Genomic DNA, 241,718 nt, shown 5'->3' with positions numbered 1-241,718 from the left:
GCCTCCAGGGCTGAGAGAGCTGGCCCCACACCTGGGCAGGAGACAGGGTGGCCCTCTCGGCCCCTCCCCGATATGGTCGCTCCAACTCCTTGGGGCTTGGCATCTCCCAAGTCTCAGGGGCCCCTGGCCTGCCACTCCCTCACCTGTCGTCCCTCCTGGCCTCAGAGGGCAGGCATAGAGGACAGCCAAGCTCAGCCTTCTCCTGGTCCCAGAGTCTTTTAACGAAGAGCAGCCTGTGGCTGGCGCTCTCTCCCCAGCTCTCAGGGCCCTCACCCAGCCCAGGACTGTACATGGGCTCCAAGCCCATTCACCCTGACAGAGGAGCAGGGACGGGGCCTACATGTCCCCATCAGAGGGATCAAGGCACACAACTTCTGTGCCCTGACTTGTGACTGGGGGGCAGGCATGGTGCAGCCTCTGTGTGTTTCCAGTCTATCTGAGGAAGTGAACACATGTGCACACACACCTCACACACGCATGGACGTGCACACATGTACACACTCCACACACCACACATACACACGTGTGTGCACACATGTACACACTCATATACCATACATACATGCACACGCACACATGTACACATTCATACACCACACACACCCACACACCACACATACACACACGCATTTGCACACATATCCACACTCATACAGCACACATACACACACACATGTACACACTCATACGCCACACATACACTGCACATATACACATGCATATGCACACATGTACACATTCCATATACCACACATACACATGCGCATGCACACATGTACACACTCATACACCACACACATGCACATGCACACATGTACACATTCCATACACCACACACACGCACATGTACATACTCCATATGCCACACACACCACACATACACACATGCAGGTGCACACATGTACAAACTTCACACACCACACATACACACACATACATGCACACATATACACACTCCATACACCGCACACACAACACATACATGCACACACATGCACGCATGTACATATTCCATACACACCTACACATGCACACATGTACACATTCCATATACCACACACCACACATATACACATGTACATGCACTCATGTACACACACATTATACACACTGGGAAGAGACAGGGTGTCCTGGAACAAGCATCTTTCCCTCTGGCCCCAGGTGGAGACCACATGAGCCTGACAGCAGGCATTGTAGGGCGCAGGCTCTGGGGACCCGGCAGGTGGGGAGCCTTGGACAGCCCTGCAGAAGCAGGCACCTGCACAGTGGCTGCCCACCTCCCCCCCAGCAGCCTGGTCCCGCACCATAGCAAGCAGCCAGTGCCCCCCACTCTGCAGCAGCAGCACATGGAAAGTTGGAGGCGGCAGGCCACTCTGAGCAGGGCGGCAGTGAGGGTCCTGCCAAGCGCAAAGGGCCAAACTGGCAGGCTCTTTGCTGCGGTGATTTACGAAGGCCGTCTGGAGCCTGGCCAAGTCTGTAAGTCATGGACAATTAGAAGGCGCGCTTCAGCCCTCCGTGGCCTCAGGCGCCAAGGCCCACTTTGACATCTGGAAGCCGGGAACAGAGCACCTGGGAGGGGCCGCCCTGCTCCCTTGACACCCAGAATGGTCACCCCATCACTGCAAGATAACAAGAAAGAAACATCATGGCCTGCAGATGCAAACACCTCTGAATCCCTGTGTTGGTCAGCCTGGAGGGTGTCATGTCCCTGGAATCTGAGACAGGGCCTCCAAGACCATCCCAGCCAGAACTCTCTCTCCCACCCAGCCCTGATGGGGACACCAAGGGACCATGAGTCCACTGCTTGGAAAAGTAGTTCTAAATGTCACTAGAAGTCCCCAGATAGCACTGGCCAAGAGGACTTGTTTTAGCGGTGGGAAAACTCTGGACTGCCCACCACGCCTGGTGCCTGGACGTTTGCAATGTGACTGCTAAAACCCAGAACCAGGACCTTTAAATGCTAGCTCCTTTTCATTAACTTAAATGTAAATAGTAACATGGGTGGTATTGCAGGTGAAATACAGGACACCCAGCTGCATTTCAATTTCAGACCTGCAGCAGATGATCACCTAGCAAAGCGTGCCCCGTGAACTACTAGAGACACACTTACGTGAGACATACCTATACCAAAAATGACCCACCGTGTATCTGAGAGGGAATTTAACCCAGACCTCTGTTCTATCACCAGCCCTCTCCATGTGGCTGGTGGTTACTGCACAGGACGATGCATCTGCTGGAAACGAAAGGGATGGGACAGCTCCGGGGACACTTGGTGACTGAATGGCCACGTGCTCCACCCCACATCATTTCCCACTCTAGGAGATGGGTGGGCACACACACAGCAATAGCCTCCCTAAGCCTGGGAGCAAAAGCAGCCTGTGCCCCACCCATCCCAGTGCCAGGGTCAGCCATGCCCCAGCCCCACAGCCCGGCCCAGCCCTGGCCCGCCCACACCCTCTCCTGGCACACGCAGCAAGAGCCCAGCTCATGGGAGAGTGCCACACCTCAGGCAGCACCAACCCAGAGATGGAGACGTATTCGAAACACTTACAGCAACGTAAACAAAACAGGCTATTGTAGCAGCCACCTCCACCTCCTCACAGCTGGCGTGAGGCTGGCATGGCATGGGGGGTGCTTGGGGCCCGCCAGGCCGTCCTCTGTTGGCACAAGCGGAGGCATTTCGTCTGAGGGCAGTCTGTGTGCTGTGGCCTTTGTCGTGTCTGCTACTGAAATTTCCTGTCTCTGTTATTCTCTTCTCCAGTCGTAAGACGATCTGAAACCCAAAACTTTTATTGCCCCTTTTAAAAAGGCTTTACAGCTCCCCATCTACTTCATAGACTGTCCTGCGCTCGGGGCTGGGATTGTAGTTAGGGCAAGCACGCTGGACTGGACGCAGAGAAAGGAATTCACCCTGGTCTCCGCCGCAGGGGCTTGGCTGGGAGGACCTGCAGGAACGTGGAGGAGGAGAAGGGGGGCGAGGGATGTTTTTGCAGAGTCGGCAGGAAGCCCCAGGGTGTAAATCTCCTTCGCTGGTTAGCTGGTTATCAAAGCTAGCTGCCTAAGGTGGTTAGAAGCAGCAGAGAGCGCACTCAGCCCTGGGACCCCCTGCCAGGCCACTCCTCCTTGGTCAGGTGACCTCGGGGTCATTTCTGTCCCTCTCTGCATCCAGATTCCCCACCTTTGAACAGGAACAGCAGCCTCACCCCACCGACCACGTGGGCCACTCTGAGTAAACTAAGTCAGAGGCTGGCTGGCTGGAAAGGGGTTAGGGGAGTTTAAACAGCAGAATAGGCAGGAGGCGATGAGGAAGGTGAGGGTCAGGACCCCAGCTCTCCCGCTATGACCTCAGGCAAGTTCCCCGCATTCTCCTGGCCTTGGTTTCCCCTTTCATAATAGTGCCTGCCTCATATGAATGCTGTTAAGATTAAATGACACAATTTAATATAAAGCATCTAGCACAGTATTTTTAAAAGACATTTTTTAAATGGCAATCATTATTATTTTCATTATTATTCATCAAGGGCAAAAAAAGGAATCTCCAGAAATTTTTTTTTTGAGATGGAGTCTCACTCAGTCACCCAGGCTGCAGTCCAATGGTGCAATCTCAGCTTACCACAATCTCCACCTCCCAGGTTCAAGCAGTTCTCCTGTCTCAGCCTCCCAACTAGCTGGGACTACAGGCACACACCACCATGCCTGGCTAATCTCTGTATTTTTAGTAGAGACAAGGTTTCACTATGTTGGCCAGGCTGGTCTCGAACTCCTAACCTCGTGATCCACCTGCCTCAGCCTCCCCAAGTGTTGGGATTACAGGCGTGAGCCACAGCACCTGGCCGAATCTCTAGACTTTAACAGGAGTATCTACCCTTACCATCAGGGAGTATTCACCGCAGTTAAGGAACCAAATCCCTCTATTTGCCAAGGAAATAAATTGCTTCATACCAAGTGCCCAAGAATTATGGATTCAGGAAGTAAGGAAGAGGTAGGGTGGAGAGACTGAACTACAAAAGCAAAGTGGACTGAACATGTCTATGACAGATTCATCATTCCACCGTTCTGAGTCTGGCCACGCCCCTGCGCCCTGAGCCTCCCCCGACCTGCTGCGCCCTTCCTATCAGAGCAGCAAGAAAGCCGCCACTGCCCACATGGCGAGAACGGTGTCAGCAGGACGTCTTGTGTCCATTGCTGGCTTCTGTCCCAGGACAGGGAGACAAACTGGACCTGGGGTGTGTCTGTCCTGTGCTCACGGCGTCCTGTGCTCACGGTCACCTGTGGCCAGAGGAGGAGGAAAAAGGTGGCTTTGCTAGGCTTTTCTCCTGCCCTCCCTCAAGGGGGAGGATTTGTGGCCAACTGAGCCTGTGAACAGGACTTGGGAGGCAGACGAAGGCTGTCTCATGGCGTGGCCTTGCATGAAAGGACTGACGGGTCCCTCCAAGCATGTCAGGTGCCCCGTGCCCTATGTCGTGGCACCAGCTCTGTCCTGGGCTTTCTGTCCCACCCCAACACCTGACCTGAAACAGTAGGAAACAGGGGGCTCGGCCCCAGGGCCCAGTTTAAACCTCATCCCTTCCTGAGTGTCTCCATGTGCCACATGGCTTTCCCAGCTCCAAGGAGCCGCGTACTTCAGCAGACCTGGGCTCTGCCTTCCAACCAGGCACAGACTGATGAGGGAGGCAGACCCAGAGCTGAGCCATCGCCGCGGGTCAGGGGAGTGAGGTGCTGGGTCAGAAAGGCTGCCCAGAGTGGGTGCTGCTGGGAGACCTGAAGGAGAAGGGGCCAGTGGTCCAGGGACAGAGAAAGATCTGGCCAGGCGCAGTGGCTCACACCTGTAATCCCAGCACTTTGGGAGGCTGAAGTGGGCAGATCACGAGGTCAGGAAATGAGACTATCCTGGCTAACACAGTGAAACCCCGTCTCTACTAAAAATACAAAAATATTACCCAGGCATGGTGGCACATGCCTGTAGTCCCAGCAACTTGGAGGCAGAGGCAGGAGTATCACTTGAACCCAGGAGGCGGAGGTTGCAGTGAACCAAGATTGCCCCACTGCATTCCAGCCTGGGCAACAGAGCGAGACTCCCTCTCAAAAAACAAAAAGAAAAGCTCTAACGCAGTTTGTCATCGAGCTGCACAAGGTGGGCATCAGTGGGCAGATCCTGAGGATCTGAGGGTTTTAGGTGGGAGACCCCGATGGTGGGGTCGGGCTTCTGTGAAGAGGTGGACAGTGGCAGAAAGAGACCAGGAAGGCTCCTGCTCATTGGGCAGGAGCCAAGCCCACCGGGCAGGAGCCTGGGGAGGTTGGAGAGCAAAGGTGGCATTGGCAGGGCTCGCTGGAGACCCACCTGTCAGCCGTGGCCCCCAGCCTGCAGGGAGCTGCCTGGCTGGGAGTGGTATCGAGGTGAACGACAGTCACCAGCAATAGCAACTCCAAGCTTTCCGACAGCCGGCGCGTTTTTTAAAGCCGCAGAGTCAAGGTCACCCCCAGTTTCCTTGTCATTCACTCCCCTGCAGCCTTTGCACGATAGGAGGGTGGGGTGGCAGGAGAGCTGTCACTCAGGCCAGGACCATGCCCAGCAGGCCAGGGACAGATGTGCTCTCCCAAAGCCTGGAAGCTCAGCCCAGGTTGGGCGTGTCTCAGTCAGCATCGCGTTCCCGTGCTCTGCCTGGCAGGCCATAGGCAGGCACTTCACAAATATTTGTCAAGTGAATGGATGAGTGGATTTTTCCATATCTGCCTTGGCAAGGGCAGGGTTATGCCTCCCTGATGAGTCCACATGCAAAACAGTCAGTCAGTGAGCACAGACACTGTCTCGACCCCCGCTGACTGCACACTAGCCGCAGGAGGGAGTGGCCCAGGAGCGGGACAGGAAGTACCCATCCCGGGGCTATGTGTCCTTGGGCAAGGCCCTTCAGCCCCCAAAACTTCTAGTAGTGACACCTGCTTATCCTGCCTGTGCCATCCAAGGGAACAACAGAGGTGAAAGGACCCACCCCCACCTACCCTGCCACTGAGAACCTGGCCTGGCTTCAGTCCTGCTCTGGGCCAGTGGGCAGCAGAGGTGCATGGGCCCCTTGGTCTCATCGCAAATTGTGCCACGTTGTCAAGCTGCCATCCTCTCTAGGGTGATGGGGACATGACCCTCACGCCTACCACCCACATACACTGCAGAAAAGCAAAAGGGACAAAGGCTGCATCCTGCTCATAGGGGGCCCAGGCTCACCCTAGGAGGAGCCCGGTGGAGCCAGGACGCGGCCGTGACCACCCCAAGCTCAGGGCCAGGTGCCGCACCCCGCCAGGGCTTCTGCCCAATCACTCCCTTCCCTTCCGAGAAGCCGGGCCCCTTGGGCCTTCACTGGGTTTTGTTTTCCTAACAGCTCGGCTCACAGGAGCCTGCTGGCCTAGGGCCCCAGCTGGAGCCAGGCTATCGAGTAGCTGCGGCCACATCTGGAAGACGTTTGGGCAGAGCTCGGCCCCTGCACCACAGCAGGCTGATAAGCGTCTGCTGCTGACTTGGAGCTCCACTGGCCCTGGCTGCCTGAGCCTTCCAGAGGTGGGAGAGGAGGGGCAGAAGAAACTGGGGCATTCTCTGGCCCCTGTCCTGCCAGCCCATTCCAGAAACCACAATGGCAGAACCAAACAAGTCAGCACAGAAGGCAGCCTCAGAGGCCCCAGAGCTCCCCTCGTCCCTGCTGCGGACACCTGCTCTTCTGTGCCGGGTCCCGTGGTACCTGCGTCCCCCCAACTGTCGTGATCACTCCCAGAACGGTCTTTAGGCCTGGACCGGGCTCTCGCACCTGAGGCCACTTCCTCATCACCATGCATCTTAGCCATCTTGGCTTCCCCATGCCACGGGTTGGAAAACTGAGGATCCATGGGGTATCTGCATGGCTGAGACCTCACACTGACAGAAGCGAGACATGGCCCCAGGTTTGGGGTCTCCTCATCCTGTGTGCCATCCACTGCACTCATGGCCTCCTTTGTCGTGTCCTGTTCTGCCATCAGATCACCCAATGGAGGTCTTCACTGTGGGCCATCCAGGCACTGCCTCCTGAGCTGAGAGCAGGGATCTTGGCTGTTGGGTTCATCGCAGTGCGCTGGGACAGAATTCTGGGCAGCCCCACCAGGGCTGGTGCCTGGCTGATCCCACAGACAACACCCAGCAAGAAGCAAGTACATGAATCAGAAAACAAGCCATACAGAAGGATGAGGAGGTTGAGTCACCCATCACTGGCTTTCATGGTGCCTGACAGACAGTCAGAAGTGCTTTTGTGCTTGAGCACAGGAGTTTGAGACCAGCCTAGGCAATATTAGAAGACCCTGTCTCTACAAAAATAATAGTAAGAATAATTTAAATATACAGGTCACGCGCAGTGGCTCATGCCTGTAATCCCAGCACTTTGGGAGGCTGCGGCCGGTGGATCACCTGACGTCAGGAGTTCGAGACCAGCCTGGCCATCATGGTGAAGCTCCATCTCTACTTAAAATACAAAAATTAGCCGAGCGTGGTGGTACATGCCTGTAGTCCCAGCTAATAGGGGGGCTGAGGCAGGAGAATCGCTTGTACCTGGAAGGCGGAGGCTGCAGTGAACTGAGATTGGGCCACTGCACTCCAGCCTGGGCAACAAGAGCAAAACTCCATCTCAAAAATAAATTTAAAAAAATAAAGAAGTGCTTTATGGATAGCGATTATTAGGTCTCTCAACTCACCTGTAAGACAGGTACCACGACTGCCCTCCTAGTTTTCATAATGATGTCTTCTTTATTAACTTGCAGATAGGGGGGATTTCAAACTATTTTATCACCGTCTTTATTGTTGTTCTAAGTGGGACTGAGGTCGGTCAGAAAACAGTCTCTGAGATGGGAAGACTTCACAGCAGCTGACTCACTCTACGGCCCAGCATGTGGTCAGCTTCCATAACGGCCCCGTGCAGTCCTGAAAAGCGTGTTTGCCCTTGGCTTCTGTGTGAGTCTGTCCAGTCAAACTTCTTGATGGTGCTGCTTAAATCTGTCCTTACCAAGTATTTGCCTGCTTGCTATCAACTCCTGAGAGAGGAGTGTAAAAGTCTCCCACTCAGGCTGGGGGCAGTGGCTCACGCCTGTAATCTCAGCACTTTGGGAAGCCAAGGTAGGAGGATTGCTTAAGCTCAGGAGTTCAAGACCAGCCTGAGCAACACAGTGAGACCCCATCTCTACAAAAGAAATTTGTTAATTAGGCAGGTGTGGTGGCACACACCTCTAGTCCCAGCTACTCAGGAGGCTGAGGCAGGAGGATCGCTTGAGCCCGGGCGGTCGAGGTTGCAGTGAGCCAAGATCTCACCACTTTACTCCAGCCTAGGTGACAGAGCAAGACCCTGTCTCAAAATAAAAAAAGAAAGAAAGAAAGAAAAAAAAATAGAAATCCCCCATTCTGCAAAGGACAGCCTTTAGCACAAATGGATGTCCCAATGCAACAAACTGAAACTCAACCTTTTCCTCACACCCCACCCCAAAATTAACTCCAAAAACTAGAAAACCTCCAGCACAAAACATAAGAGAAAATCTTTATGTGCTTGGATTAGGCAAAGATTTCTTAAATGTGACACCAAAGTATGATCCATCAAAGAAAAAAAAACAAATGAACTAGACCATCAAAATGGTAAACATTTTCCCTTCAAAAGACATAATGAAGGCCAGTCTCCATGGCTCATGCAGTGGCTCCTCCCAGCACTTTGGGAGGCCAAGGCAGGCAGATCACCTGAGGTCAGGAGTTCAAAACCAGACTGGCCAACATGGTGAAACCCTGTCTCTACGGAAAATACAAAAAATTAGCCAGGCATGGTGGTGGATACCTATAATCCCAGCTACTTGGGAAACTGAGGCAGGAGAATCACTTGAACCCAGGAGGCGGAGGTTGTGGTGAGCCAAGATGGTGCTATTGCACTCCAGCCTGGATGACAGAGTGAGGCTCCATCTCAAAAAAGGAAAAGAAAAAAAAATCATGAAGAAGCAGACTGGGAGGAAACATACATAACCCTTTAATAGGTCAGAATGTATACACTAATTGCATTCCTTTCATGGTAGTTCATCCAAGTCTCTAGTAAATTCATATCTTTACCCTCCCTTGAACATCACAGGACCTTCAAACATTTTCATTCTAATTATTTCCCTCCTAACTTTAAGACCATTATGACCTTGTATGTTTCCTTTATCTTCATTCAAATGCCATTTTGCCATCAATATTTGTTTAGATTTGCCCACATATAACAATCTCTTCGACTTTCATCTCCTTATACCCCAATTTTTCCATTCGGGGTTAATTTCCTTCTGGCTCAAACATGTCTTTTGAAGATTACTCAAGCAGCCAGGCATGGTGGCTCACACTTGTAATCCCAGCACTTTGGGAGGCCGAGGTAGTGGATTGCTTGAGCCCAGGGGTTTGAGACCAGCCCAGGCAACATAGGGAGAACCTGTCTCTACAGAAAAAACAAAAGTTACCTGGGCGTGGTGGTGTACACCTAGTCCCAGCCACTCAGAAGTCTGACATGGGAGGATCACCCAAGTCTGAGAGTTCAAGTCTGCAGTGAGCCATGACTGTACACTTCACTCCCATCTAGGCAACAGAGTGAGACCTTGTCTTGAAAAACAAAATTAATTAAAAAGAAAAAGAAACTTCCGGCCGGGCGTGGTGGCTCAGGCCTGTAATCCCAGCATTTTGGGAGGCCAAGGCAGGCAGATCACAAGGTCAAGAAATCGAGACCATCCTGGCTAACATGGTGAAACCCCGTCTCTACTAAAGATAAAAAAAAAAAATTAGCTGGGCATGGTGGTGCATGCCTGTAGTCCCAGCTACTCAGGAGGCTGAGGCAGGAGAATTGCTTGAACCCAGGAGGCAGAGGTTGCGGTGAGCTGAGATCACTCCATTCCACTCTAGCTTGGGCAACAAGAGTGAAACTCTGTCAAAAAAAAAAACTTCCTCAAGCAAGGATTGTTTGTTGGGCACCGTCTTGGTTTTTATTTGCCTATGATTGTCTTTACGTTTGTCACTGAATATTGAATTCTATGTTGGTAACCCTTTGTGTCTTTATTTTTTTCACTGGATATTGAATTCTAGTTTTGGTAATCCTTTGCATCTTAATATTTTCCACTGGATATTGAATTCTAGGTTGGTAATCATTTGCTCTGAGCATTTTTAAGATATCACTTCTCCATTTCCTAACTCCCATTGTTGCTCCTAAATAGCAAGCTCTTGGCATAACTATCTTTGAAGATAATCTATATTTTCTCCTGGGCTCTTTTATAAGACTTCTTTTGATCTTCAGTGTTCTGCATTTTTATTCTGATGTGACTGGTGTGGAATCCTTTTTCTTTGGCTTGCTTGAGAGTCACTGGGCTTCCTTAAATATCTGAAATAGTTTCAGCCATAATCCTCTTCAAATACTGCCCCTACCCCTATTCTATCTCTCTTCATTTTCTTGAACTCCAGTTAGCCACATGCTTACATTTGCATTCTAGTTCTCATGTTCTTTACATTTCCCAGTTCTTTATCTTTCAACAGTGCAATTTTCCTAATTTATTTTGCCTTATCTTTCAGTTCATTAATTCCTTCTTTGGTTATGTCTAAACTGTGGTTAAACTATCTTTTGAGTTTATCATTTTGATTATCATGTTTTTATTTCTAAGAATATGTTTGGTACTTGTTCTTCATTAATATATTCAAGCCTCTTTTATTTCTTCCATAAAACATACTTATTTTCCAGTCCTGATATTTTTAGTATCTAAATCTTTGGCTGATCTGATTCTATTGCCTGTTGTTTCTGTTGACTTTCACTCATGGTGTTTTGCTTCCTTGTATATTTAGTGATGCTTTTTTTTTTACTTTGAACTGCTCGTTTGCTGTGGAACTTTATGGAAATTTTCTGAGGCCTGAGGTAAAGGCAGAGTCCTTTAGAAAGTAATTGTATTTACTTCTGTCAAACAACTGAGGCACTTCAAATATGAGACTCCTTTAAACTAAAATCCTTTATTTTGGATAATTGAGGAAATATGGATTCAGGCTACATACACACATGAAGGTCAGGTTCTACTTATTAATTCTTGGAGAATGCTTTTCCTCTTCCACTTGGCACCAAAGTTTGCTACAGTTTCCCAATGGGGAAATCGATTTTTTTGTTTCCTGTGACAGTGAGGTATAGCCCATGGCATCCCACATTGAAGGAATGGTCTTCTGCTAGACTCTCCTGCATGGTCAGGCTCTGTGCTTTGCCTTCTGACCTCTAGCCACAAATGTAGTCAAAAAACGAGGCTCAGGTTTGCCTATGAAAATAAAAAATGTTCAATTCTCCAACTTCAAAAAGCAGACAGGCTGTTCTCTGGCCACAGCGACAAGCAAACAGCAGCATTAAGTCCATCTCATCTAGTAGTGACCACTTTCTTTGTTCAACCCACCAGCAATAGGCCCTCTCCAAAAACTAGTCTCCCCTCAGCTAAAGATCAGCCAATCCCTAAGCTCTCCCACATCTGAAAGCTTCCTATGCCTGAACCCCACTCTTCCTGAAACTCTATGCAAAGCCAGTAATTTGCTTCTTTCGGGGAGTCTGAGCCTTACAGTTATAGATCTTCCTTGCTTAACAAACAGTAAGCTCAGCTTTTTGTTTCAGAGACGGAGCAGTGGCCACACCTTTCCATATGTCCCAGCAAAGCCAGCTCAGTGTCCACCTTCCTCTCTGGTTCCCATCTTTTCTCCATCCTGGCCTGAGTACTCCACACTTCCTAGTTAGCTCAAGACAATAATCAACAAGACAGGCATTTTTTATTCTATCCAGAGTTTCTAGCTGCTGTTAGTGGGAGCGTTTGTACAGGTTCTTAACTGGCCATATTGATAAGAACAGAAATTTTTGGCCTTTATTTTACAGATGAGGAAACTGAGACATGGCAACATTACATAAATCACTTAAAATTATGGAGCCAGCATATCACTGATTCGAGCCTTGGAAGCCAGGCTCTAAGGTCTGTGATCTGATGCTCTACCACACTCAACAAGTGAATCAGCAATTAATGAATTCATTCATTCATTTATTCATCCATCCATCAACTATTTATTGAGCTGCTTCCGCCCTGCACATTGTATTAGTCTGTTCTCACACTGCTATGAAGATACTACCTGAGACTGAGTAATTTATAAACAAAGAAGGTTGAATTGACTCACAGTTCGGCAGGGCTGGGAATGCCTCAGGAAACTTACAATCATGGTAGAAGGGAAAACAGGCACCTTCTTCACAAGGCAGCAGGACAGAGAGTGAGCATGAGCAAAGGAAAAACTGCCACTTTAAAAACCATCAGCTCTCGTGAGACTCACCCACTATCAGGCAAACAACATGGGGAAAACCACCCCCACATTCCAAATTTTCCCTCCCTGGACACACAGGGATTACAATTCAAGGTGAGATTTAAACCATATCACACAGACAGATCCAAACCATACCACACAGACAGTAGCAAATGAGACGGGCAGCATTCCTGCCCTCATACTGCATACATTTCAGGAGGCACTGGCACAGAAGTGCATAGAGGATGCCTCCCCTCAGAGTGAGCAGAGGCACCACGAGGAACCTGTGGTCAGGGCCGGCGGCAGCAGCCAAGGAGACACACCCACTCTGGCTGTTCAGCCTGGGTCTCCAGGTCAGGACCCTCCCCTAAGTCCCCAAGACAGATCCCATGCCACAGGTATGAGCCCACGGAACCCACAGGAACCCAGAGGCACAGCAAAGGTTTGGAACTTCCCCAAAGTCTGTGGCCTGGCTGACATTTGAACACAAACTCACAGGTTCTCCTCCTCCCTTTGAAGACAAATGCTCCAACAAGGACTCAGGGAAGAGCTTCTGGGCCAAATGACTCTGGGTTTAGGGAAGGCAAAGGTCGTAGTGGCTTCTCTCTGCTGGTTACCCTGGAGGTGATGATGAGGAAGTCACAATCTGTTTCTCTGGAAGCCGGGACCTTCCCTAACTTCACAAGCCTGAACATAGGGCATCTCGTGAAGCTGGGGTATAGACAAACCTTCTCAGCTCCTGATGTCCCCGAGGGCTCTAGAAGTCAACACACTTCCCTAACTCTGCAGACCAAGCAGGTCTTGGCCTCTGTCCTGTTACCCCAAGGGTCATGGGTCCCCAAAAAGGCCCCAACATGGTGGGTGGATGGTGGGCAGGGCTGCAGGGGGTGGGGGCCACAGGCTTCTGCACTGTGTCATTTGGGAAACAGCTGGACACAGCTGTGTCCTGAAGACACTGCCCCAGCCCCACCGGGAACACAGGGTCAGACACCATTCCCAGCATGGGCCCCACACCAGAGACCAGGCCAGGGGACAGCATGTCCTGGGGCTCGGCTGGCCCCATCCCAGCCTGACAAAGCAGCCTCCCTTGACTCCAGCCCAAGCCAGAGGAACATGTAAGCTTTTTATCTTGGGTCTTCTCAAGCTGGGCACTGTCTGTCCAGCAAAGGCAGGGTGCTGTTTTCCCAGAGTAGCTGGGGTCCAGCTGTACAGGGCTTTGGAGCTTCTGGAATCTACACTGTGGCTCTCACCAACCTTCTTCAGAGCTACTCTGGAGAATCTGGGGATCCAGTGAGGGTTGTCCCAGGACCCAAACATGCCACTGTGGGCTGAAGCTCCCCTCTGGTTAGGGAGAGCTGTTCAGGGAGGCTGCTCCCCTGTCCCACACTAAGCAGGGCCGCATTTGCCTCAACCCACAGCCCCTGCTCCAGAACCTCTTGCGGCACCAGGATCCCTTCCTGCCACCACCCTGCCAAGCCTGGCCACCTCCCTGCAGGCTGGCCTCCCTGCCCGCCCATGTTGTCTCCCATCAGGTCTCTACCCCAGCCCCAGCATGCACATCTTGCTTCTGTGTGTGCACACACATATGCACACACATGCACGCACACACAAACACACTCACGCATGCACTGTTCCCTGCACCTGAACACCTTTGTGTGCGCTTCTGCTCCCTGTTTGCTGAAATCTTACCTGTCCTTCAAGACCTGGCCCAAGGTCCACCTCCTCCACAGCCCCTCACCAGTCCCTCCTCCAAGCCCTCCCTCCACTAGGCACTCACCTTGGGGAACATCCCACCTCCACAAGTGTGTCTTTCCCACCTGACAGAGCCCCAGGGAGCCAGGGCCAGCCCACTGACTTGGTCTCTCCTCCAGCACCTCAGCACTGTAATCAGCTGCTACCCCGCCAGTGTGTGGTAGGTTGAGAGCTTTCAGATGTTTCTTATTAATTTTTATTTTTACCTTTTTTTACCTCGCAAGCAACGCATGGGCCAATGACGATTCTAAGTTTGTTCAAAGCAAGCTTTACCTTTTTCAGAATTACCCCAGTCAATTGTACATGTTGTAGAAATATCCAAACATGCAATAAACAAAATAAAGACCATTAAAATCATCAAAACCGTAGACGTTCGTCTCTGTGGTCACTAACGTAGGGCCGCTGTTCCCAAGTCTGTTCCACAAATGGACAGATCTAATCTGTGCAACACCCCATTTTGCAGCTGAGGGCACTGAAGTGCAGGGCTGTTTGGCAGCATGTCCAAGGTCAAGGTCATCTGGAAGGTGACAGAGCTGGACTTGAACCCTGGCAGCAGGCTCCAGTGCCCATGGTCTTGACTGCTACGCCCTGTTCTGTGCATAATTGGGATCACATAGCACATACAGTCTTCTGTAAGCCCCTCTTAGCATGCAGTCTCTCCTGAACACCTTCCAGGCAGGATCACTGCATCATTTTTCAAGCCTGTCATATCCCAGACCACCAGGTCAGCCCACGCTGAGATGAGGTAGACAGGAACTCCTGGGAGGGCTGCACACTCAGTCTATCAGTCAGGCCCCTCGGTCCTTCCAGGACGCCCAGCTGCTGTTCCACCCCCAGCCCCCAGCCGGCTGGCAAGAGTCGTGGATTTCAGCTACCGATGGAGGAAGGGCCAAGTCAGCGGCAGCTCAGCTTCTCAGAGGCCAGGGGCCGGTTCCAGGTCATTGGGTCTGCATTTCAGGCCAACTGGCTTCCGGGGGAGGATCAGGGGACCTGAACAGTGAGAGTGCCACCTCAGCTTATACAGACACTGTGGAAATGTCTAATCCCACGAAGCCTCCTCCTGCTTCACTGTAAGGGCCACCATAAGTGCATGGCCGTGCCCAGCCCTTAGGACAGATGGGAGAAAGCACTGGCCTGAAAGGCGGACCCAGCTCTCAGAGACTCAGACACCAGGGAGCCTCCCTAGCTAACACGAGGCTGCCAAGGGAGGGCATGTGCCCCTGCCATGGAGAGGCTCCCCAGCCATTGTCCAGACAGCTACAAATTTTGAAATATCAGCCACCCAGAGAGGTGCGGGGCTGGCTCCACCCAAATCCGGAGGGTCTTGTTCCAAGTGCATCTGTGGAAGTTTTCAAAGCCAGAGTGTCCCTGACCCGAAGACCACACCTAGCCATGTCAGGCCCCTAGGAGTGACATGCCTGAATTAGACACATCATGTCTGGACTTTCAAGAAGGAGGGAGGCAGTGTGAGGACAGGTTCCATTTCTCAGGAAGAGCAGGGGGGCCCGACGGGCACTCACCTTCTGTGCTGATGGGGAAGAGTCTTGTGGAAAGGGAAGAGGAAGCAGGAGGGTTGAGCCCCGTGGCTCTAGCCTCACCCACAGATGGAACGTGGAACCCAGCTTGCTGGGGTACTCGCTGGGGACGGTGCCCAGCAGTGGGGCTCTGGGGTTGTGCACCTGCATACATGTGTGCACACATGACACATAAGCTCACCCACGCACACACATGAGCTCACTTGAGCACACACACGTGACATAAGCTCACACACACATAAGCACACACGCAAGCTCCCATAAGCACATACACACACAAGCTCACACATGCACACACACATCTCACATGAGCACACACACAAGCTCACACATGCATAAGCACACACATGCACACACATGAGCTCACACAAGCACATACATGTGACACAAGCTCACGCACATAAGCACACACAGGCATACACGAGCTCACAAGAGCACACACTATGACATGAGCTTGCACACACACAAGCTCATGCACACACACATGAGCTCACATGAGCACGCACATGCATGCTCTTACTTGAGTGCACACACGTGTACACACAGGCTCAGCAGCCCCTGGGGCCCTTGGGGCTTCTCGCTAGGTGAGGCCCATTTCACAGAGCATGAGATAGCCCTGAGGTTGTCCCGACAGAATCCAGATGAAGAAAAGGCAGAGAGAGGCCAGGCAGTGTCTGCACACTGAGGCACCTGCTCTGGCCCGAAGGGCATCCACCCACAGGTGCTGATGGGCCACCGGCAATAGCCAAGAACTTCTCCCAACACACCCCATCACCTCGACTCCTGGGGCCTCCCACCAGGTCCACCTCATCACCACGACTCCTGGGGCCTCCCACCAGGTCCACCCCATCACCACGACTCCTGGGGCCTCCCACCAGGTCCACCCCATCACCTCGACTCCTGGGGCCTCCCACCAGGTCCACCTCATCACCACGACTCCTGGGGCCTCCCACCAGGTCCACCCCATCACCACGACTCCTGGGGCCTCCCACCCGGTCCACCCCATCACCACGACTCCTGGGGCCTCCCACCAGGTCCATGCAAGCATGCAGAGGTTGTGTTCTGCCTGGGCCAGGGCTGTCAGACCACACAGGAGTCCTGGGGAGACCCAGCTGGAGGTGTCCAGAAGCTGCATTTGTGAGCCCAACTTTTCTACTTGAGTGGTACATTCATAAGGCCCCCGCCCACATAGGACCCAGGAAAACAGGAGCTGGAAGGGAAAAAGCCTGACAGCCATGACGTGAAGGCCACCAGCCTGGGCCACGCAGGGGAGGCCAGGACTTGGTGGATTCAAGGCCAGGTTGTGTCCCAGCTGTGGGGATGGGATATCACTGTAAGCTTTCCAGCTCCCTCTCTACCAACTGAGCCTGAAGGCCCCTCCCTTTCAGGACAGTGAGCCCTGTACCCATCCTCCACGTGCAAGAAGTAGACGCACTCCTTATCTGCAGGATGAGCCGGGCTTCTCAGGAGCGCGTCCCCTGGCAGCCCCACTGCAGCCCCAAGTGTGCAAGGACACGTGGGACAGCCTGTGGGGCCGCAGTGTCTCTCCTGGTTTCCCGGTCCAAGGGTTGAGATGGGAAGCCCCTCAGGCAGACATTTCCCATTCTTCCAGGTGAAGCCTTCAAACGTTTTAGGAGGCAGGCAGGCACCACCTCTTCTCCTCCCTCTGAAATCCCAGATGTAATTAATTACAAGTACGTGTGGCTGCCCAGAACGACAGGACAGCCGGAAGCCCGACTCTGGCTGTGCGGACACAATTACACAAGACACACGGTGGGTACACATACACACAGACACCCACACGGCCTCTGCAAGTGTCACCCACACCCAGGCCAACTGAGCATCCCAGTCTGGGCTCCACCTTGGCAGGTACCAAGGCAGATGCACCTGCCACTATCAGCCCCAACACCCACCCTGATTCACCTTCCTCCCAAATACCTGGGGTAGCCCCACCCCGAGGAACCCAATCCCCTGGCCGGCCCCACACAGGCATTTACACTGAGTTCAGTCTCCAGGAAGCAGCCTGTCCCTGCTCTCCTGTGTCCAGGGGCCTGTGCCCCTCTGCCCTGCCCCAGCCTGTCGAAGCTGTGACAGTTTTCAGTGTGTCTCCCCTCTGGACCCCCACACATGAGCTGCTGGGGTTCCCTCAAGGCAGGACTGCCCCCCTCCCAGTGCCTGGCATGAAGCCAGGCTCGAGCTTCCTCAAAAATCATTTGACGCACACGTGGACGTGGTGACAGTAACCATGAAGGGTCCCCCGAGCCCATCAGAGAGGAGGTGGTGCTGCTTTGCTAGAGCATAGGAGCATGTACAGGTGTGTGGGTACAAGCCTGGCCCTGGAGTGCCCCATTCATCTCCAGCCCTCCTGATCCTTCAGGCTCGAGACACGAGTTCCTCAGGCTCTCAGGAACTGCAAGTCAGCAGAGTGGCCGGGAGCCCGACCCAAGACAGCAGCTGAGGAACAAGGGCCCCACAGGTCAGGCAACCCAGGTCCCTGGGTGACATGTCCCCTCGCCAAGGCAGCCCTTACCCTGGCCACGGTCGGCGTAGCAAGTCACTGCCATGCAGCATGGGGGTCTCCAGGCACCCAGGGCCAGGGCTGCCAGGAGGAGCTCCAGAACGGCTTGAGGTTCCAGCAGTGACTCTGGAGTGAACTGCCAGGGTGCAGAGTCCAGGACCACCACTTACCCATGACCTTCAGGGCTATGGGCAGGCAGTAAGCCCCTCACGCCGGGTTTCTCAAGGGCACTGTGTTTTCACGGCAGCATCTGCCTCCCGGGGCTGCCACAGAGGGGAGAGTAGGGGACATGGAGTGCTGGAGAGGTACTGCTTGCCAGCTCCAGAGGTGTGGCCCCTGTGGATGGACGGGAGCTGGGAGCATCAGGGCAGCCCCCTCCGACCACCAGCCTCCCCACCAGCCTCCTCCTACATCCACCTGGCTGCCACTTGGGCCATTCCCACAAGGGTAGACAGAGCAGCCGAAACTTGAAACATAGACATTTAATTTCAGAAAGATCTGATTGGTTCGGACCCCCTCTCTCCAGGCAGGGAGAAGAGGGCCTAGGCAGACCCTGCTTTGTTCCCCGTGGCCTCCAGAGCCCCCAGCCCTGCCACCCCTGAGCCAGGGAAATCCTTCTGGGCTGGAAATGTTGCAGTCAAGAGAATGAAGAATGCAGCCTGGGCACGCCCCCAGCCCCTTCCCTGAGCCTGTTTCTTCTTCTGTAAAGCAGGAGAGAAGGACACGTACAGCTGGCAGGGAGCAGGACCACCAGCCGAGCATGCAGAGTGCATGTGGGAAGCACCCAGTGGCAGCTACAAACAGAGCGGCCCCAACTGCCCCTCCCTCCTCTCACCAGCAACCCCAGAGGTCTATTCTGGGGACCTGGCCACAGCTGGGCTCCCGAGCCCCATGTCCCCCTCCCTGAGGTGCCTTCAGGCCTTCCAGTGGAACATTTTTGACGTACTCTAAACCATCAGCAAAACAAGATGAAAATTCAGTAATTGCTCTTGGCAGGGAGTCCACGGGCCAGCACAGAGGTCAAAAATGACCGCAGGGAAGTTTCCTGGGCCACCTGCAGACACGGGGCCTGATCTGGGCTCCACCTGAACACACAGCAGGATGGGGCTCAGCCTGGCACTGCTGAGCCAACCTGGACGAAGCAGGGAGTCAGGCAGGCTCAGGGGGCAGCCGGACAGAGTGAGACTGGCACTTAGCACACTTCAGGCCAGGAAGTGCCCGGCCATCCAGAAAAATGTAATGTCACACTTCAGCTAGAAAAGCAGCTGTCATGCTACTTAGCAGCCCACAAATAGCTGGCTGAGCCTGGGAGAGCAGAGACGCCAGGCTGGCAGGGCGGTGCGGGCCTCGTCCCGCCAGGTGGTATCCCTCCCAGCCCCTCACTCCCCCAGCCTTCCCCAGGCCTGGCCAGTCCCCAGCAGGCTGTGGGGGACATGAACCCCCCAGCGTTACAGCCCAAGGTCAATGCATCTGGCCAAGGTAGGGGGAACTGTTCTGACCCCTCCCTTAATGCCTGCCTGGGAACCCCAGAGGGGGCCAGAGCTGACTTGACCGGGTCAGTATCAGAGAATCAGACCTCCCCCCACCTCCCAGGCAGGCTAATCCTTTCCTCCAGGCCTCGGAGCCTTGTCTGTAAACTGAGGCTGTTAAAGATGGTGGTCAAGGTAACAGAAGCTCATGAAATAACCAGACAGTCAGGCTCAGGGCTAACCACCTCGCTCTCCTCTCCCCATTTTCCAGATGAGGAGACAAAGGCTCACGGAGGGAAGACCAGGCAGTGAGGACTCAAGCCCGGGTGGGACCCCCGGAGCAGAGCAGGCAAGGACAGCAGCAACACAAGGAAGGCTGATTGGCCAGCAGAGGGGGCAAGGACAGCGGTGTCCCCAGGAGGGGCTGGGTGGTCAGCAGAGGGGCCAAGGACAGCGGTGTCCCCAGGAGGGGCTGGGTGGTCAGCAGAGGGGGCAAGGACAGCGGTGTCCCCAGGAGGGCCTGGGTGGTCAGCAGAGGGGGCAAGGACAGCGGTGTCCCCAGGAGGGGCTGGGTGGTCAGCAGAGGGGGCAAGGACAGCGGCGTCCCCAGGAGGGGCCGGGTGGCCAGCAGAGGGGGAAGGCCAGCTGCGTCCTTGGCTTGTCCAATTCCTTCTTCATACCCAAACAGTATACCGGGAATGCATGTGGGTTGCCTGAAGCCTCTTTAAAGCTCCCAGGAGTGTGGGATGGGGGGTGTCCAACAGGTCTTTGGTGTGAAGGAAAAGAGAGGGAACCCCCCCAGAGCCCAGCCCGGGGTAGGTTCACCTGCAGAAGGAGCCCTGCCCCATGCGGTCCTGGTGAGGAAGGCGGGCAATGCCTCTGCGTGCCTGGCCATCTGCTGTCTGGGTGCCCGCTCCTGTCCCATCTCCCTGGGGTGAGAGGGCCCCTATCCTTCACCCATATCCAACTCCCCGAAGGCCTGAGGTCTGAGTGTCACTGGGCATTGTTCACTGTCACCTTCCAGAGGACACCGAGGCTGGAAGAGGCACCATGACCCGCACGGGACCCCAGGGGCCTAGGTTGGACTTGCTCTCAGATGAACTCCCCACCTAAAGCCACCCACCTCTCTGGGAGCCAGGCCAAATGCGGCTTCACACCCAGGCTGTCCTCCTCCAGCTCCTCCTCTTTCTCCTCCTCCCCTTCCAGATTCTCCCCATCCTTCTCCAGCAGCCTTTAAGCAGCAGGGCCGGACTGTCTCAAGAGCACCCCTGCACCATTCCCCTGTGCCCCTCAGGGTGCAGCAGTGAAGAAGGTGCCCAGATCCAGAGCCCACCCATGAGCCAGCCCCTTCGAGCCTCCAGGTCCCTCAATCCCCAGGTGAAGAGAGGGTGACATCGGGTGTCAGCAGGAATGCATGAGGCTACAGCAAACAAGCCAACCCCGTCACTCCACATGAACATCAGGCTCCAGACACTGCCCTAGAGCCCGCATCGGCTTCCTTCCTGCCGGCATCGTGGCCGGGGCCCTACCTCCTGCCTTGGTCTCAGCCTCAAGACTGAGTCTCCCCTCACGGTTGCTGCTGAGCAGCTGCCTCCCAGGCCATGCGACAAGATTCCAGGCAGGAAGAAGAGGGTAGGACCCAAAATGTTTTCCAGCAAGGCTTCACCTCTCTAATGAGGAAGAGCTGCCCAGACCCTCCTTGCCCTCATGTCCTGCGCCGACAGGGTCCACCTGGCTGCAGGGGAGGCTCATGGCCACCCCCAAGCAAAATTAGGGTCCTTTAGGGAGGAAGCAGAAAAGAATGGAGGTAGCAGTATAGCCCCACAGCCCCCAGCGACTGATCAGAACACGAGACCTGGAGGAAGAATGACTGTCCTAAAGCCACTCACCGAGGGAGGCCTGGAAATAAGGGCTGGATCTGCGCCCATCTGTCCTCACCCCTGCTCTCTCACATCGGCACGGAGCAGCCTCCTCCCCAGGGCAGGAGCTTGCCTTCCCCTCTGTGGGCCTCTTTAACCTGGCCTTGCAAATGCCCAGGAGCCCGCAGCCAGGCTGGTAGAGGATGCTGGTGTCACTGCGCACCTGGCCTCCTGGTTAAAGACACACATTCATACACATGGAACACATGTACACATAAACACACATGTATACACACATACACACACACACAGGCACATCCATACACATGGAGACACACACACACATACTGTGGCAGGCTGCCTGCTCTCACACCTCTTTGCAAACCAGTTTGAGCTCCAGTCCCTCCAACCCCAACCCAGAACTCTCTCTGGCCGGCTGAGTCCAGTCCCCAGGCCCACCCTGTCACCCTTTGCACTGTCTAGCCCGGTAAAAGCACATACTTTCCTAACCTCAGGCATCTGGCTGCCAGCAGCCCCTGGAAGAGTGGTGGGGAGAGGTAGGAGATGGGGGGAAAAGCCTCAAGATAGGACCACAGTGTTTGGAAAACGAGTCACTGAATTATATAGAACATTATTTTCCTTTCGGATGCAATTCCTTCCTGGCCCAGCTGTGCACAGACGCCTGCTCTCGCCCCAGGTCCTCTCAGCAAGGGCTTGGCCTGCAGGAGCCACTGGAGCTGGGCGGGTAGAATGAATTGGACCCTGGAAATGCACCGGAAACCACACGGCCTTCTCATGGGCACTGGTCAGGAATGCAAATGCACACAGCAGGCACACGCCATCCTGGCCGGCCTGCATTTCTCAGCACTGGGCCAGTGGGCAGGGCTGAAGCCCAGGGTGGCAAGGGCCAGAGGTCATCCTCTCACTGCCCTGCTCTGGGGCAGACACAGCCTCCTCAGCCTGTGCCCCTGGGCTTCCCTGCAGCCCTGGTCCCCCATCCCGACGGCTCCTGGACAAGCCTGGAAGCCACTTTTAGGGGTTCAAACGCCTGGGACTTTTGGACCTGATCTCAGCATTTGGGAGGAAGGAGCCTGAGGTCCCGGCTCTGCCTTGGGCAGCCTCTAAGCAGGTGTGAAGAGGGTTTGGGCTCCCCCGCAGCCCAGCCCAGCCCACCCTGGCAGACCCTAGCAGCTTGTGCTATGAGTTACTAACATCACCCCCAACCTCAGAAGCTGGGTCTCAAGGTCTCCATTTGTTCTCTTTTCTTTTTTTTTTTTTTGAGACAAGGTCTTGCTCTGTTGCCCAGGCTGGAGTGCAGTGGCACAGTCTCAACTCACTGCAACTTCCACCCACTGAGTTCAAGCGACTCTCCTGCCTCATCTTCCTGAGTAGCTGGGATTACAGGCGTGCGCCACCACGCCCAGCCAATTTTTGTATTTTCTGTAGAGACAAGTTTTCATCATATTGCCCAGACTGGTCTCGAACTCCTGGCCTCAAGCAGTCCTCCTGCCCTGGCCTCCCAAAGTGCTTGGATTACAGGCCTGAGCCACTGCACCTTGCCCCCGGGATCTCCATTTGAGGAGATGCCTTGAGGGCTGAATGTGGAGAGGCAGAGAAAGCTGGAGCCTGGTGGAACTGGTAGTCAGGTGCCTGCCTGCGGCCACTCTCCTTCACAAACAGGGAGGGATACCAGGTGGTATCCCTCCCTGCCCCTCACTCCCCCAGCCTCTCCCAGGCCTGGCCAGTCCCCAGCAGGCTGTGGGGGACGTGAACCCCCCAAGGTTACAGCCCAGGGGAGCATAGAGAAGAGCCCCCAAGGGGTCCCTGCTCCCTGGGCAGAAGGTCAGAGGCTTCCAGGGGCTGAGCTTGCTGCCTCCCCAGGCCATGTGCTGCTCGGGGCCACGCGGAGCCTGATTCTGTGATTCCGTGGCATCCCCACTGCAGGTGTGCAGAACAGGGAAGAGGCTCATAGAGGGGCTGTGGGGGAGGCAGGGAGGATCAGCCTCAACATCGCTCTGCAAGGAACCGGCCTCCCTCCTTCCTCTGGGTGTGCCCCTCCTGTAGCAGGCAGGATGGTCCAGGGAGTGAGGATGCTCTGCAGCCCATCCCACATCCTTGTCCCGCTTATGACAGCTCAGGGAGGCCCCAGTCTAGCCTGCAGGCCTCTGCTCTCTCAGTCCCCCCACCTGAAAGGCCACCTAACTGCTTCAGAGGGTCCCCCAAACCTCCAGCCTCCCCCTCCCCCTCCCCTCTGCACAATGCCCCTAAAGCCCCCACCAGCTTCCCAGGCAGCTTCTCCAGGGCAGAGGGGCAGCACACTGGACTACGGCCCGCCCAGAGACAAGGACAGAGGACACTTACAGACCCCAGGCTGCCCCATGGACACCCGCATGTGTACTCTGGCTTTGGGAAGCTGGAGGAGGGAGAAGAGCCCCACTACGGGGACCCTGGGATGGACAAAGCGTGGTTTGGGATGTGGAACCACACGGCCTTGCTGCCTGCTGCACGCCCCTTCTCAGTGGGCGCTTCTGGGAGGCTCCAAAGGCCTTCAGTTCCCCGAGGGAGCAGTAGCAGGTGCAGGAGAACACAAAGCAGCCTCTGAACTCCCCACCCGGTTCCTGTGCCTGGAACAGCCTCCCTGGGGACCCCGGCCCTGGCCCATTCTTCCTACATGCCAGAGCTCATCCACCCCTTCTCACAGGCCCGCTGCAGTGAGCCCGTCCTTCCCACTCCCGGTCAGACCCCAGCTCCTTCAGGGATCCTGTTCACCCTGTTTCCCCGAAGGGTCTGGGTCACGCAGAGATTTTGACAAGTCCTTGTTCTGGGAGAGACGGAGGAGTTGGAGCCTCCAGGTCCCAGTCCGAAGGTCTCCCACATCCCTCCCAGCCCCAAAAATGCTTCCCTGTTTCCTGCCTCGAGGCCAGGAATGAAGCTACTGTGGGGCAAGAGGGCACCAGGGTCCTGGGCCAGCGCCACAGGCAGTGTTCTCGGACCCGGAACCCAGCTCACAACTCACCCTCGCCCTATGATTACTATTTGTTAAGGAGATTATAGATATGGAGATCGGGGAAAAGATAAATAGAAAACGTTAAAAATCTGTGCTCTCTGGGTAACAGGATTTATGCTTATCCACAATCTCAAAATGTTCTGCATTTATAAATAAGCCTTCAGCTCCTCAGCCCTGGCCTGGGCTACCCAGGTGATGCAATTCTGTTTGTAGCCACCAGATGGCAGCCAAGGCCAGGGCATCCTCCTGGCCGAGCCCCTGCCTCCCACAGCACCTGCCTTCCCAAGAGGGCCCAGAGGTGGGTATTGGGAGCCCCATTGGATGACCAGGGAAACCAGGATCCAGGAGGGAAAAGGCACTTGTCCATGTCACAGCCCAGCATGGGCAGAGCCTGGACTAGAACCCCCATCTTCCAACTCACTGGCTCATTTCACCAATACCTAGAGTGGACTGATGACCTAGAGGTCACCATCAGCGATACCCAGGAGGGCCTTACAGAGATTCGAATGGGGCTGAGGCCCTGCAGCCAGCCTGGAGAGGAGGTGGATTTGAGCTGATCTGCCTGAGTGCAGGGGCTGCCCGAGCCTCTCAGCCCAACATCTGGGTCGTCTCCAGGAGCATGCCCCTGCCTTCAATGGCAGAGTCCAGTGCCATCCAGGGGCTCCACTGGGGAGTACTGGGGTCCCGCTGGGGTTGCTGTGGGAAAGGGTGGAGTGGAGTTTGGTGCAGGGTATTGCTGGGAGGCCTGGCTGTACCTCCCCTAACTGTGCCAGGCCCAGGCCCCCAACCCTACCCTGGAACCCACACTAGCAGCAGCCTTGGCGGGGCCTGACCCACACCAGCCAGGCTGAGAGCAGGAGGAACAGCAGGACAAGGGCTGCAGCCAGGGTCACGGAGAGCACCAGGTCTGAGTCTTCAGGGCCAGGGATGACATCACCAGGGACATCTCCAGGGATGTTGGGGACACCAGACAGCTGGATGCCAGAGACCTTCTCCCCTGGGGGCCCTGGGTGGCCCATCTGTGGGAAGGAGGAGGCACGGGGCAGGACCTCCCCGGGGAAGGGCTCCACCTACCCACCCCCTCTGCTCCCTCAGGAAGGCCTGATGTGGGGGCAGGACCTCCCCGGGGAAGGGCTCCACCTACCCACCCCCTCTGCTCCCTCAGGAAGGCCTGATGTGGGGGCACAGGCCAAAGCAGAGTGTGAAGTGACCCAGAAGTGACCCTGGGCAGCAGCTCTGAGTCCCAGTCTTCTCCTCTATGAAATGGGGATGAATAAGGCCCCAAGGGTGGGACAAGTATTCCTGGGCATCTGCTCCCCACCTCCTACCTTCCCAGGACAGGGCAGCCCTACTGCCCCCTTGGAGACCTCCACCCTGGTGCCAGGTCCTGGAATGCAGCTTGGTCAGTTTCTGGGGAACCAGGAAGCTGTCAGACTGGTCTGGAAGGACCTTTGTCAAACTGCAAGGTCTGCATCAATGCGACCAGTGTCCCCCCCTCCCCCCCCACCCCGCACGGCAGTTGTGAGATGGGCACAGGTGACATCCATCCTACAGATGAGAAAAGTGAGGCTCAGCAGGACCAGCAGCTCCTGAGAAGCCCCAGAGGTTGGTAGAGGCCCCCAAGGCAGCCCCCATGGAGACCTAGAAAACAGCTTCCAAGCCCCAGGCCTTCCCCCGCAACAGGGCAGAGTCTGGACCAGATCATTTAAGACCCAGTGCCCTGGACCAGCCAGGGATGGAGGCAAACCAGCACCAGGAATGCTCTGCTCAGCCCCCTCTAGATCCTGCCCCCAGGCCCCTCCCTCTTACCCCAGCTGGGTGTGCAAGGCCCAGTCACCTTCCATCCATGGGGAAGGTCCTACGTTTTGAGAGGGGCCTGCCGTCAGCTGCCAAGCTCCCGAGGGACAGGCCTGGACGGTGGCAGCTGAGTGCACCCACTTGAGCTTTCCTCTACAGGACCCACCCCCCTGGGACCTTCCTCTGGGAGGAGCCCAGCAGGAGTGATAGGAAAGGAGAGACCTCGATGTGGGTGTGGCCAGCATGAGAAAGGGGCGGTGGCTGCCCCAGGTGACAGAGCAGAGCCAGGGTCTGCTCTCTCTGCTGCTCTGAACTGAGATTCCTGCCTGGGGTGGGAGGCCTCAAAAGCAGAGAGGACACTGAGTTCTGAGTCACTGACACCTGAGTCTCAGACACCCTTAATGTGCCCATCGCTGTGGGTTGGGAGGCGCCTCCACACCAACTTAAAGGTCCTCAAGCAGCCTGTCTGCCACAGACCCAGGAGAGGACAGGAGGAAGGAAGGCAAGCTTGCCCATGAGAAGGTTAAAGCAGGCTTTAGAGGTCACAAGAGCAGTCCCTGCAGAAGGAAATTACTATTTAAAAACAAAGATATTCGTCGTGTTAATTATCATTATTATTATTTTTTTTTTTTTTGAGATGGAGTTTTGCTCTTGTTGCCCAGGCTGGAGTCCAATGGCACAATCTTGGCTCATGGCAACCTCTGCCTCCTGGGTTCAAGTGATTCTCCTGACTCAGCCTCCCTAGTAGCTGGGATTGCAGGCATACGCCACTATGTCCAGCTAATTTTGTATTTTTAGTAGAGATGGGTTTACACCATGCTGGCCAGGCTGGTCTCAAACTCCCGACCTCAGGTGATCCGCCTGCCTCAGCCTCCCAAAGTGCTGGGATTACAGGCATGAGCCACCACGCCTGGCCCCATCATGTTACTTTTAAAAGCAAAAATGGTTTGTTGGGGCTCAGACCACAATTCCCCCAAGCAGGGCGCCTAGCATGAGAACTCGGGACTAAAGGAGACCAGAGGCCTCTGGGGCAGCCCAAGCCCGTCTCCGACCTCCTCCTCCCCTCCTGTCTCCTGCCCTCTTTCTCCCCCGCACCAAGTCACAGAAGCCAGAATTCCTCTTTCCCCAGGTGGGTCATGGACAGCGAGCCCCTTCCCCCAAAACCAGCCATGAGAGCTAGAAACGTGACTCGAACCCTCCCTGCCTTTCTGGGGAAGAGCTGGCCATGAAGATGTTCTCTGCTCACCTTGTCTGACTGTGGGTCAAAAGACCCTTGCTCCAGGGGTCCTGCCCCATGCCTGGGAGTGAGGGGCACTGCTCGGAGAGGCCGAGGGGGACCTATACAGCAGGCCTCGCCCGGCCCCTCCCCCCGAAGTCCAACCCCACACCTGTCCACGAACTGCCGGCTCCTCACCGACCCTAAGCACCGGAACCGTCTTCCCCAAGCCTCTGGGTCTCCCTTTCCAGCTGCTCCTGTGCTACATCAAGCTTTGATTAAATATGTCTGGGGTGCTTTTCTCTTGTTAACCTGCCTTTTGTTCTAGAACTGTCACCTATGGCCCTGATGATGATGAGATGTCTCTATAACCGTTATAAAATTAATCAAGGAAGAAGAGAGGAGGAAAAATGGACATAAGCCAAGCTTGTAGCACACTCAGCATTCGCCACCAGCTCCACTTGCTCTGTAGAGACGACAACTTGAATATTAGAAAGGTTTCCTTCCTTTCTTTCTTTTTTGAGATGAAGTTTCACTCTTGTTGCCCAGGCTGGAGTGCAATGGCATGATCTTGGCTGACTGCAACCTCTGCCTCCCAGATTCAAGCAATTCTCCTGTCTCAGCCTCTCAAACACCTGGGATTACAGGTGCACTCCACCACACCCAGCTAATTCTTTGTATTTTTACTGGAGACCGGGTTTCACCATGTTGGCCAGGCTGGTCTTGAACTACTGACCTCAGGTGATCCACCCACCTCGGCCTCCCAAAGTGCTGGGATTACAGACCTGAGCCACCGTGCCTGGCCAAGGTTTCCATTTGAGATGTTCTTGTGGGTCCTGTGTACCAATGAAATCACCGATGCCAGCTGGTCTCAAGGACCCCAGGAGGACCTGAGTCACCAAAGAATGCAGTTTCTACCACCTGATGATTTTACCTCCCTTACCCAGACCCATCAACAACCCCACTTCTAGAGCCCATCACCCTCCGTGATTCCCTTAAAAGCCCCAGCCCAAAGCTCCTGGGGAGATGGATTTGAAGGTTTCCTCCCATCTGCTCGCTCGGAGCTCTGCGATCACTAAGCTCTTCCCTGCCGCGAACCCTCCTGCCGCAGTATACCAGCATGTCACAGGGTCACTTCAGAGCAGGCACGCGGATCTGCTGGTCTCACAACAACGGGAGAGGAAAGGATTCCACCTTTTCCACCCTTACAGTTTCAAACAGCTTTGATGCCCATGACAGAAGAGTAATTACAAATTCAGGTTCATCTACCCAACAGAACATCAAAGGGCTGTTAAGCGGGGTTCTGCGCAAGCCGGTTCCCAGCGGCTCCATCCGTTTAGCCAAAAACTGCGCTCCATCCGTACAACACTGCCCTACGCAGCTGCAAAAAAGGACAAACTACTGAAAAAACAGCATGGATAAATCTCACACACATGCTGAAGAAAGAAGGCAGACAAAAGACATAAGATTCTCTTTATAAGATGACTCTATCATCACAGAAAGCAGATTAGTAGTTTACTGGGGAGGGGGAAAGGAGGTTGACTTTGGACAGGCACAAAGAAACCTTCTAGAAGGGTGGAAATGGGCCGGGCGAGGTGATTCATGCCTGTAATCCCAGCATTTTGGGAGGCCAAGGTGGGCGGATCACCTGAGGTCCTGAGTTCCAGACCACCCTGGACAACATGGTGAAACCCCATCTCTACTAAAAATACAAAAATTAGCCGGGTGTAGTGGCGGGCACATATAATCCCAGCTAATCAGGAGGCTGAGGCAGGAGAATAGCTTGAACCTGGGAATCGGAGGGTGCAGTGAGCCGAGATCACACCACTGCACTCCAGCCTGGGCAACAGAGCAAGACTCTGTCTCAAAACAAAACAAATACAAAAAGAAAAAAGCTGGAAGTGTTTTATATCTTGATTGGGGGTGTTCCAGGTTATACAACTGTCAAAACTCATTAACTTATACTTAAAATGGACTTGTTTTACTGTATATAAATTATACGTTAATAAAGTTGATTTTTCTTGTATTTTAGTTTTTCGAGAAGGCTCGCCCTCTGCTGCCCAGGCCAGGGTGCTGTGGCATGATCACAGCTCACTGTAGCCTCCGATTCCTGGACTCAAGCAATCCTCCCACCTCTGCCTTCTGAGAAACTGGGACCACAGGCACTTGCCATCACACCTGGATAATTTTGTTAGTTTTTTGTAGAGACAGGGTCTCATTTTGATGTCTAGGCTGGTGTCAGACTCCTGGCCTCAAGCAATCCTTCCACCTTGGCCTCCTAAATGCTGGGATTGTGGGCATACACCACTGTGCCTGGCCTAAAATTGATTTTAAAAGAAAAAAGTAATACATTTTTTAAAATAGCAGAAACAAAAGAATATGGTTCAATTTATATGAGATTCAAGAGAAGGAAATCAAATCCACAGTAATAGCAATCAGAGCAGTGAGTCCGCGGGAGGAGAGCCGGACAGGGCAAGGCCATCACAGACTTTTGGGGATGACCAGAATCTTCCGTTTCCTGATCTGAGAGGTGATTATGGAGTGGATACACAGATAGATTCATGGAGCTGTTCATTTAACACTTGTTCTAGCTCAATTTTAAAATATGACCATTAGAGTGGTCAGGTGTGGTGGCTCACGCCTGTAATCCCAGCACTTTGGGAGGCTGAGGCATGTCGATTACTTGAGGTGAGAGGTGAGGAATCTGAGACCAGCCTGGCCAACATGGTGAAACCCCATCTCTACAAAAATACAAAAATTAGCTAGGCATGATGGCGTGCACCTGTAATCTCAGCTGCTTTGGAGGCTGAGGCAGGAGAATTACTTGAACCCGGGAGGCGGAGGCAGGAGAATTACTTGAACCCGGGAGGCAGAGGCAGGAGAATTATTTGAACCCAGGAGGAAGAGGTTGCAGTAAGCTGAGGTGGTGCCACTGACTCCAGCCTGGGTAACAGAGCAAGACTGTCTCTGTCTCTCTGTCTCTCTCTGTGTGTCTCTCTGTGTGTCTCTGTCTCTCTCTTTGTGTCTTTCTGTTTCTCTGTGTGTCTGTCTGTGTGTGTGTGTGTGTGTGTCTCTCTGTCTCTCTCTCTGTGTCTCTGTGTGTGTGTGTGTGTGTGTGTCTCTCTCTCTCTTTCCCTCTCTCTCCCTCCATATATGAATATATGGGCATGAGGGCTGTGCAGCCTGATCACCATGCTGGGTGTGCCTGAGTCCAAAGTCTGTGTTCTTGATGGAGAGAAAAGGATGATGTAAAAGGGCTGCACAATTGAATGTGGGCCCCAAAAGCAAACAGGCAAAACAGGCACAGAGAGAAAAGACCGAAGGAAACAGGCAAAATGCCTTCAAAGTCAGGCTGATGGGAGACGAATGTGATTCTCTCTATTGTGCTATTACGATTGTATTTCAATCACAATAAAAAGAAATTCTAACTTTTAAAAACACTTTACTGGAGAGAGATCCAAGATGGCTGATTACTTAACAGCTCAGGATTGTAGCTCCCAGTGAAAGCAGAGAATGAGAGGATGCCACACTTTCAGATGAATTTTTGTTGCTCAGGAGATTCCCAGCAGAGAACCCCCAAGGGTTGCCAGCACGACTCTTGTGGCCAGCACCCCGGCGCAGCGGTTCTTGGTGCAGAGTAAATGGGACTGGGTCCCCTTTTGGTCGACGTTTGGAGCTCCGGGAAGGCAGAGTTGCCCATTCAGCTGATTGAAAAAGGGACTCAAGGGGGAAGCCAGACCGGAGATTCCCAGGCAGAAAAGCACCATGAATCTTAAGGCTGCTGTTTTAGCCAGCGCAGTGGGTTGCTCAGATTCTGGCGCTGGGAATCAATAAGTTGGACGTCCACTCAGAGACCTAATTTGAAAGTCGGTAATTACAAAGACGACAGGTGGATAAATTTACAATGATGGGAAGAAACCAGCATAAAAAGGCTGAGAATACCCAAAAATCAGAATGCCTCTCCCTCTACAGGGGATCACAGTTCCTCATCAACAGGGAACAAGGCCTGATGGAGAACGAGTGCGTTCCATTAACAGAATTAGACTTCAGAAGGTGCATGATAAGAAACTTCTGTGAGTTAAAAGAACATGTTCTAGCCCAATGTAAAGAAACTAAGAACCTTGAAAAAAGGTTTGATGAAATGCTAACGAGGATAGACAATTTAGGAAGGAATACAAATGAATTAATGGAACTGAAGAATACAGTACGAGAACTCCACAAAATATGCATAGGTTTTAACTGTTGAATTGATCAAGCAGAAGAAAGGACATCAGAGGTCAAAGACCAACTTAGTGAAATGAAACGAGAAGACAAGACTAGAGAAGAAAGACTAAAAAGGAACAAGCAAAGTCTCCAAGAAATATGGGACTATGTGAAAAGACCTAATTTACATTTGATAGGTGTACCTGAATGTCATGAAGAGAATGAATCCAAGCTGGAAAATATTCTTCAGGATATTATTCAGGAAAACTTTCCTAACCTAGTAAGGTGGGACAATACTCATCTCCAGGTAATACAGAGAACACCACAAAGATATTCCTCAAGTAGAGCAACTCCAAGACACACTGTTAGATTGTTAGATTGACCAGGGTTGAAATAAAGGAGAAAATTCTAAGGGCAGCTAGAGAGAAAGGTCAGGTTACCCGTAAAGGGAAGCCTATCAGACTCACAGCAGATCTCTCAGCAGAAACCCTACAAACTAGAAGAGAGTCGGGGTAAATATTCAATATCCTCATAGAAAATAATTTTCAACCCAGAATCTCATATCCAGCCTAACTAAGCTTCATAAATGAAGGAAAAATGAAATTTTTCACAAACAAACAAGCAGTCAGAGATTTCATCACCACCAGGCCTGCTTTGCAAGAGCTTCTGAAAGAAGCACTATACACAGAAAGGAACAGCCAGTATCAGTCATCCCAAAAACTAACCAAAAGGTAAAGAGCATCTTCATAATGAGGACTCTATATCAACTAATGGGCAAAATAGCCAGCCAGCATTAAATGACAATATTAAATTCACAAATATCAATAATAATCCTAAATTTAAATGGATTAAATGCCCCAATCAAAGACACAGACAGGCAAATTGAATAAGAAGTCAAAACCCATAGGTAAGCTGTATCCAGATCTATCTTATAAGCAAGAACACACAAAGACTCAAAACAAAGGATTGGAGGAAGACCCACCAATCAAATGAAGAGAAAAAAAAAAAAACAGGAATTGTAACTTTCTGACAAAATAGACTTTAATAGTAACAAAGACTAAAACAAAGAAGGACATTACATAATAGTAAAAGGATCAATGCAACAACAGGAGTCAATGATCATAAATATATATGCACCCAATACAGGAACACCCAGATACATAAGTTCTTAATGACTTATAAAGAGACTGGGACTCACGTGTAATAATAGCGGGAGACTTTGACACCACATTGTTAATAGATAGAAAATTAACAGGGCCATCTATGATTAGAACTCAGACCTGGAACAAGTAAACTCAGTGAATATTTATAGAATTCTTCACCCCAGGTCCACAGAACATACATTTTTCTCAGTATCACATTACACCTATTTTGAAAGTGACCACATAATTGGAAGTAAATCACTCTTCACCATTTGCACAGCATTTCACAGACTTAAATGAAATATTGGTTGGCTGTTTGTTATTTTTTTCCCTTATTCCTTCCTGTCTCTGCTGTTAAGCACAATTATCAGCATAAAAGAGGTTTTTAATACCTATTTTTAGATCGCATTCCAGCCTGGGCAATAGAGCAAGACTCCTGTTCTGTCTCCCTCTTTCTCTTTGTTTCTTCAAAAAAACAAAAAACAAAAAATCGCTTTACTATGTTATAGCTAAAATTGGGAAATTACGCAAATACTCAGCAACAAAGGATCGGTTTAAAAGCCGTGTGTGGCACGTCTGTCCAGCAGAGCAGGGTGTGATTCCATTGTCTTCCCGAAAAGGCCCAAAGGGAGAAGTGGAACCTTGTGGGATCTTTTGAGGATGGGCTTCCAGGGAATTTTCAGCTTCTGCTTTTCTTATTGTTCAATATTATCTTACTACCTGGGTGTCACAAGCTCAGGTTATTTCTTTTTTTTTTTTTTTTTTTTTGAGACGGAGTTTCGCTCTTGTTACCCAGGCTGGAGTGCAATGGCGCAATCTCGCCTCACCAAAACCTCCGCTTCCTGGGTTTAGGCAATTCTCCTGCCTCAGCCTCCTGAGTAGCTGGGATTACAGGCACGCGCCACTGTGCCCAGCTAATTTTTTGTATTTTTAGTAGAGACGGGGTTTCACCATGTTGACCAGGATGGTCTCGATCTCTTGACCTCATGATCCACCCGCCTCGGCCTCCCAAAGTGCTGGGATTACAGGCGTGAGCCATCAGAGCCTGGGGTGGGGGATACAGACCTCGCCCGCTGGAGCAGCCCACAGCGCCCCGCCCGGCCCCTCCTGCCGCCTTCGTCCCACACCCGCTGCCGCCCTGACACACCCCGATTCCTGGGTGTCAGGGAGAGCCTGGACAGAGGTGGTCCTGGGACGCCACGCGACTTGGAGGGCTGAGCGTGGGTCGGAGCGACCGTGACCTCGGCGAGCGGCTTGGCCTCTTTGGGCCTCAGTTTCCTGCCCCGGGGTTGGGGTACCACAGGGGCTGCGCTCAATGCCGCAGCCACGCCTGCAAGAGCCGGGCGGGGTGGGCCGCTTCCGGGGCTCCGCCCCTGCCCCGGATGGTCGGGCAGGGGATCCGCCCGGGGACCCCTAGTCTGTCTCACGGGGCGGGGCCTTAGGGGGCGCACGAGGCGCCGGCCGCGCCCTCGAAAGCCGGGTCCGCATCCGAGCATCCGCACAGCGTGCGACCGCCCCATTGGCCCGCGCGGCTCTGCAGGGCCGCCCCACAGCCAATCGCGGTCAAGGGGCGGAGCCTGGCCTGAGCCCCCGAAGCTGCGGGCTCCGTGCGGCTGCTGCTGTCTGGGCGCCCTCCGCTCGCCCCCGAGAGCGACCCGGCCATGCAGGAGCCGCTGCTGGGAGCCGAGGGTCCGGACTACGACACTTTCCCCGAGAGGCCGCCACCGTCGCCGGGGGACAGGGCGCGGGTCGGGTGAGAATTGTTGGCCTGGGGGCTGCAGGTGGGGCTTGGGGGTGGCGCTGGTTCCCTCCAGCCGGGCAGGCTCCCGCCCTGGGCCTTCTCTGACCTAGTGGCCACCGAGGGGCCATCTGGTTCCCTCCTGTCCCAGACATGCTACTCCTATTTAAGGAACTGGTCCCCCTAAGGGAAGGAACGACCAGCGGGAGTGCCGGGCCCAGCCCCCCACTGGCACAGACAGGGAGACTGAGGCCTGGCTGAGGTCACCCGCAAGCCTTCCGCCGCAGACTTGGGGGCAGAACCAGAGCCTCCTCTTCCGGAGAAAAGGCCCCAGCACCAGAGGCCCAGCCACGGCCATGGGCTAACAACGATCTGGGAATTTCCCAGGGAGCTGGGGAGTAGGCCCTGGGAACCCGAATGGCCTTAGACCCAGGCCTCCCCAGCTCTGCCCGCTGAGCTGGACAGCCACTGGGTCCTGGGAGGAGGGACTCAGAGACCCTGGTCCTTTTGTCCTCCACCATCACCAGGGCCCGGCAGAACAAAAGGGTGTTCCTGGCCACCTTCGCGGCCGTGCTCGGCAACTTCAGCTTTGGGTATGCCCTGGTCTACACATCCCCGGTCATCCCAGCCCTGGAGCACTCCCTGGATCCTGACCTGCATCTGACTAAATCCCAGGCATCCTGGTTCGGGGTAAGAACCATTCTCTGGAGGAGGGCAGGCTCAGGGAGCAGGGACCTGCTGAACCTTGTCTCCAGCTAGGGACCTCTCAAATTCTCCACCTTGGAAACCCCTCCAGGGCCCTTGTCCCCCCTCCCCCAGCCATCCAGGCTGCAGGTGGGTGGGGTAATGCCACAGGATTCCTCTGAAATGAGGAAGTGAAAGCCGATGGAGAGGGTGAGGGAAGGAGCAGGTGGGGAGGTGTCTGTCAGGGTCTCTGCTGGGTGGGGTTAAAGCTTCCCCTGGTCCCCACACCTACAACTGGCTGGATGGGGGCAAGGGTATCAGGTGTCAGTGGGGAGAGGCACTGGCCTGGTCATGGAGGGTCCACAGGACAGATTGTGGGCAGATGGAGAGGAAGATCCCAAAGTCCCAGAGTCTAGAATTACAATCTCAATAGCCTCAGATGTGGAATTACAACATAGTAGCGAACACAGCAATTCCCAGGGTTTACTGAGCACTTCCTATGTGCCAGGCATGTGTTGGGCACTGAGCGTTCATTGACTCCCAGGGCCAATCCCTTGAGGTAGAACTTGTGCTCTCCCCGTGAAGCAACTGAAGAAACAGGCTCAGACAGGTTGGGCAATGTGCCCAGGTCCCACTACTAGTTAGCAGAGTCCAGGACGGATCCCAGTTGCTGCTCTACAGGGAACTTAAGAACCTCTAAATCTTAAAGCCACCCACGGGCCTTCAAGTCACAGAATTCTACTGTATAAAATATTAGACACGTAAACCTCAGGCTGGACAGCACCACGGTGGATATGAGCACTACCTCTTCCTTAGAGCGTGACTCCCCATTTGGGCACCGATAACAAATGGCTGCCCCTTGAAGACAGAAGGCTCCCTTCGGTAACTGGCCCATGTGCTCCTGGGGTCGGCCTAGGGAAGAAGCTGTCCCTGGACTCTAGTGAGAGTGCGGTCCCAGTGCCCAGGCAGATCTGCCCTGCACCCCCTTCCCCTGCAGTCCGTGTTCACCCTGGGAGCAGCAGCAGGGGGCCTGAGTGCCATGATCCTCAATGACCTCCTGGGCCGGAAGCTGAGCATCATGTTCTCGGCGGTGCCATCGGCAGCCGGCTATGCGCTCATGGCGGGCGCCCACGGCCTCTGGATGCTGCTGCTTGGAAGGACACTGACGGGCTTCGCCGGGGGGCTCACAGCTGCCTGCATCCCGGTAAGCCCAGGCCTTCCCACCCAGGTGCCCCAGTGCCTCCTTATTGGTGCTGGGCCTCCCATCTGACTAAGGCTTCCTGGCCTCCATGCCTTCTGAGCAATGAGAATTGTTTGCCTTCCCTGCTGCTGCCCGGGGTGCCACAGCTCACCCTCAGCAGGGCAGCTGATTTGGAAGAGATTGTCTTCAGGTCCCCAGTTGCCCCCACTCTGGATTTTCCAAGCTTTCTACCCCATTTCTTGACCACATGTATTACTCAATTGGAGAAAATCCACATTGAGCAATGGGTAGGAAAGGGAAGTCCCTGCCCTGCAGCTCCCTGGGACCTTCTTTTTTCAAGACAGAATCTCGATCTGTCAGCCAGGCTGCAGTGCAGTGGCACAATCTCAGCTCACTTCAACCTCCGTCTCCCAGGCTCAAGCAATCTCCTGCCTCAGCCTCCTGAGTAGCCGGGATTACAGGCATGCACCACCATGCCTGGCTAATTTTTGTATTTTTAGTAGAGATGGGGCTTCACCCATTGGCCAGGCAGGTCTTGAATGCCTGACCTCAGGCAAGCCACCCTCCTCGGTCTCCCAAAGTGCTGGGATTACAGGCGTGAGCCACCGCACCAACCTTCTGATTTTCTGGTGCTCCACATGGGGCCTGGTGAGCCCAGCAGAGGGGGCAAAACTACTGGAAGGAACAGACTCACCTGCTGAGCCCTGGAGCCTGGGAGCCCGTGGGCCTCCTTCCCAGCGTCATGCTGTCCATTTCAGAGCTGAGTACTTCACCCACCTCACAGGGAAACCAAGGACAGAGGGAGATCAGACAGGCTGCCTGAGGTCCTGCAGTGAGTCATGACCAGGACACAGCCCCACCAGAAAGCCTCTACTTCCCACTTTCTGGGATTCCCAGGGGCTGCCTCTCCCATCTCAGCCAGGCCTGGGAACCTGCATTCTTAGCAAAACCTGGAGGGATGTGCGTGTCTTACAGGTGTACGTGTCTGAGATTGCTCCCCCCGGTGTCCGTGGGGCTCTGGGGGCTACACCCCAGCTCATGGCAGTGTTCGGATCCCTGTCCCTCTACACCCTTGGCAAGTATGGCCCTGCACTCCTGTGTGCAGGCTGGCGGGAATGGCGGGTGCTGCTGAGGGAGACGTGGTTGGAAAGGGAATGAATTTGCCCCAGAACAGATCCTGGGCTGAGAGGCAAGAGATCTGGCATCCTGACCCCACTAGGCCAGCACCTGGCCACGGACCTTTAGGCAGGGGCTGCCCCTCAAGCCACAGGCCCAGTCCCTAGCTGGGCAGCCAGGGCAGCCGCAGTCGCCAGACTATCTCTTAACGGCAGAAAGTTTCCATCAAATGCCATCTCAGATGGGAAGTCCAGATAGAAAAATCAGTTGAGGGGGTGTGGAGGTCTGGGATGGGGGCCCAGGGCCTTGCCTGCCCAGTCTACCCCTTCCTCATCCTGCTCTGGCTCTCAGTCTTTCCAAGGACTTCCCACTATGTGCCAGGGGCTGAGCAATCCTGCAGCCCCACCCTGCCTGGAGCAATCAGAGTAGGCCTCCTGTAGGAGGTGGCCCTTGGACTAGACCTTGAAGGGCAGACAAGGTTATTCAGAGGCTCTACCAGGCCTGTACCCAGCCCCTCACCCGCCCCTCACCCGCAGGCCTCCTGCTGCCGTGGCGCTGGCTGGCTGTGGCCGGGGAGGCGCCTGTGCTCATCATGATCCTGCTGCTCAGTTTCATGCCCAACTCGCCGCGCTTCCTGCTCTCTCGGGGCAGGGACGAGGAGGCCCTGCAGGCGCTGGCCTGGCTGCGTGGGGTGGATGCCGACGTCCACTGGGAGTTCGAGCAGATCCAGGACAATGTCAGGAGACAGGTGTGGGAGGGCGTGCGCCCAAGCCTGGCAGGCCCACCACCAGCACTCAGCTCTGTTCAGCTGTGGGGGCTTTTCCTGGATGATGGGACCACAGTCGTCCCCACTAATCCAAGTGCCTGGGTGGGGGTGGGAGGGTGGGAGGCTGTCCCCACAGCCTGGGTGGCCTGGTAGACTGGTTCTTTCCTGGAGAAGGGAAAAAGGGGGTCTCCCACCCAGCCCCTGGTGGTCAGGGTAGGGTGGCCATCCTGCTGGAGAGGCTGGCCCAACACCTTCAGCAGCAGCCTTGTGTTTCAGAGCAGCCGAGTGTCGTGGGCTGAGGCACGGGCCCCCCACATGTGCCGGCCCATCGCCGTGGCCTTGCTGATGCGCTTCCTGCAGCAGCTGACCGGCATCACACCCATCCTGGTCTACCTGCAGTCCATCTTCGACAGTACTGCTGTCCTGCTGGTGAGAACCCAGCCCTGGCTGGTGCCCAACCCACGGAGTCCCCCAGAGGCTGGCAGGGCATGCCCAGCTTGGGAGACAGCCTGCTCCTGAGCTTACCCACCCCCCACCCTTACCCACACCTTCTCTGTGCCAGGTGTCAGGGATGCCACAGCACGATCTGAGATCTGGGCCATTTGGAGACATTTCCTGTGTCTTCACCTGTTCTCAGAATGCTTTTTAAGAAAAGCTTCAATGTTTTAAAATAAAATGCTGACCAGACATGGTGGCTAAAGCCCATACTCCCAACACTTTGGGAGGCTGAGGTGGGAGGATCAGTTAAGCCCAGGAATTTCAGGCTGCAGTGTACCACCATCGCACCACTGCACTCCAGCCTAGTGACAGAGTCAGTGTACCACCATCGCACCACTGTACTCCAGCCTAGTGACAGTCAGTGTACCACCATCGCACCACTGCACTCCAGCCTAGTGACAGAGTCAGTGTACCACCATCACACCACTGCACTCCAGCCTAGTGACAGAGTCAGTGTACCACCATCACATCACTGCACTCCAGCCTAGTGACAGAGTCAGTGTACCACCATCGCACCACTGCACTCCAGCCTAGTGACAGAGTCAGTGTACCACCATCGCACCACTGCACTCCAGCCTAGTGACAGTCAGTGTACCACCATCGCACCACTGCACTGCAGCCTAGTGACAGAGTCAGTGTACCACCATCGCACCACTGCACTCCAGCCTAGTGACAGTCAGTGTACCACCATCGCACCACTGCACTCCAGCCTAGTGACAGTCAGTGTACCACCATCGCACCACTGCACTGCAGCCTAGTGACAGAGTCAGTGTACCACCATCGCACCACTGCACTCCAGCCTAGTGACAGAGTCAGTGTACCACCATCGCACCACTGCACTGCAGCCTAGTGACAGAGTCAGTGTACCACCATCGCACCACTGCACTCCAGCCTAGTGACAGAGTCAGTGTACCACCATCGCACCACTGCACTGCAGCCTAGTGACAGAGTCAGTGTACCACCATCGCACCACTGCACTGCAGCCTAGTGACAGTCAGTGTACCACCATCGCACCACTGCACTCCAGCCTAGTGACAGAGTCAGTGTACCACCATCGCACCACTGCACTGCAGCCTAGTGACAGTCAGTGTACCACCATCGCACCACTGCACTCCAGCCTAGTGACAGAGTCAGTGTACCACCATCGCACCACTGCACTCCAGCCTAGTGACAGTCAGTGTACCACCATCGCACCACTGCACTCCAGCCTAGTGACAGTCAGTGTACCACCATCACACCACTGCACTCCAGCCTAGTGACAGTCAGTGTACCACCATCGCACCACTGCACTCCAGCCTAGTGACAGAGTCAGTGTACCACCATCACACCACTGCACTCCAGCCTAGTGACAGTCAGTGTACCACCATCGCACCACTGCACTGCAGCCTAGTGACAGAGTCAGTGTACCACCATCGCACCACTGCACTCCAGCCTAGTGACAGAGTCAGTGTACCACCATCGCACCACTGCACTCCAGCCTAGTGACAGTGTACCACCATCGCACCACTGCACTCCAGCCTAGTGACAGTCAGTGTACCATCGCACCACTGCACTGCAGCCTAGTGACAGAGTCAGTGTACCACCATCGCACCACTGCACTCCAGCCTAGTGACAGAGTCAGTGTACCACCATCGCACCACTGCACTCCAGCCTAGTGACAGTCAGTGTACCACCATCGCACCACTGCACTGCAGCCTAGTGACAGAGTCAGTGTACCACCATCGCACCACTGCACTCCAGCCTAGTGACAGTCAGTGTACCACCATCGCACCACTGCACTGCAGCCTAGTGACAGAGTCAGTGTACCACCATCGCACCACTGCACTCCAGCCTAGTGACAGAGTCAGTGTACCACCATCGCACCACTGCACTCCAGCCTAGTGACAGTCAGTGTACCACCATCGCACCACTGCACTGCAGCCTAGTGACAGAGTCAGTGTACCACCATCGCACCACTGCACTCCAGCCTAGTGACAGAGTCAGTGTACCACCATCGCACCACTGCACTCCAGCCTAGTGACAGAGTCAGTGTACCACCATCGCACCACTGCACTCCAGCCTAAAGACAGAGTGAGACCCCTTTTCTAAAAACATGTAGAAATATTTGAAATTGAATACATGGGATTACAAAGGAAACCAGCTTTATAGAAACGTGGACCCTTTGAGGCTATAGAGCCCAGGTTCAGAGCCACATGGCATCTGCCACTTGACAAGGGAAGTCACTTCCCCTCTGAACCTCAGCTTCCTCCTCTGCAAGACGAAGATAGCGGCCCGCCTCCATAGACCTGCCCAACTCTCAAAGTGAGATGAGATTTGAAGATTAATAACAGCACGGTTTGGCAATTCATTATCACGCCTGGATTCTGTGCCAGCTGGGCATAGTGATGGGCAGAGCAGATGTGTCCCTGCCGAGGAGGCCCTGCAGGCTCGAGTGCTGTGCAGAAGAGATGCCCAGCACACTGCAGGTGCCAGGCCACTCAGTGCTGCCCTGAACCACGGGCCTGAGCCCCTGCAGTGCCTGCAGGGACAAGCTAGGTCCTAGAGGGGGACAGGAACAGCAGGCAGGTCCCTCAGCCCTCGTGGCTTCCCTCCCCACAGCCGCCTAAGGATGACGCAGCCATTGTTGGGGCCGTGCGGCTCCTGTCTGTGCTGATTGCCGCCCTCACCATGGACCTCGCTGGCCGCAAGGTGCTGCTCTTTGTCTCAGGTGAGTGCCCTGCAGGCAGCCCTCCTGCCTCTGCATGGGTCGGGGCTGGGCTGGGTGTGCAGCCAGTGACCCTGCTCGGCTCCCCTAGGCCTGCCTTGGGATGGGGCTATGTGGCTGGGAGCTGAGGGGCAGCAGCCTCCCCAGCATCAGCAGAGGCCTGCCTCAGGCCAGTGGCTCCAGAGAGTTCACTGTGACACTCCATGGTGGTAATGGTGGGTACCTGACAAGCAGCTAGAGACAGAGTTCGCTGCCCTGCGGGGGGTATCCAGTCCCAGACGAGAGCTGTGCCACGCAGGTGCCAAGGGGCTCTGCAGGAGGTCCCAGAGAAGCAGCTGGCTCAGAGGGTCCTGGCCCCACGAGGGCCACCTGTCTGTCCACAGCGGCCATCATGTTTGCTGCCAACCTGACTCTGGGGCTGTACATCCACTTTGGCCCCAGGCCTGTGAGCCCCAACAGCACAGTGGGCCTGGAAAGCATGTCCTGGGGGAACTTGGCGCAGCCCCTGGCAGCACCCACCAACTACCTCACCCTGGTACCCCTGCTGGCCACCATGCTCTTCATCATGGGTAGGTGTGGTGGTGGTGCAGAGGGGCAGGCTACCTTGGGCATTAAGGGGTGGGCGATGTGTCTGGGGTGGCTGGAGAGGAGGGTCTCCAGCAGCTCAGTGGGGACAGACACTGCTGTAGCCACTCCACAGGACCTGAGCCTGCCTCCCTTTCTGAGCAGGCTACGCCATGGGCTGGGGCCCCATTACCTGGCTGCTCATGTCTGAGGTCCTGCCCCTGCGAGCCCGTGGCATGGCCTCAGGGCTCTGCGTGCTGGCCAGCTGGCTCACCGCCTTTGTCCTCACCAAGTCCTTCTTGCCAGTGGTGGTGAGTGCTCAGCCCCGGGCCCCAGGCCCTCTCTGACTGGCCAGGACCCTTCTCAGTGCCAGGGGCTGTGCCAAAGCCTGCAGTGTCAGGGCCCTAACTCAGTGACCTAGGAGATGAGGACATGCCCTCTCAACTCAGAGGCCCCAGAGTAGTCAAGTGAAGTCCAGCAAAGGCTCCTTCACTACGAGAAACAGGAACAGGCTGAGGGAACTGTTCTGGGAAGTCAGGTCACCTCCCAGGCCAGGGCAGAACACGGCCAGAACCCTGCCAGGAGCCCAGGAAGCCACCTCCCTACCATGCTGCATCTCCCACCCTGTGGAGGAGGTGTCAGCACCACCCCTTCCCACCGCCCCTCCCACAATCCCCTCGCTCCTCTGACCCACTCCACCTGCCTCCTGGTTCAAACCTATGGGCCCTGAAACCAGCCAGAATCCATGAGGCCCAGGGTAAGTTCCCATGAGGGAGAAGCTGACTAGGGTAGCCTGGGCCAGCGCCTAACCTGTCCTCGAAGTGGTCACGGCAGTGGGGTGGGGGGAGGGCAGGCAATGCAGGGTGAGTCCATCAGCCTAGGGGGTGCAAGAAGAACCTGTGTGCCGAGGGGCAGGCCTCCAGCAGGCTGCAGCGTGGAGCAGCTGGGACACTAGCGCTGGGTGGGAGGCATGGAGGGGGTACCTGAGCTGAGGCCCAGCCCCTGAGGAAGGCGGAGGAGCAGACCAGGTGCAGACTTCAAGGGCCACAACAGGGTACTAAGGCCTTCGGGTTTGTCCTGGAGGCAGTGGGGGAGCCCCAGAGGAGGGTTGGGGAGCAGTCTCTGAACGCAGCAAGGCCCAGATGAAGGCCCCACACAGCTGGCCGCTATCAGCAGGGCCCACAAGCTCCTGGGATGGGAGTGCTCTGCAGCTTCTCCCCATGACCCGGCCCCCCTCTCCACCCACAGAGCGCCTTCGGCCTCCAGGTGCCTTTCTTCTTCTTCGCGGCCATCTGCTTGGTGAGCCTGGTGTTCACAGGCTGCTGTGTGCCCGAGACCAAGGGACGGACCCTGGAGCAGATCGAGTCCTTCTTCCGCACGGGGAGAAGGTCCTTCCTGCACTAGGCCAGGGTCCCCGCCTGGAGGGGGCCAAATCCCCAGTGGCTGGGCCTATGTGTTGGCTGCAAACCTGCACCCTGGGACCAAGAGGCAGCAGTCAGCCCTGCCACCAGCCAGGGCATAGGAAGAGAGCGCAATGGGGCCTCAGCAGCATGTGTCCCGGCTCCAGACAGGTCGCGTTGCTGTCCAGCCGCAGCCGCAGCTCAGGCACCTGAAGTGCTGCACAGACACCAGCCAAGACCTGCCAGGGGGAAGGCAGCCATGGGCCGCAGGAGAGCACACAACCCACCGGGCGACCTCAGGCCTAGTCCCTGACCCTGTGTGAAGGACACCCCCTGAGAAGACTACGGGGAGGACCAAGAAGACAGAGCTGGAGGCAGCCAAGTAATGTCATCACATTTTTGTGTTCTGATCCAGCAGCATCTGGCTGCATGAGGAAGACCTAGCTGTGCCCCCACAAGCCTTCTGGGCACCACAGGGAACATCCTGGACTTCAAAAGCCAGGGCAGGCCAGGCACGGAAGCTCACACCTGTAATCCCAGCGCTTTGGGAGGCCAAAGCAGGCGGATCACCTGAGCCAGGAGTTCGAGACCAGCCTGGCCAATGTGGCAAAACCCTGACTCTACTAAAAAATACAAAAAAATTAGCCGGGTGTGGTGGCACACACCTGTAGTCCCAGCTACTCAGGAGGCTGACAGAATTGCTTGAATCCAGAAGATGGAGGCTGCAGTGAGCTAAGATCATGCCATTGCATCCCAGCCTGGGAAACGAGTGAAACTCTACCCCAATCCCAACCACCCAAAAAGCCAAGGCAAACAACCAGGCCTGGCCACTTTCTCCCGCCCCAGCCCCAACCTCTGGAAATAGGCAGCTCCCATCTGCAAACTGTATTCACCCTTTTATCAAAATAAAGGAACTGGACCTGAGCCCTAGCGAGGAAAGCATGGGGTCTACTCCAGGAGGGAAGCCCCCCACAGCAGCCAGGCTAGACCCCAACTCCCAGCCAAGGCTGCTTCCCATGAATCCACAGCAAAGCAGGGCAGGGAAGAGGCTACTGAGGGGAGGCCCACCTTTAACAGGCCTCTCTGCCTAGCTGCATGACCTTGGGCAAGTCACTTTCCTTGTCTAAGATGTCTGTTAGACAAACGTCTAATGACCTCGGGACAGGACCTATAGCTACTTCCTGGGCCAGCGGCTCCTGCCCAGCTTGCACACACCCACACACCAAGGCAGAAGGGAGTGGAGGGCAGGCACGCGAGCCATGGCCGCACTTTATTGCTCAAGATGCGCATAAACACCGAGGAGCAGAAAAGGGAGAAAGGTTGCCCCACAGAGCCCAGACAAGGCAGGTGCAGCCTGGCCACCTAGGCTGCTGGAAGAGATGTTCTGGCAAGGCAGGGCTCCTGCTGGACAGCATGCCCCTGGGGGACAGGTGACCTGCCCACCAACCCGCCTGTGGCCAGGGGTCTTCCACCTCTGCATCCAGCCATGCAGCTACCATTTCCCCACAGGGCACAGGGGCAGCCTGCCTTGATCCACAGCCAACCCTTCTTCTGCGGTCTCTGGCTGCCAGTGAGGCCGCTCTGGCAGGGGCAGCAGCAGGCAGACCAGGCAGAAGGGGACCTGGGGGCCCACTACCTGGGTGAGAATGAGCAGAGGGCAGGCAGAGCCCTTGCTCCTCATGGGAGGTAGACAGTCACTCACTGCAGATGTGGGACAGATGTGTACACACACACACATAAACATATATACACACACACATAGCCCTTTGAACCCAGCACTGGCCTGAGGAAGGTGGCCCCGGAGGAACCCTGAAGGCATATGTCCACCAGGCTATAATGCCCCTGCCATTCTGGGGTTCAGCTGGCCAGACTCCCAGGGTGGGGTGCTGCTGACCCAGGAGCCCACCAGCAAGACCCCAGGGCAGTACTGGGCAGGGCCCAAAGAACCCCACCCCCCGCCTACCAGCCTGCCACTCCTGGCCTCGGAGGCGGATGGGCCTGGAAGGTGTTCCTGGGCAACCCCTGGCACAGCCATGGGGCTTCTGTTCACTTAGCAAGACCTAGTTCCTGTGCTCCAGAAGCTCAGAGCAGGCCCAGCCCAGCGTTGGCCGCAGGCAGAGTTTCTTCTGCACCCTCCTGCCTCTGCCAAGCCCCACCCAATCTTAGCCAGGTCCCACCTGCCCGACAGCCAGCCTCACAGAGGCTGGCAGAGGGAAGACAGAGATAGGTTTCCTGGGCAGCAGCTCTCGGCATCCTCCCTGTGCAGGTCTGTTTCCTGATGGCCTGGCATCCGGGGCAGTGGGGACAGTTCCATGTGGGGAAGTGACGGTGGCCTCTGCCCAGTTCTTCAAAAGCAGAAGCTCCCTGAGGGCAGGGCTTGGCCAGGCTGGCAAGAGCACCTGAGTGGGGCTGAGGTCAGACCCACTAACCCACTAACAGGGCGGGGCTGCAGTTGACATGACCGGGCCACACCAGGGAGACTGTGGGCACCCTCAAGGGTGCCAGGGAGAGCCTGCTCTCCCCACTTCCTTAGCACCAAGGCCGGCGGGGGTGGGGGAGAAAGGGCAGAACCTAGGGGCCCCAGCAGGCCCAGAGGGGAGGGGCAGCTGAGGAGTCTTGGGGTGGCCTGTCCAAGGTTCCAGGAGCTGACAGGGGGACCCCCCACCCAGCTGTCCAGTCACTGCCAAGGCTGCAACTCCAGGTACAGGGGTGCATCTGTGGAGCCCTGTGGGCTTTTTCAGAAGGCCCAGTAGCAGTGGGCACTGCACCCCAGGCAGCAGTGGGAGGTTGTGGGCAGCGGCAGGCTGTCCCGGGCCTTAGGGCTCCACCTGCCGAGAAAGCTGGGGGAGGTCCCTCTGCTCAGTGCCCAGTGGCAAGGTCCTACTTGACACACCTCCCCTCAAGCCAGGACAAGCATCTCCCGGGAGGCTGCTCCCAGATCGCAGCAGGTCACCAGCAGCCCTGTCTGTGGTGTGAGCTCTGTGGACCCACCCAGCAGAGGAGCAGGGTCGGGTGCTGTCCACACACAGCTACTGCAGGCTCTGCTCAGCTCTGCCTCAAGTCCAGCGGTCCAGACCCTCACACCAGCAGCCAGAGGCTCCCGGTGTAAGCCAGTTTGGAGTCTGGAGAAAGCGGCAGAGGAATGCAGGTGTGGGGGCATGTACAGAAACCCTTCTCCAGGCTGTGTCTCGGCACGGATCATTCAGGTCTCACTTGGACCCACACAGAGCCAGAGGAGGTGCAGGGAGGGATAGGTGCCCAGCCCTTCACAGCTCCCCCTCCAGGGTCTCCGCAAGCTTCTCCTCATCCACCTGTTGCCTCTGCTGCTGGATCCTGGCGTAGGAGATCGCGTCGCCCCTGGGGGGAGAGAGGCAGCGTCACATGGAGCACCAGCCCCATGCCCATTGCCCTCCTGTCTGCTGCCTGGTTCCTGCCCTGTGACCCAGGTATGACCTGCAGGCATTCTGATCTCCCCAGAGACATCTGCTGGGATGACAAAGGCCTATCTTGTCGCCTCTGAGTGGCCCAGGCTGCCTGGGATGCTGGGCTAAGAAGGAACCAGCCTCAGTCTGGGCTCTGCAGGAGAGAGGCTGGCAATGGAATTCGATGCCCAGTGTAGACCCAGGAGGGGAAGGGGCTCCCACAAGCCCTACATTTGCTATCCTTGCTGCAGGCCATGACGGGGCAAGTCTGGGCCACACAGAAGTGTTGTGAATCCTGTCTTCACCCACTAAAGCTGAATGCTGGAAGCACTGATGAGTCACTGACGCCTCTGCCTCAGTCTCCACTGGCTTAAAGGGGCCACTCTCAGACCCTCCTCACTGAGAAACTTCAGGGGGGTGGGAAAGGAAAGCCCAGCCCAGGGGCTGGGCCTGGCAGACGCACTTTTTGCCCAGAGCGGAGAGTCCGTACAGCACCCCTGTGGCAAAGGCGATGGCGTTGCCCAGCAGCGTGGTCAGGCTCAGGCTGATAACGATGGGAACGACCGCCATCCTGGGGGAAAGCAGAGGTCAAAGGGGCACTCCTACCCCACGGCCCCACATCCTTCCTGGCTTCCAGACTCGGCCCCGCCCCCTTTCTAGACACCCAGGGCACAGGAAGGATCCCCCGAAATCAGCTGGGGCACAACTTCAGAAAGTCCTTGAACAGCCCTCAACTTGTCTGTAAAACTTCGATTCTGGGAACAGAACCCAAAGCTTTCATCAGACTCTGAAAAGGTCTGTGATCCCAGAAAGGGCTAAACGGTCACGAGATGGTCCACCGCCCTCGCTGTGAGAAACACTGTCCAGAGAGAGCCGTGACAGAGTATCTGGCTTCCCACCCAGGCCCTTTGAGCTTCGTGGGCTAGTCACTCAGTCTCCACCGTGGAGAGGGGATCAAACCTTGTCTGAGGTCAGGCATGTTAACTACACAAGGCTGAACACCACAGGCACTAAATAAATGCTCTGAGTTATAGTGTAACACCAGCCACATCTCCACAAGTGAGGTCCCCAGAATTCTACCGCAGGGAACACAGGGTCTCATCATCAGAAGGCTGCAGGCTGCAGGGTCTGCGGGGTCTGCAGGGTCTGCGGGGTCGGCCCAGAGTTTGTTGCAGTTTGGTGCCACCTGGTGGCAGGGTCCACTTGGGCCTAAGTGTCCCGGGGGCTGATTCTCCATTCTGGCTGGAATTTCCAGACCAGCAGCAATCCCTGAGCTAACTGGGCCAGGAGAATACCTTGCAGCCTGAAGGCCAACGCTCTGTCCTGTCGCCTCCTCAGAGGAGGCCGCCTGTGCAGGAGGATGAGACTCATACATAGCCAATTGCATTCTACCTGAATTCCATTCTTGTAGACATGTGGTTGTGAGATTTTTCTGTCATTAAAAAATTTCAATAAAATAATAGAAATTCAAAGAAAAAGAAAGACCATGGCAGGGAAACTTCTGACGGAAACAAAATTAAAGGCAAACAAGAGGCTGCATAAATAGTTGCAGGAAATACAAGCAAGGACCATGAAATCTTTAATGCAGAGGACGCACTGAACTTGCCATGTAAAAACAGGTTAAAAAGTCAACTCGAAAATTTCAAGTAAGAAAATGCAATGAGAGCACATGGGGAAATATTTTTCCTCTTAAATAACAAACAGATAAATGCAAATGTGAAGCGGTGTGCAGCCCTAGGCCTGGAGCAGGGGCACGGAAGAGACTCAAGTGACCTCTTTGGAAAGCAATGTAGCCACACATCTTAAAATACTTTTAACGATTAGACTCTTTGACCCGATAATGCCACACCTGAAAACAGATCTTAAGGAAATCATCATAAACACAGAAACAGTCTTAGCAGATAGATGCTTATCGCAGTTCGATTTATACCAGTTAAGAAATTAAGAAAACCATGATACATCCAGCTGAACGAATATTCCTATATTAAAAGTGATGTTAAAAATGCTTATATCATTACACTAAGTGAAAAAAGCAGGATACAAACTTATTCATAATGGTGATAGCTGTGTTAAAAGCAGGCTTTTAAAAAACGCCCGCAGACAGGAAGCACACACATCAGAAGAGTAGGAGGCAGCTGGCTTCAAGTAACACTGTTCCATCTTCCAAATCATAGTTAATGAATTTATAGTATGGCTAGCATTTTTAAAGTACAGTTGTTTGAACTCCGAAGGACATGACACTGCGGAAGTTGAGGTCTGTGATCCTGTGTTCTTCGTGATTTAGACAGAGCAGAAGACGGCTCCAGGGCTAAGCACCAGGCTTCTGCTCTTACCATCAAAACTACTGGGCCTCTCTGAAGGGAAAGCAAGCTTGCACCTGCACCTCTTTCGAAAGGTAACCTGGACAGTGATAAATGCTGCTGCCGCCAGCCTCCTGTCCACCAGGGGCGTTATTCTAGGAGCTTCCATGTATTACGCTTATCCTGAAATTAGTTCCATCGTACCACTCAGAGGAGACGTATAACAGATTGATTTCGTTGTTAGAAATGGGAAAAACTTTGACAAGCACATTTAGAGGGCAACGACATTTTCTGCTCTACAACCTGCTTCTCCTCTCTCATGTCAGGACACCTACATCAGCCCACTCTTCAGAAACACATCCTACAGACCTACTATCATCTGGTTAACAACACCCAGTGGATGAACCAAAGTTCCAGACGCTTCCCTTTTCTCAGCTGCACGGAATGCTGCCACGCATGCTCAAACACCTTCCAGTGACTGCAGCACAGCGACAGCTGAGTTCCCGGTGCAGAACCACTGGGGCAGGTTTGGCAGCAATCAGCAATCACTGCACAAAGGCCGTCCGGGTTTACACTTCTACACAGAGGAGACGCATACACTGCCCACCCTCACCTGACCTGTGGGTCACATTTTGTCAGTGGGTTTTGGGGAACTGTGTCACAGGACCCTGCCCAGCAGCCCCTCACCCGCAGTAGAAGACAGCCTTCTGCCAGGAACGCAGCCGGTCCACCTTCTCCGCCACCGTGTTTGCAAACTCGACGAACTGGCAGCAGAAGGGCGCCTCGCACAGCAACAAGATGAAGGCATTCATACTGCAGGGAGCAGGGCAGGAGAAAAGCATCGACTGACAATCCCAGGGGACGGGGGTGCACAGTGCCAGTGCCACATGAATGCCACCTCCCTCGCCCTCCTGCCCCCATCCCTCCTCCTCTGGGAAGGTGCCTGGCTGCTCCAGGGCACCTGCTTATACCCACCAAAGAGCCTCTGCTGAACACTCCAGCACTCCCCAGCTGCTCCTGCACACCCATCTCCCCAGCTGAACTCAACACTCCTAGAGGAAGCCCCCGGGCTTTTGCTTCCCTTTATCCTCCTGTGTGTGAGACGGAGGAGAGTACCCCACATCATGGCACTGCTGTAAGGCTGAGGCAGGGTGCCCACAGATGGAGCACCTGGCAGCTCTGTCTGCTGTTAATTCACATCGCCACGGCCACCAGCATCCATCAGTGGCATCAGCATCAGGAAGGCTGCCCCACCAGGGAGGCAGAGAGCTGGAGCCAGGCAGTCTCAAAACAGTCACGGAGGGCTGCCCACATACCCAATGCCACCAGCCCAAGGCCCAGGGACACCCAGGGGAAGCCCACGCTGGGAGGAAGAACTTTAACAAGTCCTTGCATCCGGCCCCGTGTTTGGGGTGGGAACAGCTAAGCCACTGGTGACAGAGAGTGTCTGCCGTGGTCTTGGTATTCTCAATGTGTGGGTAACAGTCAGTTACCAGACACTGAGCCAGGCCCTTCTGTCTGTCCCCAAGCCTAGGAGAAATGTGCCATCATTACACCTGTGTAACAGACATGCAGCTCAGGACACCCCAGAGCCACCCTAAACCCAGGGCAGAGACTCTCTTCACAACTTTTAACCACTGCATCCGGCCCCAAGCCTCCCACACACCAGGCCTCCAAGCATCAACTCACTCTGTGCTGGGCCAGCCCTACCACTGCAAACTCGGCCAGGCTCTGATGCCACCCCGAGGCTGGGCCCAGCGCCTCTCCTCTGTCCATCCCCATTGCTATCCACCACTGGCAAACACAGGCATTGGTGACCCCACAACAGCAAGCCCCCAAGGCTCTCCACTAGCCATAGGTCACTGAGGAAGGGACCTGAATCTCGTCCATCTCAGTACCCCTCAAGACCAAGCCCCACGAGGACACTCATAAATTCTTGGTACACAGCCACTTCTCATGTGCCCTCACTGCACCTTCCCTTCCGATGGGATGGTGCCACCTGGCAGGAGGCGGTCATGGAACGCACGTGATGGTGTTCTGACCACAGGTTCCCATGACCACTCTGACCTGCCTCTCCCACCCATATTTGGCACAGCCCCGAGCTAGAGCACCCTCTCCCAGTGGACCCTCCAACCCAGTCCTCAGCCAACCCCAACAAACAGCCTTCCCCACCCCCATCCTGGGAGCTCCCAGAGGGCAAGGGCCCCAGCTTAGTGGATTTGGCACCTGCAGTCTCAGTGGGTGCTCCAGGAATGTCTGGAGTACTGGATGGCCTCCTGCACTGGATGAAGGCCGGGGTGAGCATTCCCCAAACCCTGACCTCTCACTGGGAAACCGAACATGGTGGGGGTAGGAAGTAGGAGAAGACCCATGCTGTGGCCAGAAACCCATGAGCCCTGAGGCGCTCAGGTGGGAGCCAGTAACCATGGCAACCTCAAGGACACCAGCTCCTGCAGCCCCTGCCTCTCCTCCACCCCGCGGGGTGCCCCGAAGACCCCCAACCCGCAGGACCCCTGGGGTGGGACAGCCATGCACTACTCACATCATCCACACGCCGGCTGCAATGTCCAGAGGGTGGATGGTGATGCAGTTGAAGAGGCCAGAGATCGCACAAGCTTCAAACAAGAGACACGGCAGAAGTCAGTGGGAGGCAGGCAGAGCCCGCTGGCATGGCGGCCTGGGGAGATGACTGGAAAGCACCAGAGTCCCTGCGGATGCGCAGCACACAGTTCTCATGACACCCAGAAGCCTGCCCTCTATCATCTGAGACAGGTGGGGAGACACAGAGTGGTGCCATGGCTCGCCCCAGGCCCCAGAGCAAGGTGGCAGCAAGGTGGCAAGTTGATCTCACAGCTGGCCGGCTCTGGGCGCTGGGAAGGCTATGAGAGCATCTCGCCCTCTCTCCGCTCCAGGGCTCAGAGAAACTGGCCCTTTGACCCCAGCTGCGTCAGTGCACACCTCAAAGGGAGGTTAGGATTAAAGAGAGAATGTCCCTCAAGGATTCAGGCCAGTGCTCCCCCGAGACTCTGCCTTCAGTAAGGGTCACTTGTCACCATTCACAGGGCCGGCCACACAAGAAGTCCTCTGACTCAGAAAATATGGCTTGGATTTTGGTTGGGACAAGGGGTGCCTCTCTCAGAACAGAGATGGAAACCAGGTAAGAACAAGAGGCAGTTCCGGCTCTGACTTCCTCGCCAGCCCCGAGCCGCTGCTTGCTATCTTCATCTTCCCAGGCCCGCTTTCCCTCTTGCATGTGAGCAAGTCCTACAGCCCAGGAAACCCACCACTGAAATGCCACAAGGCCAGGAGGGGAAGGGGGCATCTTCCTGCACCCCAGAACGTGGCTTCTCTGATGCCCAGATGTGCAGCCTTGAACCCCACCTCCCGGCTGCACCTCACCAGCCAGGTCTCTTACACCCAACTCCCTCTTCTAGCCACAGCCTGCAGCCCAGCTTCACCAGGAGCTCCAGGAGCCTTCAAGGTTGGTCCAAGGAGCTGGCTGCTGGGCAGGGAGCAAGCCCAGGCCATTGCTGGGACAGGGGCCTTGGAGCCAGCTCATTAAATTTGCAGAAGCTCCTCTGCACCTGATCCCTCCACCCAGGTCTGGAATTCTGCCGTTTTCCATTCTCCCAGGTAACCTTATGCAGACATCAGGCAAGGACGCCAAATCAAGTGAGCTGAGCTATAGTGCTGTGTAGGCCCCAGGGGTCTCCTTCTAAAACAAAGGAGTCAATCGCTGCACTTATCCTAGGCACAGCCTTCAACATCTGCCTCACACAGCAAGGTGCTCCAGAACCACAGGTGCACAGGGGCCTGGCTGCCCCAGCAGAGTGCCTGAAGGGCGACACAGCTTCCTTTCTCTGCTGTGCCTGGCCTTACCTGACAGCTGGGCTGTGCTTCCTGCTGCAGTCAGCATTTGGCCTCCAGCTCCAACCGTACCCCAGCTGTGCCACCCACAGCCTGCCTTGGGAGAGGACCAGGCCTCAACCCAGACCAGCAGGCTCCAGCCAGGAATCCTTTAGCAATAAAGGGCTGGAGGATGTCCACTAAGGGGCCTCAATGCTGATATCTTCCATGTGAGGGGGCATCACCATGCAATCTTGTCCCCTCCCAAGGTGTCACCTCCAAGTGCTCTTAGGACCCAGGGGAGACCCTCTCCAGCTCCTCTCTCTGAGCCTCCCACCCTGGGGGAGGACAACCTTATCCCAAGGACCAGCCAGGCATACAACCCTTGTCTGAATTCCTGCTGCATCTCTCAAACATCCTGCATTTTTGCCTTCTCCCCTGTAATACAGCATTTGATATTCACATAACCATGACCCCCAAAATCTGCAGATGCGACTGACAGTTCAGGGCAATGCCACAGGTTTCTCCCAAAGCTTCATGTGTAGGCCCAGTGGAGCCCCAGGAACTCCTGGCACAGGCATAGTTACCTCATTTTGAGAGGCCCAGAACTGAAGAAGACTCCAGGACTAATCTGGGAGTCGGCAGGGCCACTGACCAAGAAGGAAGGAGGTGGTGGCCTACAGGCGGTAGTCAGGACCTTTCCTTTCTCACCACTGACCATGTCACCCCTCTGCACTGCCCACCCTAATCTGCAGGGAAAACAGCTAACCAGTCCTGAGAGGACGGGATCCAACGCCTAACTTCAAGCCCACGAGTCTCTCCTACAAAGTCAAAAGCATGCTTGCTCTGAACAGCAGTGATACACTCAGGGTCTTTTTGTGATATGAGGGTAGGGCCTGCCATACAGTATTCAGCTGCCTCTGGATAGAGCATCTAGTGAGGGCAGCACACTCATAGCCCTGCACCCTCCTGCCTCAACCTCCCTCCACTCTCAACCTTCTTCCACCCTCCACCCACCTGGAAAGGCTGTGGAACCCAAGGTGACCCTGAAAAGGTGGTCCTTCTGGCAGGAAAGCTGATGGGGTCTGCCCTGCCCAGGCCCAGATCTAGCCCTCTGTGCCAGCTGGCCCCGTTTAAACCCTGCAGATGTCCTCGACAGACATTCTGTAAGATCTTGCCCAGTCCAGTAATTCACAAGGTTGAGGGCAGACAGGAAAGGAAAGCATATCATTCAGACAGACTTGTATTTTCCTGAAAGGCAGCTGTATGAGCTCCATTCACTCCTGGAGCAGACCTGCCTCCCTCTTTGTCCTTTCCTGGCTTCACTAAGAGCCTGGCTTCCCCGGGAGCCTAAGGTCAGGGTCTGTGTCTGGGATAGGGTGGAGAAGGGGAGGAAGCCAGTGACAGGCTAGTTAAGGCAGCAGCAATGGGAGAGACAGCTGACAGCCGACAGAGGACCCAGGGAGAGGCCCGGCCCTCAGCTCACTGCCCCACCGTCCCCGGGGCCACCTGTGTTCTGACACCACCTGACCCTCAGCAAACTCCCGCCCAGTGGCTTCCAGTCACAAATCTAGCCAGCCTTGCACCAGCCCGACTTACAAACAATCCTCGCCCAAAGATTAGCAACGTGGCTGCCGTCACCTACGCCCAAGTCAATAGTTGACCCTTACTACGGGCCAGGTGGGCATGCGCCCCGTAAGCATCACTGAAAAGTCACGAAAATCTCTGGAGGGTGAGGGGAGGGGCTCAGTCACGTGCCCCAGGCCAGCGGCCAGCGGCCCGCGGCCCCCGCCCCGCCCTGGCGTTTCTGGTCCCTCCCGGAATGTTGCCAGAAGCACCAGCTCGGCTCTTGGTACCGAGGTGCCCAGGCCCTGGCCGGTAGCCATGGGAACCGCAGGACACCGGCTCCTGGCGGCCCCGCCACTCCTCCGCCCCGGGAGACGCCCGGCAGACCCCCGACCCCAGCTGGTCCTTCCCGTGGGGTCGCAGGGGCGGGGCAGGGCGCGCATGCGCGGCGGGGCCGGCCCCTTTCCCTAACGGGTACTCACAGACGGCCCCCAGCACCCCCGACAGGCGACACAGCCAGCGGTACCACCACGTCATGCCCTCTTCCTGCGCGGGCGGCGCGGAGCTGGCAGACGCCGCAGCCGCCCCGCCCGAGCCGCTCATGGTGCGGCCGTCGGGCGCAGCTCACAGCCCTGACAAAGGGATCGGTAGCCGGCCGCGTTCGAGCCGGCGCGCTGCCTTGTGGGAGAGACAGCATATTAGCATAGGGGGAGGGGCTTCAGGCTTTACAGCGAGATGCGCCTGAGGGGAGGGAGCTGCATTAGCATAGGGGGCGGGCCCCGCAAGCTGCAGCGTAGCGCTGGCTCGTTAACGTACGGGATGGGGCTCGCAGGCCACGGAGAGGTGTGCCCGAGGGGGGCGTGCATATTAGCATAGGGGGCGGGGGTCTTTGCCTGCGGCCTTGGGCACCCGAAGGAGGGGGGCGCTTATTAGCATAAGGGGCGAGGTTTGCCCGACTGGGCGGGCTTCATTAGCATAGTAGGCGGGGTTTTGTGGCGCGCGGACACGTTAGTGGTCAAAGCCTCACACCGGGACACACGGGTGGGGCTTCACAGGGAGCTGGCAAATACGCCAGCCTCGTAGCGCAATCCTGATAGGCTTTTCTCCTTGGATAGGAAGAAGAACTAAAGGTGTCCAGGGACCTGCTCAGATCAGATAGAGCCAACCGCTGTAGCGAATCCCTGCCTTGCCGTGGGATGGGTTTTCAAGCCAGGTCTGGACAGCTTGCTTATAACAAAAAAACGCCGGTCAGGCTGCATGTTTTATTTATTGGTACCCGAGGAAATGCGGGCTGCCTTTCCAAAGTCCCCACCTCCAACCCCCTAGCCTTTTGGACATTGGAGAGGACGCTCAAGTAGATCTCTAAGATTGGAGAAAGTTAGAATTGGAAAGCACTGAGACCAGAGGTCAACCCTCCAGGGCTGGCCAGACACGTAACAGATGTTCAACGACCGTCAGGTTCTTCCTTTCCCTTCCAGGACTGAGGGTCCTGCTCTGGCACCCATGATTGGAGGGTCCAGTACTGGCCCCGCAGGCTGGCCTTTGCCTTCAGGAAGGCCTCGCTGAACTCCATCTCAGCCTGACTGCTCTCTGACTCCCAGTAAAGCACCTGCTGCCCACGGAATGTTGTGGTCCTCAAGCTGTGGATGTCCCGGATCTGAGGGAAAAGGGGCAGCCCAGAAGGACCAGTCACAAGTGATAATGAGCATTCACGGAAGCCTTCATGTGCAAGGGCTCGTACGTTCAGGATCACATTTAATGCTCACAAAGCCCTACTAGGAGGACACTATGACTCTACCCAGGAAACCAAGGTTCAGGGAAGTTACATCACTTCCCCAAGGACACGCAGTCGGGGTGCCAGAGCAGAGGCCAGGCTGCCTCCTCTGGGAAAGCTGATACCCTGCAGAACAGTTCTCCCAGGACACACGAAACCTTGGGGAGGGTGCAGGGTGCTCTTCTGTTGAAGTTACATCAGCCTGTAAAATTATGCTTCAGTCCTTGAATAGCTGTCAGTCTACATGAGGAAAGGTCTTTACTATTTCTTTTTCTTTTTTTTTTGTTGAGATGGAGTCTCACTCTGTCCCCCAGGTTGGAGTGCAGTGGCCCTATCTGGGCTCACTGCAACCTCCGCCTCCCAGGTTCAAGTGATTCTCATGCCTCAGCCTTCCAAGTAGCTGGGATTACAGGCACACGCCACCACCCCCCTGCTACTTTTTGTATTTTTAGTAGAGATGGGATTTCATCATGTTGACCAGCCTGGTCTCAAACTCCTGACCTCAAGTGATCTGCCCTCCTCGACTTCCCAAAGTGCTGGGATTACAGATGTGAACCACTATTTTACCATTACAGGTAGCTCAAAACACATTTCTTGGTGAATATGTGAAGGAAGCTCTCTTCTCCCATTCTTTCACTGACGATTTTGAGGGTTTTAGTCTGAAATAAACTGAAAGGGGACCCCTAGCCCTGCGCCCCCCAGAGAAAGCTGTTCAGAATCACAGCACAAGTCCTCATTCAGGGTCTCACCGAGATGTAGCTGTCATTGGCTCCCTCGGTCCCAGTGCCCACATCAGTGGCCAGGGCACGGATGGCAATCCGGGCGTGCGGAGCCACATCAATGAAGAGCCGGCAGCTCCCTGCATTCCTTGTGGCTGGACTCAGTGAGGGGCTCACAATTTCACCCCAAGGCCCAAAGAGCTGCATGTCACATTCTGCAGGGGAAGCAGGTGGGACATAAAGACATAGGAACCCAGACTGACCACTGGTGCCAGAGGCCAGGACAACTCACAGCCAGGGAGCAGTGCAGGGAAGCATGGCACTGTGGTCAATATAGGGGCTCCCAGCAAACCCAGCTGAGCCCAGTGACCTTAAAGGCTGAATGTTCTGGGCTCCCGTTCCCTCCGTAACTGAGGAAAACAATGGCATGCACTGAGCTGGGTGGTCTTTAGGACTGAACGTCACACGTGCAGGAGTGTTTAACACTGAACCTGGCCCCAAGGATAGGCTCCACCCATGTCGGCCGCTGCTGCTCCTCAGAGTGCACTGGAGCCCCCACCTGTCTATATCTGCACCTCTTTCAAGGCAGGTGGCTGTGTGGGCTGGGCTGGGCCGGGAAGCCAGAAGCAGTGTGAACAGTGACAGTGTGCTCATGGCCTTTCAGCAGGGCCCAGCAGCACCTGTACACTGAGGCACATGCACAGCTCTCTGCCCGGGAAGGTGCTGGGGCAGGGAGGTGGCACACCAGGTCTCCACAGAGGCTAAGCCCTGTTGCTGCTAAGCCCCGGACACCTGGGGGAGCCAAGGAACCTCTGAAACTGGCTAGGAAAGCCAACCTGGGCCAGCTCGGGCTGTTGGAAGATGGCAAGCCTCCCCAGGGCACCTGAGAGGGCTATGAGAGGGTATCGAGGGAGCCATGGGCAAGGCACGGGTCCCTGAGGTGCCATCCTCTGCCTGAGGTGTGCTTGTGTATGCTCACACCAGTGCCCCAGAACAGGGCTGAGGGACAGTGGCTCCCAGAAAAACCCTAAAGGGCCTTGAAAGGCTGGAGGGCTGGAGGTGGGGTAAGTGCAAATGGGGCAAGCAGCTGGAGGGACCAACTGAGGATGTGGACCATGTCCCACATCCATCCCTCTTGCTGAAAGGTCCCAAAGAGGAGGGATGTAGCACTCATCCTGTGACTCTCCCTGGCATGTGCAGACTGACACTGGCCAACCCCAGGTCCTTCCATCTCAGTCGGCTCCCTCCATATCTTTCCACTGCCCCACTGGCACTGGCACTGGCCCCGTCCCCAGCAGCACCCATTCAGCCTCTCTGCCAGGACCAGAGCACCCAGAGGAGGTGAAGAAGGCCTGGCCATACCTCTGTAGAAAGTTTCCGGGGCAGGCTGGCTCCCGTACCGCAGCAGCACGCCGCCTCCCGACCACCCGCAGCGCTGCCTCACCACCAGCGTGTTGGTCTTAGAGCTGAATGTCATGCCCAACAGCTTCCTGCACATCTTCCTCCAGGTGAGCCGGCCCCAAAGCAGCAACATCTCCCCTAGGAAGCAGCAGGGCGGTGAAGGTCCAGCACTCCCATGTCTGGCCAGCAGAGGAGTGGCCCCAGGGCAGACTGAGCTGACTTCAAGTCCTGCCTCTCCCACTGCTGGCCATGTGACTCTAAGTAACTGGGCATGTTACTTAATTTCTCCCAGCCTCAGTTTCCTCATCTGTAAAATGCAGATCATCATGCCCCAGTCATGAGATGGGATGCAAAGTAAAGGCGGGAATGCACATGGGGCCCCTGCCAGCATTGTGCTGGCTCCTGGAAGGGCCTGTCACTGGCAGCATTGCCTGCGTGGCCCTAGACATACCCGCGCTGCAGTTGAGAGAGCTCTCAAGGACACGGAGGGTCACCACCTCCCCAAGGGGCCGCCCAATGGCCACTGCACAGTCTGCCTGCCCTGGGCCTCGCATGTCAATGGTTCCTGTCGGCTCAAGGAGTTGCCTGCCACAGGCACCTGGAAAGGGAGCAGGAGGCAGGTAAGCAGCGCTTCCAGGATTCCCAGCAGGGCATGCTCCAGGGCTTCCAAGCTGAGGAAGAAGACCAAGAGGTAGGGGAGGACCCTGTCCTCCACAGCCAAGCTGGAAGCCTTCTCAGGACAGGGGCAGGGGCTGCATGGGTCAGAGCATCACCTTTGGGGCACAGAGCTGCTTCCAGATGCTCCGGCCAGAGGGGCACATGCAGAGCAGCCCAGAGGCCAGGGGGCTCACAAGTTACTTCCCCTTGATAGTAGCAAAAGGGAGGTTCTGTGCCTGTAATCCCAGCACTTTGGGAGGCCGAGGCAGGCGGATCATGAGGTCAGGAGTTCGAGAGCAGCCTGACCCACATGGTGACATCCCGTCTCTACTAGAAATACAAAAATTAGCTGGGTGTGGTGACGCACACCTGTAATCCCAGCTACTCAGGAGGCTGAAGCAGGAGAATCGCTTGAACCCAGGAGGCAGAGGTTGCAGTGAGCCAAGATCACACCACTGCACTCCAACCTGGGGGATACAGGGAGACTTCGTCTCCAAAAAACTTTTTTTTTTAAAGGTTGGGGGGTTCTGCTTGCCAGAGAGGAAGAGGGCCAGCCCTGATTCTGGGCCCCAAGCACGCATCCCAGGGACCAAGTGCTTGTGCCAGTCCCTCCTAGAGGGAAGGGCTGCCCACCCGTCCCGCAGCAGCCACCCGACAGGAGGGAGGACAGGACATAACTGGACTGCGCTGGGCTTTCCTGGCGCCCAGGCAGGAGCCGCCAAGGCTGGGGAGCTGGGGAGAAGGGCAGGGCCTGGGCCTGGGACCACTCCAGGGAAGCACCAGCAGGGGTGGCTGTGGTCTGTCCTGGAGCAGTGGCTTCTTCGTGGGGTGCCAGGCTGGGCATCCCCTGTCCCGCACAGGGCCCAGCCCAGCAGCCACGCACGGTCACCGGCTTGGGCAAGTGCTGGCAGAGGTCTGTGGGCACAGGCTCCTGGGCCTGGGGTCCCAGGCAGGTGTCACGCCGGCGCTGGATGCCATCCCCACAGGAAACAGAGCACTGCCGGGAGAGGGGAGGAGGAGTCACAGCTGACCCTGCCTGAAGGTGACAAGGACAGTGGTAACCTCAGGCCAGGAGTGGATCCAGCATAATCTTTGTACAAGCTAGAAGGTGGGTAAGTGTTTCCATTCTGCAGACGAGAAAACTGAGACTCAGAGAGGGCGCCTGGTGTGGCTCACGTAGGTGGGAGGAGCTAGAAGGGAAACCTGGGCTGCTGTCATCCTCATGGACTCTGTCTCTCAAGCCTTAGAGCAAGCAGGCCTGAGGGGCTGTGGGCTCATCTCTCTCTGCTGTGCCCCTGTGTCCCCTCTACACCATGAGCAAGCCCCTCTAGTGGGGAGCCTGAGCCCCATTTACCCTTGTCTTTCCTGCCCTGCCGGGAGCATGGCACAGCTGGCATTCCCTCATCCATGTGGAACTGAGTAGCCTGTGTTTTATCTTCCAGCATCCCCAAACCCCAGGGCCTCTTAAGTCCAGCTCCCACAGGTCTCTAGGCCTCTGTCTTTCTGCCTCTAGCTGCCTCTCCCCCAGCAGACCCCAGCTCTCTTCTTCCTCTCAGGGGACACATGAGCCAATGCCCCCTAGGCTCCCCCACACATGAGGAGCCACAGCTGATGCCTGCCCCAGCCCCACAGGGAGTCCAAGTGCCCGCTGTGCTCACCTCCGTCCAGGCTTCAACATGCCAGTGGTAGGTACAATCAGCACTGAGACAGGGGACGCTGGCCTGCGGCCGCACCAGAGCCGCACAGGCCGCCTCGTCCACCTCCACGTCCTGGGCTTGGTCGAGCTGCACACAGGCCACCAAGCGTCTAGCAGTGCCAAGGCCACAGCTGGCTGAGCATGGGCCAAGGGACATGACTTTCCACCTGCAGGAAGAGAAGACCCCAGAGAGATGCTGGGCCTCCCTAGAGACAGTACTGCCCCAGCGGGCCCCTCTTCACCCTCAGGTCCTTGGACATTTGCCTAGACAGCTTCCGTGGCCAGGCAAGATGGGAAGCACAGCCACTGAGCCCCTCCTGTCTGGGGTCAGGGCTCATGGCCATGGCAGGGCTACCAAAAGGCCAGGCACAGTGTGTCACACCTGTAACCCCAGCACTTTGGGAGGCCAAGACAGGTGGATCTCCTGAGGTCAGTTCAAGACCAGCCTGGCCAACATGGAGAAATCCCATCTCTACTAAAAATACAAAAATTATCCAGGTGTGGTGGCACATGCCTGTAATCCCAGCTACTCGGGAAGCTGACGCAGGAGAATCACTTGAACCCAGGAGGCAGAGGTTGCAGTGAGCTGAGGTCGCTCCAGAGCACTCCAGCCTGGGCAACAAGAGTCTCAAAAAAGAGAGAGGCCTCTTTTTCCCTAATCACACATCCCCCTTTAGTTGTCTTTCTCACAGAACCTCTGTCAGCACCCCAGGGGCTGCCAAGTAACCGTGACAGGAAGTGAGCCCCTGGGTAATGCGAGGATGTCAACACCCCACATTCTGCAAGGGAAGGCCGAGGACCTTAACACTGACAGAGTTGATTGGTAATCACTGAATAAAGAATTATGGCCTGTATTCTTCAGAGCCCGGACGTGAACCCCAGCAGCCCGCACAGGAGCTGGGTCTTCACCATGATCCTGCGCCCCCACATGACCCTGCAGTGCTGCCTCTTGGGCCCATGTCTTCTGTGGCCTGGCACTGTTCTACATGACACTGGGAGGTGGCAGTGAACCAAACCAGACCCCGCCTCCTCTCCGAGCACAGATTGTTCTCCACCTGGGCACCACTGGCATGAAGGCTGAATGCTGTGTTGCCCTCGGGGCTGTCATGTGCACGGCAGAAATTTTATATTTTATTTTAAGGGGTTTTTTTTGTTTTTTGAGGCACGGTCTCGCCCTGTTACTGAGGGTGAGGAGGGCAGTGGTGCAATCACAGCTTACTGCAGCCTTGACCTCCAGGGTTCAAGCCATCCTCTCAGCTCAGCCTCCCAAGTAGTTGGGACTACAGGCGTGTGCCATCATGCCCGGTTAATGTTTGTATTTTTTGTAGAGACAGGGTTTTGCCATGTTGGCCAGGCTGGTCTCGAGCTCCTGACCTCAGGTGATCCACCCGCCTCAGCCTCCCATAGGGCTGGGATGACAGGCGTGAGCCACTGCGCCCGGCCCCATGTTGTAGAGACAGGGTTTCACTATGTTGCCCAGGCTGGTCTAGAACTCCTGGGCTCAAGCAATCCTCTCACCTCGGCCTCCCAGAGTGCTGAGCAGAGAGTCACAGGAGGGATGAGTGTTCTGGACTGGTGCTCGGGGAGGGCTCTGCGCCACTCTGGAGTTGTGGTGTCTGAGCTGAGCCTCGGGGAGGGATATCCAGGGCCTCAGGGCATCCACAGAAGACTTCAGGCAGCAGGAGCCAGCACAGAAGCCCTAAGTTAGGAGGATCCCTGGAATGTTCTAGGATAGTAAGGCTAGGGTGGCTACAGCAACGTCAAAAGGATAGCCAGAGCTCATGTAGTATGCGCCTGCATCCAAGCTATGTGGGAGGCTGAAGCAGGAGGATCACTTGAGCCCAGGAGTTCAAGTCCAGACTGGGCAACATAGTGAGACCCCCATCTCTAAAAAAAAGTGAGGGGCGGCTCAGTGGCCCAAGAGGCTGTCTGTAGAGAACAGGGCTACCTGGCAGGCTGTGCTAGGTGTTGGAGGTGACATTTAAGCAACATGCAGGCAGGGTACAGTGTGAAAAACCTTGTAATTCCCATGAAATCCCGGATTATCTCTAAATGTGATGTAGAAAAATAAATGGGGCACACAGCTGAGGGACTTTAGCATAGGCAGAGAAATCAGGACACAGTAACAACATGGAGGTTAAATGGTTACAAAGCTACAACATTTAAAACAATTCTTTTGGGCAAGGGAATAGCTAGAAAAAGAAACCCACAGAAAGCAGAACCTGGCAGATCACTTGAGGTCAGGAGTTCAAGATCAGCCTGGCCAACGCAGTGAAACCCTGTCTCTACTTTAAATACAAAATAATCCCAGCTACTCAAGAGTCTGAGGCATGAAAATTGCTTGAACCCAAGAGGCAGAAGTTGCAGTGAGCTGAGATCACACCACTGCACTCCAACCTGGGCAATAGACAAAAACTCCATCTCAAAAAAACAAAGAGAGAAAAACCTGGTAGAAAGCCTAGACGTAGATTCCAGATTCTAATGTACAACAAGATGAGCAAGGAGCCACCTGGGGGAATCAGGGCTTGTTCAACAGATGCTGGTTAAGAGTTTAGAAAAAAGAATCCCTTGGACCCTACTTTGTAACATACTCCAAATAAATCACAGATTAGTACAGGATTTACATTTAAGTAAAATCCTTTTTTTTTTTTGAGACAGGGTCTCACTCTCACTCAGGCTGGAGTGCAGTGGTGATGCTATCACTGCTGACTGCAGCCTTGACCTCCTAAGGCTCAGGTGATTCACCTGCCTCAGCCTCCCAGGTAGTTGGGAGTACTGGCGTGCACCACCATGCTCAGCTAATTTTTGTATTTATAGTAGAGCCGAGGTTTTGCCATGTTGCCCAGGTTGGTCTTGAACTCCTGGACTCAAATGATCCACCCATCTCAGCCTCGTAAAGTGCTGGGATTGCAAGCGTGAACTACCACTTCCAGGCTAAATTTAAGGGAAATCTTACCTGTAACTGGATTTTATTTAAAACTAGATAACCGATTCAATGGCTCACGCCTGTAATCCCAACACTTTGGGAGGCTGAGGTAGGCAGATCTCCTGAGGTCAGGAGTTCAAGACCAGCCTGACTAATATGGTGAAACCCTGCCTCTACTAAAAATACAAACATTAGCTGGGTATGGTGGTGGGTGCCTGTAGTCCCAGCTACTCAGGAAGCTGAGTAGGAAGAATTGTTTGAACCTGGGAAGCGGAGGTTGCAGTAATCCGAGATCACACCACTGTACTCTAGCCTGGGCGACAAAGCCAGACTCCATCTCTAAATAAATAAAAGTAAGGGGACAAAAGAGTAAAGGAAGGAAACATGGTGGTAGGATGCTGTCTACGAAATCTGAGTGCTGGAACATGTTTGTCTGTTGCGTTTTTTTTTTTTTTGAGACGGAGTTTCGCTGCTGTTACCCAGGCTGGAGTGCAATGGCGCCATCTCGGCTCACCGCAACCTCCGCCTCCTGGGTTCAGGCAATTCTCCTGCCTCAGCCTCCCAAGTAGCTGGGATTACAGGCGTGCACCACCATGCCCAGCTAATTTTTTGTATTTTTAGAAGAGATGGGGTTTCATCATGTTGACCAGGATGGTCTCGATCTCTTGACCTTGTGATCCACCTGCCTCGGCCTCCCAAAGTGCTTTTGTATGGTATAGAAAAGAATGGATTGAAAATGCAAACCTACAAAAAGAAACCATTAAAGAACTGTGAATGAGGTGGGTGAATGTTCATCCTTAACCACTGGGCTCTGGACCCCAGTCATGAAGCTGTCCCGTGTCCCCGTGTGGCTGTGTGTGTCCCTGCAGGGACCTCCAGCCCTCCCGTCTTCCACAGCGGAGAGCTGGTGCTCACAGCCTCGGGTTCTGCTCAAATGCGGCCTCATCTGTCCCCCAGGCCTCCCTACACCATACCCTGTCCGCATGGTGCTTAAAATTTACCTCGCACCTAGCACAGCCCGCCAGGGAGCCCTATTCCCACAGACTGGCTCTTGGGCCACTGGGCCACCTTCGTCTTGCTTTGTTTTGTGTTTTTGAGATGGAATCTCACCCTATCACCCAGGCAAGAGTGAGGTGGCACAGTCTCAGCTCACTGCAACCTCTGCCTCCAGAGTTCAAGCAACTTTCCTGCCTCAGCCTCCCGAGTGGCTGGGCTTACAGGTGCCCGGCACAACGCCCGGTTAATTTTTGTATTTTTCGTAGAGATGGGGTTTCGTCATGTTGGCCAGGCTGGCCTCAAGCTCCTGACCTCAGGTCATCTGCCCACCTTGGCCTTCCACAGTGCTGGGATTACAGGCATGAGCCACCATGCCCAGCCCCATCTTGTTTTTTTAAAGGTGAGGTCTTGCTATGCTTCATAGGTTGGACTTGCACTCCTGGACTCAAGTGGTTCTCCTGATTCAGCTTTCCAAGTAGCTGGCATTACAGGTGCATACCACAGTGCCCAGCCTGCCATCTGCACACACCAGGAGCTTCCCATCACTGGCTGACTCACCTAGGTGGGCAGGGCTCCAGGCTGCAGGCCTCCTGGGGTTCTGGGCGAGGCAGCCCCTGGCACTGGGTGTCCAACAGGATCTCCTCATCATCGTCCTCCCCATGGGCCCGGGCACAATACAGGATCCTCTGCACGACCCCTCCCCCACAGCTCACGCTGCAGGCCGCCAGCTTGTACCGCCATCTGGGGCAAACTGGAGTCAGGGATGCCAAACAGCCCCAAGGCCTGTGAACCCAGGGGAGCCAGGTCTCCACGCCATTTCCCCAGACCAAGAAGAGACAGGAAGCTGGGAAGGGCCTGGAGAGGGTCTCTTTCTGGAGGCTCCCTTGTGTCCTCACTAAGAGGCTTGGCAGAGGGGACAGAACATTTGGACAAACCCATTTTACAGAAAGGAAAGGTGAGGGCAAAGCACAGGTGTCGTGTCCCAGAGACAGTGGGGGTAGGGTCCAGGCACCCAAGGGCTCTACATGTCTGCCTCAAACAGTGATCCCAGCACCACTGCCCCAGAGCCCACCGCAACAGCCCTCCCACCTCCCCGCCGCTGCGTTTGGCTGCATCGCACTGAACCCCATCCATCAAACTGTATTCCTCCTCTGTCCTATTCTTATCTGTCCCTCTTTCCCCTTGCATTTGCTGCAGGAGGTCAGGGACATCCGTCTGCCTTGTTCTCTGCTGCCGTGCCCCCTAGCTCCAGGACAGCCCCAGGGCCTAGGTGCTCCATAAAGATGAATAAATGCACCAGCAACCATGTGCTCCCGCAGCGTCCCGTGTGATGCACTTGACACACATTGCTTCCAGCATGCATTTACACTCACTGCATTTAGCATGTACTTTACATGCATTTAATCCCTTCATTAAACCCCCACAGTCTTCTGGGCACACAGTATGTCCTGCTCCCACTGGTGAGGACATTGAGGGTCAAAAGATTGGGCCTGGAGATGAGGGAAGAGCCAGGATGCAGACCTAGAACCTCCCATGTCCTTGGGAAGGGGCCCACCTGGCGGGGCAGGGCTCTGGGCTGCAGACTTCAAGGGAGCTGGGCCGGGGCTCTGGCCCACACTTGGAGTGAGGCAGGGGAACAGGGCGGCCACGGTCCAGCCTCACACAGCGCACAGCCAGCAGCACCCGCCCCCCTCCACAGGTCACCGGGCATGGAGCCAACGCTCGGGTCTCCCACCTGCAGGGAAAAGGCCAGCACTCTGTAGGAGGCCACACCCTAAGGCCAGACATCCCCCGCACAGTCTTGCTCCCCTCACTCACCGAGCAGGGCACGGGACAGCCTGGCAGACCTCCCACCGGCTCCCGGGCTTGTTTGCCAGGCCACACAGCTCCTCCTGGGCAGGCACCCTGAGGGCAGAGTCCATGCACAGGAAACGCAACTCCATCAGGCCTGCGTGGATGAAGTAGAGACCCGGAGCCCCAAGAGTCAGACTCAGCAAGGACCACAACCTGGGCTCACTGTGCGGCTCTAGCACATGAGGCCTGCCTGGGTTTCAGTCCCAGCTCTGCCACTTACTAGCTGTGTGACCTCAGACAACTGACTTCACTCCTCTGAATCTTACATTAAGAAAAAAAAAAAGATAATGGCATCTACCTTGCAGTCATTTATATTTATAAAAGGGGAGACAAGCCCATTAGGATGGCACTATAAAAAACACAAAAATAGGCCAGGTGTGATGGCTCAGCCTGTAATCCCAGCACTAGAGGCCAAGGTGGGCAGTCCACCTGTAGTCAGGAATTAGAGATCAGCCTGGCCAACATGGTGAAACCCTGTCTCTACTAAATAAAAATTTAGCCGGGCATGGTGGCAGGCACTGATAGTCCCAGCTACTCGGGAGGCTGAAGCATGAGAATCACTTGAACTGTGGAGGTGGAGGTTGCAGTGAGCCGAGATCACACCACTGCACTCCAGCCTCAGCAACATAGTGAGACGGTCAAAAAAAAAAAAAAAAAAAAAAAACACAGAAATAAAAAGTGTTGGCAAGGATGGGAGGATGTTGGAACACTTACACACCATTGGTGGAAAAGTAAAATGGTGCAGCCACTGGGGAAAACAGTCCAGCAGCTCCTCAAAAATTAAACATAGAACTCTCATCTGACCAGTACCACATTTCAGGGTATACACCCAAAAGAACCGACAGCAGTAACTCAACAGATGCTTGCACACCCATGTTCACAGCAGCGTTATTCGCAACAGCCAGAATGTGGAAGTAAGCCGAGCGAGCGTCCACAGATGAATGAACGGGTAGACATGTGGGATGTGCTCACAATGGAATCTCTCTCTGTGTTAAGAATGAAACTGTCACACAAGCTACAACATGGGTGAACTGTGAGGACATCACGCTCAGTGAAATCAACCAGTCACGAAAAGGCAAATACTATTTGATCCCACTTCTATGAGGTCCCTAGAGTCACAGAGTATGGAGACAGAAAGGAGAATGGAAGTTGCCAGGGTCTGGGGAGGGGAAATGCAATTCGTGTTTTACAGGGACGGAGCTCGTTTGGGAAACTGGAGAAGTTCTGGAGAGGATGGTGGTGATGGCTGCACCACAGTGCAAATGTGCCTGATGCCACTGACCTGCACAGGTAGAAATAGTTATGATGGCAAATTTTATGATATGGGTGTTTTACTGCAATAAAACAAGATTGGGAAAACCGAAGAACACTGTGTATCTTTAAGCTGAGGTTTCTCTGCTCAGGCCGTCAATTGGGGCCCCCTCTGGCAGCTCTCTCGGGGCGGTGAGGAATGGCTCTGTCCAGCATTATCATCTTTTCCTTCCTTTCAGCCAGTCAATGCCCACATCTGAAGTGGCTGTCAGTGACTATGCCCAGGCTCCTTGTATATTACCATGCAGTCTGGATTTTCTGTAATCCACCTCAAATGCTTTTAGAAGGTGGCAAGATGCAAGTGGATAACAGAGTTACCATGAGTGCTGGTCCCCAGGAGCATCCTAGGGGTCCTCACCTCGCCCGCAGGAGACGGAGCACAGCCCCGCCACAGGGGTCCATACAGGTGCAGCTCCAGTCCACGTCCTAGTACTGCCCCATGGGGAGGGAGCCTCCTCCCCTGCAGAGATGGCATCCAGCTGTGGGGAACAGCAACAAGCTGGTGGGTGTGGGACTCCTCCAAGCACCCAGTGACTCCATCCCGATTTTCTCAGGAGAGGGAGACAGCAGGAAATGGCATATGCATGCCACGGCTCCCTCCCTGCTCCCTTGGAGAGATTGGCTCTCCGGTCTCCCGGCAGGTGTCCTCGCTGCGTAACCACCTTTGCAGGCTCCTCAGCAGCATGAGTGCTCACTGTGGGCCTGGCCAAGAGCTGGGGACCACGAGTGGGACATGGGAGCATGCCCGGCCCTGCAATCCACCCAGCCATGAGGGGCAAGGGTTGCCAGCACCCAAGCAAGGCCAGTCAGCCTCCAGACCCTGGACTCTGGGTGGGAGCCTGGAAGCGTTTCTCTGTGCAGCAACTGCATTAAACCCTCCTCAGATGCTTCTCTCAGCCCGGGTTGCAAGGGAAACGGGACCTTCCCCGGGGCCCTGACCCCTCTTTCTAAGCTTATTTTCTGAGCAGGGGTAGCCCTCAGGCAGCGTTCCCACAGAAGGACGGTGTTTGGGCTCTAGCTTGGAGGACACTTGCAACTGGTACTCCTCGTTCTCCCATCCAGGTAAAGGACTCAACAGCCCCAGCCACCCTCGTGTCCAGGACACTCACATGGCCCCAGGCTGGAGGGCATGACATCCCGGTACAGGGCTCAGGAGCAGGCAGCTTCTCGTCTATGGAGCTGGGCCCAACAGTCACTGGAGCCTCTAGGCCATCTGCCCCTGGCACATAGGTCTCGTTCTGCAAGGCCAGGCCTGCTCCATGGGCAAATGTGCGTGGGCTGGGCTCTGACACCTCCCACCTGAAGATGGCATGGGACAGTCATCAGGCCCTGCCTCTGCCACCCAACTGCTTGGGGCAGAGGACCTGCTCCCCAACATCCAGGAGCCCAAAGAGGGGCCCCACAAAGAAGCGAAGCTCAGGGTCTCTCCCCGAAGCACTGGGTTCCCCATTCATCAGCCATCAGGTTCCCACTCAACAAGCCCTCACTGCTCGACAGTCAGGTACCCCACCTGCACCCAGGATGCAGAGACAGAACCCATCCCTGGCTGGGCACAGTAGCTCATGCCTGTAATCTCAGCACTTTGGGAGGCTGAGGCAAGCAGACTGCTTGAGCCCGAGAGTTGCAGACCAGCCTGCGCAACCTGGCAAAACCCCGTTTCTACAAACAATACAAAAATTAGCTGGGCTTGGTGGTGCACACCTGCCAAGGCAGGAGGACTGCTTAAGCCCAGGAGGCAGAGGTTGCAGTGAGCCAAGATCATGTCACTGCATTCCAGGCTGGGTGACAGAGCAAAACTCTGTCTTAAAAAAAAAAAAGAGAGAGAAGCTCTCCAGAGGCAGAGGCCGACCTCCAGCCAGGCAATCACTGACTCTGTGCAGGGAAACAGGTGCCACGTGGAATTGGATCACCTGGTTCAAGGGTAGCCAACAGGTTTCGGCTTCGAGTCAGCTCTGAGCAGGAGTGGCTGCCTGGAGAGCTGTGTTGAGAAGGATTCTGAGGCCCCATCTGGCCTCAGCAGGAAGAGTGGTGACTGCTTTGTTTGCCACAGATAAGAGAGAGGGGAAAGGAGCCCACCAATGATCCAGACCAATCCCCTCCCACCAGACAGGTCACAAAACAAGCCCACAGAGGAGAGGACCTGCCCTGCCACCCAGCCAGGTAGTGGCAAGGTAGAACGATAAGCCATTGTCAACTCGGATACTGAGGGGATGAGATGAGGCCACATGGGCACCGTGGAGATGGTGGTGATGAGGAAGTGACATCTCCTGCTCTCCCTTCACAGTCTGACCTCATCCTTGCAGCCCCTGTTCCCCCAACCCCAGGCAGGTTGGCATCCTCATTTCAGAGCAGGGGCTCGGAAGCTCAGAGAGGGAGACAATGGGCCCAGGATCTCCTGGGTAGTAAGAAACTGATGCTGGCACTTACAGCTTCCAGGTGACACTGCCTATCACCCAGGATGCGGAGGCCCTGCCAGAGGCCTCAGGAGGAGGGGATGCTCAGAAGGGCTCGGGCTCAGAGCGGGGGTGAGCTCTCTCAGGGAGGCCCTGTCCCGGCCCCACCCATCCCCATGCTCACCTGGCAGGGCAGGGCTGAGGGTTGCAGGTTTCTGCCACAGCTGGCTGCTGGGCCCCTGCTCGGCACCAGGCTGGGGGCAACATCTTCAGGAGGCTGCCATGGGCCTCCACGCAGCGCACTGACCGCTCCCGCAGGCCACCCCCACAGGAGGCGCTACACGGGCCGAAGTCTCCCACCGCCCAGCTGAGGAAGTAGACAGAGCGTCGGGGCCCTGGCCACGTCCCAGGCTGGCTTGGGGTGATGGGGTGGTGAGTGTTGACGTACTTCCCCTGGTCTGGGACAAGCCCTGGCCACTAAGGCCAGCCCAGCCTCTCCAGGTGTCCCCGGGCTGCTGGACAGATGCCTAAGCCTGAAGACGTCCGTATCACATGCTGCTGGGCAGCTGCCCCCATCCTGCAGCCAACAGGGATGGCCTTATCCCTAACAGTGTGCCCCTGCCAGGTGTGATGACCGCTAGGGGCTTTGCACCAGGAGCTCCCCAAGTCTCCCCACAACCCTCCATGGAGGTAAGCGATCACCTCCATCTCACCATGAGCACCTGAGCTCAAGGTGGTAGCCCAGACAGGTGGCAGCAGGTGTGGGTCCTGCTGGGCTGACATTATCACCAATGTCTGCCTCAAGACTCAGTGTCCTCACCTGCAGAATGGGAGCACTCACAGAGCCCCCCTCGCAGGGCTGTGGGCATGGGTGGTGAGAGCCTGCACAGGAGCAGCTCAGCCAGGCCCAAACTACATGGTGGCCAGGGGCAGAGCCCAGCAGCCCCAGCTGAAACTTCTCTCCCCACCGGAGCTGCACAGACAGCACCACACTCACTACGGAGGGCAGGGTTCGAGCACGCAGGCCTCTGGCCACGCTGGTGGCTGCCGGCTCCCTCGGCACCGGGCAGTCTCCACCCGCTCCTTCCTGGCCTGGTCCAGGCAGCTGTAGTTTACCCAGCGCTGCCCTAGGAGGGAAGAGGGAGGGCTAGGCCGCCTCCCTGCAGGGGCAAGCCATGCTGTGGGTGAGCCTTCCCCGGGCCTCACCTGCCCCACAGCTCACCGAGCAGGGCCCGCGCACAGCGGCCCACGCCCAGGCCTGCCGTGGCTTAGGCTGGAAATAGGTGAAGGTGACATCTGGGCGGGTGAGGCTGCCATACTCCTCGCCGTACCGCCTATAAACCTGCACACACAGACGAAGAGCTTCAGGCTTTGTCTAGTGGGCTCCCTGAGGGTCACTGTCACGGCCACCTCCCCTGGGAAGCCTCCCAACTTCTTCTTCCATCCCTATCATCTTTGATTCAACAAGTAATCACTGTCCAGGCATGGTAACTCATGCCTGTAAACCCAAAACTTTGGGAGCCTGAGGCGGGCAGATCACTTGAGCCCTGGAGTTTCATACCAGCCTGGGCAACATAGCAAGATTCCATCTCTATAAAAAAATTAAAGAATTAGCTGGGCATGGTGGGGCATGCCTGTAGTCCTAGCTACTTGGGAGGCTGAGGTGGAAGGATCACTTGAGCCCAGGAGGTGGAGGGTGCAGTGAGCTGCGATAGCGCCACTGTACTTGAGCCTGGGCAACAGTGAGACCCTCTCTCAAAAAACAGCAAGAACCAAAACAAAGACAGGCAATCGCTGACACTGACCTGTGTCAGGCTCTGAGGACAGCACAGTGCACAGGACACTGCCTGGGCCTCAAGGAGCTCTCAGTGGCTTGGGATAGGGGGCTGGGGGTGGGTAATTGGCAAGCAATTGGTAGGTTAGAGGATATGGTATTTGGGTGCACAGAGAAGGTTCCCTAAGCTGGGTCAGATGCCTGCGGCACCCTAGAGGAGGACTGGGGACCCTGGGAAGAAGAGTCACCGACATATGCCTGTGAGGCACCTTAGGCTGGGCTAAGGAAGCCAAGAAGGGATAGGACAGCGTCAGCACAGAAAGTGCTTCTGGACCAGAGCTGAGGCCCGGGCATCGGTAGGAAGAAACCAGGTCCCTGGGGCCCTGCAACCAACTGCTGGTTTGGGCCTGGCCCAGAGAGCACTAGGAAGACTTTCAGCAAGTTCCTGGGCCTGTGGCTCTTCAGGAGGGTAACTGGGTCCTGCGCCCAAGGCCAGCCCAAGAAAGACACTGGCTGGAGGCCAGAGCCGGGGGTGAGGTGACACTCAGCACCTGCCCCTGATGCCCACGTGTGGCCACTCTGCAGGCCTGTGTTGGTTACAGTGGGGCTTCTGAGGCCCAATGCAGGGAAGTCCTGATTCAGGAAAGGAGCCTACTCCGGCAGGGAAGGGATGAGGCTGGGCGGATCTGGGGGAGGAGCTGTAGGGTTGGAAAACGCTGCCAGAGAAGCCAGCAGGGACCGCTGAGACTGGGCCCCTCTGCAAAGGTTCTCAGGATTGTTTCAGCTGTGCTCATTTCTGTCCATGTTCCACATGCTTCTTCAGCAAAGCGCCAGAGGGGACACACAGGTGAGCACATGTCACCAAGGACACGCCTGAATGCAGTCTTCCGGTTCCCATGCACCCTGCCCCAAAGAAGCAGTGAGAGCCACATCTGCTCTCAGCTTCCTCGGCAACAAGGCCTGCTCCCCAGATGCCACTGCACCTGCATCCACGCCTTAATGTCCCCACAGCCCCACAAGGTAGACCACCTTCCTTCATCCCTCCCACACAGACATGGTTCCCTTGGCCATATGCTTCCCTCCCTGCTTGGCCAAGAAGCATCTGCTCACCTCAGACCTCAACTCCATCACTCTTTCCCGGAAGCCCCTGACCCCTGCACGGGGCCCTCCAATGCTACCTGATTCCGGAATGGCAGGGCCTTCTCCCATGGGCCCTGGGCACAGGCACATTTTAATATTCATTTGTGGGACCCTAAGCCCCTGGAGGATTTAGCTATATTTTATGCTCGCTACGTTTTGCCTAGCACAGGGCCCAACACATAGTGGGTTCCCTGCAAGTGACTACGGAATGAGTGAATGAACAAATCAGGGAATGGATGGATGGATAAACGAGCAAGCAGCCGCAGCCCCCAAGAAGCCCCCGCCAGCCTCCCCCAGGCTCTCCTGCGGACCTGGATCTCAGCGTCTTCCTGCAGGGGTCCCCAGATGCGGATCTCCTCCAGGCGGGGCAACCGGTCTTCAGTAAGGGTCACTCTGTACTCGACACGGCCATCCTCCAGGAGGGAGGGGTAGGTGGTGCTAGGGGAGATGCTCGACTTCCCAGCCACCACGTAGCGTGCTCCAATCCTCACCGCTGCAGCGGAACCAGCCCCGTCAGTCGTGTGGAGCTGAGCCCCCGCCTCACCCTCCTTCCCGGGGTCCCCAGCCCTCCTCTAGAGAGCTGCAGGCATCTGACCCAGAGGCTTCCCCACAGCTGAGGCTCTGCGCCTCTTTCCACAACCTGGTGAGTGCCATGACCTGCTCCTTGACCAAGGGCACTCATGCACAGAACTCAACAGGCTCAGGGCTCAGGGACCCCATGCTAAGTGCTGGCAACCAAGGCTTCAAAGGTCAGCTGCAGTCACCTTCCAGAAAGACCCACCATGCCCTGAATAGCAAAGAAGTGGGTCTCACCCAAAGAGAAGCCCAGACTTTGCTATTGGCTTCAAGAGGAAACACAGGTCACAGCAGTCACAAGTGTCATCCTTTAGGGCAGGGGCTGGCTGCACAGAAGGACCAACTATGTGATTTAGGGTGGGGGCTTTGGGTCGCCAGGAGACGGAGGGTATCCATGTGGCCAATGAATCAATTGTGTCTTTTCACTCAAACCCCAGTAAAAACTTGGTGGGCTTTCTGTGTGGGCAATACCCCATGCATATGGCCACTCTCCAATGCTGGAAGGGTGTCACGTCCCTGAGACGCGTGGGCCTCCCATTTGGAACCTCCCAAACTCTGCCTACGTCTCTTCCCTTGGACAATTCTAACCCGCGTCCTTTTCCTGGAAGGAGCCACAGTCACGTGCCACAGTGCTCAGTGAGTTCTGAGAGTCTTCCTAGTCAATTATCAAGCCTGAGGGTGGTTTGGGGAACCCCCTGAACTTGCAGCTGATGTCAGAAGTGAGGGCATCTTGGGGACCTTTGCAGCCTAGCTAACTGGGTGGGTGTCCTCCAGTCAACTCACCCAAGTGTGTGAAGAGAGGCCTGTGGTTGGCAACATAGACACTGGTCAGGTTGGGGGTAACCGTCAGAAATGTGACATATTCTAGGAAGAAGCAAAGAAGGAGACATGCGGGACCCTCACAGCCATCGCATCACAGGCAAAGGGAGCTGATCTTAGCTGGCTGGGAAAAAGCTAACAACATCATGAAGCTGCCTCCAGCGGCAGTGAGTCCCCTGCAAGGGGGGGCAGTCAAAAGCAGGCCAGAGGACCACCTGCCAAGGCTCTGCCCTGGCTGGGACAAGGGACCAGGGCCAGAGTTCTCAAGCATGGCAGGGCACGCCAGAGGGATGCAGGGCTCAAGTCTCTGCTGACCATAGAAGCACTGGCATTTGCAAATGATTTTTGACCTCATAAATAAACAAAAGGCAAGGATTTTCCAAGCGTAACTACCATCCCTCTCATTCACTGATGTCCCTCTCAGTGGGATCTCTTGAGCAGGGGAGAAGAGGCTGGCCTGCCACAGATTGCTCAACGTCCATCTTTCTTTCTTTTTTTTTGTAGCACAGCTACAGTGAGCGACCATGACTGAGGCACCACAGTGGCAGCAGCATCAAGGCCAAAATCTGAGCCTGCCACAGGAGGGTGGCGAAGTGGAGGAAGGAGAAGCTGGCACAGCAGGAGGCATCCAGGGCCCAGTGAGTGTGCCGGCCCTGTGTCCTGAGCGGCCCCTGCACCAAGCTCAGGGCTGCAGGGGTCCTTGGAGAGCCCTGAGGGAGGCCGCCTACCTCCAGCTTTTCCAGCTGTGAAAGAGCCCTTCCGGGGGCTGCACGTGCTGTTGTCCCCACCACACACGTGGCACACGTCCCATACCTGCTGGGAGTCCATCCTGCCATCACAGCCAAAGGTCTATGCAAAGGGAGGGACAGAGGGCCAGTGTCACTGGAGGGTGCTGGCCTCACCAACACCACAGCCCTGCCAGCTCTGAAGTTCTGGGATCCATAAAACCAGCGACACTTCTGTAGTACCCAACATCTACCCAGGAAGCAAGCACAGAGGGCTCAGTAACTCGCCCAAGGTCACCGTGCGGCCCTTACCCCAGGCCGACTCCAAGGCAGCACCACTCCTGCAGACTGCACTGCAGCTCCATTGGGGCCAGCACCCACCCACCTGCACCCAGGAGCCTTCCAATAGGACAGGCAGGCCTCAGGGCCATCGCCAACGTCCACACGTGCCTACCCTGCAGCTGCCCGACACACACAGGCTCAGGGTCCCATCCTCCCGGGGGCCACTTGGCACACACCGGGTCCCATCCAGGAAGCTGTCTCCACGCTTCATGATGAAGCTCTCGCCAATGGCCCGGCACATGTGTCTGCATAGAGCATCCCCTGAGAGGGCAGAGTGAACAAGGGGTCCTGAACCAAGCAGGAGGGGCAGGCCCGCCAGCCCCCACCCAGCTTCATCCTTTGCATTTGGGGCAAGGGTTTCTATACACCTCCACCCCATCCTGCCTCCTAAGGCAATAATCCTAATCACAGTCCTAATCTAATCTAATAACTAATGGTATTGAATTATGAACCAAGGCCGGGCACGGTGACTCACGCCTGTAACCCAAGTACTTTGGGAGGCCGACGCCGGCAGATCACCTGAGGTCAGGAGTTTGAGACCAGCCCGGCCAGCATGGTGAAACCCCATCTCTACTAAAAATACAAAACAATTAGGCGTGGTAGCATAATCCTGCAGAATCCTGAGGCATGAGAATCTCTAGAACCCCAGAGGTGGAGGTTGCAGAGAGCTGAGATCCTGCCACTGCACTTTGGCCTGGGGAAACAGAGCAAGACTCTGTCTCAAAACAAAGAATCACCAACCAAGGACCACACTTGTTGTTTCCCCAGTTATCTCCCCAAATCCCTGTAGCGACGAGGGAGGGAGTTACTGCTAACATCTCCATTTCACAGATGGCAAATTGAGATGCAGAGATGGAACGTCAGTGCCTGATATACCAGCGAGGCCTGCCCGCAGTGTGATCTATGGTCTGTGGGAAGCCAGATCCACTTTACCCAGTGCTAGAGGGATGGTAGGCCAAACCCCCATGACTCTGCCCAGTCCAAGGGTCTCCAGAGCTGGCTCCTGCCCCACCCCAGCTCCGCAGACCCCACCTTGGCTGTGTGGCACAGCAGCGCCCCAGTGGTGGAAGGAGGTGCCGCCAGGGGAGGAGGGCAGCGGCTGGCCATCTGTCCTGGCGCACTGTTCCGACATGAACTCCAGCTGGGTCTTCTCACAGGCCTGGCCGGGAGGAGGCAGAGGACAGGCAGAGGAGGGGGATGATGGAGTGGGGGTTGTCCCTGGGAGACTGCACGGCATTCTGCAGTGTGATCAAGATGTGGGTGTGGCCTCAGCTCCAGGCCGTACCTTGGTTCCCTGCTCTGAAAACTGTAGTGATAGGAGCAACAGCCTCTCTCTACTGATGGGAAAACTCTGGTAAAGAACGCCAGGATGCAATAAAGAAGAAAGCCGGGAAAGAGCGTTATGCTCAGAGCCTCTGCTTCTAAGGCCCAGACTTGATCAAATGGGGACAAGGGCGTGTGTTCCGTAGGCAGCCCACCTAGAGAAAGGTAACCAAAGGGAGGCAGGCAGCCAGAAGCAAAGCCCTCACCACCAGAGCCTCTGCACCCAGGCAGGCATGCTGGGCTTTTATGCACTGAGAAGATAATCGGACTTGACTCCCTGGGCAGCCACGCTGACCATGCTGCCTCCACGAAATCGCACCACCCTGTGCTCCAGCCAAAGACCCTTCCCTCAAGGTCTGGAGAGGTCTTGGAGGTCCATTTGGGGAAGGAGGAAAGGGAGGGTCTCATCACATGCAGAACTGCCGTACAGCCAGGGCCAAACCCATGCCCAGGGCCATCCAAGCAGGGGACAGAATTTAACTCAATGTGAAAAGAATCTTTTACCATCTCACACCACCAGGATGGCCAAAATCAAAAAACAGAAAACAGGCTGGGCGCTGTGGCTCACACCTGTCATTCCAGCACTTTGGGAGGCCGAGGCGGGTGCATCACCTGGGGTCAGGGGTTCAAGACCAGCCTGGCCAATATGGTGAAACCCCATTATCTATTAAAAAAAAAAAGAAAGAAAGAAAGAAAAGAAAAAAAACAGAAAGCCAGGAAGTGTGGCGGCGGATGTGGGGAGAACACCCTCGTGCAATGCTGGCGGGAAAGTGAAATGGTTTGGGCACGTGGAAAATGGTTTGGCAGTTTCTCTAAAAGTAAAACATAGCATTTCCATATGATCCAGTAATTCCACTTTTCAGATACTCCCAAAAAAACTGGAAACGGGGCCGGGCACAATGGCTCATGCCTGTAATCCCAGCACTTTGGGAGGCTGAGGCAGGAGAATCGCTTGAACCCAGGAGGGGGAGGTGGCAGTGAGCCGAGATCTCGCCGTTGCACTCCATCCTAGGCAACAAGATTGAAACTCTATCTAAAACAAACAAAAAAACCCCTGAAAACCGGGATTCAAACGTGCACAAGCACATTCATAATGGCTCTGTTCACAGGAGCCAAAAGGTGGAAACACTTCAAATGTCCATCAGCAGATGACCAGGTGCAAATGTCTTCTATCTCTGCCGTAGAATATGATTCAGCCAGAAGGAGGAATGAGACATTGACGCAGGCTACAGCGCAGGTGAGCCTTGAGGACATGGCTCGGTGGGGGGAGGAAGGCAGACAGGAAGCGCACCTTTCGTCTGGTGCCAGGGAAGTGGCATGTCCGGAACAGGTCAATCCACAGGGACAGAAGGGAGACCAATGGCCTGAGGTGGTGAGGCTGGGGGAAATGGAGGGTGATGGCCTATCTCACGGGGTTTACTCCAGAGTACTGGAAACTGTGGAAATGGTTTGGCAGTTTCTTTAAAAATTGGAGCTTCCACAACCTTACAAACGTACTAAAGGCCACTGAGTTGCCACCTTAAAATGTTTGATTTTAGGCTACGAAAATGTCACCTCAATTTATAAATAAAAGACTCCTTTGCAGCCATGCAGCTGGGACTGTATTCCTAGCCGGGAGGTTCTCCCTGCAGAGATGTGCTCCGGAGGGCAAAGTGGCACTCAGAGAGGGAGGCAGGATTCCTCAGGGGCTCTGCGGCCATCAGTAGGACTGGCCTGGTTTACAAACTGGGGTCCAATGTCCTTCTCTCTTTTTTTTTATTTTTATTTTTTGAGACAGAGTCTCATTCTATTCCCCAGGCTGGAGTGCAATGGCCTAATCTCAGCTCACTCCTGCCTCAGCCTCCCGGGTAGCTGGGATTACAGGCACATGCCACCACACTCTGGTAATTTTTGTGTTTTCTGTAGAGATGGGGTTTCACCATGTTGGCCAGGCTGGTCTTGAACTCGTGGCCTCAGGTGATCCACCCACATTGGCCCCCCAAAGTGCTGGAATTCCAGGTGTGAGCCACCTCACCTAGCCCCAATGTCTTTCTCAAATGTGTGCTGGTGTGAACCACAAATGTATTCTGGTGTGAACCTGGGCTCCCCCTAGGCCCAGTGCCACCAGCTGCCCCTCCTGCCCCAGGAAACAGGCCTACCTGAGTGTTGCACATCTCGGCCTGGAGGTCAGCACCAACACACACACGCCCCCCAAAGGCAGGTCTGAAAATGCCCAGAAGACAGGAGGGTGAACACTGCCTTCAACCAGGGAATGTGGTGTGCCCGGCCTCCCTGACGAAGGAGCACCCCTCCCTGCGATACCTGGGGTTGCTGCACTGCCGCCTCCTGGTGACCACACCTCCTCCGCAGGATCGGGAGCAAGGACTTGGGGGACCCCAGCTAGACCAGTGCCCATTCACCGCTGCTATGGGGGTCAGCTCCATCAGGGAGCGGCAGCGGCCCTTGGAGCACCACTGCAAGGCAAAAATAGCTTCATCTACTGTCCCACGGTGACCCCACCACAGGACCCCCAGCACACAGACGGACGCCACCCAGGGACCCCCAACACACACAGGGACGCCACCCAGGGTCTCCCAACACACACAGGGATGCCACCCACAGGGACCCCCAACACCCACAGGGACCCCCAACACACAGAGGGACCCCACCCACAGGGACCCCCCAACACACACAGGGACGCCACCCACAGGGACCCCCAACACACACAGGGACCCCAACATACACAGGGACCCCCAACACACACAGGGATGCCACACACAGGGACCCCCAACACATACAGGGACCCCCAACACACACAGGGATGCCACCCACAGGGACCCCAACACACATAGGGACCCCACCCACAGGGACCACAACACACACAGGGATGGCACCCACAGGGACCCCCAACACACACAGGGATGCCACCCACAGGGACCCCCCAACACACACAGGGATGCCACCCACAGGGACCCCCAACACACACATAGACCCCAACAACACAGACCCCCAACACACACAGGGACCCCACCAACACGGACCCCCAACACACACAGGGACCCCACCCACAGGGACCCCCCAATACACACAAGGACCCCACCCACAGGGCCCCCCAACACACACAGGGACCCCACCAACACGGACCCCCAACACACACAGGGACCCCACCCACAGGGACCCCCAACACACACAGGGATGCCACCCACAGGGACCCCCAACACTTACAGGGACCCCACCCACAGGGACCCCAACACACACAGGGACCCCACCCACAGGGACCCCCAACACACACAGGGACGCCACCCACAGCGACCCCCAACACACACAGGGACGCCACCCACAGGGACCCCCCAACACACACAGGGATGCCACCCACAGGGACCCCCAACACACACAGGGACCCCACCAACATGGACCCCCAACACACACAGGTACCCCACCCACACGGAGTCTCCAGACCCACAGGGATCCCCAATACCTAGAGACCCCCATATACCCATAGAACTCCCCAGGGACCCCTCAACACATAAAGATTCCCCAACACACACAAGAACACTACCGACAGGGACTCAACACTCACAGGGTCTGTCCCCTTCCACAAGGATCCCACCCCTAGGTACCCCATGATCACAAGGACCCTCACACTGGGACCCCACGCATAGGAACCCAAAACCCATGGGCACCCCCGTACAAGCAGGCAGCCCACACTCCCATTCTGCATGGGAGCAAATGATGAAAGAAAGAGGTCAGACCACCAACCCAAAGGTCAATCACCAGGGCCAACTCTGGGGCTCTCTGCCCCACACGGCTCCTGCCGCCCGAACCAGGAGCAGGGCAGCCTGGCTGGAGGCACCCACCCACACATGCTCACAGGAGCCCTCTCATTTGCTCTTGGCTCTGACCTTCTCCACACCACATTCTGTCCCATCCAGGAGAGGGACGAGGAGGCGGCTGCAGCTGCTTTGGTCCAACGGGTCTGTGTGGCAGGAGAGGGCCTGGCACATATCCTAGGAGGGTGTACAGGTGGCGGGCTCAGGGGTCACCAGGGCCTTCCAGGTCACTGTCCAGCCTTAACTGTCCCTCCCAGACCACAGGACACACTGACACAGCCAATACCCTGCGCTGCAGGCACTGGTGCCCTCGGAGAACAAGGCATGACCGATGCATAGATGGAGAACCAGGATCATGACCGGGGCCCGCCACGCTTTCGGGGACCCATGGAAATGTGGTTTTTGTTTTTTTCCTTTTTTGCTTTCTTAACTTGTCACTGACTTGAAGCTCACCAAGGAAAGGTCTTAATTTCTTTTCTTTTTTTTTTGAGACGGAGTTTCACTCTTGTTACCCAGGCTAGAGTGCAATGGCGTGATCTCGGCTCACTGCAACCTCCGCCTCCTGGGTTCAGGCAATTCTCCTGCCACAGCCTCCCTGAGTAGCTGGGATTACAGGCACGTGCCACCATGCCCAGCTAATTTTTTGTATTTTTAATAGAGGTGGGGTTTCACCACGTTCACCAGGATGGTGTCGATCTTTTGACCTCGTGATCCACCCGCCTCGGCCTCCCAAAGTGCTGGGATTACAGGCGTGACCCACCACATCCAGCCCAAAACTTTCCTTTTCTTTCTTTCTTTCTTTTTTTTTTTTTTAAGATGAGGTTTCACTGTGTTGGTCAGGCTGGTCTTGAACTCCCAACCTCAGATGATCCGTCCGCCTTGGCATCCAAAGTGCTCGGATTACAGGCATGAGCCACTACGCCCAGCCTTAATTTCTTTTAAAAATCAGACAGAAGAGGCCAGGCGCGGTGGCTCATGCCTGTGATCCCAGCACTTTGGGAAGCAGGTAGATCACCTGAAGTCAGCAGTTCAAGACCAGCCTGGTGTCCCAACGTGATGAAACCCTGTCTACTAAAAATACAAAACTTAGCTGGGCGTGGTGGTGTACACCTGTAATCCCAGCTACTCAGAAGGTTTAGGCCCAGGAAGGATGGCTTGAGGCTAGGAGTCTTAGACCAGCCTGGGTAACAAAGGAAGACCCCATCTCTACAAAAAAAAAAAATTAAAAATTAGCTGGACACTGTGGCATGTGCCTGTAGTCCTAGCTACTCCAAGGTGAAGCCCAGGAGGTTGAGGCCGCAGTGAGCTATGACTGTGCTACTGCACTCCAGCCTGGGCAAAAGAATGAGGCCCTGTCTCAAAGAAACAAACAAACAAAAAAACTCTTGGATTTATAATAACACATAAACTTTACACATTGTATATGAACATTAAAATATAATTCTCAATATTTTTTATAGAGGAAGGGGCCCACCAAGGCAAAAGTGACTGGAGCCCATGAGTGTCCTAGGCAACCCTGTGAGGAAGTCTGTCTTTTGGAGTGCCTGCTCTCCTTCATCTCCCCTCTCCCTGCCAGCCCCATTTCTGATGTGGGTTCAGTTTGGAGGCCACTTCCTCCAGGAAGCCCTCCAGGCTGACTCCAGCCCCAACAGATGGGAAGTCCTTGGTGACTGTTTAAGATGGTGTCCTCACTCAGCCAGGAGTCCTTGGGTACAGGGGCCCTGCCAGGACTAGCTACATAATTTGTGGGCCCCAGTCAAACAAAAATGTTGGGGCTTTTGTTCAAACATTTTAAATAATTTCTAGAGGCCACAGACAGCATTAAACTAAGCCACCCTGACCGTATGTCCCTGCACAGCACCCAGCAGGTGCACACGGTGCACCTGGCAGGGATGTGAGCTGGGTGATGCAAGGACCGCATTGCCAACCCCAGGCCACTGTCAGCCGACTCACCAGGTGGTCCCTGGCAAAGGTGCAGGCGACAGCCTTGGGGCCAAAGGCCACGCGGCACTGCTCGTTGGCACTGTAGTAGAGACCAGGCTTCGCCTCAGGCCGACGTCCCGCAGACCCTGGCTGAGGCCCCGGTGGGTCCCACACACAGCGCGCCCGTCCTGCGCTGCGACAAGGCCCCGGCTCAGGCCCGGGGTGTACACTGGGAGGAGACGGGACGAAGGAGTGGGCGCGGGAGTGGGGACGTTTGGAGGCGTGGCCTTTTGTGAGTGGGAACAGGAGTTCTCGGTCCGCACCCCCCACCAGGAGTCGGCTCTGGGCTGGGACCAAGACTAAGACTCCGACCTGCGCAGAGGTGGGTGGGCAGCAGAGGGATGGGCGACAGAGGGGCCAGAGTGGGACGGGGCAGATGCAGGTTAGGCCGGGGAGGGCTGCGATCGGTGGGAAAGGGACGCAGAGGGACACGTAGGTGGGCAGGGGAGATAGGGGTGTGGGGCTGATGGAGGGATAAGAATGGGGTTGGCGCCGGTGGAGGCAGACGAAAGGAAGTGGGCGAATTGAGGGGTAGGCGAAGGAACAGGGTGCGTGCAGGGGCCTGAGGTGGAGGGTGGGTGTAGGAGGGTAGGGTGGAGGGGTGGGTGCAGGAGGGTAGGGTGGAGGGGTGGCTGCAGGAGGGTAGGGTGGAGGGTGTGTGCAAGAGGGTAGGGTGGAGGGTGTGTGCAGCAGGGTTGGGTGGTGGGTGTGTGTAGGAGAGTAGGGTGGAGGGTGAGTGTAGGCAAGTGGGAGAGAGGGGAGTGGATGTGGAGTCAGGGGGTGGGATGGGAGTGGCCGGAGGGGTGAGTGCCCAGATTGGTCAGAACGAAGGCGTGGGCGCAAGGGGGCGAGGGAGGACGCAGGGGTGGGCGCAGGGAGAGGGTGGACGGAGGGATGGGGCAGGGGATGGACGGAGGGTTTGGGCGCAAAAGGTGGGACAGCGGGGGGAGGGCGCAGGGGCTGGGACAGAGCGGTGGGTGCAGCGGTGGACAGAGTGGCTGGGCTGGAGCGGGGACAGGAAGGAGGGCTGAGTGCGGAGTGGGGACGGACGTAGGGCCGGGTGGCGCCGGCGGCTCCGCGGGCGAACTGGAGGCTGACGCGCCCCTCCCGCGGGGCGGCCGCTACCTGAGCAGGCTCAGCAGCTGCTGGCGGCTGCAAGGGGACCAGGCGAGGCCGGCGCGGGGCGCGGCGCCGTCTGAAGCCATCACGTGTCCGCTGGGGCCGCAGCCGCTGCCGGGTGCGCCGTCGTGCTCCAGGCCGAAGCTGGCGGGTAGGAAGATCTGCGCTCAGGCGGTGGGCGAGGGCCAGGGCGCGGGAGGGGTCGGGGTCGGCGCGTCTGGAGCCCGGTGCCCTCGCGCCGCAGCGCCAGCGAGTTTTCGGACCCGGGTCGACCCCTGACGCCGACACCTGCTCACCGGGCACAGTGGAGAGGGCCGCGTGCGCCCTGCCTCAGTTTCCCCCCCCGAAGGGAACGCCAGCAGGGTGGCTCCCGCGTCTTTTGCTAATAAATATTAAAAGTCTTTAAAAACGTGCTAGCCACATTAATTCATGGTGTTATGAGTCTGCGGAGAGGTGGGGACTGTTTACAGGAATGAAATTCACCTACTGAGAGGAAAGCGCAATTTAAAGGTTCAATGAAATTGTGCTTGCCCTTGGCCATTGCTTCCATTCCTAGGCCAGGTTGGGGAACAGTTTCCAAAGGGTCACAGCAGAGCTTGCTTTCCCCCAAGTGGAATTGATGGAGGACTCCTAGCGGGGCGGGCCCCGGGGCACAGGCGCTGCAGGAGGTGGACACCGGACCAGAGGACTGGCTAAAACAAGGAGTGGGAAGATCCTTTCCATAAGCCACGCCCACCAGTGTGCCATGTCAGTTTACCATTGCCGTGGCAACACCCAGAAGTTACCACCCCTTTTTCTAGAAATGTCTGCATAATCTGGCTCCTTAATTTACATATAATTAACAGCGGGTATAAATAGAACTGCAGCCCTGCCTTCAAGCCGCTCTTTTGGGCACAGTGTGTGCTTCAAAAGTGCTATACTCTGTGCTGTACACTCTGCCCACTGCTATTTCAATAAAAAGCTGCTGTCTAACACCACCTGCTCCCTCTTGAATTCCTTCCTGGGTAAAGCCAAGGGCCTGTAATCCCAGCACTTTGGGAGGCCAAGGTGGGTGGATCACTAGTTCAAGAGATCGAGACCAGCCTGGCCAACATGGTGAAACCCTGTCTCTATTAAAAAAAAAGAAGAAGAAGAAGAATGCATAATATTCACAGCAGGAAAACGTGTTCAGACAACCTAGACACCCGAGAAGAAGGAACTGATCACATAAATTATGGTGCACACCTGTAAGAGACCTGGGCTACTTTTGGGACATATTATTACATAAAGAGCAGGTCAATCCTGCACTCACCCTAGGAAGGAAAAAAATAGCAGGTAACAGAGCAATGCATAGCATAATCACAATTTCCTCTAGTGCAGGGAATCCAAACTAAATCCCAATTGTGCAAACAAAAAATTATGTGCGTGTATGTAAAGAAGACACTGAAATTAAACATTATCTCTAAATGGTGGGATTTGAGATCATTTTTACAGCCTGCTTTTTCTTTACCTGAATTTTCTACAGAAGTTATTTTCTACCTGCTAAATGTGTTTTGCTCATCTTTTGGGGAAAAAAAAGTTTCTTTTAATCAAACAGTATCAGATTCCCCTACCCTCACACCCTACCCTTCCAATTCTCTTGGGGTGAGCGGTACAGGCCCCTCTGGAGAACTCTGCAAAGACCCACTGCCTGCCAAGACCACCCCCACCCTGGGAGCCCAAGTCAGCTCCTTCCAGAGCCCGGGGACAGCTGGTGGGGCTACATACCTGTGCCCAATCTCATGGGCAATGGTGACTCCCAAGTCGAAGCCGGTGTCCTCAGTAATAAGGCAGCTCCAGGTTGAGGAGCAGGCACCGCCCAGCTGGGTGACCCCCCGCACCTGCCGGTTACCATCAGGCAACTCCAGGTCAAACCTCCGTGAGAGAAAACAGTCACTTGGGTGGTGCGAAGGCACCTGCCCCAGGGTCACCTTTGCAGAGGGGAGAAGGCCGAGGGTGCAGCCTTCCCAGACTGGCCAACCAGCACCCCATCAGAAAGCTCAGCTACCTGGTGATATAGAGGACCAGGTCAGCATGGCCAGGATCCATGTCGTCCTTGGGGTTGATGGTCTGGCTCCACCCACATACGCTCAGCAGGGACGAGGTGAGGTTGGCTGTGATATTGGGAGCACCCTGCGGATCAACAGCAAAGCCTGCGTTTAGGACACCCCTACCAGGCACCATGCTGACTGCAGTCAGTGTGTTTCTCAGTTAGTCCTCATAACAACCCTATGACTAGCCCATGTTACAGATGAGACAGCTGAGGCTCAGAGCTTGTGCTGAGTGCTGGGTAGAGCTGGGAGGGCAGCTGGTCTGAACGCCCTTCTGTGACCCACGCTGATTGGGGCATCCAGGAAGAGGTTAAAGAGGAAGGAAACGTGGTGACTTGGGTTTCACACTCTATATGGGGTGCCAAGCTCCAACTCCATGCCTACCTCAGGCTCGGTCAGAATGACCATCTTCACCAGGTGTACTCGGAACTGAACCCCCAGGGATGGGTCCCGCAGCAGTTCTGCCCCCTGTGAAAGGGCAAATGAGAGAGGTAACCCATCCAGTGGGCATTGCCAGCCCCAGGCAGCTGCTGATTCCCAGGGACCCTTGGGTGTGAAGGGCTGGAGAGGCTGCTCCATTAGCATGTGTGGGAAGCTGTGGGGGACGCTTAAAATGCCATGCACTGTCAGCCATGTCTCTAGTGCTCCTCAGCTCATGGCTCCGGAAGGCCAAATAACGCAAGGGGTGGGAGCACAGAGGCAGTCATGAGTTGAATATTCTGGTCAAACACTCCTCCTCTCAACCCACATTCAGCTGAGGCTTTCCCATCTCTGCTCCCTGCCCATAGCACATTCTCTTCCACCTGTTTGCTGAATCTGACCCATGTTCATGAGCGGCAGGAGGGTCCCCTCCTCCCACCAGGAAACTTTCCTGGCCCCCTCTCAAGAAAGGCTCTCGCCTCCCTCTCCAGCTGGGTATGTCGGTCACAGTGGTGACTGTGGCCAACTTGTATTGCACCAGCCCGTCCTCTAAATTAGTGCTGGGGCCAGGCATGGTGGTTCACATCTGTAATCCCAGCACTTCGGGAGGCCGAGGTGGGCAGATTACTTGAAGTCAGGAGTTCGAGACCAGCCTGAACAACCTGGTGAAACCCCATCTCTACTAAAAATACAAAAAAATTAGCCAGGCGTGGTGTCAGGCGCCTGTAATTGCAGCTACTCATGAGGCTGAGGCAGGAGAATCGCTTGAACATGGGAGGTGGAGGTTGCAGTAAGCCGATATTGTGTCACTGCACTCTAGCCTGGAAACTCCATTTCAAAAAAAAAAAAAAACCAAAAAAAAATTAGCTGGGTGTGGTGGTACCGGACTGTAATCCCAGCTACTTAGGAGCCTGAGGCAGGAGAATTGCTTGTACCCAGGAGGTGGAGGTTGCAGTGAGTCGAGATTGCGCCATTGCACTCCAGCCTGGGCAACACAGTGAGACTCCGTATCAAAAAAAATAGGTGACCTGATCCAAGGCTGGGGGCAAAGTGGCACTAGGTCCCCCACATACAGAGGGAGCTGCCTGCAGCTGGGAGCAGAAATGTCCTTCAGGGCCAACTTGCCGAGGGACGGCAGAGCAGCCTCCTCCTCTGGAGCAGGCCAAGGGGACAGGAAAGGGACCTGGAGTTATCAGCTGAGGCTAATTTCCTATTTTGTTCCCCACATCCAGTAAGAATTTTAAAACATTTTTGAGTGAATGAATTTTGTAAGTTTCTTCTGTCATGGCCGACACCACTGCACGCAGTTGATGGATGTGATGTGTACTAAAGGTATGAATTTCTCCCATGGTGGAAATGCCTTGCTGCCCAGCACACCGTCATTTTGTGTGTGGTGTGTGTGCTCTCACTGCATGGGGTCTGTTCAACCCGCCTTTGCTGGCTCATTTGTCTTTCTTTTTTTTCTTTTGAGATGGAGTTTCACTCTTGCTGTCCAGGCTGGGGTGCAGTGGCACAATCTTGGCTTACAGCAACCTCTGCCTCCCAGGTTCAAGCGATTCTCCTGCCTCAGCCTCCCAAGTAGCTTGGATTATAGGAGCCCATCACCATGCCCAGCTAATTTTGTATTTTTAGTAGAGACAGGGTTTCACCATGTTGGCCAGCTGGTCTTGAACTCCTGAGCTGTCATCCGCCCTCCTTGGCCTCCCAAAGTGCTGGGATTATAGGCATGAGCCAACGCACCCAGCCTTGTTTGCCTTTCTGAGATGGCGGTTACGGGGCCAGTGCTTCCCTGCCCACGCTTCCCCAGCTTTCAAGTGACGGTAATCCAGGTGCTAGCAAGAAATGAAGGTGGGCATCTCCTTTGGCAGCAGTCTCTGTTTAGACTTCAGACTAATGACCTGTCCTTGCCACTCTGAGTAGGGGATGACAGAACAGAGAGAGGGCAGGGTCAGGTGCAGAGGGCAGTGTAAGCAGCACGCACACCCCCGTTTGCCAGGGTCATGTTAGCTGAGCTTCCTGGGGGTCAAATGAATACTGGGGAAGAGACCAGGCTTGAGGATGGTCCCAGGTGAAGGGACTCGAGTAGGGAGAGTCTGCAGGGTGTGCGTGTGCTACGGAGCTGAGCGGGGGCGTGGGACCTCACCCACCTCCACCCAGGGGAGGGAGAAGAGGAAGAGCCCGGAGCCATTCTACCTGAGTTTGACCCACAGTATTCAGACTACCAGATACACCAGCCCTGGCTATGGGGGCCTGCAGGGTCCGGCGCCATCCCTGGAGGCCACTCCCACGGGGCACTCACGATGTTGAGGTTGGTGAGCACATAGCGCTCTGTGTCCTCCTGGTGAGCCTGGAAGACATCGGGGCCCACGGCCACCAGCAGCTCCAGGTGTAGGATGCTGCCTGCAGCCCGCCTCTGCCTCTGCCTCTGGAAGCCGAGTAAAGGAAGGTGGCCTGGAGGGGCAGGGGAGAGCAGAGGGCAAGTAGTGGCAAGCTAACAGGAGAGGTGCTGGCTGATCTTGGAAGGATGGCCCTCTGAAGTTAACACATTGCCTGCTACCCCCACCCCAAGGGCCGGACCCTGTTAGTGACTGCACACGCAAAGGGCAGGGCCCAGGAGGAGCTGCTGGGCTGTTGTGTCCTTTGGGTCACCCTATCAAGACAAGCTTCTCATTGCCCTGGTGGCTCTGCCCGAAGGGGAAAGCCCCTGACCTGCCTCCTGGACCCTGCTCTGGACACAGGTGTTTCATAAGTAACACCATGGACCCTGACAGGAAATTGAACATGAGCGGAGCCCTGTGGCCTCCTGGGAAGCAGGGACCTAGGCTGGCCTTCACTGCCCTTTCCCAAGGGACCTCTTAGAGGGTCAGGGACCCTGGAATGATCTCCTGGCCTTTCAGGAGGGGCAGAGCTGGAAGGACCCAGGCTATGGGATAACCAGACAGCATCGGCTGCATCTAGTCCCCCAGCATGGCCCCAGGCACTCATCAGTGTGCAGCTGGCCTAGACCACAAAGAGCCAAGTCACAAGGGATGCCCTCCCATTCCCTGACCACTAGCCCATCTGCCTCTGGCCCCCATCAGCCGTTAGTCAAGTCACCAATGGACCTATTGGGAAGGGGGCTGGAACCCCATATAGGCCTGTGGGCAGTGAGGACAGATCTTTATCATAAGGAAACCCACGGTCTTAGGAGGGAGCCAGAGCCAGCACCTATCTTGTTTCCCACAGAAGGAATAAATATTTACATTCACAGCCAGAAACCACAGGAGCTCCTGAAAATCAGCCAGCTCAGCAGAGGCCTTCAGGCAGGATGGGTCAGCCAATCGGCGACCGTTCCCTTGTGACATTCAGCAGAAGCTGGGGTGAAAACCCCAGCTTGGCCAAAACACCCAGACCAGCTTTTATCAACTTGGCAGGAAGTAACAGAGTTAATTAACAGGGGTGACAGCAGCTTCTCTGACCTTCTCCCACCAGATCCACCAAAAATCCCAGATTCAGTGGTGAGATACACCTTGAAAGTCCTGAGAAACTCCCCCGGGGAGAGAAGACACCAGGACAAGTACCTTTTAAGGGAGCACCAGGGCTCAAGTAAGAGGACACAGTCTCTGGCTCCAAAGTCTGAAGACAACTCTGCAAGACAGAAGAAGATAGATGAGGCTGGGCGCAGTGGCTCACGCCTGTAACCCTAGCGCTTTGGGAGACCGAGGTGAGAGGATCACTTGAGTGCAGGAGTTTGAGACCAGTCAGGGCAACATAACAAGACCCCATGTCTTTAAAAAAAAAAAGAGAGAGAGAGAGAGACAGATGAAGAGGGAGACAGGAGTGGGGAGGTGGGTGGGGCCGACCAAGAAGGACAGGGGGAACTCAGAGGCAGGGAGAGGCACAGAAGAGCAACCCACACAGTTTGGGACAAACTAGTGTCTTTCTCTTCAGCTTCATCGGATGAGCAGGTGGAACTGAGACACCCACTCCTCTTCAGTGAGCACACATCATCTTCCAAAACCCCAAGTGCAGACTCCTCTGCCCAGTGCAAACCCCGAAGCTGATGTAGTCAGCTGTTTGGCTCTCCCCTCACCCCAAGTGACCTGCTTTCAGCACCCAGAGGCTCCCACAGTACCTGCGCTCCCGCAAATGAGCCCACCTGCTGGAAATGCGAGGGTCCCCAGTAGCCCAGGAGAAAGCCACAGGCAAGGATTCCGGCCACACAGAAGGGAGGGCATCTTGCCCAGGGGTGACGCTGGCGCATCCTCAGGAGAGCCACCCTGCGGAGTGGAGTGGACTGAGGGGTGGCCTTGGTGACTGGGAATCTGGTCAGTGTGAGATGGGACAGGCCTGCTCGCTGGGCGGGACGATTAGGCAGTGTTTACTCTTGGGAGCTTCCTGCCAGGGCAGGGGCTGTGGCTGGGGTGGGCGGTCTGTAGCTTTTCCTGCTGCAACCTGGGCCTTGCTTTAAGATGGTCCCAGTTTAGGGAACCCCACAGCCCAGTCTTGTACCCCAGAGAGCTCTCCGAATGTGCACGCCCACTTTCTTAGAGGTCAACTAAGCCATCTAGTCGGAGGAGAAGGAACACAGGACCAGAAACCCACAGTTGGGGATTCAGGAGGAATGCTGGGACCTCGAGCTGGCTCTCTGTCCCGGGGTCCCTGCTCCCATCTGACAGATGAGAGGCCGTGCCAAAGGCATCGCAGTTCTGGCTCAACTCTCCGCCTACTCTGTGCCTGCGCCTGATGGGGAGAGTCACAGAAGCAGGCTGCATGGCACCGGAGCTCTGCATTTATCATCACAAACCACCTGGCAATCCCCTTTGCCTCCTGGAAGGCTCTCTTTACATGCTCCACACCACTCTTTCACACACCTCACACCCACACAGCTGCAGTAAGCAGATGACCAGCAGGGGTATTCACCTGTCTTTCCACCCCTCAAAGTGCAGCCTCTCTTCTCCTCTGCAATCAGGGAGGACACACGTGCCAGGCCCTGGCTCTGGATGCCCCCCCGCCTCTCTCTTCCTGCGTCGTTAGTTTCTGCCCTTCCGCTAGAGCCATTCATCCATCCCTTCAGCCAACGAATGTTTCACTGAGCCCCTGCAACCGGCCAGGTACTGTGCTAGACACCAGGAAGGCTGCCACAGCCAGGCAGACAGCAGCCTCGGCCTCTCACAGCTAAAATTCTAGGGAAGAGAGTCAGATAACCAAGTTGCTAGACAAACGCATGTTGTGTCTGTAGCACGTTCAAAGGTGGTTAAGTGTTATGAAGAAAAGGACAGCAGGATAAAGGAACAGAGGATGGAGGGGAGGGTGTGCTTTCATCAGGAAGGGAGGAGGCTCCTGGAGAAGGGGCATGCTTAGATGTGGAGATCCTGGTCCCCATCAGCACACATGACTCTGGCGTCTCTTTTTTGGTTTTTGTTTGTTTTTTGAGACAGTCTTGCTCTGTCACCAAGGCGGAAGTGCAGCAGTGGCACCATCTCGGCTCACTCTAACCTTTGCCTCCCGTGTTCAAGCGATTCTCTTGCCTCAGCTGGTGGCTGGGATTACAGGTGCATGTCACCACGCCCGGCTAATTTTTCCCCTCCATCCCTCTCTTTCTCCCTCCCTTTCTTTCTTTCCTTCTTTCTTTTTCTTTTCTCCTCTTTCTTTCTTTCTTTTCCCTCTCTCCCTCCCTCCTTCCTCTTTTCTTTCCTTCCTTACCTCTCTCTCTCTCTTTCTTGTTTTCCTCTGTCATCCCGGCTGGAGTGCTTTAGCACAATCTCAGCTTACCGAAACCTCCACCTCCCGGGTTCAAGTGATTCTACTGCCTCAGCCTCCTGAGTAGATGGAACTACAGACATGTGCCACGACGCCCAGGTAATTTTGTGTCTTTAGTAGAGATGGAGTTTCTCCATGTTGGTCAGGCTGGTCTCCAACTCCCAACCTCAGGTGATCTGCTCACCTTGGCCTCCCAAAGTGCTGGGATTACAGGCATGAGCCACTGAGCCCAGCAATATTTCTATTCAGCAGGTGTGAAAGGACTTTGAACTTCACTCTGCTCCCTGAAGACATTTATTGAGATGATAAATGGCCACATCCAGTTGCTCAGACCAAAATCCTAGGAGCCAGCCTCACCTCACTTCCCTGTTACTCTGTCAACCTCTGCCTGTTACACACACACATCAAAGCTACCCATTCCTGACGGGTCACAGTGGCTCACACCTGTAACCCTAGCATGTTGGGAGGCTGAGGTGGATGAATCGCTTGAGGTCAGGAGTTCAAGACAGCCTGGCCAACATGGCAAAACCTCGGGTCTAGTAAAAATACAAAAATCAGCTGGGCATGGTGGCGTGCACCTGTAATCCCAGCTACTTGGGAGGCTGAGGCAGGAGAATCGCTTGGACTCAGGAGGCGGAGGTTGCAGTAAGGTGAGATTGTGCCATTGCACTCCAACCAGGGTGACAGAGTGACTCTGTCTGAAAAAAAAAAAAATCTGCCCACTCCCTCTTTTCACAGCTGGCATGTGTGCTAGCCTTGGAATGGAGGTGTTCAGCTCTTCCTTCAACAAAGACCTTGCCACGCAGCTGAGAGGCACTGGTTAGCAGACAGCCCCCAACTGCAACATCTGATGGTCTGTGGCAACCTTCAGGCCGAGACCACACTCTCTCACTGCCACACCCTGACAGCGAGGGATGACACTGAGGGGATACTTAGGCCTGGATGCTTCTTTCCTGTGGAAGATTCCTCTAATGAGCAATCTTTGCCCCAGAACTCTCCATTCTGTTGGCCAAACCCTCATCAGCTCTGCAGTCTCCCTGCTGTCTCTCTTGCTCCCCTCCCCAATCCTAATTTTCATAAAGGAGCTTCAGTAATCTTTTAAAAACATAAATCAGATTGTATCACTCCCTAGCTTAATTGCCCTTGGAATGAAATGTCCTTTCTGAAACCCACAAGGCTCTCAAATCTGTGATCTGGCCCCTGCCCACCGGTCTGCCTGCATCTCCAACACTTTCCCCCTTGCTCACAGAGTTTTAGCCACACCAGCCTTCTTTCCATTCCTCCAATTCATCAAATGCTTTGCTGTTCCCTTGGACCCCCGGTCTTCACATTGAAGCTTCACCTCAGATGTCGCTTCCTCCAAGAGGCATCCCTCATGACCCTGTCAAGTGGCCTCCCATTTATGGTTGCCACATTTAGAAAATAAAAATCAGGACACCAAGTTGAATTAGAATTTCAGAAAAGTAACAAATAAATTTTAGCACAACTAGGTCCCAAATATTGCAAATTTTGCATGAGATATGCTTATACCAAAAATTACATTCATCTAAAACTCCTGTAGAACTGGGTGTCCTGTGTTTAGTCTGACAATTCCACTACCAGTCAACCTCTACAACATCTCATTTAATCATCTTCAATGGAGTCCGTACTATCCAAAATTACCTTGATTTATTCACTTACTATCTGTGTTTCCCTGTAGGCCCCTGTCAAACTAAAGGAAGAAACAGAGGCAAAATTAATATAAATAGATAGCTTATTTGAGCCATGGTTGATGATTACAGCCTAGGAGTCATAAACTGAAATTGCCTTGAATATATGCTCGGAGTAGCATCAGTTACAAGTGGGTTTTTATTTTTTATTTTTTTGAGATGGGGTCTCACTCTGTTGCCCAGGCTGGAGTGCAGTGTCATGATCATGGCTCACTGCAGCCTCTACCTCCCCAGTACGTGGAACCACAAGCATGTGCTGCCATGTTCAGCTAATTTATTTATTTATTCGGTAGAGTCAGGTTGCAGGGTGGTCTCCCTGCATTGCCCAGGCTGGTCTTGAACTCCTGGGCTCAAGCGATACTCCTGCTTTGGCCTCCCAAAGTGCTGGGATTACAGGCATAAGCCACTGTCCCCAGCCACAAGTGGGTTTTGAAGGGAAAAAAGGAAGTTAGTGGGCAGTTTCTAAATTGTTAACCAAGAATTTATATTGGTTCATTAAAATAACATAAGCCATGTAAGGAGCAAACATCATTCTTTGTTATCATAAATTTCACCAACAGGAAGATAATGGGTGAGGGTCATACTGTGCAATTTGTGGTACCATTTTAGGAAATTTATTGGCTGGTGTGGAAACCACAGGGAAGGAAAGAAAAATCTAAGTGGCTTTAAACGTTGGTGCGGCTGGCGTGACTGAAGCCTCACGCTCACCTCTCTGGGCCTGACACATTTTGCGGACCTCCCACTCAGGCTCAGCTGAGCCGGTTTTCTTTCTCACTTCCCAGATTCAAACATAAGCTTCAGGCTTGTGGAGGCCTCACCCGTGGTGTTTATCGAGGTCAGGACCAAGCATGGTGTGCTAGTGACTTACTATCGTTGTTGTTATAAAAAATAATATGCACTCGGCCGGGCGCGGTGGCTCAAGCCTGTAATCCCAGCACTTTGGGAGGCCGAGGCGGGTGGATCACGAGGTCAAGAGATCGACACCATCCTGGTCAACAAGGTGAAACCCCGTCTCTACTAAAAATACAAAAATTAGCTGGGCATGGTGGTGCAGGCCTGTAGTCCCAGCTACTCAGGAGGCTGAGGCAGGAGAATTGCTTGAACCCAGGAGGCGGAGGTTGCGGTGAGCCGAGATCGCGCCATTGCACTTCAGCCTGGGTAACAAGAGCGAAACTCCGTCTCAAAAATAAATAAATAAATAATTTTAAAAAAACATGCGCTCATTAGTATAATTATAATCCGTAGTGGCGTATTATTATCAGATCTTGCTGGAAGGCCTTTGCAGTCCTGTGGCTCTGGGTAAAACAGGTTAAGTAAACTGACGGGAACTCCTCCCGGTCCCTGGGCCTCAGTTTCCCCACTGTATATGGAAGATGAGCCGCTGTGGGGTTGAGCGTGGAGCAGCCCAAGGCGAGAAAAGCCGGGGAGTCCAGGACGCAGTCCAGAGACCGAGCCCGGCTCTTACTAGCCCGACCGCTCAGCGCCCCAACGCTCTGCTGCCCCGCCGGGTGCTACACCCATAGAGGTCCCCCAGTTCCCTTCCGGCGTCCGCACTTATTCCCGTCCCGAATCTCTGGGAGGTCCTGGGCTTGCCCCAACCAAATCCGAGGTCACCGACCCCGGGGACGCCGCTCGTTAGGGCGGTGGCCCAATTCCCGTCCAGGCGAACTGCCCAGGCTTCACGGAACCAGATGCGGCGGCCCGGTTTCCAGCCGGTTGCGGAGAGACGAGCACTTCCAGAGACTGGAGCATGCGCGCCGAGGTGTACGGGACGTGTGCGGGGTCTCTTCCGGGGTCATTTACCCGGGTCCTTGCGGCGGGTGTGTCCCTGGTCTGGGCAGGCGCTTGGGCTGCGCGGGCAGATCTCGGGTGGCCGCCGGCCCAGGAGTTGGATTGCAGCAGGATGGTGAAGGCGAAGGTCCCCACCTCCAAGCGCGCCCCAAGCAGCCCCGTGGCTAAGCCGGGTCCTGTGAGCACTCCCACTCGGAAGAAAAACAAGAAGAAAAAAGGATTTTGGAAAAGCAAGGCGCAGGAGGGAAGCAGGAAGCCGGGAAGCGGCCCGGGTGTTGTGATGCGACCTCCAAAGGCACCAGAAGACTTCTCTCAAAACTGGAAGGCGCTGCAAGAGGTGAGGCTTGAGGGGGCCTGGGCGGAGCCGGGGGAGGCCCCGCGCGCTGCTGGCTCAATCCCGCATGATGCGACGGAGGGAAAGACTTGGGTGGCCCCAAAAAGGACCTGTGGAGGCACATTTGAATCGAAATCTTGTAAACAGCCTTTCACGAGAAAGGTGCCCTGTTGAGGGAAGTCTCGAACTTGTTAGCATGAAAAGAATTGTTTGATGGAAGAATTGTTTGAAGTATAAAAAAGCAAAGATAAACCCTTGTACTGTACCTTGTGCATAATGAAGTAACTAGAATGGATTTTACAAGAGAAATTTAATTTAAAAGCCACACGAACCACCAAAGGACAGTGAAAAGAACACATTGGTGGCCGGGCGGGGTGGCTCACACCTGTAATCTCAGCGGTTTGGGTGTCCGAGGCAGGCAGACCACCTGAGGTCAGGAGTTCAAGACCAGCCTGGCCAACGTGATAAAACCCCGTCTTTACTAAAACTGAAAAATTAGCCGGGTGTGGTGATGCAAGCCTGTAGTCCCAGCTACTCGGGAGGCTAAGGCAGAAGAATCGCTTGAACCCGGGAGGAGGAGGTGCAGTGAGCAGAGAATGCATCACTACACTCCATCCTGGGTGACAGAACAAGACTCCGTCTCAAAAAAATAAAGAACACGTTGGTCTGTGTAGCAAGACAGGGAGCAGATTACTGGGTAGACGCAAAAAGCAAATAGCAGATATATGATAGGGAGGGTTCTAGCAATACTTACGGTCTAGAAGTAAATATTAATTGAGCTCCTAAAATGTGCAGTCTGTCCTGTGTTCTCTTGCAAGCCCCAGAATAACACTGTGTAGTGGATACTTTTATCTTCTCTGTTGTGCAGATGAGGATATGGGCTTTAAAAGGTTAAATAGATCATCTGACATCGCAGCTGGGAACCAGTCAGGCTGACTCTGGAGTCCATGCTCTTAAGGCTGTGTTGTACCTGCTGTCTCTCGAGTGGCCAGCGCTTCTGTGGAGATTGCTTGCTCTCTGCCAGACACTCTTTCACGTGCATCATTCATAGATTCTTACCACATCCCTTGGAGTTAGCTACTGATAGGATCATAGCTCACTGCTGCCTGGAACTCCTGGGCTCCAGAGATTCTCTTGCCTCAGCCTCCCGAGTAGCCCGAGCCTGTAATCCCAGCATTTTGGGTGGCCCAGGAAGGAGGATCGCTTGAACTCAGGAGTTCAAGATCAGCCTGGGCGACATGGTGAGAGTCTGTCTCTAAATAAAAATTAAAAATAGTTTGTGTATTTTTAAGAAATATGATCCCCAGTGTTGGAGATGGGCCCTTAGGAGGTATTGGGTCATGCGGGCTGATCCCTCATAAATGACTTTGTGCTCTCCCCTCAGTGATGAGTACATTCTTACTCTACCAGCTCATTCTACTAGCTTTCTGCCGGGTGTAGTGGCTCACACCTGTAATCCCAGCACTTTGGAAGGCCAAGGCGGGCGGATCACAAGGTCAAGAGATCAAGACCATCCTGGCCAACATAGTGAAATCCCATCTCTACTAAAAAACAACAAAAATAAGCTGGGCATGGTGGCACACACCTGTAGTCCCAGCTACTTGGGAAGCTGAGGCAGGAGAACCGCTTGAACCCGTGAGGCAGAGGTTGCAGTGAGCTGGGATCGTACCACTGCACTCCAGCCCAGCAACAAAGCAAGATTCTGTCTCGAAAAAAAAAAAAAGTATGCATTATAATAAAATAAGCAAAGAACAGCATTTTACCACAAGTGACTCAAGAGAATGAAAAAGAGCTTTTTCCAGACTGTTTGAAAATGAATTTCAGTGATGTAGATGGGAATTGTATATATGTGATTGGTGTGTGTGTATGTGTGTGTGTGTGTGTGTGTGTATACAAATGTAAGTTTTTTCAATTTGCTGTGTGTAATTTCCAAATTCAAATGTAGCATGTATTTTATTTTGGGTCCCAGTGGCTGCTGAAACAAAAATCTGAGGCCCCAGAAAAGCCTCTTGTCATCTCTCAGATGAGTTCCAAAAAGAAGCCCAAAATTATCCAGCAAAACAAAAAAGAGACCTCACCTCAGGTGAATGGAGAGGAGATGCTGGCAGGAAAAGACCCCGAGGCCAGCGGGGGCTCTGTCCCTTCAGGGTCCTCAATGGACGGGAAGGTGCTGATACCTCACACCAAGGCCAGCGGAGCAGAGCACAGTAAGAAAGGAACCAAGGAAAGGACAAATGGTAACACTGGTCCAGAACGAGGGGACATCAAGCATAAGAAGCGGAAAGCTAAGGAAGCAGCCCCAGCCCCACCCACTGAGTAAGTATGGGCAACCTCACCACTGAGACTGAGGCACAGCAACTTCACCAAGGCCTCTCTCCTTATGGAGGCTGGTGGCCTCACTGCATTCTCTCCATCACCTTACCCTGATATCATCTGTTCCTTTGTTTCCTTGCTGTTCCTTGTTTTCCCTAGAGTGTGGGCATGATAAGGCAGGGCCTGTTTCATAGCCACAGCTGCATCTTCCAAGCATCGACAGAGCCAGCATTTAGTGGGTGCAAGTACACGTGGAAGGAAAGTGTGCTGAAGCCAGAAAGACCCAAGTGTGAGGCCTGTCCCTGCCTTCTCGCCAGTTGGGTAGTTTGGGGCAGGTTTCTGACATCCTCTGTGCCTGTTATAGTCATGGTGGCATCACAAGGAGCTCATGAGGTTGGCACTCCTGGCTCAGTATCTGGTGATTACTTAAACCCTGTGATGGAGCCAGGCGTGGTGGCTGTTGCCTGTGGTTCCAGCTACTCAGGAGGCCAAGGTGGGAGGATCACTTGATCCTAGGAGGTGGAGGCTACAGCAAACCGTGATTGCACTACTGCCTCCAGCCTGGGTGACAGAGTGAGACTCTCAAAAAAACAAAAGGATAAATCCTGTGCTGGCCACCCATGTGGGGTGGACCAGGAATCAGTGGCCATGTCTCAATGGTTCAGCTGGAGGTGATGTGTTTGTTAGTCACAGCTGGCTTCGTGTCGCCTGGGTGTTGAGGACACAGTTGCTGACAGCTGAGGAATGAGCTGTTTGGGGGCCTCCCTACGTTGTGCTGGACAGGCTCTCTGGGAGAGAGAGTTCATCGGGCCAGGTTGCTCCCTCTTGAGGCTTACTGTCTCAAGAGGACAGACTAGACTGCCACTGCTGCATGAGTGTGGTCAGGATAAATCTAGTAAGGAGAAGGTTTTGGGAACATGGGACAAGTGGGGCTGGGAAGGGTTTTTCTAAGGAAATGACATTTAGCCTTAGCTCAAGAGACACACTCCATAGGAGGTGTTCTGTACCTGTGTGAGCATCTGAGTATGGAGGGCAGGAGGTTCTGTTTCCAGCTTACAGGCGTTGTGTCTGCCTGTGTTTCCTAAGCGCTTGACAGCGAAACTGCTGCTTTCATAATTAAAATGTTAGCACTCATTACCCCTGGGTGGCAGGTATATGTTTCTGTTTTATATTCTTTGCATTTGTCTGTATCCCTAAATCTTGGATAATGAGTGTATTTTCTAAAATAAAGAGATCAGGCTGGGTGGTGGCTCACGCCTGTAGTCCCAGCTCTTTGGGAGGCTGAGGCGGGCAGATCACTTGAGCTCAGGAGTCCAAGACCAGCCTGACCAACATGGCAAAACCCCATCTCTACTAAAAATAGAAAAAATTAGCCAGGCATGGTAGTGGGCCCCTGTAATCCCAGCTACTAGGGATACTGAGGCAGGAGAATCTCTTGAACCTGGGAGGCGAAGGTTGCAGTGAGCCAAGATTGCACCACTGCACTCCAGGCTGGGTGACCCAGTGAGACTCCATCTCAAAAAAAAAATAAAAAAGGAAAATGCCAAGATGATAAAAACAGTAGAAGCAGCAGGGCCAGCGTCCAGGGTGTCTGGGGCTAGCCTGTGGGAGGGGCAGACTGTGCCCTCGCTCCACTTACCTGCACTGTCAGTGCCACAGCCCCACCCCACCAGTTGCACTAGAGTCTTCTGGTCATCACCCTGTCATCTTTGCCTTTTAGGGAAGACATCTGGTTTGACGACGTGGACCCAGTGGATATCGAAGCTGCCATAGGTCCAGAGGCAGCCAAGATAGCAAGGAAGCAGCTGGGTCTGAGCAGCGGCAGCGACAGCCTCAGCCTCGTGAAAGAGCAGGCCTTCGGCGGGTATGCGGGGCTCAGGGAGCAGGGACTGCTGCGGATGCTTAGGTGTAGAGGGTAGGGCTTCTTCAAGGAGGAGGATAGTTTCCTTGCCTCCAGATGAATGGAGCAAGCACCTCCCAGGATCCTGCCAGGACCACACAGCTCAACATGTGGGTGCAAATGAGTGAGGGGCAGAGAGCTTTTCTCTGCCAACACTTAGTCCGTGGATCCCTGGGGCTCTGAACTGGAGCCCTGGATCCTGCTATGTTTATTAAACTGGAGCCTTTGGTTACCCTTCAGCCTGACAAGAGCCTTAGCCTTGGACTGTGAGATGGTGGGCGTGGGCCCCAAGGGGGAGGAGAGCGTGGCCGCCCGTGTGTCCATCGTGAACCAGTATGGGAAGTGCGTTTATGACAAATACGTCAAGCCGACCGAACCCGTGACGGACTATAGGACAGCGGTCAGTGGGATTCGGCCTGAGAACCTCAAGCAGGGTACGTCATCTGCAGCTCAGGAGCTTAGAAAGGGTAGTAATTGGGTTCATTTTCTCCCTTTTGTTCTCTTTTCTGTCTGGGACCACTCACTGGAGCGAGTTTTGATGCGTCTTGTCTTCTCCTGGGGTGATGGTTTCAAAATACAAAAGGCATCTCCTTAGACGGCTTTGATGCTTCAGTGCCTCCTGTCCACTGACCTCAAGACCAGGCTGGAAGCCAGGCACGGTGGCTCACGCCTGTAGTCCCAGCTACTCAGGAGGCTGAGGAGGGAGGATTGCTGGAGCCCAGGAGTTCAAGTGCAGCCTGGACAACATAGCAAGACCTCATGTCTAATATATATCTGTATATTTTTTTGACATGGAGTTTCACTCTTGTTGCCCTGGCTGGAGCGCAGTGGTCTCATCTTGGCTCACCATAACCTCTGCCTTGCGGGTTCAAGCGATTCTCCTGCCTCAGCCTCCCCAGTAGCTGGGATTATAGGCATGTGCCACCACGCCCAGCTAATTTTGTATTAGTAGAGACAGGGTTCTCCATGGTGGTCAGGCTGGTCTTGAACGCCCAACCTCAGGTGATCTGCCCACCTCAGCCTCCCAAAGTGCTGGAATTACAGGCATGAGCCACTGTGCCCAGCCTTCTAAAAATATTTTTAAAAATAGCTCCAGCTTCCCAGGGGTGACCAGGAGAGTTGTTGAATTGCTTTGTATTTCGTGGCAGTAGGGGCTGAGGTGGAGTGTGTTAGAGGCCCTGGAAGGAGGCCAGCAGGGGTGAAGAGTGGGATAGGAGGAAGGTGGTTGAAAGGGGGCAGATCATGGGATCTCACGGACCCTAGTGAGGATCTTGGGAATCCCTGGGAAGGTTATGAGCACTGAGAAGCCTGGTCTGGCTTAGGTTCTGGGAGGTTCCCTCTGGCTGTGGCATTGAGAACAGACTGTAGGGCCATGAGGGTGATGCAATGCCAGATCCAGCTGGAGGCTGAGACTGTGTCTGGGATAAGAAGAGAGGGTGTTCCAGGATGGCTTCAAGGCTGGGGACCTGGAGAGACTCTGGAGACCTTTAGGGATCGACGCTGCATGGTCTCTTTTCTGTGCCCGTCTGGTCTTTGCATGCTGCCTTTGTCTGCTTCACTGATGCATGCAGCCACCAGGGCAGCCCTGCCACTCCTCGGAATGGTAGACTGGCCAGCCTGTCTCCGTCTGGTTCCTGGGAAGGAAGCTGGTCCTTCTTGGCTCGGGCCACCCTTGGTCTAATCATCCCTCTTCGGGAGCAGAGTCATGAGGTGCAAGTTGGGTTGCAGGTGGGGTGGTCCCCAAAAGCAGGCAGGGCTGTCTCTGGAGCCCAGGGCTTCCCCAATGTTGTGGAGGCAGTCTTGTTTTTATTTCCATTTGGAAAACTGTCAGGCCTAAGCTCTGATTTGCAGTGATGATGTTGAATAGCAGAACTGTGCTGCCAGGCGGCTCTGGAAGTTTCTCAGCGCCGCTCTCAGCATATTTTCTCCTCCACCATGAGCCGCCTTTGCAGACTTTGCGGAGCGCTTTCTTCCACTCCTTAGAGGTGGGCCTTGCAGCCACCCCTGCCAGGGCCCCACAGGGCACTTCTCCCAGGTGTACAGGGGGGTGAGTGTGGTGGCTTTGAGTCACCCCTCCACAGGTGGCATTGCAGGCCTGACCATTTGTCTTAGGTGTTAGCAGGGGTGGGAGCAGGACCTCCTCAGAGAATGATGGTGCTGTGTGTGTTGCGAAAAACCACTTCTTTGTGTTGATTTTCCAGGAGAAGAGCTTGAAGTTGTTCAGAAAGAAGTGGCAGAGATGCTGAAGGGCAGAGTTCTAGTGGGGCACGCTCTGCATAACGACCTAAAGGTACTGGGCTCACTCCTGGGGACTCGGCCTGCACCCTCCTCAACCGTGTGTGTTACACTCATGGCCTTGTGCTGTCTGTGTCGTGGAGTTTTTAAAAAATGTTTGGGTTTGTGCCCTATGTTGGGAATATTTTAGTAATAACGTGAGATACCACTTGCCGAGTTCTTACTGTGTTTTAGGAGCCATGTGAGGCTCTTGTTTTGAGAGCCACAAGCGAAACCAGCATTCCCGTACCAGAGCAGCTGGCATCCCCACCTTAATGAGAAATGACGGTGGCTGATAACCTCTTTTAACTAAAGGAATGCCTAATGCCCAGTTGTCCCGTCCGTGACCAGGGTCCCCCCCCAGGAAACTAATTTCTCCTAGCAGATGCCCTGTGGCCCATGTTCAGGTTATGCCTGCCTGACCATCACCCTGGCCCTCGGAGCCTGCCTTCTTCCTGGCGTCCCCAGGAGAACTCTGCCTGGGGCAGCCCCTGGTTCTTCAGATGCAAGGTGCAAATTCAGACACAACCACTGTGGGAAACAGGTTAAAAGACATGTACAGACCCTGGGCAGGGAAGGCACGTGGGTCAGGAGGGCAGCCCTCCATCCCTCGGTCTCCCAAGGCAGGAACAAAAAGGCAGAGGGAGCACACGTGGCAGCTGGCAGTGTATTTACGGGAGAACAGGGTTGAGTCACTTTGAGTTCATGGGCAAATGCCTGGGTGGTTGGTTTAAAGGATGCAGTGGGAACAGTGGGGAGGCCAGTCTGCTAGACAGAAGAGACACTTCCAAAGTTCTCCCCTCTGCCCACCAGCTTGAGGCATTTGGGGGTGTGAGGAAGTTGAAGCCATTCAGAAGGAAGTGGGGGAGATGGTAATGCCCAGGGTGGCCTTTGCTATGTTGCTTCTGTGAGGGCACAAGAGAGATCTCTCGAATTCAGTACAGATGCTGGGGCGTTAGGGCACCACACAGATCTCTGGAATTGAGTACAGATGCCGGGGCGTTACGGCACCACACAGATCTCCGGGAATTGAGTACAGATGCCGGGGCGTTACGGCACCGCACAGATCTCCGGGACTCAGTACCGATGCCGGGGCGTTAAGGCACCTTCACAGATCTCCGGGACTCAGTACAGATGCCGGGGTGTTACGGCACCGCACAGATCTCCGGGACTCAGTACAGATGCCGGGGCGTTACGGCACCGCACAGATCTCCGGGATTCAGTACAGATGCCGGGGCGTTACGGCATCGCACAGATCTTCGGGATTCAGTACAGATGCCGGGGCGTTACGGCACCGCACAGATCTCCGGGACTCAGTACAGATGCCGGGGCGTTACGGCACCGCACAGATCTCCGGGATTCAGTACAGATGCCGGGGCGTTACGGCACTGCACAGATCTCCGGGATTCAGTACAGATGCCGGGGCGTTACGGCACCGCACAGATCTCCGGGATTCAGTACAGATGCCGGGGCGTTACGGCACCGCACAGATCTCCGGGATTCAGTACAGATGCCGGGGCGTTACGGCACTGCACAGATCTCCGGGATTCAGTACAGATGCCGGGGCGTTACGGCACCGCAGAGATCTCTCGGATTCAGTACAGATGCCGGGGCGTTACGGCACCGCACAGATCTCCGGGACTCAGTACAGATGCCGGGGCGTTATGGCACCGCACAGATCTCTGGAATTGAGTACAGATGCTGGGGCGTTATGGCACCGCACAGATCTCTCAGATTCAGTACAGATGCTGGCGGTGTTCACGCTTGTTTATAGAGGGTAAGACTGAGATGAGAACCACCTGGGCAGTGTCCTCTTCTGTGTGCTTGTATTGTATCCCCTTGAAGACTGCCACTGTGGTAACTTATCCTTCCCTACTAACTCTGGTTCCATCTCTGGTAACTTGTGCAACTCATGTTTAAGTCTCTCTTGAAGATGATGCTAAGGACCATGCACAGTGGCTTATGCCTGAAATCCCAGCTCTTTGGGAGGCTGATGCTGGAGGATTGCTTGAAGGCCGGGAGTTGGAGACCAGCCTGAGCAACACAGGGAGACTCCATCTCGATAAAACTTTTAAAATTAGCCAGGTGTGGTGGTGTGCGCCTATAGTCCCAGCTACTCAGGAGGCTGGGGTAGGAGGATCAGTTGAGCCCAGGAGGTGAAGGCTGCAATGAGCCATGATTACCTCATAGCACTGCAGCCCGGGTGACAGAGTGAGACCTTATCAGAAAAAAAGAAAAGAAAAAAGATTGCATGCTAAGATTGCAAGATGAACTGTTAAAATGTGTTATTTCCAACTTCCTGATGTGCAGAAACAACTCAAAATACAAGTATATAGGAATAAGTTGGTTGCTGGTTAATTGTTGACTGTTTTTCTCCTAATTCCTTGATTTCAAGATTTTGTTTTTATTGTCTCTTTATTGGGTATCAGCTTACATCAGTGCGATAAATCTCCTTCTGGAGTTTAAATTTATGTCAATGTCTCATTTCTGTGTGTGTGTGATGTACTTGGATTCCCTACTAGATGTTACTTGCAGGCCGGGCATGGTGGCTCACACCTGTAATCCCAGCACTTTGGGAGGCCAAGACGGGTGAATCACCTCAGGTTATGAGTTCAAGACCAGCCTGGCCAACATGGTGAAACCCCATCTCTACTAAAAAATACAAAAGTTAGCTGGGCATGGTGGCAGGCGCTTGTAATCCCAGCTACTCAGGAGTCTGAGGCAGGAGAATCAAACCCAGGAGGCGAAGGTTGCAGTGAGCTAAGATCGAGCCATTGCACTCCAGTCTGGGTGACAGAGCAAGACTGAGGCAAGAGAATTGCCTGAACCCAGGAGGCAGAGGCTGCAGTGAGCTGAGATGCGTCATTGCACTCCAGCCTGGGTAACAAGAGCGAAACTCCGTCTCAAAAAAAAAAAAGATGTTACTTGCAAAGAAGTGGGGTGTTCTGCTACAAACCAGAAATGAAAATAATGATCATCTTACTTGCTTTTTTAGGTACTGTTTCTTGATCATCCAAAAAAGAAGATTCGGGACACACAGAAGTATAAACCTTTCAAGAGTCAAGTAAAGGTACTTAAAATGAGGGTGACTCAAGATACCGTGTTTCTGTTTTGCTGGCGACTTTACTATCATTTCTGGTCACTGGTGGCTGACTTATTGGTTAAAGGGCTTTTGTTGTTCCTTTTAACCTTTAAAACTAGAAGGAATCTTAAATAGAGTTTTGGTAATTACTGGCCTTAAATGATTGCAATGGGGAGTGAGTTATTTCCACTCTAACCTCTGAAACAGGGCCGCCGACTAAGGAGTATCTGCTCCAGAGGGTGCCAAGAGCAGAGCCAACCTTTTTTTTTTTTTTTTTTTTTTTTGAGACAGGGTCTTGCTCTGTCACCCAGGCTAGAGGAGTGCAGTGGCATGATCCCAGCTCACTGTAACCGCTGCCTCCCCAGCTCAAGCAGTCCTCCCACCTTAGCCTCCCAAGTGTCTCAGACTACAGGCATATGCCACTACCCCTGGCTAATTTTTGTATTTTTTTGTTGAGATAGGGTCTTGCTGTGTTGCCCTGGCTGGTCTCAAACTCCTGGCTCAAGTGATCCTCCCCTGGCTCTCTCCCTTTATTGGCTGATAAGGGTATATCACCAGCCCATCATGCTAAAAAAGAGGTTGCACCTTGTAGCTGCCACCCTAAGTGTCATGAGTGCCTCTGCTGAGAGGCAAACTGTAGGTTACCTGGTGGGGGTTCAGTAGCCAACCCCTCCCTGGTTGGTGGGGTGACCCTGTGTGGTCAGAGACTGCAGAGGCCCCCACCCGCCTCCTCCCCCTTTGCAGAGTGGAAGGCCGTCTCTGAGACTACTTTCGGAGAAGATCCTTGGGATCCAGATCCAGCAGGCGGAGCACTGTTCGGTGAGTGCGTCCTAGGGAGTCCTCGGGTTTGGGGCTGTTTCTCACCTGGAACCAGGCTCGAGCCACCTGACAGAGACATGGGGGAGGTGGGGCCTGGGCACCTACTTTTCCTGTGAGGCTGTTGGTCCCCAAAAAAAAATGGCAGAGCAGAGTTATGGAATTTTTATCAAATACTGAATATGCACATTTAACGAGTTAACACAACACAAAAGAACTACCACATTCTCGTTATTTGGAGAAAAAGTGGCCAGATAATTACAAAGCTCCCCTCCCCCAGCCCTGCCCCCACCCTGCCCTGACTAGTCCTGCCAGCAGCTGGCTCTGCCGCAGTGGAGTAGTCGCCACCTGCAGCGTGCCCTCAGCTTTTGGACCCTTTTTGCCCGTCTGCTTGGTCCTTGTGCCCATGCTCAGCACCCAACCTGCCATCACCCTGCATTCAGAAACCTAAAAAGGCAGCGTTTGTTGCTTCTGCTCTTGGGGTTTCCCTTTCTTTTAGGAGGAGAGTCTGAGTCACAGAAGTGTAGAGACCATCAGGTCATTGCTCCCTCTACTTCTTGTGTGTCCTCCCTCCCCGTCCTGGTGACATCTGGCAGCCAAGTCCACGTCTCACTCAGTACACCCCTAGCAGAGTCGCTGGGCTTGGTCATTGCAGGGCTGACTGTGGGCTGTGGCTATGCCTTGTCACCTGCTGTGATGTTTCTTGTCGTCTAGATTCAGGATGCCCAGGCAGCAATGAGACTGTACATCATGGTGAAGAAGGAGTGGGAGAGCATGGCCCGAGACAAGCATCCCCTGCTAACCACTCCAGACCACTGCAGCGATGACGCCTAGCAGCCCTGCCCTCTGCTGCTTCCGCCCTCCTACAGAGGCAGTGTGAGCAGTCACAGGGAGGGATCACATCTCCCCAGAGTGGCAACTTCAGAATCATGACAGAGGGGCGTGGTGTGGGTGCTACTCAGAGCATCCTTCTCCCTCTTGACTTTGTGGTTTGAGACCTGGTCTTACTGTCCATGTGTGTTTGGAGCCAGATGGTCGGGGGGAGCAGGAAGGAAGCCAGGATATGGGCAGCAGGGACTGCTGTGGGCACACCTGGCCACCCTTTACTGACTGCTGACCCCCAGGGCGAGGCAGGGATGTGTGGGCTGCCAGCCTGTACTATGCTGGCACCACGCATCTTCGGTGGCTCACCCTGGGTGCTCAGCACCTTCCTCTCGGGGAGCGACATTTCCTCCTTTGTCTTAGGGGACATAACGAGATCGCCAGACTTGAGGAACCCAGAGCAGGTGTCTGCAGTCAGCTCCTGAGATACAGCTGGCCAGTACAGCAGTTGTCACATCGGGGTGTCCTGTGGCCATTTGAACTTTGAGCCTTTATCTAAATTGGCCCAGGGTTGGCTGGCAGGTCACCCAGCAGAGGCTTCTCCCTGTGGCACAAGGACATGGGCACCATCGCCTGGGTTGTTCCTGGAGGCTGGCAGACACGTTGACCGTGGGCTGTTGCAGCTGGAGAAGCTAGGTGGAGCAGCCGGTGGCTTGCTTGGCTAGGCTCCAGTTAGAGGCTTCCCAGGAACTAGAGTCAGGAACAGCCAGTGGCACTGACAAGGAGATGGAGTCCAAGGCATGACTGGGGCACCTGACAGCAGGACAGAAAAGGCGCAGACATGCCGGGGATGTGACTTAAAATAAATGCAGATGTTTACTTTGAATGGAGTCTGTGGAGGCTCAGTGTCATCTGTCATCTAGAATGGTCTGGAAGGACTGCCGTGTCCGGACTGCTGCCCCTGACCCAGCCAGGGGCGAGGTTTACAGAGACTGCAGAATTAAGTACGCCACTGGCCAGTCATAGACTTTTGCCAGAGATGATTACAGTGGAAACTGGCCTTCGGCCTCTTTATTAGTCCCTTGAGAGGAGTGTGAGGTGCGCATGCTGGGCCCAGGTGACCCTTCCCCCGACCCAAGGGAAACAGTGGCCCACGGGAAGGAAGGGCAGGGAGCCGGTGCCTGTGGAGGAGGGGTCTGTGGGGTGTCTGTCTTCTCTCCAGCATCAGGGCTGAGAGAGGTGGCCGCCTCCAGCCTCAGGAGCACTTTTTCTGCAGAAGAAACCAGCTCCTTGACGGAAGAAGCAGGCAGGTCAGTTTTCATGGACAATCTCTGGGTCCAGGAGCAGCTATTTATGTGACTTAATCCACCAGTCATGGACAGAAACTTTAGAGAGGTCTGATTACCCCTCCTGTTTAAGATTAATTTTGGCCCAATCGTAGAGATGGTATAATAGGGAGGCAGGAGAGCAATCTTGAAAACTACGTGTGGAGGTCAAGGTCAGTTCCATGCAAACATCTGTTCCAGGCCCCCAGATGGGTTGCACCCCAGCTGGGGGCTTCCACCTGGAGAGAGGCCTAGTTTGCTAAAGGCGCTGCTGTCACTCACCTGGCTGGACGTGAAGCGCTCCTTGATCTCCTGGACCAGGGCCTTCATGCCACTGGACACTAGCTCCGGCAGGATCTCCTCTGCAGGTGGAGCAGAGAAGGTCCTGAGGCCAGAGCCCCTCCCATGCCCCTTGCTGGGGGCCCCCAGGAGGATGAGGATGGGTTGCAGTCCCCCTTGGGCTTGGCACGCACAGAGCCACCTTGCAGTTCCGGAGCCCCATGCAATGCACCACCCTCAGCTTCCTGCTTGGAAGCAGCCCTGCTGCTTGGAAGATGCCAAATGAGTGGGAAGTTTCTGAGGGCTGAGAAGTGGGGTTGAGCCTGTCAGGAGGAGTGGGGCACCTCTGACTGCTGGGCTCTGGGAGTTGTGAGGCAGGAAGGGGTTCTCACCGTAGGAAGCCAGGTGGACCAGCAGCATGCCCACGTTCTCTACCACCTCCGGGTCGTCCCTGTGGAGCTGGTAGGTCTCCTTGATGAGGCTGAGGCCGCTGCTGCCCTCCTCCTGCACCACCACCTTGAAGGCCGCCAGCTCTGGGGGGTGGGTGAGAATGGGTTGATGCCCCACTGTTCCCCTGAAAGGGAAGAGCCTTCTGCCCAGGACAGGATGGAACCCCAGAGCTAGGACAGGACAAGAGACAGCACTCAGGGGGCCCCATCAGCTTGGGTGGACCAACGGGCTGACCTGAACGGGACCACACACGAGCAAAGGTGGCAGCCCTTCCAGAGCCCAAGGGGCTCTTGCTACTCTTTAAAGGTTGGGTAGTGCAGAGGTCAGGACCATGAGCCCAGAGTCTCCATGCGCTCTGTGAAGGACTGAGCTGTGGATCAAGCCCTGATTGTGCTGCGCTCAGCGCTGGGCCCAGCCTGTCAGCTGAGGAACAGGCAGGCTTTGTGTTGGGAATTGGAGACACCCTCTCCAGGGCTGTTTTCATCAGTCACAGTGTGCCCGCATGTTGGGAAACCTGTGTAGACGTGATGTGTTTATGGACAAAGAGAGGGTCACGGGCTAGCATAACAGAGTCTATCAAGTGTGCATGGAAGTCTCAATGGTGATTTCTAGATGACTGGACTTTAGATTTTTTTTTAATTTATTTTCCTTTTTGATGTGTTGCTTCTGTTTTTTGGTTTGTGGAGCCTGGCAGATAGTAACTGATGGGGGCTTTTTGCCCTGAACTCTAGGTGGCAGTCTCGCCCTGTCCCCAGGCTTACCTGACACCTTCACCAGCCTGGCTAGTCCCCGGTAGGCACTGTTCACCAGCAGGACTCTGTCCTGGCACAGCCGGACACTCTGCAGGAGCAGCGCCACCACTTGTTCAAACTGCTGCTCCTTGATGCAGCCTGCAGAAAGGAGCCAGGCTGCCTCGTTCTTGTGTGCGTGAGGCCCACCCCCAAACACACCCCAGGGGCCCTGGGTGCCCATCCAGCTCACCCAGCAGGGACAGCAGCCAGAAGACTGCGCAGCTGGCTTCCGCCATTTCCGCATCCGCAGGGTAGGTGGCCAACACCTGGCTGATGAGGTCCGGGACCTCCTCCAAGGTACCCTTGTTCACAATGACAGCTGGAACCAGGACAGGGATGGAAAGGGGACACCCAGGCCTTGGGTATGTACAGGGGGGCCTTCCCACTCCCCATCTGATAAGGACAACAGCAGAAACGGGATGGGGGAGGTCAGCTGTCCTCAGGGAGGGGTGGGGTTAGCCCAGGAAAGGATGGAGAATCATGCGCTTTGGGTGCTGGCAGGGCTCTCGGGTCTCCTGGGCTCTCCATGGTTTGGAGCCCTCTTTTTCCTGGGGCACTGGAATGCCAAGATGGGGTCTAGAGGAAGGGAAGTAGCACAGGAGGCCCCCTATTGTGAATCAAAAAGCAAAACAGCATCCAGCACCACCACTGCCCTCTGGGAACAGGACTGCCTGGGAAATCCCAGGACGTTTCCCTGGGCAGGAGGCACTTAAAATGGAAGGGTCTGCCCACTGGACAAGGAGTCCTGAAGCCCTGCCTCTGGCAGAAGGCCTTTCCTCCCGTCTTCCTGCTCCTGGATTTTCTTCTGCTGCAGTTTGACTCTCAGCCTTTCCCAGGCCATGGCTGTCCTGAATGTTTCAGGAACTGGACATGGAGGTCCCTCAAAGGCTCTTGGGGCAGTCAGGGAGTGGTTGGGGCAAGGCTACCAGCCCTGGTGGGACAGCGGGACAGCAGGAGGCCCCTCACCGTCCAGCAGGAGGGCCCAGAGCAGGCCTAGGCCGCTGACGCAGACGTCCCTGCTTTGGAGGGAGCTGTGCAGGTGCTCCAGGATGTGGTCCAGCAGCCCGGCATTCTGCAGCTCCTCTGACACTGACTCTGTGGATGGGCCAGAGTCAGGGCCCCAGGGCCCCTCCCTCCAGGAAGCCTTCCTGCCTCTGTTGTCCTTGGGCACTGCAATTCCATTTGACCTGTGATCCTGGGTGCCTGCTCTGGGGCAGGTCTTGTGTACTCGTGGAGCCCGGAACAGCAGGACATGGGACTAGCCCCAGAGGAATCTGTTCACCAGTTCCAATAGCTGCCATCCCACTACCAGGCTGGGTCTGACCTCTGTAGCTTCCCATCCAGGGGGGCCTGGCCCCGCCTCCTGGGCTTACAGAGCTGGCCTGCACCTTCTAGGATGGAACTGTGACAGGGCCCTATCCCAGTAGGACGAGCTGACATCCATTTTGCCTGATGGTTCCAGTTGACATCTATTCCTAGTGCCTCCTTTTGCTCCCAGAAGTGAGATCAATGATGTATGACCAGTTGTCCAGTCTGTGCAGTAAAGAGGGTGCTGGGACCCAGCCCTGACCCCTGCTGCATGGGACTCTTAGCAGCTGCCCTTGGGCTCTCTCCAAGGACCAGCTTCCTGTTCAGGAGAACAGTGCCCACCCATCTGTGGGTGAAGGTGTGAGTGTTCTATATGGCCCTCTCCTGCCCACAGTCCTGGCTGGTGGCTTCGGAAGCCCACTGGGCCCTATGAAATGGAGACACACAGGGCATTTGCCCACCAGCCTCCCAGAAGAGGCAGAAAGTATGTGAAGTAGATGTCACTGGTGTGAAGCCCACAGCTGTGCCTGGCACATCTGTAGTGAGAACCACTGACTTCAAGCATGGAAGTTTGTCATCAAGATGGAAAAGGACTCAACCAGCATTTGGGGTGCCAACTGAAGACAGCCAAATGCTGACATGCATCTCAGGAGGAGGCCCAGCACTGTCCTGTCCAACCCACCCGTACCCCAAACCATCCCTTCCTGAGACTCTGGGAAGGGCTGTCCTGGATAGTGGGGCAGGAGGTGGCTGGCAGATGCACCCTGGGTTGTGGTGATGGCCAGCAAGCTATAGACCATGACCAGAAGCTGCTCCTCCTCAGGGTGGCTCCGAAGACATCGCAGCAGGCTGGAGGTGATGGCTTGGTTGCAGGGAACCTTAGCTTCTGGGTCAAGCACCAGCGCTGCTCGGGTCAGAGGAAGACGTCTGGGGTTAGCCCCACAGCTGGGGCGTGCGACCAGACAGACAAAGCTCACAGGCTAGGGGACACATCTCCACTTTGCATGAAGGAAACCAAGGTCTATCTTGTTCTCCTGGCCCAGAACAGGCCTCTGTGAATGCCTGTGGCCTGATGGAGTGAGGGACTGGAGAGGAGCCCTGCCTGGCCAGGCCACAGATCCTGGTCCCCAGGAGCTGGCCAGGCAGCACTGAACACAGTTTCAACATTGCTTGGAACTCAAAACTTCAACATTGATACTAGAAATGTGGCCGTGCATGGTGGCTCATGCCTGTGATCCCAACACTTTGCAGGGCTGAGGCGGGAAGATCACCTAAGGTCAGGAGTTCGAGACCAGCCTGGCCAACATGGTGAAACCCTGTCTCTACTAAAAATACAAAAATTAGCTGGGTGTGGTGGCAGGTGCCTGTAGTTGCAGCTACTCAGGAGGCTGAGGCAGGAGAATTGCTTGAACCCGGGAGGCAGAGGTTGCAGTGAGCTGAGATCATGCCACTACACTCCAGCCTGGGCAACAAGAGCAAAACTGCATCTCCAAAAACAAAAAGGAAACTAGAAAGGTAACAAAATACTTTTTGTTAAAAGATCAAATTTAGTTCAACTTTTTTAGCAACCCAAAGTCTCTGGTAGGAGGCCTGGGCTCTCAGCTCCAGCCTTGCCCATCAGGGCAGTGAAATGAACTCAGCACTGCCCTCCTACCAGCCCTCTCCAGGGGACGCAACCACCCTCCCTGAGGGTCACAGCAGAGGACCTCGTGTCAAGCTTCTCTCTTCATAGCTGGGGAACTGGCAAGAGCAACAGGAGCTTGTCCAGGGCCGTGGAGCAGGCAAAAAGGCAGGCCTGGGTGGGATCCACATCTCTGGGCTCCTGGCCTGTACCCTCTCTGCCATCTGGAAGAGGGCCTGGACTCTCCAGAGGATCAGATGCCAACCAGGTCTGAGCCACCAGGAGCGTCTCCCCGACCTGGCCTGGCCCCGGCGCCCACCTTGGCCCAGGAGGTGCAGCAGCAGGGAGCAGGCACATAGCTGGATGTCGAGGACCCTGTCGTGCAGCTCCATGGTTGTGAGCACCACTTCCACCAGCTCCGGGGGCCACGGCAGACCTGGCAGGACGGGCAGCACGGGGAGATTCAGTGTGGGGTCAGGTTGAGGGCATATAGACCAGATCAGGGCCCCCAGAGGCAGGTGGGAGTCTGCAGGGCCCTTGGTGGGTGAATAGAAGGGGGAAGGACAAAGGATTAGCAGTAGCTCCATGTAGTGCGTGCCATATCTGCCACGGGTGTCCTGCTCTGCTGCCCATGGCCCTGTGAAGTGGGCCCTCCAGGGACTGCCCTTGTGCAGATGAGGGACCTGGGGTCAGCGGAATGAAAGCATCTGCTCTTCAGCATTTGAACCCGGCCAGTCTACTCCATAGCCCTTGGCTACACCTGCCTTGAGAGTGGACGTGGGTGGGCTCCATCTACCCCACCATTATGTCAGGAACTGTTGTGGGCTGGGGACTGGGTGAGCGGCAGTGGCCCGGCAGCCATCCCTCCACTGTAGGTTCATGAGAGCAACAAGGAAGAAGTCCTGGCACCCAGAATGCTGAGTGAAGCAAGCCTGTTTCTTTTGTTTTTTTTTTTTTTTTTGGAGATAGTCTCACTCTATCGCCCAAGCTGGGGTGCAGTGGCATCATCTCGGCTCACTGCAACCTTTGCCTCCTGGGTTCAAGCAATTCTCCTGCCTCAGCCTCCTGGGTAGCTGAGATTATAGGCATGCACCACCATGCCTGGCTAATTTTTATATTTTTGGTAGAGACCTCGGTTTCACCATGTTGGCCAAGCTGGTCTCAAACTCCTGATCTCAAGTGATCCGCCCGCCTCAGCCTCCCAAAGTACTGGGATTGCAGGCATGAGCCACCGCTCCTGGCTGCAAGCCCATTGCTAAGCAAGGTGTAAGAGGAGGTGTGGCTCCGGGTGGTGGGCAAGACCCACCCTTTGGGACGGGGCCCAACAGCTTTCCTGGTTTCCCCAGGGAGGCAAAAATCTCTCTTCCCAGGGACTCCGTCCTGGCAGGCACAGCTGAGCTACAGAAGGGGTCGAAGAGGAGGAGGCAAGGGAGGAAATGGTAAAGGGCCCATATGCGGTCTCTGCTGCCTACTTGAAGGCCAGGGCTGGGCCTTGTCACCTCTGAGGCCTGAGCCACTGCAACAAACCTCAGTAGATTGCTAATCCAGTTCTGATGGATAGATGATGGATGGATGGATGGATGTGTGAAGGTAATGTTCAGGCAGGTGAAAAAGGTCGAATGGAAAGATTTTATGAAAGCAGTTTTGGCACAAACATTTTACAAATTGGCCAGGCGCGGTGGCTCACACCTGTAATACCAGCACTTTGGGAGGCGGAAACGGGCAGACCACTTGAAGTCAGGAGTTCGAGACCAGCCTGGCCAACATGGTGAAATCCCGTCTCCACTAAAAATACAAAAAGTTAGTTGGGCATGGTGGCTCACACCTGTAGTCCCAGCTACTTGGGAGGCTGAGCAGGACAATCACTTTAACCCAGGAAGCGGAGGTTGCAGTGAGCCAAGATCACACCACTGCACTCCAGCCTGGGGACAGAGGAAGACCCCGTCTAAAAAGACAAAACAAGAACACTGCTTTCCTCAACACTCTCCATGAATGAGCAGTAACAATCTCTTTGGGTTTTGTTTCGAGACAGAGTCTCCCAGGCTGAAGTGCAGTGGTGCAAGCATGAATCACTGTACCCTCAATTCCCTGGGCTCAAGCAATCCTCCTGCCTCAGCCTCTCAAGTAGCACATGTCACCACACCGGGCTACTTTATTTTTTGTAGAAATGGGGTCTGCCTTTGTTTCCCAGGCTAGTCTCGAACCCCTGGGCTCAAGCAGTCCTCCCGCCTTGGCCTCTCAGAGTGTTGGGATTACAGGTGTGAGCTACGCGCCAGGGCATGCATTCTTAACAGGTAGGTGAGTTGCTGTATCTAGAGAAATGTAAAGTATTCACACCCTTGAACATCTAGGAATCTGTGCTACAGAAACCTAAGTGCACAGATACATACATACCAGGGTGTCCACTCTAGTACCATTTATAATAGTGGAAACAGCAACAACTCAGATATCCCTCATAGGGATGGTGGGGTAGATGGGATGTCTACAGCTCCATTAAAATTGTGTGAAGGCTGCCACCCCACCCCTTCCCCTTCCCTGCTGTCTTCCCTAGGCAGATAGCAGAGACATGGGATGCTTCTGGGAAGACATGCATGCCTCCATGCTGCATGAAAGCAGTGGTGAGGAGAGCCCAGGGTGAGGCCAGCCTCAGCTCCCCACAGGCCAGGCCATGGGTCTGCCCTTAGGAGCGAAGTTGGGAAAGGGGTGCAGGCTGGGGCCTACCTAGCTGATCCGCAGGCATTTTCAGAAACCTCTTCATGGCCCTGAGCTGGACTTCGGGCCAGCTAGAGAAGTTCTGCATGGCCTCTGCAGGGACAGGAAGGCAGAAGAGGGACCTTTCTGAGAACCAGGGCCTCAGGGCCTTGTCCTGGGCACCACACTGGCCTGGCTGCTGTGTGTGCACCCCCTCCTCAGATCCACGGGTTCAGGACGAGAGGGAGGGGGTGTTACCATCCCACTTTACAGATGAGTCCACTGAGACCAAGTGACTTTTCCATAATAGAACCCAAGACTGTCTCAGAGTCCAAAAATGGTGGAGCACACTTTTGCTCATCCTGGGCACATAGGGGGCACACAGCCAGCCAGGCTGTGGAAGCAAAAGCAGAGGGTTGTGGGAGGCCTGAGCAGTGACTAGCCATTGAGCTACATAGAGGATCTGTGCAGCAGGAGCAGAGGGGAAACAGGTGGGGGCCAAGCTATGGAGATGAACTTGGTGTTATAGGTCGTTGGGAGCTATGGAGGGTGTTTGAGCAGGGCAGTCCCCTGAGTAATGTGTAGGGATGGATGGAGGGAAACTGTTCTCACCCACTGGCTGTGCACATGGAGCTAGGCCAGGGGCATAAATAATGAGCCCTCTGGAATGAAATAATAGGATGCCAATGCCACGGACAGGAGCTCCAGGGCATGCTCCCCCACTGTGTCCCCAGAATCACCTAAAATGCTGGCCACGTTGCCTGCTAAGAGCATGTCGGTGATGGACACAGGCAGCATCTGTCGGTACAGGGTCAGCGAGATGCATGAGGACTTGAAGGAGCCGCTCACGAAGGTGATGTGCACCACGTCCCTAGCAGAGGAGCAGAGAGGGCTGAGTAACCCAGCAGCGCCCCTGCCTCCTCCTGGTGTGGCTCTCCCTCTGCCTCCGACTCCATCTCTAGTAAACCCTGTCTCTATTAAAAATACAAAAATTAGCCGGGCATGGTGGCGCGTGCCTGTAGTCCCAGCTTCTCGGGAGGCTGAGGCTGGATAATCGCTTGAACCCCAGAGACGGAGGTTGTGGTGAGCTGAGATTCCCAAACTGCACTCCAGCCTGGATGACAATGCAAGACTCTGTCTCAAAAAAAAAAAAAAACCCGACCCTGAGCTCACTTTATCGTTATTCGATCCGAGGGGTTGAGCTGGAGCATCAAGGGCAGAAGGTTCCGGAAGGTTTCCGAATCCGGGATTTGCTTCTCCTCCATTGTCTTCAGGATGCGCTTCAGGCTGCCTGGGCTCTCGCGGAGGGACTTCCGCAAATGCATGGCTTCTGTGCCCTACATGGAGAGGGAACAGCTCTGTACATTCCCTTAAGTAAATGGAAACTGGGCCCTGGCATGGGCAGAGGGGGAGCAGAGACCAAGAGATCCAGGAGGAGACCCGGAGAGCCAGGTGGAGCCGCCGCACCTATAAGAATGCCCAGAGACCCCAGGGGCCCCGAGCTCTTCCATAAGAATGGAGTTTCAGAGAAGCCAGCTTGTTTCCTAGGGTAGAGTCCCGCCAAGAAATTCCCCCTGATCTAGACCCGGCCAGTGAGAGGGGCAGCATGCCCATTTCACAGAGTGTGATGTGCCCGAGGTCACTCTGCCTGGGCTGGGGCTGGAGCTAGAGCCCAGGCTATTTCCAGGATGTCACAAAGGCAGGAAGGCTCTCGTTTCCCTGAGTTTTCCAAAGTAAGGGAGTGCCAAGGTGCTTCTCAGAGGTGGAATCTGGAGGTCTGGGAGAGCATGGGGAACCTGGGCCCAGTGCTTTCTGGAGACCTCAATGCCTGCGCGTGCTGCTGTGGAGAAGGGAGCTTCCTTGTTTTGGGCATGGCAGGCCCTGGGGTCTGGTGGCCTGACTTCCCCACTTTGACTTTTGCATATAGAGGATAAGAAGCAACAGGCTGGACTCCCCACCTCCCTGTAGCCAGAGTGACCTCGGAGTGCTTGCGGGGCCAGTGGGGTCCTCTGCCTCTCCTTCCTGCCCACAGGCTATGGCCATGGTGCAGGGACCCCAGCAGGGATGAGAGCAACAGCTGCATGCTAAGGCTGTGCAGGAAGAGGGAAGGCGCCTCCACACAAGCCTGGGGCTTGTGCATGAGGCAGCCCGGGTGTGTTCGGGCCCATGCTGGGTTCCCGTTGCTTGCAACCCCGTGCATTCTTCACGCTCACGAGGGCACCTGAACTTGGCTCTTCCCCATCAGGAGTCAACAACACCATCTGGAGGCTGCTGCGAGGGTTGCATGGGATCGTCTGAACACTCCCACTGCTGTCGCCATCCTGCTAGGGCCCCACAGGTGCTGCATGCTGGGGGGTTCTGAGGAGGGCGGGCCCCCCACAGGTGGAGGAGGGGGCTCTGCACAGCCTGCAGAGAGCCCAGGGAAGGGATGTGGATGGGAAGCAGGACGAGGCCAAGCCTTCTCCCCAGGCCTGGGCATGTGGGGAGCAGCATGTGGGGTGTTGCGTAGGGGGTGGCTCACATCCATGAAGGAGCAGCTGGTCATGTCCAGAACGATGCAGCCCAGGGACCAGATGTCTGATTTCTGGCTGAAGGAGAAGCTGAGGGCTTCGGGGGCCATCCAGGACTTATGAAAGGGATCTGTTGGTAAGAGCAAGGTGGGATCCCTGAGTCCTTTGTTCCTGGGAGCAGGGGCTTGAGAGAGTCACCCTGCCCAGTCCTGTACCCCCTTTGGTGGCCCCCCAAAAGCAGCTTGAAACACGAGCCCTGCAGGTCCTCTTCTCAGAAAAGGTGGAGAATATTAACTGGGGAGGAAGAGGCCCCGGTTAGCGGGAGCTTTGCACTGATCTGGAGCCACTGAGGCTGTCCATCTTGGCGGATGCCCACCAGGCCAGCCCACATACGTGCATGTGTCTGTGTACCCAAGATGGCTGTAGAAGGAGTTGGAAGAGGCACGTGCCAAGAATTTGTGCACCCCTCTAAACTTCTTGCCCCTTCTAAATCAGGACCTTGGGCCAAAGTAACAGTTGCTCTGCCCTAGTTTCTAAACTGGAACCCCAGACAGGCAGGCAAAAGAACAGGCTCCTCTGAGTCCATCAGTCCCTGGCTGGCCTCAGGCAGCCCCTCCTCCCCTGGACCTCCATTCCCCAGCCCATCAGTAAAGGACTGGACTCCAAGGACCTGTGCCATCTGCACCTCCAGTAGAACTAACCATCTGCCCATCTGTCTGCCCATTCATCCATACACACCCCCATCCATCCATCCATCCACTCACCCACCTACCCACTCATTCACTCACTCACCCACCCATCCATTCACAGAGCCACCCATCCATCCATTCCATTCATCTATACACCTACTCACACATCCTTCCACACATGTACCCACCCACCTATCCATCTTTCTACTCACCACCCATCCATCCACAACCCACACCCTCACCCATCCACCCACATACCCAGCCATCCAACCACACACCCATCCACCCATCCATCCACCTACTCACGTACTCACCCATCCGCTCACCAACCCATGTATCCATCTATCCATTCACTGACCGGCCCACCCACCTATCCATCCATCCACTCACCTACCCACCTGCCTACCCACCCATCCACTCACCCACATACTTATCTATCCATCCATCCATCCATCCATCCATCCATCCATCCATTCATCCATCCACCCACCCACACCATCCATCCATCCTACTACTCACCAAATCACACACACACCCATCTATGTACCCATCCACTATGTACCATCTTCTGTTTACCAAGGACAGAGTGCAACCAGCGACTGCCACCCTGGGACTCTGGACTCCTCCTCTGTGGCTGCTCTCTCCAGCCCCCTTTGTCTGGCCATCTTTTTAAAGAAATGAGAACTCATCTCCCCTTGCCACCCACCCCTGTCATCTCCTGGGTTGTTTTAGGACTCAGTGATCTACACACAGCCAGTGCCTGGCACCTGCAGACCTTTCGTCCTGGGCATTTTAGCTTCCTTCCTTCTGAGGCTTCTTTTCTCTCCACGAGAGGCAACATTTTCTGGGGTACCACAACCAACCACACTTTGTTTCTCTCAAATGTCAGGGTCTTTGGGGCCCTGCGTCTGCCGCTGGTGGTGACACGCCAGCTCAGTTACAACCCAAAGGCCCTCTCTTTGGAGTCCACACAAGGCCAGGGGCTTTGTGGGGACCTTCTGAGCAAACAGCTTTTTGATGTTGCCTCGCTCAGCACCCAAAGTGGCCACCACCATCTGGATTCTAGACGCCAACCCCTCTCCCATGACCTGGGGAACCCTCTGCCACCTTCCTCCGCATGGATATTCCATGACCTGGGGGACCCCCTGACACCTTCCTCCGCACGGATATCCCATGACCTGGGGGACCCCCTGACACCTTCCTCCACACAGATAGCCCATGACCTGGGGGAACCCCTGACACCTTCCTCCGCACGGATATCCCATGACCTGGGGGACCCCCTGACACCTTCCTCCACACAGATAGCCCATGACCTGGGGGACCCCCTGACACCTTCCTCCACACAGATAGCCCATGACCTGGGGGACCCCCTGACACCTTCCTCCGCACGGATATCCCATGACCTGGGGGACCCCCTGACACCTTCCTCCACACAGATAGCCCATGACCTGGGGGACCCCCTACCACCTTCCTCCGCACGGATATTCCACTTGGCTTTGTTCGTCATTAGCGCGTTGGAGCTCAGGTCCTGCAATTTGCAACAGTCACTGCTGACGAGGATGATGTTGGAGGGTTTGAGGTTCCTGAAACCAAGAGGTGGGTTTGCTTCTGGGTGCGATGGGCTGCCTGGGCAGCCTGACTCTCTGCTCCCTGTCCCACCCCGCTCCGCAGCAGCAGCCCACAACTTCCTCTGCTCCACACAATGCCCCATCTCAGCCTACTTTTTAAGCAGTTGTTTCCTATATACAGAAATATACTCAATTATTTTAAATTGGGGGAAAAAACCTCAACCACAAGTAGAAACACACCCAACCACTCCGAAGAGGTCCCTTGGCTGACATCATGTTCACCTCCTTAGACATCTCAGCTCAGATATCAACCCCCATTATCTTAGATATCAATCCCCATTTCCCTGGGGATTGGTTTTTGGCCATTGCGCAATGTCTAGTGACATTAACACTGAACGTGGAATGTGAGCATTCCCTTTGTACATATGGTCTACAGGTTGTGTTTATGTGCGTGTTGTGTGTTTTAAAACAGGATTGCCCAGGCTGGAATGCAATGACACAGTCATAGCTCATCTGCAGCCTCAAGCTCCTGGCTGCAAGCAATCCTCACATCTCAGCCTCCATGTTGCTGGGACCACAGGCATGCACCGCCACGGCCAGCCACATGGTTGTCTTATTCCCTTTAAATAAGATATTGGTGTTCAGAACTGAGCCATCTCCCAGCCCCTTCAGATCATGGATTCTCCAGCCTGAAGCTGTGCCACTGAGTGGGGGTCAAAGGCTCAGCAGGACCCACTCAGCCCACACTGGCCCCAAAGCGGGCAGCCCAGTCTCTGTTCCTCGAAGGGCTGTTGCCTCCTTTCTTTCCATGACCAGCTCTTCTGGCTAGCACACACCCATGCAGCTGTGCGTGTGCACACGGCTTAAGACCACTTGGAAGAGACTCTTCTGAGCCCAGGAGGAGCTCTGGAAGGTCCCCGTCCTATTGTGGCTGCACTGGCCCAGTACACTTTTGTCCCCAGATCCTGCCCATGGGCACTGGCACCCAAATGGCCTCAGTGCCTTTTCTCCCGAAGCAGCCAGCCAGTCCAGGGAGATTGGAGGCGCCACTCACCTGTGGATGATGTCCAAATGGTGTAGGTATTCCAGCGCGTCTAGCACCTGGCCCAGCACATTCTGCAACCACTGGGGAGAAGCAGGGGATGCCAGGATGGGAGGGGCACCCTGTGCTGCTGTCAATGGGGTGACGCTCAGAGCACCCAGCAGGACAGTGGTGTATTCTCTCCTTGCATCTTGAGACAGGCCCAAAGCCTGCCAAGCACTCAGGGTGGGTGGAGGAGGCTTCAGCGTGGTGACTCTCCAGATGGTAAAGCCAGAAGGACTCAGTTTCCAGGCTCCACACTGCTATCTCCATGCCGGAGACCCTGGGTGATGCAGGAGCCCCATCCCTGCACCCCACTCTGTGGCCCACGCTGCCCCACACTTGCTTGGAGCTGGAGGCAGATGGGCTTTCAGGTATGGGAAGGAAAGCCTGCAGTGCCTACATGCAGCTCATTCCTCTAAATCATTCTAATGAAATGAGCCATGAGAGACAATGTGCTGGGGGCGTTCTGCATCAGAAACAAGCTCCACTGAGTCCCCAGGGCAGTGATTCTGAAGCTGGGCTCCTAGGATCCCTGGATTCAGGCCCACCGTGGGGTGTTAGAGAGGGGTTGAGGGGGCAGGACATGGGTGTCCTCCTAGTCATCCCAGTCAGAGTAGCTCTGCTGTGCTTACCAGGTTTCTGGGCACACTGTGTGTTTCAAAGGGCTTCACCCACAAAGTCTGAAACCCACCCTGGTCCTGCCTCTGAGGCCCATGGTAAGAGAAGAGCTGTGTGCCCCGAAGAGCCCCTCAGGGGGACCTGGTCCCACCAAACACAGTTCTCAGGGTAAAAGCAGGCAGCATTCATCTGGGATAGATGAAAGACCTAAATGTGGAGGCTTCCGGAAGATAGAGGAGAGTATCTTCGTGGCCTCAGAGCAGGAAATGTTTCATTTTTTTTTTTTTTTTTTAAAGACGGGGTTTTACCACGTTGGTCAGGCTGGTCTTGAACTCCCAACCTCAGGTGATCTGCCCGCCTTGGCCTCCAAAGTGCTTGGATTACAGGTGTGAGCCACTACGCCCAGCCTCATTTGTTTTTTTTTTTTTTGGAGACCAAGTTTTGCTCTTGTTGCCCAGGCTGGAGTGCAATGGTGCAATCATGGCTCACTGCAACCTCCGCCTCCTGGGTTCAAGCGATTCTCCTGCCTCAGCCTCCCAAGTAGCTGGGATTACAGGCATGCACCACCACACCTGGCTAATTTTGTAGTTTTGGTAGACACAGGGTTTCTCCATGTTGGTCAGGCTGGTCTCGAATTCCTGACCTCAGGTGATCTGCCCACATCAGCCTCTCAAAGTGCTGGGATTACAGGTGTGAACATCTGGCCAGGAGATGCTTCTTAAACTCCAAAGGCACCAACCATAGAGACAGCAGAGAGACAACATTGAGACGGCATTGAGACAGCAGAGAGACAGCATTGAGACAGCAGAGAGACAGCATTGAGACAGCAGAGAGACAGCATTGAGACCGCAGAGAGACAGCATTGAGACGGCAGAGAGACAGCAGTGAGACGGCAGAGAGACAGCAGTGAGACAGCATTGAGACAGCAGAGAGACAGCAGAGAGACAGCATTGAGACAGCAAAGACATAGCAGAGAGACAGCATTGAGACAGCAGAGAGACAGCATTGAGACAGCAGAGAGGCAGCATTGAGACAGCAGAGAGGCAGCAGTGAGACAGCAGAGAGACAGCAGAGACATAGCAGAGAGACAGCATTGAGACAGCAGAGAGACAGCAGTGAGATAGCAGAGAGACAGCATTGAGACAGCAGAGAGACAGCAGAGACATAGCAGAGAGACAGCATTGAGAGCAGAGAGACAGCATTGAGACAGCAGACAGCAGAGACATAGCAGAGAGACAGCATTGAGACAGCAGAGAGACAGCATTGAGACGGCAGAGAGACAGCATTGAGATGGCAGAGAGACAGCAGTGAGATGGCAGAGAGACAGCAGTGAGACGGCATTGAGACAGCAGAGAGACAGCATTGAGACAGCAGAGAGACAGCAGAGACATAGCAGAGAGACAGCAGAGACATAGCAGAGAGACAGCATTGAGACAGCAGAGAGACAGCATTGAGACAGCAGAGAGGCAGCATTGAGACAGCAGAGAGACAGCAGTGAGACAGCATTGAGACAGCAGAGAGACAGCAGAGACATAGCAGAGAGACAGCATTGAGACAGCAGAGACATAGCAGAGAGACAGCATTGAGAGCAGAGAGACAGCATTGAGACAGCAGACAGCAGAGACATAGCAGAGAGACAGCATTGAGACAGCAGACAGCAGAGACATAGCAGAGAGACAGCAGAGACATAGCAGAGAGACAGCATTGAGACAGCAGAGAGACAGCATTGAGACAGCAGAGAGGCAGCATTGAGACAGCAGAGAGACAGCAGTGAGACAGCATTGAGACAGCAGAGAGACAGCAGAGACATAGCAGAGAGACAGCATTGAGCCAGCAGAGAGACAGCAGTGAGACAGCAGAGAGACAGCATTGAGACAGCAGAGAGACAGCATTGAGAGCAGAGAGGCAGCAGAGACATAGCAGAGAGACAGCATTGAACCAGCAGAGAGACAGCAGTGAGACAGCAGAGAGACAGCATTGAGACAGCAGAGAGACAGCATTGAGAGCAGAGAGACAGCATTGAGACAGCAGAGAGGCAGCAGAGACATAGCAGAGAGACAGCATTGAGACAGTAGAAAGACAGCATAGAGACAGTGTTGAGACAGCAGAGACAGCGTTGAGAAAGCAAACTTTATCACACTTAGAACTTTCCAACATCAAAAGACATCATCATTAAGAAAGTGAACTGGCTGAGTGCGGTGGCTCATGCCTGTAAGGCCAGCACTTTGGGAGGCCAAGGTGGGCAGATCACTTACGGTCAGGAGTTTGAGACCAGTCTGGACAACATGGCGAAACCTTGTTTCTACTACTAATAAAACAAAAATTAGCTGGGTGTAGTGGTGGGTGCCTGCGCCTGTAATCCTAGCTACTCAGGAGGCTGAGGCAGAAGAATCGCTTGAACTGTGAGGCAAAAGTTACTCTGAGCCAAGATCATGCCATTGCACTCCAGCCTGGCTGACAAGAGTGAGACGCCATCACACCAACCACAACAATAACAACAAAAAGACTGATACGGTGAAGGGCTGGCCGCCTGGTGGACCAGGAACACTCACAACTTGTGAGAGTAAACATCCGGCCAACTAAACCATGCCGGAAATCTGTTTGAGCATCTACTAAAGCTACACATATACCTACTCCACAACCCAATCATTCCACTCCTCGGTATTTATCCCAGAAAAGTGAGTGCCTTCCAGCGATGCTCATAGCAGCCTTATTCACAGTAGCTCCAAACGGGAAGCAGCCCAAATGCTTATCAGCAGGATTCTAGGTAAACAGACTGCAGTGCAGCCAGGCAGAAGAAGGGCATCCAGGATTGAGCAAAGATGATTCACCAGTGCATGCAGTGGCACAGCGGGGCTCAAAACAGCAGGCTAGGCCCAGTGCAGTGGCTCACGCCTGTAATCCCAGCACTTCTGGAGGCTGAGACAGGTAGATCACCTGAGGTCAGGAGTTGGAGAACAGCCTGGGCAACCAGGTGAAACCCCATCTCTAGTAAAATACAAAAATTAGCCGGGAGTGGTTGCATGCACCTGTAATACCAGCTACTCCGGAGGCTGAGGCAGGAGAATCACTTGGGCCTGGGAGGCAGAGGTTGCATTGAGCCAAGATTGCACCACTGTACTCCAGCCTGGGTGACAGAGCAAGACACTGTCTCAGGGGAAAAAAAAAAAAAAAAAAAAACACAGCAGGCAGAGGGAAAGAGACCAGACATGCAGGACGAGTCCATTTACATGAACTTCAGAAACTGGCAGAACAATCTGGAATCACAGTCACTGACTGGGAACCTTCTAGGATTAAGAACGCCTTCTGTCTTGACCTGGGCGGAGGTTGTATGAGTGCATCAGACTGTGCACTTAAGATTTGCACATGTCCTAGGGTGCAAATGCCTTGAGACATACATTTAAGAAAAAACCAAGGCTGGACTGCATGCTACCTACACGCCCACTATTGCTTTGCCCCACACTGCAGGGCCTGTGTCACAGGTCTAGGTGGTCCCCAGGCCTGGTGCCCCAGAGGATCTTACCTCAGCGTCAATGATTTCCTTCGCCTCCCTCTTATCCGTAATGACTTCCTGGAAGGTGACCTTGTTGAACTCCATCACCAGGCAGAGGAACGGGGAGGAGATCTGTGGGGAGAGGAGGCCCTTTAGCCAGCTGCCAGGGGACGCCCAGGCCCTGGTGCTACTGCGGGCTCGCCTGCTCCAGGGCCTCCCTGTGCTGGGCTGCCATCCATCCGCAGTGGCTATGGGAGCACTGCCCACTGGAGGGGGCTACAAGCCCCTCCTGCCCCACCTCCAGCTCCCTCTCTCTCTCCTCTCCCCATTCCCAGGCCCCCGCTCCACGCCACGCTCCATCCACACCAAGCTACTTGGACCTTCCTGAAAGCTGCACTTGGCCCTGGCCATGGCACATGTGGACCCCTCTGCCTGGACCCCTACCCCCACCCACTTCATGGGGATAACGACTCACACTTCAGCCCAGGCCCGTTTCCTCCGCTGAGTCTGCCCTGCCCAGAGCCCCAGCAGGCCGGGTCAGGGCCCCCAATTCTGTGCTCCCTCCCATAGGGAAATACCCCCTTGGCTTCTCTGCACTCTCCTTGAGAGCTTTAGGGAATGCTCAGAAAATATTTGGGAGTGCCTGCAGTGAAGTCCCCTTTCCAAGACCCAGCTGGAGTGGAGGGAGTGTATGAGGGTCCTCTCCTGCTGGGACCCAGGATTGCTGGCCCCCAGCAGGAATGCCAGTGTGGACCTCTCATACAGGCTGGCGCCTGGCAGGAGGCTTCTCAGCCTCTCTTTACCTCCAGCACCCCTTGAGCCCTCTCTGCCTCCTGCTGTCTGCCTCAGTCCCATTGGAAGTGACTGGAAAGCTCCTGGCTCTTTGTAAAGACAAGAAGTCATACCGCCTACGGGACCCAGCTGCTGGACCTGGGTCTCAGTCCCCACTCAGCTGTTTACTAGCTATGTGGCCTTGGAGAGCTCCTGAACCAGAGCCCTAGGGCCTGTCAAGAGCACAGGGACAGTAGTCAGCTGCCCAGGGGCTGCAGGAGTAAGGAGCACCCAGGCCTGGCACTGCCTGGGGGTCGGGTGGCTATGGAGAGGGGTCCACTCGCTCCTCCCATGGAAGTAAAATCTCTGTCATCAGAGGCACAGGTTCACTGGGACGAGCTTGGTGGCTGTGTGCAGAGCCCAGGGGTCAGGCCCGCCTGTCCTGGCCTTCTGGCTTGGCCATGTACTAGCTGGGTAACCTGGAGCAACTTGAATCTGTTAGCCTCTGTTTCTTCTTCTGTGAAATGGGTTAAGAACCCCTCCTAACGAGGAGGCTGTTAAGGCTCCTTCAAGACTATGCACACAAAGCCCCAGCATGGTACCTGGCCCCAGTGAGTGTTAGGTCAGAGGTGGCCGTGTTTAGAGCCACTGCCATTGCCACACGAGCTGTTCCAATGCTGGCGGGTGGGAGTGCTCTGGGCTCAGTTCACTTGGTCCCTCAGCCCGCTGCGTGGCAACTGAGTCCGTAGGTGTCAGCTCTGACCCACCTCACTATTCCATGTGATGAACAGCTCCTGGTACACAGAGATGTGGGCGTGCTGCAGCTTCAGCAGTGGCATCAGCTGCCAGGAGAGAGCAGAGGAAAGAGAGAAGTCAGCACCTCTCCACGTCTGTCTCAGCTCTTGCTTCTCTGTCATACATCCCAACCAACATGTGAGCCTTGGGCTCTGGGCTGGGCGGGGGAGCGGGCTCAGGGAGGCTGTGCAGCCTGGTGGCTAGAAGCCAGGCAGGCAGTGTGTGCTGTGTCTCCAGTATGTGCTGGCTCTGCTCGGTGACTGGACCTCAGACTGTCATCTGAAAATGGGGGTCCCAGTGGAATCTGCCTCATGGGGATGCGACGGGGACTGAGTGAGCTGCAGCAGGCAGTGCCAGGAAGGTGTGGATCAGCCACAGCTGGGGCTGGCCAGAGGAGGTGGTGCAGCTGCAGGGAGGTAGGCACACAGAGAGGTCCCACTGCCCTTGCCCTGTCGGAAAGTGCTTTGAAACATGCCCAAACAGGAGTAGACGGGGCTGCGTTAGAGACATGGAGCCAGACAGACAACCACGAGTGGTGGAAGACTGGGTGTGAAAGCAGGTGGCCTAGTGGGCCATGGAAGGGAATCAGCAACATGAAAAGCCACGGTGGTACAGGGCCCTGGCCGGGACCCCCACGCTCTTTCTTCCCCTTTGTTACTGAGTAGCCTGGGCCCATGACTGTGCTTTGGTGACCCAATAATGTTTACTGGCCAAGCTCCAGAGCCACCAACTCCAGAAGGCAAACAAGTGACCATGAGATAGGAGGGGACACCGTGAAGCTCATGGGAAGTTCAAGAAGCAAACAGAAAGGCTGCTCAGAGCCTTTGCCAATCAAAGCGAAGTGCGGCTGATATTGCTGTGACTGTAAATCAGGATGTTACTGCTGGGCAGTTCTGAATGGTAGAATTGAGGGTAATGTATATTTTCTTTGTTAAACAATTCTGGGATGGGAGTGGTGGTGCCTGCCTATAACCCTAGCACTTTGGAGGCCAAGGTGGGAGGACTGCTTGAGCCCAGAAGTTCAAGACCAGCCTGGGCAACATGGTGGCACCTCATCTTTATCAAATTTTTAAAAAAAGGTAAAAACAAAACCAAACCCCATCATTATGTATTTTTCAAATTTTCTACTCTAATTAATAATTTTATATTGAAACAAAAATATTTTAAAAATAGTTATTGGGCCTCATACCAATCTCAGCACTTTGGTAGGCCGAGGTAAATGGATCATGAGGTCAAGAGATTGAGACCATCCTGGCCAATGTGGCAAAACTCTGTCTCTACTAAAAAATACAAAAATTAGCTGGGCATGGTGGTGTGTGTCTATACTCCCAGACACTCAGGAGGCTGAGGCAGAAGAATCACTTGAACCCGGGAGGCAGAGGTTGTAGTGAGCTGAGATCGTGCCACTGCACTCCAGCCTGGTGATAGAGCAACACTGCATCTCAAAAAAAAAAAAAAAAGTTACTGGCAGATTAACTTAGGGACATGGCCAATATTTCTTTATTCATATTTTATTTTATTTATTTTTAAGACAGAGTCTTGCTCTGTCATCCAGGCTGAAGTGCACCTACTTCAGCCTCCCAAAGTACTAGGATTATAAGCGTGAGCCACCGCGCCTGGCCCAGTCATAAACTTTATGTTCTCTGGGAACAGATGTTCTAAGTTGTCGGCACCTGCATTTAACAGTGAATGTTTGGGGTATAGACTCCCTACATGACCTGGGGCTGCTGACTTCACAGCTGAGGCAAAACTGGTGCTGCCGCTCCATCTCCCTCCAGGCTTCCCTTCACCCAGGCACTCAATAAGAGGGTACAGCATACAGTCTGTGTGTGCTCCATTGAGCTCCTCCAGAGGAAAACCACCCTGAGAATTACCTCCTGCAGGGCCTTATTGGCATCGTGATCATCCAGGCATTCCACCTGCAAGGGCACAAAAGCATGAGCTTAATAAATGTGTAGCAAATCATCCCCATTATCGCCACCATCACCACCACCACCATGATCATTACCAAAATCACCACCATGACCACCACCTCCACCACAACCATTACCATCACCACCACCATTACCATCATTGCCACAACCACCACCACCACTGTAACCATCACCATCACCACCACCACCATCACCATCATCACCACAACCCACAACCACCACCACCATTACCATCATTACCACAACCACAACCACCACCATGACCGTCACTATCACAACCACCACTACAACCATCACCATCATCACAACCCACAACACCACCACCAGCACCACCACCATGACCATCACCATCATCATCACCACAACCACCACCACCACTACCACAACCACAATCACCATCACCACCATGACCATTACCATCATCACCACAACCACCATCACTACCATTACCATCATTACCACAACCACAACCACCGCTACCATGACCACTACCATCATCACCACAACCACCACCACCACTACCACAACCAGAATCACCATCACCACCATGACCATTACCATCATCACCACAACCACCATCACTACCATTACCATCATTACTACAACTACAACCACCGCTACCATGACCATTACCATCATCACAACCACAACCACCACCACCATCCCACCACCACTGCAACCATTACCATCATTACCACAATCACAACCACCATCATCATCACCACCACGACTGTCACCATCACCTCATCACCATCATTACCATTGTCACCACCATTTCCACAATCGCAACCATTAAAACCATCACCACCATGGCTGTCCCATCACCACCATCATCACACCACCACCACCATTACCACCATTATTACTCTATCACTACCACTGTCACCATCACCACTATGATCACCATCATCAAGACCATTATCACCACCATCACCATCACCAAATTCTCCATCACCACTATCATCACAATCATTTGTCATCACCACCTTCCCCATCATCACACCATCACCACCACCACTATTATTACCACCATCACACCATCAACACCGCTGTCACCATCACCACTATTATCATCACCATCACCACCATTATCACCATCATTACCTCCATCACCATCACACCACCACCATCACCATTACCACCACTATCCTCACCATTGTCACACCATCACCATGACCACCATCACCACCATCACCACCATCACCATTATCACTGCCACCATCGCTGCCACTATCTTGCCACCTCCATCATCACCACCACTGTTATTTAACAGGAGTGACAGGCTCCCACCATTCATGCCCCCACCATATGGCACAAACAGAAGATATTCCTAAGGCAGAGCTCTAAAAATACTTATAGCAATGAGAACAACTTTGCTCCTGTTGCAAGGATAAGCTTAGGACAGCATAATATAAACTCCAAGAAATCAGCAAAGGATCCATTTTCAGACCATCTTTAAAACATCTTGTTTTAAGGAACATCTTGCTCTGATTGGGAAAGCATCAATCTCACCACTTCATTCCTTACCCACACTGGGAAGGTTGTCTCTGTGCACGGAATGTGCGGTGCTCTTCTCTCTTTCCTGTGCCCTCTCTGGGTGGAGAGGGGAGGGTGTGGAAAGAAGGGTGGTGGCAAGTGCAGCACAGAGCTTTGAATCTGCAGCATACTTGGTGGCACAGGCCCCAGGTGTGTACTGCCACTGGCTTGAATGCCAGATCCTTACCCAAAATTTTACTCAAAAGACTTACGAATGAAGAACTCTTTTTTTTTTTTTTTTTTTTGAGACAGAGTCTTGCTCTGTTGCCAGGTGCCAGGCTGGAGTGCAGTGGCGTGATCTTGGCTCACTGCAATCTCCGCCTCCTGGATTCAAGCAATTCTCCTGCCTCAGCCTCCCTAGTAGCTGGGACTGCAGGTGTGCACCACCACACCCGGATAATTTTTGCATTTTTTAGTAGAGACAGAGTTTCACCATGTTGGCCAGGATGGTCTGTCTCTTGACCTCGTGATCTGCCCGCCTCGGCATCCCAAAGTGCTGGGATTACAGGCATGAGCCACCGTGCCCATGAATAACTCTTATAATGGGGTGATTGTAGACCATCATGGAAAGTTAGTGAATTGTTCCCAGGTCCATGGAGAGACCTGAGATGCCAGTGGCACTGTCCCATAGAATCCAGGGCAAAGACCCTGAGTGAGCCTTCCTGTCTTCCTTTCCTCCTGTCCCAGGGGATATAGGAGGAGGTGAAGTTGGTCAAAATATACAGAAAGGCTTAAAAATGTTACATTGTATAACCCAGAAATCCCACTCCTAGAAATTTTTCCTAAGGAAATCATGGATGCTCAAAAAAAAAACACCCATAATACTATACGCATATTTATCAGAGTTGCTTACACAAGGTGAAACACTGAGAACAAGCTCAATGCTCAGCCCGCGTGATAGGGATGGCTTGGGTCAGTTACAGCACATCAGGCAAGATGGGCGGGGGGCCACACAGCTGCCAGAGCCAGGAGAGGAGGCGGCTGTGGGAATGACATGAAACCATGTTTGCAATATAAAAAGTATGCTATCAGCTTTATTTTTATTTTTCAAGATGTAGTTTTACTTTTGTTGTCAAGGCTGGAGTACAATGGTGCAATCTCAGCTCACTGCAACCTCTGCTTCCCAGGTTCAAGAGATTCTCCTGCCTCAGCTTCCCGAGTAGCTGGGATTACAGGAAGGTGCCGCCATGCCTGGCTAATTTTTTGTATTTTAGAGATGGGGTTTCTCCATATTGGTTAGGCTAGTCTCGAACTCCCAACCTCAGGTGATCTGCCCGCCTCAGCCTCCCAAAGGGCTGGGATTACAGGCATGAGCCACCACATTCGGCCAGGCTATCAACTTTAACAATTCCATTCTCCTAAAAACAAGAAAGTTTACAAATGCTTGGAAAAAAAGACTGGACGGATACATAAACTCCTATCTAAGCTCTCCTTCCCTAATTTTTATTTAGAAATAATTGGCTGACATTTTTATTTTTATTTATTTATTTTTTTTTTGAGATGGAGTTTCACTCTTGTTACCCACGCTGGAGTGCAATGGCGCGATCTCGGCTCACAGCAACCTCCACCTCCTGGGTTCAGGCAATTCTCCTGCCTCAGCCTCCTGAGTAGCTGGGATTACAGGCATGCACCACCATGCCCAGCTAATTTTTTGTATTTTTAGTAGAGACGGGGTTTCACCATGTTGACCAGGATGGTCTCGATCTCTTGACCTCGTGATCTGCCCGCCTCAGCCTCCCAAAGTGCTGGGATTACAGGCTTGAGCCACCGCACCCGGCTGACATTTTTATTTTTAATTTAACTAATTAATTTATTTATTTAGACGAAGTCTCGCTCTGTCACCCAGGCTGGAGTACAGTGACGCAATCTTGACTTCCTGCAACCTCTGCCTCCTGGATTCAAGTGATTCTCCCATGTCAGCCTCCCAAATAGCTGGGACTACAGGTATGAGCTGTCACGCCCAGCTAATTTTTGTATTTTTAGTAGGGATAGGGTTTCACCATGTTGGCCAGGCTGCTCTCGAACTTCTGACCTCAAGGGATTCACCTGCCAGAGTGCTAGTGGGCCTCCCAAAGTGCTGAGCCACCGTGCCTGGTCATGGCTTTTTTAAAATCTCCTCAGGCCAGGTGGGGTGGCTCATGCCTGTAATCCTAGCACTTTGGGAGGCCGAGGTGGACAGACTGCCGAACTCAGGAGTTCGAGACCAGCCTAGGCAACATGGTGAAACCCTGTCTCTACTAAAATACAAAAAAATAGCCCGGTATACGCGGCATGTGCCTATAGTCCAAGCTACTTAGGAGGCTGAGGCAGGAGAATTAATTGAACATGGGAGGTGGAGGTTGCAGTGAGCAGATATTACGCCATTGCACTTCAGCCTGGGTGACAGAGCGAGACTCTGTCTCCAAGAAAAAAACCAACAATAACAACGAAAACACCAAAAAGCTCCTTAATTGCTCAGAGGGCAGTCAGCCACCCTGCCCTAATGGCTTATGAGACAAGGGGGCCAACCCCACAGCTAGCCAGCAAGGGAGTAGGACGGGGGCAAGGACTCCAGGCCCAGCCACTCAGGGTGAGGCTGCGGAGCTGCACTGACTGAGATCTGGATAAGGGACGGCTGCTGACAAGGCTCCTCTCACTGCGTGGCCAGCCCTGAACCCGCTGGGTCCCTGTCGCCACCACAGAGAGGAGGGCGTGCCAGGGACTCTTACAGCAGCTCTCTCACCCTGGCTCCTCTGTTGATCTGGACCTCCCTGTCTTGGACACACAAGGGGACATCCTCCTGCATGCCTACACCTCCCATGCTCTGCTAACCCTGGTGAGGAGTGCAGAGGAAGGGCTCAGGGCCTGGTGTGTGACCTTGGCCCTGTGCGACCTTGAGCCAGTCCCTATCCTCTCTGGGCCTAGCTCCCTTTTGGTAAAACGAGTGACCCAGTACGGGGTAGCATGGTGTCCCCCAGTGAGGTGGCCTGAATTCCAATCCTGTGGGAAACTGTGACCTTGGCTAGTCTGGAGCTGCCTTGAGCCTCACTGTCTTTGGCTGTGAACAGGGCCATTGTTCCTGCTTTGCAGGGTTGACGGGAGATAAAGCAAGTCGATGCCTGGCATGCAGCACGAGATGTGTAAATGGAGGTGGTGGTGGTGTCAGAACAGAGATTAGCATCACTTCCCCATCAAGGTGAGAGAGTTCCATGCACCCCCACGTCTACCACAACCAGATTTGTCTCTGCGAGTGCTGGCAGCAAGGAAACCAGCTGCCACATCAGGAAGCTTCTCTACCATGGGAAGAGCTTGTATTGGGGAAAATCACAGCCACAGAACCACATGGCCTGGGATGGACAGGTTGGTCTCTTACCTGCTTTATCACCCGCTTGACTTTGGTCTCCATTTCTTCTACCACCAGGTTCACCCCCAAGGCCCCAGGATTCAGTTCATACAAAACCTACCAGCAAGGGAGAGAGAAGCTTTCAGGAAATGCACACAGCTTTTCGTTTTCCAAAAGCCCAGCTCCAACTTCTTTTCTGGCCCCGCTAACTCCCCTGTCAGGTTGGCAGAGCATGTGACTCCACCCCATCTTGCAATAGCGGAAATGGCCCAAGGAGGGCAAGAAGCCTTTCCATGGCAGAACTCCAATCTCATCTCTTTGGGGACCATTCGGAAACTCTTCTACAACCCTATATCCCTTCCCCAACCTGCAGTGAGGACCAGATGGGCACTCAAGAGCAAGCACCTCCCAAGGAAAAAGGGCTTATTCACGCTCTGTAGACCCCCTGTGACCTCAACTTCCAGTATCCACTTCCAAACTGGCTTCAAACGAAAAAGTAACCAGTCTTGTGATTGGTACAATCTGGAAGCTGTGTGTGTCTGGCATGGTGCCAAGCACTTCACAGTCACCCTATGCAGTTGACACCATTGCTACCTCTATGTTTACATTTGGGAAAACTGAGGCACAAGGGACTAGGTCATTGCCTGAGGCTATGTCACTAAAAGGCACGACTGCCTCGGGTAACTCTGGGGTCTGACCTTAGAGCCTGTGATTTGAGCCAAAGTGATTTGAGCCAAATCTGCAGAGATGGCTACCAAGCCAGAACTCTGTGCAGAGACCAAGGGCTATGGGGTGGGACACTGGGCTGGGGATTGCTGGAGACTGACATTCATCAGAGGATTGGGGTGGGAGGATAGGACCCAGAGGAGGAGATATGAGGATGGAACCCTGAGACTAGGGAATCTGAGCCGATAAAAGTCTTAGGAGTCTGTAATCCAGCCTCGTGAGCAGCCTGCTCCTGACACTGGATATTCTAAGCCAGGGGTCCTCTAGTCTGTGGCCTGTTAGGAACCAGGCAGCACATCAGAAGGTGAGCAGCAGGCAAGGGAGCAAAGCTTCATCTGTATTTATAGCTGCTCCCCATGGCTGGCATTACCACCCAAGCTCAGCCTCCTGTCAGATCAGCAACAGCATTAGATTCTCATAGGAGTGTCAACCCTATTGTGAACCGCACATGCAAGGGATCCAGGTTGCCCGCTCCTCATGAGAATCTAATGCCTGATGATTTGTGAGTCTCCCATCACCCCCAGACAGGACCATCTAGTGGCAGGAAAACAAGCTCAGGGCTCCCACTGATTCTACATGATAGTAAGTTGTAATTATTTCATTATGGCCAGGCATGGTGGCTCACGTCTATAATCCGAGCACTTTGGGAGACCAAAGTGGGCAGATCACGAGGTCAGGAGTTCAAGACCAGCCTGATCAACATGGTGAAAACCTGTCTCTACTAAACATACAAAAATTAGCTGGGCGTGGTGGGGCGTGCCTGTAATCCCAGCTACTCTGGAGGCTGAGGCAAGAGAATCACTTGAACCTGGGAGGTGGAGGTTGTGGTGAGGCGAGAGTGTCCCATTTCACTCCAGCCTGGGCGACAGAGCAAGACTCATCTCAAAAAAAAATTTTTTTTCATTATTTATTACAATATAATAATAGAAATAAAGTGCACACAAATATAATGTGCTTGAATCATCCTGAAACCATCCTCCCACCTCGGACTGTGGAAAAATTGTCTTCCACAAAACTGGTCCCTGGTGCCAAAAACACTGGGGACTGCTGGTCTAAGCCGCAGGGACCTGAGGGCAGAGCTGATGTGAGGGCATTCAGGCTGAGGCAGCAAAGCACACAGTAAAATAGACCTGTATTTCGAATCAAGTCTATTTTTGTTTCCAAAAGCAGGTATCTTCCTGAAAGTTCTATTTATTTTTTCTCCTGAAAAGTAACTTTACTTTAAAAATTATCTGGTCACCAGAAACTCATCTGCTTTACCGCTGGCAACGCCCTGTAAGTCCTCTCACACAAAGAGAATTCTTCCAAAGTGAGAAAAATCTAACCCACAAACTGTTTCCAAGCAAATGTAATTTTTACAATGCTGAATCTAACATTTAATAATGTTTACATATCACGTCTAGAAGCATTTAATTAAACATTCACTTTTATTTTGCAGCTTTTTGCGTTTTGTGACTATTTCAGGTCTCAAACATTTTCACAGATTCAGGCTGCAGGGGTGTTTTTAGGGACTGGGGGCTCCCAATTACGTACTCGGGAAGTTCCCGGGGGTCCTGCCTCGGTGGACCCAAGTGCACGGACCCCGGGCACGAAGGATGGAGGAGCTGCTCCACGCCCTCAGTCAGCCAGGGCTGGAGAATCCTTAGTTAATTCACAAAGGGGGAAACTGAGTGGCAAAGGGCACCCAGGAGGTCACCGTTGGAAGTCCCCGGGTTCAACCCAGGAGCTGGAGGCCGGCACTAGCCAGGGCGCGGATCCCTCCTGCCCTCGGTCGGACCCGTCGGCCGCCGCTCTAGGGCTGCGACCGTTACCCCACGGAGACCCGACCCCGCCTCCCTGCAGGGGACACTCGGCACCTGGTACTTCTCCATGGGCTCTCTGGGGGCCCTCGGGCTTCGATTCCCCCGCGCGGGGAGCCAGCGAACGGACCCTGCCCCAAGCATGTTCAGTAGCCACCGCGTCCGGGCAAGCGTCCACCCCCAACCCACCCCGCATGGGTCAGTGGCACCTGCGGGACGCTCCTCGCCCGAACGGCGCCCTCGGGGCACCCAAGCGTCCCTCCCGCGCTCGCCCCAGAACAGCAGGCTTCTATCCCCTTAAAGGGGACGCGCTCGGCCGAGACCCGAGGGGCCGCAGGGCCGGAGAGTGGTGGGCGGGGCCTCCAGCGTGAAAGGCGTGGCGTCGAGCGCGCCAGGCGTGGCTTCGAGCGGACGGGTCTGGAGGCTGCTGACGGCGCGCGGCCCCTTTAAGAAGCGCCGGGGCGGGCCCGGGTGGCGCGCGGCCCCTTTAAGCCTTGGCCTACGTGGCAGCCGCTGGAGCCGCCGCCGACGCGGAGTGAGGCCGGCCGCCGGGCACTTCCTGTGGAGGCCGCAGCGGGCGCGGGCGCCGACGGGCGAGGGCCAGTGAGCGAGCCAGCCGAGCCGAGCCTCCCGCCGTCGCCATGGGCCAGAACGACCTAATGGGCACGGCCGAGGACTTCGCCGACCAGGTGTGGCCTGCGGGCCCCTACCCCGTCCCCGGCCCCGACCCAGGCCGCCCGGGTGGCCCCGGTGTCGGCCTCCCGGCGCGGGACGCCAGGCCCGGGCCGCCCCCGACTCCTGTTCCCATAGAGGGACCCCCCCCCCACACCCGGGCCCTCCATCCCGGCCTAGACACCCCCAAGCCCGACCTGCGGGTCCGGTCTTCCCTGCGAGGCCGCTCCCGGAGCCCGGGCCTCGGCGCCTTGCCTGGCCTGCCGCCCCTACCCTCCAGCCTGCCCGGGGTTCCAAGCCGCAGGCTGTGGGGGGTTTCCTGCAGGGCCCGCGGCGGGAGACCTGAGGTTGGGGCGGCTCTGAGGCTCGTGGGGAGCACCTCGGCGTTTGGAGCTGCTGGGGGGAGGTCCCCGCACATTTTTCCTTTCACCGGGCTCCGGGAGGCGGGGTGGGAGCTCGGGGACGAACGGGGACCGGGGGTCCTCCCAAAGGAAAGGGGGCGCGCTGGCGTGCGCCCCAGCTACAGGAAGCCATAGCAGCTTTTCCTTTTCTTTCCCAGACGTGGTGGACTCTTGGGGTCCCTTTGACCCTGCTTGCATCTCTCCCTCCCCTTTTGGACTCTGCCCTGGGCTGGATTGAGTGGGGATCAGTACACAGCCTGGGAGGAGGGGAAGACTGTCTTTGATAGTTTCCTTCCAGAAGTGTCCAGGTGGCATTCTGAGCAACAGGGAAGCCCTTGAAACAGGCGGTTGGGTAACTGTTGAGAGCATTCAGAAACCGGGTGGACAGGATCCGAACCTAGAAAGTGAAGGGACACATCTCCCCACCCTCTTTTTTCATTAAGCTTGGCCAAAAAAAAAAAAAAAGGTGGTGGTGGTTACGCAGATTTATCCCTTTTACTTGTAAAAGAATCCCGTTTTGTCGACAAATTAACAGCCTTATCCTCGCAGGGAGAGCCTTGTGTGGCCCACTCGCCGTTCTTTCCTCAGTTTACTTAATGTGTTTGTGGGGCTTTGCCAGAGTTTTAAGTAGTGATGGTTAAATTTTTTAATTTTTCTGGAGTTGGTAGTGAGTCATCAAACTCTGAGGCCTAGACTTATTGGAAGGTTTGTGTATGTGTGATTTTAAAAAAAGAAAGAAAGAAAGAAAGAAAAAAGTAACTGACCGTTTCTGATTAGCTATCGAGCTTTTCCATCCACCCGGGGGTGATCTCTTTCTAGTGTGAACTCACCATCAGTTCTCATTGCACCACTTTCCTGTGAGCTGATATTTTAAATTTGGGGAGAAAAAGTACATCAACTTGAAGAAGCAATTTTTCCTAAGGTGCTGATTTTGTGCTTTAAGACAGAATTTTAAAACTGTGTCCCTTACAAAAACAATTCATATCAAAAGTTCTCAAGACCCAGGTAGACCTTTTAGTTTGTCAGTTTAATTGACATCATTTACAGTGACCCATTTTTATTTTCCCAAGTCACAACTCCCTTAGAAGATGGCTCCTTATATCGAAGGGAAGGACGAGAGCTACATACAGTCGCTCTTCGCCCTGGAAAACTTGGGTTTTGCAAGTGAATTTCATAACCAAATCTAGATAAAATGTCTCCAGTCAAGCTGCTGCCCACTAGCAAATGATAGACTCTTCTACTGAAAAAAAAAGTTCCCGATCTCATTCCTTTCTGTTTCTTCTTCTTCTTTTTTTTTTTTTTTTTTTGTCTTTTGGGGTGTGGGAGGAGGGGACAGAGTTTTGCTCTTGTTATCCAGGCTGGAGTGCAATGGCACGATCTTGGCTCACTGCAGCCTCTGCCTCCCGGGTTCAAGCGATTCTCCTGCCTCAGCCTCCCAAGTAGCTGGGATTACAGGTGAGCACCACCATGCCCGGCTAATTTTTGTATTTTTAGTTGAGATGTGGTTTTGCCATGTTGGCCAGGCTGGTCTTGGAACTCCTGACATCAGGTGATCTACCTGCCTCGGCTTCTCAAAGTGCTGGGATTACAGGTGTGAGCCATTGCACCTGGCCTTTTCTTCATGTGTTGTTGTTGTTATTGTTATTATGGAGATGCAGTCTCACTCTGTTGCCCAGGCTGGAGTGCAGTGGCACAATCTCAGCTTACTGCAAGCTCCACCTCCCAGGTTCAAGCTATTCTCCTGCCTCAGCCTCCGGAGTAGCTGGGATTACAGGCACCTGTTACCATGCCCAGCGAATTTTTGTATTTTTAGTAGAGACAGAGTTTCGCCATGTTGGCCATGCTGGTCCTGAATACCTGACCTCAGGTGATCCACCCACCTTGGCCTCCAAATTGCTGAGAATACAGGTGTGAGCCACCGCGTCCAGCCGCCTTCATGTGTTTTGTTGTGTTTTAAATGAAAGTAGCAGCAGCTTGGAACTAGAAAGGGGCTCTTGAGGAGGCACAGGGTTGACCTCTCCCAGGTTACTGAGGAGAGGCCAAACTGGCTCAGGCTCCTGGACTTGCCCGTGGGCCACTGAAGAAAACCCAGGTCTTGGTCCCCAGCACCCCCAGAGCCTGGTAGTCCTCTTCTGGCCCAAGTCAAGGGAAGAGCACTAGAAGTTGAAAGGGGGTGAGCAGCCTGTTCACATACAAATCCCAAGTGATTGGAACCGTATCTGTCAGGCAGCACAGGCTGCTGATGTCAGATGATCTCATTAGAGTCTGCCTAGGTGGTGGCAGAGCATGGCAGCAGGAGTATCCATGCCCCTTTCTGGTCAGCTTGGGATGGCAGCAACTTGTATTCACCCAAACTCCAATCAGACAGATGCAGGCAGGTTAACAGGTGACGACATCACAGTGTGGCTTCTTGTGGACAGAATCTGATGAAGCCCAGGTAGAGCTTTGTTTCTGCTTATCCACATAGTACTTAAAGCTGCCAGACCAGGCCTTTACATGAAAATGACCTAATTTGAACCCAATGGGGAATTACCGTGGAAGTCACTGATCAGATTAAGTAAGAATCCAGTTTTTTTCATCTGTAGAAAACAAAAGCAAAACCAGTTGGGCGCGGTGGCTCACGCCTGTAATCCCAGCACTTTGAGAGGCCGAGGCGGGTGGATCAGGAGGTCAAGAGATCAAGACCATCCTGGTCAACATGGTGAAACCCCATGTCTACTCAAAATACAAAAAATTAGCTGGGCATGGTGGTGCATGCCTGTAATCCCAGCTACTCAGGAGGCTGAGGCAGGAGAATTGCCTGAATCCGGGAGGCGGAAGTTGCGGTGAGCCGAGATTGCACCATTGCACTCCAGCCTCGGTAACGAGAGCGAAACTCCGTCTCAAAAAATAAAAAAATTTAAAAAAGCAAAACCAAAGTGATAAGGTTTGACTAAGAAAGTGTGTGCTGCTGAGAGCAAGATCTAAATAAGCTTAGTTTCCCAGGCCCAGTGTCCTCAGGTATTATGACATTCTTCAGTGGGCCACGTCCATGATACACATTCCTTGTGTGCCTTCCTGACTGCAGGAGGTTGGCCAGAGCGTCTCCATCTTCAGATGGGCAGAGGGAGGTTGGTTGGCCGCACTGGCTCATGGTGGGCTGGAGACTGAGTTTGCATCTTGTTACCCCAAAGTCTGGGTTCCTCACTGCTTGGTGGATTGCGACCTGGTCTGCAGAGGCTGGTCCATGGGAACGAGCAGTCCGGTTAGTTTCTACTGGCAGGCTCCCCCCAGCTGCATCTCTTGTCTCTCTATATCTGGCATCAAGCTTCTTGCCCTGGCAGCCAGGGACAGTGTCCTCTTGCTCCTGGGAGCCATGCTCTGTAGAAACTGCTGAGACGTGCTCTATGCAGGAGCTGGGCATTTGGAAGCTATGGGAAGGGGCCAGAAACTCTAATGAACTCAGCAGTCCAAACTAATGTCCATGCCTGCAGCTGCTCCTCACTGCCTATTAGACACTCTGCAAAATGTAGCTTCTAAGCAGTTTATATCCGTAAACAGCAATATTGGCACTTAATGGGTTCTGCCTGGCAGTTCATCACAAAGGCTACAGAAAAGCTTCATGGGGCCTTCCTCTCCAGTGTGGGCTTCGGTGTTTTTAACCTATCCTCAAGAGTGGCAGAGCTAGTCCTGGGCCCTAGGATCTGGTCTTGGCCCTAGTTGAAGTGCTGGGGAAGTGAGGAGGGTCCTGAGGACACCTGAACCTGCTGGTGGCACAGGCACTGTGAGGCTCCTGATGAACATCTTGAGGGTGGCTGTCCGGGTGGGGTCCTGGTGACTGGCAGACTCTGTCCTACCCTACCCTGTGCCATTAAGGAGCAAGGAGAGAAGGCAAAGAGGAGCTGACTCACTTTTCTTTGTGTGCTGATCTTAACAGGAGGTTAGAACATATCCACCCTGCTCTTTAGGGGAGCGTGGGGGAGAAGCAGGGGAGGTTGTGGTTAGCGGGGCTCCTCCCGGAAGATAGGGCCCAGTTGTGCTCGGTTACTTCTTTCCTACAGTTGTGATTTTGATCACATAGTTTTTTTAGTAAAGCCAGGCCAACATCTCTGGCATTGGGCTGTGTGACACCTTCTCTGGCCCTGCAGGGTGTAAACCTCTAGAGCAGCATGGGAGGGAGGCTCCAGGAAGTTCTGGAGTTACAGTGAGCCACTGAGATCGAGCCAGCCCTGACAATCTGATGTGAGAAGCTGCTGGGCCCCTTCTTCCTTCCCCATGGTTGCTTTTCCCCGGGTTTAGATGAGGCAAAGGCCCGTGTCCTTGTTTCTAGGATATGTGGGACCTGAGTTGGGCCTTGAGGGAGGCAGCCCCAATCCTTGGTGATCCAGGAAATCTGACCTGCCTTTTTCCTCGATGTTCTCATTCACCATGAATTTGCAGGCTGCTTTTCTTAATTTCTTTTTGTCCTGAGTGTGAAGAGAAAGTAGAGTTTTCTCTGTGGTGTGGGAGCTGCAGGTGGCTGTGATAGTGATCACTGCATGCTCACGAAGTCATCTCTCAGGGTGGATATAATTACCTTTCTTAAATCCCCTTCAGTCATCTAAAATAACTACCCCTCTGAGAGGAATCTCAGTCTTCCTATTAAGCTCCTGAGATGCTGTCACTGCTTATGAACCATATCCTGCTTGATGGCATGGTTCTCGGAGAGACTTAATGAGAAGCTCGGCCACAGAGGTGAGCTAACTGTGTCATCTCCTTCCTGCAGCCTGCCAGGTCAGCAGCCACCTCTGGCTCTGCTGTCACAGTTATGGGGGAGGGGGACTGTCACGGGTTTTATGTCCTCGCAGTGTTTACACAGGTCACCTATGTGCTGGCTACCAGCAGTGGGCCGAGTGCCTGCAGTGTGGCTGCCCTTGTCTGTCCCGGGTGCTGTTTCATGCCTGAGTTGGGGGCTCTTCTCTGCTGTGCTGAGGGAACACTGGCCTTGGGACATATTCTGTAGTGGCATGACATGGGTCCAGTGGCCCAGCTGAAGAAGTTGTGACCAACATATGTGTGGGGAAAGAGGTTCATGCCAGGCCTGGTCTTTAAACATGGCTTTTTCAGTGTTAAGTCCAAACAGTCCCCGACGTTGGGGCATGCTCATTAGATGGTGGCTGGTTTAAAGGAGACTGCATCAGCCTTACAACTAGTCAGCCTTTGGTCTGGACCAGGCTTGCCTTTGAAAACCAGAGCAGCTAAGCAGTAGATGTGCTCAGTTCAGAATGCAGTACCCAAATTTTTGCATATTTTTCCCCGAAGCCAAGAGCTGTGTCTGTCTCCTCACCACGTTCGCTCAGGTGTGAATTGGCTGTCCCACCTTCTCTGTCTTTTTTGTTCTTTAATCCTCTTGACCCAGACACTCAAATTAAGAGTCTCAGACTCATCAAAGAGACTCTTAAACACTGTTTCAGTCTCATGGGCTGTGCATGTAGCAGATGAGCATGTTAAATGTGGGTCCTGCAGCTGGGGGAGGCTTAGACAGCAACCCATGGCTGGGGCTGGTTTGCTCATCTGAGGTCAGTGAGCGGCTCACAGCTCTCATTTTAGAAGCAAGTCAGAACACCTCTGGTGTCTGTCTTGGGTGTGGATTACAGTCTGCCTCTCTGCTGCTGTTGGGGTCCACACCCTAGGAGTCCTGCCACAGCTCCATCTCATCTCAGAGGTCTGCACAGCCTCTTGTTGAGCTCTTCCTTCCCCGTGGTTGCTTTTCCCCAGGTTTAGATGAGGCAAAGTTCCGTGTCCTCGCCAGGGCTTCCCAGCTAGGCCATGACACAAAGGCCATTACCTGAGAACAGTGGCACATCATGTGCCAAGGTGGTGTACTTTATCTCTTCCACAGAATATGTGATTACACTGTTGCTGGGCATTTAGAAAGCAATGGGGCTGTGAGGCAGAACCTGGGGGAGGGTGTGTGGTTTCACCTTTTCCCACCTCCCAGTGTGATGTGGGCATCTTGTGCTGGTCCCCTGCATGGGCTCTGAAATTCACAGGGGAGTATTTGGGTCTTTTAAAAAACAGTATAAAACAAAGTCTTCCTCCTAGTGAGGTTGGAAAGAATCTTAGCAACCATTAGTTCATCTGGCCTCACTCTACTGTAGGACAGTAGAGATGCTACCTCTACTATCCTACAGTGACCAGGTGTGTCCAGGTCACACAGTGTGCTGGCTGGACAGTACCAGCCTCAGAGCCTCAGCCTCCACTTCGTCTCCCAAATGGCTTGGTGATTCCCTGGGTATCTGTCGGTCACTTTGAGGTCTCCCATCACTTCAGTGGAGTCAAACATTGAGTAAATGTGTGTAGAACTGACACTGCAGGGCGCAGGCTCACTGGGTTTGGGGAGAATGGCCACCTGGCTTTGTAATCTCCACCTCCACCCCCTGCCACATGGGAGCAAATCTGCAGCTCTGACCTAGCCAGGGCCCCACTTGACAGGCTGGAGGGTGATCTGAACAGCCGGGGCTTGTAAACTGAGATGGGGAGTCTCAGCAGTGTCTAGGACTTTGAAGCAACTTGAAAAGATGCTGAAAAGTAAGAAGCACGTAGGCACATCTTTTGTTCCACGAGTAGGTTTAGTCAGCCTTAGGAGGGACTGTGCAGCTGACGTTTGCTTGCCTCACCCACGGGGGTCAGGCTCTCGGGTGCTCTTTAGACTCTGGCTTCCCAACATGCATTCGTGGGTGGGTCCCGTATCTTTCTCCTTAGGACTTGCTGTGTTACACAATTTCTTTCCCTTTATATCTCAGTTTTGCGTGAGTGATAAAAGTGCACGGGGTAACTTGCATGACATTTGTACCAGGCATCCTGTAGTGCATGTTGGCCACCTGACCCAGCCGTCATAAATGACCTGACTCACAGGACAGCAGGAAGTCATAAATGTTTTCTTTGCCTTTGACATTTGACAGTAATTTCATACACTGTCATTTCATTGCTATTGAAACAGCTGTCCATCCCATTTGTTACTGTGTTTTAATTTGCTCAAGATTATGCAGGCTTTGACAAAATCCCAGCGCTTTCTAGCCATTAGCGGTACCAGGTTCATGCTGCGCTGACAGTTGCTGTGTACACAGTCCCCAAGTGAGATCCTGAGCTTGCAAGGGGGAGCTCTGTCAGGGGCCAGGAAGTGCCAGCCTGGTTTGTAACAGCACGTGCGCTCTCCAGAGCCTGGGGCTTCTTCCTGCTCCTCTGGAGATTTTCAACTAACCATAAACAGGTAATCTTACCCTTCAGTCAACCATGTGGTCCTCTAAACCTGAGACCCTGGCTGTCACCTAAGCCAACCCTTGTTCTGTCAGGGGGCTTCTGGGTGTCACTGGGCAGGCTGAGGTCCAGGCCTTGGCACCTCAGCCATGTATGACCTGCAGGCTGGGGTCAGGTCTTGGCATTGCACCATCAGGTCCTTGAGGCCTGGGGAAACCCCCTCCCACTGGGCTTAGTATGCCCATTTGTAAGGTGAGGGGTTGGACCCAAGCAGTGGGGATGCCTGGCAAAGTGCAGTCGTGCCTCGGTAGGGAGGTTGCTGCTGGCATGTCATGGGCAGAGGCCAGGCTTGCTATGTCATAGCCCGTAGCACCCAGGATGACCCACGGCAAAGAGTGGCCCAGCCTCAGATGCCAGTAGTGCCGAGGTGTGGAAACCCTGAATAGACGACCTCTAAGTGTCTTTTCAGATGTCATTCTGTAATTCCAACTTGTAAATGCCCTTGATGGAAAAGAGAAGTTCTGTGTCTTGTGGCAGTGCTGCCTTCGATGACTGTAGTTGCCTGCCAAGGCACCAGAGGAAATCACAGTGGCAGTGTTAGGGCTGCTGCCCTATGGGATCTGCACTAGAGTGCCCAATACTACGTCTTGCATCACTGGGACTGATATTTGGATTGTCCCATGTGTCCAGACTCACAGGGTAGCACTTGGGAGCAAGCACTGAGAGCCCCCTATTCTGTCCTCAGAAGGTGCCGGGGCTGACCAGAGCTCTTACCTTCCACAGCATCTGTTCCTCATGCACACCCCGCCCAAGGACGTGCCCGGCTGCGGTCTGGGGCTCCCTGCCACAGTCACCTCACCCTTGGGTTTCTGTGGCCCTGCAGTTCCTCCGTGTCACGAAGCAGTACCTGCCCCACGTGGCACGCCTCTGTCTGATCAGCACTTTCCTGGAGGACGGCATCCGCATGTGGTTCCAGTGGAGCGAGCAGCGCGACTACATCGACACCACCTGGAACTGCGGCTACCTGCTGGCCTCATCCTTCGTCTTCCTCAACTTGCTGGGACAGCTGAGTGAGTGGCTCTGAGAGTGGGCAGGATTCACTGGGCTTCTTAGCAGTTGGGAGGCTGTGTGTTAACTCCCCACAGTAGAGCAGTTAATTTCCCACCTCAGGTGGGCGGCTGACTTGGGAGCTGACTGTGGGAAACAGCCTGTTCCTTATTACAGCAAGGGCTCCACTTTCTACGTTTGTGTTAAGTCCAGTCAACTTACCATGCGTGGTCCTTGCCTATCATTAATTCTCCCAGAACTTGCTTTTTGCTTGGGTAGATGGTTTTCTCTACCTGCCTCTGGGCGAGAGGGCCAGGTGAGATGGCAGTGCATCTAAACTGTGCTTCTCCCCCAGCACCCATCCTCAGACCCTGTAACCCTTGTCCTTCTCTCCAGCTGGCTGCGTCCTCGTGTTAAGCAGGAACTTCGTGCAGTACGCCTGCTTCGGGCTCTTTGGAATCATAGCTCTGCAGGTACACGGGGTGTGCGGTCGGGGCTCCCTTCTCTTTGCTCTAGTGGAGCAGAGCTTCTGAAAAGACATCCTTGAGGGTTCAGTGTCACTCCCTCTTCAGCCCTATGCATGTCTCTGACTTCCTGGAGCTCATTTCTCTTCTGGGGAAGTCATGAGCCCAAGCAGGGCTGTAGAGACGGGTCATTAGGGACGGGGCCATCTTTTGCCGCATTCCTGTGATTACTGTGACAAGGGGAAGTCCTGAGCTTGGCTGCAGTCAGGATGCTGTCTTGTTATCACGTTGCTTTATAAAGAAGAATACCTGGTTATTCAGAATGAAATTCTGGGAACAGGATATCTGAATCCACATCTGTGGTTTCAGAATCGCGTTGTTCTCCGGAACATCATAGCACATTTCTTGAGAAGTACAGAACCACATTTTGACCCTAGATCTGTCCTCGGTCTCCTGTGTCAGTTTTGTGTGTTTTAGACTCCAGCTGACATTGGAGAGACTGCCTAGGCTATTATGAATTCTGTGGAAATGCCTTTGGAAAGGCTGAGACTCAGTTGTCTCTCTCTTCTTTCCCCCCAGACGATTGCCTACAGCATTTTATGGGACTTGAAGTTTTTGATGAGGTATGTGCATTCTGGTTGGTGAGTTTTAGTATACGCTCCTCGTGTAGGCTGAGCATTGCAAATCCAAAGTCTGAAATGCTCCAAAATGGGAAGAATCTTTTTTTTTTTTTTTAACTCCATCTTGCTTCTAAAAATCTAAACCAACATGACACTCAAGTTTTGGATTTTCAGATTTGGGATGCTCAACCGATAAGTATATAAATATACCAAAATCTGAAACACTTTGGGTTCCAAGCGTTTCATGTTAGGGATACTCACTGTATTTCTAAACTCAGTTAACATCTTTGGGTCAAAACCAAGCTTGTCCAGCCTGTGGTCCACGTGCCGAACGCGGCCCAACACAAACTCATAAACTTTCTGAGTTTTTGCGATTTTTAAATTTTATTTTTTTAGCTCATCAGCTATCAGTAGTATTAGTGTATTTTATGTGTGGCCAAGCGATTCTTCCAGTGTGGCCCAGGGAAGCCAAAAGATTGGCTCTCTGGTCTGAATTGGGCCTCTTAGAAGCAGGTTCTGAAGAGAATGCTGCAGAGGCTCTAGAATAGTAGTGACTGAAGCCATCTCTTTTGCCCCTTATTTCACGGGTGTGGGGACTCAGGATCTGAGTAGAGGACGTGGCTGCCCACAGGGACCCAACTGGTCAACAAACACTGAAACTGTGACTTGGTTCTGCGTGGGTTCAGGTAGCCCATCACTGCCAAGTTGTAAAGACACCTCTGTCTCTTGAGCTATGTAAGGTTTTACATGGGTGTCACTCCAGAGTCTGAGGTCCTGTGTGCATGCCTGCCTGGTCCTGCTTCGCAGATTGCTGGCTTTGGAGAAAGGGAAGTAAATGCCTTCCTATATGCGCACCAAGGTCTCCCTGCACCTGGTCTGACAGGCAGGCCAGATCCTGGTGAGACTTCGCTTCAGCCTACATATCTGTTCCTCAGGAACCTGGCCCTGGGAGGAGGCCTGTTGCTGCTCCTAGCAGAATCTCGTTCTGAAGGGAAGAGCATGTTCGCAGGCGTCCCCACCATGCGTGAAAGCTCCCCCAAACAGTACATGCAGCTCGGAGGCAGGGTCTTGCTGGTTCTGATGTTCATGACCCTCCTTCACTTGGACGCCAGCTTCTTTTCTGTAAGTATTCCTGCTTGCCTGAATGGGTCTGGTTTCCTGTTCTACTAGAGAGAATGCTGTCCCTCCCCCATCTCCTCCCTGTTCACCCCTCCCTGGTTGGGTACTAACGACTGCCTGGGGGAGCTGCTCAAATGGAGCAAACCTTTGATCCCATTAACACAGACCAAAAAAATCATCAGTCCCTTGTGTGTCAAGCGTTCTTTCCAGCAAGTGAAGGCCAGAGCCTCTAACCTTGGTGGAGCATGCTTGGCCCTTGGTTGGCCAAGGCTCTCCACCCAAGCTCCTGTCTTCTTTCTGTCCACACTGTTCACATCTTAAGTAATTCCTGTATGCCAGGTGTCAGGGCAGGCCTCCAGAAGCTTCCAGAACACATCTCTGGAAATGACTGAGAGCCTCAGCCGGGCAGTGTCCAGGAACGGTTCCTGGTGCCATGGGGAGAGGAGAGGGTTTCTGGCTTGGATGTCTGGGTGGACCAAGAAGCACGTGGGAATTTATGTATGGATTAGAGATGCATCTTAGTAAATCACAGCCTGTTAATAGTTGGGACTTTAATCTTCCTCAAACCTTCCACATTTCAAAGCTGGTGCTTTATTGCCTCCTGCCTCCCCCCAGCTTTGGTCGCCCCACTTGTAACAGCAGCCTTCTCAGCAGTAGTACATCAGTCTGATAGAGACTTGCATGACACGCCGCTGCTTGAACTTTTGTTCGTAAAGCACCTCTCTTCTCCTCATGTTTATTTTGAATTTCTTACGTTTCAACCTTTGCAGATTGTCCAGAACATCGTGGGCACAGCTCTGATGATTTTAGTGGCCGTTGGTTTTAAAACCAAACTGGCTGCTTTGACTCTTGTTGTCTGGCTCTTTGCCATCAACGTGTATTTCAACGCCTTCTGGACCATTCCAGTCTACAAGCCGATGCATGACTTCCTGAAATACGACTTCTTCCAGACCATGTCGGTGATCGGGGGCTTGCTCCTGGTGGTGGCCCTGGGCCCTGGGGGTGTCTCCATGGATGAGAAGAAGAAGGAGTGGTAACAGTCACAGATCCCTACCTGCCTGGCTAAGACCCGTGGCCATCGAGGACTGGTTCGGGGTGGATTCAACAAAACTGCCAGCTTTTATGTATCCTCTTCCCTTCCCCTTCCTTGGTAAAGGCACAGATGTTTTGAGAACTTTATTTGCAGAGACACCTGAGAATTGATGGCTCAGTCTGCTCTGGAGCCAGTCTGGCGTCTGGCCCTTCAGCGCTGGTCAGCCTGATGGTTAGAAGCCTCCCTCATGCTGAGGCTTTGGGGTGAGCGGCTCACCTGGCTGCGGCAGCTCAGTCCTATTTTTCAGTTTCTTTTTTGAGGGGGTCCAGAAGGGGGCCTTCAAGCTGTACTGTGAGCAGACACATTTGTATATCATTCAAAGCAGTCTCCCTCTTATTTTTAAGTTTACATTTTTAGCGCAAACTACTAAATAATTTTGGATGGTTCAGCCAAACCTCAAATAGTTAATCTCCCTGGTTTAAAATCACACCAGTGGCTTCGATGATGTTTCTGCCGCTGCATCGTAATATTTTCTCAAACAGTGAAAACATTTAGGGACACCCAAAGAATGCTGTAGTATTAGAAGGGTGGTGGAAGCTTCTGTTTATGATAAAAGTCATCGGTCAGAAAATCAGCTTGGATTAGCACTAAGTGTTTTACTGGGTAACACCCTGCGAGTTTTAGTAGCTTGAGGCAAGGACGAGGGGCAAGAAGTTCTTGCAGAAGCTGCTGGTCTGGGTGCTGCTGGCTTTGGACCTGGCAGTGGGGAAGGCTAGTCAAGAAACTGCACACGGGGTGGCCCCAGCAGCAGTACCCTGCAAGCCAGACTGACCAGCTGCTCCTCAGACCAGCTTGGGGAGCGGCAGTTGCTGTGGGCCGAGGGTGTGGTGGGAGCTCCCAGCACTGGAGACCCACGGACTCAACCCAGTTACCTCACATGGGGCCTTTCCTGAGCAAGGTGTCGAAAGCGCAGGCCACCCTGGCCGAGCAGCACCACCCTTTCCTAGGCTGCACTCGCCCTGTGGGCAGCCCTGACACACCACTTTCCCAAGGCTGTTGCTCACTCAGATTCTGTCCGTTTGCTGTGCTGAATGCAGCCAAAATTCCTTTTTACAATTTGTGATGCCTTACCGATTTGATCTTAATCCTGTATTTAAAGTTTTCTAACACTGCCTTATACTGTGTTTCTCTTTTTGGGGGGGTTAACTGCTTGTTGCTCCCTGTCACCTGCACCATAGTGAATGCCACAAGGGTGGTAGAACATCTCTCTGGCCCCTAGACCCAGCTGGGGACAGGCTGCTGCTGTGGTCCAGCCCTGAGCCAGCCTCTGGCTTGGCCTTTTGTCCATTGGCTCTGCAGGGCACGGGAGGCAGGTTTCTGCTCATAAGTGCTTTTGGAAGCCACCTACCCTGAGGAGGGGGCACCTTTTTAACACAACCGAGCTAGTCCCAAGGTGTTTGCAAATCTTCCCCCGGAGGCCCACTTCCTTATCTCCTAATATTGGTAAGATCAAGCATTGGCTTCAGTTCTCTTCTGTGATCATTCAGGTGCTCCCTGCAAGAAGACTGGCTTCTGTCTCAGTGTTCCAGCCTCGGCAGGGCTGTCTCCGAGTGGTCTATATCGCACTCCCTGTTAGTGCAGTATGACAGTCCCATCAGATAACCTTGGCTAAGTCACAGTTTCTCTGTGGTCAAGGTTGGTTGGCTGGTTGGTAGAAAGTAGGGTGGACCAAAGGAGACCACGTGAGTAGTTGGCACGTTCTACACCAGCAGCACCTCCGCCCTAGTGGGTGTTCCTGTTTCTCCTGGCCCTGGGTGGGCTAGGGCCTCAGACTGGGGGACATGCCTTTGCTAGGAGAGGATAAGTGGGATCTACCAATTGGGTTTGGCAAAACAATTTCTACGATTTTTTTGCTTTATGTGGGAAACATCTAAATCTCATTTTATGCTGTATTTTATATCTTAGTTGTGTTTGAAAACGTTTTGATTTTTGGAAACACATGGAAATAAATAATGGCATTTGTTGTATGCGGTGTGATCCTATGGTGTTGCCCAGCCTGGCTGGGGCTCCCCTCGGGATGCCAGTGGGCAAGGTTGCTTGTTCAGGCTTCTCTGAGGACCACTCAGAAGCCATATCCAGAGAGAATTTGTCCCTCAGAGGCCCTGCTGCCTCCTGGGTAAGGGGGACACATCCCCTCAGCCCTGCCTTAGAGGTAACAAGTATCATGAGACCAAGCAGACACCGGGGACAGCTGACCATTCAGAGGACATGTGGCTGGATGAGGAGTGGGGGAAAATAGCTGAAGGCTTTCTTGAAACTTCTCAGCATGTGCTTTTATTGACCTGGCTGTTTACAGGAGCTGAAGCTCTTAGGTTTGCGGGGATGACTCTTGAACTTCTTTTTCAATGAGCCCAACTGCTTCTGTGGGATAAACAATTCTGATGATGGAGGCTTTCTGATCCCATAGAGAAGGGGCCCTGGGAGTATAGGGCTATCCCTACCTGCACAGCCTCGGAGGCTTCCTCCAAGCCCCCCCCCCCACCCATTTCCTTAACAGCTGCAGGATTAGCCAGCACTCAGCAAGGCCTTAGAGGAGCACACTGCAGTGCCACACACGCATTAGGACCTTGACCTCTTCTAGTCTGGGTCCTGCTTATCTACCAAAGGCAAGGAAGTCTCCACTCCTGCCCCTATGGCAAAGGTGGTGGTCAGTAATCAGGTCCCTGTGCCACAGGGGAAAGGACGAACAAGCCATAGCTCATAGTCTGGGGGGAGGGGGATTATCCTCACAAACCCTTGGTCTTGACTGTGGTCCACAGAGCCAGTGGTAGGCATTCAACCTCCTGCCAGCCAGCAGCCTCGGCTTCCAGGAGGCTTTCATGTGTGTTAGCTTGGAATTTCACTTGTGAAGAAAAAGATTCTTTTTTTTTTTTTTTTTTTTTGAGACAAGAGTCTTGCTGTCACCCAAGCTGGAGTGCAGTGGCACAATATTAGCTCACTGCAACCTCTGCCTCATAGGTTCAAGCAATTTTCCTGCCTCAGCCTCCCCAGTAACTGGGATTATAGGCACCTGCCACCATACCTGGCTAATTTTTGTATTTTTGGTAGAGACAGAGTTTCACCACATTGGCCAGGCTGGTCTTGAACTCCTGAGCTCAAGTGATCTACCCACCTTGGCCTCCCAGGTGCTGGGATTACAGGCCTGGGCCACTGTACCAGCCTCAATTTTCTTTTTTTAAAAAAATGAAAAACCATCCCTAGAGGAAGCCACTGCCACACTGACAGGGTGGAGGTGACAGCTCACCTTCCTGCGCTTTCGGACCAGCCCCCAGTCCACGTCCGTCTCCCTCCTGCCAGTGGACTGTCTTAGGGGCTTTGTCTCCTCGTCCTCTTCATCTGTCAAAAAGTCATCAGTGCCATCCATGTCCTCTGTGTTTCCAAGGTCCTTTCTGGTGAATAGCTCAGCTGGAAGGAACATAGGGATTGGCTGATGGTTATTTTAGGCTGAGTTTACCACCACCTGTGCAGGGGAGCCAGCACCACAGCCTGCTCCCTCTGACAGGAGAGGGTCAGGGCGAGGCAGGGGCTATTCCACTTACGTGGGTACAGGTCTGTCATGCTGTCGTCACTCGGAGCTCCCCCCTCATCACTGGACATGGGCTCCCAGAAGGCTTCCCATGAGCGAGGCCCATCACCGTCCATCTGGTCCTCCCTCTTTCTCCGGTGCACCAGGCACGCAGGGACATACTCCAGCCCTTGCTTCTGACATTCTGCATCTGGGAAATAGACGAGCATATATTGGGTGCCTCCACACCCTACACGATCTGCTGGGCCACAGCTAACCTGTGGGGACTGCACTGGGATAGGGTCCCACAGCCCTACCACCCTGGACAAAAGCCAGAGCAGCTGCTGGGCGCCTTGGCCCTGTTCCTACCAGGCATGCAGGGAGAGTGGTGGGGCAGGGCTGCAGCTGGGAGGTGAGAAGATGGTGCAGGTCTGCTGGGCCTTGGCCAGGGATGAGTGCATTCCGGATCCAGCCAGGCCTGGGAAGCCATGGCTAGGAGGGCACTGAGCAGGCCCAAGGCTAGCCCTGCCCCAGTCAGCTTGGCATGGCCTCTCAAAGGCAGCTTGGGCTGGCAGTGATGCCACCCTCTCCCCAGCAGCCCGAAGTCCTTCCTCAGTGCACCGCAGACCCTGTCCGGGAGGGCGGGGCTCAGTGGAGGTTGGCTGCCTGTCCTTTGCTGCCCCTTAGAGGGTGAGAGGGGAATTGGGACAAGCCTTCCACGGAAGGACCTCAAGTGTCCACCACTGTCCTCTCATATATTAGAGGGTCAGCTGGGGCTTGCCCTCCAGTCTGGCGCAGCTCCCACCATCACCTCATGCACTGCAGGAGCCCTGCTGGGCCCCAGCCGCTGATGTGGTGGCCCATCTCCAGGGCTCTTTCCTTCCTTGTCTCTGCCACCCACTCCCATGGCCACACAGAAGCCTTGTTACCATCACAACTTGCAGGCAGAGCCCCTCACAGCCATGTTCGGACTTCTCTGGACCTGTAGTGACTTCACCGACCCAGTTCCATCTCAGCTCCACGGTCTGTCATCATAACCACTCTCATGGGGACCCTGTGGCCCCTGCACTTAGAACCTTCCTGCCCATCCCTGAGCAGCTAACACACTGGCTGGAGAAAGTCCAAGCCCCAGGCTGGCAGCCCTCATGCCTGCAAGGCCTCTGCGAGGGCCCGCTTTCCACTCGAGAAACCCTGGTCCTGCCTTCTCAATCCACGCTCATGCTTGCGGAGGGCTGGGCCACCTCTCACCGGGAAATAGAAGCCGGTGGACTCATATTCCCATGCGCAGACCAACCTGAATCTGTCGACTCCAGCCTCTGTCCATTTCCGTCCTTAGCTGCATTCCATAAAGGCCTTCTGGTGACCCAGCACCTGCCTGAGGCTGGGCACTACCCTCGTGGGCTGCAGCCTATGCTCCACTCTAGCCAGGTGTCCCTGCCAAGCTTCGGGTGCCTCACCATGGTTGCCAGGGGCCTCCATATCAGCAAATCTATCATTTTTCTGTCCTCATCTTCCCTTCAGGAACACGGGAGGACTTCCTTCCTTTTCCTGGGGCTCAGGACTACTTCCTCTCTCCCTTCTCTAAACTCCCTGGGTGCTTACCCAGCACCGTGGAGCAAGCATCTCCTTCATCCAGCACGGCTGTCCCTGTTTCAAAAGCTCGATGCCTTCCCTAATAAACACCTTTCCTAATACAACTCAAGCTTCAAACCTTCAAAGGGACTCTGAATTCTCCCCTAAAACCCACCTTTTCCTGGATGACCGCAGCCAAGGGGCCCTCACTTCTCAACCACACCCACTGTCCATGCAGCCCCTGCCCCAGCCCTCTCCACACACACACTGCAGGGATCCTCGCCTGGCCTCTGGGCTGGCCCTGCTGTGCACGCTAGCCCCGCCTGTGAGCCTACCTCAGCCAACACATTTTTGCCTCAGACCTCCATGGACCCTGGCCTCTACCTGGGCTGCTATTCCTCCCCAGCCCCACTGCCACCACGTCCCTCCAGCCTGAGCCTGTAGCAAATCCCTCAAGAAACCTCCCAGCCCTCCTGTCTCTGCAAGCCCACCCCACAGCCTTCACCCAGTTTCTTCCACATGTCACATCACCACGTGCACTCACTCACACCAGAGCCTGCTTCTGGCCCTGCACCTGCCTGCACTAGAAGCTGTGGGGTCAGGGGTCAGAAACAGGCATGCTGCATCAACACGGATCACTGAAGGATGACCTGCCTTCAAGCATGCTCCACTGGGGGCAGGGTGGGCACGCACCCAAATGATGATGCCCTCTGACGGGGGCCCACCGAGACTTACATTTATCCAGAGCTCTCTGGTACCGCCGGCCCTGGATGTGCCTCAGCACGTGTTCTGGGCACTTGTTGATGTGCCGCAGGGTGAGTTTGCAGAACAACTGGTGCCTACAGAGCAGAGAGACCCAGTTTGCAGGGACAGTACACAGCAAGGTACCAGACCGGTGGTTGCGTCTTGGACTCATCCCTGGACGGTCTACTGGGGATGGTGCACCGGGGATGATCCACCATGCGACCTGAGTATTGAGCTTTTTTAAAGGCTCCCGGAGCAATTCCACTCTGAAACTGGGCAGGGAACTGCTGACCCAGGCCAACTGCAGCCTCTTAAGGTTTACTGGAAAAGTAGGCATAGCAGCCTCACTGACTGCTCCAGGATGAGTTCATGCAAGAGGAAGGCTCCGCCTGGCCAAGTGCTCAATGAATGGGAGCATCCCATCCGTTTTGACGATAACTGCCAATCCTGGATCCCAGCTAAATCAAAGATACCTTCTGGGGTCAAGAGGAGAACCCAACGCTGTGCACAACCTCAGATGACAAAGCACAAGCCCCTACTCTTCTGTGAAGCAGCCACACCCCACAGGACAAACCTCACGTTTACCGAAAAGCAAACGAGCTCACGGAGGGGCCTCACGCAGGTGACTCCAGTATCCGGGTGCGCACCTGGATCCCAAGGCTCCCAGCTCTGAGAGAGTGGGGGCTGCAGCACTGGCGGAGTCCTCAGAAGGAGGGAACTTTGGAGTTTACCACCCAGGACCTGTCCTCAGTCGAGCCCTCCCGAATGCTGCCTTAGAGAAGACTCAGGCACCGGGGGCACCAGCGGAGGGGCTGTCCCAACTGCCCTGGCCTCCCCGCGCCGCCGCGGACCACCTACGGGTTCTTAGTGCTGGGCACGATGTGAGGTTCAAACTCTGCATAGTCGAACGCCGGGGAAGCGCGGACCAGCCGCTGGTACTTCTTGCCGCGGGTGTAGACCTGGAGCTCCGGCAGGCGGCAGGGCAGCTCGTGACCCGTCAGGATGCACCTCACCTGCGGGGGCGGCGGGAGGTCGCGAGAGCCCAGGCTCCCGCCATGCCCACTCCCCGATGCCCCCTCCAGCCGCGCCCCCCTCCTCCCCTCCCCTATCCTCTGGCTTCCTCTCTCCGCTGCCCTCCGCTCAGCCCCTCAGCGTCGTAACTGCGCCTTTCTCCCCCACTCCGTTCCCCTCCTGCGCAGCCAACCTTGCGGGAGTCCGGCTGCAGCCGCAGGCTCGGATGCTCGCGCAGGAAGGCCCGCACGTCGGCGGGCAGCTCGCTCATGGCCTGGCAGCCCGCGGAGCAACCCTGCGGACGCCGCTGGCACCACGTGGAGCTGGGGGCGGGGTTCTGGGCGGGACTCGGTGGCGCCCCGGAAGCAGATGCCTCCGACGTCCCGGAAGCGCCCGAGGGGCTGGATGCGATGGCGGCGGTGGCTGCACTGCAGCTGGGGCTGCGGGTGGCGGGGCTGCGGGTGGCGGGGCTGGGACGGGTGAGCGTGGGGCGCAGGGAACGAGAGGGCGGCGCGGGGCGCGGGGTAGGGACCCAGAGCTCAGCCCGCCCGTCCGTGTCCGCAGGCCCCGGCCAGCGCCTCCTGGAGGAGTGTCCTTGGGGTCTCCCCGCGCCCAGGTGAGGACCGCAGGCCGGGCTGTGATTCAGGCGCCTCGGGAGAGGCACCTGCTCTCTGCCCTGCACTTTGAAGGGGTGTCGTGGGGATTGAAATGAACCCACTGCTGGCAGAACTGAGGTTCTCTGGGAGTGACAGATTCCGTATTAAAATGCTTTTAGTGAAAACGTGGTCGTGTACCGGGCATTCAGCAAGGGCTTTGTCCTCACAACAACGCGAGGGGTAGCTCCATTGTCGTTTTTGTGTTACAGAGAAGGCTCCAGAGTTACTTCCCAACGTCCCTTCCAGCTAATGGGCGGCCGGCCCAGGCTGAAAGCTCAGGGTTGTGAAAGTAAAGGGCATCTAACCACCATGGCTTACGTGTTGCTTCTCTGCAGCACAGGGTAATTTGCTATGTGTAGAGGGTGCTGTGCAAGCCTGCTTCGGGCCTGCCTTTTTATTACTGCTTTTTTTTAGTATCTGCAAGGCCCATGGTGCTTTTCAGCCAATGGGACTCGCCCTCTTAAGAGCTTAAAGGCACCTTCTGTGTACATTCTTCCGAGTCGTCACGATTAGTTGTAAAAACTGAAAGCTGTTAAGAGCTCTGTGAACCATTACTCTTGAGTATGTTTCTCTGCATAACACAACCACGAGCGCCTGGCTAAGCAACTTAGTAACTAGCCGCTTATTAAAAGCATTTTGAGTGGATGAATCGTGCATCTTAGTCCAGTGGAATACATCTTAGCATATTCTTGAGTAAAAAGGCCTGAGTTACCCAGGGTCGTAGTTGGTCAAGCCAGTACTGAGCCCTAGATCTCACTCACTCAGTCGGCAAGCATACTCAGTGTGTGCCATATCCCGGGCACTGGGTTGGGCTTGGCTGGACACGGGCTGCTGTTAAGCTCCAGGCAGCAGGTTTTGTTCCCTCCTGTGCCATAGTCTCTCAGGCAGTACTGGAGTCTTTTTTGGAACTGGCTGCTCCAGGTCTCTGTTCAAGGGCTTCTGCCTCCATGTCAGTGTTGTGAAACTTTCTCCAGAGGTGGCCTGGAGGCCAAGCAGGTGCGGCAGTTCTGCAGCAGAAGCATCTGCCACAAAAGCGGAAGACGACTCCTTTCTCCGGTGGGTCCTGCTCCTCATCCCCGTGACTGCCTTTGGCTTGGGGACATGGCAGGTAAAGACCCGCACCTGGTGGGATAACTCTGGGCCCTTGACCCTGCTGCCATCTGCTTGGGCTTAAGTTCTGTCACTGTAGGTCCAGCGTCGGAAGTGGAAGCGGAACCTGATTGCAGAGTTGGAGTCCAGAGTTCTAGCCGAGCCTGTCCCTCTGCCCGCAGAGTAAGTGTGTGGTTGCGCCCCTAGGGCCGATCTCATTTCAGTTCAACAGCGGAGCCCTACCTTCTGCTGGGCGGCCTGCCCCCTTGGCAGGACATTTAGCCACTTGCTTCACCTCAGATGAGAGCTGTCAGTATCAGTCATCCTGTTGGGCTTGTTGACACCTGACTGCCTTTGTGAAGCTACCTGAGGCTGCCTCCTGACATAGGAAAGTCTTATTTGGGGTTCTGCATGTCACTCTTTTTTCAGGTGTAGTGAACTTATCCTCCACAGGGCCCAAGGCCCTGTAGGTCTCACCGTGAGGGTGGTGTTTTGAAAAAGTGCCCTAAATGATTTGACTGCCCTCTCCCTAGAATATAACCTCAGACAGGTATATCCAAGCAAATGTTCCATTCAGCGTAGCAGACGGGATGCCAGATTTGGCTTGTGGATGAGGTTTTGGCTCACATGTTTTAAAAAATTTCACATAAAATATGTATTGAGGAGTCCAGATTTTTAGCTTCTCCAGTAAAGGTGTTTTCTGGGAGTGCAGATCCACATTCCCACATGGCATCAAAGGGCCAGTTTCCTTTTCTTGTCTGACCGTGGTGGGCTGTGTAGTCTGCCACCCTCATTAGGGGACTCGTTTTCCGGCTAAACGTTGCTCGGGCACTGTTCTTGTCTCCATGCAGCCCAATGGAACTGAAAAATCTGGAGTATAGGCCAGTGAAAGTCAGGGGGTGCTTTGACCACTCCAAGGAGCTGTATATGATGCCCCGGACTATGGTGGACCCTGCTCGGGAAGCCCGGGAGGCGGGCCGCATCTCCTCCTCAGCTGAGACTGGGGCCCATGTGGTCACTCCCTTCCACTGCACCGACCTGGGGTGAGTAGGGCAGGTGGGAGCTGGCTGTCCCGGCAGACAGTCAGGGTATACTAATTTACATCACTCTTTCTTTCACAGCCCCTAACCTGGGTGGGACCCTGGGAAACCAAAGATACCCAGAAGATTCAGTTCGTTGCATAGTTGTTAAAATCTCTAATTGTGACATTGACTTAAACTTCTCAGCCAGCTCATTTATGACGGAACAATTTCTGTATGTTGACCTCTGAAGAGGAAGGAGGGATTCATGAAACAGGGGTCCTTTCTCTAGACAAACTCTCTAGTGGCCCCCACATTAGATGGCGGGGTATGAGGAGGGGCACAGGAGAGCAACTCAAGAGAAAGGATCCCAGCCCTACCTTGAGGGAGTAGAGTTGGGAATGCCTCCCTAGGGGGCCATTTGGGAGTTAAGAGATGGGAAGAACATTCCAGGCAAAGCAAATGACAGGTACAGGAGCACCTGTGTGACTCACTGAGGAACTGGAGGATTAATGTTCAAATGAAAATACCTGGGGCTCTTGTCAGCCCATGGGTTCCGGTTTTAGGCCCGGGATGGTTCGGTCCAAAATGCTTCGTCTCCAACAGGCTGGGGTGCCAGGGTTTCTCTTCACGCTGCCCCCTCTATGAGGAGGGATTGGAGGCAGCCATTGCTAGTTCAGGGGAGAGGTGTGGAGTCTCAACTCTGGCATGGCAGTGTTGGTCACCAGTTGCACGTTGCAGTGGGAGAGCAGAAAGGAAGCAGCAGATAGGAAAGCCACATTGGTGAAAAGTGGTGAGGTGGCAGGGATGCTTTTACCAACCAAAGGGCCTCAAGAGAGGAAGACTTTGGCACTGCCAGGGCTCCACTGAGCCAGTCCTGTTTTAAAAGCCTTCCTTTGTGCTATAGTTGTTCCTATGGGTGCCTGAGTAACTGAGTGATGGCTTTTATTCAGAAACCCTCCCCACCTAAACAGCACTTTCGTTACCCTAGAATCACCATCCTGGTAAATAGAGGGTTTGTTCCCAGGAAGAAAGTGAATCCTGAAACCCGGCAGAAAGGCCAGGTAAGGGACATGGACCCTTCCTACCTTAGGGAAGGCTCTGGGAGTCAGCCAGGCTCCATGGTCTCTCACCTTCCTTTATAGATTGAGGGAGAAGTGGACCTCATTGGGACGGTGAGGCTGACAGAAACCAGGAAGCCTTTTGTCCCTGAGAACAGTCCAGAAAGGAACCACTGGCATTACCGGGACCTGGAGGCTATGGCCAGAATCACAGGCGCAGAGCCCATCTTCATTGATGCTGACTTCAGTATGTTGTGACCAGCTCACCCTAGAACAAATAGCTTTTGTGAAGACTGTCCTTCCTCCTCCTAACCCTCATTACCCAGTCCCTGCTGAGACATACATTGTCACATGTGTCTATGGGGGAGGTGGCAACTCAGCAAGGGGAACCTAGCTAGGCAAGTACTGAGGGGTCAAGGCCAAGGTAAAGGCCACACAGGATTTCCCATTAAAACGACAGCCACTAGGAAGTAGTGCAGAGGCTGGCAGGCAGCAGAGGGTGGACTTGAGTCCACTGTCTCTGCAGAAAGCACAGTCCCAGGAGGACCCATTGGAGGGCAAACCAGAGTCACTCTGAGGAATGAGCATCTGCAGTACATCGTAACCTGGTGAGTCCCAGGCGGTCCCCTGGCTCCCTCCCCTTCAGCCCAGCAGCCCACTAACACTGGCTCTTTCAACCCCAGGTATGGACTCTCTGCAGCTACATCATACCTGTGGTTTAAGAAGTTTGTACGTGGAACACCTGGTGCGTGAGACCAGCTGCTAAAGCCCTATCCTTGAATAATGATGTATTTGAAACTACCTTTATGCTGGATCATGTGCTCTTGGGATAAATAAAAGTTCTGGGCCTTCTACCTTGCATGAGCTCATGGCTGGTTGATCATAAAATCCTGACTTTGTTTCAGTCAGTTCAAAGACCTTTCCCAAAACTTAACACAAAAATTACATCTCTAAGGAACAAAATGCCTGGTTAAGAATGTGTAAGGGTGAGAATGAAGGGCTGGGTGCAGCGGCTCACTTGAGGTCAAGAGCTGAGGCCAGCCTAACATTCCAAACCCCTTCTCTACCCAAAACACAAAAATCAGCCAGCTGTGGGCCTGTAATTCCAGCCACTCAGGAGGCTAAGGCACCAGAGTATCCTGAACGTGAGAGGCAAAGGTTGCTGAGATCACACCTCTGCACTCCAGCCTGGAAGACAGTGAGGGTTCTTCTCTTTAAAAAAAAAAAAAAAGATACTGAACCCAAGAGGCGGAGGCTGCGGTGAGCCGAGATCGCGCCATTGCACTCCTCCAGCCTGGTAAAAGCGAAACTCCGTCTCAAAAAAAAAACCCCAAGTAAGATTCAACCCAAGATACCTACAGACACTGGCTGAAGGAAAATTTGTATTACTTAAATTACTTTTATTTACAGAAAACTATAATGGATGTTTCAAGTTCTTCCACCCTTGCTTTTTCCAGGCTTGGCGATGTGAGCCAAACCTGGGACCCAGGACATTGCCTCCCCACTGACGGCGTTATCTGAAAAGACAAAAAGAGGGAGTCAGCTTAGCCTCTTGTTCTCTGAGATTTTCAGGGTTGTTAGCTGCGTTGTTGTGTTTGGCTGTTCCAAGCTGATCGCCAGATGGAACTGCTCATACGTTAAGCCAGCCAGTTGTCTGGAAGGATGATTAGCACGATATTTTGTGTGAAGCTGCTCTTACCTCCTCGTATCTGTCACTGCAGTTTCTCCTGGTAGCTTCCACCAGCTTAGCCAAAGTGCCTTTGTCTTCCCTAACATGGCAGGAGGGAAAACAATAGGGGGTTTCTGGCCTCTCAGTTTCCCTTTTAGAATGTCTAAGTTTCTTCATTTTTAGCTCAAGACAGTCTTTGCCTCAGATGCGATGTGACCACATGGTTTATTCAGGTGAAGAAATTCTTAACCATCATTGGCAAAAGTTCAGATAAATGTATTTTTTTTAATAAGACGGTTTCACCATATTGGTCAGGCTGGTCTTGAACCCTGACCTCAGGTGATCCGCCCGCCTTGGCCTCTAAAGTCCCTGGATTACAGGCCTGAGCCACCACGCCCAGCCAAATGCCAAATGTATTTCTTAAAGGTAAAAGATTGGCCTTTAAGGAAAACAACTGTGAGGCTTGGATTAAATGCACTGGGGAAGTCTGGGGCCAGGCTGTGTACTTACCCATTAACCCGGGTGAATGCCACAGTCGTGCAGGTCTTCCTGTGGACTAGACGTCCGTCTTGCCTTCCCCTTGATGATACAGTAAGGGACTCCCATTTTCCGACAGAGGGAAGGCAAGAAGACAACCAGCTGGAAGAAAGCATTAGCTGAAGAGCGTATTTGGACCAAAAGCAGTACATTTCAAAGCTAGCTCGGCAGCAACTGCTCAGGGTTAAAAAGCTCTGGATTCCCACTTTAAGGTTAAATTCAGTGAGAGATTCACATCATTGCAAGAGCGACGCGTTGAGCTGCATCCCTTGTCAGTACTGTCCCCACCCACTTCGGTCTCAACACTGACTCGTCATTAGGCCTACTCTTCCCAGTACTGACAGAAGCCCTTGGATTAGCAGTCAACAGGCAAACACACCTCAATGGGATCCGTGTCGTGAGCAATCACCACCAGCTCAGCTTTCTTTCTCTCCACCAAGGCAGTGACGGTGTTAACTCCTAGAACACACAATCAGTGTGACCATTCACCAGGCCTGCTCCGGTCACTAGAAGCTGCTGGGCCCAGGTGCTGACTCTGTTAAAAAGCTCGCTTTTACTCTTCAGTCATTTCAGGTGAAGAAATTCTACATCACTGCAACAGCTGGCCCCCAGTGTTCACCCTAGGGTGGGGTCTACTCACCTGCTCAAAGGACAGGTGGTCTCTTAGTGGGGATGTCCCCTTTGCCAGCAGCTTTCTTCTCGGCCGGGGCCAACAGCCTCTGCTGCTTCTCTTGCTGCCTCTCTGGCCTATACTTCTGGGCCAGCTTCAGCACCTCAATAGCTGGGAAAACACTTTTCAGTTCAGGCTTGTAGTCAAGGTTCTACTCCTTATCACTGAATAGAAACGCTACATCCCTATATATAAGGACTACAATGTAATGACAAAGAAACTGAAGGCCATTCACCCTCAGATTCCGGATGAAGTCAGTCATCATTGACTTTAATAAACTCATACACCTCAAAAGCTCCCCCCCACCCCGGAAGCCTCAGATACAGAACGGTCAGAGTCGAGTCTCTGCCTGAAAAACTCCTTTCCACGCCACACAACCTCACCTGTTTGGCGGTCCAGGGCCTGGGTGAACTGGTTAATGGCAGGAGGCACTTTCAGCCGCTTATAAAGCATGGTTCTTTGCCGCTGCAGCCTGACACAGAGGGGCCATTTCACAAATCCGGTGAGGTCTCTTTTCGGTTGGCTGTCGTGGCCTGAGAAATAAAGGGCGACATCAACCGAGTGAGGCTCCATTTCCGTGTCAAGTTCATGTCTGGGGCCACTCAGAAGGGTGTGGGTGCATCAGCGATCTTGGTGGTTTAAAACGTCATCAGCATCTTTCAGATAGCAAATATTCTCTTACATCATCTGCACCCAAGCACCCGAGAACGCGAGCGAGAGCACGATGCCTTTCCTAACAAGAAGCCAAGGGGCCACCAAGTACAGCAGAATTGCAATCCGAGGGCCTCGCTGGGACAACACTGCTGCACTTGTTTTCGGATGGCTAAGATGAATCCAAGGCCACTTCCCTATTCAGCCGAACGCTCACTCAGCAACTCCCAATGAAAGCAAGAGACAGGCACCATCACTGCCCGTCTCCAAGGGACACAAGTTGAGGACTGACACCACGTCACACCCATTAAAACCTACAAGATCCGACTCAACCCTATTACCACTTTTCCTTGGGGAAAAACACAGACCGTTTCATTCTACCGTTTGTTGCTCACCAATGCCAAAATTCTTCAGCTTTTCAAATGAAACACGGGATTCGCCACTTTCTCGGCCTCCTGCTCCACGACAGCAGGGACCGGAGCCACCTTCTTCCCCTTGGTCTTGAAGTTCCGGCTGCACAGAAAGAAAATCCCGGTTAAGCCGCCGCCTCCTTCGTCCGGAGGTCTCAGGTTGGCTCCTTCAAAACAAGGGGCGCCGACGGCCCCTGCCGGACCAGACCGGCGAGCTGCGTTTAGAAGCCCCCTCCGCGCGCCCCCCCACCCCAGCCTGTGCAGCTGCGGCCTTGGTTGCCGGGAACATCCTCGCCGTGACTCGACAAGCGCGTCCTCCGTCAGCCGCACGGAACCCCGAGTGGCCGGAGTCCGGCTAAGGCCGACGCCACGCTCTCTTCGCGTCGCCGACCCAGGAGACTCCCCGGACGGGACTCAGGGCGCCTGAGCCGCGGCCCCGCAGGCTCCAGAAGCAGCAGATGCGGGCTCGGAACTCGTTGGACAAAACCTCTGGGGCGGCCCTCAGAAAAACCAGGCGCCGCTCGCTAGTGCTCCGAGCGCCTCCGCCCCGCCGCGCTCCCGGGCCTCCTCCTCCAGCCCAGCGGCATCCGGACCAACGCATCCCGCTTCCGGCCGCCCAGGGCTTTACTCCGTCTCAATGTCTCCGTGCCACACCAGGTACGGCTCTTCTAGAGTTAGGCGGAGTAGGAGGCCCTGTGAGGCCGCGCCTGCAGGATGGCAGCGGAAAAAGTCGGGACCCGGTTACGCTGTCGCAGAAAAAAACCTCACTCACCATCCTCGGCAGCGGGAAGACAAAGGAAGGAAAGGGAATTGTGGGTAATAAATATGCCCCCAGGCAGATCGCGAGAGTTGATGCCGGCGCGGGATATCAGATTTAAAGCAACAGGACTCCTATAAACCTAAAAATCGACGCGGGTCGGAGAAGCTACGGAGGCTGACTCAGTTCTCCGACTGCGGAGCGACCGGGAAGACTGTCCGGCCGAGAAACTGCGGCGGGCGGGCCCGGCCCGGGGAGAGGCGCGGGAAAGTGCGGGTCCCGGAGGTACTTGCCCACCCTGCCCCGGGCCCACCCCGCGGACGCGGCGTCCGGTGCGTGGGCGCTGTGTTGGGGGTGAGGGTGTGGTGGGGGGGTGGGGACGGAGGTGGGGGGGGTGGGCCGTGGGGGCTGGGGTCAGGGTCCACTTTACTAGGCGTGACTTATTTCCACTATCCCGCCAAATATGGGCGTGAACAACGCGAGTGCGTCCAGGAGTCCGCTCGGCCTCGCGCCAGGCCCCGAACCGAGGGGGCCGCAGCCCTTCCCCGAGCACCGTGCGCAAAGACCCGGCCAGAGGGCCAGGCAGGTCCAGCGCCGAGGCCGCCCAGAGACTACCAAGGAGCCGCGAGGGCTGTTAAACGAAGGAGTGGAATGAACACTTTTTTTTCTTTTTGAGATAAGAGTCTCGCTCTGTCACCCAGGCTGGAGTGCAGTGGCGCGACCTCGACTCTGCAGCCTCCATCTCCCGGGTTCAAGGGATTCTCTTGTCTCAGCCTCCGAATAGCTGGGATTACATACGCCTGGCTAATTTTCGTATTTTTGGTACAGACTGGGTTTCACCGTGTTGGTCAGGCTGGTCTCGAACTTCTGACCTCTCAGGTGATCCACCCGCCTCGGCCTCCCAAAGTGCTAGGATTACAGGCGTGAGCCACCGCGCCCCCGGCCAGGCCAGAATGACCACTTTTTAGGACCTCTTCCCTGCCGCGCAGAAACTGGAGGGAGCTGGGCGCAGTGCAGAGATGAGGTCAGGAGCCGGAGTGGGAGTGGAATGAAAGAGTGGATGCAGGCGGTGCAGAGGGGTCGGATTGGAAGGACTCCTCAGATGGGAGGGTGTGGCGAGGGTAGCAGTGGGCTGAGAATTTAGGTCAGGACCAGGGCCGGGAAGCTGGAGTTGACCTTGCAAGCCTTTCTGGGACATGCTCTGGGCCTGGACGTGAAGTATGGATTGGAGCCCTAGACAGGGCTTGGAGGGCTGGCCAGGAGTTCTAGGATGAGCTTGCTTGCTCTGGCAGAGGTGGGACCACAGGAGAATCCTGGCACCACTGCGGTGCCTGCTGATGGAATGAGTTCATCTGTGTTTCAGTGATTAACTTTATTTGGCAGAAAGGGAATTCCCGGAAATCTGGGTGTTCTGCTAAGCTGGGGGCATAGAGGGTGGCTGAGGGTTCTGCCTGCACTCAGGGGTCTGTCCTGCACTCTAGGTCCAGGTCTCTGCCCCTGGGCCGCCTGAGGCTCTGCCATGGCCCAGCAGAGAGCCCTGCCCCAGAGCAAGGAGACACTGCTGCAGTCTTACAACAAGCGGCTGAAGGATGACATCAAGTCCATCATGGACAACTTCACCGAGATCATCAAGACCGCCAAGGTGGGGTGGGAGGGGCACAAAGGAGAGCAGGGTCTGGGGAGGGGTGGAGACAGGAGAGGCCAGGGGAGGAGCAGTGTGAGTGAATGGTGTTCCAGGCAGGAAGCACCCAGCGCACAGGGAGACGGTCAGCAGCGGATAAATCAACCAAGTAATGGCACATCCTGGCAAGGCAGTTCAGGGGACTAATGCTGGACCGCCAGGGCCCCTCGTCCATGTGGGTTTGGAGATTTCATTTTTTAGTGCCTCAGTTTCTCCTGCATGGTGGGGTCCTGCATTGGTGAGTTTACCTATGTTAAACAGTTACCTCGGAGCTTGGCACAGAGCCAGTGAGCTGAGGGGAGAAGCCCCAGCCCCTCCGGGCAGGTGGAGTGGTCAGCACTGGGCCTGCAAGCCTGCTGATGGTTGCAGCTGCACCACATTGGGCTGTATCACTTCTGGCTGCTGCAGAGCTGGCAGGCTGGGTAAGCACTGATGGTAAGCCTGGAAGCCAGCGTGTACTTTGTGCTCGCCATGTGTCAAGCCACGTTGTGTGGCTGTCTGTGCCCATTCCGCTGAATCTTCATGGGGACTCTGAGGTGGGCACCACTGTCCTCTCCAGTTTAGGAGGAAACCCAGGCCCAGGAGACTTAGTGACTTGCACAAGCTCACTCAGCTAATAACTGGCTGAGCCAGGATTTGAACCCACGAAGTCTGGCTCTTAACTACTGAGGGTACCTGACACCCACCCCGAGCTGAGCCCTCGAAAGGCCCGCTGGGAAACCCCATCCAGGTTAGCCGAATGCACTGGCTGTGCTCCTGGCCCCTCTGTTCACTGTCTGAGACTCCTTGACAGCACCGGTTGTCCCAGCCTCGCTTGCCCACTTAGAAACCAGGGGTGGCAGACCAGGCTTCTGTGAGAATGTCATGGGCTAATGTTGGTCAAGCGTATAACACAGTGCCTGGCACCTCGGAAGTGATCAGGAAATAGTCGCTGAAAGAAAAAATACATCATCCCTTCATTAATCCATCTAACAGTTTACCAAATACCAAGCAAGTGAGGACAGTTCCTACCAAACAGGGCTCCCACAGCCCAGAAAGACCCGGCCCAGCTAAGACCCCCCCCTCCCTGCACCGAGCACGGCAGCTGTGTGGGTCGGCCTCCGTGTTTCTTGAGCAAGGTGCCTGTTGTCTGCCATGGCCAGAACAAGAGAGGGTGGAATTGAACCTTGTCAGGGCTTTGGCTGACAGCGCTCAGGTCTATAGAAGCCACCACAGACAGGTCGTGCCTAGTGTGGGCATCCCGAGCAAAGATGACAGTTACCATCAGCTGGGCCTGGCTGAGCCAGGGGTGGGACACTGGCTGGGTTGATTCTAGGTTTTCTTGTTTGCCCCCAGATTGAGGACGAGACACAGGTGTCACGGGCCACTCAAGGTGAACAGGACAATTACGAGATGCACGTGCGAGCTGCCAACATCGTGAGTGGCCAGGGTGGAGGGCACAGCCCAGGCTCCAGGAGAATTAGTACCCACTGGGGTTTCCTGGGTGGAGGAGTAGGGGGCTCTGGGGCTGGTCTGCTCTTCCCCCGAGAAGGAGCAGATGGAGGCAAATGTAGACATGCTCTAAAGAATGAGGTGGGGGAGACCGTATGTGGGGCACCTGGAGGAAGGCTGGCAGAGAGCCAGCCATGCCGTCCTGTAGCTGAGCAGGTGCCAGGAAGAGGGCAGCCTTTCCTGCTAACTCACGAGGTCAGTTGGGAGTGAAAAGGCAAACAGCCGAACGGAACCATAGGCACCATTGGATTCTTTCGGACCACAGGAGAAACACAGTAAGCAGATATTCCTGCAGCTTCATGTCCAAGGCAGAAAATGGGTGGGAAAAGGTCTCCCAGGATCCGTGCCCAGCTGGCAGCTGTGCTACCCCTGCCCAGGGGCAGGAGGCAAGAGGGATTGTAGCTTCATCTGTTTGCGTTCGTAATGAGCGGAGTGTGCACCCGCATAAGTGGACTGGAGGCCGGTCCTGCAAGAATGGAAGCCAGAGGCTGAGAGGAGGGGAGGGCTGCCCTCCGGAACTGACATCCCAGTTTTCTCACTTAATTCTCACAAATGAACCTGTGGAGGTCAGGGATAGAGTCCCGCTTTGTAATGAAGCAGAGGCTCCCAGAGAGGCCATAACTTGCCCAGGATCAGCCACCAGCAGGCAGGGCCGCTGTCCCCCCTCACCCTGTGCCCACCCTGGTTCTCATGGCCACAGGTCCGAGCCGGTGAGTCCCTGATGAAGCTGGTGTCCGACCTCAAGCAGTTCCTGATCCTCAACGACTTCCCCTCCGTGAACGAGGCCATCGACCAGCGCAACCAGCAGCTGCGTGCGCTGCAGGAGGAGTGTGACCGGAAGCTCATCACGCTGCGGGACGAAATCTCCATTGACCTCTACGAGCTGGAGGAGGAGTATTACTCGTCCAGGTACAAATAGTGCCGGACTCCCTGTGGAGAGTGGGAGCCTGCCTACCTGGGCCTGGCCAGCAGGCAAGGCTGGCCTGACTCTCAAGGGCCTTCTGCTTTTTCAAATCCTTGCTGCTCTTGGCAGTGGAGCCGTGCCTGGGTTTCAGAGCAGAGCTCCTGGCCAGAGCGTTTGATCGACAGACAATTCACGAGCATCTGCCAGGGCCCTGGGCCTTTCCCACAGTGCGGTGTGATGAAAGCCTCAGGACTCAATGCCAGTTGGACAGGCTGAGTCTGGAGAAGGGAGGGCCCGGCTGGCATCCCCTGCAGGGTCTCTTCCTGAGAGCCTCCCTCCTCGGGCAGTGCCTCTGGGCCACTGCTGCGCCTGTTAGCGTCTGAATCCATATTCAGAGATTTTGGCCAAGGCTGGGCCAGCCCCTCCTGGGCACTCAAGTCCATACCTATGTCCAGGGCATCAGGGATGCAATTCCATGGGGATGTCACCAAACCCCAGTGTGGAGTCATGTGACTGTGGGGGACGAAGCCCAGGCAGGGAATGGCCTTGAAAGCTGTTGGAGTTCCGATTTCTGACCCACTCAGCCTTATCCACGGAGCTGGAGCCGGCCCACGTGCCAGGCCCATGCCGGGCCCCAGGGATGCAGAAGGGTCAAAACCCATCATCCTGACCCTCTTGGGGCCACGTAAGAAGCCGGAAACCTGAACCTTTTCAGCTGGCAGGGTCTGAGAAATCAGAGTCCACGTGTTTTTTACCTAGGGGGAATCTTAGGCTGAGACAGGGAGGCCTTCCTCTCTGCCCCCGTTAGCTTAGAAAATTGAGATTCAGTCCAGCAGATGCTGAGTCCGTGTCCATCTTGTGCCTTCTCCTGGACAAAACTTTCCTTCCTGGTGGTGGACTGAAAATGCCCCTTTCTGCCCACTGGCCATGCTGGGAGCCACAGACATTTAGAGCCAGTGTGGCCTGGGGCTTGGTTTCCCTGCCCTGGGCTCAGTGGCACTGCCTGGCTGCAGCAGTTCTAGAGTTTTCCAGAGCGTTTTGGGGGGGGGAATCTTTGGTCCCCAGTACTCATTAACTCTGCAGACGGGAGACAGCATTTCCTACACAGCAGGGTGGCCGAGAGCGGTCCTGGGGTGTGTCAGACCCTTCCGGGCGTGTCCTTCCACAACTGTTCGGTTTGTCTCTTGGGGCAGCCACTATCCCTGAGGACCCCTGGACAGAGCAGCTGTGAGGCCAAAATTCAGCCTGCCTTGCCTTGGGGTGGGGAGGGAGGGAACCTGCCCACAGCCCTGCAGCAGGGTAGGGTGCAAACGCAGGACAGATGTGCCAGGCTTCCCACACCCTCCCCAATAGTCCCTCGGCTTCATCCAGAGGGGCTTCCAGGCCAGCCTGTGTCCCCTCCCACAAGCATCCTGTCCACACCAGTGCCCCGGGGGGCCTCACACAGCTCCTGTGGCAGAGGCAGTTGCCATTCCTCTGTACATCGCCTTTAAACAGCCAGGGCTGGGAAGAGTTTCCTCTGTCCCTGCCTGCTGGTGCCCCAAAGGGCGCTACACTCCCCACCCCGCCCTGCATGAGCTGCCCCCCCTCCGTGCCTGCCTGCCCACCTGCCGCTATTTTCTCTTTCTGGCTCTGCCTCTCCTCCTCCACTCTCCTCGGGATGCTACTCTGTGCCCAGGACGGTTCTGAGAGTGAACAAGGGCAGGAGCAAGGGAGGCAGGACGTGGGAAAGCCAGCGCCCCTGCCTGCAGGTTAGAAGGAGGTGGGTGTGGGCCATTACAGCTGCGGGCATGGGAAGGGCTAGCCGTGCCCTTCACCTGCATTCTGGCTGCCCTGAGAATTCCCCTTGTTAAAGGTGGGGATGCCTGCCAGAGGCCACCTGGCTGGTGGAGCTACAGGGAAGTGCCAGGGCCTGTGTTACCAAGTTCGCCCCCTTCAGGCTGTGTCAGACAGGGACAGACTCAGAAAGAAGACAGAGTCCGCCCTCAGAGACCTCTCTGCAGTGTAGTGACCCTGGTTTCTGCAGTCGGGGAGGAGAGAGGGCTGCCAGGCTGACAGCTTCCTGCAAGAGGAGGGGACCAGCACCAGCTGGGAGGCAGGGATTAGGACAGGCCCATGTGGAGGCTGGGCAGGAAGAGCCTGCTGAGGTCACACAGCTGTTGGTGGCTGGGTCAGGGTGGCTTTTTCCTTTACGGATGCTCAGGGCCAGGCGCAGTGGCTCACACCTGTAATCCCAGCACTTTGGGAGGCTGAGGCAGGTGGATCACAAGAGATCGAGACCATCCTGGTCAACATGGTGAAACCCCGTCTCTACTAAAAATACAAAAAATTAGCTGGGCATGGTGGCACGTGCCTGTAATCCCAGCTACTCAGGAGGGTGAGGCAAAAGAATTGCCTGAACCCAGGAGGCGGAGGTTGTGGTGAGCCGAGACCGAGCCATTGCACTCCAGCCTGGGTAACGAGCGAAAGTCCGTCTCAAAAAAAAAAAAAAAAAAAAAAAGGTTGCTCGCAGGGTGGCTCTCACCACCGGCCCCTCTCTCTGCCAGGCCTGCCGACTCAGGCCAGCTGGAGCAGGAGTAGAAAAAGGGAAAGGCAGGTCTGGGTGTGGTCACGTTTTCTTAACTCTGCGTCTGTCTTGCTTTCCCTTCCCCTGGCTTTCCTCTCTGCCTGCTCCTGTCTCCCTGGGGTTTCTGGTGGTGGAAAAGCTCAAGCCTTTGTGAAGCTAATGACCTGCCTCTGTGCGAAGCTTACGGGAGGCTGGACCTCGACACAGACTCTGCTGATGGTCTCTCGGCCCCTCTGCTGGTGTCCCCGGAGCACAGTGCTGGCCCCCTGCAGGCGGCAGCCCCTGCCCATTCCCAAGCCGGTGGCCCCGGCCCCACTGAGCATGCCTGAGCCTCTGGGGCCACCTTTCATCGTCAGGAACAAAACCTGAGGTCGCCCTCTGGATGCTGCCACAGCCTTGCTTCTTTCAGCCTAGGTTCCCATTTGGGGACTTCAGGATCCCAGAGCCACTGGGACTTCCTTGCGGAGCTCGTTAGCCCATGGCTGGTACAGCCAGGATGATTGGGAAAGTGGTTTCCTGGCCGTTTCTGAACAGCCCATCATTCCCTGAGTCGTCATCTCTCTTTGCTGCCTTTCTGGCCGGCCAGGTAGAAGAAAGTTTCCAACATAGGTGTGGCCTGTTGGGGACCTCAGCAGTGGGGCAGGAGGGTGCCTGACATGGGGAGCCCCAACCCAAGCTTGTTAGAGTTGGGAGGGAGTCCGAGCAGACAGTGTTGGGCAGTCCGGGGTTCCTGTGCGGAGCCCCACCTGCTGTTTCTTGCCCTGAGCCACACATTGGTGCCGTGGCTGAGTGTTACGGCAGGGCCTTGTGAGAAGGGTTGCCCCCGCATATGGAAGCTGGTGGGACTCATTCCTAACTCCGCCTCTGTAATGAGACTTGATTAAAACAGCGCCACCCTTTTGCATCGCTGCTCTTTCTTTCTCATTCCTCATCAGCCCAGAGCCAGGCTCAGTCTCCCAGCAGCTGTCCGGGCAGCAGCTCCTCAGCTCTTCCTGAACAGCCTGGCCCGAGGTCACCCTCTCCCCACCGGCACCTGGTAGGTCCCCAGTATTCAGTGAATGGAGCTGATGCATCATTGCACATCTAGGCAGCGGTGCCTGTGATGGCATCTCATCCTCACTGCCACCCAAGCCAGTACTCCTGGTGCCAGTTATTCAGAGAGGAGAGAATATGGACTTAGAAGGGGTGAGGTTTACCCGTGGCCACAGAGATAGGACGTGAAGTGGCAGAACCCTCATGGAACTCTAGATCCGGTGTCTCTTGGTGCCAGGCTCACCTTAGAAATGCAGAAATCACAGCACTGGGCAGGAAGTGTTGGGGGAGCACACCTGCCCCTAACTCCCGCACCCCCAGTTCCTCCACCACCATCCATGTGCTTCATCTTCTCATGGGGAGACCATCATCTTCCCGATGTATGGATGAGGTGACAGCCCAGGATCCAGCCTTGTGGACAGGCACGAACACAGCTGACCCATCACCACCTGGACCAGAGGACCCCACAGCCAAGCAGAAGGCACCAGTCAGACAGGAGCCTGAGGCCCAGCCACAACTCTGGGCCCGGCTTCTGGGGTGGCCTAGGGAAGTTGCTTCCCCTCTGAGGGAATTTCCCCATTGAGAAGTCTGCTGATCTCTTCCTGCACTGTTTTAGTTGTGGAAATGCCATGTACTTAACCACTAAGGAGCAATCAGGTCACCAGCAGATGGAAGCACATAAGAAGGGAAAACCGGCAAGGAACAGGCCAGACTTTGCGGTGGGATCCCACGTGTCCTGTTTCTGAAAACCTGAGCGATAAGACCTTCTGCCATCAGCTGTGTTTTCTGCTTGGCCAGTACCAACATTCCCATGTGAAAATAAAGTTGTTTCTCCCTTCTTAAAGCCAGGCCGCTCTCCAGACCCTTTTCCTCTCCAGGTCATGGCCCTTGGCAGCAGCGCTCCACGGGGAAGCAGTTGGCGTGTCTATCTGCAGTTCTCTCTCAAGCCCACATCAGACAGGTTTCGTCTCCACCACTCTAGCAACACTACACCTATTAAGGTCACCAGCGGCCTCCAGGTTGCTAAGCCTTGGCCAATCCCCAGTCTATACTACTCTTTTATCCCAAGCTTTTTCTTTTGAGGGGATTTGAACTCATGGAAGCACTTGTCAGTTTGCCTCTGAGCACCTTCTCCTACCATCAAAACCTAAATGAATGATTCCATATCCTCTGGCATCTGGCCATAGTTAGATTTCTTCTGTTGTTCCGGAAGTAGTTTTTTTATTCCTATTTTTATTTTGCATTGTATTTGGTTGTTACTTCGGATTGTCTTAAAATCTAACAGGACCGGGCCAGGCACAGTGGCTCACGCCTATAATCCCAGCACTTTGGGAGGCTAAGGTGGGTGGATCACTTGAGGTCAGGATTTTGAGACCAGAATGGGCAATATGGTAAAACCCCGTCTCTACTAAAAAAAAATACAGAAAGTAGCCAGACGTAGTGGCACACGCCTGTAGTCCTGCTACTCAAGAAGCTGAGGCAGGAGAATTGCTTGAACCCAGGAGGTGGAAGTTGCAGTGAGCCCAGATCACATCACTGCACTCCAATCCTGGGCAAAAGAGTGAGACCCCAACTCAAAAACTAAAAACAGGATCAGAGTGGTGGTGAGATGGGAGTGGGTCTAGTTGGGTTCTGGAGGTGCTCTGAATGCACAGCTGACAGCATTTGCTGAAGCATTGGACGTGGGAATAAGAAAGGAGTCAGTGGTTTCAGTCTGATGTAAGCACCTGGAAGGATGGAGCTTTTAACTGAAAAAGTTGGAATGAGAGGATGAGATGGGGCTTAGGGGATCAGATACACATTCTGAACTCAGTAGGTGATGGGGTTAAGATGCCCAGCAGTCCAGGGGAGTCATCTGCAGTGTCACGCCCATCCTCCATGAAGCATCACCTCTAGGCTGGTGTGAATGGCAGTGGGATGTCAGAACTTACCTTAGTGTCACTGTAGTTGGCATACAACCCGCCCCCCCACTGCTAAATTTGACTGGCCTTTTGAAAAGTGAAAAAACTGTATTTTTTGAGACAGCCTGGCACTCCAGCCTAGAATGCAGTGGCGTGATCTTGGCTCACTGAAACCTCCAGCTCACGGGTTCAAGCCATCTTCTCAGCCTCCTGAGTAGTTGGGACTACAGGGGCAGGCCACCACATTCACCTAATTTTAAAATATTTTTGTAGGGATAGGGGCTCACTATGTTGCCAAGGCTGGTCTCAAACTCTTGGGCTCAAAGTGATCCTCCTGCCTTGGCCTCTCCCAAAGTGCTGAAATTACAGGTGTGAGCCACTGTGCCCTGCCAAAAAAAAATTTTTTTTAACTCACCGCATGGCAGAAGTTAGGGGAAGAAAGTTTAGTTCTTACTGTTTCTAATATACATATATTAGCAACCACCTTTTCCATTGTAATTTATGACTTCAGGTTCTCCCTTCACCAACAGGGTTGCCCTGGAAGGGGTTCTGGGTCCTTAAGGAGCCTGTAATTTTCCTGTGCAGGAGGAACTCAGGTATGGGGGTCCCAAGCCTCAGGCCATGACTTCTCCTTTCTCCTGCCCCTGGTGAGTTCTTATGAAGGCCACGTCATGTGTTAAAAAGAGTGGTGTGTAACCATAATTTTCAAAGCAAAACATTGCCCAGGGGGTCTTCCTTGAACAGGCTGGCTCCCTCCCACCCAACACTTCTCGCTTTCCTTGGGGCTCCCCTCACATGACAGTCACACGCTTGCCCGCTTTATCAGTTACCTATACGGCAGACACTGGCCAACAACACCTGTGTGTGACACACGGCTTGTGTCCGGTGGGACTGAACCTAAGGCCTGCCACGTGTCAGGCGTTCAGTCCGAGTCCGCCTGAGACCTGAGGCCCCTTACGGACTGAATGCATATACTGCCGGTCATTCATTTATTTCGCCCCTACTCCAGAGCGCATGCTGTACCGCGGGTGGGGATGAGGGGAGCGGAGAGACACCCGCGGAGCCCAGGAGATGGAGGCCCCGAGGCCGGAAATACGAGTCGCGGACTGCAGCGACTCCGGGCGGAGGTCCGCTACCCTCGGCCCACAATGCTGTGCGCCCCGCCCTGCGCGCCGCTTCCGGAGGAGCCAGGCCTGACTAATCGAGCGTGCGGGCTGGCGGCTCGGCGCTCGTCTGCGGCGCCTGCACGTGTGGTGGTTTACGGCGGGGTTGGGGAGGGTGGTCGGTGCCGCTGGGACGGTGTGAGTCGTGCACTGCCCCGACCTCCGCGATGGCCTCTCTGCTCGCCAAGGACGCCTACCTGCAGAGCCTGGCCAGGAAGATCTGCGTCCAGCCGGGCCCGCAGCCGCAGGCGCGCACGCGGGGTAATGCGCAGGGCCGGGACTGGGGGCCTGCGAAGGAGGGACGCGGCCGGGGTCGGGGTAGAAGAGTCTGTAAAGGACTAGAAAAAAATCTAAGTGACGTGTGAAATTACCGCCGTTTCCTTTTATTTAGTTATTTTTTTGAGACGGAATCTCGCTGTGTGGAGTGCAGTGGCGCGATCTCGACTCATTTGCAACCTCCGACTCTGCTCAGTGTCTCTGGCCCCCAGTCCTGATCCTCTTTCTGCCTCTTACTGGGATCAAAGCCTTTGCTGGGCCTTTCCCGCCTGTTGAATGGGCCACGGGATTGGGATGGCGACTCTTTCTCATTTTACTTTTTAGCTGGCAAAACTCAAGGCTCAAAAACTGCAGGGCCCTCAAAAAAGAAAAGGAACACATCACAAAAGAAATTTCGGGAGCGAGAAGAGAAAGCTGCTGAGCACAAGGCCAAGTCCTTCGGGGAGAAGTCTCCAGCAGCCTCTGGGGCAGCGATTTCAGCTTCCAGCTCAGCAGAGACCCCTGCAGGTGAGAGGCATCAGGGCGTGTTGGTTCTGTGCAGGGCGGGCTGGCTTGGGCTTGGTCCAGTCTCCTCTTTAAAAAAAAAAAAAAAAGCAGCAGCAGGCCCACAGGGATAGCACGGGACTTCCCCAAGAGTGAGGCTCACAGGAGCACTAGGGTGGATGGGACCGAAAGAACTGCATGGCGTTCCAGGCCACATGGTGAGCAGGATGGCAGGAGGTGAGGCTGTCTCTCTCTGAGCACCTGGAGCAGCTTGGCTTGAAGAGCTGTACTGCCCTTCAGGTCTCTGCAGGGCTGTCGTGAGAGCAGACTTGTCCAGGGGCGCAGGCTGCAGAATTTGGAGGAGGTGTTTGGCTTGTGCCATAGGAATTTTTTTCCCAGCACGTTGACCTGCCTCAAGAGGTATTCAGTTTTCTATCCTGGAGGATGGTGTGGGAACCAGTCCAGGTGGAAGTGGTGGAGTAGAATTTACGGGAATTGTCCTGCAGATCCATGAGTGGCCACAGTGGGACGGGTGCTGGGCCCTAGGGAGGGAGGGGAAGGGTGAGAGAGCGCCCCCTACAATCCTGGCTCCTTCCCTGCAGGTGACCTGGCCACAGAGCCCGAGTCTCTGTTTGCCCTGGATGTTCTGCGACAGCGACTGCATGAGAAGATCCAGGAGGCCCGGGGCCAGGTAGGCGGGCAGGTGTTCTGGAGTGCTGTCTCTGCCCTGTCTGTGTTCTCTCTGGGGTCGGCTGTCAGCAGCTGCTGCAGCCCTGTTCTCCCAGTGCAGTGACCCTGCCTGGGCCCCACAGCTGGGCCCGGCGAGAGCGGTTCCTAGTTTCTTGGAGAACCTCAGTCCCTAGCGTCATCAGCCTCCTTCCTTCTGGGACGCTGCCTTTGCTGAACACGACACTGGGATGGGCACCTCCTGTGTCTGTTTCTCTGAATGTCTTGATGGTCCTCTGAGTTGAGAGGAACCTGAGCTGAGTGGCCAGGCACAGGAAGTGCCAGTGCAGCTCTTTGTGCCGAATGGTGGTGTCAGCCCCTACATCCTTTCTCTGGGGCCCTTTCTTAAAGCCTCGTGCTGTGTGGGGGACAGTCCCCACTTCTCTCCTCTGCCATCCCGAGGTACGGTGTGTGGTTCCTGAGAGGCTTGCGGCCCCATTCTTGCAGCATGGGTCTCGTTCGGGCTGGTGTAGTGCTCTTATTAGCCCAGGGATGGGAAAGGCCACTGGGGAGAGCTTCGTTTGGGAACCTCATGAGCAGAGTGAGTAGGGGTCGGGACAGGTGCCTGGGTATTCAGACCCCAACTCCAAGTTTTAGGCAGTGGTCTCCTCATCCATAAAACGCTGTGTGGTGTATCCCGGCACATGGTAACTGCCTGGGAATTGGAAGCTGTGATTCTTATTTGGGGGGTCCCTTCTCCCTTTTTGGGTCATTTGCATTTTGGGGAGCACTATCCGGTTGTGGAACTCTGAACTCAGTGGGCCCCCTGTTGGGCGTGAGGATTTCCTCACCTGTCTTCCAGCCCTGATTTTGCCAACCATGGGCCAGACTTAGGGACCCCGGAGTCGAGAGAACCTTAATGAGCGAGCGCCTCTTTCCCACAGGGCAGTGCCAAGGAGCTGTCCCCTGCCGCCCTGCAGAAAAGGCAGCGGAGAAAGCAGGAACGGGACCGGAAGAAGAGGAAGCGAAAGGAGCTGCGGGCGAAAGAGAAGGCCAGGAAGGCAGAGGAGGCCGCGGAGGCTCAGGAGCCCGTGGAGCCAAGCCCCGAGGGGGCCGGCAGGGAGCCTCGGGAGATGCCGAGGCTGATCTTCAATAAGGTGAGTGGAAGCTGGGGCTTCGGGTGGGCCGGGTCCCCCTGAGGCCTCAGTGATGCCCTTCGTGACCTCTGTCCAGACCCATCACGCCTGTAAAGTGGCGACAGGGACAGCACAGGTCCCTTGGGGTGCTGGCCCGGGCTGGGGCCCGAGTGCGGGGCTGGCGTGATGTGACGTCATATCGCCTTCCCAGGTGGAGGTGAGTGAAGACCAGCCGGCCAGCAAGGCGCAGCGCAGGAAGGAGAAGAGGCAGAGGGTGAAGGGGAACCTCACGCCGCTGACCGGGAGGAACTACCGGCAGCTGCTGGAGCGCCTGCAGACGCGGCAGAGCCAGCTGGACGAGCTGCGCGGCCAGAGTGAGGAGAAGGCGCAGGAGCTGGAGGCCAAGATGAAGTGGACCAACCTCCTGTACAAGGCGGAGGGCGTGAAGATCCGTGACGACGAGCGCCTGCTGCAGGAGGCCCTGAAGCGCAAGGAGAAGCGCAGAGCACAGCGGCAGCGCCGGTGGGAGAAGCGCACGGCCAGCGTGGTGGAGAAGATGCAGCAGCGCCAGGACCGGCGGCGGCAGAACCTGCGCAGGAAGAAGGCGGCCCGCGCTGAGCGCCGCCTGCTCAAGGCCCGCAAGAAGGGCCGCATCCTGCCGCAGGACCTGGAGCGCGCGGGCCTGGCCTGAGCCTTTCCTGCCTGGGAGGCTCCAGGGGACCCTCTGAGTCCTTGATGGTGGCTCATCCCAGGATCTCCGTGGACCTCGGCCCTTCCACGTGAAGGGGACAGAGTCGTGCTCTGCTGAGTTGTGAGGGCTCAGGTCACCCGTGTGGAAGAGGATGTTTCAGCGTCATCCTTGAAAATGGGGCCCGGGGCCTTCAGACCCAGGGAAGGGTGAGCCAGACTGGGGCACCCTTTTCAGGCCTTTTCCGGGCCTGAAAGCTTCCCCAAAGTTTGCAGGGTCAGGGAGGAGGGATTGTGGTGGTGGGCGGTCATTGCCTCTTCTCCCCTGCCTGTGTTTGCAGGAGCCACAGGACGGAAGAGGGTGGCCTCTATTGCCAGGCCACCTTAGCTCACAGCTCACAAGCAGAGCCCTGAGGTGTAGCCTATGGGCACCTGGCACTCGGGAGTGGCAGGAGCATGTCCAGGCATGGGGCATCCTGGGACAGAACGCCATGGCTCCTCCCCCATCTCCTGGCTTCTGCCTGTGGGGGTCTCATTCCTTTCTCTTCTTCACTGCTCAGAATTTAGAGGGAGGGAGGCAGCTGTACCTTCCCAGAGTCCATGCATGTGAGTTGGGCCACGTGCACTGGCCCTAAGGAAAAGAGAAGGAGTAAAACTAGAGAGTCTGGGGCAAACAGAAGATGGGAAAGTGGGATGGGAGAATTAAATCCAAAGTTACAGGCAGACAAATGAACGCAGGCTGAACCAACCCAGGTGAATTGTAGTGGTATATGGATGATAAAGATGTAAATAAAATTCTTTGGTCTCTGGTTATGAGACAAAGATTGTCACTGAAAGGGAGCTGGCATGTCTGTTACTAGGCGGTGGACTGAGGAAAAAGCCGTGAAAGATCAAACGTCAGATGCGTGTGAGCTTGATCTCAGGACAGACACAACAGTATCTGAAAGGAATCCATCTTCTTTCCAAGCGTATATGGAACAGCACCTACTCTGTCCAGAAAAGAAGTCTCAAGATATTTCAAGGAATCAGTGTTATCATCTGACCACATCCCCCTGTCATTAAAACAATTTTGAGCTAGGCCAGGCCCCGTGGCTCATGCCTGTAATCCCATAGCACTTTGGGAGGCCAAGGCGGGTGGATCACCTGAAGTTAAGAGTTCGAGACCAGCCTGAGCAACATGGAGAAACTCCATCTCCATGGAGAGAATACAAAAATTAACCAGGCCTGGTGGCACAAGCTCGTAATCCCAGCTACTTGGGAGGCTGAGACAGGAGAATTGCTTGAACCTGGGAGGTGGGGATTGTGAGCCGAGATTGCGCCACTGCACTCCAGCTTGGGTGACAGACTCTCTCTCAAAAAGAAAAGATTTGTGGAAAAGAGCTAAACCTGCACACCAAACAATTCATGTTCCCTAAATGCATGTGCGCCTATAGATAGACAGATAGTGCCGTTCATACATATGTGTGCTGTACGTCTCTACATTTTAATTTTTTTCAGACGAGTCTCAGTCTGGAGTGCAGGGATGCAATTTCAGCTCACTGCAGCCTCCACCTCCCGAATTCAAGCGATTCTCCTGCCTCAGCCTCCAGTAGCTGGGACTACAGGCGTGTATAACCACGCGCAGCTAAGTTTTGTATTTTTAGTAGAGAGGGTTTCACCGTGTTGGCCAGGATGGTCTCAATTTCTTAACCGTGTGATCCGCCTGCCTCGGCCTCCCAAAGTGCTGGGGTTACAGGTGTCAGCCACCACTCCCAGCATGTGTGTCTGTATTTTTAAGGGCCAGAGATGAACTAAGTGTGCTACTCACGTTGGTACAACTCAAAGTAAATGGAAGAAAAATCTCCAAAACTAACAGAAAGGCTGAGTTGTAATCACTGATGAAATTGAGTCCATAATGTTCCACGAAACAGAGAACAGGTAATTCCAGACTTAGACAAATTCTAACAGAGAATCAAATCATTAATTTAACTTTGATAGCAAAACTAGACATGAAGAAAACTAGGTAAGGGGAAGGGAACTTACAAACCAAATACCAAGGTCAAGATTGTAAACAATAAAAAACCAAGTTTAGCAAAGTGCCACACTGGATTTAATTCGGAATTGCAAAGCGGTTTCAACGCCAGAGTATCTAAGAGTGTCATTTACATGAATAGATTAGAGGAGCAAAACCACGTGACCATCTCAGTGGTTGCAGAACACGCACTCAGTAAGTCACCCAACAGCCATTTATAATAAGGATTCTTAGCAAGCTAGGAATTGAGGGGATTTCCTTAATCTGTCGAGGGGATTTGGAGCCAGATATGGGATCCATCTTGAAACCACATGCTTGGTCAGGTAAATGTAGATGTATTCGAGGGAAAGATGTCCACATGGAGTCCCAAGAGGTGAGGTCATCATAGTGACCTAAGGGGCCAGTGAGGGTCTGGAAAAGACCATGGGGGAGCTACCATCACCTGGCTATGGAGACTGAGGGGATGGTGGGGGGATCTCATCTTGAGCAGAGACAGGACACCTGGGTGGGCCAGTGAGGGCTGCAGGTGGGGGAAGCTGAGAGCACAGCAATCTTTTAGTGCTACTGGATGTCTGTGCAAGGCACCTATGCCAGCCAGGGAGGTTGAGAGCGAGGCTCGGTGGGGACTGGCACACTGGCTGGGAGAGTAGATGCAGGCATTCAGCAACACATGGCATGCATGGCATGGGCCGTCGCTGTCCCAGATAAGTTTCAGGAGGGAATGAGACCCAGTCCTACCTCTCAAGGAACTCAGTCTCATAGAGAGTTGTCCTGCAAAATGGTTAGGGGAAGGCTCAGGATGCAGGGCCTTGAAGTCACATAGAAAGTTGTGAACGTTGCCTGTACCAAAATGGAGTCACTTATGTCAAACTCTAATAAAACGGAGGGGATGAAGCAGCCCTCATGCACACGTTCCTGTAACAGGACCTAGCGCAATACATTTCTACAGACAGGCCAATAGCAGGACTTAGCACAGAACGTCCTACACACAGGCCAATAGCAGGACTCGGCACAAGTCTACAGACAGACCAATAACAGGACTTACTACAAGACCATCCTCACAGTTGCATTATTCCAGATAAGCTGCTATTCCCAAATAAATCCCATTTATTTTAGAGTCCGTCTCTGGATTTCTTCCTAGGTTGACAGTGTCATGTAGGATTCGGCACAGTGAACAAAGACGGGAAGGGCAACCCCCGGCAGTACACCAGAGGCAAGAGGGACCAGTCAGGCATTTGTAAGGTCTAAAAAGTTGAGTCTGCTTTTGTGAAACCTGACAAATTTTGTTATGTTGTTTTCATTCTGTTCAAAATACTTTCTTATTTCCCTTTGATTTATTCTTTGACTCATGAGTTATTTGGAGGTGTGTTGTTTAGCTTCCAAATCTTTGGGAATTTTCCAGAGATCTTTCTGTTACTTATTTCTAGTTGAATTTCACTGTGGTCTGAGAACATATTTTGTATCAGTCGAGTCCTTGCCTGGGGCGTGGTGGCTCACACCTGTAATCCCAACACTGGGAAGCTGAAGCAGGAGGATCACTTGAGCCTGGGCAACGTAGCAGGACCCTGTCTCTACAGAAAAATTACCCTGGGGTGGTTACCCATGCCTGTAGTCCCAGCTACTGGGAAAGCTGAAGTGGGTTGAGGCTGCAGTAAGTCATGTTCCTGCCACTTGACTCCAGCCTGGGCAGCAGAGTAAGACCCTGTATCAAAAAAATAAACAAAACAAAAACCGCTCGAATCCTTTTGAAGTTAACAGCGTTTGTTTCATAGCCCTGACTATGGTCTCTCTTGGTAAATGCTCAGTGTGTGCTTCAGGAGAACGTATTCTGCTCTTGTGAGGTCAAGTGTTTTAATGCCAGTCAGGTCCAGTGTATTTCAATTCCATATCCTTGCCAATTTTCTAACTACCCATCCTGCCAATTAATTTTGACCCATCCTGCAATGAATTTTGCACTTCATCAAAAATTAAAAATTAAGGAAAAAAGGTAAGTCTAACAATGCGAGAAAATATTTGTAAAACATACAGTATAATAAAGGACTTGTGGCCAGGCATGGTGGCTCACACCTGTAATCCCAGCACTTTGGGAGGCCGAGGCAGGTGGATCACTTGACGTCAGGAGTTCAAGACCAGACTGGCCAACATGTTGAAACCCCGTTTCTACTCAAAATACAAAAATTAGCCAGGCCTGGTGGCACATGCCTGTAATCCCAGCTACTTGGGAGGTTGAGACAGGAGAATCGTTTGAACCTGGAAAACAGAGGTTGCGGGGAGCTGAGATGTCGCCACTGCACTCCACCCAGCCTGGATAACAGGGTGAGACTCCCTCTCAAATAAATAAATAAATGGCAGCCAGGTGTGGTGGTTCATGTAATCCCAGCACTTTGGAGGTCAAGGCGGGCAGTCACCTGAGGTTGGGTGTTCAAGACCAGCCTGCCCAACATGGAGAAACCCATCTCTACTAAAAATACAAAATTAGCGGGGTGTGCTGGCATATGCCTGTAATCCCAGCTACTTGGGAGGCTGAGGAAGGAGAATCACTTGAATGCGGGAGGTGGAGATTGCAGTGAGCTGAGATTGCGCCACTGCACTCCAGCCTGGGCAACAAGAGTGAAACTCTGTCAAATAAGTAAGTAAATAAATAAATGGGCATAACCATTTTGGAGTTTCATTTGTTTTTGCGTAACGATGTTCAGTCTTCCAGCACCAGTTGCTGAAAAGACTGTCTTGGCAGATTCCCTTTCCATCTTTATCTGAAATCGATTGGCCATGGATCTGTGCAGGTCTGTTTCTAAACTGTGTTCTGTTCCCGTGAACCTTGAACCAGTGCCACACCGTCACTGTAGCTCTATGTAAGTGTTGAAATCAGGTAGCATGAGTCTTGAAACTTTGTTCTGTTTAAAATTGTTTTATTTCGCTTTTACTACACGTAGTGACTACCTGATCTGCATTCTTTGCTTTTTAAAAATGTAGCTCACCTGGTTTTTAGGAAGGCCAGATGTCTTTGGTCTAGGCGTTACCTGCTGTTCATCCTTACTATTCATGCTGTGGCTCGTCTGCAGCTCAGCGTGGACAGCTTCTCCAGGGTCAGCCAGAAGCAGTGGGGTCACAGCGTAAGCCGGGCTTCCTGGCCATGAGGCCTGTGCCTCCAGCCACTGAGCTGCCCTGCTTACTCCACGAGAATTGGGAGGAGATCCGGGAGGACTTACTGGGGAAGGTGAGCATCAACCTTGACCCCGAACAATGGGAAAGTGGGATGGCAGAAAAGGGCATTCAAGAAAGGAAGAGTTGGCTGGGCGGGTGGCTCACACCTGCAACCCCAGCACTTGGAGAAGCTGAGGCAGGCAGATCACTTGAGGTTTTCCCCTGCCCCAGGGTTCCCTTGTGGAAGATCTTTTAGTTTATAATTAGTGGTAGGTGGGTAACAGCTGCCTACTTGGGATATTCTTGAGCTGTGTATATGTAGAACACCTGTGTGTTAATGATACTCACCTATGCAAAAATAAATACGTGGATGAAAATCTGCTCAGGGCCTTCAGTCTGGAGAACTGTCAGCCCCAAAGGTTCTTGGGCTGTTGGTCCCCAGGATACATCCACTCTGTTGTTCTATCTGGGTGTCTCCCTCTCAAATACCTTCGGCCCGCCTGGGTGGGAATCTCATGACTCAGCCGGTAGTCGGTAGTTGGGAGTTTGAGAGCTGCCTGGCCAACATGGTGAAACCCCGTATCTACTAAAGAGACAAATATTAGCTGGATGTGGTGGCGGGCTACTTGGGAGGCTGAGGCAGAATTGCTTGAAGCTGGGAGGTGGCCTCCCAAGGTGGTGGGATTACAGGTGTGAGCCACTTCTCCTGGCCAGCAAATGTCTCTTTAATGAATGACTGCCTGTGTGATCAATAATGCCGTCATGAGCAAGGATGTGACACATCTGAGGTCACAGATGCTGCACTTGGACCCTGATCCCACTGCAGAGCCTGTGTCTGCCATGGATTTACTTATGAAACAGGGTCTCACCCTGTCACCCAGGCTGGAATGCAGTGGCAGTGTTGGCTCACTGCAACCTCAGCTTCCCAGGCTCAAGTGATTCTCCTGCCTCAGCCTCCTGAGTAGCTGGCACTATAGGGGCATGCCACGATGCCTGGCTAACTTCTGTATTGTCAGTAGAGACAGCGTTTCACCATGTTGTCCAGCCTAGTCTTGAACTGGCCGAAAGTGATCAGCCCACCTTAGCCTCACAGAGTGCTGGGATTCCAGGCATGAGCCACCACGCCTGGCCTAAAGCTCCCTTCTTAGGGACATAAGAGTTTAAAATTGTTGTCTTCTTGATTAATTTATCCCTTACTGTGAGATGATCCTCTTTAATAGTCTTTGCTCTTAAATCACTGAAAGTAGATTTCAGAGCAAAGGGTATTAAAGAGGCCTGGTAAACCAAACACCCTGGACCACGGAGCCCACACAGGAGCCTGGCTGGACCGGCTGCTGATGCTCCGGTTTCTGCCCCACTTGCCCCGGGATGTGGGGGCTCCCTGTCCCTAGCAGTGTTACCTGAAAGGAGTCCCAGTCCAGACCCCGGGACAGGGTTCTTGGATCTCAACTGAGTATATTTTTGGTTATTTGATTATATACTAAACAGTGGGTGGATTGTTCCAGAGTTTCCCAAGAAAGGGGAGGGGATTTCCCTTAACTGGGTCCCTCTCCCTTTTAGACATAGAGTCTAACTTCTGGACGTTGCCATGGCATTTGTAAACTGTCATGGCGCAGGTGGGAATGTCTTTCAGCAGCTAAAGCATTATAATTCGTGCATAATGAGCAGTGTGGACCACTGGAAGTCAGTTTTGTTGCCATCTGGGTTTTGCTGGTTTTCGGTGGGCTTCTTCACTGCATTCCGTTTTATCAAAGGTGTGTCGGTGACTTGTATCTTGTGATACCAGTTCTGCCAACCTCCTGTCTTACCCTGTGACTAACAATGCCTAAGCTCCTGAGAATGCAGCCCGGTAAGTCTCAGCCTCATGTGACCCAGCCCCTATTCCACATGGAGTCGCTCTAGTTCAATTGCCTCTGACAGTGATGATCTATCCTTCCCTGGGGCTCAGCCTTCACCCACTGAGGGGCCATGGATGGGAGAATGTGTTTGGTTGGTGGGGATAACAGCTGAATTTCCCAGCCCCTGTGATCCAGAGGCTCTTCCAAGACACTGGTGCTGGATAGGAGTGGGGGTCTATATGGGGGTGGGCAAGAGAGGCTTGCAATGGCTTCTTTTTCAAGAGGAGAGAGGCACGCTTGCCAGGAAGAGGCTGAGTGCAGCAGAGAGCAGCCGGACTGATGTTTGAGGCAAGGTTCCCGTGGAGGGAGGAGGGAAGAAGCTGGAGGTGATGCCTGGAGGTTGAGGTGGCACCACTGGGCCCTTTCCCAGCTCCGGTGGGGAACCCAGGACAGGTCCAGGAAGCAGGAGGGAAGGGAGGGTACGGCCTGGGAGTGCAGGATGGGTGCTGGTTTGGGGTGAGGACCTGGGGAAGCAGGATAGGTTAGGAAACACCCATGCTGAAAGTGAAAGCACCTTTGCAAAAATTCTATCAATGAGGAAAACTGTAAGAGTGAGCTGAGCTAACACCCCCCTCACCCCCGCTGTCTTTCCTTTCCCTTAATGATTCCTGGGCTTTTGGGTAACTTTTGAGAGACATTTAGTTCACAGTTTAAATAATAGGCCTCCCCCAAAACTCTACTGCCTGTGTAAGCTAATGAAAAGCCATGAGGCTAGAGGGAGGAGCTAAGGTGTGAACCCCTCTCACAAAAGATGCCGTTTCCCCAACTGCAGTTTGGTCTTTTGAGATGTATTTCTGGGTTTTTTGCATGTCTGATACCCATGGTTCTACCTGGACCCGCCAATCTCGCTCCTGTGGTGCTCCCGTAAGAAGCAGGACAGCTTTGAGCCCCTGTGAGTTCGTGTCTGCCCCAACCAATCGCCTGTTACCTGGCCACCCCAAACCCCTAAACTGCGTTGAAAAACCCCTACCTGTTGGGTACCAGCCCCACCCCTGTTTGTGGGTGTCCCAAGCCCTGGTGCTGACGAGGGCTTGAGAAAGGAAATAAAGACAAAGACACAGAAATAGAGTGAAAGGGTGGGTCCGGGGGACCAAAGTAAAGTGCGAGGACCACGTTCCCCGAGTTCTGGTTTCCACAGGTTTTTATTAGGTGCACATACCTGTTGATTGAGGGGTGGAAAGCAGGGGGGGTTTATCAGGGGAGGCCTTGAAACTATTGTGGGGCAAGATGGCCAGGGGGAGAAGCACGCATCATGACAATACAAAAAACAGGTGGTTTTTCTAAGAGCGGCTAACCCAGTACACCAAGTTTTACCACTGATCATTCATGATGCGCAGCTGCAGCGGAACACGGCGGGTGGGGGTGCCACCAGCTCTGACCACACGCAAAGCGTCAAGGGGCTTTTGTCTCCTGAGCACTGGGGACAAGGGGCAACCATGCCGCCCCATATTCTGAGAACAAAGGCAGTGCGGGAGGTGTTCCCCTATCTCCACCCGTAAGGCCTTCCTGCCTTGCCAGCTCCCATCTGCAAAGACCCTCCTGGATCTTGTGAGCAGAGGTCGCTGACCTTTCCTGGGTGCTTACACAAGCCCCATTTACGTGACCGGGTGCAGACCCCATGTTGGAAAGGAGTTCATGGGACCAAGGCAGTGTTTTCCTGGCCGGCAACCACACCGCGGATGTGCCAGGCTTAGCGGGGCCTCCCATTACCACTTCTGCTCGTGCTTTTACTAGCTACAGCCTGTGTTCCCTTCTGTGCTGTGCTTTTCATTCACTCTTATTTCAGGGTGTAAACTTCAGTGTACTGTGAACTCTGTAAGCTAATAAGCAAAATCAAACTTACATTTGTTTAATCAGTAAGAGTAGAGACAGCATATGTCTGCCCCTGGTCATCTGGGCCCACACCTACCTATGAGCCTTTGATGAGAGGATCTGTGTTCAGACTCTTTCCCCACCGTGGTGTGCCAGGCTCCTGTCTATGCAACGCTTTCTTTACTGGAATGCCATTGTCTTCATGTGGGCATGGGGCAGGAGGAACCCCTGGGGTGGTCATCAAAAGGCAGGATGAAATCCCTTTGAAATAAGCAGTACAAAACTCCAAAGGAAGAGGTGGGGTCAGTGTTTCTTCTGCCACCTGAAATAACTGAAAGGCCCAGAATCCAATTTGAAAGCATTTATTCTCACTTTGAGGACCACCACTCAGAAGACCCAGACTCCACAGGAACGGGCTCAGTGCTCTGGGGTGGAGGGGTCAGGGCTTCACTTTATGGGTGGACACAAGGAGGTTTGGCGTAATCACAGCATTTTCCACAGAAGTTTGGCTTGTGACTTGCAGCAATTTGTTTGCTTCCATCTTGTTCCCTTCAGGAAAAGCATATTTAACATTCCATCTTATGCAATTTGATAGTCGTGGGGTCTTTTATGCCATCTGCTCTGAGTTGGACGCAAGAAAAGAAAGAAGGAAGTTAATCCGTAACAAAAGGTCAGTTACTACGAGAGGGAAGGCGTCTTATAGCCGGTGCCGTTTAGTTGATAAATCAGGAAAGGAAGAGGGTTCATCTCTAACTGCAGAAGCAGAGTTCACAGCGACTCGCTGCTTGACTAGGGTCTCAGAATCGCGTTCCTTCAAGGCTCAGAGCCATTTAAAGTTCCAACAGCTTTAATTTGATCAGCTGATTGTCAACCAAAAGACTCAACCTCTAAAATATTTCAGGAGATTATTTCTGTGACAAATCTGAGTGACCAATGGCCCGTGACGAAGCCGTCAGGAGATCCTGAGGACATGTGCCCAGGTGATCTGGGCACAGCCTGACTATACATTTCATGAGGCATCAATCAAATACATGCAAGATACACACTGGTTCCATCGAGACAGGTGGAGCAGGGAGGTTCCAGGTCATAGGTAGATTCAACAATTATTTTATTGGTAATTGGTGGAAAGAGTTATCACTAGAACGGAATGTCTAGGTTATGATAAGGGGTTGTGGAGACCAAAGTTGAATCACACAGATGAAGCCTCCAGGTAGCAGGCTTCAGAGAGAAAAGACTGTAAATGCCTCTCATCAGACTTAAGGCCTGTGTTGATGTTCAGTGCTGGTCAGCTTTCACTGAATCCCAAAAGGGAGGAGGGCGTAAATGAGGCATGTCCACCCCACCTTCTCTTCACAGCCTGAACCAGGTTTTTAGGTTAACTTTGGACTGCCCTGGCCTAGAAGAGGGGTCCATTCAGATGGTTGGTGCAGTGGGCTTCAAATTTTATTTCTGGTTTAGACTATTGTCAAGCTTCTAACATCATCAGCCATCTTCTGCCAGGTGTGGCCCTGGGGAGGGGTCCCTTACCATGTGAATCGTACCTGGAACCCCCTTGGGTCTGGTCCCCACACCACCCCCAGCACCCCTAGTGCAGCCACATTGGAGAATGGAGCCCCCAAGGCTGCAGGCGCAGAGTGGGGTAGGGAAAGGCTCGCCTAGTCCCACCTACAGGTGCTGGTTTCTGTTTTTCCCACCAAACAGAGCAGAGAGGGGCAAGGAAGTAAAAAAACTCCAACTCCAGGTGAGCCAGAGCTCACAGAGGCAGCAGCTCTCCCCATGCTCGGCACACACCCAAGGCTGGTTTTGGACAAAAAATAATCATAGATGACACTTTGAGGCTGCCCTCTCCCTGCCCCTCCTGGGCAAAGTCGGTGCCTTTGATGAGTTAGCCTGGACTTGAACTTCTGGAACCCCACTGCTGGCCTTGGTTCTGGGACTCTAGGGGTGCAGGACACAGGGAGGGGCGTGGAGGGGGAGAGCAGCTGGATTCCGGCCATGCTATGTAGGTGCCTGACTTGTCTGTGGTCCCCCACAACCCCACTCACTAAGCCGTGGAAAGGCCCAGGGAGGCGGGGACCAGGGATCACGGGGAAACCCTGCACCCAGACGGGGTGCACCCCACCTGCAGTTAGTCACTCCAGTCCCTCTGGGCTGGTCCAGGTGCAACCACAGCAGGACGCAGGTCATCTCCAGGTAAACAGAGGGAGGAAGGGTGCCCTCCCTCTTCCTTCCCCTCCCTCCCAGGGACAGGAGGTTGCCCTTAGCAACGTAGTTCCCACTTAGGATACTGGAAGTCTCAGCCTACCCCTTCCCTCCAGGGGCAAGGGGCTACTCGGAGCTGTCAGACCTCCACAGCAACACATGAAGTATTCTGGAAACTGGGAGATATGGCACTGCTATACAACAGTCAGGAATAGCCATCCTGTCCTCCTGTGACCCGGATAAAACCACCTTCTGCTGGGAAGGAGCACAGGGTGGGGCATGGCCTTTGGAGTCAGGAAGAACCAGGCTTAAGTAACAGAACTGCCTGACCTCCAGTTTGTCACTTCAGCTCCCGGATCCGTGCCTGACTTGGGATGACTGGCTGTGTGATTCATTCTTTCCTGCACCTCTGACTTCCTGTGCCCTCGGGGTGCTGGGCGCTGTTTCAGGTTCCTGTACACAGCACAGAAGCAAGGGAGTACCTGATTGCATGGTGATCGCTCTTAGTGGGGACACCTAGACACTAAACCAGTAGTTCTGTCATGCCAGTTGGTGATAAATTGGCTTGAAGAAGCTTCCACTTCCAGGCAAGGCAGAATAGAAGCACCCGTCCCCATGCCCGACACTAAGGACAGTTAAAATCCCTGTATAGTTCTCTGGATGTGACACATACATCAATAAGTACATACAGAACTGTATACATACAAAACACTGAAAGGTGGAGAGAGGAAGGCAGACCAGGTAGGGAACTTGGGACCTGAGGAATGACATGGCAGGAGTTCCCTGGGTTTTCTTTCTGCCTCATATATCTGTGACTGGGAGCTGGAGAAGCCAGCGACACAGAACACCAAAGGGCACAGACAGCAAACCCAACAAGTCGGCTCTCAGCCAAGCAGTTAGGCAAGAGAAAGAAATACAGGCTATCCAAATTGGAAAGGAGGAAGTTAAATTGTCCCTGTTTACAGATAACATGATCTTATGGAAAACCCTAAAAATTCCACCAATAAGCGGTTAGAATAAATGAAATCAGTAAAGTTGTAGAATATAAAATTCACATAAATCAGTAGCATTTCTATACACTAACAAATCAGTAAACGATCTTCTGTACAATAGCTACAAAAAATAAAATACTTGTGAACAAATTTAACCAAGGAAGTGAAAATCCATATACTGAAAACTATAAAACATTTGTGAAAGAAATTGAAGATATAAATAATTAGAAAGATATTCCGTGTCTGAGATCAGGTGTCAAGAAAAAAAAAAGGACATCCTAGGGCTGGGCGAGGTGGCTCAAGCCTGTAATCCCAGCACTTTGGGAGGCCAAGGCAGGTGGATCATGAGGTCAAGAGATCGAGACCATCCTGATCAATTTGGTGAAACCCCGTCTCTACTAAAAATGCAAAAAATTAGCTGGGCATGGTGGCGCATGCTTGTAATCCCAGCTACTCAGGAGGCTGAGGCAGGAGAATTGCCTGAACCCAGGAGGCAGAGGTTGTGGTGAGCCGAGATTGCGCCATTGCACTCCAGCCTGGGTAACAAGAGCGAAACTCCATCTCAAAAAAAAAAAAAAAAAAGACATCCTATGTTCATGAATTGAAAGAATTAATATTGTCCAAATGTCCGTACAGCCCAATCTACAGATTCAATGCAATCCCTGTTTCAACATTTCAATGATATTTTTCATTGAAATAATCCTAAAATTCATAAAGAACCACAAAAGACCCCTGAATAGCCAAAGCAATCCTAAGCAAAAAGAACAAAGCTGGATCAATACACTACCTGACTTCAAAATATACTGCAAAGCTATAATAATTAAAACAGCATAGTACTGGCATAAAACAGACTAATGGAACAGAATACAGAGCCCAGAGGTGCATTTATGCTCAACTGATTTTCAACAAAAAATGCCAAGAATACACAATGGGAAAGGACTCTTTAATAAATGGTGTTGGTGCCAGGTGCAGCGGTTCATGCCTATAATCCTAGCACTTTGAGAGGCTGAGGTGGAAGGATCACATGAGGCCAGGAGTTAGAGACCAACCTGGGAAACATGGTAAGACCTCTGTCTCTATTTGAAAAAAAAGAAAGAAAAATAGTGGTATTAAAAACTGCATAGCTACATACAGAAGAATGAAATTAGATTCTTCTATCACATTGTGGCAAGCCAGGTTTCCATTAGCAACCGTAGAAGTATGTTTCCACTAATTCTTTACTATAGCTCTGATGAATGTATAAGTTAAGAGCAAGACCCTGTCTCTTAAAAAAAAGCAACCCACAAATTAAGATATATATATATATTTTGAGAGAGATCACATTCACATAACCTTTATTACAGTATATTGTTTTTGTTGTTTTTGAGATGGAGTTTGCTCTTGTTGCCCAGGCTGGGAGTGCAATGGGGCTAACTCGGCTCACTGCAATCTCCACCTCTCAGGTTCAAGCGATTCTCCTCCCTCAGTCTCCAGAGTAACTGGATTTACAGGTGCCCACCACCATGCCCAGCTAATTTTTTGTATTTTTAGTAGAGACAGGATTTCACCACGTTGGCCAGGATGGTCTTGAACTCCTGACCTCAAGTGATCCGCCTGCCTTGGACAATATATTGTTATAATTGTTCTATATTATTATGATGGCTGTGAGTTCCATCCTGTGCCTAATTTATAAATTAAACTCTTTCATAGGCATACGTGCATAGGGGAAGACAGTCTGTACAGGGTTTGGTACCAGCCGTGGTTTCAGACACCCACTGGGGATCTCGGAACATATCCCCACAGGTAGGAGGGGCTCCTGTTTTCACAAGGTCTGGAAGCCTTCTGTCTCCCGGCCCGGTTCCTATTCCTTCCCCTGCAATCAGTCCCTTTCAGCTAATTGTTCTGTTGCTTCTTATCTCATAAAGCTTGTCTGTATTTACCTCCGCCTTTCTAAATCCTGTGAGCATAGAACAGTTTATCTCGAATAGCTTCCTGAAACAGAAACGTGGGAGGCAAAATTTGAACTTTACACGTCTTAAGTTATTTTTTCCACTTTTCTAGTCAGTAGATTGTTTGGCTGTAGAGAAATCTAGATGAAAATAATTGTCCTTCAATTTGGCAGAAATTATTCCATTTTTAAAAACTTTGAAAATCAACTTCATTCGAGGGATAACTTACATCCAGTAAAATCGATCCACTTTAGGTGTACGGTTTTGAGGAGTTTTGAACAATGCACACATGTAACCACCCCTCCCACCCCCCGCCGAAACAAGATAGGCAACATTTTCATCACCCCAGTAAGGTCTCTCCTGACCCCGGATCTGATTCCCTGGTGTTTCCCATAAGCGGAATCGCCTGCCACATGCTCTTTTATGTCTGGCTGGATCACACGGCATGACCCTTGAAGATTCACCTACACTGTCCCTGTATCAGTTGTTCATTCTTGCTTGTTGCTGAGAAACGCCATTGTTAACACACCACAATTGGTTTATCCTGTCTCCTATTGACAGACATTTTGGTTTTTATGGTTTGGGGCCCCTAGCAACAAAGCTTCTGTAGACACTCATGTGCAGGGATCTGTGGACCTTTGTTTTCATTTTCCTTGAGTAAACACCAAGGAGCAGAAGAGATGAATCATGCGGTAAGCGTGTGTTTAACTTTTCCCAAAGCAGTTACTGAATTCTCCTTTCTTACCAGTAATGCAAGAGAATAATTAGAAAATCAGTAGATACAGATGACTTGACATCACCAGGCACCAGCTAGACGTAACTGGCGTGTTTAGAACACCCCACCTAGCAAGAGCTGAAGACACGTCCTCCTCAAGTGCACATGGAACAGTCTCCAGGATCGATCATATGCTGGACCATAAAACAAGTCTTGAGAAAGGCAAAAGGACTGATATCCACAAAGTTTCTTCTCTCACCATAAGGGAATGAAATTAGAAATTAACAAAGGAAATCTGGGAAATCTACAAATACATAGAAATTAAACAACACACTTCTACATAAGCAATGGGTCAAAGAAGAAAATCCAAAAGTGCTCTGAGCTGAATGAAAATGCAAACGCCACATACCAAAATTTATGGGATATAACTAAAGCTGTGTTTCAGGGGAAAGTTATAGCTGTCAATGTCTAGATTAGAAAAGAAAAATCTTAAATCAGTCGGTGAGCTTCCGTTGTAAATAACTACAAAAAGAAAAGAGAACAAATTAAATCCAAAGTGACAAGAAGAAGGGAAATTAATAACTATTAGAGTGGAAACCAATAAAATAGAGAGCAGAAAAGATAAAGTAAAAAATGTCAAATGTCAGTTCTACGAAAACATCAACAGAATTGACAAAGTTTTAGCTAGACTGACGAGAGAGAGAGAGAGGGAACACAGACAACTAAAATCAGTAATACAAGAGAAGACACCAATTCCAATCTTACAGAAATTAAAAGGATTTCAGGGGGTTACTATGAACAACTGTTGGCCAACCAATTATGCAACTTAGGTAAAATGGACAGATTCTTACAGATAAACTAGAAAGCGGTTAGAAGAAAATGGAAGATTAAATTTTTGTGACATTGGATTAAGATTTCTTAGATATGACACCAGACGCACAATTAATAAAAGAAAAAATTAATAAATTGGAATGGATCAAAATGTGAAACTTTCATACAAGAGAGACAGAAGTGGTTGTCTGAGGTCAGGTGGGAATGGGGAATGACTGCAAAGGACCTGCAGGGGGTACTGAGGGCTGGGGATGGAAACCAACTCTGTAACTGAGAGAAAATAATTCACTTGAAACAGGTGAGTGTTATGGCATATCAGTGACACTTCAATAAGGCTGTTTCTTTTAACATCCCAGCCCCTTGACCCTAAGCTGAAGGAAGAAATGTTAGGTGTGCTTGGGAGGGCTCTGTCAAAGCTGATTGAAGTTAAGGGCACCGTTCTGAGTAAGATGCTTTGTGGCAGGCCAGGTCTCATGAATGCGGGCCTCCATAACAACTGTTTCAGTACTGACTAAGTGGTTACCTTAAATGTTAAAAGCCAGTGCTCTTATACAAAGGCTGGAATGTAACAAAAGCCCACCAAGAGTTTTGCCTAGACCTTTCCTAGGCCTTAAAGCATGACAGAATAATGAAGGAATTCTTAACAGGACCCATTTAGGATTAAACAAGTTTTATTGGGGGTCCAAAGAAACTCCCCAGGCCTCCACAAATCAGTTTAGTGGGGGTCTGAAGGAACTCCCCAAACCACCATGATTTAGCAGGAGACAAGATAAGGATTTTAGATTAAGTAAATTTACTGAGGCTCCAGAGGAAGGTCTTCAGGACTCAGACCTTAGTTATAGATTAGAAGAAGTCAATCACTTATGTCTTTAGATGAATGCACATTTACACGTAGACATGTAGCTTAGAAGGTATCTAAGCTCTGGAAAACTTTATAATTTTGAATTGGTCTGGCAATAATTTCCAGGCCTTCTCCCTATAACCAGTTACAGAAATAAAAACTCTCTTCCTCTCCAGTTCATCTACATCTTGTTATTGGGCCACAAGAAATCGCAGCCCAACCCTCAGTTTGGTCCAGGAATGGTTCCATCTCTTCCTGGCCAATCACTGGTGAACCCACCAGAAGGGAGAGCTGGGACCCAGAGCACTGCCAGCTTCCAGAACTGCACGTGGTCTCAGTCTTCCAGGGATTCCAATGGGTGTAAAGGAGCTGAGCGTTCTCCAAGGAGCCAGCACATGACATCCAGCTCACTGCCCACCAACCGCAGCCTCACCGTTGTCTCCGAGGCTCTCTCAGGTCCTCTTCCCGCCTTTCTCGGGGCCACCCTGCCCTCCTGCCCTCCCCAACAAGCCTGACTGATTTCTGGAGCAGGGCCTTCCCCATGTAAGCTATTGTCCCTGGCATGCTCCTCTCCCAGATTTCCACACATTGTGTCCCTCGCCATTGGTGTCCCTGAGGACACCCGCTCTGCAGCCCCCAGCTGCAGGCACCTTCTGGCACAGGTCTGCTGTTCTCATCAACGTTCAACCAGCATGGCTGGATGACTAAATCAATATGCATGAATGTGGGTAACCTGTGAATGGGAACTCGTTTGCCAGGTTTCTTGAAAGTCCTAACTTTTTAGTCTTCAAGATATTTATCTTGGGTTCAGTCACCGGCCAGACCCAGTGCCAGAACTCGAGCGGTATGAAGACCAACTGCCGAGTCCCTGGCCCTCCCAGGCTCCCTGACATGAGACCAACTAAGACAGCAAAACCCTTGGAACAGGACGGACTCCTGGGGTGGCAGCTGCATCTATATGGGTCAAAATGTATCGAACTGTACATTTTATGTGCAGCTTGTTGTATACATCTGTTGAAACATATTAAGAAAAATAAAGTGGGAAGAGCGGGGAGGCAACAAAGGAGGAACAGGGAAGAGCCTGGAAAGTGTTGAGAGGCAGGTGCTCACAGGCACACCTGAGTCCCTGGCCCCACTCAGCCCTTCTTGCCTGGGAACCGAGCACTGCCCCAGATCGCCCCAAACCTGTTTTCCCACGGGCGAAAGAACGACCTGGGAGGTATTTACTGTTCCTTCCTGAGAACTCAGCGGTACTGAACCCAGTGCTGCCTCACAGCAATCCCTGACAAATGGTGAGCATTGCTGACGGCAGGGCCACGATCTACCACACACCCACGCGGTTTTCTTCATGAATTTTCCACTCCTCTTCCTCCTGCACCTCCGGGGCTGCACCTCCCGGGCAGGAGCCCTCAGCAACTCCGGCCTCGCTGTGCCTTATCCCCCACCTGACTGCAAGTTAGTCAAACATTTCTCTCCCCAGATGTGTACGCAGCAGTCCTCTAAATTAAAGGACTGTGTGCCGGCTCTGGGCTCTGGCTCTCCCTGGCCTTTGGCGCTAGCGTTCACTGGTCTGCAGCCTGCGTCCCTACATTCTGCTTCTCTCCCTCTGAAACGACGTCGTTTTCTGGGTAAATACCCAATTTGTCTTCTGGAGCCAAGAAAATTAAGGACAGGTGATACACCCTCGGCCTCTCAGAGTGCTGGGATTACAGGCCTGAGCCTCCGGGCCTCAGTAATTTCTTCTTAACTCCTACATCACCTGAGCGCCTGGGGCGCAGGTCCCCGGTCACGCTTGGCATTGAACTTGCCCACCTCCTTCCGGAGGCGCCTCCGCCTTTGGGGTCTGGAGGCTGTTCCCGGCTGACAGGGCACCTGGTCACCGTGCCCGAGGGAAGGGCTGGGGGGCGGGCAGGGCAGCCCGGAGCCTGATCCTTGTCCAGGGTCCGTGGATCTGTGCTGAAAATCGCAGCTCAGGGAAGGCGGGGAGCGTGGAGGGGCGAGGGGCCAGAGACCGCTACGGCGTCGGGGGACCCGGCCCTGCCCAGGACCCGAGGACCCGGGAGACGAGCCTTCCGCCAGGCAGCGCCACCGCGCCCACCCAGCCTGCGGGTCCCGACATCGCGGCCGCGCCCACCTGCCGCGGGCTCCTCAGGGCGCAGGGTCTCGGAGGCTGGGGCGGCGGCCGGCCTGAGACCTCGTGGCCCTGGGCGCCCCCTTTGCCCCGGCCCGGCTGTCGAGCGCACCCCGGATTCCCGGCCGCAGCGGCTCCCTCGCGGGTACCTGGAGCCGAGGCCGGCACTCACCCTCCAGAGTCCGCAGCAGCCCGGTGGCTCCGGGCCTGGTCTCAGCTGCCGCCTTCTGCCCGCCCCGCCGCCCTGGGGCAGGATCAGCCCGAGACCCCTGCTCCGGTCCAGCGCCGCCCGCCGCCCCGACTTGCCGAAGCCGCACCCGGAGTGGACGGTGGGGCGCGGTGGAAGGGATGGCTCTTCTTCACGAGCACCCCCGATGGCACCTGCGTGCCCCTCACAGCCCTGGTCCCCTGGGGCTCTGACTCTGCATCCCGCCCAGTGCCGAGAGGCTCAGGTGCCCTTGAAGCCCTGCCCCCGGGGGTGACCCCTTGACAACCTGATACACTCATGTCCGGTTCATCGGACCCTGATCCAGACCCGCCCTCCTGGGGCCCGGTTCTCATCTCAGTGAAAGCTGGGGGCATCTTTAATGCTGCCTTTCCCTCCCACCCCAAGTCCAGTTCGCCAGCTCCCAGCTGTGTCCCTGGTAGAGGCGCAGGAAAAACAGTGTGGCGATTTCTCAGAACATCAAGCCTAGAATGACCGTAAGTGGCTAGGCACGGTGGCTCATGCCTGTAATCCCAGCACTTTGCGAGGCCGAGGTGGGCGGATCACCTGAGGTCAGGAGTTGGAGACCAGCCAGGCCACCATAGTGAATCCATCGTCTTTACCAAAAATAAAAAAATTAGCGGCGGTGGTGGCTCTCGCCTGTAATCCCAGCTACTTAGGAGCCTGAGACAAGAGAATCGCTTGAACCTGGAAGGTGGAGGTTGCAGTGAGCTGGGATTACAAGCACCCGCCACCACACCCAGCAAATTTTTGTATTTTTAGTTAGAGATGGGTTTTCACCATGTTGGCCAGGCTAGGCTTGAACCCTCGACCTCAGGTGATATGCTTGCCTTGGCCTCCCAGAGTGCTGGTATTACAGGTGTAAGTCATTGTGCCCTGCCACTAATTGATTTTTATGCTTATTAGGAGTCTTATTTTCCTGCTTCTTTTTCACCTTGTAAATATATTAGTAGAGATGTGGTTTCACCATGTTGCCCAGGCTGGTTTTGAACTGCTGAGCTCAAGTGATCCACCCACCTTGGCTTCTCAAAGGGCTGGGATTACAGGTGTGAGCCGCCTCGCCCAGCCACACCTAGTAATTTTGGATTAGATGCCAGGCATTGTGAATTTAACCTTGCTTGATATTTTCCCCTTTCTTTAAATATTCTTGTTCTGAGTGCAGTGAAGTTACTTGTCAATAGTTTGATTCTTCCCAGGCTTGTTCTCCAGCGCTGTTGAGCAGGGCTAAAGCAGCGGTTCTGAGGCTAATTTGGAACAACTGAGGCTATACCCTTCTTTCTGATTACCCGGATACTGTGAGATGTTTCTAGGCTGGCTGGCGGAACTATTTCCAGCCCTATGGAAGCACTGGGTTGTTCTTCCTGCTCTTGTCTTGTGGTCCTTTCCCTGGCCTTCAGTATTTTTTTTTTTTTTTCTTTTTCATCTACCCACCTGTCCAGCAGACCTTCAGTATTTTTCTGAAATACAGAGCAATCAATACTCAGGTAAAGACTTAAGAGGAGATTTACAGAGCCTCCCCCCACTCCCCAGAAGTCCCCCACCCCTCTGGGGAAGCTCTCTCCTCTCCATGTGGCTCTCTCCTCTCTCGTTCTTCTTTTCTGTGAAATCAATCTGCTTTGGCCTCCTTGAATTCTCAACTTAGTTCCTCAACTCGGGAACTGCCAGGCTCTTTTGGGTTCTCCCTTCCCGCACCGTTGCCCAAAACCTGTCTCCAGACAGGCAGATTGGGCAATCATAAACCTGGTGGGTTTGTCATCTCCCAGGAATTGCTATCCTGTGGCGCCTGTTTAAGGTCTTTGAATTGTTGTTCCACACACTTTGGTGGGTTTTTTTTTTAGTTGTTTAAAGCAGAACAGCAAATCGGGTCCCCATTACATCATCATGGAAGGAAGATAGATATTATTTCATTTATGAAGTGATTCTAATTTAAAAGCAATCTTAAATGAAATTTACTACTTTTATAAATGAAATATAGTCACACAGAAATTAGTAAATTTCATTTAAGATCATTCTTACCTTTAAAGCATTTTTACTTTAATTTTAGTTCCTCTGCCAATTAAATACCTCTACTTATATTTTTATTTATATTTTTAGTAGGGCCAGGGTTTCACCATGTTGGCTGGTCTCAAATTCCTGGCCTCAAGTGATTCTCCTGCCTCAGCCTCCCAAAGCACTAGGATTGCAGATGTGAGCCACTGCGCCTGTTCTTTCTGCCTATTTTATTTAATTATTTATTTTTGAGACAAAGTCTCATTCTGTGGCCCAGGCTGGAGTGCTGTGGTTCGATCTCCACTCACTGCAACCTCTGTCACCCAGGTTCAAGCAATTCTCCTGCCTCAGCCTTCCTATTAGCTGAGATTCCAGGCACACACCACTATGACTGGCTAATTTTTGTATTTTAGTAGAGATGTGGTTTCACCAAGTCTGTCAGGCTGGTCTTGAACTTCTGGCCTCAGGTGAGCTGCCCACCTCCACTTCCCAAAGCACTGGGATTGCAGGTGTGAGCCACCATGCCTGTCCTTTTTGAATATTTTAAAATTACGTTGTTTATCTTCTTGTTGAATTGTGAAGTTCTTTATATATACAGTTCCTTTCATATATATTGATTTGCAATCTTTGCTTTTTTAAAAGTGTAGGTGCCTATAGGTATAAATTTCACTCTAAACACTGTTTTTTGCTGCACTCCATAAATTTTTGATATGTTGTATTTTTACTTCCATTTGTCTCAAAATGTTTTTTTTCTTTTTTCTTTTCTTTCTTTTTTTTTTTTTTTTTTTTGAGGCAGGGTCTCACTCTGCTCCCCAGGCTATAGTGCAGTGGTGCAATCTTGGCTCACTACAACCTCCACTTCCTGGGATCAAGCAATTCTCCTACCTCAGCCTCCTGAGTAGGTGGGATTACAGGCATGTACCACCACACCTGGTTAATTTTTGTATTTTTAAGTAGAGACAGAGTTTCACTGTGTTACACAGGTATGTCTCGAACTCCTGACCTCAAGTGATCTGCCCACCTTGGCCGCCTAAAGTGTTGGGATTACAGGCAAGACCACCACGCCCAGCCTGTCTGAAGTATTTCATAATTTCTCTTGTGATTTCTTCTTTGACCCACTTGTTGTTTAAGACAGTATGTTGTTTAATTTCCACATATTTGTGAATATTCTAGTTTTTCTTCTGTTATTGACTTCTTAGGCCCTAAGATAACTTCTGGTAGCCTAAGATTTCTTGAGAAAAACAGAGGAGGCACCACAGACCCCATTTTAGGAAAACGAGCAAATGAACCTCTGTTTTCCTCATGAAACCCCAAGAATTAAAAGCAGATAGGTCCCTCTCAAAATCTAAGTCTCAGCCAGGACTGGTGGCTCGCCCCTGTAACATTTTGGGAGGCTGAGGTGGGCAGATCATAAGGTCAGTGGTTCGAAACCAGCCTGACCAACATGGTGAAACCCCATCTCTACCTAAAAATAGAAAAATTAGCCAGGCGTGGTGGCACATACCTGTAATCCCAGCTACTTGGGAGGCTGAGTCAGGAGAATTGCTTGAACCCAGGAGACAGAGGTTGTGGTAAGCTGAGAGTGCACCATTGCACTCCAGCCTGGGCGACAGAGTGAGACTCTGTCTGTAAAAAAAAAAAAAATCTAAGTTTCTGTTGTTTTGTATTGTGCTATCTAATGGTTTGAATCTTGGGGATATAAAAAATTACTTTGCATTATAAGAGAGCTTTTAGCCTTGATAAATAATAACTAGGTAAAAATATATATATACTTTAAGAAAGAGCTAATGTCAGTTATGAAGATATACTTAGCTCTTTGCACGCTTGGATCAGAGAAACATGCTCTTGGCCACCTGGAAGATATGGAAACATCCCTAACCCCCACTAAGAGATGAGACTCCCACAGGGGAGGGGCTGATTACAAAACGGGCTGATTGGCTTTGGGTTGCCTTGCAATGACGTGCGTTGGAAGCACTGCACTGTCTTTCCCCTTAGTATTTCCCTCCTTTTAAAGATCCAGGATATACATAAAATGGCACCCTAATTTTGGGGATCTGTCTTTGCCTTCCAGCTGTGCCTCTTTATTAGGCCCCAGAAACTGCATGGTTTCCTCGCCCTGTTCCTCCACCCTGAAACCAGTAATCCAATTAAGAAACTGGCAAATATAAACTCTTACAAGTGCTGAATCTTCTATTTGTCTGTATACATATGTGTTGCTTGTGTAATAGTTATATAAAAAGAGCTCTGATTAATTGGCATAAAAAATAAATGCTTAAATCAAATATTTTGTCAATAAAGGAGAAATTTTAATGCCTTTTATTCAAGTGACTTTAGTAATCTTTTGGAAATAAAGACAGTTTTAGAAATTATTGGTAAAATAAAAATGTCTTCAAAATGTAGACATTTAGTCTAAATTAAGGCCAGATATCAGACTTAATAAATGTTTTAAGGTCACAAACTGTTTCTTTGACTTTTGAAAATTATTCAATTTGCCTACTCTGGAAAGAGTCAGATCTTATCTTCACTTCTGTCTGATGTTCTAGAACTCCACACCTAGTACATAATTAAAATTACTTACCAGGTTTTCACCAAGAATAAAAGTTGCTAAGAGTTAACATTGTAACATGTAATTGAGACTACTGGAGAAACAGTTTTACATATAAGGTGTGTAAGGTAAGTAAAAGATTATAAGAAAGCATGGGAATATGGCTTTTATTAAAGGGAATGTGGCCAGGTGTGGTGGTTCACTCCTGTAGTCCCGGCACTCTGGGAGGCAGAGGCAAGTGGATCATGAGGTCAAGAGATCAAGACCATCCTGACCAACATGGTGAAACCCCGTCTCTACTAAAAATACAAAAATTAGCTGGGTGTGGTGGCACATGTCTGTAGTCCCAGCTACTTTGGAGGCTAAGGAAGGAGAATTGCTTGAACCTGGGATTCGGAGGTTACAGTGAGTCGCGATTGTACCACTGCACTCCAGCCTAGTGACAGAGTGAGAGTCCATTAAAAAAAAAAAAAAAGAATGTAATTTTGTCTAGTTCAGAAAGTTTAAAGATTATCTTAACCTAAAAGAGTAACTGGACAAAACTGAAGGTTTTAAAAAAATAGAACAAGTTTATGAAGGGTTGGTCTTGTAAAAAAAAGTTCTGTGGGTATGAGCAAGTTGGCTAATATTTGAAGGGAATTATTTAATTTTTTTTCTGTAGGTTGAACATTAAAATAAAAGTGCACAAATATGGAGCCAGAATCTGAGCCCATGTGTCTGAATAACAAGGTTTTCTTTGAAACTGATTAATTTTTTTCTGAATTTAGAACCCTAAAATCATAAAGGGTTATAAAAACTTTATGGAAATCTTGCTTTATGGTCAAACTAATTAAAATTGGACGCATTTATAAAATTTTATTGTAAAATCAGCTGTAGCATTAAAGATGCACTAATACAAATATTAAATTTGGGTTTTTTTTTTAAAAAAAAAGAGTTTTATGTAACATTGAAAGAAAATGAAAGGGTTTTGTTTGCCCCTTTGGGTAAATTACAGGGAAAATGGGGAGGAGAAAGAAGAGACAGAATCAGCTGGTCTCATGCTATCTTCATTGGATCTTGTTGTTTGGAAAGCTAAGTCTCCTCTATCAGAATAAAAGTTTTTTTCTTTTTTAAATTAAATTGGAGTTTTTGTTTTGGCCAAATGAATGACTTATGGAGACCTGGGATTCTATTTTGTGATATCCACTGTTTTAAACCTTTGATATTTGACAAACTTTCCAAAATCAAATTATAAATTATGTCTCTTTCTAACCTAATCTTTTAGATATTAGGTCCGCTAATATCTGAAAATGACATTTGGCTTATGTGGTATAAAAATTATACAAGAAGCAATCTCAAATATGAAATGGTGTCTGGCTTTCTTTGGGCTGGATTTGTATAAATATGTTAGTATGTGTTCCAAAATTATGAGAAACTCCTACAATTCTGATATAATTGAGTGTATATTATAATTTTTATGTAAAATTGTTGTATGCTACAGAAGTAAGCAAAATTCCTAGTCGTCAGCTGTGGGTTTTTTTTTTTTTTTTTTTTTGAGACGCAGTTTCGCTCTTGTTACCCAGGTTGGAGTGCAATGGCGCGATCTCAGCTCACTGCAACCTCCGCCTCCTGGGTTCAGGCAATTCTCTTGCCTCAGCCTCCCGAGTAGCTGGGATTACAGGCACGTGCCACCATGCCCAGCTAATTTTTTGTATTTGTAGTAGAGACGGGGTTTCACCATGTTGACCAGGATGGTCTCGATCTCTTGACCTCGTGATCCACCCGCCTTGGCCTCCCAAAGTGCTGGGATTACAAGCTGTTGTTTTAATAATGGCTGTCCTAAGACTTTTTGTCATCTACAGACAATTTTTGTCTTGTCTGATCCTCTTTAAAAGGTGGTTTATAATCAGCTCTAGAACTTTGACAGGTGCTCTTGAATTTAGGTTTCCAATCATTTTGGAGAATGTGACATTAGAATAGAGGAAATAACTTCCAGGACTCATGGGGAGCTGAAATGTTCATAAATATCAAACAGAACAGGAGTTAACTGAATTGATTGAGCTAATAGAATGCTGAAGTAACCTTTTTTTTTTTTTTTTTTAAGATGGAGTTTCGCTCTTGTCACCCAGTCTGGAGTGCAGTGGCATAATCTTGGTTCACTACAATCTCCACCTCCCGGGTTGAAGTGATTCTTCCGCCCTACCCTCCCAAGTAGCTTGGATTACAGGCACTCACCACCATGCCCAGCTAATTTTTGTATCTTTGGTAGAGACAGGGTTTCACCATATTGGCCAGGCTGGTCTTGAACTCCTGGCCTCAGGTGATCCACCCACTTCAGCCTTCCAAACTGCTGGGATTATAGGTATCAGCCACCATACCTCGTCCAGTAATCTTTTTTCTTAACTTTTTGCTTAAAACGTTGCTGATTCTTTTTCTCTTCCAGAGCCAAGAAAACTTTTAAGCTACTTACAGCTTTTAACATTTCGTTAAAATATACTCCTGTGAAAAAATTTGGAGTATATTTGTTTCTCTCTACCTGATTTGTCCAGAATTTGGAAACTATTTATGAGTATTCTCAATTTACGGCAGTATAGTTATTTTCATAAGTTCAATAATAATCTGTTTTCTTTATAACAGGATGCAATTGGAGAAACTGATTATTTTAACAAGGCTTTGACTGGAATGGCATGCTACCTTTAGAGAATCAAAGTTGATTATAGAGCCCAAGGAAATCTGGCCTTATACCTTGTCTACACAGTCCCTGTACAAAGTTCCTCACCTGTGGTAAATAAAGAATGTTACCTTCTAACAGGCCCAGGAGCCCCAAGTTATCTTGGGATCTCAAGAGGAGAGAAATTTATCCAACTCATAGGCATTTGAGGGTACAAACCCATGGCTGGGCTGTTTTTAAAAAGTGTTATCTGAGATTCCTTATAGAACAGAGTTCCATCAAAGCCGATTTTAAAAGCCTATGTGAAAAATAATTTTCTTGCTGTGCTTTGTGCAAATAATCAGGCCAAATACAATAAAACTAAAGTTTATTTTGTAAACAACTTGTTCTATCATTATTTGTTTTTAATAAAAATGGGGACTGAAAAAGGAAAAACTATGCTTCAAAAGCAAAATTATAGTATGCCTGTTGTTAGCTGTTCTTGAGTTTTTTCTGCAGTTTGGACAAAATCCTAATTTTTTTGTGGGCTACAAGTCTCCAAACTAATAATTTCAAATCTTTACTTTTAAAACTGGGAATTACACTCCTTACCAGCTCCCCTTTGCCATCTGTCTTGAGTGGAAGCAGCCTCAGGCCTAACCAGAAGCCCAGCAGATGCGGGTGCCATGCTTCTTGTACAGCCTGCAGAACTGTGAGTCAAACATCTTTTATTTATAAATTACTAAGTCTCAAGTATTCCATGAAGGCAACACAAACAGACTAGGACAATATCAGAACTGGTCCTAGTGAGGTCCTTGTGAGACCTCTGTAACATGTGCTTCCTTTTAAGTTATATTTAGTCTACCGTGACTGAGAATATCTGAACTATATTGTTGAGCTGGGAATTATAATATTATATAAATTGCATTGTCTTGAAAACTAAGTGTTTTCTGAAATGACTCATACCTGAACTAGGTGGAGAGCTTTATTTTTTTCTTGCTACACTCTGCAACTTTGCAACGTAAGAAGTTAACCTCAGCTGGGCATAGTCACCCGCCCCTGTAATCCCAGCACTTTGGGAAGCTGAGGTGGGAAGATTGCTTGAGCCCAGGAGTTCAAGACTAGCCTGGGCAACATGGTGAAACCTCATCCCTACAAAAGAATATAAAAATCAGCCAGGCATGGTGGTGCATGCCTGTGGTCCCAGCTACTGGGGAGGCTGATGTGGGAGGATCACTTGAATCCAGGCAATTGAGGCTGTAGAGAGCCAAGATCATGCCAATGCACTCCATCCTGGGTGACAGAGTGATATACTGTCTCAAAAAAAAGAAGAAGGAGGAGGAGGAGGAGGAGGAGGAGGAAGAAGAAGAAGAAGAAGAAGAAGAAGAAGAAGAAGAAGCAGCAGCAGCAGCAGCAGCAGCAGCTACCTAGCCCTCAGAGTGCTTGTAATCACATAGGGCACTGGGGCAGGTGCCCAGGAACTGCAGGGTAAGGTCTAATGGAATCATGGCTCAGGCTGGGTATGGTGACTCATGCCTATAATCCCAACACTTCAGGAGGCCAAGGTGGGTGGATCAGCTAAGGTCACGAGTTTGAGACCAGCCTGGCCAACATGGTGAAACCTTGTCTCTGCCAAAAATACAAAAAAATTAGTCAGGTGTGATGATGCATGCCTGTAATCCCAGCTACTCCAGAGGCTGAGGCAGAATTGTTTGAACCCGGGAGGTGGAGGTTGCAGTGAGCTGAGATTGTGCCACTGTACTCCAGTCTGGGTGACAGTGAGACTCTGTCTCCAAAAAAAAGGAATTATGGTTCCAAGACAGGTATAACCCACCTTCCCTGTAAGGACAAAGGAAGGAGGGCATTTGGCTGGGGCTACCATGAGGCCATCACTAGCCAGTGTCCAATTCTGGTATTTGCCAAAACAAGGTGATTTGGGGACCAGGTAATCATCCCAGGATAACCCTGGTGTCCTCTCTGCAGCCTGCCGGAGAAGCAGCATGAAGCCCGGTGCTGTCTGGTCCTGCTCCTTGCTGTGTCCTGGCTTCCACAGGGAAGGAGGAGGGGGACAGCTCATAGGTCCCTATGACAGGCTGGGATTTATGACTTATTAATGACTTTATCTTACTTAGTGACACTGTTTAGGACTTTTGGACTACATCACTGATCTGGGAGAAGGAATGGCCAGCATTGTTATCACCATTTTGCAGATGAGGAAATTGAGGGACTGTGATGATTCCTGGCCACAGGTCACATCATTCGAGGGGGCAGGGCTGGGACACAGGCTCCCAGACAGCACTGTCCTCTGCCCCCTGGTGATTTATAGGCATCTATAGGTGCCAGGCTCACTGCCCAGGGGTGTGAATATACACATAACCCTTATCTGGGTCCCACACAACCCTCCTACCTGGCCTCCAGCCTCTACCCACTGAGCCTTTCAATCGGCTGTCAGCCAGAGGGACTGAGATTTAACCACTTGCCCACAAAGTTCTAGGCAGCATAAAGGCCACATCCTCACCCTTGTGATAACAAGACAGAAGTTTCCACTTCAGCCTCTGAATGACCGTGGGCCAGCTCTCCACTTCAGCCTCTGATTGGTCGCAGGCCCATCCTTCAAAGGGTTTAGCCAATTTTATCTCATGGCTACTGAAACTGAGGAAGGAGACCCAGGCATCTAGGATCACCTCTCCCTTGACTTCCACACCACATTTCAGCAGAAGAAAAGGCTAGCTGACTGGGGCCTCCTAAATCACCTTCCTGTAAATAGCAGGCGTGGTGTGGGGGAATCTCTCCGGAAGACACGGCTTTTACTTAAACAAGATCAAACCCCCACCCAACTCCTCCATCTGGAGACCTTTCACGTGTAATATCTAGAGTGTAAGCCTATATAAAGGCAGAGCTTCTCTTTGTTAGGGGAGCTGGGTCATTTAAACAAATTGTCACCTGGCTCCCGGCCTTAATAAACTTCTTCCTTCCCAGTTCGGTGTTTGACAGGTCTGTTTCTTGTGGCCACTCCTGCTTCATTACAACATGTGCGAACTCTAAGACTAGATTTACCTACTGCCATCACTCACCAATCAGAGCTTTAGCCACCCCTGTCACTCATCAGTGAGAGCTGTTGTCACCACCATCACCCACCAATCAGAGCTTTACTGGCCGCCATTGCTCACCAGTCAGAACTTTCCCCACCGCCATCACTCACCAATCAGAGTTTGCCAACTCCTCAGAACCTTACTAGTGCCAATGAACTTTCTGGGAAAATAGTATGTGACATTTTTTGTTTTTTTATAAAACCTCTAACAGCTGAGCACTATGGCTCAGGAGCATGAGGTGGGAGGATCACTTAAGGCCAGGAGTTCAAGATCAGCCTGGGCAACATAGTGAGACCCCATCCCTACTTAAAATAAAAAAAATTAGCCGGGTGTGGTGGTGCATACCTTGTAGTCCCAGTGACCTGGGAGGCTGAGATGGGAGGATTATTTGAGCCCAGAAGTTGGAGGCTGCAGTGAGTTATGATTGCACCACTGCACTGCAGCCTGGGCAATACAGCCAGACTCTATCTCAAAAAAAGCAAAACAAAACAAAAACAGTTTTTAAAAAAATATAAAAATATCCTCAAAGTCCAGCATGAGGCGATTGCATAAAGAGATTATACTCCATTTCTTGCTAAAATAAGACATATTTTGATGACAGAAAGCAGCAAGACACATGGCAGCCAATCAGGGACTTCTAAAGGGAACCAAGAGGTGTTGCCAGGTTCCTTTAGCGTAATAAAAAACCCTAATTGAGGAGTGTCTTGAGCTATCTCCTCCAGCCCCTCCACCCTGTGAGTTATTTTCAATAAAGCTATGCCTTCCAGGACTTTCCTTGCTTGGGTGCATTGTTCTTTTGTTACTTTGTGCATTTTATTCAATTCTTTGTTCAACACACCAAGAATCTTATCCCTCTATCCAGCGACACTAACATGTTTAGGGCTGCAGCAAGGGGCTGTGACCAATGGGGTGGCTCAAGTGAAGCCTCCCTTCACCAGACCAGAGCAGGGGGATGGGAGAGAGACAGAAAGAGAGGAGTTTGGTGGAGACCAAGCAGCACTTTGGTGAGCTATGCCCTTTTGACCACTGTCTTCAAAGATCCCTAGGGGTCGGCTCATCTAGTTCAGCACACCAGCCTCGCTGACAATCACAGGGACCTTGCACACCTGGCCTGCCGAGCTGAAGGGTTTGCTAATCTGCAGTGTTGCGTTCTGCTTACTGCTGGTTCGGGAAAGGCCTCTGAGATTTCCAGTTGATCTACTGTTCCTATGTAAGAGCAAGTACTTACCATAAATCCTGCCCTTCGGGAAAACTGCTCCCCATTCTCACTGCAGCCAGTGTGCCCTTCCCCTACCGTCTAACGGCCAGGGATGCAGCATCTCATCTCTGCCACTCCAGAACTTGTACGGCTTCTGTTCTTAGGTCCCTGTTAAATGTTTCTTTCTGAGAAACTGGATTTTTCAGCCTCTTTTTTTTCTTTTTGTGACAGAGTCTCGCTCTGTTCCCCGAGCTGGAGTGCAATGGCACAATCTCAGCTCACTACAACCTCCACCTCCCGAGTTCAAGTGATTCTCCTGCCTCTACCTCCCAAGTACCTGCGATTACAGGCACCCACCATGACGCCTGGCTAGTTTTTGCATTTTTAGTAGAGACGGGGCTTCACCGAGTTGGTCAGGCTGGGCTCCAACTCCTGACCTCAAGTGATCTGCCCGCCTCGGCCTCCCAACCTGTTAGGATTACAGCATGAGCCACTGTGCCGGCCTGATTTTCTTCTTGATTTTAAAAAGAAACCGCTAATAAACTAGGAATAGATGGGGTGGTAGAGGCTGCTAGTTAACTCTCAATCTATTCTCTTTCCTTGATAATAAACCCTCCAATTTTTTGCTTGGTATCTGGTCACATTAGATATATGCTACATTGTTCAACCTCCCATGAAGTGAGGTCTCAACATGTGACCGGGTTCTGGTGAATGGGGGACACGCAGAAATGTTATTTTTTGGAATTTTTCTTAAGATGGTGGAGGTCCACTCTTCTCTTGCCCTTCCTCCTAGCTGTTGACTTCCACAGGGCATACCATGGGCATGTGTCGGTTCTGATGCCAGGTGTCCCAACGGAGACAAGGTTGGAAGCCACAGTTTGGCCTTCCAACCCCCACAGCGGGACCCCTCTCTTTAGAACTCCACAGGCAGCAGCAACAACCCTGGTCTGAAGGGGACCTGGTACGGTGATCAACTCACCCCAGTGTGCATAAGCCTGTCTTGGTTTGAGCACTAAAACTTTCCTGTCCTATGGACACCGTTAGTCCCATGCAAACCAGAATGGTGTTCTCCTTGGACCTGGGTTTGGGCTACAGCATTGCTCCGAATTCTGCAGGACCCTGGGCAAGACTGTTCCCTCTTCTGAACCGCGTCGTTCCCTGGCCCAGCGGCTTGTGAGTAACACATCGGTTTCATGCTCACACCTCTTGGTCTGACTGGGCTCTCCTTTGCAGAGCCTTTCATTCCTTCCCTTCTCCTGAGCACTGGCTGGCTGTTTACAGGGAAGAAGTTCAGGGCAGCGGAGGGAGCTCCTTGCACATCGCCATGACAAATGTTTTATGGAAACAGTGAGCTGATGGGAAGAGGAGTGGGGGGCTAGAAAGTCAGCCAAAAGGTGTGAGAACCCAGACTACCCCCCGCCCTGAACATGGCGGCCCACTGTGCTGCGGTAGGGGATGAAACTTTCCCTGTGCTCCTCTTAGGTTTCCAGCTGGGGCTCTTTATAAAAAGAGGAAAACACTGAAGATGCCCCCAACTTTCACTGAGATGAGAACGGGGCCCATGACGGTGGGAGGGGATCAGGGTCCTGTGGATGGGGTGTCAGTGTAAAACCCTCTGAGCCATACCAGGGAAAACGGTAAGAGGCCTCTGGGACGTCACCTGGAGCCTTCGGGAGGTTCCTCCTCCTCGCGGCTGGGCGCGGTCTCCGGAGTCCCTGCCGCCGCCGCCGGCTCCCGGGCTTCCTCCGGCGGAGGCCAAGCAGAGTCGGCGGTCTTGGCGGGGCCGAGCAGAGCTCAGTCCGCTGAACGCGCGAAGGGGCTTCGGGGTCCGGGGCGGGCGCCGGAGGGGACTCGATCTCAAGCAGGACGGGAAGGATTCTCAGCCTGCGGGGCGCGGAGCTCCGTAGGGACGTGGGCCCGGGCTGGGGAGGCGACTCTGTCCACCGGGGGGCGTCGCGGACGCAGGGCGCAGGGTCCTGCGGGACTGGAGGGCTACAGGCTGCGGTGCGCGAACCCGGAGGCCGGGGGTCGTGGGTTCTGGGGCCGGCGCTTCAGGGTTTCGTCTCCCCTGCTCTCTGGGAGCAGGATATCAAGGGGTCGCCCCACTCACCCCTGCTCTAGGACGGGCTGTCAAGGGGTCATGCCCCGGGGGCGGGGCTTTAAGGGCACCCGGAGCTGCTTGGCCCCGGGCGGGATGGAGGGACAGGGCCCCAGGGGACCAGGGCTGCCAGGGGCTCGGGTGCCATCGGGGGCTCGCGCGAGGAGGCGCCGTCCTTTCCCAGCGGGGTCCCTGGGGATCCCCGGCCGCCTTCCGCGCCCCACTGTCCCCTCCCGAGTCCGGCCTCGGCGCCCAACGCGGCGCGGGCCGGGAGGGGGCGCCTTGGGCTGACCCCGCCCCAGGGCGGCCGGGCGGGCGGCAGGCGGCGGCTGAGACCAGGCGCGGAGCCATGGCTGAGCAGCTGCGGACGCCAGCCGGTGAGTGCCGGCCTCAGCCCCGGGTGCCGCGAGGGAGCCGCTGCGGCTGGGAATCAGGGGTGCGCCCGAAAGCCGGGCCAGGGCGAGTATCGGGTGGAGGGTGGCGCCCAGGACCCCGAGGTCTCAGGCCGGCCGCTGCCCCAGCCTCCGAGACGCTGCGCACTGGGGAGCTGGCGGCAGGTGGGCGCTGCTGCCACGATGTCGGGACCCGCAGGCTGGGTGGGCGCAGTGGCGCTGCCTGGCGGGGGGCTCGTCTCCGGGGTCCTCGGGTCCTGGGGAGGGCGGGGTCCCCCAACGCCGTGGTGGTCTCTGGCCTCTCCTCGCCTCTCCACGCTCCCCGCCTTCCCTGAGCTGCGATTTTCAGCACAGATCCACTGACCCTGGACAAGGACCAGGCTGGGGGCTGCCCTGCCCGCCCCCCAGCCCTCCCCTCGGGTACGGTGACCAGGTGCCGGGTCAGCCGGGAACAGCCTCCAGACCCCAAACGCGGAGGCGCCTCCGGAAGGAGGTGGGCAAGTTCAATACCAAGCGTGACCGGGGACCTGCGCCCGAGGCGCTCAGGTGATGTAGGAGTTAAGAAATTACTGAGGCAGACAGTGAGGGTACTGGAGTCCTTGGTAATGTTTTCCTTTTAATGAAAAGCAGCCCCCAAATAATTTTCTTTTCTAACAATGAGCAGCCGGTAACAATGAGCTGCAGACATAGACAAGCAAGCTGGAATTTTGGACAGGTGAATGGGGGGGCGTAGCCAACAGGAAAAGGCTGTTTGGGACTAGACCTGTTCAACATGGCGGCTCCATCTTCCCTTCTTGCCAGCCAGGTGTACAGTAAGGAGCAGACCACAGGGCCACGTGGAAAGTCCCTGTGCGTAATAAAATTAGGGTGGGGTGGCCAGCCTTCCCCATGCTATGTAGACGTCACATCTGATCCAATCAATCTTGGCCCTATGTAACTCAGACACCCCCTTCTCAAGCCTGTCTATAAAATCCATTGCACTCGCCCCAGGCCCGAATTCCCACTGGGGCATCCCCTCTCACTAGAGAGACAGCTGTTCTTTCTCTTTCTTTTGTCTATTAAACCTCTCCCCCTAAACTCCTTCCTTGTGTATGTCCCTGTTTTTTTCTTGGCGCTAGAAAACAAATTTGGGTATTAACCCCAGACAAGGACGTCGCTTCAGAGGAAGGGACGCGGGAGGCAGGGCATGGGGTGTCGGCTGCAGGCCAGTGAACCCCAGTGCCAAAGGCCGGGGAGAGCCAAGTGGGGCGCCCAGAGCAGGCACAGTCCTTTAATTTAGAGGACTGCTGTGTACACATCTGGGGAGAGAAATGTTTGACTTTGACTTGCAGTCGGGTGGGGGATAAGGCACGGCGAGGCCAGAGTTGGTGAGGGCTGCCGGGGAGGTGCAGCTCCAGAGGTGCAGGAGGGAGAGGAGTGGAAAATTCATGAAGAGAACCGCGTGGGTGTGTGGTAGGTTGAGACCCTGCCTTCAACAATGCTCACCATTTGTCAAGGTTTGCTGTGAGGCAGCACTGGGTTCAGTACCGATGAGTTCTCAGGAAGGAACAGTAAATACCTCCCAGGTCGTTCTTTCACCCATGGGAAAACCGGTTTACAGATATCTGGGACTTTGCTCTGGTCCCAGGCAGGCTGGGCTGAGTGGGGCCGAGGAGTCAGGTCTGACTTCGATTTTGCGATTTTGCTGTGGTCTCAGGCAGGCTGGGCGGAGTGGGGCTGGGACTCAGGTCTGACTGTGAACACCTGCCTCTTCCCTGTGCTGCCAACTTTTTCCGGGTTCTTCCCTGTTCCTCCTTTGCGGTCTTTTATTTTCCATTTTTTGTTGTTGTTCCCTTTTGTCTTCTTAATATGTTTCAGCAGATGTATACAATAAGCTGCACATAAAAGTGCAGGTGGATACATTTGGACCCATGTCCACACCTATGGAATGTCCCCCAGTCAAGATCATGAACACAGCTGCCACCCCAAGAGTCCATCCGGCCCCAAGGGTTATGCTGTGTGAGTTGGTTTCAAGTCTGGGAGCCTCGGAGGACCAGGGACTCGGCAGTTGGTCTCCACACCCCTGGGGTTCTGGCACTGGGTCTGGCCCACGACTGGATCCGAGACAAACATCTTGAAGAAGAAGTTAGGTCTTTTGAGAAACCTGGCAAACGACTGCCCATTCTCAGGTTACTCACATTCATGCATGTTGATTTAGTCATCCAGTCAATGCCGGTTGAACGCTGATGAGAACAAGCAGGCCTGTGCTGCAAGCTGCACAGAAAGAGACAAGATAAAGCGAATGACCCCAGTACCTGGACCCGTTTAGATTAAGTAAATTGACTGAAGCTCTAGAGAAAGGACTCAGACCTTAGTTATAGATTAAAAGAAGTTAATCACTTATGTCTTTTTTTTTTTTTTTTTTTTTTTTTTTGAGACGGAGTCTTGCTCTGTCACGAGGCTGGAGTGCAATGGCACAATCTCAGCTCACTGCAACCTCCGCCTCCTGGGTTCAAGCAATTCTTCCGCCTCAGCCTCCCAAGTAGCTGGGACCACAGGTGCGTGCCACCATGCCCTGCTAAATTTTTTGTATTTTTAGTAGAGACAGGTTTTCACCATGTTGGCCAGGATAGTCTCGATCTCTTGACCTCGTGATCCACCTGCCTCGGCCTCCCAAAGTGCTGGGAGCCACCACGTGAGCCACTGCGCCCCGTGTCACTTACGTCTTTAGATGAATGCACACTTACATGTAGACATATAGCTTAGAAGGTATATGTCTGGAGTTTTGCCTTTTCTGGACAATTCGTATGAATGGAGTCCCGTGTTATGTGGTCTTTTGCATCTGACTTCCTTCACTTGGAATAATGTTTCTGAGACCCGTGTATGTTGTAATATGTATCAGTATTTAATTCCTTTCTGAGTGATCCACTCTACGGATAGACATTTTGTTTATTCATCAGTTGATGGACATCATGACTGTTTTCACTTTTTTAGCTGTTTTGAACTGAACAACACCGCTATGAACATTTGTACGAGACTTTGTGTGGGCATGTTTTCATTTCTCTTGGGTTGATATGCAGCATTAACATGTTAAGAAATTAGCCAACTCTTTTCCAGAGTGACTGCCCCATTTTACATTCCCATCAGCATCGTATGACGGTTCTCATTTCTTTTTATTTTTCTGAGAACAGGTCTTGCTCTGTCACCCGGGCTGGAGTGCAGTGGCATGATTTGGCTCACTGCAGCCTCAATCTCTTGGGCTCAATCAATCCTCCCACCTCAGACTCCTGAGCAGCTGGGACTACAGGCATGCACCACCACATCCAGCTAATTTTTGTATTTTTTGTAGAGATGGGGTTTTGCCATGTTGCCCAGTCTGGTCTCAAACTCCTAGGCTCAAGTGATCTGCCTGCCTCAGCCTCCCAAAGTGCTGGGATTATAGGCATGAGCCCCTGTGCCTGGCTGAGGGTCCCACTTTCTGTACATCTGCAGCAGCACATAGCCAGTCTTGTGGGTAGAAGGTGGTATCTCATAGTTTTGATTTACGTTTCCCCAATGACAAATGATGGCCAGTGTTTTTTCTTGTGCTTTTTAGCATTTTATATAACTTTCTGTGGTGAAATGCCTGTTCAAACTTTTTGCCTTTTTAAAAATTGAATTGGGGCTGGGCACAGTGGCTCATGCCTGTAATCCCAGCACTTTGGGAGGCCAAGGCGGGTGGATCATGAGGTCAAGAGATCGAGACCATCCTGGTCAACATTGTGAAACCCTGTCTCTACTAAAAATACAAAAAATTAGCTGGGCATGGTGGCGCATGCCTGTAGTCCCAGCTACTTGGGAGGCTGAGGCAGGAGAATTGCTTGAACCCAGGAGGCGGAGGTTGCGGTGAGCCGAGATCGTGCCATTGCACTCCAGCCTGGGTAACAAGAACGAAACTCTGTCTCAAAAAAAAATTGAATTGGGGCCAGGCGTGCGGGCTCATGCCTGTAATTCCAGCACTTTGGGAGGCCAAGGTGGGTGGATCATGAGGTCAGGATTTCAAGAACAGCCTGATCAAGATCGTGAAACCCCATCTTACTAAAAATACAAAAATTAGGTGGGCATCGTGGTGGGAACCTGTGATTCCAGCTACCTGGGAGGCTGAGGCAGAGAACTGCTTGAACACGGGAGGCAGAGGTTGCAGTGAGCCAAGATCACACCACTGCACTCCAGCCTGGGCAACAGAGCAAGACTCTGTCAAAAAAAAAAATTTAAAAACAAAACAAAACTGAGTTGTCTCCTTTGTTCAGTTTTGACAGTTCTTTGCATGTTCTGAATATGCGCTATTAGAGAGATGATTGGAAAATATTTTCTCTCCATCAAGAGTTTGTCTTAACACTTTATTGGTGTTTTTGAAGTACAAAAGTTTTAAATTTTGATTCATTCAAATTTAATTTTTTCTTTTATTGTGCATCTGGTGTCATATCTAAGAAATCTTAATCCAATGTCACAAAAGTTGAATCATATTTTCTTCTAACCTCTTTCTAGTTTATGTGTAAGAATCTGTCCATGTTACCTATGTTGTAGGGCAAACACTTGTTCCTAGTATTTCCTTGAAATCCTTTTAATTTCTGTAAGTTTGGAACTGGTGTCTCCTCTTTGATTTCTGATTTTAGTTATTTGTGTTCTCTCTCTCTCTCTCTCGATTTTTTCAGAGAACTGACATTTGATTTTTTTTCTCTTTTTCTTTCTGTTCTCTATTTCATTGGTTTCCACTCTAATATTTATTAATTTATTTCTTGTCACTTTGGGTTTAATTTGTTCCGTCTTTTCTTTTTGTAGTTACTTACAATGGAAGCTTACACACTGATTTGAGTTTTTCTAATCTAGACATTTACAGTATAAATTTCCCCTGAAACACAGCTTTAGTTATATCCCATAAATTTTGGTATGTGGCGTTTGCATTTTCATTCAGCTCAGAGTATCTTTTGAGTTTCTTCTTTGACCCATTGCTTATGTAGAAGTGTGTTAATTTCTATGTATTTGTAGATTTCCCAAATTTCCTTTGTTAATTTCTAATTTCATTCCCTTGTGGTGAGAGAAGAAACTTTGTGGATATCAGTCCTTTTGCCTTTCTCAAGACTTGTTTTATGGTCCAGCATATGATCGATCCTGGAAACTGTTCCATGTACACTTGAGGAGAACGTGTCTTTAGCTCTTGCTAGGTGGAGTGTTATAAACACGCCAGTTACGTCTAGCTGGTGTCTGGTGTTGTCAAGTCATCTGTATCTACTGATTTTCTAATTATTCTCTCCATTGAGAGTGAGGTAGGATTTTGGTGTTCCATTATTGGGTTTTTTGGATTTTTTTTTTTTTTTTTTTGAAACGGTCTCACTTGGTCACCCAGGCTGGGGTGCAGTGGTGTGATCACAGTTCACTGCAGTCCCCGCCTCCCAAGGCTCAGGTCACCTCAGCCTCGTAACTGCAACTACACACAAGCAGCATCATGCCTGGCTAATTTTTCTATTTTCTGTAGAAACAGGGTTTTGCCATGTTACCCAGACTGGTCATGAACTCCTATGCTCAAGTGATCCAGCCACCTCCACTTCTCAAAGTGCTGGGATTACAGGCATGAGTCACCGTGCCCAGCCCAACCATTATTGTTGAGTTGACTATTTCTCCCTTCATCTGTGAGTTTTGGTTTCACGTATTTTGGGACTAGTTGTCAGGTGTGTGTATATGTCTTCTTGTTGTATTTTCCTAACATATTAACTTGATATCATTGCAGAATGTTTCTCTTTAGTAAGATTTTTCATTTTAAAAAATCTGTCTGGGCACAGTGGCTCACACCTGTAATTAGCGAGGCATGGTGACACACACCTGTAATCCCAGCTATTCAGGAGGCTGAGGCCTGAGAAGTGCTTGAACCCGGGAGGTGAGATTACAGTGAGCCAAGATCACACCACTGCACTCCAGCCTGGGAAACAGAGCAAAAAAAATCTATTTGGTCTGATATTAGTATTGCTCCTCAAGCTCCCTTAGGGTTATTGTTTGCATAGCAAATCTACCTTTTGCTTTGACCTATTTGTATCTTTGTTTCTGAAGTATGTCTCTCATAGACAGCTTATAGTCAAAGCTTTTAAAAAATCCAGTCTAACGATCTCTGCCTTTTGACTGGCATGTTCAGTCTATTCACATTCAGTGTTATTATTGCTGTGGCTGGATTTCCATCTGCCAGCTCACAGTTTGTTTTCTATGTTTCGTGCCTTTTTGTTCTTCTGTTAATCCTTTACTGCCTTCTTTTCTATTAAATATTTTCTAGTATACCATTTAGATTCCTTTCTTCTTTATAAGTGTATATTTTATAGTTATTTTCTGTTTGCTTCAGGGATTACAATATGCATTTTAATTTATCATAATATACTTCAGACTAATACTAATTTTAGTAAAATACAGAAACTTTAATATAATTCCATTCCCCCGCCTCATTTGTGGTATTATTGTTATATATATTCATCTATGTATGTTATAAACTCAACAATACTGTGTCATAATTATTGTTTCACACAATTGTATTTCTTTTAAATTCAGTAAGACAAGTAAGGAGAAAAATACTTTTTAAGTCTTTTATATTACACTGTGTATTTACTATTGACTTTACTCTTGATTTCTTCCTGTATATTCAAGTTATTGTCTGGTGACCTTTCCTTGCTCCGGTATATGTAACAGCTTCATTTCCTCCTTGCTCCTTTGTGCTATTATTGTCATATATATTATATATATTTACACTATGAGCTGATCAACTAAGTCAACTTAGCAGGGAGTCTCAAGATTCAAAGTCAATGAATAAATAAGGCCAGGTGCAGTGGTTCATGCCTGTAATCCCAGCTACTCAGGAGTCTGAGGTGAGAGGATGGCTGGAGCCCAGGAGGCAGAGATTGCAGTGCACTCCAGCCCGGGCTACAGAGCAAGACCCTGACAAAGCAAAGCAGAGTAGAGCAGGGCAAGGAAAGAAAGCCACAAAAAAAACCAAAATTGCAAAATGTTGCTGACAAGAATTAAAGAAGACACAAATAAATGGAGAGATATACCATGCTCATGGATTGGAAGACTTATACTGCTAAACTGTCACTTCTCCCCAGATGGATCTATAGAGTCTACATAATCTAACTTGAAACTCCAGAGGAAGTTTTTGTAAAGCTGACAGCTGATTCTAAAATTTATATAGAAATGCAAAGGTCTCAGACTAGTCAAAACAATTTGAAAAAGAGAAAAAGAGTTGGAAGACTTACCTTCCAAGCTGGATTTCAAGGTAGATTACATAGCTACAGTAATCAGAATAGGCTGATTAGGATATACAGATAGATCAGTGGAATAGAATGCAGAGTTTAGAAATAGACCCATACAGATATAGTCAATTGATTTTTTAAATAGTTGCTTTTTGATAATGGTGCTAAGATAATGTGATGGAGAAAGGAAAATATTTTCAATTCAAATGGCTGAAATGCCTGAATATGCATTGGGGGAAGAAAGGGGCCTTTCACACCATATACAAAAATTATGAAATTCTGGAGAAAATATTCATAAACTTGTGGCAGGCAAAAATTTAATAGATGAGACAAAAAAGCTCAAACCATAAAATGGTTTCATTTTAATAAGGATAAATTAGTGTTTATCAAAATTAACACTTCCCTTCAAAAGAAAAAATTAAGGAAAAATGAATAATCAAGCCACAGACTGAGAGAAAATACTTGATTTTAAGAAGTATTTGGTCTTTAATTTTTATGGGTTCATAGTGTATATACTGATGGGGTCCATGAGATATGTTGGTTCAGGCATACAATGGAAATTCACATAATGGAGAACTGGTGTCCATCCCCTTGAGCAATTGTCCTTTGTGTTACAAACAATCCAATTATACTCTTTTAGTTATTTTATTTTATTTTTTTGAGATGGAGTCTTCCTCTGTCACCCAAGCTGGAGTGCAGTGGTGTCATCTGAACTCACTGCAACCTCCACCTCCCAGGTTCAAGCGATTCTCCTGCCTCAGCCTCCCGAGTAGCTAGGACTACAGCCGCGCACCACCACACCTGGCTAGGCTAGTTCTTGTATTTTTAGTAGAGATGAAGTTTCACCATGTTGGCCAGGCTGGTCTTAAATTCCTGACCTCAGGTGATCCACCTGCCTCAGCCTCCCAAAGTGCTGGGATTATAGGCTCGAGCCACTGTGCCTGGCCTCTCTTTTAGTTATTTTCAAGGGTATAATTAAATTACTATTGACTATAGTCTCCTGTTATGCTATCAAATACTAGGTCTTATTCATTCTATTTTTTTGTACCCATTAACCATCCCACATACCCTCCCACCCCTGCCACGGCCCTTCCCAGTCTCTGCTAACCATCCTCCTATTTTCTATCTCCATGAGTTAATTGTTTTGATGTTTCAATACTACACATAAGTGAGAACATGCAGTGTCTGTCTTTTTGTGCCTGGCAAGAAAATATTTGTAGTATTTGCATTTAGCAAAGGACCTGTATCCAAAATAGAGAAATAAATTCTACTGCTCAATAATAAAAGAGAAACAACTCAATTTTAAAGGAGACCCAGTGTCTACAAACAGTAGAATAATTAGCTAAGTATGTTGGTGATTGTTTGTAGTCCCAGCTAATCAGGAGGCTGAGGGAAAGATGGCCTAACCACAGGAATTTGAGGTCACAATGAGCTGTGATCATGACACTGCACTCCAGCCTGGGTGACAGAGTAAGACCCTGTCTCTAAAATAAAATAAAAACGAATGTCTGGGTGAGGTGGCTCATGCCTGTAATCCCAGCATGTTGAGAGGCTGAGGCAGGTGGGTCGCTTGAGCCCAGGAGTTCAAGACCAGCTTGGGCAACATGGTGAAACCCCTCTCTATCAAAACCCCCAAAAATTAGCTAGGTGTGTTGGTGCACACCTGTAGTCCCAGCTACTCAAAAGGCTAAGTTGGGAGGATCACGTGAGCACAGGAAGTGGAGGCTCCAGTGAGCTGTGATCCTGCCACTGCACTCCAGCCTGGGCAACTGGAGTGGGACTGTGTCCCCTAAAATATATACAAGTAAATAAATAAATATTTAAATGGGCTGGGTGTGGTGGCTCACACCAGTAATCCCAGCACTTTGGGAGGCCAAGGCAGGCAGATCATGAGGTCAGCAGATGGAGACCATCCTGGCCAACATGGTGAAACCCCATCTCTACTAAAAATGCAAAAATTAGCCGGGCGTGGTGGCATGTGCCTGTAATCCCAGCTACTCAGGAGGCTGGGGCAGGAGAATCGCTTGAACCAGGGAGTCAGAGGTTGCAGTGAGCCAAGATCACGCCACTGCACTCCAGCCTGGTGACAGAGTAAGAGTCTGTCTCAAAATAAAATAAAATAATAAAATGAGCAAAACATTTGAACAGGCTTCATAAGAATCAAACAAATGGCCAATAAACACATGAAAAGATGACTGTCCTGCTTAGTCACTGGCCACAATCAGACACCACTGCTCACCCACTAGGAGGCTAAAACGTAAAGGAGTGGCCGTCAGGTGTCTGCTGGAAGGTGGAGCACCTGCACTTCTCTTGCATTGCTGGTGGGAAAGGAGAATTAAGTAACTGCTTTGGGAAAAGTTAAACACACGCTTACCACATGATTCATCTCTTCTGCTCCTTGGTATTTACTCAAGGAAAATGAAAACATAGGTCCACAGATCCCTGCACATGAGTGTCTACAGAAGCTTTGTTGCTAGGGGCCCCAAACCATAAAAACCAAAATGTCTGTCAATAGGAGACAGGATAAACCAATTGTGGTGTGTTAACAATGGCGTTTCTCAGCAACAAGCAAGAATGAACAACTGATACAGGGACAGTGTAGGTGAATCTTCAAGGGTCATGCCGTGTGATCCAGCCAGACATAAAAGAGCATGTGGCAGGCGATTCCGCTTATGGGAAACACCAGGGAATCAGATCTGGGGTCAGGAGGGACCTTACTGGGGTGATGAAAATGTTGCCTATCTTGTTTCGGCGGGGGGTGGGAGGGGTGGTTACATGTGTGCATTGTTCAAAACTCCTCAAAACCGTACACCTAAAGTGGATCGATTTTACTGGATGTAAGTTATCCCTCGAATGAAGTTGATTTTCAAAGTTTTTAAAAATGGAATAATTTCTGCCAAATTGAAGGACAATTATTTTCATCTAGATTTCTCTACAGCCAAACAATCTACTGACTAGAAAAGTGGAAAAAATAACTTAAGACGTGTAAAGTTCAAATTTTGCCTCCCACGTTTCTGTTTCAGGAAGCTATTCGAGATAAACTGTTCTATGCTCACAGGATTTAGAAAGGCGGAGGTAAATACAGACAAGCTTTATGAGATAAGAAGCAACAGAACAATTAGCTGAAAGGGACTGATTGCAGGGGAAGGAATAGGAACCGGGCCGGGAGACAGAAGGCTTCCAGACCTTGTGAAAACAGGAGCCCCTCCTATCTGTGGGGATACGTTCCGAGATCCCCAGTGGGTGTCTGAAACCACGGCTGGTACCAAACCCTGTACAGACTGTCTTCCCCTATGCACGTATGCCTATGAAAGAGTTTAATTTATAAATTAGGCACAGGATGGAACTCACAGCCATCATAATAATATAGAACAATTATAACAATATATTGTCCAAGGCAGGCGGATCACTTGAGGTCAGGAGTTCGAGACCATCCTGGTCAACGTGGTGAAATCCTGTCTCTACTAAAAATACAAAAAATTAGCTGGGCATGGTGGTGGGCACCTGTAAATCCAGTTACTCTGGAGACTGAGGGAGGAGAATCGCTTGAACCCGGGAGGTGGAGGTTGCAGTGAGCCGAGTTAGCCCCATTGCACTCCCAGCCTGGGCAACAAGAGCAAACTCCATCTCAAAAACAACAAAAACAATACACTGTAATAAAGGTTATGTGAATGTGATCTCTCTCAAAATATATATGTATCTTAATTTGTGGGTTTTTTTTTTTTTTAAGAGACAGGGTCTTGCTCTGTCACCCTGGCTGGAGTGCAGTGGTACATTCATGACTCACTGCAGCCTTGACCTCCTAGGCTCAAGTGATCCTTCCACCTCAGCCTCCTGGGACCATAGTGGTGCAACACTATGCTCAGCTAATTTTTTTTCCTTTGATAGAAGTGAGTTCTCACTATGTTGCCCAGGCTGGTCTAGAACTCCTGGCTTCAAGCAGTTCTCCTGCCTCAGCCTCCGAAGTGCTGGGATCACAGGCATGAGCCCCCAGACCTGTCCTCAAAATATTTTACTGCACTGTACTCACCTATTATTGGCCTTTGGTTGACCACGGGTCACTGAAACTGCAGCAAGTGAAGGCGTGGATATGGGGGAACTACAGCACGTGACTTGAACATACATCAAAATCACCTTAAAAGAAACACCACTGATTGCTTCCAGGGCATGGGCCTCTGAGAGGGCAGGGAGACACCGGGGGAGGCTGGTGACTCCTCTACGTGGCAGGAACTGGTCTGACCTCCTGGCTCAGCCTGGCCATGAGGCTCTCCTGGCCTCCCCACTGGGTTCAACAGTGACCTCAAGGTGCTCATTTCAGTGTGGTTCCCTTCGGTCTCCCGTGGGAAGAGGATGCTGAGTGGAAGGAGGTCATTGGGAAGCCGGGGTGACACTCAGAGTCTGTGGGAGCAGTCAGGCTGATGAGCTGGGAGGAGCAGATCACCTCCCTGTTCTCTGATGGGGAGGAGGGCCGGGTCTGGACTGGCTTTGCAGATGCTCATGGGGGGCTGAAAGCGTCCCCTGTGGCACAGAGGGACTGTCTTGGCAGATGAAGGCCCCTCGAAGGGTCTGGTGCCTGAATCACAAGACAGGACACGTAAACTGGGGCAGGTGAGAGAAGGAGGGTGAGTGATCTGATTTTTCCCCTCCTGTTTTCCAGGAAATCCAAAATGCTACTCACCTCTACCTGTGATCCTTTTCCTAACAATGCTTGTCTTGGTCTTGTTTGGGTAAGACACATTTGCCCATTGGAGCTGGCCTGGTTTGGGGAGAAGTGGCCACAGCAGCTAATCAGACCCATGGGAACCCCCTGAGCCCCCCAAGCATCACAGTAGCCATCAGCGTCCTAAGGACAGTTGTTGCCCCTGTCCGGCTGCGGGGGAGGTGTGTTTACTTGCTCCCTTATTTAAGCCTCACTGGGCAATGCACTCCTCACTCTCCCATTTAAAATTTTCATAAGTGGGGAGTCTGGGGCTGGGAGAGCGAGCCCCTTGCGTGGCTGGGGCTGGGGAAGGCAAGTCTGGGTCCCGAGCTGTTAGCTGCTTCCAGGCACAGAAGGTCCCAGAACCACAGAGTGGGGCATTTGTGGACATGGCCCTGAGGTGGCCTCGGGGGCTGCGCTGACCAAGGCATGGGGGTGGGGGGGCCTTCTGCAGCTGCTGCAGGTGCCCATGCATGAGCAATATCCCCAGGGATTCCCTCCTGCCCACCTCCTGGTGTGGTATGTGGTGAGGTGCCTGGGCTTTGCTGAGAATGTTTCCTGCTTGTCTGGAGGCCTTGCAGCTCATCGGGGACTCCTGTGCTCATGGCTGGCCCCAGAATGTGCTGTTTGGAGGAAGGGATCGACAGGCAGTCTTGATTCTGTGTCCTGAACCTTGGCGCACTTCCTTCCTGCAGTTATGGGGTCCTAAGCCCCAGAAGCCTAATGCCAGGAAGCCTGGAACTGGAGGCACAGTGAGTGAGGGGAAGGGCAGGCAGACCGTGTATGCTGGCCGGGTGCTGGCTCTGGGCTGGCGTCCCACTCTGGGAACTCCCCCTCCCCTCCCGGGCACACACATGGGTGGGCCTGGGCCCCCTCTCGATCCTATGCCCAGTGTAGACATGGCCAGCTCTGTGGCCTTGAAGGGTCACCTGACACGTCTGCCTCCACATCTCTGGAGTCAGCCTTGACCTCCTTCTGACCTCCAGTCCCCAACTCCAGGCTTACCCAGAGTTCCCACACATGGTCTCTGCTCCCTGCCTACACCCCTCCTCCTTAGTCGCCTTCCACCTGCCATCCTCAACTCTCCCTTTGCCCTCAGCCCTACACTGGGTTCCCAGGTCCCACCAGCCCTGCTGTTGAGCAGCTCGCCTGCCCACCGGCCTCTCTGCCTTCGCAACCCTGCTCCATTGGTCCGTTGGGGCTGCCTCATCTCTGAAACAGCCTCACATTTGTCTCCCCATCCCCATCAGCCCTGTCCCCCATGTCCTCACAGTAACTGGAGTGATCTTTCCAGAACAGAAGGTAGGAGGCGGTCCATGGTCTGATCCTGCCTGCCTGACCTCCCCAGCCTCATTTTCCCACCTCTTCCCTCGCCCTCTGTGCTTCAGAGTGGCCTGTCGCTGGTCCACCTGCCATGTGGTCCTAACTCCGGGCCTGTGCCCGTGCTGTGGCCCCTGGGCCCATGCTGTGGCCCCTGCTGTGTCTGCTAATTCCCACTCATGTCAGTGACCCATGGCTGCAGAGCACCACCCCATTGATGGAAAATGATCACAACCCTTGATCACATCTGTCCCTGGGCTTCCTGGGGTGCATGGGGCTCACCTGGCTGGTTCACTTCGGGGCCTCAGGCAGTTATGGGAGATGGTGGGTGGCTGGGGTCATTGCAAGGACTTCCCTGCATCTCTGGCAGTTGATGCTGCCTCTCAGCTGAGACACCTACCCAGTGCCTCTCCCCGGGGCCTGGGCTCCTGCTCAGCTTGGTTTGGAAGCTCCAAGACCAGTATCCCAAGAAAGAAGATACAGAGGCCGGATACAGAACACTGGCTTCAGAAGTCACCCAGTGTTACTTCTGCCGCATTTTCTTTCTTAGAAACAGGAATATCAGACCCCATTTCTTGATGGGAGGGCCCTTGGGGTTTGCAGACATGTTCTGAAACTCCACTCCGCCCAGCCTTGGCTTCGACGTGTCTGGTGAACCTGTGGGCTGTGAGGGCCCCCAAATGCAGACCTCAGACAGCAGCGTTGGCCTTACAGGGTCTGGCACATGGGCCCATGCCAGGCCCATCAGCACAGGGATGGCTGTTCTGTGACTGTTCCTGGTGGACTCTGCTCCGAGCTCCAGCCTTCCCCTGGGACCCTCTGCTGGCTTCCATGTGCTTGTGCCCTCAATCCCTGCTGCTGGAATAAACTTCATCTCCTGTGTTCTCATTCTGCAGCACGGCTGTTAGGGACCCGGGTGGTCTGCAGAGTGTCCCATTGCCAAGGTATAACGTCTTCCTTCGGTGCCTCCCGTGTCACAGAATTGTCCTGCAGCCGGGTACCTGTGTGTGTGGGCAGAGACATGTGGGAGCAGCTCCTCTTTCCTCCTGTGGCTTGGAGGCCGCTCCTTCCCCAGTCTCTGCTCTGACTCTGCCCTCGTCCTGCAGCCATTCAGAGAGCATGATGCGGCCAGGGCTTCAGTTTTTACCAGCTGCCTGTCTGTCATTGGCTTTGAAAGAGGAGGACCAGCTGGTCTGCTCTGTCTGGGCCTCGGGGGCTGTTTCCCGGGATATGGGCCTTTATCAGTGCTGAACCTGGGGGAGCCTAGGCAACCAAGGCCGAGTTGCCCACACTGCTTTTGATTTTGTTTTTTTAAATTGTGGTCAAATGCACTTAACCTAACATTTACTATGTTAATCATTTTTATTTTATTTTACTTATTTATTTATTTAGAGATGGAGTCTTGCTCTGTCACCAGGCTGGAGTACAACGGTGTGATCTCTGCTCACTGCAACCTCTGCCCCCCATGTTCAAGCAATTCTCCTGCCTCAGCCTCCTGAGTAGCTGGGATTACAGGTTCCTGTCATCATGCCCAGCTAAGTTTTGTATTTTTAGTAGAGACAGGGTTTCAACATCTCGGCCAGGCTGATCTTGAACTCCTGACCTTGTGATTCATCCACCTTGGTCTCCCAAAGTGCTGAAATTACAGGCATCAGCTACTGTGCCCAGCCAAATACACTTAACATGAAATTTGCCATCTGAATCATTTTTAAGTCTTCAGTACTGCTAAGTCCATTCACATCGCTGTGCGGCCATCACCACCATCCCTCTCCAGGACTCTTTTCGTCTTGCAGAACTGAAGCTCCATCCCCATGAAATAAAAACTCTGGTGTCCCTTCCCCCAGCTCTCCTGATACTCACCATTGCATGGTCTGTGGCTTGGCTCTGAGGCTGACCACTGCAGCTACCTTTTATAAGTGGATTCCGCAGTCACTGAAATTTTTTTTTTTTTTTTTTTAAGACAGTCTTCCTGTCACCCAGACTGGAGTGCAGTGGCACAATCTCCGTTCACTGCAAACTTCTGCCTCCCAGGTTCCAGCAATTCTCCTGCCTCAGCCTCCTGAGTAGCTGGGATGGCAGGCACATGTCACCACACCTGGCTAATTTTTATATTTTTAGTAGAGACAGGGTTTCACCATGTTGGTCAGGCTGGTCTCAAACTCCCGACCTCATGATCTGCCCACCTCGGCCTCTCAAAGTGCTGGGATTATAGGCATGAGCCACTGTGCCTGGCCGGTAGCTGTCTTTTTATGACGAGCTTAATTCACTGAGCATGATGTCCTCACAGTCCATCCAGGCTGTAGCAAGTGTCAGAATTTCCTTCCTATTTTGGCTGATTCCCTGCTTTTAAAGGCCATCACAGGACATTAAAAGTGTGGGCATTACCAAGTGTGGGAGCTCATACCTGTAATCCCAGCACTTTGAGAGACCAAGGTGGGCAGATCACCTGAGGTCAGGAGTTCGAGACCAGCCTGGCCAACCTGGTGAAATGCTGTCTTTACTAAAAATACAAAAATTAGTGGTGTGGTGGGGAGTACCTGTAATCCCAGCTACTCGGGAGACTGAGGCAGGAGAATCACTTGATTCTGGGAGGCGGAGATTGCAGTGAGGCGAGGTCGCACCACTTCACTCCGGCCTGGGCAACAAGAGTGAGACTCTGTCTCAAAAAAACAAAAACAAATTGTGGCCATTACTGACAGTTAAAATGGCCTCGGCTCATGTCTCCTCTCCAGTACTTTAGGTAGGACATCACTGTGGCCCGCACGTCCCTCAGGCTGTGTGACACCTGTCAGTGCTTTGTGTCACTGTCGGAGCAGGTGTTACTCCCTGACTTCTCAGAGAGGAAGCCGGGCTGTGGACGCCACCAGCCCACAGGGAGGCCCAGCAGGCTTCAGGCCCAGGTGGGGCGTCTGCACGTCTCAGGCCCTTTCCCTGGGAATGACCAGAGACAGGGGCTACACATGCAGCCTCCTCTCTGCCTACAGTGTATTAAGACAGGACCTCTTACGTCACTCCCAGCCTTAAGCCAAGTGGAAAGCAATGGTCCTCAGGTCACTTCGTCCGTCTCCCCAGTCTACAAGTGCTGAATCGAAGACTCTGAGCTTTGGCCCTGCCCCGGGGTCCTGTGGTTGTGGGCTGACACAGCCCGGAGCAGCCACAGCGATTCCAGCCTGGGAGTGCGGCCTTAGTGGAGGGTGCACGCCCCCTGCCTACATGCATCCCACGCTTCCCATGCAAACTCCAAACTCACGGGATGGCACTTTGTGCTTGCAGGATGGTCTACCCCCAGCCAAAGATTTTGACACCCTGGTGAGTAAGTTACTGAAACTGCAAGCAGCTCCAGGGGCTGTTCTGAGGGCAGAGGGCGGTTTCCCTGATGGAAGTCTCAGCTGGGGCTGCTTCGCTGTTCTCTCCTCTCAGGTTCCCCTGACATCTGAATTTGGAGGCCCACATGGCTGTTCTCATTCCCTTTGCTTTCTTTGACTTGGTCTCTTGTTTTCTATCTCTTTGATCACCAAAGCCCCTGCAGAGGCCTGGGGAGGAGGGCTGGGGGAGGGTGTCTGTCGGGGGGGTGGTTCCTGTCTCTGCCAGCAAAGCTCAGCTCCCTCTGTGGTCCGGCAGATCCAATGTTGAGGGAGGGTTGGGGATGACTGGTCCAGTTGGAGTCTGCATTTGCCTCTGGTTGGTTTTGGGGGAATGGTGGCTGCCTCTGGAAGGGTGGTCAGAAGAGGCGGAAGCTGAGTGGGGTTTCCAGGTGGGGGTGGCCGTGTCCCAGAGGCACGTGCAGGCGGCGCCCTGCCAGCTCCATGCTACCGCACACCCCTCTCCATGTGCAGTAGGAAAGATGTCCTTGTGCTGACCCCTTGGCTGGCTCCCATCATATGGGAGGGCACCTTCAACATCGACATTCTCAATCAGCAGTTCAGGCTCCGGAACATCAGCATCGGGCTAACTGTGTTTGCCATCAAGAAGTAAGTCAGTGAGGGGCCAGGGCAGAGACCGGGCTGCGGGGAGTGACCGGGATCATCAAGGTCTCTGTTTGTGTTCAGGACAGAGCAGGGAGGCCAGACTTGTCCTCCCAGATGGTAGATGGGAAAGGCCATTCACGCAGCATCTTACTGAGCTCACGTGGACTCCCTGGGGGTAAAAGTGAGCTCCTTCTCCAGAGGCTGTATCTCACCCAGGGATGGCGGTTCCTGATGCCCCCTCCTCTCTGTACCTATGGTTGGCCCTCCTGCTGAGCCACCACCTCCATACAAGGCTCCAGGTGGACTCCACTCACTGACCAAAGATGGCAGGAGGGGAACACCTGTTTACTGTCCTTGGACCCTAGAAAGAGGATGCTGGCAGAGCCGTGGTCACTCTGTGTCCTCAGTTGAGGTGAAGCAGGCAAGGCAGTTGGCCCCAGACATCAAGGGAAGTGGCTGACCCATAATGCCCTTGGACTCTGGGCCAGGCCAGCTTCACAGGAGCTGGTGAGGCGAACGCACATACTTGACCTCTCAGCACCCATGGGCAGACAGGCCAGTGACAGTGACTGCTTCTGGGACTTTTGTGGACCACAGATAGAAGGCATGTAAGTGGCATGTGCACGCGGAAGGAGGAGCGTCCTTCCCCACAGCATGCAGTGTGCAGCCTGCAGGATGACCCTGTGGCCTTCACAATCCCCTCTACCAATTCAGATGTGGGAGAGGTGTGGCCGCAAACCCTGATTCCAAAGCTAGAGCTTCTAGGCCCAGGTCAGATGTCTCCCTAACCACAAAACGTTTTCTCTAACTGCCACAGACAGCGGGTCCCTCCTTGAGGTCCCCCAGGGCCATGTGCCACCACCATGGGACATAGGCTTTCCCACCATTCAGCATGTGTGCCGTGACCCCCTGAGGCCCTGATTTAATGGAGCAGGCACCATGGCTGCTTTGCCATACCCAGCTCATTGGCAAACCACTCACAAGGGGAGCATAGGCTCTACGGATACCTGGGGACACACATGCCCCGGAGAGAAGCGAACTCAGAAAGGCACCCAGGCATGGGAGTCAGGCCACTGGGGTGGTGTGGCCCGATTTGCAGGGACTGAGAAGGGCATGGGGATAGCCAGATAATTCACACTCCAGTTTCTAGGGACAGAGTGCTGGGGAGTTGCCCCTGGGGGCTGCATCAGGGTACCACCTCGCTGTTGTAGGCTGGCTGTCTGTGTCCTCTCTGGACCCTGAGGTGGTCCTCACATCCCCAGTGCCTGTGGGGAGAAGCAGCCCTACAGAGCTAAGCCTTGAGCCCACAGCCACACTGGGCCTGGACTTGCACCCCAGGGCCTGACTGCCATGCCTGGGCTCCCCACTGGGCTCACTGGCTCCCTGGGACATGGGTCCCTCCCAGGTATCTGTAGGGTCCTTGTGAGTAGTTTGCCAATGAGCCAGATGGAGCAAAGCAGCCACGGTGCCTGCTCCATAAACTCGGGGCCTCAGGGGGCTCATCACACTTGCTGAATGGTGGTAGACAGCCGCCCCCCATGACGGTGGCACACGGCCCTGAGGGACCTGAAGGAGGGGCCAGCCATCTGAGGCAGTTGGAAAAAAGGTCCTGGGGTAGGACACCTGACCTGGGTCTAGAGGTTCTACCTTTGGACTCCGGGTTTGTGGCCTCAACAACCCTTTACCCCAATTCTTTCTGGGTCCCCTTTTTCCCTTCCCCCACGTGGTAGGCCTGGTTCCTGATCCAGGGGCGGAGTCCAGGAATAACCTACTCCTAGGAATATGTGCAGTTCAAGCCTGGGACGGAGGAAGCTCTAGGGTGCAGAGGTGGAGCTTGCACCCAAGCGCAGCTTCTAATGGGGGCACATGGCTGGCCCGGGCATAAGAGGGGCAGCTGCCTGGTGGCTCAGGCCGGGCCGAGGACAAGTAAGCCGGCACCAGCCTGTGGCCTACTATGAGCCTCCAGCTGCCTGTCCTGGGAAGATGATGAAGTGAGTCACAGCCCGAGGACTCGCTCAGGACAGGGCAGGAGAACATGGTGCATCTGCTCCTCTGAGCCTTCCCATGGCCGCTGGTGGAAGCGTACAGGGCAGGCTTCCCACGGGTGCACGGCCAGCGGCTCCCCAGCCCCTGTTCCCCTGCCTTGCAGATACGTGGCCTTCGTGAAGCTGTTCCTGGAGACGGCGGAGAAGCACTTCATGGTGGGCCACCGGGTCCACTACTACATCTTCACCGACCAGGCAGCCGCGGTGCCGCACGTGGCGCTGGGGGCGGGCCGGCAGCTGTCGGTGCTCGAGGTGCGCGCCTACCAGCGCTGGCAGGATGTGTCCATGCGCCGCATGGAGATGATCAGCGACTTCTGCGAGCGGCGCTTCCTCCGCGAGGTGGATTACCTGGTGTGCACGGACGTGGACATGAAGTTCAGTGACCACGTGGGCGTGGAGATCCTGTCCCCGCTGTTCGGCACCCTGCATCCCGCCTTCTATGGAAGCAGCCGGGAGGCCTTCACCTATGAGCGCCGGCCCCAGTCCCAGGCCTACATCCCCAGGGACGAGGGAGATTTCTACTACCTGGGGGGGTTCTTCGGGGGGTCAGTGCCAGAGGTGCAGCGGCTTACCAGGGCCTGCCACCAGGCTATGATGATGGACCAGGCCAATGGCATCGAGGCCGTGTGGCACGACGAGAGCCACCTGAACAAGTACCTGCTGCGCCACAAACCCACCAAGGTGCTATCCCCCGAGTACCTGTGGGACCAGCAACTGCTGGGCTGGCCCCCCCTCCTGAAGAAGCTGAGGTTTGTGGCGGTGCCCAAGAACCACCAGGCAATCCGGAACCCATGAGCGGGTGGGCTCTGGGAGGGTTGGCAGCCCCATCTCCCTCCCACCCTTGGTTTTAGAAGAATGGATAAAGTCCGCTTCTTTTTTCCGTCCTGTTGAAAACAATTGAAACCTAGGCCCTGCCCCCACCTCAAATCACCCCCCCCCCACCATGGCCACAGAGACACACCATTACATACAGACATACACACAGCCAAAGACATATACAGAAAAACATACATGCAGACACACAGATGCACAGACGCACAAACATGTACAAAGATGTACAGAAATATAGACAGACACAGACAGACATGCACAGAGACACACAGAGACACATGCACAGAGATGCACGGAGACATATGCACAGAGATACACGGAGACACATGCAGAGAAAGACAAACATACAGCAGTCACACAGACCACATAGACACACAGACATGCACAGAGACACACGGAGACACATGCAGAGAAAGACAAACATACAGCAGTCACACAGACCACATAGACACACAGAAATGCACAGACACATGGAGACACACATGCAAACATGCAGAGAAAGACAAACAGAAATGCACACACAGACACATAGACACACAGACATGCATACACAGATACACAGACGCGCACACACAGCCATGCAGACATGCATATACGCACAGATGTAGGCACACAGACTTAGGCAGCCTAAATTCAGGGCCTGGGGCATAAGTTCCTGGAGGGGCTGCCATCTTCAGCCCCCATGGTGAGCTCCTGGGGCACCTTCCGCTTAGACAGGGTATCATGAAGGAGGTCTCTTCTGGAGCCTGGAGGGAGGCGAGGACAGTCCCGGCGGTGGGCTCCCTCCTCTCAGAGCTCCTGCACTGCCCCACCCCCAGCCTCTCAGGAGATGCTCCAGTCAGACCCTGAGAGTCATCTGTGACCTCTCTGAGGCTATCTCCGACTGCTCACAACCCTACCGGCTCTGCCTTCCCCAGCCATTTTCAATCAACCTGCACTTCTTCCAACCCAGTCCCAGCCAGAATTATTTTGCCTGGATGGTGGAATCGCATCCCCTGGCCCCACTTCCGCACTGGGCCCCCCTAGTTCACACTCCCCTCAGCAGCCACTGGGATCCTGTTAATCCCCTGTGGAGTTGCTCCTCTGCTAGGAACCCTGGGGGCCGAGGTACCACCTGGAGTCACAGTGTTTCCCGTGGCCCCATGGGCCAGCCTCCCACCTCTTCCCCATCCTCCTTCCCACTCAGGGATGGCCCAGCTTGCATGAGATGAAAGGCTACAGTTTGGGGGGCTTTTTAAGGAAAAGGATAAAAATTTAGTTACAAACATGAATACATAGAATGGGAAAGGCAGGGCCGGGCGTGGTAGCTCATGCCTGTAATCCCAGCATTCTGGGAAGTCAAGGCAGGGAGGTCATTAGTTCAAGAGATCAAAACCATCCTGGCCAACATGGTGACACCCTGTCTGTACTAAAAATACAAAAGTTAGCTGGCCATGGTGGTGTGCACCTGTAGTTCCAAATACTCGGGAGACTGAGGCAGGAGAATCACTTGAACACTGGGAGCGGAGGTTGAAGTGAGCCGAGATCGCATCACTGCACTCCAGCCTAGCAGCAGAGTGAGACTCCATCTCAGATGGGCAGGTGGGGGGGAAGAATAGGAAATACAGTTGCATACTCTCCCTCCCACTAGTGAATATATAATGAAAATGTTCTGAATAGACAGTGGTGATAGCTGTGCTGAATTGTGACTAAAAATCATATAATTGTATGCCTGGTAAGGATGAAAATGGTGAATTTTATATCATGGAATTTTTTTTTCTATGAAAAATACAAGTAAAAAAATAGGTATGGCCAGGTGTGGTGGCTCACGCACGCCTGTAATCTCAGCACTTTGGGAGGAGGCAGGAGGATCCCTTGGACACAGGAGTTTGAGAGCAGCACGTGGGGTGCCAGCTTTTTCTCCAGTCCCTGGCATACTCCTGCACCAGGCCTTTCCATCATCTCTGCCCAGAGGCCCTTCCCCAGATCGCACACACTTCCTCAGGTCTGTGCTCATGTGGCCGTGTCACAGAGTTCTCCAGCCAGCCACCGGCAGATGGGACCAGCAGCCCTGCCCCACGCTGCTGCCTTGGGTATGCTTTGTCTTTCAGCATAGCATTTAAAACATTTTTATTTTGAAATCATGATAGATTCACAAGAAGTTGAATGAAGAGTATGGGCCAAGCATGGTAGCTCACATCTACAGTCCCAGTGCCTCGGGAAGCCAAGGCGGGAGGACTGCTTGGGCCCAGGAATTTGACAGCAGCTGGGCAACGCAGGGAGACTCCACCTCTACAAAAAGTAAAAGGATTAGCTGAGTGTGGTGGCACGTGCCTTTTGTCCCAGCTACATCGAAGGCTGAGGTGGGAGGATCCCTTGAGCCTGGGAGTCTGCGGTTCCAGTGAGCTCTGATGGCACCACTGCACAGCCTGGATGACAGAGCAAGAGCTTGTCTCTAAAAACAATAAAAAAGGAATGAGAAGGAAAGAGTGTAGAGAATGGTCCCATGTCCCCTTCACCCACTTTCTCCATTCATCGCCTCTTTCTTCACAATAGCACTCTGTGAAAATCTGGAAATTAACACCGGCCAGTGCATATAGTTCTGCACCATCTTGTCCCAAGCATGGATATGTGACTACCACCCCGACAGGATACAGGCCTGTCCGCACAGAGAGCTCCCAGTGCCATCCCATTAGTCATGCTTGTCTTCAGCTCACCATCTATTCTCCATCTCTGCTTTGTCATTTTGAGAATGTTCATGGGGCCATTCGCTATGGGGCCTTCTGTGGTGTGTGTTTCTCAGTCCCAACTCCTCTGTGTTGCTGACTAGCGAGCCACGATCTTGGATGTACGTGGCCCACAGTGTGTGCCCGTCCACCTGTTGAAGGACACTGTCTTCTGGCACAGCCTCCACTCACACCGAGTTGGTTTCAGCCTGGAAAGTTAAGCAAGGAAAATGAAACACATCCAGATGAGAAAGGAAGAAGGAAAACCATCTTCGTTTGCAGATGAAATGATGTTATATGTAGAAACCTAGGAAAAACCCTTTTCCACATCATATACGTTGAGTAAAGTGAAACCAACCCAAATTGATATCCATCAACTCATGACTAGATAAGTGGATTGTGGTCTATCTATATCATGGAATAGGATTTGATTGTTCAAAGAAATGAGATGTTGATACATGCTATAACATGGATGGAAGTTGGGACAGTTATGCTAAGTGAGAGAAACCAAGCACAAAAGGTGTCATATGATCATATGATTGTATCTCTATGAAACTTCCAGAACAGGCAAATCCATGGAAAGTAAATGAATGGTTGCCGGAGCTGGGCATGGGGGAATTGGGGAGTGACTGTCAATCAGTACAATTTCTTCTGTGATGAAAATATTCAGAATAGACAGTGGTGATGGCTGTGCTGAATTATGACTATACTAAAAATCACATAATTGTACATCTGGTAAGGATGAAAATGGTGATTTCCATTTTGGGATTTTTTTCTATGAGAAATGCAAGTAAAAAATTAGGTATGGCCAGGTGTGGTGGCTCACGCCTTATAATCTCAGCACACTGGGAGGCGGGAGGATCGCTTGAACACAGGAGTTTGAGACCAGCTTGGGCAACATAGTGAGACATTGTCTTTACAAAAAATCTAAAAATTAGCTGGGGGAGCTAAGCTATGAGGACATAAAGGCATAAGAATGTTACAATGGGCTTTGGGGACTTGGGGGAAGACATGGGAGGGGGAGAGGGCTGGACGAATACACGCTGGGTGCAGTGTACCCTGCTCAGTGATGGCTGCACCAAAATCTCAGAAATCACCACTAAGGAACTTATTCATGTAGCCAAATACCACCTGTTCCCTCAAAATCTATTGAAATAAAAAAGTTACTGGGTGTGATGGCGTGTACCTGTAGTCCCAGCTACTTGGGAGGCTGAGGTGGGAGATCACTTGAGCTCAGGATGCAGAGGCTTCCGTGAGCTGTGATCGCACCACTGCACTCCAATTTGGGCAACAGAACAACCACCTTGTCTCTAAAGCAAAACAACAAAAAATAGGTAGAGTGGTTTCTGCAACTGTATTATTCTCTTTTAGTATTGTGTTTTACCTATGCTAGTTCCTTTGCCTTTCCATGTAAATCTATGAAAAAACTTGTTTACAGCAAGGCATGGTGGCTCAGGCCTGTAATCCCAGCAGGTTGGGAGGCTGAGGCAGGTGAATCACCTGAGGTGAGGAGTTCAAGACCAGCCTTGCCAACATGGTGAAACCTCAGATCTACTAAAATTATAAAACTTAGCTGGGTGTGGTGGTGCATGCCTGTAATTCCAGCTACTTGGGAGGCTGACACAGAGAATCACTCGAGCCCAGGAGGTGAAGGTTGCAGTGAGCTGAGACTGTACCACTGCGCTCCAGCCTGAGCAACAGAGTGACTCCATCTCAAAAAGAAAAAACGTGTTTATGTCAAATTTAAATCATGCTGAGATTTTGATAGACCAATTGGGGAGAACTGATTCTCTTTACTATTGTAAACCAAAAAGTATCTGAGACAGGTTGGTCTCAATTTAGAAGTTGATGTGGCCACGGTTGAGGAAGAGCCTGGAAAAAGAAACCCGAATACAGGAGGAGCTGTGGCTGGTACTTTTGCTGAAGAGGATTTTGAGGGCTCCAGTATTTAATGGGGAAAAGTGGACAGGCAGGGAAAGGGGAAAGAGAAAACAGGGAGGGTATGGCCATGTTCTCGTGAATCCACTTGTTGCGTGTGAAAAGAAGGAAGTAGGGGGAACAGTCCATTGTGTATTTGCCTCACGCTCAGTCAATCTGCACGTTACAAAAGAGACAGTAAACATGGACTAGAGGAAGCAGGCCAGGTGGCGCGCATGCCTTTGGCACTTTGGGAGGCTGAGATGGGAGGATCGACTGGGGCCAGGAGTTTGAGGACAGCCGGGCAACATGGTAACGCTCCATTTCTACCAAAACTTAACAAAGTGGCCCTGTGCAGTGGCGTATGCCTGGGGTCCCAGCTACTTAGGAGGCTGAGGTGGGAGGATCACTTGAGCCCAGGAATTCAGGGCTAGAGGGAGCTGTGTTTGTATCACTGTAGTCCAGCCTGGGTGACAGAGCAGGAGTCTCTCTTAAAAGAAAAAAATAGAGGAATCAGTCAATATGCATTCATCTTGGAGTGGGCATGTGTGGGGACCATTTCTAGTGCCCTCCTACCCCATACTCATGAAGACAGACTGTTAATTTACATTGCCAGGGCTGGGGGTGCCCGTGGAGACACACGGCCTTCTATTTGTAGCTATCAGTTTAGGAACAAAAGGACATGCAGGGTTTTTGCTTTTTTCTGTGACTCAGTTTCCAACCCTAACTTTTCCCCTTGGCAGAGTGAATTTGGTGTCCAGAGATTTTATTTTCCTTTCACACTATGCTGAGTCTTGCAGTCCATGAACACAACATTTGTCTCCATTGATTTTGATCTTTGATATTTTTAATAAGCATTCTACAGTTTACATGTACAGCATACAACTATACATACTTTATTAGATTAAAAAAACCTTTTGTTTTTTAGTCTATCTTTTTTTTTTGAGACAGAGTCTTGCTCTGTCACCCAGGTTGGAGTATAATGGTGCGATCTTGGCTCACTGCAACCTCCGCCTCCCAAGTTCAAGTGATTCTCCTGCCTCAGCCTCCCAAGTAACTGGGATTATAGGCACCCACCACCACACCCAGCTAATTTTTGTATTTTTAGTAAAAACAGCGTTTCACCACATTAGCCAGGCTGGTCTCAAACTCATGACCTCAGGTGATCTACCAGCCTTGGCCTCCCAAAGTGCTGGGATTACAGGCATGAGCCACCACGTCTGGCCAGTGTTTCATTTAAAAAAAAGCAATTGTAAATGATATTGAAAGTTTTGCTTTCCACATGTTCATTGCTTTTTATATTAAAAAAATACAATTTTATGTTGAGCTTGAGAAAATAAGCCGGGATTACGGGCATGAGCCACCGCACCTAAACCCTGCTCTCTCTACCCAGAGGACAAACAGAAAGTGTTTCTGATTAAAATGAATCAAAGTGGAAATTAATAGCAGAAAGATAACAAGCTGGGAGTGACGGCCTGCTGTGGAGTTGAGTTCCTTGTTTATTTTGGATATTAATGTTCTCCTCCCCGAGGAGAATTATGAGTCCTTTATTTTAACCAGCGACTGAGAGGTACCTAACACCCCAAATTCTCTCGGCCCTGAAGAAAGAGTTAAGGGGCTTCATATACCCTAGTTTGAAAAGGGAGGGGGGACCCTAGCTCAAGCAATTTTTTCACAGAAGCAGTAAGCAAAAAGTTAAAAGATAAACTAGTACATGAGAAATAAAACAGTGTCAGGTGCAAGGGCTAGAGCTGTCATAAAAAGACATACAACTTATAGATATGAGGGCCTTGGGCACGCGACAGCACCTGCATTCCCAGGCTCTGCTGGTGCCGCTTAACTTGGCCTCTTCTCAGCAAATGCACTCCGGGATGCGCCCAGTGTTACCTGCCCAGCTGCATACTACAGTTACATACTTAATGAGGGGAATAATCAAAATGAAGACGCTGAGATGGAGTCTGTCTGGCTGAAGAAGCTAAGGAGAGGCCCGAGCAGCTCTCAGCTAAGAAAGAGTCAGCTGAAGCTAATAAAAAGCAGGTTATCACAGTAAGCCCTTATCAGATCTAAGATTTGCAAATATTTCCTCCCATTCCATAGGCTGTCTCTTTGCCCTGTTGATTGATTTCTTTCCTGTATGTAACCTTTTCAGTTCCACGTAATCCCATTTGTCTGTTTTCAATTGTGTTGACTGTGCTTCGGGGCTGAGGACTAAACTCTGATTTTTTTTATCTTACTCAGATTCCCATCTAAGGGGTCTGGGAGGTCATGCCCTAAAAACCGTAAACTCTCAGCAGATGGGTTTTATTTAGCACTATTATATCATGACTTACTTTCCGATCTGACTCTGGCATAACATTACATACAGGACAAGAAGAAAATCCAAATATTTTACCCCAAAACATGTTTCTTTGGTCCTGCAAAGCTGTCCTTTGTGGGGGAACACGGGCATTTGTTAAGAATCTTTATTAACATAGCTAGATCTTTTTCTTCCAGGCCCTCCCAATCCTGAGGAGATTAAGTAAGAGTTTAGCATTTTTAAGATCTGAATAGGAGACCGGGCCTGGTGGCTCACGCCTGTAATCCCAACACTTTGGGGGGCCAAAGTGGGCAGATCACCTGAGGTCAGGAGTTCAACACCAGCCTGATCAACATGGAGAAACCTCATCTCTACTAAAAATACAAAAATTAGCTGGGTGTGGTGGCCCATGACTGTAGTCCCATCTAACTCAGGAGGCTGAGGCAGGAGAATCGCTTGAACCCAGGAGGTGGAGGTTGCAGTGAGCCGAGATCATGCCACTGCACTCTAGCCTGGTGACAGAGCAAGTCTCTGTCTCAAAAAAAAAACAAAAAGAGATCTGAAAGGAAACATTTTTCATCTATCGTCTCTAAGGGCAGCCACTATAAGACTTCAAAAGAACCTTGGTCTCCACAGTCTTTTATCTTAACCTAAACATTTCCTCTCTATAGAGCACAGGTCTTTAGACAAACTCAACCAATTGCCAATCAGAAAATATTTGAATTTGCCTGTAGCCCAGAAGCCCCGGCTTTGGGTTGTCCCGCCTTTCTGAACCAAACCAACGTATTTCTGAAATATATTTGATTGATTGAGGTCTCATGCCTCCCAACATGTATAAAACCAAGCCATGCCCCGACCATCTTGGGCACATGTCCTCAGGACCTCCTGAGGGCTATGTCACGGGCCATAAATCTCTTCAAATATTTTACAGAGTTTGACTCTTTTCGTCAGCAGGGCCATAGCCAAAAACAAATCATTGTCCAGATTGCTATTGCGGAGTTTTCCTCTGTGTTTTCGTCTAGCAGCTTTACGGTTTATGTAAAGACTTCAAGACTACATCTAGGAGTTTTGCAGGTCTTATGTTTAAGTCTTCAATCCATTTTGAGCTAACTTTTGAATGGGATGTTCCCACACGGAATAACGTCTGGCTACTTGTTCCTGCGGTCCAATCACAAGACGTAGACAGACTGGGAAAGAGGAGAGTTCATTTCTGCAAAACCCATTACAGGGAGAAGGTCAGAGCAACTCACCAGATTGACTCAAAGTTACAAGCTTTCTACTAGTGTTTATCTACATTTTAAAATCCATGCCTAGGTGCAGGAGTGCACTTACAAGCAGGTGTGTTTCACTCGCTCTATATCTAACTAGGGTCTGGGGTCTGGAAAGATTTTTCTAGAGCCTTGGCGAGTCTCTTAATCCTAAGTGAGCCTTGGTGTGAGATGTATAAGAATGCCTCTCTCTGGCCGGGCGCGGTGGCTCATGCCTGTAATCCCAGCACTTGGAAGTTCAAGGTGCTGGGTTTACAGGCATGAGCCACCGCGCCCGGCCAGAGAGAGGTGGGCGGATCACTTGAGCTTAGGAGTTAAAGACCAGCCTAGCTAACATGGTGAAACCCCATCTCTACAAAAAACAAACAAACAAAAAGTTAGTCGGGCGTGATGGCACACGCCTGTAATCCCAGCTACTCAGGAGATTGAGGCAGGAGAATTGCTTGAATCTGGGAGGCAGTGAGCCAACATTGCACCACTGCACTCCAGCCCAGGTGACAGTGCAAGACTCTGTCTCAAACACACACAAAAAAAGGATGCCTCTTTCTTTTTCTTGGTAAACTTCTTAATCTTAGGTGAGCTGTTAATTATAGTTAATCCCAAGTTTCTCTTCAAAGAATCAGTATGTCAGTATGTTCAGCTCTCTTATTCTTTCTCTATTTTAAAGTTTAACTTCCTCGTAGTTTCAGTAAACAACCTTTTCCACCAGTTCACATCTGTTCCCCATCCCCTGCCCCACCCTGATTCATCCCAGTCACCTGCTCTGACCTGCCCATAACCATCCTTCCCACTAAACTACCCACCGCACCACACCCCCCCTTTAAAATAGCCAATCGGAATTAGACTGGCCTGTGCCGTCTAACCCTAGCCAATAGGAGAACAACACAGCAGTAGGGGCGACCTCTGTCGGGGCATAAGTACCCCTTCCCCTCCTTGTCCAGGTGTGCACCCGCCATTGTTCCATGTGTGAGCCACACCCTTCTAGAGAAGTAAATTGACTTGCTGAGGAAATTTATATTCGACTGCTACTTCTTTGGCGGCATTAAAAATTCTACTTCAAACAGAACTTAGTACGAGATGTATAAGAATCCCTCTTTCTTCCTTCCTCCCTCCCTCCCTTCCTTTTTCTTTTATTTTTTAGATATTTTCACTCTTAAGAATGCCTCTTCCTTCCTTCTTTCCTTTCTTCTTCTTTTTCTTTTTCTTTATTTCTTTCAATAGAGTTTCACTATTGTTGCCTGGGCTGGAGTGCAATGGCATGCTCTTGGCTCACTGCAGCCTCCACCTCCCAGGTCCTAGCAATTCTCCTGCCTCCACCTCCCGAGTAGCTGGGATTACAGGCTCCCACTACCATATCCAGCTAAATATTTGTATTTTTAGTAGAGACAGAGTTTCACCATGTTGGCCAGGCTAGTCTTGAACTCCTGACCTCAGGTGATCCATCCGCCTTGGCCTTCCAAAGTGCTGAGATTACAGGCATGAGCCATCCTGCCCAGACCTTCCTTCCTTCCTTTCTTTTTCTTTTCTTTCTTTTGACAAAGTTTTGCTCTTGTTGCCCAGGCTGGAGTGCAGTGGCACAATCCTGGCTCATTGCAACCTCCACCTCCTGGGTTCAAGTGATTCTCCAGCCTCAGCTTCCCAAGTAGCTGAGGTTACAGGTGCCTACCACCACACCTGGCTAATTCTTTGTACTTTTAGTAGAGACGAGGTTTTGTCATATTGGCCAGACTGGTCTCGAACTCCTGACCTCAGGTGATCTGCCTGCCTCAGCATCCCAAAATGCTGGGATTACAGGTGTGAGCCACCATGCCTAGCCTTTTTCTTTTTTAAGATAAGATCTCACTCTGACTCCCTGGCTGGAGTGCAATGGCACAATTTCAGTTTATTGCAACCTCCACCTCCCAGGCTCAAGTGATTCTCCCACCTGAGCCTCCCAAGTAGCTGGGACCCCAGGTGCGTGGCACCATGCCAGGTTTTTCATATTTTTGTAGAGATGGTGTTTTGCTGTTGTCCAGACTGGTCTCAAACTCCTAAGCTCAAGTGATCCACCCACCTCAGCCTCCCAAAGTGCTGGAATTATACATGTGAGCCACCTCACCAGGCCGGAATTCTTATATTCTCCCATCAGATGAATTGCAGTTAGGATCTGCAAACACCCACGAGGGGCCTTAATGGGTTTGTTTCCACATTTCAGCTCTCATATTCAGGCACCAGTTTCTCTAGTTCTTTTATATTTAACTTATACATTCAT

The 241,718-nt window shown here is 52.9% G+C and overlaps 12 protein-coding genes, 3 non-coding genes and 1 pseudogene across 49 annotated transcripts; 7 read left to right on the top strand and 9 right to left on the bottom strand.

Moving 5' to 3' along the window:
• Positions 1 to 34,386: 34,386 nt before the first annotated feature.
• On the top strand, positions 34,387 to 44,397 carry SLC2A6 (solute carrier family 2 member 6). 5 transcript variants are annotated; one of them, XM_035262134.3, is made up of 10 exons: positions 34,387 to 34,555; positions 35,068 to 35,230; positions 36,222 to 36,428; positions 37,401 to 37,500; positions 38,078 to 38,289; positions 38,584 to 38,736; positions 41,404 to 41,512; positions 41,893 to 42,078; positions 42,239 to 42,384; positions 43,322 to 44,397. In XM_035262134.3, the coding sequence occupies exons 1-10, from the start codon at positions 34,464 to 34,466 to the stop codon at positions 43,475 to 43,477; spliced, it is 1,524 nt and encodes a 507-aa protein (XP_035118025.1). In that variant the 5' UTR covers positions 34,387 to 34,463; the 3' UTR covers positions 43,478 to 44,397. The 5 variants fall into 5 exon arrangements, with proteins under 5 accessions (XP_035118025.1, XP_035118014.1, XP_035118036.1 ...); XM_035262123.3 differs by having other exon boundaries at positions 36,141 to 36,428; XM_035262145.3 differs by having other exon boundaries at positions 35,982 to 36,428.
• A 314-nt stretch (positions 44,398 to 44,711) lies between these two features.
• On the bottom strand, positions 44,712 to 55,264 carry CACFD1 (calcium channel flower domain containing 1). Its single transcript, XM_002743453.6, has 5 exons — positions 55,090 to 55,264; positions 51,738 to 51,810; positions 49,883 to 50,008; positions 47,359 to 47,466; positions 44,712 to 46,830 (listed from the first exon to the last, which is right to left on the bottom strand). Exons 1-5 carry the CDS (start codon positions 55,208 to 55,210, stop codon positions 46,740 to 46,742), a joined length of 519 nt encoding a protein of 172 aa, XP_002743499.3. The 5' UTR covers positions 55,211 to 55,264; the 3' UTR covers positions 44,712 to 46,739.
• A 591-nt stretch (positions 55,265 to 55,855) lies between these two features.
• ADAMTS13 (ADAM metallopeptidase with thrombospondin type 1 motif 13) lies at positions 55,856 to 90,748 on the bottom strand. The gene is made up of 29 exons (XM_078331064.1): positions 90,572 to 90,748; positions 89,994 to 90,060; positions 88,733 to 88,884; positions 86,398 to 86,481; positions 85,971 to 86,095; positions 85,691 to 85,837; positions 83,951 to 84,088; positions 82,796 to 82,958; positions 80,915 to 81,019; positions 79,335 to 79,486; positions 79,172 to 79,235; positions 76,743 to 76,869; positions 75,823 to 75,971; positions 75,372 to 75,492; positions 74,608 to 74,688; positions 73,560 to 73,741; positions 71,541 to 71,676; positions 71,332 to 71,461; positions 70,519 to 70,701; positions 69,051 to 69,240; positions 68,300 to 68,420; positions 66,595 to 66,724; positions 65,335 to 65,517; positions 60,817 to 61,021; positions 59,837 to 60,155; positions 58,953 to 59,099; positions 58,463 to 58,639; positions 57,131 to 57,315; positions 55,856 to 56,264 (listed from the first exon to the last, which is right to left on the bottom strand). Exons 1-29 carry the CDS (start codon positions 90,674 to 90,676, stop codon positions 56,052 to 56,054), a joined length of 4,281 nt encoding a protein of 1,426 aa, XP_078187190.1. The 5' UTR covers positions 90,677 to 90,748; the 3' UTR covers positions 55,856 to 56,051.
• Positions 90,749 to 95,697: 4,949 nt separating this feature from the next.
• REXO4 (RNA exonuclease 4) lies at positions 95,698 to 108,106 on the top strand. The gene is made up of 8 exons (XM_002743452.5): positions 95,698 to 96,012; positions 97,979 to 98,325; positions 100,043 to 100,186; positions 100,463 to 100,656; positions 102,424 to 102,512; positions 105,492 to 105,566; positions 106,323 to 106,397; positions 107,109 to 108,106. The coding sequence occupies exons 1-8, from the start codon at positions 95,788 to 95,790 to the stop codon at positions 107,226 to 107,228; spliced, it is 1,269 nt and encodes a 422-aa protein (XP_002743498.3). The 5' UTR covers positions 95,698 to 95,787; the 3' UTR covers positions 107,229 to 108,106.
• Positions 106,546 to 137,636, bottom strand: STKLD1 (serine/threonine kinase like domain containing 1). 21 transcript variants are annotated; one of them, XM_035261960.2, is made up of 19 exons: positions 137,396 to 137,636; positions 134,032 to 134,118; positions 129,084 to 129,128; positions 127,182 to 127,256; positions 125,674 to 125,775; positions 121,503 to 121,573; positions 120,345 to 120,463; positions 118,203 to 118,321; positions 116,855 to 117,018; positions 116,422 to 116,552; positions 115,712 to 115,795; positions 113,310 to 113,426; positions 112,058 to 112,273; positions 111,028 to 111,156; positions 110,252 to 110,380; positions 110,032 to 110,160; positions 109,213 to 109,353; positions 108,824 to 108,903; positions 106,546 to 108,505 (listed from the first exon to the last, which is right to left on the bottom strand). In XM_035261960.2, exons 2-19 carry the CDS (start codon positions 134,062 to 134,064, stop codon positions 108,260 to 108,262), a joined length of 2,130 nt encoding a protein of 709 aa, XP_035117851.1. In that variant the 5' UTR covers positions 134,065 to 134,118; positions 137,396 to 137,636; the 3' UTR covers positions 106,546 to 108,259. The 21 variants fall into 21 exon arrangements, with proteins under 21 accessions (XP_035117851.1, XP_078187046.1, XP_078187030.1 ...); XM_078330920.1 differs by having other exon boundaries at positions 112,133 to 112,273; XM_078330904.1 differs by having other exon boundaries at positions 120,348 to 120,463.
• SURF4 (surfeit 4) lies at positions 137,042 to 151,127 on the top strand. Its single transcript, XM_035262064.3, has 6 exons — positions 137,042 to 137,215; positions 145,701 to 145,887; positions 146,261 to 146,337; positions 146,908 to 146,951; positions 147,884 to 148,070; positions 148,838 to 151,127. The coding sequence occupies exons 1-6, from the start codon at positions 137,168 to 137,170 to the stop codon at positions 149,102 to 149,104; spliced, it is 810 nt and encodes a 269-aa protein (XP_035117955.1). The 5' UTR covers positions 137,042 to 137,167; the 3' UTR covers positions 149,105 to 151,127.
• SURF2 (surfeit 2) lies at positions 147,314 to 156,309 on the bottom strand. The gene is made up of 6 exons (XM_035262071.3): positions 156,186 to 156,309; positions 155,840 to 155,994; positions 154,973 to 155,076; positions 152,700 to 152,876; positions 152,405 to 152,565; positions 147,314 to 151,521 (listed from the first exon to the last, which is right to left on the bottom strand). The coding sequence occupies exons 1-6, from the start codon at positions 156,261 to 156,263 to the stop codon at positions 151,435 to 151,437; spliced, it is 762 nt and encodes a 253-aa protein (XP_035117962.1). The 5' UTR covers positions 156,264 to 156,309; the 3' UTR covers positions 147,314 to 151,434.
• A 78-nt stretch (positions 156,310 to 156,387) lies between these two features.
• Positions 156,388 to 160,673, top strand: SURF1 (SURF1 cytochrome c oxidase assembly factor). Of its 5 annotated transcripts, none has more exons than XM_003732074.6 (9): positions 156,388 to 156,471; positions 156,557 to 156,608; positions 157,623 to 157,756; positions 157,838 to 157,920; positions 158,589 to 158,780; positions 159,748 to 159,820; positions 159,902 to 160,064; positions 160,344 to 160,425; positions 160,501 to 160,673. In XM_003732074.6, exons 1-9 carry the CDS (start codon positions 156,403 to 156,405, stop codon positions 160,568 to 160,570), a joined length of 918 nt encoding a protein of 305 aa, XP_003732122.5. In that variant the 5' UTR covers positions 156,388 to 156,402; the 3' UTR covers positions 160,571 to 160,673. The 5 variants fall into 5 exon arrangements, with proteins under 5 accessions (XP_003732122.5, XP_078187108.1, XP_078187107.1 ...); XM_078330982.1 differs by having other exon boundaries at positions 157,603 to 157,756; XM_078330981.1 differs by having other exon boundaries at positions 157,570 to 157,756.
• Positions 160,674 to 161,196: 523 nt separating this feature from the next.
• Positions 161,197 to 164,555, bottom strand: RPL7A (ribosomal protein L7a). The gene is given in 9 exon segments (XM_078331023.1): positions 161,197 to 161,334; positions 161,517 to 161,586; positions 161,997 to 162,053; positions 162,055 to 162,125; positions 162,403 to 162,482; positions 162,664 to 162,804; positions 163,077 to 163,226; positions 163,740 to 163,857; positions 164,527 to 164,555. Coding segments are annotated over 9 exon segments (807 nt in total). The 5' UTR covers positions 164,530 to 164,555; the 3' UTR covers positions 161,197 to 161,217.
• On the bottom strand, positions 161,682 to 161,748 carry LOC118148337 (small nucleolar RNA SNORD36; annotated as a pseudogene).
• LOC118148329 (small nucleolar RNA SNORD36) lies at positions 162,197 to 162,268 on the bottom strand. Its single transcript, XR_004735102.1, has one exon. It is a non-coding gene; the product is annotated as a small nucleolar RNA SNORD36 (small nucleolar RNA).
• On the bottom strand, positions 162,552 to 162,621 carry LOC118148331 (small nucleolar RNA SNORD36). The gene has a single exon (XR_004735105.1). It is a non-coding gene; the product is annotated as a small nucleolar RNA SNORD36 (small nucleolar RNA).
• LOC118148361 (small nucleolar RNA SNORD24) lies at positions 163,311 to 163,385 on the bottom strand. The gene has a single exon (XR_004735158.1). It is a non-coding gene; the product is annotated as a small nucleolar RNA SNORD24 (small nucleolar RNA).
• Positions 164,556 to 164,649: 94 nt separating the features above from the next.
• On the top strand, positions 164,650 to 173,029 carry LOC100410514 (mediator of RNA polymerase II transcription subunit 22). Of its 6 annotated transcripts, XM_002743431.6 has the most exons (6): positions 164,650 to 164,796; positions 165,391 to 165,535; positions 165,993 to 166,153; positions 167,528 to 167,608; positions 168,384 to 168,592; positions 171,293 to 173,029. In XM_002743431.6, the coding sequence occupies exons 3-6, from the start codon at positions 166,031 to 166,033 to the stop codon at positions 171,480 to 171,482; spliced, it is 603 nt and encodes a 200-aa protein (XP_002743477.3). In that variant the 5' UTR covers positions 164,650 to 164,796; positions 165,391 to 165,535; positions 165,993 to 166,030; the 3' UTR covers positions 171,483 to 173,029. The 6 variants fall into 6 exon arrangements, with proteins under 6 accessions (XP_002743477.3, XP_009003074.3, XP_078187185.1 ...); XM_009004826.5 differs by lacking the exon at positions 165,391 to 165,535; XM_078331059.1 differs by lacking the exon at positions 167,528 to 167,608.
• A 2,252-nt stretch (positions 173,030 to 175,281) lies between these two features.
• On the top strand, positions 175,282 to 179,333 carry LOC100414091 (surfeit 6). Its single transcript, XM_002743436.6, has 5 exons — positions 175,282 to 175,510; positions 175,850 to 176,032; positions 176,611 to 176,699; positions 177,619 to 177,831; positions 178,022 to 179,333. The coding sequence occupies exons 1-5, from the start codon at positions 175,417 to 175,419 to the stop codon at positions 178,499 to 178,501; spliced, it is 1,059 nt and encodes a 352-aa protein (XP_002743482.4). The 5' UTR covers positions 175,282 to 175,416; the 3' UTR covers positions 178,502 to 179,333.
• Positions 179,334 to 211,088: 31,755 nt separating this feature from the next.
• ABO (ABO, alpha 1-3-N-acetylgalactosaminyltransferase and alpha 1-3-galactosyltransferase) lies at positions 211,089 to 233,747 on the top strand. 2 transcript variants are annotated; one of them, XM_017977174.4, is made up of 7 exons: positions 211,089 to 211,156; positions 223,076 to 223,145; positions 223,813 to 223,869; positions 225,334 to 225,381; positions 227,711 to 227,746; positions 228,274 to 228,408; positions 230,555 to 233,747. In XM_017977174.4, exons 1-7 carry the CDS (start codon positions 211,129 to 211,131, stop codon positions 231,243 to 231,245), a joined length of 1,065 nt encoding a protein of 354 aa, XP_017832663.2. In that variant the 5' UTR covers positions 211,089 to 211,128; the 3' UTR covers positions 231,246 to 233,747. The 2 variants fall into 2 exon arrangements, with proteins under 2 accessions (XP_017832663.2, XP_017832666.2); XM_017977177.4 differs by lacking the exon at positions 225,334 to 225,381 and having other exon boundaries at positions 230,555 to 233,088.
• Positions 233,748 to 241,718: the final 7,971 nt, after the last annotated feature.

The sequence above is a fragment of the Callithrix jacchus genome, chromosome 1 (assembly GCF_049354715.1).
Source record: "Callithrix jacchus isolate 240 chromosome 1, calJac240_pri, whole genome shotgun sequence".
Classification (NCBI taxonomy): domain Eukaryota; kingdom Metazoa; phylum Chordata; class Mammalia; order Primates; family Cebidae; genus Callithrix; species Callithrix jacchus.
The sequence above is the reverse complement of the archived record's forward strand: the minus strand, read 5'-3'. Positions and strand labels throughout refer to the sequence as shown.

What these genes read in the sequence shown, in the direction of transcription:
- CACFD1 (XM_002743453.6), bottom strand. Translation starts at nt 55,210, where the DNA reads ATGAGCGGCTCGGGCGGGGCGGCTGCGGCGTCTGCCAGCTCCGCGCCG. An exon ending in GCAGCCGGCGTGTGGATGAT is followed by an intron (nt 50,009 to 51,737) that starts GTGAGTAGTGCA and finishes TGCTCCCTGCAG; the next exon opens with TATGAATGCCTTCATCTTGT. An exon ending in CTCTCCGCTCTGGGCAAAAA is followed by an intron (nt 46,831 to 47,358) that starts GTGCGTCTGCCA and finishes CTCTCCCCCCAG; the next exon opens with GGGCGACGCGATCTCCTACG.
- STKLD1 (XM_035261923.3), bottom strand. Translation starts at nt 136,670, where the DNA reads ATGCTTGGGGCAGGGTCCGTTCGCTGGCTCCCCGCGCGGGGGAATCGA. An exon ending in AGCCCATGGAGAAGTACCAG is followed by an intron (nt 134,119 to 136,583) that starts GTGCCGAGTGTC and finishes CCTTGCTGGTAG; the next exon opens with GTTTTGTATGAACTGAATCC. An exon ending in AGCGCTTCACGTCCAGCCAG is followed by an intron (nt 108,506 to 108,823) that starts GTGAGTGACAGC and finishes TCTTCCGTCAAG; the next exon opens with GAGCTGGTTTCTTCTGCAGA.
- LOC100410514 (XM_009004826.5), top strand. Translation starts at nt 166,031, where the DNA reads ATGGCCCAGCAGAGAGCCCTGCCCCAGAGCAAGGAGACACTGCTGCAG. An exon ending in ACGTGCGAGCTGCCAACATC is followed by an intron (nt 167,609 to 168,383) that starts GTGAGTGGCCAG and finishes TCATGGCCACAG; the next exon opens with GTCCGAGCCGGTGAGTCCCT. An exon ending in GAGGAGTATTACTCGTCCAG is followed by an intron (nt 168,593 to 171,292) that starts GTACAAATAGTG and finishes GTGGTGGAAAAG; the next exon opens with CTCAAGCCTTTGTGAAGCTA.
- LOC100414091 (XM_002743436.6), top strand. Translation starts at nt 175,417, where the DNA reads ATGGCCTCTCTGCTCGCCAAGGACGCCTACCTGCAGAGCCTGGCCAGG. An exon ending in CTCAGCAGAGACCCCTGCAG is followed by an intron (nt 176,033 to 176,610) that starts GTGAGAGGCATC and finishes CCTTCCCTGCAG; the next exon opens with GTGACCTGGCCACAGAGCCC. An exon ending in TCCAGGAGGCCCGGGGCCAG is followed by an intron (nt 176,700 to 177,618) that starts GTAGGCGGGCAG and finishes TCTTTCCCACAG; the next exon opens with GGCAGTGCCAAGGAGCTGTC.
- ADAMTS13 (XM_078331064.1), bottom strand. Translation starts at nt 90,676, where the DNA reads ATGCGCCAGCGTCACCCCTGGGCAAGATGCCCTCCCTTCTGTGTGGCC. An exon ending in TCATTCTGACCGAGCCTGAG is followed by an intron (nt 86,096 to 86,397) that starts GTAGGCATGGAG and finishes GTTGATCCGCAG; the next exon opens with GGTGCTCCCAATATCACAGC. An exon ending in CCTCAGCCCTGCCCTGCCAG is followed by an intron (nt 69,241 to 70,518) that starts GTGAGCATGGGG and finishes TGCCATCTTCAG; the next exon opens with GTGGGAGGTGTCAGAGCCCA.
- SLC2A6 (XM_035262123.3), top strand. Translation starts at nt 34,464, where the DNA reads ATGCAGGAGCCGCTGCTGGGAGCCGAGGGTCCGGACTACGACACTTTC. An exon ending in CACCATGCTCTTCATCATGG is followed by an intron (nt 42,079 to 42,238) that starts GTAGGTGTGGTG and finishes CTTTCTGAGCAG; the next exon opens with GCTACGCCATGGGCTGGGGC. An exon ending in AGTCCTTCTTGCCAGTGGTG is followed by an intron (nt 42,385 to 43,321) that starts GTGAGTGCTCAG and finishes CTCCACCCACAG; the next exon opens with AGCGCCTTCGGCCTCCAGGT.
- SURF1 (XM_078330988.1), top strand. Translation starts at nt 156,403, where the DNA reads ATGGCGGCGGTGGCTGCACTGCAGCTGGGGCTGCGGGTGGCGGGGCTG. An exon ending in TTGGCTTGGGGACATGGCAG is followed by an intron (nt 157,757 to 157,837) that starts GTAAAGACCCGC and finishes CTGTCACTGTAG; the next exon opens with GTCCAGCGTCGGAAGTGGAA. An exon ending in CTTCATTGATGCTGACTTCA is followed by an intron (nt 160,065 to 160,343) that starts GTATGTTGTGAC and finishes CTGTCTCTGCAG; the next exon opens with AAAGCACAGTCCCAGGAGGA.
- SURF4 (XM_035262064.3), top strand. Translation starts at nt 137,168, where the DNA reads ATGGGCCAGAACGACCTAATGGGCACGGCCGAGGACTTCGCCGACCAG. An exon ending in CCGAGGACTTCGCCGACCAG is followed by an intron (nt 137,216 to 145,700) that starts GTGTGGCCTGCG and finishes GTGGCCCTGCAG; the next exon opens with TTCCTCCGTGTCACGAAGCA. An exon ending in GACTTGAAGTTTTTGATGAG is followed by an intron (nt 146,952 to 147,883) that starts GTATGTGCATTC and finishes TCTGTTCCTCAG; the next exon opens with GAACCTGGCCCTGGGAGGAG.
- REXO4 (XM_002743452.5), top strand. Translation starts at nt 95,788, where the DNA reads ATGGTGAAGGCGAAGGTCCCCACCTCCAAGCGCGCCCCAAGCAGCCCC. An exon ending in GCCCCAGCCCCACCCACTGA is followed by an intron (nt 98,326 to 100,042) that starts GTAAGTATGGGC and finishes TTTGCCTTTTAG; the next exon opens with GGAAGACATCTGGTTTGACG. An exon ending in AGCAGGCGGAGCACTGTTCG is followed by an intron (nt 106,398 to 107,108) that starts GTGAGTGCGTCC and finishes CTTGTCGTCTAG; the next exon opens with ATTCAGGATGCCCAGGCAGC.
- SURF2 (XM_035262071.3), bottom strand. Translation starts at nt 156,263, where the DNA reads ATGAGCGAGCTGCCCGCCGACGTGCGGGCCTTCCTGCGCGAGCATCCG. An exon ending in GTGCCCAGCACTAAGAACCC is followed by an intron (nt 155,077 to 155,839) that starts GTAGGTGGTCCG and finishes TCTGCTCTGTAG; the next exon opens with GCACCAGTTGTTCTGCAAAC. An exon ending in TGGTCCGAAAGCGCAGGAAG is followed by an intron (nt 151,522 to 152,404) that starts GTGAGCTGTCAC and finishes TTTATCCCACAG; the next exon opens with AAGCAGTTGGGCTCATTGAA.
- ABO (XM_017977174.4), top strand. Translation starts at nt 211,129, where the DNA reads ATGGCTGAGCAGCTGCGGACGCCAGCCG. An exon ending in GCAGCTGCGGACGCCAGCCG is followed by an intron (nt 211,157 to 223,075) that starts GTGAGTGCCGGC and finishes CCTGTTTTCCAG; the next exon opens with GAAATCCAAAATGCTACTCA. An exon ending in CAGAGTGTCCCATTGCCAAG is followed by an intron (nt 225,382 to 227,710) that starts GTATAACGTCTT and finishes TTGTGCTTGCAG; the next exon opens with GATGGTCTACCCCCAGCCAA.